General features: G+C 39.7%; 33 protein-coding genes and 2 long non-coding RNA genes across 64 annotated transcripts in view; 16 read left to right on the forward strand and 19 right to left on the reverse strand.

Annotated features, from left to right (window-relative positions):
- Positions 1–1,289: 1,289 nt before the first annotated feature.
- LOC144023458 (myosin heavy chain, fast skeletal muscle) lies at positions 1,290–13,107 on the reverse strand. Its single transcript, XM_077528957.1, has 42 exons — positions 13,020–13,107; positions 12,428–12,587; positions 12,173–12,222; positions 10,831–11,046; positions 10,364–10,507; positions 10,107–10,263; positions 9,997–10,024; positions 9,809–9,920; positions 9,588–9,680; positions 9,449–9,512; positions 9,257–9,355; positions 9,081–9,184; positions 8,871–9,009; positions 8,697–8,815; positions 8,467–8,616; positions 8,220–8,390; positions 7,844–8,150; positions 7,699–7,772; positions 7,522–7,609; positions 7,024–7,141; positions 6,829–6,952; positions 6,626–6,762; positions 6,288–6,543; positions 5,967–6,209; positions 5,721–5,897; positions 5,504–5,649; positions 5,337–5,427; positions 4,881–5,270; positions 4,696–4,822; positions 4,488–4,606; positions 4,214–4,410; positions 3,966–4,149; positions 3,741–3,906; positions 3,540–3,664; positions 3,127–3,435; positions 2,844–3,047; positions 2,652–2,777; positions 2,408–2,578; positions 2,219–2,323; positions 1,778–1,873; positions 1,514–1,645; positions 1,290–1,420 (listed from the first exon to the last, which is right to left on the reverse strand). Exons 4-42 carry the CDS (start codon positions 11,032–11,034, stop codon positions 1,400–1,402), a joined length of 5,817 nt encoding a protein of 1,938 aa, XP_077385083.1. The 5' UTR covers positions 11,035–11,046; positions 12,173–12,222; positions 12,428–12,587; positions 13,020–13,107; the 3' UTR covers positions 1,290–1,399.
- Positions 13,108–17,565: 4,458 nt separating this feature from the next.
- LOC144023459 (myosin heavy chain, fast skeletal muscle-like) lies at positions 17,566–49,690 on the reverse strand. Its single transcript, XM_077528958.1, has 42 exons — positions 49,598–49,690; positions 31,748–31,937; positions 31,586–31,633; positions 31,285–31,495; positions 31,057–31,200; positions 30,827–30,983; positions 30,390–30,417; positions 29,756–29,867; positions 29,551–29,643; positions 29,392–29,455; positions 29,208–29,306; positions 29,006–29,109; positions 28,761–28,899; positions 28,376–28,494; positions 28,150–28,299; positions 27,905–28,075; positions 27,527–27,833; positions 27,224–27,294; positions 26,537–26,624; positions 26,324–26,441; positions 26,039–26,162; positions 25,808–25,944; positions 25,440–25,695; positions 25,124–25,366; positions 24,871–25,047; positions 24,643–24,788; positions 24,480–24,570; positions 24,009–24,398; positions 23,799–23,925; positions 23,593–23,711; positions 23,306–23,502; positions 22,997–23,180; positions 22,750–22,915; positions 22,532–22,656; positions 22,149–22,457; positions 20,846–21,049; positions 20,630–20,755; positions 20,024–20,194; positions 19,411–19,515; positions 19,125–19,220; positions 18,130–18,261; positions 17,566–17,683 (listed from the first exon to the last, which is right to left on the reverse strand). Exons 4-42 carry the CDS (start codon positions 31,486–31,488, stop codon positions 17,663–17,665), a joined length of 5,814 nt encoding a protein of 1,937 aa, XP_077385084.1. The 5' UTR covers positions 31,489–31,495; positions 31,586–31,633; positions 31,748–31,937; positions 49,598–49,690; the 3' UTR covers positions 17,566–17,662.
- LOC144023460 (myosin heavy chain, fast skeletal muscle-like) lies at positions 35,903–47,655 on the forward strand. The gene is made up of 40 exons (XM_077528959.1): positions 35,903–35,996; positions 37,233–37,283; positions 38,078–38,290; positions 38,379–38,522; positions 38,610–38,766; positions 38,988–39,015; positions 39,100–39,211; positions 39,306–39,398; positions 39,492–39,555; positions 39,639–39,737; positions 39,829–39,932; positions 40,042–40,180; positions 40,264–40,532; positions 40,622–40,792; positions 40,864–41,170; positions 41,259–41,326; positions 41,412–41,499; positions 41,586–41,703; positions 41,777–41,900; positions 41,975–42,111; positions 42,203–42,458; positions 42,542–42,784; positions 42,862–43,038; positions 43,111–43,256; positions 43,482–43,572; positions 43,656–44,045; positions 44,129–44,255; positions 44,343–44,461; positions 44,555–44,751; positions 44,831–45,014; positions 45,085–45,250; positions 45,553–45,677; positions 45,765–46,073; positions 46,163–46,366; positions 46,451–46,576; positions 46,650–46,820; positions 46,897–47,001; positions 47,098–47,193; positions 47,278–47,409; positions 47,513–47,655. Exons 3-40 carry the CDS (start codon positions 38,090–38,092, stop codon positions 47,531–47,533), a joined length of 5,808 nt encoding a protein of 1,935 aa, XP_077385085.1. The 5' UTR covers positions 35,903–35,996; positions 37,233–37,283; positions 38,078–38,089; the 3' UTR covers positions 47,534–47,655.
- Positions 49,691–50,006: 316 nt separating the features above from the next.
- p4htmb (prolyl 4-hydroxylase, transmembrane b) lies at positions 50,007–55,576 on the forward strand. The gene is made up of 9 exons (XM_077528961.1): positions 50,007–50,553; positions 50,653–50,734; positions 51,902–52,092; positions 52,189–52,285; positions 52,694–52,856; positions 52,989–53,174; positions 53,322–53,412; positions 53,612–53,735; positions 54,859–55,576. The coding sequence occupies exons 1-9, from the start codon at positions 50,227–50,229 to the stop codon at positions 55,059–55,061; spliced, it is 1,464 nt and encodes a 487-aa protein (XP_077385087.1). The 5' UTR covers positions 50,007–50,226; the 3' UTR covers positions 55,062–55,576.
- Positions 55,554–57,488, reverse strand: slc26a6l1 (solute carrier family 26 member 6, like 1). 3 transcript variants are annotated; one of them, XM_077528964.1, is made up of 7 exons: positions 57,274–57,488; positions 57,074–57,184; positions 56,830–57,005; positions 56,592–56,756; positions 56,240–56,359; positions 55,883–55,965; positions 55,554–55,753 (listed from the first exon to the last, which is right to left on the reverse strand). In XM_077528964.1, exons 1-7 carry the CDS (start codon positions 57,323–57,325, stop codon positions 55,726–55,728), a joined length of 735 nt encoding a protein of 244 aa, XP_077385090.1. In that variant the 5' UTR covers positions 57,326–57,488; the 3' UTR covers positions 55,554–55,725. The 3 variants fall into 3 exon arrangements, with proteins under 3 accessions (XP_077385090.1, XP_077385088.1, XP_077385091.1); XM_077528962.1 differs by having other exon boundaries at positions 56,240–56,392; XM_077528965.1 differs by having other exon boundaries at positions 56,240–56,392; positions 56,830–56,906; positions 57,074–57,332.
- Positions 57,489–58,503: 1,015 nt separating this feature from the next.
- On the forward strand, positions 58,504–62,458 carry kbtbd12 (kelch repeat and BTB (POZ) domain containing 12). Its single transcript, XM_077528960.1, has 6 exons — positions 58,504–58,616; positions 58,817–59,942; positions 60,015–60,285; positions 61,178–61,331; positions 61,411–61,608; positions 61,878–62,458. The coding sequence occupies exons 2-6, from the start codon at positions 58,870–58,872 to the stop codon at positions 62,042–62,044; spliced, it is 1,863 nt and encodes a 620-aa protein (XP_077385086.1). The 5' UTR covers positions 58,504–58,616; positions 58,817–58,869; the 3' UTR covers positions 62,045–62,458.
- Positions 62,459–62,642: 184 nt separating this feature from the next.
- ccdc36 (coiled-coil domain containing 36) lies at positions 62,643–76,255 on the reverse strand. 3 transcript variants are annotated; one of them, XM_077529609.1, is made up of 8 exons: positions 74,021–76,255; positions 65,394–65,463; positions 65,029–65,155; positions 64,311–64,438; positions 64,144–64,192; positions 63,995–64,079; positions 63,690–63,802; positions 62,643–63,601 (listed from the first exon to the last, which is right to left on the reverse strand). In XM_077529609.1, exons 2-8 carry the CDS (start codon positions 65,447–65,449, stop codon positions 62,972–62,974), a joined length of 1,188 nt encoding a protein of 395 aa, XP_077385735.1. In that variant the 5' UTR covers positions 65,450–65,463; positions 74,021–76,255; the 3' UTR covers positions 62,643–62,971. The 3 variants fall into 3 exon arrangements, with proteins under 3 accessions (XP_077385735.1, XP_077385734.1, XP_077385733.1); XM_077529608.1 differs by lacking the exon at positions 74,021–76,255 and adding an exon at positions 65,555–65,636; XM_077529607.1 differs by lacking the exon at positions 74,021–76,255 and adding an exon at positions 65,723–65,847 and having other exon boundaries at positions 62,645–63,601.
- c8h1orf159 (chromosome 8 C1orf159 homolog) lies at positions 66,161–71,875 on the forward strand. The gene is made up of 9 exons (XM_077529504.1): positions 66,161–66,362; positions 66,992–67,072; positions 67,155–67,239; positions 67,747–67,842; positions 67,939–67,995; positions 68,575–68,709; positions 69,800–69,825; positions 69,906–69,930; positions 70,040–71,875. Exons 2-9 carry the CDS (start codon positions 67,001–67,003, stop codon positions 70,120–70,122), a joined length of 579 nt encoding a protein of 192 aa, XP_077385630.1. The 5' UTR covers positions 66,161–66,362; positions 66,992–67,000; the 3' UTR covers positions 70,123–71,875.
- Positions 72,678–77,275, forward strand: perm1b (PPARGC1 and ESRR induced regulator, muscle 1b). 2 transcript variants are annotated; one of them, XM_077529606.1, is made up of 3 exons: positions 72,678–72,825; positions 73,735–76,615; positions 76,917–77,275. In XM_077529606.1, exon 2 carries the CDS (start codon positions 74,068–74,070, stop codon positions 76,471–76,473), a length of 2,406 nt encoding a protein of 801 aa, XP_077385732.1. In that variant the 5' UTR covers positions 72,678–72,825; positions 73,735–74,067; the 3' UTR covers positions 76,474–76,615; positions 76,917–77,275. The 2 variants fall into 2 exon arrangements, with proteins under 2 accessions (XP_077385732.1, XP_077385731.1); XM_077529605.1 differs by having other exon boundaries at positions 74,047–76,615.
- Positions 77,276–78,142: 867 nt separating this feature from the next.
- Positions 78,143–88,739, reverse strand: rereb (arginine-glutamic acid dipeptide (RE) repeats b). 3 transcript variants are annotated; one of them, XM_077528415.1, is made up of 18 exons: positions 88,184–88,718; positions 87,298–87,346; positions 86,457–86,581; positions 86,204–86,303; positions 86,023–86,121; positions 85,791–85,871; positions 85,535–85,688; positions 85,364–85,450; positions 85,091–85,284; positions 84,842–84,988; positions 84,039–84,149; positions 83,455–83,937; positions 82,820–83,208; positions 82,018–82,216; positions 80,693–81,389; positions 79,504–79,644; positions 79,129–79,303; positions 78,143–79,062 (listed from the first exon to the last, which is right to left on the reverse strand). In XM_077528415.1, the coding sequence occupies exons 1-18, from the start codon at positions 88,207–88,209 to the stop codon at positions 79,029–79,031; spliced, it is 3,291 nt and encodes a 1,096-aa protein (XP_077384541.1). In that variant the 5' UTR covers positions 88,210–88,718; the 3' UTR covers positions 78,143–79,028. The 3 variants fall into 3 exon arrangements, with proteins under 3 accessions (XP_077384541.1, XP_077384540.1, XP_077384539.1); XM_077528414.1 differs by having other exon boundaries at positions 82,820–83,937; positions 84,842–84,985; positions 88,184–88,739; XM_077528413.1 differs by having other exon boundaries at positions 82,820–83,937; positions 88,184–88,722.
- A 311-nt stretch (positions 88,740–89,050) lies between these two features.
- Positions 89,051–94,539, reverse strand: eno1b (enolase 1b, (alpha)). The gene is made up of 12 exons (XM_077528416.1): positions 94,253–94,539; positions 94,013–94,106; positions 93,838–93,933; positions 93,553–93,611; positions 93,393–93,462; positions 92,748–92,881; positions 92,227–92,449; positions 91,952–92,149; positions 90,454–90,655; positions 90,267–90,375; positions 90,138–90,196; positions 89,051–89,290 (listed from the first exon to the last, which is right to left on the reverse strand). Exons 2-12 carry the CDS (start codon positions 94,095–94,097, stop codon positions 89,221–89,223), a joined length of 1,305 nt encoding a protein of 434 aa, XP_077384542.1. The 5' UTR covers positions 94,098–94,106; positions 94,253–94,539; the 3' UTR covers positions 89,051–89,220.
- A 431-nt stretch (positions 94,540–94,970) lies between these two features.
- Positions 94,971–96,245, forward strand: ppil1 (peptidylprolyl isomerase (cyclophilin)-like 1). The gene is made up of 4 exons (XM_077528418.1): positions 94,971–95,160; positions 95,362–95,516; positions 95,648–95,716; positions 95,992–96,245. The coding sequence occupies exons 1-4, from the start codon at positions 95,105–95,107 to the stop codon at positions 96,210–96,212; spliced, it is 501 nt and encodes a 166-aa protein (XP_077384544.1). The 5' UTR covers positions 94,971–95,104; the 3' UTR covers positions 96,213–96,245.
- A 4,465-nt stretch (positions 96,246–100,710) lies between these two features.
- Positions 100,711–110,814, reverse strand: slc6a11a (solute carrier family 6 member 11a). Its single transcript, XM_077529456.1, is given in 15 exon segments — positions 100,711–101,729; positions 101,808–101,978; positions 102,056–102,156; positions 102,937–103,039; positions 104,149–104,286; positions 104,380–104,492; positions 104,572–104,696; positions 105,513–105,616; positions 105,706–105,840; positions 107,785–107,917; positions 108,045–108,126; positions 108,204–108,344; positions 108,415–108,549; positions 110,540–110,732; positions 110,734–110,814. Coding segments are annotated over 15 exon segments (1,854 nt in total). The 5' UTR covers positions 110,797–110,814; the 3' UTR covers positions 100,711–101,612.
- Positions 106,690–108,638, forward strand: LOC144023707 (uncharacterized). Its single transcript, XR_013284594.1, has 3 exons — positions 106,690–106,779; positions 107,793–107,919; positions 108,426–108,638. It is a non-coding gene; the product is annotated as an uncharacterized LOC144023707 (long non-coding RNA).
- Positions 110,815–114,121: 3,307 nt separating the features above from the next.
- Positions 114,122–140,106, reverse strand: LOC144024559 (sodium- and chloride-dependent GABA transporter 2-like). Of its 5 annotated transcripts, XM_077530959.1 has the most exons (16): positions 139,862–140,106; positions 138,411–138,519; positions 134,721–134,908; positions 134,397–134,531; positions 128,222–128,362; positions 127,987–128,074; positions 125,486–125,618; positions 125,047–125,181; positions 124,765–124,868; positions 124,141–124,265; positions 123,889–124,001; positions 123,679–123,816; positions 123,425–123,527; positions 120,382–120,482; positions 118,664–118,834; positions 114,122–116,712 (listed from the first exon to the last, which is right to left on the reverse strand). In XM_077530959.1, exons 2-16 carry the CDS (start codon positions 138,428–138,430, stop codon positions 116,563–116,565), a joined length of 1,845 nt encoding a protein of 614 aa, XP_077387085.1. In that variant the 5' UTR covers positions 138,431–138,519; positions 139,862–140,106; the 3' UTR covers positions 114,122–116,562. The 5 variants fall into 5 exon arrangements, 4 of the variants coding, with proteins under 4 accessions (XP_077387085.1, XP_077387086.1, XP_077387084.1 ...); XM_077530960.1 differs by lacking the exons at positions 138,411–138,519; positions 139,862–140,106 and adding an exon at positions 135,265–135,604; XM_077530958.1 differs by lacking the exons at positions 138,411–138,519; positions 139,862–140,106 and having other exon boundaries at positions 134,721–135,201.
- A 7,387-nt stretch (positions 140,107–147,493) lies between these two features.
- On the reverse strand, positions 147,494–156,011 carry frs3 (fibroblast growth factor receptor substrate 3). 2 transcript variants are annotated; one of them, XM_077529522.1, is made up of 7 exons: positions 155,612–156,011; positions 153,270–153,398; positions 153,106–153,194; positions 151,164–151,350; positions 150,799–150,960; positions 149,120–149,241; positions 147,494–149,051 (listed from the first exon to the last, which is right to left on the reverse strand). In XM_077529522.1, the coding sequence occupies exons 3-7, from the start codon at positions 153,169–153,171 to the stop codon at positions 147,777–147,779; spliced, it is 1,812 nt and encodes a 603-aa protein (XP_077385648.1). In that variant the 5' UTR covers positions 153,172–153,194; positions 153,270–153,398; positions 155,612–156,011; the 3' UTR covers positions 147,494–147,776. The 2 variants fall into 2 exon arrangements, with proteins under 2 accessions (XP_077385648.1, XP_077385649.1); XM_077529523.1 differs by lacking the exon at positions 155,612–156,011 and adding an exon at positions 155,176–155,226.
- Positions 156,012–157,536: 1,525 nt separating this feature from the next.
- tspo (translocator protein) lies at positions 157,537–159,816 on the forward strand. The gene is made up of 4 exons (XM_077529691.1): positions 157,537–157,732; positions 158,317–158,490; positions 158,849–158,987; positions 159,063–159,816. Exons 2-4 carry the CDS (start codon positions 158,318–158,320, stop codon positions 159,234–159,236), a joined length of 486 nt encoding a protein of 161 aa, XP_077385817.1. The 5' UTR covers positions 157,537–157,732; position 158,317; the 3' UTR covers positions 159,237–159,816.
- A 150-nt stretch (positions 159,817–159,966) lies between these two features.
- Positions 159,967–161,406, reverse strand: uqcc2 (ubiquinol-cytochrome c reductase complex assembly factor 2). Its single transcript, XM_077529693.1, has 4 exons — positions 161,166–161,406; positions 160,534–160,608; positions 160,217–160,283; positions 159,967–160,139 (listed from the first exon to the last, which is right to left on the reverse strand). Exons 1-4 carry the CDS (start codon positions 161,301–161,303, stop codon positions 160,033–160,035), a joined length of 387 nt encoding a protein of 128 aa, XP_077385819.1. The 5' UTR covers positions 161,304–161,406; the 3' UTR covers positions 159,967–160,032.
- On the forward strand, positions 161,132–162,592 carry tomm6 (translocase of outer mitochondrial membrane 6 homolog (yeast)). The gene is made up of 3 exons (XM_077529694.1): positions 161,132–161,552; positions 162,110–162,227; positions 162,306–162,592. The coding sequence occupies exons 1-2, from the start codon at positions 161,449–161,451 to the stop codon at positions 162,204–162,206; spliced, it is 201 nt and encodes a 66-aa protein (XP_077385820.1). The 5' UTR covers positions 161,132–161,448; the 3' UTR covers positions 162,207–162,227; positions 162,306–162,592.
- Positions 162,496–163,375, forward strand: c8h1orf74 (chromosome 8 C1orf74 homolog). Its single transcript, XM_077529689.1, has one exon. The coding sequence runs from the start codon at positions 162,496–162,498 to the stop codon at positions 163,327–163,329; it is 834 nt and encodes a 277-aa protein (XP_077385815.1). The 3' UTR covers positions 163,330–163,375.
- Positions 163,376–164,328: 953 nt separating this feature from the next.
- sirt4 (sirtuin 4) lies at positions 164,329–167,257 on the reverse strand. The gene is made up of 4 exons (XM_077529688.1): positions 166,669–167,257; positions 165,570–166,048; positions 165,170–165,464; positions 164,329–165,049 (listed from the first exon to the last, which is right to left on the reverse strand). The coding sequence occupies exons 2-4, from the start codon at positions 166,046–166,048 to the stop codon at positions 164,897–164,899; spliced, it is 927 nt and encodes a 308-aa protein (XP_077385814.1). The 5' UTR covers positions 166,669–167,257; the 3' UTR covers positions 164,329–164,896.
- Positions 167,008–177,893, reverse strand: sxph (saxiphilin). Of its 3 annotated transcripts, none has more exons than XM_077529685.1 (17): positions 176,361–177,893; positions 176,057–176,220; positions 175,845–175,944; positions 175,590–175,766; positions 174,956–175,118; positions 174,805–174,869; positions 174,279–174,436; positions 173,858–174,044; positions 173,635–173,783; positions 169,565–169,661; positions 169,382–169,429; positions 169,127–169,312; positions 168,874–169,021; positions 168,467–168,549; positions 167,946–168,130; positions 167,457–167,643; positions 167,008–167,365 (listed from the first exon to the last, which is right to left on the reverse strand). In XM_077529685.1, exons 1-17 carry the CDS (start codon positions 176,410–176,412, stop codon positions 167,319–167,321), a joined length of 2,196 nt encoding a protein of 731 aa, XP_077385811.1. In that variant the 5' UTR covers positions 176,413–177,893; the 3' UTR covers positions 167,008–167,318. The 3 variants fall into 3 exon arrangements, with proteins under 3 accessions (XP_077385811.1, XP_077385812.1, XP_077385813.1); XM_077529686.1 differs by having other exon boundaries at positions 176,057–176,284; XM_077529687.1 differs by having other exon boundaries at positions 167,008–167,362; positions 176,057–177,893.
- On the forward strand, positions 170,159–171,841 carry LOC144023810 (uncharacterized). The gene is made up of 2 exons (XM_077529690.1): positions 170,159–170,560; positions 171,135–171,841. Exons 1-2 carry the CDS (start codon positions 170,246–170,248, stop codon positions 171,594–171,596), a joined length of 777 nt encoding a protein of 258 aa, XP_077385816.1. The 5' UTR covers positions 170,159–170,245; the 3' UTR covers positions 171,597–171,841.
- Positions 177,894–177,897: 4 nt separating the features above from the next.
- sfi1 (SFI1 centrin binding protein) lies at positions 177,898–186,897 on the reverse strand. 4 transcript variants are annotated; one of them, XM_077529673.1, is made up of 30 exons: positions 186,414–186,897; positions 186,233–186,304; positions 186,024–186,134; positions 185,858–185,952; positions 185,653–185,770; positions 185,487–185,571; positions 185,239–185,350; positions 185,034–185,168; positions 184,855–184,928; positions 184,685–184,777; positions 184,340–184,437; positions 184,180–184,246; positions 183,875–184,005; positions 183,236–183,317; positions 183,003–183,119; positions 182,779–182,847; positions 182,352–182,420; positions 182,187–182,258; positions 182,016–182,097; positions 181,501–181,622; positions 181,363–181,437; positions 180,449–180,523; positions 180,213–180,356; positions 179,982–180,142; positions 179,826–179,906; positions 179,480–179,717; positions 179,335–179,404; positions 179,143–179,263; positions 178,951–179,050; positions 177,898–178,875 (listed from the first exon to the last, which is right to left on the reverse strand). In XM_077529673.1, the coding sequence occupies exons 1-30, from the start codon at positions 186,563–186,565 to the stop codon at positions 178,732–178,734; spliced, it is 3,165 nt and encodes a 1,054-aa protein (XP_077385799.1). In that variant the 5' UTR covers positions 186,566–186,897; the 3' UTR covers positions 177,898–178,731. The 4 variants fall into 4 exon arrangements, with proteins under 4 accessions (XP_077385799.1, XP_077385798.1, XP_077385802.1 ...); XM_077529672.1 differs by having other exon boundaries at positions 184,855–184,925; positions 185,007–185,168; positions 186,414–186,896; XM_077529676.1 differs by having other exon boundaries at positions 184,855–184,925; positions 185,007–185,168; positions 186,209–186,304; positions 186,414–186,454.
- A 187-nt stretch (positions 186,898–187,084) lies between these two features.
- eif4enif1 (eukaryotic translation initiation factor 4E nuclear import factor 1) lies at positions 187,085–197,503 on the forward strand. Of its 5 annotated transcripts, none has more exons than XM_077529678.1 (19): positions 187,085–187,413; positions 188,400–188,534; positions 188,623–188,696; positions 189,051–189,178; positions 189,287–189,558; positions 189,736–189,934; positions 190,056–190,210; positions 190,821–190,959; positions 191,081–191,257; positions 191,559–191,830; positions 192,341–192,415; positions 192,565–192,751; positions 193,786–193,874; positions 194,064–194,200; positions 194,911–194,992; positions 195,078–195,201; positions 195,283–195,597; positions 195,691–195,864; positions 196,575–197,502. In XM_077529678.1, exons 2-19 carry the CDS (start codon positions 188,433–188,435, stop codon positions 196,757–196,759), a joined length of 2,886 nt encoding a protein of 961 aa, XP_077385804.1. In that variant the 5' UTR covers positions 187,085–187,413; positions 188,400–188,432; the 3' UTR covers positions 196,760–197,502. The 5 variants fall into 5 exon arrangements, with proteins under 5 accessions (XP_077385804.1, XP_077385803.1, XP_077385807.1 ...); XM_077529677.1 differs by having other exon boundaries at positions 188,397–188,534; positions 196,575–197,501; XM_077529679.1 differs by lacking the exon at positions 187,085–187,413 and adding an exon at positions 187,693–187,846.
- Positions 197,504–198,569: 1,066 nt separating this feature from the next.
- Positions 198,570–210,992, forward strand: patz1 (POZ/BTB and AT hook containing zinc finger 1). Of its 2 annotated transcripts, XM_077529682.1 has the most exons (6): positions 198,570–199,998; positions 201,086–201,149; positions 201,233–201,404; positions 203,646–203,804; positions 205,474–205,680; positions 207,655–210,992. In XM_077529682.1, exons 1-6 carry the CDS (start codon positions 198,815–198,817, stop codon positions 208,116–208,118), a joined length of 2,250 nt encoding a protein of 749 aa, XP_077385808.1. In that variant the 5' UTR covers positions 198,570–198,814; the 3' UTR covers positions 208,119–210,992. The 2 variants fall into 2 exon arrangements, with proteins under 2 accessions (XP_077385808.1, XP_077385809.1); XM_077529683.1 differs by lacking the exons at positions 203,646–203,804; positions 205,474–205,680 and having other exon boundaries at positions 198,579–199,998.
- A 368-nt stretch (positions 210,993–211,360) lies between these two features.
- On the reverse strand, positions 211,361–219,087 carry LOC144023639 (solute carrier family 2, facilitated glucose transporter member 11-like). The gene is made up of 12 exons (XM_077529303.1): positions 219,069–219,087; positions 218,462–218,560; positions 216,757–216,917; positions 216,553–216,677; positions 216,345–216,474; positions 216,059–216,207; positions 215,006–215,193; positions 214,821–214,931; positions 213,652–213,753; positions 213,386–213,461; positions 211,858–211,985; positions 211,361–211,779 (listed from the first exon to the last, which is right to left on the reverse strand). Exons 3-12 carry the CDS (start codon positions 216,885–216,887, stop codon positions 211,606–211,608), a joined length of 1,314 nt encoding a protein of 437 aa, XP_077385429.1. The 5' UTR covers positions 216,888–216,917; positions 218,462–218,560; positions 219,069–219,087; the 3' UTR covers positions 211,361–211,605.
- A 1,147-nt stretch (positions 219,088–220,234) lies between these two features.
- LOC144023638 (solute carrier family 2, facilitated glucose transporter member 11-like) lies at positions 220,235–228,152 on the reverse strand. Of its 4 annotated transcripts, none has more exons than XM_077529301.1 (12): positions 228,068–228,152; positions 227,621–227,714; positions 226,236–226,396; positions 225,394–225,545; positions 225,191–225,320; positions 224,718–224,866; positions 224,460–224,647; positions 222,767–222,877; positions 222,501–222,602; positions 221,610–221,685; positions 221,293–221,420; positions 220,235–221,105 (listed from the first exon to the last, which is right to left on the reverse strand). In XM_077529301.1, the coding sequence occupies exons 2-12, from the start codon at positions 227,693–227,695 to the stop codon at positions 220,893–220,895; spliced, it is 1,485 nt and encodes a 494-aa protein (XP_077385427.1). In that variant the 5' UTR covers positions 227,696–227,714; positions 228,068–228,152; the 3' UTR covers positions 220,235–220,892. The 4 variants fall into 4 exon arrangements, with proteins under 4 accessions (XP_077385427.1, XP_077385428.1, XP_077385426.1 ...); XM_077529302.1 differs by having other exon boundaries at positions 225,394–225,479; positions 227,621–227,719; positions 228,068–228,145; XM_077529300.1 differs by having other exon boundaries at positions 225,394–225,518; positions 227,621–227,719; positions 228,068–228,145.
- Positions 228,153–229,676: 1,524 nt separating this feature from the next.
- Positions 229,677–237,968, forward strand: tgfa (transforming growth factor, alpha). The gene is made up of 7 exons (XM_077530693.1): positions 229,677–229,989; positions 230,866–230,994; positions 232,141–232,335; positions 234,172–234,286; positions 235,339–235,488; positions 235,577–235,692; positions 236,752–237,968. Exons 1-7 carry the CDS (start codon positions 229,950–229,952, stop codon positions 236,757–236,759), a joined length of 753 nt encoding a protein of 250 aa, XP_077386819.1. The 5' UTR covers positions 229,677–229,949; the 3' UTR covers positions 236,760–237,968.
- A 1,947-nt stretch (positions 237,969–239,915) lies between these two features.
- On the reverse strand, positions 239,916–245,899 carry hdhd3 (haloacid dehalogenase-like hydrolase domain containing 3). 5 transcript variants are annotated; one of them, XM_077530688.1, is made up of 6 exons: positions 245,754–245,899; positions 244,314–244,742; positions 242,475–242,596; positions 242,326–242,408; positions 240,496–240,830; positions 239,916–240,403 (listed from the first exon to the last, which is right to left on the reverse strand). In XM_077530688.1, the coding sequence occupies exons 4-6, from the start codon at positions 242,360–242,362 to the stop codon at positions 239,999–240,001; spliced, it is 777 nt and encodes a 258-aa protein (XP_077386814.1). In that variant the 5' UTR covers positions 242,363–242,408; positions 242,475–242,596; positions 244,314–244,742; positions 245,754–245,899; the 3' UTR covers positions 239,916–239,998. The 5 variants fall into 5 exon arrangements, with proteins under 5 accessions (XP_077386814.1, XP_077386812.1, XP_077386815.1 ...); XM_077530686.1 differs by having other exon boundaries at positions 241,940–242,596; XM_077530689.1 differs by having other exon boundaries at positions 241,815–242,596.
- trub2 (TruB pseudouridine (psi) synthase family member 2) lies at positions 240,761–245,514 on the forward strand. Its single transcript, XM_077530692.1, has 8 exons — positions 240,761–242,382; positions 242,477–242,602; positions 242,730–242,804; positions 242,895–242,956; positions 243,033–243,114; positions 243,924–243,996; positions 244,069–244,205; positions 244,282–245,514. Exons 1-8 carry the CDS (start codon positions 242,265–242,267, stop codon positions 244,500–244,502), a joined length of 894 nt encoding a protein of 297 aa, XP_077386818.1. The 5' UTR covers positions 240,761–242,264; the 3' UTR covers positions 244,503–245,514.
- Positions 244,770–253,878, reverse strand: rab44 (RAB44, member RAS oncogene family). The gene is made up of 9 exons (XM_077530685.1): positions 248,168–253,878; positions 247,902–247,951; positions 247,743–247,807; positions 247,463–247,591; positions 247,306–247,387; positions 246,653–246,767; positions 246,223–246,321; positions 246,063–246,139; positions 244,770–245,978 (listed from the first exon to the last, which is right to left on the reverse strand). The coding sequence occupies exons 1-9, from the start codon at positions 253,631–253,633 to the stop codon at positions 245,894–245,896; spliced, it is 6,168 nt and encodes a 2,055-aa protein (XP_077386811.1). The 5' UTR covers positions 253,634–253,878; the 3' UTR covers positions 244,770–245,893.
- Positions 253,879–253,989: 111 nt separating this feature from the next.
- On the reverse strand, positions 253,990–258,387 carry srsf3a (serine and arginine rich splicing factor 3a). Its single transcript, XM_077530694.1, has 7 exons — positions 258,251–258,387; positions 256,989–257,026; positions 256,611–256,821; positions 256,386–256,520; positions 254,707–254,745; positions 254,536–254,622; positions 253,990–254,439 (listed from the first exon to the last, which is right to left on the reverse strand). Exons 2-7 carry the CDS (start codon positions 256,993–256,995, stop codon positions 254,412–254,414), a joined length of 507 nt encoding a protein of 168 aa, XP_077386820.1. The 5' UTR covers positions 256,996–257,026; positions 258,251–258,387; the 3' UTR covers positions 253,990–254,411.
- A 4,149-nt stretch (positions 258,388–262,536) lies between these two features.
- LOC144024085 (uncharacterized) lies at positions 262,537–263,208 on the reverse strand. Its single transcript, XR_013284665.1, has 2 exons — positions 263,025–263,208; positions 262,537–262,952 (listed from the first exon to the last, which is right to left on the reverse strand). It is a non-coding gene; the product is annotated as an uncharacterized LOC144024085 (long non-coding RNA).
- Positions 263,209–267,422: 4,214 nt separating this feature from the next.
- Positions 267,423–271,616, forward strand: part of fkbp5 (FKBP prolyl isomerase 5) — an 11,973-nt gene continuing 7,779 nt past the window's right edge. Inside the window, exon 1 of the mRNA XM_077528823.1 lies at positions 267,423–267,771. The gene's annotated coding sequence lies outside the window, so the exon portion shown is untranslated. The remainder of the gene's footprint in view (positions 267,772–271,616) is intronic.

A 271,616-nucleotide genomic window follows, 5' to 3' on the forward strand; every position in this document is an offset into this window, starting at 1 on the left:
TATTATGTTAAAAAAATGACCATGTATAGTAAGGATTTTTTTCTATCAAAACATGACTATGTATAGTAAGGATTTTTTTTTTAATTAAAAAAAAAAAAGACCATGTATAGTGAGGCTTAAAAAAATGACCATGTATAGTAAGGCTTTTTTAAATAAAAAAAGAAAAAATTACCACGTATAAGTAAGGATTTTATTATGTTGAAAAAAATGACCATGTATAGTAAGGCTTTTTTTCTATCAAAACATGACTATGTATAGTAAGGATTTTTTTTTTAATTAAAAAAAAAAAAAGACCATGTATAGTGAGGCTTAAAAAAATGACCATGTATAGTAAGGCTTTTTTAAATAAAAAAAGAAAAAATTACCACGTATAAGTAAGGATTTTATTATGTTGAAAAAAATGACCATGTATAGTAAGGCGCATTTTTTTTTTTTTTTTTTTAATAATAAAAAAATGACCATGTATAGTAAGGCTTTTTTTCTATCAAAACATGACTATGTATAGTAAGGATTTTTTTTTTAATAAAAAAAAAAAAAGACCACGTATAGAGAGGCTTAAAAAATGACCATGTATATATAGTAAGGTGCTTTTTTTTTTTTTTTTTTAAATAATAAAAAAAATGACCATGTATAATAAGGCTTTTTTTTTTCTATCAAAACATGACTATGTATAGTAAGGATTTTTTTTTAATAAAAAAAAAAAAAAAAAAAAGACCATGTATAGTGAGGCTTAAAAAATGACCATGTATAGTAAGGCTTTTTTAAATAAAAAAAAAAAAAAGACCACGTATAGTAAGGATTTATTATGTTAAAAAATATGACCATGTAGTAGGGCTTTTTTTTTTTTTTTTTTTTTAATAAAAAAAAAAAGACCATGCATAGTTAGGCTCGTTTTCAATAATAATAATAATAATAATAATAATAATAATAATAATAATAATAATAATAATAATAAAAATGACCATGTATAAGTATGGTTTAGTGACTTTAATTGATATGGCAGCTGATTAATTGAAAGAAAATGAAGGAGAGCTTGGGAATGACCTGCAGGAAGGGACTGCATCGCCTGGGAATCAAACCAGGGATCTCCTGCTCCAAGGGCAAGCCGCTACATGTGGTGCAGGTGCTCAACACAGTAAGCTAACCATCACCAGCCAGACAAGGTTTGGTTTTTTTTAGTAATTTTTTTTTAAATGCCCATGTATAGGAAGGCTACACAAAAAAAAAAAAAAAGCAACAACACACACACACTTTTCATACTTGCAGTGTGAAAGAAAACAAAGTCTTCAGACAGGCAAAATAGATTTATTGAATGTACATCTACAGGATATGATGAGAGTGCTCCAATGAAAGATCATATTTTATGATTCTCATTTGAATCACTCGCTGATGTTGCTTTTTATTCTTCGGCATCCTTTGCCTAAAATGCACACACATGAAAGATGTCGCGTCAGTTTATTGTCACATGACAGCTGAGAAGAATTATTTTGTTCGCTCTGAAAGTGATACTCACCTTTCCGATTTCCCGACTTTTGGCCCTCAGCTTGTTGACCTGCGACTCTGCAATGTCCGCGCGCTCCTGAGCCTCCTCCAGCTCGTGTTGAACCTTCCGCAGCCTGGACATGTGAGTGTTGGCCTGTTCCTCCTGTGGGGCAGTTCAAGAGTTGAGTTAACCTCAGATTAGATTTATTCAATCAAGATTTTTCTTTGCTGCATGGCATTTTTGTTTCACAGTGTGTGGCACTATAACTGTAAAATAGGCAAATATGACACTTACAGCCTCTTCTGACTGCCTTTTGTAGGCCTTGACCTTCAGCTGCAGCTTGTCCACCAAATCCTGAAGCCTGGTGACGTTTTTCTTGTCCTCTTCAGTCTGATGGAAACATGAGTCAGTTGTGTTATTTTGCATAACTTTCAGATAATTGATATGAGGGAGAAGACTAATGCTGTATTCGAGGATGGTCGGAAGTCGGATATATCAGAGTTGGTTTTTCACAATTCCGACCTGAAAGTGTTCGGGGCGAAAGACTAACTAAAATGAAAAATTCCAAAACTATAATAACCCTGGTTTGGAATCGGAAAAGTCCGACTTCTGACGATTTTTAAAGGCAGCATTAAGCCCTTTTCACACTGCTTGATCTCCATTTTTACTTCCTGGGTAGGCTTCTACGTCAACACTGTCAAATAAGTGCAGCGTGAAAAGGGCTTGAACACCTACCTGGTAGGAGAGCTCCTTCACTCGTCTCTCATATTTACGGACACCTTTGACCGCGTCGGATCCTCGCCTCTGCTCGGCTTCTACTTCAGCCTCAAGCTCACGCACCTGAAACAAGATGGAGGTTAATGAACTAAATGAATTAATAATTATGGTTTAGTAGTCTGTAAGCAAGTGTGAGGAGATCTTTACCCGAGCCTCCAGTTTCTGGAGCTGCTTCTTGCCACCTTTCATGGCCAGATTCTCAGCCTCGTCCAGACGGTGCTGCAGGTCTTTGACGGTCACCTCCAGGTTCTTCTTCATCCTCTCCAAATGAGAGCTGGTGTCCTGCTCCTTCTTCAGCTCCTCTGCCATCATGGCGGCCTACGGCGCAACAGCCATAGGTCAACAATAGCTTTTACTGATGAAGTGAATGACAGTGTGCATTAAAACTCACATCAGTGATGGCCTTCTTGGCCTTTTCGTCAGCATTTCTGGATTCCTGCACAGCGTCCTCCACTTCACTCTGGATCTGGACGAGGTCAGCCTCCAGCTTCTTCTTAGTGTTGATCAGGCTGGTGTTCTGTTTGAAATGACACAATTGCTTCATTTCAAGTTGTTGCAATCAAGACGTTTTTGTGACGAGTACCTGAGAGTGCAGCAGACCAACGCGCTCACTGGCGTCAACCAACTCGGCTTCAGCCACTTTGCGGCCTCTCTCCGTCTGCTCCAGAGCAGCTCGCAGCTCCTCGATCTCAGCCAGCATCAGGTTGTTCCTGCGCTCCACCATGGCAACCTGCTCCTTCATGTCCTCTTGACCTCTCATGGCTTCATCAAGATGAAGCTGGGCATCCTGCACGATGAAACATCGACGCAAATTAGTACCTCTGTCCTTTCAAGATGGTCTTCCAGATCTCTTCTAGTGTCTGTACCTTAAGTTGACCCTGAATGTTCCTCAGTTGCTTCTGTGCTTCGGCCGCCTGTCGGTTGGCATGGCTAAGCTGAATCTCCATCTCGTTCAGGTCTCCCTCCATCTTCTTCTTGATCCTCAGGGCATCATTCCTGCTCCTGACCTCAGCGTCCAAAGTGCTCTGCATGGACTCGATCACGCGCTGACTGTTCCTCTTGATCTGCTCCATCTCCTCGTCCTTCTCTGCAAGCTTCCTGTCAATCTCACCCTTGACCTGGGTCAGCTCAAGCTGAATGCGGAGGATCTTGGATTCCTCATGCTCAAGAGTAGCCTGAGGACAAGCAGGACAGGATTAACTAAAGCACATAGTCAAAATTCTCCTGGTAAACAAAACTGAGTTGATCAAAGCAATGATTTGAAATGATTAATTGTTACCTCTGCCTCCTCCAGAGCTGTTTGAATTTCACTCTTCTCGCTTTCCACTGTCTTCTTTCCCTTCTCAAGTTCATGGATTGTCTTTCCAGTCTCTCCAATTTGCTCGCTCAGGTCAGAAATCTCCTCTGTAAAAAAGTAAGGTTACATCACTTTTGCTGTTTAAAATGTTGGTCACTGTAAAAATTGGGGTAAGGGGTTTACGTTGTAGGTTCTTGTTCTCCCTCTTCAGGGTCTCCAGATGGTCCAGAGCCTCTTCATATGAATTCTTCATCTTGAACATCTCAGTGCTGAGAGAGCGGGCCTCCTTCTGAGCTCCCTCCAGCTCTGCCTGGCTCTCTTCAAACTTCTGCTTCCACTCAGCAAGAACCTGAACACATCATGACTTTAGGTTAAACCTATAAACTGACGTATGTACACAAAACATACCTTGTCAAAGTTCCTCTGCTTCTTGTCAAGGTTGGCAGCCAACGCGTTGGCTCGCTCCACGTCGATCATCAGATCTTCCACTTCACCCTGCAGCCTCTGTTTGGTCTTTTCCAGAGAGGCGCACTTTGAGTTCACTGCCTCGATGGACTCCTCTGCATCTTGGAGACGCTGGGCAAGCTTTTTCCTGCAAAGACGCTGGTTTAATGATGGGTAAGCGCTTTAAATGTTGCGATCGATTTGATGACTACTTGGCCTCCTCGAGCTCCTCGGTGCGCTGAATTGCATCCGTCTCATATTTGGTTCTCCACTGAGCCACCTCGCTGTTGGCCTTGGACATGGCTCGCTGAAGTTCACCTTTGGCCTCCTGCTCCTCCTCGTACTGCTCTCGAAGAAGGTCACAGTCGTGACGGGAGGACTGAAGCCCGTGGGCCAGAGCGTTCTTGGCCTACCATGTAGAAGATGTCAAAGGCGAATATTCTCTGCAGATCATGAGGTCATTATTCTTTTTGTGAGGCTGATTACCTTCACTTCCTCCTCAAAGTGCCTCTTGAGCTCCTCAATCTGTTGAGTGTAGCCCTGCTTCCCTCTTGTGAGCTGAGACACCAGAGCTTCTTTCTCCTCCAGCTGACGTGCAAATTCGCCTAATCAAAGATGGCATGTTCAAGTCGCCAAATGTCGCAAGTCGTTCAAATGACGCTAAAAGATTGTGTGGTTGTTCGGTAACGCCTACCATTCTCAGTTTGAAGTCTTGCTTTTTGGGCGCTAGTGTCATTTAGTTGACGGACATTCTCATCATTCTTGGACTTAATCTCACTCAGTTGATCTTCCAATGTCCTGCACATCTTCTCAAGATTAGCCTGGTGGAAGAACACTTTTCTAAGCACGGGAACATCGTTTTTGACAATCTTGCCTCACCTTTGATTTGGCAATGGCCTCCATGTTGCAGCTGAGGTCGTCAATCTCCATCTTGTATTCGCTCTTCTCCTTCTCCAGCTTCTGTTTGACCCGCTGCAGGTTGTCGATCTGCTCGCCCAGCTCAGCCACGCTGTCAGCCTGCTTTTTGCGGAGAGCGGCGGCGGTGGCCTCGTGCTGCAGGGTGGACTCTTCCAGGTCGCGACGCAGCTTCTGGAACTCGGCCTCGCGCTTCTTGTTCATCTCGATCTGAGCTGACGTGGCCCCGCCGGCCTCTTCAAGTCGCTCGCTGATCTCCTCAAGTTCCCTGGAGAGATCGGACCTCTGCTTCTCCACCTTGGCGCGAGCGGCACGCTCGGCTTCAATCTCCTCCTCGAGCTCCTCAATACGGGCCTGAAAGACAACAATTTGAGTTTCGATTTTCTCAAGTTATCTAAGTGTATTTACGAATCTTGTCACCTGAAGTTCTTTGATCTTTTTCTGTAATTGGACTCCAAGAGTTTGTTCGTCTTCGATCTTACTCAGTAATTGGTTGACCTCAAAGTCCTTCCTGTAAGTGTTTGTTGGCAGTGTGTTAAAGTTAAGGGCTCATTAGATGAATACAGTCAATACATGAACATACATACTTCTTGATTTTTTCATCAGACTGCTGCTTGTCATTCTCAAGATCCATTATAGATTCCTGAGATAGCTTCAGATCCCCCTCCAACTTCCTTTTAACTCTTTCAAGATCCATACGGAGCTTCTTTTCTTGCTCCAGGGATCCTTCAAGCTGTAAGGAATGGAGGGTTGAACAGTTAATTCCTAACTCGTTCCACATTCGCTTCAACATGGCTGACTCACATCATCCACTTGCTGATCCAGTTTGGATTTGGCCTTTGTCAGAATGTTGACTTTGTCTTCTTCTGCCTGAAGGTCATCCAAGGTCTGCTGATGGGCTTCTTGAAGGGCTTTCTTCTCTTTGGTCAATTTGGCAATGGTCTCGTCTTGAGAAGTCATCTCCTCAGTCAAGTTTTTGACCTTCACAAGTGTTCATACATTTGAGTGAAACAGTGTTCTGTGGTATCAATAAATGGCAAATTGTGCAACCTTATTCTCAGTGGCATGTTTCTCCTTTTCGACTTTGGCGAGGGTAAGCTCCAAGTCATCGATGTCTTTCTTCAACTCGGAGCACTCGTCCTCCAGCTTCCTCTTCTTTGCTGTCAGCTCAGCGTTGATTTCCTCCTCATCCTCCAACCTTTCAGTTGTTTCTTTGACTTTGGCCTCAAGCTGGATTTTGGCTTTGATGAGCCCCTCACACCTTTCCTCCGCATCAGCAAGGGTTTCACCCTCCTGCAGTTGCAATGTAATAAAATGTAAACAATCTACATCGTAATACTCTATAAACACATCTCGACCAATTTCACATACAGACTGAATCTGGAGTTGCAAGTCATTCTTCTCCTGCAGGAGAGAAACCATCTTCTCCTCCAGTTCCTTCTTCTTGGCCAAGGCTTTTACGAGATCTTCCTTGGTTTTCTCAAAGTCCTCTTTCATTTGAGCCATCTCTTTCTCAGTCTCTGCACTCTTCAGCAGAGGCTTAATCTTGAAGTAAAGCTTCATCCATGGCCAGTGTTTGACATTCATGAACGAGCGGACGTTGTACTGGATGGAGTAGATGGCCTCTCTGACAAAAATGTAAGCAACAGTGAGTCATCTTTATTTTCTTTGAAAGGACATTGCAGAAAAAATATTGAGGGAGATGATACCTCCTCGCCATCATCTTGACAAATTCTCGCCTCATCAGGTAACCCCTGCAGAGAGCCTGAGTCATTGTGACCAGCTCAGCCAGTTTCTCATCTCTCATCTCCTCCAGTGTACCCAGTAGACCGGCTTTGAAGAACACCTGAAAGTCATCAAATTGACAAATGATGTTTAACATCATGAAGCAAAAATGAATGATTTACTCTACCTTGGTATGACCAAACTTGTACTGTGTGTGATCCACATCGATGGAGCCCAAAAGTTTCTCTGAGGCCTTCTTGTTATCGATGAACTGACCCTCAGGGATGACGCTGGCGTTTAACACTTTGTATCTGAAAATAAACGTTTCAGTAATTTGGGATGCTTTATTTTGACAGTCACTGGTAGTATTTGACAATTCTACCTCTGCTTGAAGTCACCGTAGAGGATTCTGCTGGGGAAACCTTTCCTGCAGATCCTGATGCCCTCCAGCACGCCGTTACAGCGCAGCTGGTGGATGACCAGGTGGTTCTCCATCAGTCCTAATATTTATTGTTGGGAATCAATATTAAACATTTATCAGAAGTGCAGATCACTTTATTGATCCCCACAAGGGGATTTCCCCCAGTTACAAGCTGTCCAAGAAACATGAAAACAAGATTGACCAACAGATGGGGAGAAGGAACGGGAAGCCTAGCTGGTCACCTTTCAGCACCTCAAGTCTCTTAGATGAAAATAATAATTATAATATTTTTTTTTTTTAATCTACAAGGAAGGCGGAGGAGCAAACACAAGGTTCAAGCTCTGCCGCTTTAAAGGGGGGCACAGTGTGAACCTGGACAAAAACCTTAGCACGTAAAGCCTGATGTATCTGGTTATATGTTACAAAGACTATGAAATAAAGTGAAAACAGTCATCATACCTGGCGTCTTGGATTCATTAGGAATCAGGCAGCGCACAAAGTGAGGATGTGTGCTCCTCAAGTTTGTCATCAGTTTCCCCAGATTCTCCTGAGGAATTGAGAAGACGTCACAATTACACAGGTTGATAAATGGAATGATGTATGAAATATGTACAGTATTCTGTTTCTTCATCTTACCCTGAACAAAGCAGACACCGTTTGGAAGGAGCCACCCTTCTTCTTGCCACCTTTCTTTCCACCTGCACCCTCAGCTGTCGGTGCAATCATAACCTTATTAGTAAGACCATGTTTAGTTGTAAAATAGATGTACAATACGTCCTACCTTCTGCTGAGGCGTGGGATGCATACAGGAAGGACAACAGCTTGGTAGAGGACTTCTGGTAGAGCTGAACAACCGAGTCATTCAGGGGGTCCTTGTTCTTGTCCAGCCAGCCGACAATGTTGTAGTCCACAGTGCCGGCGTAGTGCACCAAGGAGAAGTGAGCTTCAGCCTTGCCTTTGGTCGGCTTTGGCTTCTCAAAGGACTTGTTTTTGCCAAGATGCTGGTCGTAAAGTTTGTTCTTGAAGGTCGTGTCTGAAGCTTTGGGGAACATGCACTCTTCTTCAAGGATGGAGAAGATGCCCATTGGCTGTAATGACAGTGGACTTTTACGAAAATATCACATTGAATTCAAAATAAAGATGGGTTTCTTGTATACCTTCTCAATAAGCTCAATGCAGGCAGCCAAGTCCATGCCAAAGTCAATGAACTCCCATTCGATTCCTTCTTTCTTGTACTCTTCTTGTTCTAGGACGAACATGTGGTGGTTGAAAAACTGTTGCAGTTTCTCATTGGTGAAGTTGATGCAAAGCTGCTCCAAGCTGTTGAACTGTTACGTTAAGAAAACATTAACAACCATTTTAAAATAAACTGAATTTGGACCAAACTCTGGATGTATGCCTTACATCAAAGATTTCAAAACCAGCAATGTCCAAGACACCGATGAAGAAGCTTCTGGGCTGCTTGGTGTCCAGCATCTCGTTGATTCTGACCACCATCCACAAGAACATTTTCTCATAGACTGATTTGCAGAGGGCAGAAACAGAGTTGTTCACCTGTTGACACAAATCAACATTAATTAGACGTTTCCAGAAATCACATTCAACCAACATGTTAACGAAGCACGACTTTGTACCTGAGGCACAGTCTGACCCTTCGTCACAAACTCGTTTCCGACTTTGACCCTTGGGTAGCACAGGGCCTTCAGGAGGTCAGCGGAGTTCAGGCCCATGAGGTAGGAGATTTTATCAGCGACTGAAATGAAATCATATTAGCTCGACGAAAGAATGACAAGTGATTTGCGACTCACCCTCAGTGCCGTCAGGCTCGGCTTGCTCTTCACGCTGCTTCTGCTTGAACTTCATGTTTCCGTGTTGCATCACAGCTCCGGTTAGCTTGTACATGCTGACCTTCTCTTCAGCCGTAAAGCCCAGGATGTCAATGGCTGTCTGTAAAATAAAATAGTGTCGTAGCAAAATTGGCCCTACAACTGAAGTGCATGTGACCGTTGTTGCATTACATCAGTGGCAATGAACTCCTCAACATCATTGATGCTCTTGACAGTAATTTCACCCTGACTGATCATGGGATAGTCGTAAGGATTGGTGGTGATGAGCAGTGCCTCTGCAAAAACAAAATGTGGCGTTAATTCTTGCAATTTGCCACCAAACCTCAAAAGTCCAAATGTCTTCATACCGAGCAATTCGGGTTTGTGGCCTGTCATGAGCTGATAGAAGATGTGATAACTCCTCTCAGCAGACAGCTGGAAGCTCACTCGAGATTTCTCCAGCAGGTCTGTAGACCACACAGACCAAGCTTAGAAATGCCCCCAAAGCAAGTTGTGCAATTATTTAAACCCCAAGGTTAACTTTCGCATTAACGTCTTACATGTTTCAATATCTGCAGAAGCCAGCTTTCCCGTGGTGCCAAAGTGTATTCTAATGAATTTACCCTACATCAAAGAGGAGGTAGTAAGTCTTTTAACACCTTGGACAATCATTGTATGAGAAGACATAAAGACACTTACAAAGCGGGATGAGTTGTCATTCCTCACAGTTTTGGCATTACCATAAGCCTCCAACAGGGGATTTGCAGCGATGATTTGATCCTCCAGTGATCCCTTCAAGAGGAAAATCCGTCAGAGCAAACAAGATTTAGTGCTTCGTAAAATAATATGTAGTACTTGTAAGTAGGTTTTTTTAACAAGAGCAAAATTACACAGTTGAGATTATTTTTATGCATTTCTACCTGAATTTTGCCAGCAGTGTGCTCTTGCTTCTTTCCTCCAGCAACTGCGATTGTCGCAAAGTACTGGATGACACGTTTGGTGTTCACAGTCTTCCCTGCACCGGATTCTCCGCTGAAAGGTAAAAGAATAATGAGCAATCGCTTCCTTTCCTGTTTAAAAAAAAAAAGTATAAAAGAGGCAAACGTACGTGATGAGAACGGACTGATTTTCCCTGTCTGCAAAAAACATTTTTCAAAAAAATCAGTTAGACTTTATATAGTATATATTTATAGAGTTACATGATAAGATGAATGATACCTTGGAGCATGAACTGATAGGCATTATCAGAGATGGAAAAGATGTGAGGAGGAGCCTCAATTCTCTTTTTGCCTCTGTACCCTGAAACAACCTTGGAGTCGTACACTGGGAGCCACTTGTAGGGGTTTACAGTAACACAGAACAACCCAGAATAGGTCTAAAAAAAAAGAAAAAAAGAAGATATAATAAGCTTAAAAAAATGGTTAATATGAAGTCAATAAACACTTTGGATCCATTGTCTCTTGAGCGGAACTCACGTAGATCATCCATGCTGCATAGCGCTCTTTGAGGTTATACAGCACCGCGGGCTCACTGAGGTGGGTCATCATGGCCATGTCCTCAATCTTGTCGAACTTGGGTGGATTCATTGGGAAGATTTCATCCTCCTTTACAGTCAGAGTCTGACAGGATAATACACAAAGTGAAATATTAGTCACATTTTTTTAACTAGCTATTGAATAATCAAGTAGTAGTCTATGCTTCCAATGATTTGTTAAAGGTTTCGGCCATTTTGTGTGTATTTTTTTGTTTTTGTTTTGTATACCTGCCCTGAACTTAACCCCACCAAACACTTACGAAATAGGGAATGGTGAACCGGGCCTTCTCTCAAGACTAAAATACAGAGCTGACTGTCATACAATACACTGTCATTCTGTAAACACAATTTCATCATTGATAATTTCACGAAGCTTTATTGATTTGTTTGCAGTGTGACAATTCTCACCTTCCCGCATTGTGTTTCCACGGTGGCTTTGCCAGCCTCTCTCTTCAACAGCTTTCCCTTGAGGTACATCTCGCTGGCTTCACTCACAAAGTAAGACGTCTTGGCATCGAAGGGAGTGTTTTGGGCTTCGATACGCTCTTTTTCCGGCTTACGGAGGTAAATGGCCGCCGGGCCGAAGCACTCCATTTCTGCATCCCCGCTCATGATGAGGCTTTACTGCAAGGAGGGAAAAATAAGCCAGCTGACATTTTTGTTAGGGTCACATGGGAATCCATTCTGTCCTGATGTTTGTTGTATTTCAATGAAGTCATATAATATAAACAGCTAAAAGTTTAATCAGTTATGATGGATGGATGGATGGATGGATAGATAGATAGATAGATAGATAGATAGATAGATAGATAGATAGATAGATAGATAGATAGATAGATAGATAGATAGATAGATAGATAGATAGATAGATAGATAGATAGATAGATAGATAGATAGATGGATAGATGGATGGAACAAAGGGAATTTGTAAACTTGGACACTGGTCCACAGCGACGAATCCTCCTTTAGGTTAGCTTAATTGCTAGCGAGCAGCTACGAAAGACATGACACGGGGATGGATTTCAAACTTTACCAAAACCGAATCCTGGAGGCTAATAAAAGCTATTTTAAACTAAAAACAAGGACCTTTCTATAGGTTGACGCAGCGGCATTAGCGTGCCGGACGCAGTCTTAATACACTTGACTCCGATATGTTTTCAAAAAAGTGAATATGAGGACAACAAATAGTGAAGATAAAGTGCTAACTGTACTCAATTTACCACTCACCATTATGACCAAATTACATTTTTTTTTGAGTTTTTTGGGGGGGGCTATAATGTGTTTTTCAGTATAAATACAATTAGCTAGCCATTCAAAGGAATTGGGACTCTGTGGTTAAATTGTAAGTGAATATTCAAGCGCGCATTTGAGGTATGAGTCCTGGCTATGATTGATGGATTGATTGATTGATAGCTCGATAGCTAGCTAGCTAGCTAGCTAGCTAGATAGATAGATAGATAGATAGATAGATAGATAGATAGATAGATAGATAGATAGATAGATAGATAGATAGATAGATAGATAGATAGATAGATAGATAGATAGATAGAGTGATGGATAGATAGATAGAGTGATGGATGGATCCAGTGATTGATGGAATACATGATGGATAGATGGATTCAGATTTTGATACATGATGTCCAAAGAATAAATGTTAAACAAAGCCTATCGCTTTAAGACAATGTCAAACATCCACTGACCGTTAAATTAGAATGAAGGATGACGGATGCAAATAACAGAGGCAACTTACTCTCTTCCCTCCCTCAGCGGAACAGTGAATTATGGTGGATGATGAGGATTCTGAAAAGATGGAGCAAACCAAACACAAATAGTTGAAAGGAATTCCTAATAAGTGTAATAATAAATAAAGGAGCTGGCGGTCCTTCCAAATCCTGGCCAAGTTGTGTGGAGGCTTTGTGATGCCTGGCAGTGAGTGGTCATGCCCGGCATTGTTTTCTAAGCTGCTGGCTTGCCTCTCTCTAATAGAAGACCGAGAGACACTCACCTTGACTCGTCGCCTGTCACTCCTTGAGGGCGTCCGGCCAGCCTTCTTATATAGAGTCGGGCCTTTCATGACTTGCTTTTTTTGGTCATGTTCTTTCACACCTTTGGTCTGGTATCGTCTTTCATTGGCGATCGATAGCTGATCACAGATCACTCGCATCCTTAATTATAAAAGACACGGGTGGGAGCAGAGCAAATGCAGTACAATGTCGTTTGTATGGCAGCAATGATAATTATTCATTTAGCTTTATAAAGGGAATTCATTGCTGTCAGCAGCGGATTAAATGGGCTTGTGAGTGTTGAGAGGATGGTCTTGCGCAGACATTCAAATAATTCCATTTGATGAATTAGTTTTAAATAGAAACTATTAGAAGCCTTACAAGCTACAGTAAATAGAAAATACATGAATCATGGAGGTTGTAAATTGGACGTAAGGAAATAAGGTGCCAGATAGAGGAAAAAAGACAAACAAAATGTACAAATAGATGAAAGCAGGGCTTTTAAAAATGCATGTAAATATTTTTCTGGCAGGCATGTCATGTTACTACAGCTCCAACATTGTTTGGGTCTTTACAATAATCTCTCTAATGCACCTTTGGCACTGAGGAGCATCCAACTTTAGCCGCAGAGAAGCTCTCATGTGTCACTGGTATTCTGTTACAGAAGCCTCGCAAGTCTTTCCTGTGACAAAGGAACAAAAAGAAGAACTTGTGAAAAGAATTATACGGCACACTGGGCCTGATCAAATCCCAAAGTTAATGGGATTTGTCGGGAGACAAAAGAGAATGTAGCAACGCTTGTATTAATAGCAGCGTATCCGGTCAAAGGATTACAGGATGGCATTATTAAAAGAGGACATTCTTCCGACACTGCACGCGATAACAAAGCATGTGGCGCGAAGGAGGAAATCGAGGATTTTTCTTGTTTATTTGAGAAATGTCTCAAAATGTAAGTGCGTGTTCGTACCGAATTTTTGAAGGAATCACATCTTATTGATCTCACATTTTTAAAGTATATTTTATTCCTGCATTGCTTTGAGCATGTTTTTTTTCACTCGTTTCCTAATTCTTTCGTTTTATGTCATTGTTTCTTTCTTGACATTAATATGCCATGTTTATTTTGTTTGACCTCTAATGTCATGTTCAGGACTTCTTCTACAACTAGACTAAGTGCAATTTCTAAAGAAATTGTGTGGGAATGCTGAAAGCTGAATGCTAAGATTTTGATCCTATGTGGAATGCTTATGAAGTAAATTGAGAGATAAATTATGAAATTATGACCTCCTAGTTACTCAACTCAACTCAACTTTATTTAGAAAGCGCTTTAAGAACAGGCATTGCTGTATACAAAGTGCTGTACATAAACATAAATATCAGTTTTGCAGTAAATGTTTTTTTTGTTTTTTGTTGTTGTTTTTTTTACAAGTAAATACATTTTACATCAGTAAATAAATAAAAAGCATAAAGAGATAAATAAATACATAAGTAAGTAGACTAAACATTGAAAATGAATGGGGAAAAGTTGATATTACAAGTTAAATTGTGCAAATACTGTAAGTAATGTGGAACCAGACGATATATACCCTGGGAGGCGTCAATTTTTTAAGCTAGTTGTTATACGCCAAAAAAGTGTGGAGAATAAAAATCACAATAACATATGTGGGAATGCTGAAGCATTCCCACATATGTTATTGTGAAATATGCTACAGTGTAACCATGAGAGGAAAGGAATAGCTCATTCATACATTGATGATGAAAAAGTATATTTAAAAAAGAACAACACATTTAGTACAGAATATAACACGTTTTGGTGGCTGTTGATTGAATAGTAAGAAACTGAAATAAAACAAAAAACATTTGTGAGTACTGCAATGACACACCCATAATGTCTTCCATATATTACAGGGGAAATGAACCCCAAAAAATTACAATAATATGCTGTAGATGCCACCACTAGTCTAAACACAGCATTCTGAATAATGTTAAATTTGTGGAATATGAGTTTAAGCGGTAAAAGCCGCTTTTGCCACTTGCTGCCGACTGAAAAGGACATCACAGTTGCTCAGGGCTCAGATAACGGCCAATCACGGCTCAGCTTCAGAAAAGAGGTGAGCCATGATTAGTCGTTACCTGAGTCCTGAGCAACTGTGGTGTCATTTTAAGGCGACAGCAAGTGGCAAAATGGCCGTCCTCTGAGATTAATAAAAATGGCTAGATTTTGATGCTTAATTAAAAATAATGCTATTATTAAACAAATAACAAAGCAATTTTTTAGAATGTTTTTTTTCTCACTGTCGTTCCAGGCTAAAGCTGATATTTTGTTGTAGGGTATTCTAAGTTAATATGAATATAGAAATGAAAATGCAAACTTGAAAAAAAAACTATTACTGAAAAGGTATTTCAAATCATCCAAACATTGATTTGCAAAACGTTTTACATTGAAGTTGGTTTTGCAGGGAATGCATCATTGAACGATGCCGTGGTGGACAGTCTGCAAGTGGGCGGTGCTCTATTTTTGTCTTTATTTGAAGTCCAATTACAACATGTTGTAGTATTTATGGCGATACGCAAGCTGGGTTGACACTACTTCATAAAAAAAACAGACATTTAAAGCAAGCAGATATTGTCCATCATCATCGTCATCAACAAGAGCATGTATTGCGTTGCCTGTTTCACAATCAATAAAATAGCATAATACTTACCCAGTAAAAATTGACCCATTTTTAACCACACCCCAAATTTAGGTAAATAAAACATTCTGCAGCTTTACTAGCACTTCAAAAGTAGTATGATAATGTAATGATGTGGTTAAACAGCAGAAAGAAAAAATGCTGTAGTGATGCTAACATGAGATGATTGATATGACATTTTGCAACCTTTGGCCCTGACATATTGTCACATTTTATTTATTTATTTATTTATTTTCTTGGCATGATTACAAGTCAGCCACAGACCCTGAAAGTCAAAATAGCCGAGCTAATAACTGGTTTGATAATAATTGACTTTACATGCTTCTAGGATTTTTGGGTCATTTTAAATCCAACAGAATTTTAAGTAAAATTTTTATTTTATTTTATCAAGGATTTCAAGTCTTGTGCATGTGAGCCATACAAAATATATGGGATGGAAAAATGATGAAACAAAATGGTAAATTTCTGAGTAAACGACAGTAATAGTAGTCACTTTTAACAGAGGATAAAGAAGATACCCTTTTCATGACGTGCCATACCATTTCCACATACCGTAGATGCTATTGGTTAGCACGTCTGTGGCATTTCCCATTATCTCTAATTTATGAATTTAAGGCAGTTATTTGCTTGGTCAAATGTCACGGGGCGTTTTTTTGTTTTTTTTTTGTAAACAGCAGTTTTTCTTGTTTTAGATGCCCACTTGTCTCACATGAAATGCGCCTTTAAGTGGCCCACCTGAATATTGTACTTTGTCCCAATGATTTTTAGTAACGATACTGCAAGTACATTGTGCATCCCCATTGTCCGACGTGGAATGTGCGGTGAACAGGTGACTAGTTTAGTTTCACATCTGCTTGACTTTCAAGAAAGGCACTTGGGTCGTCTCGAGGGCGCGGGTTTATTTTTAAACTCTTCCTCTAAATGGTCTTGCTGCACACTGCGGACGCTGACAGATGTAGTGAGGACAAGGCCACCCTCGCGGTTGACCTTCTCCCAAGTCGAACGTTTGTTCGTCTATACGCGGCGAGGAGCGGATCGTGTTATACGTTTGGTAGTTTGCATTCTTTCCTTGTTGAAAGATGAGACTCAAGTGACAAGGATGGGCTGAAGGGGGCTTTGGGGCCTGAAGGCTGCGGGCTTCACACCCTACAAAATATTCAACAAAAAATGTGACACTCGATCTGTTTTGCTGCCCGGGGTGCTTATATGGAGGAAATACAAATATAGATGTCTCCTCAGTAATGCTCGCCAGCCTTGAGCTCTCATCAGTGAGCTCAGACATTTGTTCCCGTCTCGGCTCTTTTTGTGGAAACGGCCTTCGTTATCAAGATCTTGTTTCATAAAAGGGCTTAAGCTAAGATGGGCGTCCTGCTTCAGAAGTTATATATGCAACAGTAAACATCTCAACTCTTGATGACCTACATGTCCAAACTTTGATGAGGAGATGTCAGTTTATAGCTGGGTGTGTGAGACCGTGGGGTGATACACGGAATGCACTAAAGAGAATAAAGTAAAGTAGTACTGTGCTGTAAAAAATGAGTGTGATTTGTGTTGAGGTCATTTTTCATTTGTAAGACGTCAGTGACAGGTCAGTGCGGACACCATTTTACCATCTATTCAAGTCACATTGGAAAGCTTAAAAATAACCCATGCGATTTCTTATATTTATTTTTCCTTATAAAAAAAAAAAAAAGTCTGCCTTCTCCTTTGAACGAAACAATATTATCAATTGAACAAGTACATGCTGTTGTCGGCTAATGGTTCTATTTTCATCACAGGACCTTGACATAGCACACGTATGCACGAAGACAAACTGTCAGGTCACTTGACTGCCACTAACATTAACACCACGCGCGCAAGATTTGCAGTTGCCTTAACCTGGACGTCTTTCACGTGATAACAGGCAACACTTGAGGGCCAGGTTATTTTGGAGGCTCGATACTGACACTTTGACACGGTATAAGTCACCTTATAACGCTGGTGCTCGCCTTACCAATTAGATGTATATAGTTAAATGGACAGAGCGCTCTATATGTTATGAGAGAAATATTGTAAAGTTTGAGTTATGTTACTTTCCATGTACCTAAATAAGAAAAATATTCCAAACACTTTGTCGATCTAGAGGCTTACCAGCATATTGCTACTTCATATAATATATTAGCCAGCTAGGAATTTGAATTGATTGTCTTATATGCAGATTAATTAAATATGATAAAAATTAACTAAAATACATACAAAATAATTATAAACAAATAAAGAAAAACAATAATTATATTATAAGCAGATTAATTAAATATGATAAAAATTAAATAAAATACATAAAAAATAAGTATAAACAAATAATAAAAATAATAATGAAAATAAATATTATAATAAAAACCTAAAATTAAATAGAATTAATTAACGTTAATAGTTTTGCCCCATCAAACACAACAAGCAAAACAAGGTCATCCAATTGCTGGCAATTTTATTTAGTTACACACTTGATACATCTGACAAAAAGATCATATTGTATGATTTCTTGCAGTGTCTTATTGGGACTGATGTTCATTCTTCAGCGTCCTTTCCCTTTGAAGCAACACAGAAGAGATGATGAGACACGGGCATTTAAGTTATATGGTGGTGATGATGGGAATTAGGGATGGGTGAGTACTGATACCGGAACCGTATTTCAAGGTAGGCCCTCTTGTGGCCATTTTTGTGATCAGGAACTAGAAATTAAAAATTGTCAAACATTTCATACAATTTATGCTATATTGAGATATATAGGTCTTTCTTTAGCATTATCTGTTTTAGAGTTTTCGGGGGACATTTTGTAGTATCAAATGTACTAGTGGTCACTGTACTTGATATCGTCATCAGCAAAAACTCAACAGTTGAGTACTTGTACGGTACTAATATTGGTCAGAAAAAGTAGTGGTATCAAACATCCCTAATGATGATGATGATGATGATGATGATGGTGATGATGAATTCACTGCAAGCTTCAGCTCAATGAAATGAAAGAAACATACCCTGGCAAAGTCACGGCTCTTGGCCCTCAGCTTGTTGACCTGCGACTCAGCAATGTCGGCTCGTTCCTGAGCCTCCTCCATCTCATGTTGAACCTTCCTGTACCTGGTCAGGTGGGCGTTGGCCTGCTCCTCCTACAGAGCACATAGTTTGGCGGTCAAGACGATATGAGACTCACAAACGCTGTCCGTTACATTTGTATTATCAAGAGAAAGAATATCGATTTTTTTTAAATTATTAATCTTTGATTTTTTTTTCATTTGAACTTTCACTTCTTTTTACTCATTTTATTAAGCATGTAATTTAATTTAATTATTTTTTTAAATTTAAATTACTGTATTTTGTTACTTTTGTTTGGATGTCATTGTACAAATGAAATAAAGATTCAATTTATATCATTCAATAATCAGTTTTCTATTTCTTACAAATGTGCGAAATAAAGATTTCACATGTATATTTATATATTTAAAAATAAATTGTATTAAATAATTGGCTAATTATTTTTGGGGTAAATTAAAAAATAATAAAATAAAAACATTACAAATGAAATTAACATATATTTCATTATATATTTGGTTAATTAAATATAATTTAATTGTTAATAAATAATACAATTTATTTAATAATTTGTATATTAGATCCATCCATCTTCTACACCACTTGGGGTGCTGTTTTCCCAGCTGACTCCATATGAGAGGCGGGTCCACTGTGAACTAGTTGCCAACCAATCAAAGGTCTCATACAGACAACCACCATTCACATTTCACACCTCCTGTAAGGACAATTTGCACTCTTGAATGAAACCAACTACCATGTGTGGTTTTGGGAAAACCCAGCATAAACCCACACAAGCACAGAGAGAACATAGAAAATGGGACAGCCCAGCCTCAGAAATGTGTGCCTGTTCCATCTTTGTAAAAAAAATAAAAAATAACCGTGACCCTTGAGCACAAACGATTCCCCGCCCCCGGTCTAACATTTCAGCTCCAGCACTTACAGAGTCCTCGCATTGCCTCTTGTAGACCTTGACTTTCAGCTGCAGCTTGTCCACCAGATCCTGAAGTCTTGCAATATTCTTCTTGTCCTCTTCAGTCTGAAGGTGGCATATTTAAGAACAATTTAAAGGCTTGCAAGATAAGTTTTGTGGATGAAATAATCAACATCCATGTGGTTATTTATCGTGATTTAATTTGTAGTAATGACATGGAGGTGTTTTATGCCCTCTCGAGGTGTAAATCATCTTCTACATGCAGCCTGTTGTACAGTCCTGAAATATCATTTACCTGATAAGTCAGCTCTTTCACTCGCCGTTCGTACTTGCGGACACCCTTTATAGCTTCAGCGCCTCGTTTCTGCTCAGCATCCACCTCGGCTTCCAGCTCCCTCACCTTCAGCACAAAAAGAACAGAATTGAATGTTTGCGCAAAAATTGATTGTGCATACAAACAAACGTGGAAGCTGATCTACTAACTGGGCGCAAAAAGGGGCGTGTCTGTGGATTATGGGAGGAGTATGTGTCATGTGAGTTATAAAACCTGAGATGAATTACACTAGTTGATTTTCATTTCTTTAAATAGCACGCCTGAAAGTGCAAAGCAGCATGCAAGGCGAGTGAAGAGTCGGCAGGGAGAACTCTGCTTGTGTAATTATTTTTGAAATACCAGCAAAAATTATTGCGACATATCAATAATTCAGCAATGCAATTTTGGACTTCGGAATAATCCAAGGGTTGACTTGGAGCCAGTCACAAGAAGGAGGCATGCCAATTTGCCTATGGCAAAACTCCTGAGCAAAAAAAAAACAAAACAAAAACAAAAAACATGATCTTGCAGACCATGGTAGTGGAACTGTTAGTCATTTCAAATTCAAAATGAAAATCAACACTGAAGAACCTACCCGAGCCTCGAGTTTTTGGAGCTGCTTCTTGCCCCCCTTGAGAGCCAGAGTCTCAGCCTCGTCCAGACGGTGCTGCAGGTCTTTGACGGTCACCTCCAGGTTCTTCTTCATCCTCTCCAAATGAGAGCTGGTGTCCTGCTCCTTCTTCAGCTCCTCTGCCATCATGGCGGCCTACACGTGGAGAAGTCGTAATTATGCAAATGAGTGCCAACATTTGAAATGGGGATGTTTACAGGTACGCAGTATTGGGCTGAGAACATTTACTGTTTAAAGACATTTAGCATGATTTTTTTTTCTGATTAGTTTGAGCACTGTATCTGATGACATTTTTTTATGGTTATATTTGTGATGGCAAAAGTGCCAAATGAGATTAATTTAAACAAAAAACATTTGCTTCAGCCATTTTTTCTTTTTTTTTATACCTTGACAATTATTCATATAGATGACTTGACTTAACTTGACATGACAACATCTCATATACCTTTATTATAAATGGAGCATGGACATTGATTGATCTATTGTCAAACAACAGTAAAAAAAATAAATAAATAAATAAAATAACAAATTAAAAAAGCGCCTTTTGTCATTTCTTGTCTTGATGCTTACATCGGTGATGGCCTTCTTGGCCTTTTCTTCAGCATTCCTCGCTTCCTGGACAGAATCCTCCACTTCACCTTGAACTTGAACAAGGTCCGCTTCCAGCTTCCTTTTCGTGTTGATAAGATTTGTATTCTGGGCGAATGGAAGCAAAGGGTTTTAAAACAAAAAGAAAAAGAAAAAAAGAATCTATTTCATCAATAAACATGATTGTGTGCTGGGCACCTGAGAGTGCAGCAGCGTCACGCGCTCACTGGCATCGGCCAGCTCCTGTTCAGCCACTTTGCGGCTTCTGTCCGTCTGCTCCAGAGCGGCGCGCAGCTCCTCGATCTCGGCCAGCATCAGGTTGTTCCTGCGCTCCACCATGGCAACCTGCTCCTTCATGTCTGCGTGAGCCCTCAGAGCCTCATCGAGGTGCAGCTGAGCATCCTGGATTCAAGATAGTCAAGTTTTTGCTCAGGAATCAATATTTTTAGATACAGTATTGTACTTCAATGTGTGTTTAGTATAGTAAGTGTAACTTACAGGTCTCCTTACAGACTGAACTACTACCTCTTTTTTTTCCCCTGTTGACAGGCCTTTGTTTATGAAGTAAACCTAAATCCATAAAACATCAGAAAGACCTTCTCTGCTGGCCTAAACACGATCAAAAACACTGACCTACTTTTACAAACATGAATTTTAATACTGTACTTGCTCCATGGTACTGTATTAATTTATTCTCTTCATTTCCTAGTATTTGCTTAAAGAATGTGTTTGAATATTGTGTCAATTTAATCTGCCCAGGGCCTTCAGAATGTGTTGTGGTGGCCCAAGTAAATTCAACTATATTAGCAATGGAACTGTTTCTGTAACGAATCCGGTTTCAAATTTCAGCTGTCCCTTGATGGCAACAACATTTTTCTGTCCTTTGATTGGTTGGGCAGAGCAGAACTTGTGATAGCACACTTCCATTAGCAAGACATATCTGAAGTAATCTACATATATAAATCAATTTAACAATTATCTATTATTTATTTCATATATAATTTTCATGTTTTATAATTAGATAAATATCAATTCAGAACTGTTGAAGGTGATGGCACAGTTGTGAGCTGCTATTGCATTTAAAAACAAACAATCAAAAAACCTTTGATGGGTTTTATTAGATATGAGCGAGTATCGATACCAGGTATCGGCATCCGGCTGATACTGGGCGTTATTTTTAAGTATTATCGGCCGCCCTCTTTTGTCCGTTTTATGATCAGGAACTATAAATTAGAAAACTAGAAAATTGCCATTAATTTCACGCAATTGTAAGGAAAAATGTCATATTGGGATATATAGGTATTTCTTTATGTAGCAAAATTACTATAGTATCATTCTTTGTATTGTATCGGTGACTACACAAGAGTTAAGTACTTGCACTGCTATCAATCTGAAAAAAAAGTGGTAGTGTGAATATCTCTAGTTTTTATAATTGTGCTGATATGAAGAAGTGTGTCAAGCAAGCCTGCACTGAAGGTTTACTGTATATTTTCTCTTGTACCTTGAGTTGTCCCTGGACATTCCTCAGTTGCTTCTGGGCCTCGGCCGCCTGTCGGTTGGCATGGCTGAGCTGAATCTCCATCTCGTTCAGGTCTCCCTCCATCTTCTTCTTGATCCTCAGGGCATCGTTCCTGCTCCTGATCTCAGCATCCAAAGTGGTCTGCATGGCGTCGATCACGCGCTGACTGTTCCTCTTGATCTGCTCCATCTCTTCGTCCTTCTCTGCGAGCTTCCTATCAATCTCGCTCTTGACTTGGGTGAGCTCCAGCTGAATACGAATGATCTTCGATTCTTCGTGCTCCAGCGTGGCCTGTGTTGGTTGAAGAAATTGTTTAGCGCAGTCAAGTGAGGATTATGCTCAAGCTTGCGTGTCATTTTGAGTACCTCCGCTTCCTCAAGAGCTGTTTGGACTTCGGCTCTTTCGCTCTCCGCGAGCTTTTTGCCTTTTTCCAGCTCGTGAATTGTCTTTGATGACTCTCCAATCTGCTCAGTTAAATCAGAAATTTCCTCTGTTGGGAAAAGAGACAGGAGCAGTCGTGTTCTACATGATAATAAATAAAATGACTTCATATTCATCATTTAAGAAAAAAAAATCATCTTACGTTGCAGGTTCTTATTCTCCCTCTTCAGGGTCTCCAGGTGGTCCAGAGATTCTTCATAGGAGTTCTTCAGTTTGAACATCTCAGTACTGAGTGTGCGGGCCTCCTTCAGCGCTCCCTCCAGTTCGGCCTGGCTCTCCTCGTATTTCTGCTTCCACTCAGCAAGAATCTAAAAGCACCAAAACCAAAATCAGTCACCTCATGTTTAACATAAAAACTGCCGTATGTTCTACATGAAATAAAAGCCGACCTTATCAAAGTTCCTCTGCTTCTTGTCAAGGGCGGCGGCAACAGCATTCGCTCTCTCCACGTCGATCATCAGATCTTCCACTTCACCCAGCAGCCTCTGCTTGGTCTTTTCCAGAGAGGCGCACTTTGAGTTCACTGCCTCGATGGACTCCTCTGCATCTTGGAGACGCTGGGCAAGCTTTTTCCTGCAAAAGCACAACTGCCGTAAACCTTACAAGCATACTTTTAGGAACTGTGGAGACAATCTCAACAATCAACAATCAATCAAAAATAATTGTTAGTTCTATTAAGTGACGTGGCCATGGCTTACTTTGCCTCCTCGAGCTCCTCAGTGCGCTGAATAGCATCTGTCTCATATTTGGCTCTCCACTGGGCCACCTCACTGTTGGCCTTGGACATGGCTCGCTGCAGTTCAGCTTTGGCTTCCATTTCCTCCTCATACTGCTCTCGGAGCAGATCACAGTCGTGACGGGAGGACTGGACAGCGTGGGCCAGGGCATTCTTGGACTTTTAACAATATAAGCAGGATCATCATGAGCAAGATATACATTTACACTTGATGACATGTTGAAGACTACATCACCACAAGGAATCTACCTTTGTTTCTTCCTCAAGTGCCCTTTTAAGCTCTTCGATCTGATGAATAAAGGCCTGCTTTCCCCTCGTAAGCTGGGAAACAAGAGATTCTTTTTCCTCCAGCTGACGACCAATTTCCCCTGAAAGAAAAAAAAAAGACCAAATTATTAAAAAATAGACCACACAACTGTGTTTCTGTGTGAATGTACTCTTCTATTTTGCCTCACCATTTTCTGTTGTCAGTCTTGCTCTTTGAACATTGATGTCATTAAGCTGACGCACATGCTCTTCATGCTTGCACTTGAATTCACTTAATTGATCTTCCAGTGAACGGCACGTTTTCTCCAGGTTTCCCTACAGAAACAAACCATACAGTAAAATATTAATTAACTGCAGAAATGGTTTAGTCTTAATGCCTCGCTATTTATAAACTCTACTTTGGATTTGGCAACGGCCTCCATGTTGCTGCTGAGGTCGTCAATCTCCATCTTGTATTCGCTCTTCTCCTTCTCCAGCTTCTGTTTGACCCGCTGCAGGTTGTCGATCTGCTCGCCCAGCTCAGCCACGCTGTCAGCCTGCTTCTTGCGGAGAGCGGCGGCGGTGGCCTCGTGCTGCAGGGTGGACTCTTCCAGGTCGCGACGCAGCTTCTGGAACTCGGCCTCGCGCTTCTTGTTCATCTCGATCTGGACCGAGGTAGCCCCGCCGGCCTCTTCAAGTCGCTCGCTGATCTCCTCAAGCTCCCTGGCGAGATCGGACCTCTGCTTCTCGACCTTGGCGCGAGCGGCACGCTCGGCTTCGATCTCCTCCTCAAGCTCCTCAATACGGGCCTGTAATCAAATTCAAGACGTGGTATGACAACATCACTAAATGTAAGGCACCACTGGAGATGTTGTTACATTTCACTTTACCTGCAGTTCTTTTATTTTCTTATGAAGCTGAATCCCGATTGATTGTTCGTCTTCGATTTTGCCAAGAAGTTGGCTCATCTCAAAGTCCCTCCTGAGTAATACATTTGTTATTTAATTCGGCCAAACATGGTTTGAAGTCAGTTCAGCAGTGATCCTCACATACTTCTTGATTTTCTCATCAGACTGCTGCTTGTCATTTTCCAGATCCATGATGGTCTCATGGGCCAGCTTCAGATCTCCTTCCAGCTTCCTCTTGGATCGCTCAAGATCCATACGCAGCTTCTTTTCTTGCTCCAGGGATCCTTCAAGCTAGCGATTCACATAAAGTTCACAAAAAAACTTTGAAACATACACTCTGCGTATGTCAAATGGAAACATTTTCAAGTCTCACATCATCCACTTGCTGCTCCAGCTTGGATTTGGCCTTTGTCAGAGTGTTGACTTTGTCTTCCTCCGCCTGAAGGTCATCAAGTGTTTGCTGATGGGACTCTTGGAGGGCTTTCTTCTCTTTAGTCAATTTGGCAATGGTCTCGTCTTGGGAAGTCATTTCCTCAACTAGGTTTTTAACCTATATCAGCATGTTTATTGTGTTTTAGTGATTTGCAAAGAGGAGATACTGCATTTTAGATGAATTACACACCAACCTTGTTCTCTGTGGCATGCTTCTCCTTCTCAACTTTAGCCAGGGTAAGCTCCAAGTCATCGATGTCTTTCTTCAACTCAGAGCACTCATCCTCCAGTTTCCTCTTCTTGGCGGTGAGCTCAGCGTTCACCTCTTCCTCATCCTCCAGCCTCTCAGAGGCCTCTTTGACTTTGGCCTCGAGCTGGATTTTGGCTTTGATGAGCCCCTCACACCTTTCCTCTGCATCAGCAAGGGTTTCACCCTCCTGCAGTCGCAATAAAATGTAAACAATCCCCATCGTAATACTCTACAAACACATCTTGACTTATTTCACATACAGACTGAATCTGCAGCTGTAAGTCATTCTTCTCCTGCAGGAGAGAAACCATCTTCTCCTCCAGTTCCTTCTTCTTGGCCAAGGCCTTTGCAAGGTCCTCCTTGGTCTTTTCAAAGTCCTCTTTCATTTGAGCCATCTCTTTCTCAGTCTCTGCACTCTTGAGCAGAGGCTTAATCTTGAAGTAAAGCTTCATCCATGGCCAGTGTTTGACATTCATAAATGAGCGGATGTTGTACTGGATGGAGTAAATAGATTCCCTGTCAATGGGGAAAAAAATGAAAGTTTAACTTGTAAACATATTTTCATGTTACAGTGTTTAAATGTGTGGTAGCCAGCATTAATAAAATATTTATAGACTGCATCGCATACCTCCTCTCCATCATCTTCATAAATTCACGTCTCATGACGTAGCCTCTGCACAGAGCCTGAGTCATGGTCACCAGTTCAACCAGTTTCTCATCTCTCATCTCCTCCAGTGTACCCAACAGTCCAGCCTTGAAGAACACCTGTTGAGGGGTGTATAAATTCAGATGTAAACCATCTCAAGCTACAACAAGGCTTCATTTAAACTACAAAGTTCAAAAAGCAATGACAGCTCACCTTGGTATGGCCAAACTTGTACTGTGAGTGATCAATATTGATGGAGCCCAGAAGTTTCTCTGAGGCCTTCTTGTTGTCAATGAAGTGTCCTTCTGGGATGACGCTAGCATTCAATACTTTGTATCTGCAAGAACGCAGTTTGGAGGATTTTCAAAACATAGCCAACATGGACAAAATGTCAAAAAAAAAGTGGCACCCTAATATAGATTAAAAAGAAAAAGTCAATAAATGTTTAAATCACCTCTCATAATAACCAAATTACAAAAAGTGACGTGTTTTTAGTACCTCTGCTTGAAGTCACCGTAGAGGATTCTGCTGGGGAAACCTTTCCTGCAGATCCTGATGCCCTCCAGCACGCCGTTACAGCGCAGCTGGTGGATGACCAGGTGGTTCTCCATCAGACCTTAAACAGTAAACGTGATGTCGATGAAGCCCCAAGGACAAGTTAGTGCTAATGCTAATGTTTTTGGTTGAGTGATGTCAGAAGTTTCGACCAACCTGGTGTTTTTGTCTCATTTGGAATTAAGCAGCGCACAAAATGAGGGTGAGTGCTCCTCAAGTTGGTCATCAACTTTCCCAAGTTTTCCTGAAATTGGGAAAAGCATTCATTTTGTAATATATTAATAATACATACTAGGGGTGTTAAAAAAAAATCGATTCGGCGATATATCGCGATACTACATCGCGCGATTCTCGAATCGATTCAATATTTTTTATTTTTTATTATTATTATTATTATTTTTTTTTAAGAGCTCAGAATTGTTCATTCGGTAGTCTTACCGATTCAACGTCTTATCATCATTATTATTATTTTTTTTTGTGTGTGTGAATCGATTTTTAAATTTCCAGTTTTAATGGAAAAATATTCAACAAAACGTCTGACTTCGGGTTAGGATTCACACCTTGAGCATGGAAGAATTTTATATGAACGGAACATTAAGCCTTAATATTTTATTTTAATGCTGTTCAAACATGAAACAGATTACAACCTCTATAAGACTGAAATCGCAACAACCGACTTATAAATTCGTATCGGGATTAATCGGTATCGAATCGAATCGTGACCTGTGAATCGTGATACGAATCGAATCGTCAGGTACTAGGCAATTCACACCCCTAATACATACAGATGAAATGTTTTAATTATATGCAACAGCATGATATTTTTTTGGTAATTGAACTCACCCTAAAGAGAGCTGACACGGTCTGAAATGAACCTCCCTTCTTTTTGCCACCTTTCTTTGCACCTTTTGCCTCTGTAAACGATTTAAACATTGATATGTTTTTCTTAATGCTGATCACCTTTTTTTTGTTTCATTGTACTTAATTCACTATAACATCAAAACATTCCAATTCAAGCATGCAATTTTTGTATTAACTGTGATGTGTGGTGTGATGTTTTCATGTTTTTCAAAATCCATACAAATCTACCAGTGCATTGTACAAAACCATAAACACAACATGTACAGTTTGATAACATTGATTTACCTTCAGATCCAGCATGTGCGGCATAGAGGTGAGCCAAAAGCTTCATTGAGGACTTTTGGTAGAGCTGAACAACGGAGTCATTCAGGGGGTCCTTGTTCTTGTCCAGCCAGCCAGTGACATTGTAGTCAACAGTGCCAGCATAGTGAACAAGAGCAAAGTGGGCCTCGGCTTTGCCTTTGGCAGGCTTTGGCTTCTGGAAGGGGGCACTTTTGCCAAGATGCTGGTCGTACATCTTGTTCTTAAAGGTTTGATCAGAAGCCTTGGGGAACATGCACTCCTCTTCAAGGATGGAGAAGATGCCCATTGGCTGCAATGACATTTCATCTTTTACTATTGTCCAAACACATTTATTTAGGAAAAGAGTTTTTTCTTGTATACCTTCTCGATAAGCTCAATGCAGGCAGCCAAGTCCATGCCGAAGTCAATGAACTCCCATTCGATTCCTTCTTTCTTGTACTCCTCTTGCTCCAGGACGAACATGTGGTGGTTGAAAAACTGTTGCAGTTTTTCATTGGTAAAGTTGATACAGAGCTGCTCCAAGCTGTTGTACTTTTAAAGGAGAAGACAATGTTTTGTTTTGTTTTCTGTTAGTTGAGTTTTGTGCTTATATGATGTTGACTTACGTCAAAAATTTCAAATCCAGCAATATCCAGCACACCAATGAAAAAGTTTCGGGGTTGCTTGGTATCGAGCATCTCATTGATTCTGACCACCATCCACAAGAACATTTTCTCATAGACAGATTTGCTGAGAGCCATAACAGCGTTGTGAACCTAGAAGTCAAGAAACTTCGTTATAAAAGCCGTTTCGGAATTGTTTTTGAATGCATAGTACACATCTCAAAATTACCTGAGACACAGTTTGACCTTTGACCACCATTTCATTGCCGACCTTGACTCTTGGGTAGCACAAAGCCTTGAGCATATCAGCCGAGTTGAGGCCCATGAGGTAGGCGATTTTATCGGCCACTGACCAAAACAGAGAGCACAAAAGATTATCATGTCGTGTGCCAAGTATCTGGTGATAATATTTGGGTTCATCCCACCGGGCTGCAGACTATGCAAAGACCCATCTACTGAGAAAGATATCTCTTGTAATGCCATCAACATCCATTCATACACAATGTAACTGGAGAACATAACCAGAATAGATAAAAGGCCTTCACATACAGTAGCAGCCAAATGTTTGGACACACTATTAACACAGACAAGAAAACGTGTTGAAATATGTCTACCCTCAGTGCCATCAGGCTCAGCTTGCTCTTCTCGCTGCTTCTGCTTGAACTTCATATTCCCGTGATGCATCACAGCTCCAGTGAGCTTGTAAATGCTTACTTTCTCTTCTGCAGTAAAGCCCAAGATATCGATGGCACTCTACAGCACAAAGAACACAGCACATGTCATATTGTAATGTTATGATGATTCAAGTGCTATCAATGTCAGGATTGTGCCATTTTTATTGATATTAATGTTCACTCACATCAGTGGCAATGAACTCCTCGACATCATTGATGCTCTTGACAGTAATTTCACCCTGACTGATCATGGGATAGTCGTAAGGGTTGGTAGTGATAAGCAGAGCCTCTGAAAAATATTTGTAATTTGGATTTACAAATTACATTTGCATGTTTGGATAGCAAAGCAAAGAATATTCAAAGAGTTAAGGTCTACGTGGCACAGACCTAACAACTCGGGTTTATGGCCTGTTGTGAGTTGGTAGAAAATGTGGTAGCTCCTCTCAGCAGACAGCTGGAAGGTCACACGAGACTTCTCCAGCAGGTCTGCGCAACAAGACGATAATAAAGTCAGTTAAAATAGTTGCGTCCAGTAATCGATCAATTTGGATGGCTCATGGAAGAACCTTACATGTTTCAATATCTGCAGAAGCCAACTTTCCAGTTGTTCCAAAATGGATTCTGATAAATTTACCCTATAGAAGAATGTCAATAGAATTTAGGAAGAGGGCCATTCAATATTTCCAATGTCTATTCTAAAGTGGAATTGCTTTGCCGAGAAATAACTTACAAAGCGGGATGAGTTATCATTCCTCACAGTTTTGGCATTACCATAAGACTCCAGCAGGGGATTTGCTGCGATGATTTGATCCTCCAGCGAGCCCTTAAAATAACCAGATATGAATTGGACTTTTATTATATTGCATATATTTTATGTACCAGGCATGTTGTGTTCTGATATGTTGTGTGTGTATACACTCTATATGTCTTATTACCTGCATTTTACTTGCAGATTGCTCTTGCTTCTTTCCTCCAGCCACTGCGATTGTCGCAAAGTACTGGATGACACGTTTGGTATTCACAGTCTTTCCTGCACCGGATTCTCCGCTGTAATAAAAATGACGTTAAGATATATGAATGTATGCAAGTCAAATATAGACATGATGGACAAAAGTATCAAGACACAATAGATTAATGAATTAGGGGCTTAAAAAAACCCTCCCTCCATGGCTATCGATGCTAACACTAGCATGTCAATGGTATTTTTCATTCCTTAGCATTAAGCTAGCAGGCCTCAACAGTAGGCCTGGTAGTTTGTTTGTCTTAAATACTCAATTCGTATTGTTTCATGTTGAGCTTGACAGTAAATTTCAACTGGAAATGACATTTAGAAGCTTGAAACCTCCTGTTTGACGTCCATAATGTTCACTTTTTCCCAAACTGGTACTTATTGTGACATGTGTTGAATTGAGGGTGACTGCCACCATAAAATGCTCATATCTCAAGTTTGCAAGTCAAAGCAAAAAATTACCAAAATTACGGTTTGATATATCAAAAAACTTGTAAATTGTCTCACTCGTATCTCAAGGCCCTACTGTGTTTTGTAGTAAAGTAGTAAAAGCCACTTACGTAATCAGAATTGACTGGTTCTCTCGATCTGTTGAGACAATGAAGTTAATTCATTTTTCAATAACAGTAATGTTGCATTTGATTTAGTTGTACAGTAAGGTCCTTGTGAGAAATGCTGCTGTTACATTTATGTTTTTGCGGCCAAAACTTCACATGTCCATCATTTGTCAATGTAGTTTTTTCACAATGTTGTTTTTTTTACATTTCTACAAACTTAAAATAATAAGAATAATAAATTGTTGAAAATAGCTACATAACTTCAAAGATACAATATTTAATAAATTTAAATCTATTTAAAAAAATATATATATAAATATCCTGAAAAAAAATAAATAAATCTTTTTTGGGGGGATATGGAAGGGTTCCGCCCAACAGAGACAAATTAGGGAGGTACACTGTATCTATAGTAAATGATCCTAAATTATGCTCAATGATACCTTGGAGCATGAACTGATAGGCGTTGTCAGAGATGGAGAAGATGTGGGGTGGGGCCTCAATCCTCTTTTTGCCTCTGTAACCCGTTACGACGACCGTGTCGTACACTGGGAGCCACTTGTAGGGGTTGACGGTGACGCAGAACAGCCCGGAGTAGGTCTGTTGAAAGACAAGGGATTATTACCAGCATGCATCCTTCAGCAACTGGGGGTGTCAAATAGTTGCGGCTCACATAGATCATCCATGCTGCATAGCGCTCTTTGAGGTTATACAGCACAGCGGGCTCACTGAGGTGGGTCATCATGGCCATGTCCTCAATTTTGTCGAACTTGGGTGGATTCATGGGGAAGATGTCCTCTTCTTTGACAGTGATACTCTGTCACAAAGCAAGGAAAAAAAAAAAAAAGTGAAATAAATATAAGAATGTGAAGATTTTGATATGAGTCAATTATCTGTTTACCTTCCCAGCCTTGATTTCAACCGTGGCTTTGCCCGCCTCCTTTTTCACCAGTTTGCCCTTCACATACATCTCAGTGGGTTCAGCTACAAAGAAGGCTGTTTTGGCATCAAAGGGCGTATTTTGAGCCTCAATTCTCTCTCGTTCTGGCTTGCGGAGGTAAATGGCCGCCGGGCCAAAACACTCCATTTCTGGGTCCCCACTCATGGTGCCTCTGAGGAATAAACAAAAAAGAAAGTATAAATGGATAAATTGATTGATGAATTGATTTTTTTAATGAAATAATAAATCATCACTAACGCACCTTTATTCTGCAGTGATGCAGCTGCAATGTACTATAGATAGTAAAGTACTGTAACAGAACAAATAAGATAAAGTTGCGAGTCTCAAAAGAGTTTTTGGTTGTAGATATCCATGCAAATGTTTGTAGCATCAGTCAAAATATAACTGGGAATAGAAGACTCACCTTGGTTGGCAGCCTATCAGTCCAAACCTTTGGACGAGGCTGAGCGTTGGACTTTTATACTGTTATCTGTGGCCACCAAGGAGGAGCAGCCCTCCTGTTTAGGTCAATGAGCTTGTCTTGGAAGAATGGTATCAGATGGCTTCCCCACCTCATCATCGCACCAGTTGTGAGGATGATGTGAGGGAGCCATCTGAAAGAAAAACAAAACTGCAAATTCCCATCCAGAGAAAAATATGCAGCAGTATGAACAGACTGTGTTCTAATGATTATATATTGACATTTGTGCATGTTTTTGTTGAGGAATGTCAATTATTTTACACAACTATGACTTTTAAAACACTATAGTGGTTAAGTGCAAATGCACAAAGAACATAATGGCATTGCTTGAAATCTTTATGTAATTACAGCAGGGCATTTCCATTGTTCACATTGCTTTGTTCATTGTGACAACCAAATGACAGCGCTATCTCATCTAACAGACATTTGGCAGTGACATTGTTTCAGACATCTCTTGCGCAGAGCAGCCAAGAGCTTGGTCGGGGCTAATTTAAGGTCCCATTATGGTAGACGATGCTGTTGTGCTTTCTCTCCAAAAGAAAGATGACACCAAAAAGGCCGCACAAATATTCCCATGTGCTGCGATTAGGTTGCAATAAAATCTGATATTCTATATGTCTGGGCTTTCTATACGGTCTTATTGGGATTTAACGCAAATAGCGTCCACGATTCACGAATGCCCGAGAGGTTACTCTTCCAATTGTTTATAAATTCATTGAAGGCTTCTCCTAATTACATGCCAGCTGTATTTCAGCACCGCACACCCCACAGGAAAAGTGTCCAGTCTGTGAAGCTTCCTATTCTTGGTACAGGTTATCCACAATGAGTCTCAGTCCTAACATCTTTAGAGGTAGAATTTTAGGAGTGGTAGCAAAAGTAGCAGAATTAAGGATGTTTTCTTTAAGTCCTCATTTTGATCAGCACAATAAGTGCATAGACTTCTGCAGTTCATTGGAGAAGATGCAATACATCCAACAAGGTAAGTTGAAGTTAGTTTTGATCAGGGATTTATTCATGTGTTGATTATTTTTGGCTACATTTTGTAGAGATGCTTAACTATCCCTGCAAAGTTGATTGATGCAAAGCAGCCAATGTTCCTTTGTGGGTAATGAAGAAATTGATGCGAAGTGAAATGGAATTTATAAATCTTTTTGATGGAAGTTAGTCTGTGTGTGTTTTTGTGTGATTTCATTTTGTGGTTACAAAAAATCATGAGATCATAACCTTAGAACAGAAAGTGCTTTAAGGTTTGTCAAGCACCCAACAGATTAAACAAACAAATACAACTGCATTTACCTAATTGCTTTTCCTTTCTAACCTTTTTTTTTTTTTGTCTGAACAGGGATGGAACATTCTCCATTTTTTGGTAAGAACGTCTACTTTATTTGTAATACTAGTCACAAGTGACAATACTCTGTAAAAGTTGTTCAAGACTTTACCCGTTAAACATCACAGGACAGTCGAATGTTGTATCCTACTTCCTATATAATATTACAAAAATAAAAATATACTACTAGTGAAATATACACTCAACACAATTGAATACAATCGTTTTACAGTCATTTCTGTTGAACAGCACATTCATGATTTTCAGCTGACTGAGTAAAAGGAAACACCTCCTCCTCATATAGCGACCTCTGTTCACTTGAATAATAAAGTAATAACAAAAAAAAAGATGCTGCATCACAAGGTGGTTGTAATTATTGTTGCAAGTGCACTATATCTGACCACCATTTGTCACAGTTGACAACTAGACATCTTTACCACAAGATGAACTGTCTGCACAGTTCACAGAGCATCTACAAAGTTCAAGCTGGACTTTACAAGTGCTGCTTGAACTTTGGAACAAAGGGAGGGATTGGAATGAACAATCTGATCAAATCTGGTCTGAATTTAAGTGTCCAGAAAAATGAAAGAAAGCAACAGAATCCCAACCTTTTGTTTTTGACAGACGCTGTATTATCTAGAATAACTTTAACTGGTAGTAGCAATAAACAGCTTGAAGCCCCATTCTGAAAAATACGTTCTCCCACACCGCTGCTTTTTATGAAGTGCTTAGTTCAATGTCAACATACAATACTCATATCTCAAGTTTTTGCTCCCATGTCAAATCAAAAAATACATAAACTGACCAATTGGTTTGTAACAAAAAAACAAAACAAAAAAAACAAAAAAAACTTGCATGTTGGGTCACTCAAGGCATCACTCTATATGAGGAAATAACATGCAGTATATCCATCCATCCATTTTCTTGACCGCTTATTCCTCACAAGGGTCGCGGGGGTGCTGTAGCCTATCTCAGCTGGCTCTGGGCAGTAGGCGGGGTACACCCTGGACTGGTTGCCAGCCAATCGCAGGGCACACAGAGACGAACAACCATCCACACTCACGCGCACACCAAGGGACAATTCGGAGCGCCCAATTAACCTGCCATGCATGTCTTTGGAATGTGGGAGGAGACCGGAGTACCCGGAGAAGACCCACGCGGGCACGGGGAGAACATGCAAACTCCACCCAGGAAGGTCCGAGCCTGGACTCGAACCGGAGACCTCAGAACTGGGAAGCGGACGTGCTAACCACTCGACTACCGTGCCGCCCACATGCAGTATATGTAAAATTAAATTTTAGACTTGAAAGGTTAAATGAGAGTCATCAAAATTAATATGTACACATTTGACAGGAATTATAGTATTACTGGCTCGGCTGCAGCAGCACTTAACAAACTCGTTATAAACAAAATAGAGAAAGGAAATGCATGATCCAACAGCCCTTAAAACATTATAGGGTTTGCAATGTAATAATGTTCTAACAGTAGCAAGTGTGACTGCTTAATACACAGTCGCACTGAGTGTTAAGGTGCTATGTTATGGCGCCACCGCATTTTGATAACACAAGCTGGTAACATTAGAAGTGCGTTTGAACTTCTGCCATTTAACGCCCCTCTGGTGTTTATAAAGATGCCACCGACCCTCAACTAGAAGTCCCACACACACAAACATCGTCGGTGATTGACAGCAAACCAAAGCGTCTTGTTAGTGTGAACATGAATAGCTGTTTTTATTCTCAAGAACCAATTCAATTGAGTGACTTGTTTGAGCAAACCGTCCTATGGGCGAGCTGTGTTATTTTAAACAAGCCAGTTGCACTACGAGGCCAGTTGTCATCTAAATCAAGCAGCAGCCTTCAAAGTATCAAGTAAGACCACACCTCCTCACCACTTAAGCTCCCGTCTTTTCACACACTAATCCTAAGAGAGCCACCAGAAGATGGACATCTAACCCGAGGCCATCTCCAAAGACACACTTGTTTAAACATTAAAGATACTTTACTTATTTAGCCATTTTTGGAAGTCAAACATGAATATTTTGCCTATAATAAATTTTATATTTTCATTATTTTTAATGTACAATTAGTACCTTTAAAAACACATTTTGCAACTTGCTGTCGACTGAAAATGACATCACAAGGGCTCAGGTAACCAATCACAGCTCAGCTTGTGAATGTCACATGACCAAACCTAGTAAACAGGTGAGCTGTGATTGGTTACATGAGCCCTTGTGATGTCATTTTCAGTCGACAGCAAGTTGCAAAAATGTGTTTTTAAAGGTACTAATTGTATGTGAAAAAATAATGAAAGTATCAAAAATAATCAAATTAATGAAAAAATATTAACTTTTGCTATAATGGGCTAAATAAGTGAAGTATCCCTTTAGGATATTCATTAAAAAAATAATAATAATCATAGCCCAAACATGGATTGTCATTGTCATTTTCAAAAGAAAATATTAAAAAGAAAATCTGGGGGGAAAAAACCCCCCCCAAAAAAACAATAAATAAATAAATAAATAAATAAATATTGTATCTATTGTTATTTTTATTGTTTTTTTTTTAAAGGGTAACTGAATGTTTTTGAATTAAAAACTTCAAAGCCAATCAATTCGGACTGGAGTGTTGCTCGCCGCTCACCTTGGTTAGTTATCTTTAACGCAGTTGCTCCTTGACAAATAAAGAAACTGTCAGACAAAGATCAAAAGGCCATAAAAACACAATAAGCCTCTTGGGCATGTGGCTTTGACTTGAGCATCAACACTGCCCTGGTGCTATATTTAAGTTTTGCCCTAATAAGACGCAAGATTTCAGAGTGGGTATCGTGTGGCGCATATTTACTGAAGACGGAAGCTCAGTATATCTTGTGGGTAACCCCTTTAGAATTTCTTCTTCTTTTTCACTGCTGTAAGTTGATCCGCTTTCCAATGGCAGCAGTCCCTCGTGTGTCTCTACAGCGTTTTCAATTGTGCTGGCTGAGAGCCACATTCCTGGCAAAAACCCTCGGCTTACTGAGACCATCTTTGACAGGGTCGCCTATACCTAGGGCACGCTGAAAGAAACAAACTGCACTCGCAAAATGTAACCTATAATACTCATCTTCAAGAAAGTACAACTGGAATGCGCCACTCCGTTAGGTATATTTAGGGATTGTCTCTGTCCGCCTTGCGCGTTCCATAAGAGGAAGAAACGAGAATAGCTACTGGCACTGTCGTGAGAATGAATCCCTTGGCCATCCTCCCTTTCTTCAAAGCTCAATGGCACTGGTTCATTTTTAATAATTTCTGACTTGTATGGACTCCGAAACAGTATATGGGTGATATTTTGTAGCGCCTCCAAAACATGCCAAGGGACCACTGCTGCGCCAGGGAGGATTAAACAGAGCTATCAGTCACACCTTTGGTCTGTCTGCACCTGCTCACTTAGCTTTAAGCAGAATCTACACACAGTCCATATTCATGTAGAGTTGCAGATGCAGCAGTTTTCACCAGCAATATGCTAAAGTTACACCATTTACATGCATTGTGTATTCCAATTCAAAAATGAACATTTTTTTTTTTAACTTAAAATCATTGCCCCCTCACAAATGCAAGCAATTTTTTAAGCAAGACATATCATTAATTATAGCGTATGAAACATAATTACATATTGCAACTACTTGAACCAAAGCGCTGTCATGGATCCAACAAGGAAGATATATAAATATTCCATATGGCAGCAAGATGTAAGAAGTACTTCTCAAGTAGCATGCCAAGCAACATGACCAAATAGAGCAAGGTACATGTGATGGCATGCTAGCCTACCGTATAAAAGGCAGCGTGAGAATCCATCCATGACAGACGTCCATCGAAGGTAGGTTGCTCAAAAAGATAAGCTACAGCTTAAGTCATTATGCTACAAGAGGCTGGTACAACCTCCGGTTAACATTTATGTCCAGAAAATAATTCTGATAAGTGGAGAAGAATAAATATGAGTTTAAGATAAAAGATTTTGAATAAATGATTTGAAAAATTACACTTGACTGAGTATTATGAAGGCAAACTGTATATTGTGAAAAGGCTCTGTGAGCCTCACTATACTTGTATTTTTTTTTTCCCCACAGTCTGCTCTGAAGCCTCTTGGAATTTCTTCATACGTGGTGGTGTCCTCAAAGGTAAATTAGCTATACATTTGGAGGATAAGGTTACAAAATATTCTACTTACTAATCAGTGTTAATTTTGACAACACATTTTTATTTAGTTTTAGTTATATGTAGCCTTTTGACTAAAATTAATTAAACTTTTAGTCATAATTTAGTCAACTGATTGTATTTTAAGTTTTAATCCAATTTTAGTTGACGAAAATAAAGGGCAATTTTATTTGACTAAATTGACAGTTTAGTCCATATTTTCTGACTGTAGTTTAGCACGCAATTAAATTAAATTCAGTAATTGTTTCAATGAAACATGTTGAACTGACAATAATATAACATAGTATGCACCTAAAAAAAAAAAAAAAAAAAAAAAAAGAATTGCTTGAGATTAATCTTACAGCTACGCTGAGTGGTTCTTTTCTCCCAATGGCGTTTCATTCCTCTGATTGGATTGTGTAAATTTTCGTCACTGTTTTGTTTTTATTTCGTTTTAATCATTGACGAAATTGTCAGTCAATTTTAGTTATTGTTAACATCCCAATGAATGGCTTCTATTTTAGTTTTTGTTTAATTTTCGTCTGAAAAAACATTTCCCTGAGGAAAATTTTTCGCTGATGAAATTATCATTGTTACTAATACTATGCTGCGAAATACTAAATGTTTCACGACATAAATTGCTGTTTAGTAGTATGTTTAGCCAGGTCAAAATCCCAGTGTTACTTTAATACTTTAATCCTTGTTAAACATCTGACCTATCTAACTACTTTGTTGGCAGAAATGAATGACTATGTTGTTTTGTTATATTTGCTTGTAGTAAAAGGTCATCATGGGCGAACCAGAAATGGAATGTTTTGGCCCGGCGTCCGTTTACCTCCGGAAGCCAGAACGTGAGCGTATTGAAGCTCAGAACACCCCCTTTGATGCCAAAACAGCCTACTTTGTGACTGAGGCCAGCGAGATGTACCTCAAGGGCAAATTGGTGAAGAAAGAGGGTGGCAAAGCTACGGTGGAGACGCTCAATGGGAAGGTGAGAGTAAAAGAAAAGCAAACACTTTGAAGTAAGATAAGGAATAGAATAGAACTCCATAACTGTGGCACTTGTGTCTCTTTGGCAGAGTCTCACTGTAAAGGAGGATGAAATCTTCCCCATGAATCCACCCAAGTTCGACAAGATTGAGGACATGGCCATGATGACCCACCTCAGCGAGCCTTCTGTGTTGTATAACCTCAAAGAGCGCTATGCAGCATGGATGATCTACGTGAGTTCCGCTCAAAAGAGACAATGGATGCAAAGTGTTTCATGACTTTGGTATTCACCTTTTTGAACATCTCACATGGTTTTCCAGACCTACTCCGGGCTGTTCTGTGTCACTGTGAACCCCTACAAGTGGCTCCCAGTGTACGACGCAGTTGTTGTATCAGGATACAGAGGCAAAAAGAGGATTGAGGCTCCACCCCACATCTTCTCCATCTCTGACAATGCCTATCAGTTCATGCTCCAAGGTACTTTGGAATAAAAGCTTCTTTTGGATGGTTTAGTGATACAATGTTTATTTTAAAAGACGGCTTTAAGCTCCGACCACGACCATGTCTTGGGCAGTTAATGCACATTTAACACAGACAATTTATATCTAACTGCACTTCACAACAGTAAGAGCATAATTACATTGAGTCCCACAGAAGCAACTATACAAACTGTTGTCAACCTTTTTGATATCTTACAGATAAGGAAAACCAGTCCATCCTGATTACGTAAGTGTACACAGTTTATTTTTATGACAACTATTAAACTCGTCATTCTTAATGAAATGCCTTGGAATCCATTTTGTAACCCAGTGGAGAATCCGGTGCAGGGAAGACTGTGAACACCAAACGTGTCATCCAGTACTTTGCGACAATCGCAGTTGCTGGAGGAAAGAAGCAAGAGCAATCTGCAAGTAAAATGCAGGTGAAGAGTGATTCCCTATGAAACTTGACACTTGCAATCCAAAGCAGCCGTAGAATGTTTTGTTGGTGACTGACAACTGTGATTCCTTCTCTAGGGTTCACTGGAAGATCAAATTATTGCAGCTAACCCCTTGCTGGAAGCCTACGGTAATGCCAAGACTGTGAGGAATGACAACTCATCACGATTTGTAAGTGGTTTTACTTTATATGAAACAAATTATTAAATCACAATAGCATTGATCATATCTGACTTAAGAAAATGCGAATTGGTTTCTGCATAGGGTAAATTCATCAGGATTCATTTTGGCACCACCGGCAAGCTGGCTTCAGCTGATATTGAAACATGTAAGTTAATGAAAACTCCCTCTGCAGAATCAAGGTCATGTGCTGGAGGGAATAATGTTCTTTTTCTACATAAATCTATACAGATCTGCTGGAGAAGTCTCGTGTGACTTTCCAACTGTCAGCTGAGAGGAGTTACCATATCTTCTATCAGCTCATGACTGGCCACAAACCCGACCTTATTGGTGTGGATTAGTGGATAATATTGATACTTTACTTCCATTGAGTCTCTTCCTGCATACACCTATATACTAACATACATGCTTTTTATTACAGAGGGACTCCTGATCACCACAAACCCATATGACTTCCCAATGGTCAGTCAAGGTGAAATCACTGTCAAGAGTATAGATGACATTGAAGAATTCGTCGCAACTGATGTAAGTGAATTGTTGCATTGAGTTTGCAATTCACACATCGGCAGTATGTTGTGGGTAATGTAAAACTCTATTGGATCGCGTCAAAATGTTGTACGTGATTTCTTTGCAGACTGCCATTGACATCCTGGGATTCACCGCAGATGAAAAGGCGGCAATGTACAAGCTGACTGGCGCTGTCATGCATCATGGCAACATGAAGTTTAAGCAAAAGCAGAGAGAGGAGCAGGCTGAGCCTGATGGCACAGAGGGTAGGAAATAGAAGCCATTTAACATTCAGTCATGTATAGTTTTCGACAATACATTTCTAACGACTATTGCATTTGACTTTCAGTGGCCGATAAAATCGCCTACCTCATGGGTCTGAACTCTGCTGACTTGCTCAAAGCTCTGTGCTATCCCAGAGTGAAGGTCGGAAATGAATATGTGACTAAGGGCCAGACTGTGCCACAGGTTCACAATTCCGTCTCAGCCCTTAGCAAGTCAGTCTATGAGAAAATGTTCTTGTGGATGGTGGTCAGAATCAACGAGATGCTGGACACCAAGCAGCCCAGAAGCTTCTTCATCGGTGTCTTGGACATTGCTGGTTTTGAGATCTTTGATGTAAGTAGGCATGCAGCTTAATACATCCAGAGTTGAGTCCATATTCAGTTTATTTTAAAATTGTTGTTGATGTTTTCTTAACGTAACAGTACAACAGCTTGGAGCAGCTTTGCATCAACTTCACCAATGAGAAACTGCAACAGTTTTTCAACCACCACATGTTCGTCCTGGAGCAAGAGGAGTACAAGAAAGAAGGAATCGAATGGGAGTTCATTGACTTCGGCATGGACTTGGCTGCCTGCATTGAGCTTATCGAGAAGGTATACAAGAAAAAACTCTTTTCCTAAATAAATGTGTTTGGACAATAGTAAAAGATGAAATGTCATTGCAGCCAATGGGCATCTTCTCCATCCTTGAAGAGGAGTGCATGTTCCCCAAGGCTTCTGATCAAACCTTTAAGAACAAGATGTACGACCAGCATCTTGGCAAAAGTGCCCCCTTCCAGAAGCCAAAGCCTGCCAAAGGCAAAGCTGAGGCCCACTTTGCTCTTGTTCACTATGCTGGCACTGTTGACTACAATGTCACTGGCTGGCTGGACAAGAACAAGGACCCCCTGAACGACACCGTTGTTCAGCTTTACCAGAAGTCCTCTGTGAAGCTTTTGGCTCACCTCTACGCCGCACACGCCGGAACTGAAGGTAAATTCTTGTCACCAAACTGGTAGACTTGGATGGATTTTTGAAAAAAAGCTGCAATACAAACGTACATGTAATGTTCACATCACAGCCGAGTCTGGTGGCAAAAAGGGCAAGAAGAAGGGTGGCTCTTTCCAGACTGTCTCAGCTCTCTTCAGAGTAAGCGTCACTCCTAAAACATTATGTGTATCAGATACTATGGCTTCCACTACTTATGCATCAAACTTATCTTTTCACATTTCAGGAGAATTTGGGCAAACTGATGACCAACTTGAGAAGCACTCACCCTCATTTCGTGCGTTGTTTGATTCCTAATGAATCCAAGACTCCAGGTAGAGTACAGTATCTGCGACATTAGGATTACATTAGGACTGCCGTACAATGACCAAACTTTATTGAATTTAAATCATTTTTCAAGGTTTGATGGAGAACTTCCTGGTCATCCATCAGCTGAGGTGTAATGGTGTGCTGGAGGGTATCAGAATTTGCAGAAAGGGATTCCCCAGCAGAATCCTCTATGGTGACTTCAAGCAGAGGTAGCGATTAATACCAGATGGATCACGTGAACAATCCATTACTAGGAATAACCATCTATTTCCCTCAAATCAGATACAAAGTGTTGAATGCCAGTGTGATCCCTGAGGGACAATTCATCGACAACAAAAAGGCTTCAGAGAAACTCTTGGGCTCCATTGATGTTGACCAGACTCAGTACAAATTTGGACACACAAAGGTAATTTCTTAATCTGCAACGAACGTGAACCTGTTGACACAATACTGCAACACATCCTTGCCACTCTCTCTCAGGTGTTCTTCAAAGCCGGTCTGCTGGGTACCCTTGAGGAGATGCGAGATGAAAAACTTGCCATCCTGGTGACCATGACACAGGCTCTCTGCAGAGGTTACGTCATGAGGAAGGAGTTTGTTAAGATGATGGAGAGGAGGTACAAGATGTTGAGATTATTCACGGCCTCGAACAGTAAATTACATTATATCCATTATAACTGTTGATTTGTGTTTGCTTACTGTTCTCAGAGAGGCCATCTACTCCATCCAGTACAACATCCGTTCATTCACCAATGTCAAACACTGGCCATGGATGAAGCTGTACTTCAAGATTAAGCCTCTGCTGAAGAGTGCCGAAGCTGAAAAGGAGATGGCCACCATGAAAGAGGACTTTGAAAAGACCAAGGAGGACCTTGCAAAGGCCTTGGCCAAGAAGAAGGAACTGGAGGAGAAGATGGTTTCTCTCCTGCAGGAGAAGAATGACCTGCAGCTGCAGATTCAGTCTGTATGTTAAACAGGAAGTTATTTAGGAATGTATTTACTTCGGAATGAATTATTTGTTACAACTGTATATCATTGTGACTCCAGGATGGTGAAACCCTTTCTGATGCAGAGGAAAGGTGTGAGGGGCTCATCAAAGCCAAAATCCAACTTGAGGCCAAAGTCAAAGAGGCCTCTGAGAGGCTGGAGGATGAGGAAGAGGTGAACGCTGAGCTCACCGCCAAGAAGAGGAAACTTGAGGATGAGTGCTCTGAGTTGAAGAAAGACATCGATGACTTGGAGCTTACCCTGGCTAAAGTTGAGAAGGAGAAGCATGCCACCGAGAACAAGGTTTGCAATCTTTTGCACTTTCCAATCCATTCACAACTCTTGTACCCATTTAAACTAACATTAATTAAATTGTGCAGGTCAAAAACTTGACTGAGGAGATGGCCACTCTCGATGAGTCCATTGCCAAGTTGTCCAAAGAGAAGAAAGCCCTCCAAGAGGCCCATCAGCAGACCCTGGATGATCTTCAGGCAGAGGAAGACAAAGTCAACACTCTGACAAAGGCCAAGACCAAGCTGGAGCAGCAAGTGGATGATGTAAGTCATGGAAGATAACCCTAACCCTACTCACCAAACATAATAAATAATGAAATGCCTGACTGAAAACAGCTTGAAGGATCCCTGGAGCAAGAAAAGAAGCTCCGTATGGATCTTGAGCGATCCAAGAGGAAGCTGGAAGGAGATCTGAAGCTGGCCCATGAGACCATCATGGATCTGGAAAATGACAAGCAGCAGTCTGATGAGAAAATCAAGAAGTAAGGGAATGCTTACTCTCAGAGTTAAATGAATTTATAATAAGGAATAAGAAATGCAGGTCTTTGTTGTGTACAAATAATATGTTAATGAACTACAATGTTTGTCATAAGTCAATTGACTCACTTCTCAGTGGCTGTTAAACTCTTAGATTGTGATTATGAAAATGCACTTCAAATCTCCAATTACTTTTACACTTTACCTAATTCAGTTGTATTGTTACACAGGAAGGACTTTGAATCAAGCCAGCTTCTTAGCAAGATTGAGGATGAACAATCCCTCAGTGTTCAGCATCAGAAGAAGATCAAGGAACTTCAGGTTGGTTAAAAAGATGGTAAACTCACCATCGTATTGGCAACCCAGATGTCACCACATTATTATTTTGTGATTGCAAATGACAGGCCCGTATTGAGGAGCTCGAGGAGGAGATTGAGGCCGAGCGTGCCGCTCGCGCCAAGGTGGAGAAGCAGAGGTCCGATCTCTCCAGGGAACTTGAGGAGATCAGCGAGCGACTTGAAGAGGCTGGCGGAGCCACCGCTGTTCAAATCGAGATGAACAAGAAGCGTGAGTCCGAGTTCCAGAAGCTGCGTCGCGACCTGGAAGAGTCCACCCTGCAGCACGAGGCCACCGCCGCCGCTCTCCGCAAGAAGCAGGCTGACAGCGTGGCTGAGCTGGGCGAGCAGATCGACAACCTGCAGCGGGTCAAACAGAAGCTGGAGAAGGAGAAGAGCGAATACAAGATGGAGATTGACGACCTCAGCAGCAACATGGAGAATATCTCCAAATCCAAGGTTGGTTCATGGCAGCCCGATCAACATACAACCAACACATGGACTCCTCAATTTACAACGTTTGCTGTCAAATCTTATTCTAGACTAATCTGGAGAAGATGTGCCGTTCCCTTGAGGACCAACTGAGCGAGCTGAAATCCAAAAATGATGAACATGTGAGACAGCTCAATGACGTTGGTGTCCACAGGGCAAGACTGCAAACAGAACATGGTGAGAGACAACTACAGTATCTACATCTTTGCGAACATTTGCTTCGGGGATGTCAGATATTGATGACAACACAATGTTTTCTCGCAGGTGAAATCAGCCGCCAGCTGGAGGAGAAAGAGGCTCTCATCTCTCAGCTGACAAGGAGCAAGCAGGCTCACATCCAGCAGATTGAAGAGCTCAAGAGGCACGTTGAAGAGGAAGTTAAGGTACGTGATCACTTTGAAGGTTTAGTTGCGTGAAACAGCACTTTCTGAATTTTCTAACATTTGACAACAACAAAAATGTCTCACTTTTAACAGTCCAAGAACGCTCTGGCCCACGCTGTTCAGTCCTCCCGTCACGACTGTGACCTGCTCCGTGAGCAGTATGAGGAGGAACTGGAGGCCAAGGCCGAGCTCCAGAGGGCATTGTCCAAGGCCAACAGTGAGGTGGCTCAGTGGAGAACCAAATATGAGACTGATGCTATTCAGCGTACTGAGGAGCTTGAGGAGGCCAAGTAAGACATGAGAACCACACCATCGGTCACACAAATAATGCTTCATTATTACAGCATTTACATAAAACACTTTCTACAGGAAAAAGCTTGCTCAGCGTCTCCAGGATGCAGAGGAGTCCATTGAGGCAGTGAATGCCAAATGTGCCTCTCTGGAAAAGACCAAACAGAGACTTCACTGTGAAGTGGAGGATTTGATGATTGATGTGGAGAGAGCCAACGCTCTGGCTGCTAACCTCGACAAGAAGCAGAGGAACTTTGACAAGGTCTGTTTAGATGATGCCTAGTGCAGTCTAAACAAATTATTAATCAACGCATATTTTAAAATGTGTTCAGGTTCTTGCTGAGTGGAAGCAGAAGTTTGAAGAGAGCCAGGCAGAGCTGGAGGGAGCTCAGAAGGAGGCCCGCTCTCTCAGCACTGAGATGTTCAAGATGAAGAATTCATATGAAGAGGCTTTGGACCATCTGGAGACCCTGAAGAGGGAGAACAAAAATCTTCAACGTGAGCCAAAAGAAAATCTCCTGAATCATTACACTTTTTTGAGCTTTATAAAGCTGCTAATATTTTGAAGAGTGTGCACACCCAAACTTTACACATAGTCACAGTAATAAGAATACAACAGTGAAAACATTTTGCAGTGTGCTTTGAAGTGTGACAGACTTTGAGTTACTCCTTTTCAACAGCCACAGAGAATACTTGAAATTAATAATTTAACCACTATCACAATGCAGCGCAGACATTTTAACAGGAATCTCAACTTCAATCAAGAAATAAAAGTCCCCATTTATAATGCTTTATTACAGAGGAGATCTCCGACCTAACGGAACAAATTGGCCAGACTGGAAAGACCATTCATGAACTGGAGAAAAGCAAAAAGATTGTGGAAACGGAGAAGTCTGAACTGCAGTCCTCTCTTGAAGAGGCCGAGGTATAATTAAAGAAATTGAAAAGATTTTTTTTTAAAAAATGCAGGAACAACCGCAAAAACTTGCTTTGTTTGACTGTTTTTGTCAAGGCAACTCTTGAGCATGAGGAATCCAAGATCCTCCGCATTCAGCTTGAGCTGACCCAGGTCAAGGGTGAGATTGACAGGAAGCTTGCAGAGAAGGACGAGGAGATGGAGCAGATCAAGAGGAACAGTCAGCGCGTGATCGAGTCCATGCAGACCACTTTGGATGCTGAGGTCAGGAGCAGGAATGATGCCCTGAGACTGAAGAAGAAGATGGAGGGAGACCTGAACGAGATGGAGATTCAGCTTAGCCATGCCAACCGCCAGGCGGCCGAGGCCCAGAAGCAACTGAGGAACGTTCAGGGACAACTCAAGGTACATACTTTTTCCTTTTTATTCAGGGCTAAAGATGGAAATCTTCATGTTCAACCAAGACTGAACCTGCTCCTCTAACATTCATTTAGGATGCTCAACTGCACCTTGACGACGCAATCAGAGGTCAGGAGGAAATGAGAGAGCAGGTTGCCATGGTGGAGCGCAGGAACAACCTGATGCTGGCTGAGATCGAGGAGCTGAGAGCTTCTCTGGAACAGACCGAGAGAAGCCGCAAAGTGGCTGAAGCTGAGCTGGTTGATGCCAGTGAGCGCGTCACACTTCTGCACTCTCAGGTAAACGCGCAATAAATAAGAGCCAGCATTGATGTATAAAATAGCTGGAACCCAAATCTTACGCAATTCAAACTCTTCTTTCAGAACACCAGCCTGATCAACACCAAGAAGAAGCTGGAAGCTGACCTTGTCCAGGTCCAGGGTGAAGTGGAGGATGCCGTGCAGGAATCCAGAAATGCTGACGAAAAGGCCAAGAAGGCCATCACTGATGTGAGTTTTAATGCACACTGTCATTCACTTCATCAGTAAAAGCTATTGTTGACCTACGGCTGTTGCGCCGTAGGCCGCCATGATGGCAGAGGAGCTGAAGAAGGAGCAGGACACCAGCTCTCATTTGGAGAGGATGAAGAAGAACCTGGAGGTGACCGTCAAAGACCTGCAGCACCGCCTGGATGAGGCTGAGAGCCTGGCCATGAAAGGTGGCAAGAAGCAGCTCCAGAAACTGGAGGCTAGGGTAAGTTCAAAACATTTTCTTGTCGTTATTCAGAGATAGTTGTGGTTTGACAAAATTGAACATCTTCCACCGAAAGGTTCGCGAGTTGGAGAGTGAGGTTGATGCCGAGCAAAGGCGTGGTGCTGAGGCTGTCAAGGGTGTACGCAAATATGAGAGAAGAGTTAAGGAGCTGACCTACCAGGTAGGTTGAAACATCATCAATTCATATGCAAATGTCACTAGTCTAACCACTGGTGGCAAAATAGTGGTTTAAAATGAACATTTCCAATTACAATAGACTGAGGAGGACAAGAAGAACGTCCACAGACTCCAGGATCTGGTGGACAAACTCCAGCTGAAGGTCAAGGTCTACAAGAGGCAGTCAGAGGAGGCTGTAAGTATCCCCGATGATGCTCTTATCGTATTCTCTTACGAATCATCCAGCAATGTTATAACCTAAATGTGGCCTCTGGTACAGGAGGAGCAGGCCAACTCTCACCTGACCAGGTACAGGAAGGCTCAGCATGAGATGGAGGAGGCTCAGGAGAGAGCCGACATTGCTGAGTCCCAGGTCAACAAGCTGAGGGCCAAGAGCCGTGAAATGGTTAAGGTAATAACAAATGGTCTTGTCAAAGTAAAACTCTCGAACCTGAGTCCATCTCAAAATCTAACCAGCGTTTTTTTTTTGTTTCTCAACACCATTATCATTACAGAGCAAGGAAGCCGAAGAGTAAGCAGGGAATCAACGTGACGCAGCAAGAGTCATATAATATGCTTACCTTGCTGCCACTTCATCTTATCATTACATGATGAACATGTTGTGACTCTGTCAATAAAAGATGGATATCTTGCAATAGCCTCAGTGTCATGCTCCTTCTTTTTGCTTCCTTATACAAGTTCCAGTAATGAGAGGAATCAAACATTGCAACTTAAGACACCATCAAGTACCCAAATATTTGCCCACTTTATTCTTATTCTCTCACAAATTTAAAAATGTACTCTTGTGGAGTACAAATACAAAGTCACTGTGGTTCCACAATTACGCATTGAAGCAACAAAAGGTTATAAATAAACATTGAACCATAAGGGGTACATTAATGTGCAATGTGAATTGTAAAAAGGTCACTTTCAATGTAATCACGTTACTCTCCCTCCTAGTTTCCCTGACCTTGAACCCAAACAGCTCAACAAAATAGATGCAGGAGTAACTTTCATATGAATCTCGACCTAAGAGAAAAGTTGGACCATTCACCAACACCCACAAACAATAACAGCCAAATAGAAGTGGGCTTGGTATTTAGAAGCAGATGTGGAAGTAACTCGCAATATGTGCAAGTCAGCAAGTCCCAAATTACTGTAGTGAAAATCAAGCAGGTCAACTTGTGTCGTCTTTAATTTTCAAGCAACTCGAATCCAATTTTCAAGCTCAAACCCTTGCTCAGTCATATACTCGTATATTTGCATCTAGCCACGTCCCACTGCATCTATACTAGCATGACATGAAGCTTCCTTCATGTTTGAATAGCTAGTGCTTTGCTTGTTGACGTTAACGCAGCTAACATGTCAGTTTTATAGTGACATATGAAGTTAAATAGTTTAGTTGTGGTTCTCTTTGAGTTGCAAGAAACTAACATAAAAGTTACATTCTCTTTTCCACGATTTTTATGAAAAAGAAAATCCGTAAGTCAAAATTTTAAATCCATTTTTAAGCCTGCCAAGTGGATAGCCATGATTGATTATGTAAGCAATGAGCTGTTTCACTTCAGTGAGCTTACTTGCTTCCTCCATTCAGAATGAGCAAATTAATTGCTCATGCGCATCAGCAATATGAAAAAGACATCATTAGCATTGTGTGATACTTCCTGTTTACATGAAAAGTGAGATTTATTTTTTACGGCAACCTTTTAGATTTGTTTTGACTATGTATTTTTTTTTTTTTAAACGTATTTCGCACAAAAAGTCAACAACGCCTATAGAACTGAACTTCAAAAATTAATACGGCCACAAAGTCAAACAAGATTACAAATCAAACTAAATAGTGTAGTTCAAATAACTTAGCAAACTTAGCACAACCATTTAATAATTTTTCATGCGTTTCAAATGCTGACATAGACTAAAAAAAAATCACACGTTAAATTGTGATAATCAAATAACCAGATATGCTTATCTGAACTGATAGTGAAGCAGATGTATGTAGCATATTAATGGCCAACCATTTAATAAGGGGATATCAATTTACCTAAATATGTTTTGGTAAAACAGTCAGCCAGACCATGCAAATTCAAGCTAGCCCCCCCCCCCCTTTTTTTTCTCTCTGCTAATGAGCTAACATGCCACAAGATGGAGCAAAACCTTAAACCTTATTTTATGTTATGCTTTGGTGCCATCTTGGGGGGGGAAGCAAATGCCCAAAAGCTACTATGAGTAGTGTTTTGGTGCCATCTTGTGGCATCTATAGACAATTACACAATCTGTAGAGTACAGACCTTTTTTTTTTTTTTTTTTTTTTTTTTTTTAATTAATGACTGATATTTGCGAGAAAATTAAAACAAAAGATGATTCCTCAAGCCTCGTGTTTTCGTCCGTACAGCTCATGGCCTGCACATATATGAACTAATCCGTGAATGCAGAATGTAATTTGGAATGAATCTCCTGGTTTACTATTCATGCGCCATTTATACATTTATTTTTATACACTTTATGGGCAAGTGAGCTGAAGTGAGTATAGCTGGGTATAAGGAATGGTCGCCTGCAATATATGCGACAATTTTGACAATATGAGTGTTCGGGGAACCTACCAATGTCTGATTTTGGAAAGTAGTTGGTGTACCCGGAGAGCAGTGACAGATAGAGCAAACTCCACTTAGTATTGCAGGGCACGGATTGGAACCCAGAATCCTCAAAACTTCGAGGCGGGCGTGCATGGTGCGCTGAGCGTTGTCATCTGCTCCATATGATTCTGCCGGAAAAATAAATGAAAGCGTTATCTTTTCAGTTCACAAGAGGTCAGCATTGCATCGCAGGCAGGGTTTTGCTCTCACCTACATGTATAAATATCCCACATGCCACATGGAGAAGACTGCTTTGCTGTTTTTTTTTTTTAAATAAAATTATTTATTTGAGGATACAGTAATTACAAAACTCAATTAATGCTGGATCGGGTGTGACGACTTTTTTTATTTATTTTTTTGGTGGTGGTGAGGTGGCGGGGGTGGGGGGTGTAAACCATCGCAGAGCTGGATGCGCATTATGCTCGCTGCCAAAGGGAATTGGTGCAGTGTAAACAAACCGACTGCGGTACAAACTAGTGACATAATGAGCACTGGATTTTAAAAATAGTAAAGGATTTTTGTTGTAAAAATGTCACAATAATCCGTCAAATGGACCTCGCAGCTGACGGCTCGTTAACCACCACTTGAGCCCCACGATGACCGACAAGGAGGAGGCGGAGGACGCCACCAGAAGCGCGCCCTCGCGGCTCGGCCGTCCGCCCGACGAGCGCCTCCCCGGCCCGAAGACCAGTGTGTGCTCCCGCTCATACTTCGTGGTGGTGATGGTGTTCTTCCACGTCTACATCATCAATGTGATCGCCCTCCTCTTGTACGTGCACTACAGCAGCGGACAAGAGGACGCCAGGCCGGGTCCTCCTCGCGATGCTCCGAGCAGCGACAAGCAGAACCCACAGCCGCCGCGTCAGCCATCGAAGGCACCGCTGCCGCGTGATATTTTTCTCCCACGCATCGAGGGCATCCGAGTGAGTACTCGGCGTTGTGGAGCAATGATGCGTCACGAGTATATTTACCACACCATTATTCTGAACCATAACTAATAATCACCTCCATTTATCTGGCAGGTGGGACATGTTCAGAAGGTGACATTAGTGCCTGGCAAAGTCCACGAAATGAGAACTTTGAGTCTGAAACCTCTGCTCTTTGGTAAGCAATTTCAAGAGCTGTATGAACAAAGTCTGTCTTCAGAAACACAATACTCGCTAACATTTCTATCATGTATTTATTCAATTCAACATCTTATTGCTGTATAGGTTTGCAGGGGTGTAGAACTACCAGTACTACTACATTAATTTTGTTTTGTTTACTTAATTTCCTAAATTTAATGAGCCACATACAACACCCACTTGACATTTGAAAATTCTCATGCCCCCCCAAAAAATAAATAAATATATTTAAAAACAATGACATGAAAGTGTTGCCTTCATAAAAATAAAGCTTCCGACGCACATCTGACCCAATTCAGGCTTAATGCTCCCAGGATGAAGTGCAGATGACATAAGTGCATCGGTGCATAGGAACAGAAGGAGCAATGCATGAGCAAATTGCCAAGTGGGTCAGTTGTCCTGGAGCAAAGACGGTCCAGTGCATCTTTAGTTAGATAATTTTGTACAGCGGAACCTTGAAAATTGAACTACCCGGAAGTGGTAAAATTTGAAATTTAAATTAAATATCCTAATATATTGCTTCAAAAGTCAAACAATGCATGTGTTTTGGGGGGAAAAAAACTGTTCCTGGAGGGGGAAGATGTCATGACTAGGGTCATGCAAAGGTTATGCTTATACTGTCATGACTAGGGCCATGCAAGTGTTATGCTTCATGTTATGACTAGGGTCATGCAAGGGTTATGTTCGGGTCACGACCGTGAGGTCAAGTGTCTGTTTTGAACTGATGTAATCAACATATAGTTCCAACTGGTAAGACGCTATGTGATGTCAGAAACTATGTAATGTCAAGAATCTCTCCTTATCTGGTCAACAGCCAATCAGATAATTCCATGTCAGTCCTGTTACCCACATGTCTAGCCATATCCAATCAGATCGATTCACTGTCTTTATAAGCCTGTCTGAGAAGTGTGTTTTTGTCGGATTATTACTTCTGTTATTTCTGTTACCTCTGTCCCCCTGTGCACCTCCACAGGCCAAGTGCTTCACGTCTCTTGATGTTATGTGAATAAAGAGTTAAAGTCTTATTTGTGTCTGCACTTTGGGATCCAACCCCAGAACATAACAAAAGAAATCAGAGCTTAATAATTCATAGATGCACCCAAGGTTAACTTAAAATGTAGCTTCATTTGTATGTGTTATTGTACAGAGATCCCTGGGTTCTTGTCAGAGGACGAGTGTCGGATTGTGATGCAGCTGGCACAGCTAAAGGGTCTGATGGAAAGTCAGTTGATGGTGCAGGACGGCCAGGAAGAGCTGGCCAAAGAGCTTAACCTCAGCCCAGAGGAGATCTTCAACCTTCTCGATATCAACCGGGACGGACAGCTGCAGCTCCATGAGGTGTATGTCACTGTGTGGATCGTGAATGCGACAAACAACTACAGAGTGTCTTCGTGCAGGCTTGACAAAACTCATCCCGTCTTTTGGCTTTGACAGATACTGACTCATTCCCGAGTGAGGGACGGTATTTGGCTTACGCCAGAGAACTTGCAAGAGATCTACGCCGGGCTCAAGGCAGACAAAGATGGGAATGGTAAGAAGTCACTCAGTAAATTTGATTTGTTTATCATGAGTAATTAAACACAAATGCGGCTGGAAGTGATGTATTATAAAATAAACTTTTAAAAAGGTAGAATAATGTCATATTAGTGGATTACAAACCAGCCACAGTAGTTACTAAAAAAAAAAAAAGTCTATGTCCTTTGGTAAAAAAAAAAATACTATTCATCAAAAGTTAAAGAGAAGTAAAAAAAAATAAAAAAAAATCTTAATATGTTCTATGAAGCCCCACTAGTCTAAATACAGTATTCTGGTTAATGCATTAGTAGGAATTTTTTTTTAGAGAAGGCCAAATTAAGTTCACCTGTAAATATTTGAGTGCATTTTAGACCCCTGTACCAAATACGGGTTTCAAATGAGGTGTCTATTTCATGTGATGAAGGTTTGCTGAATTTAGAAGAGTTCAGGCTGCTGAGTGCTGACGCCTTCCAGCGCTTTCTGCTGCAACGGGGAGTTAAAAGAAGCCAGCTGGTGAGGAACAGTAGGCACACTTGGCTATATCAGGGAAAAGGAGCCCATCAGGTCCTTCAAGATATTAAGACGAGGTGAGGAATGAAATGTTGTATGACCTCCTTTTCTGTTGCGATTCTATTGCAATGGGGATTTTGTCACATCCATTCACACCTAACCTAAGACTTCCAAGTTTATAAATAAATGAAATGTTAATAATCTCCAAGGGTGACTCGCCTCACGCGTCTGCCAACCACACTGGTGGACCTAAGTGAGCCGCTGCAGGTGGTGCGCTATGAGGAGGGCGGGCACTACCATGCCCATCACGACAGCGGGCCCTTCTACCCAGAAACCGCCTGTACCCACACGCGCCTAGCGGCCAACGCCTCCACCCCTTTCGAGACGTCCTGCAGGTAGGCGAGGCCGCTGGACTCGTGTTGTCAAAAGTGTGCTATTTGTATTGCGTTGCAACAACAGGATTGCTGGTTTGTATGTGCTCAAACGTGTGTTTGAACCATCCACGTGTGTGTTATTTTAAAACCCGTGTGTCGCACACTCAGGTACATCACTGTTCTCTTCTACCTGAACTCTGTTGACGGGGGCGGGGAGACCGCATTCCCTGTGGCCGACAACAGGACCTTTGATGAAGTGGTGCGTAATGTTTGTAGGTCTGCAAAGAGTGACTTAATGTAGAGTGTATGTCTTTCATATCAGTGTTAGCTTGCTTGTTTATCAAGTGAATGTACTGTATGTGGCGGGTGATTCAGGAAAAGTGTCACTAAGGCAAAGAATTCTGAATTCTTTCCCTGATGGCCACTCATAGCTAAGCATATATATATTTTTTTTTAAGTCCCTCATTCAGAATGATGTCGATCTCATGGACACCAGGAGGAATTGCGACAAGAGTAACCTAAGGGTGAAACCTACCAAAGGGAAAGCCGTTTTCTGGTACAACTACCTTTCTGACGGAAGAGGTAAAGTACTCCTTACTGCCTTTGCCGCACGTTCTAAGTTCAGCTATAAAACATAAATGTGCTCAACAGTCCGTGCCACAACATTCTGTATTATGACGTTATAGTTTTTGCAAACTGTGGGAAAACACTCCTTTGTGATTGATTTTAAACATAATTGCACTGGCTTATTTGAGTTAAATCAGTAATTCTCCTTTTAAAAATATAATAATTCTCAATTTTTATACGCTCAGAGAAATATTAATTTACAATATGATCATTATTAAGGTTGTAATTTGCAATAGAGCAGTCCTGCACCGATTATCGGTGCCGATATTTGGCCTTTTTATGAATCTGAAGGCCGATAAGGCTAGTATCTCACTGAGCAGTGAATTCTTGCAAACCTAGAGAAATTCAGGGCTTTCGTCAGGATTTGTAAGAAGTTCACAGACAGTTTTTGCTTCTCACAAAACACTTTTGAACATATTCAGACTATTTTTATTGTTTGCGAAGATCTTTTGAAACCTTTTATGAACCCAACGAATACCCCAAATTAGCTCAGTGAGATACAGGAAACTTTTCATTCATGGATTTATTTCAATTTCCACTTTATAAAAAAAATAAAAAATAAAATAAAATAAAATAAAAAAACAACAACAACAACAATAATGCTGACTCTGGTACCTTCCTATACTTTCTAGTTTTAAAAATAAAATAATAAAATGAAAAAATTATGCTGAAATTTTGGAAAACTTTATCTTGAGTAGAAATGTACTTGCTGATTTTAATTTGGAGTAACACATGCTCATGACTTTGGACGCTCCCTGCAATTTTTGTTAAAAGTTTTAAACAAAGCCGTCAATTTTTTGTACGTTTAAAATTAAAAGAATTTTGACGCTATTTTCTCTTTTACTGAAAATGACTATCAGCTTGAAATATCGTTATCAGTCTCCTTGACTGCTAAACTAATAACCAGTATTTTTATCAGCCTTGAAAAAAACTTATCGGTCTATCACGATCCAGCAAATACTGACACATTTCTCATGTTTTGGTTGCATTTTCAGTGAGTTTACGTGAGAAGAGAAAAGGATTATTTTATGTGCCCCCCCAAAAAATCACAAACGTGATATATTTTTCCCCCCTGTAGGATGGGTTGGAGAGCAGGATGAATATGCTCTGCACGGAGGCTGCGTGGTCACCCACGGCACTAAGTGGGTCGCCAATAAATGGATCAATATCGATCCAGATTACCAGCGTCAGGCTCGCTACGAGCAGCTGGTGTCCCATCAGGCAGAGGATGAGGATGACGAAGATCTGATATTGAATTCCAATATCCATCAAGAATTGTAGCTCAGAATCCAGCCCCTCCCCCCCCCCCCCTCTGTCCTGCACACGACACGTTTGTTGACCGCAAGATGCATTCAGGGAATGAGGTCACAGTGGTTTTATGCAACTTCTACGGCACTTTTGTCCAATTTTGCTTGATAATGTTATCCTGTTATTTATTGAATTGACTGTGTATAGGTAGTTAGACTTCCCGTTTTAGGAATGTTGCACTAAAGAGTCATCCAAAGGAGCTGCAAGATCCCTTTGCATGAAATAGCTACCATGTTTTGCTGTTGCTATAAAATTGCACTTGACTGAGATTGCTAATGAAAACATTTTAGTATAACTTATTTCTGCCATGACCAAAAAAATATACACTCAGTGTGACGCATGTTGCCTTGTATTTGTTCCTTGAATCCTTTATTTTTGATTGTAATGCACAAGGTATTGTTCAGATCTTCTATTTTAGTCATTGTTTTTTTTTTTTTTAATAAACTGCTCTAAATATTTCCCATGTGTAATAAAATCTAATAAATGTGTTTCTATGTTTTACTGCAGCACCATTATCACATGCAACCATTCGACGTAACATTGACGCTCCCAGTGTTAATCAACCACTAGAGTGAGTGAGTGAGTCACGTATTGAGTGCCAGGGCTGAATCAGTCACAGTGTATGACAACAATGACATCATTTACATCGACCTAAATGTTGCCTCCTATGGGGAGCAAAAGATGAAGAGAAAAAAAGTGAATCAGTAATAATCATAAGGGAGTCATGACCCAAAAAAAATAAAAAAATAAAAAAATAAAAAAAATTAAATAAAAAGATAAATAAAAATGCTCACCCACTCGGGATTTCTCCAACAACTTGAATGGAGTAGTTTCTATTTAAGTGACCACAGTTTGATATCAGAGTTGCTGCCATAATCTGCACACACAGATAATATTTTGATATTAACACTCTGCAAAAAATGTCAGATTACAGAATTTTTAAGCACTCAATTAAACCCAGTGAATCATATTCTGAATAATGAGTTAATTATTAGTCGAAAGACTTGTTTTTTGCTGCCAAGTGCACAAATGCAGAGGCCCTTATTTCTACCGCTGACTCCGCATGTCTTCACTGCACGATCAGCGCCAGCCTAAAACGCTGATGTGCCAACATGAACACTCCCGGAAAGTTTGTCCTCGTGTCAACTGACTGTGATGAGCTCCACGGGGATGGGAACTGGCAGCCTTGGGCTCAAGAAGGGGTTGAGCTCCTTTGCCGCAATCTGCAACACCAGAGAGACGAGACTCGCGACGAGAGTGGGGAGATGCGTCTGCGGCAGCAAGAGGCAAATGTCCTTTAGGGTCTGATTATTAAAAAGAAAGAGAGCAAGAGAGCAAACATGAAAACAAACATCAGAAATTCTATATAAACTCCTTGTAAAATATACTTAGAATTATCTGAGTGCATCAACCTTTCCTAGGATTTTCAAGTAAATATCACTCTCCAGTCTGCAGTGTATACAGGGGAAGCAAAACTAGAATACTTAAGTACCTCTTACTTACATACACCAGTGACAACAGACCATTAAACCGTGCTGGTGACACCCCAAAGATGGATTTCAGTTGTGCCACCACATCATGGAGTGCAGCAGCTGTTGTGCATGCCCGAACCAGAGGTTCAGACAAGTATGTACCCACAAGGCCGAATTTGACCACACCCAGCAAAACCTGAGTACAAGAACACATTAGATGTACAGTATATATGCATAAAAGGTAAAATTGTCCATTCTGTTATTCCTACCTGAATAAGTCCGCACAGAAGAGTGGTAGCAGCCGCCACCTGCACCCTGTACGAGTTCCGAGCAGCTACGTCCACTTCTGCTGTGACATTGGTCCCATTCAGTTTCAGGAAATCAACATCTGGAGCAAGTCTTTCAGTGACACTTCCCACCATTATGCTAAGAACAGCAAATGTACCTGTACACCCAAAAGGTTCCATTTCGAACAATACCGACCACTATAGCATGTTACGCTTTTCTCCTCACCTATTGAAATATGACGTGACGTTCCAAAAAAGAAGCAAATTAATGTTGGATAGAGAGACGTGTAGAGGCCAAATACAGGAGGAAGCCAGGCCAATAATGCATACGCCATACCTGAGGTCAAATATGTGCTTTTATAGCATTCAAATGAAGAATACAGAATGTCTGTATCTAAAATGCATAAACACGAAGTCATATCCAACCTTGTGGCAGGTGCATTATCCCAACACTAATGCCAAAGATGAGATCTGACATGCCGTCGTCCCAGACTGAATATTTGGGCAGCCAATATAACACAGGAAAAGTGCTCAAAACACCATGCTTGAGTTTGGGGACTGTGCACCTGCAATTGAAATGTTATTTAAGTGTCTGTGCATATTTGATAAACACATTACAATGGATTGAATAGCACATTTAAAAAAAAGAAATTCATAAAATTTTCTTACCTGATGGAATCTTTAAACCGGTTAATTACAGATGGTTGAGTGTCAGCATATGGTTTTCTCTGTGCTAACTCTTCAAGACGCTGCTCATCCAGTACTTCCCTTTCAATTCTGTATTTACTAAATGTGTATCTTGAGTCCATTTGGCCTTAAATGCATGAAGCTGTCTTATTGGCAACACAATACTATTAGGCTACACCAAAACTGTCAGATCCTGATCCTGTGCTTCATCTTTATCTGTACATGCAGATCAGGTTGCCTCATAGTTAACTGGCCAGGATGTTGTGGAAAAAACAGTAATTGGTAGGCTTGTTTTCATGTGATTATGTTTGTAAAGGAGAAAATATTAACTTATGGGAAGTATTAATGGTTGTTTGCAACTTTTTATCCACCTCATTTTCCATTCAGAAGCAAAAGTGAGGCTAATGACCCGTGTAATGTAATCTTCAGGTTTAGATGGTAAACTATTTGTAGAGAGTCAATGTCCAACAATAAGCGCCCATGTTTTAATCTGCAACCAGGTCGGTATTGCAAATGAGAATACTTGGATAAATAAAAGTTAAATCAATAAATAATTATCAAAAGGCAACTTTACTTTATTTGCTTCTAAAAGTTAAAAAAAAGAAAAACATTGTATAAGGTCTGTTTTTGTTCACTTGTGTGCATACAATGTACTGGGCCTTTAATAAAGTGCAACCATGAAATTTGAGTCCGAGCTATGAACTTTTCATTGCAGTGATCATTCCTGAGCAGAGTGCATGTGACTGAGGCAAACAAACTCCCAAATTTGAGCAAATGATTCGAAACAGTATTAAATATATGTTAAATTTTAATTAGAATATACCGGTACATGAATTACGACTTTAAAACGGTAATCTAAGCTGACCAAGCAAAGTATAACCTTCAAAAGACATAGGCCACCAAAACACTGTCTATTTTGGGGTGAGTGGCTCAGAGGCTGAGGGCAGGGGAGGGGGTACATATCTTTGCCTCTTGCAGTGACTCAGACCCTCTTTTGAATGATAGCAATAACACGCTGTCCGATAAAAAGGGACAAGATACTCTTCTGAAATGGCCGGCAGCAAGGGAAGCTGATGAATTTGGTAAGGTTTTATTTCCTGTTACATGCTAACTGATCAGTCCAGGAAGTGGATGTGCATGTTATCTAGTCCAATTAAAAATCTCATGATCTGCCAACTGAAATCTTTGCGAGTATTGTCACTGTAATAACTAATAACAACTGAAGTATTCCCAAAACTGACGCCTGGTTGATTCTGATATTTCCACTCGCTATCTGTTTCAGTGAAAGCCCTACTCACTAGACACCGTCATTTACACTTCAACCTTGAAGCAAAAATGGAATTCACAGCAAAACATGGACTGGTTCTGCTTGAGCAGTTAAGGAAGATGAGAGAGACTGAGCACCTGACGGATGTGGTGCTGATTGCTGAGGGCGTAAGCTTTCCCTGCCACCGCCTCGTCCTGTCTGCCTTCAGCCCCTATTTCCGTGTTATGTTTACATGCGGCCTCCGTGAGTGCAGCAATAGAGAAATTTTCCTGCGAGACACCCCCGCAGACAGCTTAGCTCTCCTCCTGAACTACATGTACAGCTCGGACCTTCCCCTCACCAACACCAACGTGCAAGGAATCTCGATTGCAGCTTTTCTCCTGCAGATGGACGATGTCTTCACCCAATGCCGGCAGCACATGACCGAGAACATGGATGCCTCCAACTGCCTCGGTGTGTTTTACTTTGCCCGAGATCTTGGCGCGGAGGAGCTCGCCGATAGCGCTCAGCGCTTTCTGAGGCAGCATTTTGTCCAGGTGTGCCAGAATGAAGAAGTTTTAGACCTCGAGGCCCATCAACTAGCGAAGTTGATCACTTCGGACGATCTCAATATTTCAAGAGAAGAAACCATTCTAGACGTGGTTCTGCGCTGGGTCAACCACAGCTTTGTGGCGGAAGGAGAAGTACGTAGCCAGCACCTCCCTGAGCTCCTCAGGAAAGTTCGCCTGCCTTTGATCAACCCAGACTATTTAAAAGAGACAATGAAGAGGAACGCAGCCTTGCTGGCTGACACCGAATGTCTGGAGATAATGAGACAAGCTTTGGAGGTTGTAGAAATGCATCCCTCTGCTGTACCACGCAAGCTAAAGCTGCGGTACGGGATGGAAACCACAGATCTGCTGCTCTGTGTTGGGAATGACGGAAGTGGGATTAGGTCGAGATATGGCAACTACAGCGAACGCAGCTTTTGCTACGCCCCCGCGACAGGCCGAACTTACTATATCACTTCCCCTCGATATGGAGATGCTCTAGGGTATGTATGCGCAGGGGTTGTGACTGAAGACAATAACATCATAGTATCAGGAGAGGCCGGTGCACGCAGGATGTCCCGACAAAAGGGAATGGATGTAGAGCTCTACAGGTGAGAAGGATAATCTTGTAATATGATGACTGAGCAACGATGCCTGGCACTTATTATCATTCGGTTTGCCAGGTACAAAGTCGAAGCCCAAGGCAGTTGGGAACGCCTGACATCAGCAGAGTACCGAGATTCTTATGGGCTCGGCTCCTTGGGTGATACCTTGTACCTGATTGGTGGGCTGATGAAGCTGAAGAACCAGCTTCTCATCACTAACTGTGTGGAGCGTTGGTCTCTCCAGGGAGGACGTTGGCGCAGTGCGGCACCTCTACCGATGCCACTGGCTTATCACAGCGTGGTCAGGCTGAAGGATCGACTGTATGTCATTGGTGGTAAGACTCCCCAGGTAAAAAAAATAAAAAAATAAAAAAATAAAAAAATAAAAAAATAAAAAAATAAAAAAATAAAAAAATAAAAAAATAAAAAATAAATGTTTTTTTTAAGATGCGAGCGCATCGAATCAAACCAAATCTAATCGTTCCACTTTGAAATATATTGAGATACAGATCTAATCGTATTTTAGTGGGGAAATATATATTAGAAGGAAATGGCACAGTTCATTCATTCTAAGTAAATTTTGCAAGGAGAGATTTAAACTAAATTTTACTAGTTTATTTAAAAAATTAAAAAATTAACACAAGGGTTGAGGAATGAACTCACAACCTTCAGCTTGGGAGACTGCTGCTCTACCACCTGAGATATGTCACCTGTTGGCTTATATCCAAAAGGAGATGACAAGTTCATTCAAATGTTTGTAAAATGACAACAACAACAAAAGCTGTAGAGTAGATTTTACTCTGTATTTAGTTTCACTCAACACGGAATAAAATGTACAATTTAAAAACAGTTTGGTCAAAAATAACCCAATTATGGGTAAAAAGGGAGCGATCCTCTACTTGGGTCAATTTGACCCAACTTTGAATCAAGAAATGGGTCTTTCAGTGTAAAACAACTCATAAATATTGGTCAGATAATTTACTTGGGTAAAAAAATAAATAAATGGTCATTTTGTATAAAACAACCCAGAAATTAATTGGGTCAAATTGACACATAAAGTGGATCGGTCCATTTATTTATTTTTTTAATCCATTATTGGGTTACTTTTGACCAACTCTTTTTAGAGTGTACATCACAATAGTATTTTTAAACAAATATGAGATTTTGTATTAGGTCTCAGAATTTCCTAAACGTGCCTGTTCTGCTTTGTCATTCCATCTCTGCCCTCCTCTTGGACCAAGGACTCATACCGAATGGATGATGAGCCAGACCGTCTCAGCAACCGCCTTCTTGAGTATGACCCAAACATCAATAAGTGGACAGAGCTGGGTCCAATGAAGTATTCAAAATACAGATGTAGTGCTGTCGTGCTCAACGGGGAAATTTTTGTAATGGGTAAGAATTATGAGAGGAAAGAGAAGTGGCACAAACAAAGTAACGCTTGATTCCGAAATGTGTGATGTTGCTTCTGTAGGAGGCATTGGCTGTGAAGGTGTGGACCGAGGGCAGTCTCGGCGCTGTCTTGATGCTGTGGAGATCTACAACTCAGATGGGGATTATTGGAGGGATGGACCTTCTCTACCATGCGCTCAACTGTCACTGCGCACGAATGCCTCGAATGCTGGTGTGGTGGGAGGAAAGATTTACGTGTGCGGGTACTACAAAGGAGCAGGTGAGATTCTTGGTGTGTCAGAATGGTTGATGTCACAAAAGATATTTCAAACCTTAACTATTAACCGTCACTCTGGGCCAGACGATCAACCAATTTGCATACAAAGACAACAAGTCAAAGGAGATATCTTCGAAGAGGAAAACTTGTAATTCGGGTTTGAAATATTTCTTTTGTACACCAGTCCTGGAAATTTTCTTAAACACGACATATACCAAAAGGGTTCACAATGTCTTAACGTGACAGATATTTTTCTGTTTTGAAACTCTCAGATCGTCATGATGATATAACAAAAGACATCTTGGAACTAGACGTCTGGGAGAACCGATGGACGGTTGTTGCTCGGCGCGCTTTGATGCACGACAACTATGACGTTTGCGTAGTGGCAAGTCTGAATCCAAGGGGACTAATATCTCCACCTGCAGACCTATTGCAGTAAAAACAAGTAGATGAAAGGCAGCGTGGATTTTGTGAATGAATTGAATCAGTAACGACTTATGCTACGTCTTCAAAATTGTACTTAGTTGGAAATTATACACTAATGCACGAGATTTATGCATACTTTCTGTAGCATGGCGGATATGCTGCATTGAAAATGTTGTCAAAGCTATTTAGGTGAAAATCTTCAAGAAAAATCTTTATGAGGAAAAACAAATGTTTCATATGATTGAAATGAATGTTATGCTTTTGTTCCCTTTTAACCCTTCTTCCACTTTCCACTGCTTAACCTGATAGGGGATCTTATTCCTGGAGAGTTTACGCGATTCCTAATCTTTTTGTCAAACATTTATCAAAGTAGTATAGAAAGAAATATTTGCACAAATACAGTATTTTTGTAATAAACATGCACCTTATCTACATCACCAATCGAACGTATGTGCCATTATTGTTTCTTGCATACTCAAGAAGGTCAACAAAGTCTAATAAAACAGATCTGCAATGAATCCTCATATAGAAGTGTTATTGGTCAATGGAAGCTGTTGATAGTTAGCACAAACAATAATACTAGTATAAGTTATAAGTTACTATTATCAATTTATCGCTATAACTTTTAGAACACACATGGATCTATGAGTGATGTTTAATTTTCAAATGACAAGACAACAGCACAAATACAGAATAAGTTGAACTTAAATGTGATCAAGGAAACTAAACGTGTTACCTGTTTCTTAACAATGGAAAATTAATTTAAATCATGACATTTTTGGAAACGTGTCATGTATGCATGCAGGTATAACTTCTCCTAACAACACTTTTATCCAGCCAAATAAATGAATGAAATAACCATAGCCAAACAGTTCAGTTTTAACAAAATAACAGATAATAAACATCACTGACCTATTTTCGACAAAACTGTATTTCACACTTAATCCATTTCAAACAGCTGCCATAAGGCATCAGGAGGACTGGACTCAATGAGCACTATCTCGGAATTGGGATCGGTATTTTGGGCTCTTTCGGGGCCGTTACTCTCTTGGGACCAAAAACTGAGAGGTGTGATGAAACCTCCTGCGGCATTACTGGCTCTGCTCTTTGCGTTCAGCTGCAGCAAGATCTCTGGACCGCGACTGCTTGGTTTGCTCGGTCCAGGACGGTCTCCAAGAGACCTCGAAACATTTGGCTGTTTGCTGCTGTCGACGCGAGGTTGGCTGTTTTCATTCGCGACAGTGTGCTTAGATCTCTGGCGGACTAGCGGCCGCCTACTGGGTTTCTTCTTTCTCATTCTGACAGGACAGTCCAGAGCCGAAACTGGACTGTTGGGTGAATCATGTGCCGTTTGGACCCCTTTGTCCTGTCCTGGTGACGTCTGCATGGCTTTGTCAGTTACTTTAACAGGACAGAGCTTACCTGAATGCTCTGACACTAAGGCATTGAGCAGCTGCAAGGCCTCCTCAAGCATGCTTTGTTGCTTCAAACTGGCTTTGTTTTGCTCCTGTCTCAGACTCTCCACATCACTGTGCATATTTGCGGCAAGTTCCATGTTACTGTCTCCATTCTGACAGAAATCAAACCAAGAACAATATCAGCTTTTGCAATAAATTCATTTACCGTACCATTGCAATGTAAACAAACATAGGAGTCACCTTTTGCACCCGTTGCTCCAATTCTGTCATCATCTCTTTCTGGGAGTTCACTGTGTTCAACAACATGTTAAACTGCTGCGTGTGCTCGCTCTGGATACTGCTTACATTTTGCACTGAATGGATGACAAGTACAGATGAGAGAGAGGACTAAAACAATTTGATATGAAAAGTAAAGTCAAACAACACGTGAACAAGTACAGTGGATGTTGTGTGACCAGTGAGCAAACAGCCCCATCTGCTGGTCAAAAAAAATAGTTTGTACGCAAATGATTTTAACGTTCACAAGAAAATCTAAGGCAACATACATGTTGAAGACAGATTGCTTAACTTTTGGAGGATGGCTTCACATAGAGATGTTTTTTCTTCTGTGTTTGAAACAATTTGCTGGATCTGAAACATAGTGTTCATTATTTCACACGAACTATGAGCCAACTATTGGAAATCCTTTACTTACTGTGGTTAGCGTTTCGCGAATTTGGAGGCATTCTTTTGCAAACATATCACTGAGGGGAAAAAAACATGGCAAAGAATGATGATTTGAATCACACCACAAAGATGAACTAAAGGTAAGCGATGTGTTTCTAAAGATTCAGCTCAAACAAACAAAGAGGGGACACTTACCTCTCACTTTTTTCTTTTGCTTTCTTCTTTGCCTCCTCAAATGCATCAAGAAATGCATTATTGTCCTTTGGGTCACCAAACAAGAGTGGTTTGGACTGATAACGGGTTGAAATCTTTGGGTCACTACACTAAAAGGAAAATTACAGCTACAATTAATTTCAAGTCGTCTGAAAGTTATTTTTCCTCACGTTAATAATTTATAGTGACAAAATGTTAGTGAAAAGAAAATTGTAAAAATGGCCCAATATGCACATTTTCACATTTTGTCTCACTGCAGAAGCACCAACTTACATTCACAGCCTAAATAATGCTATTATTTGTCTTCCAGTACCTGTATGTGGATGTTAGATTTATTTTATTTTATTATTGTTATTATTATTATTTTTTGGGTGGGCCAATCAGGTGTCATTAAATCAAATCTGCCCAGTCAGTGGTGCTGGCTGATGCAATTTAACACCGTATTAGAAATCAGACTGTTTCTTTAAACAATGCCCGACATATTTCAAATTAAACTCACACAAACTGTCAGCATTTTTCCATCGTCTAACTGATTGATCAGATCAAGTCAAGATGGAGAAGCAAAATACATCTGTAGAAATCTGCACACATTAATGTACACAAAATCATCTACTTCTTTAGCTGTAGTTCTATACTATGACCAATTCAGACACCATTCATGCTGTCTCATTCTGAATTTTTAGTTACTGAAGCGTCTTACCTCTTGTGAACTTTGCTGGGAGTTCCTGGCTGACAAATTCATATCCTGAGAAAGGCTTTGAGAATTTTCCCTCCAAAACTGGGACCCAAAGAAAAACTGAGTATCTGTGAAGTTGGTGGCTGCATTTCTGTTGATTATATTGAACAAAAAACTAGTAATAACAACAAAGAAAGTTTGTTGTACTATACTGTTTATGGCACCTGAGGTGACAACCACCTCAAGTGACTGAGTAAAATAAATATAGAAAATACACAACATGAAATGAAATGAAGTGGTGTGTGTGTATATATATATATATATATATATATATATATATATATATATATATATATATATAAAAACAAGTAGGGAAGCTTTCTTATCACCTGTATCCTGTTGACTGTGTGTTCAGCATTTCTTTTAAGTTTGCCGTGTGATTCATTGCTTCGGCTGCTCCTAAAAACAAAAAGTAGATTTTTTTTTTTTTTACTTTTTTATATATATTTTTTATTTTTTATTTTTTTAAGGTTGGTCATTCAGTGCTTACTCTGTGCTTAGCGAAACATGGAGTTAGCATTAGCCTAGCAAACATTAATCAGTCCAGAGACTGTTTACAAACTTTACAAGTAACGCTATCTAGTATCGCACCCACTCGTCGTGTTATTTTTTCCCCCCTTGGTTACGTACTCGACAGTAAAATGTAAAATAGACTTACAGTTGACATATTTGTCAGGAATGGACAACAAAGACATTCAAATCTGCCGCCCATAAACGTCAGAGGGAAGCGAAGGTGAGGTGCATTCAAGTGGCCTCGGAAAAAAAACTAAAAACCATATTACCATTCTTCCTCACGAACGTGTATCTGATTTATCAAATCCGTTCGAGTCGTTTGTGGATTTTCCATAAAAAAATAATAATAATGAAATACATGTTAGGTTTATCTTAGAGTCTAAAAACTTTTTAGGTTTCAATGGTTGTAGTTTGTCTGTTATTATTTTCCAAACTATTGAGCCAATTGACACCATTAATGGCAAGGCACCATTTTACATAGGATTTTTTTTTTTTTTTTTTTTTTTTTTTTTTTTTTAATATCACACTACGGTACTGTAGTGCTCGTATTGTGAAGGTAACCCACGGATGTTAATCAGTACATTAGCTTTTATTGTGAAAGCTGTCGAAGGATGTTGACAAGCTGATTGAAAGCGAGCAGCAAGGTGCTGTTTTTAATTACATACGGAGGTGTGCCGATGACAAATCTGACAAGCTAAATCTTCCCGAGTTCCCGACAGATGACGTCTGGCATCTGCTGAATCAAGCCAGGATTTCGGTCCTGGCCAGAGCCTGCAGTTTCGCTGGTAAGTGAACTCAACCCCCCTCGAATTTAGCAAGACGCATCTGATCTGTTTGCGCTGTATTATGATACAATACACATCGATGCCTGACCACTAACACAGCGGATGTCTTTAAATTTCGTTGACACACGGTGACGGTGGTGGCGTCGATTGATAAACTAACATGCCAATTTAAACGGGGAAATAATCGACTGAGTTATATGTGCCCCTAGCCTAGTGTTTCCCAACCTTTATGGAGCTAAGGCACATATTTAAAAATCTCACGGCACACAACAACACGTACATGTTGTGTAAAGTACTACAATAACGATGTTCTTGTCTAAATGTACTCAGATTGACTTGCACGATGTTTGGCTAAATGAACACAAAGCCGTACTGGTCGCAGGAAGCCATATGGCTCTGTTGTATGAATGGCAACAGGTGGACAGGTTATTTGCACTTACTGCCATCTAGTGGACGAGCGTTTTGGATATATTTTCAAAAGCATGAAGATTTAAACTGTAGTGTATATATAACACAAGAAATATTTGGCCGTTTCTTCACTGATTTGGTCATTTGGTTCTCCTTACAATGGTAACTTAAACAGTTGAATGTGACACCTTTTATTTGATTCTTCTTTCTTTCATTTAAAGGGCTCAAACATGGCTCTGTCATTCCTTTTGGTATTAGCAGCGACAGTGATTCTTATCAGACCAGAGACACCAGTAACCAAGGTAGAATATTTAACCAGTCCTGTGTGCTTCATTCAGCTTTGTGGCCAAGTTTCTCACAAGTGACCATGTTGTCTGTTCACAGGCGCTGCATCATAACTCACTTGAGTGCTGCAATGAGAAACAGAAGACAAACAGCTCCTGTTCAAATGACACTCGCTGCGAACCAGGTACCATGTCTGAGGCGTTCAACAATTGTGTTGGCATGTGTTTATGGTTTTATCGTTTTTCTGGCCTTCCAAACATTTAAAATACAGATTAAAAGGGGAATTTATTTAAAACAGTTGTATTAGATTCACGTTATCTATTATGTATCAGTAACTTTTTTTTGCTGTTTACTTTTAAACCATTAAAGTTAAAAATAACTCAAGGTGCATGATAAGATAAGAAACTATAAAACGTCAAGCCAATGATTGTAACATTTATTTGTTAAAGCTCGGCACGTTATCAGTTATCACATCATGTAAGATGTCCTGACTGTTCCACCAATTTTATAGACCACAAAGTAGGTCATTCAGTGTTACTATGGAGATAACAGCTAACATGAGTCTCCCTGTTAGAAGCCAGTTAATCAACTCAATGACATTCAACATGTATTTAAATGTCAAAAGAATCCACGTTTTTGTCTTTACGGGCCTTTTATGGGAAAATGTCATCATATGAAATGATCTCTTTAGGATGCTTCTTCCGTTTCCTTGAGAGCAGCAACACTGTTTGCATATTGTGTGAGCCTCCTTCCGTAGACTCGCAGAACATAACAACCTGCACCTACAGTAAGCCATTTTGAGCATTCATGAAGTTTGTTTGTTAAAAATATATATGATAGAATAGTTTTGTTTAATTTACTGTACTTGTGTCTTTGCTGTTAGACTACACTGTGGACAGGAGAAATCATACAACAGTCACAACTGTAATGCCTAAAATTGGTAAGTTATAGATGCATTTACTGGACTGCCATTTTTTTCTGCTTAAATGTGCCGCAATGTCCTTTTAAATGTTCAAATAAAGAACAGAATGACTGTCATAAATTATGTAAAGGTATACCCCAAATATTAATATTACTTCTACTTATTCTCAACCACTTCGTACCTATAGCAGTTTTTTGTTAAGATTCTTAACTGTAATTCTAATCTTCAAGTTTTTGTTTATCACACAATCACCTTTAGATGGCATCATTTCCACTCAGTAAAATATAGATGCATCTGTTTTGTTTTCACACAAAGAGCCAAGATAGCAGAAACGTTTTGTGTTAAGGTCATAACAGTACAGTATCAAAACTGAAAACTGCCCACAAATTACAACTAACAAAATATTTGCGTCCATTCCAGATGCGGACATATGAGCTAAAAAGGCTACCTAATATAATTAATATTTTCTTTACTGCCTATTCAGAATGTGCAAAACTGTGGCTACGAAGACAAGTAAATATTTTTTCAGGCAACCGGCTGATGTTGCGAATTGGCTCCAGCCCGTTAATTGTGTTTTTGTTTCCTGTCTGTGAGCAGGAGGCGCAGGCGTGGCCGCCTCGCTTCTGCTCGGTACACTGTTGATCAGCTTGTTCTTGATCCTCTCCGTTGCCTCCTTCTTCTACCTCAAACGCTCCCATCGACTCCCAAATATCTTCTACCGCCGCAACAAGGGTAAGCACGATCGCACTCCGCACGCTTTCACGTCCCAATTTCACAGTGTTCCGGATCACTCGTAGCAACAGTGAAAATTTGTAAAACAACATTTGGGAAAAAATGTTTTTAAAGTTAAAGTCAACCTTAAACATTTCTTTTTATGAAATCCTTATTAATATTACATTTGTGAAATATGAGTTATGAAGCAAAATCCATCCATGTTTATCCATCTCGGGGGCGGCCATTTTGCCACTTGTGGGCTGTCGACCGAAGATGACATCAATGTTGCTCAGGCAACAGCCAATCACAGCTCACCTGTTTTCTGAAACTGCGCTGTGATTGGTTGCTACCTGAGAACCTGAGCAACATTGACGTCATCTTCAGTCGACAGCAAGTGGCAAAATGGCCGCCCCCTGAGATGGATAAAAACGGCTGGATTTTGCTGCTTAACTCATATTTCACAAACGCAATATTAACCAGAATACCATATTTAGACTAGTGTGGCTGCATAGAACATTATTGTCAAAAAATAAAAATAAAAAAAATGGCGCCATCTGCTGTTGACTGAAATTGACGTCAAATTGTTCTCAAATCACTCCATGTTGCCAAAATGGATAAAAGTGAATGGATTAATCAGCTTAATTCTTATTACACAAACACAATATTAATCAGAACTCCATGTTTAGACGAGTGTGGGCACATATACAGCATATTCTTGCTAAGGAAACGGTTGTTTATTTCTCCTGTAAACATCTTATTTAAACATACTGTAAGCGTATTTGAACACACAAATATACAAATATATAAAAGACACAAATATAGTATGTACAGATAGTACTGTACATGTTTAAACATCTGTGTGCCTTTAAGAGGCGGGGTCTAGTGGGGTGGCATGTGACATCAGCAAATCCGCATGTGTGGCCGACAAGTTTCGTTCAATAAACGGCTTTGTAGGACTTATGCTGTGAGAAAACATTTACTCACCGTTTGTAACCTAAAAAAATTAAAAAATAATGGCGGAGCCTCTGTATATTGTTAGGTATTAATGCGACATAAAAGCAAAAGACACATATCAATCAAGCTAATGTATTTTTCTGTCCTCTTCCAGCCTTTATATTCCAACCAAGTGAGACGGTAAGCGTGCTTTGTTTATGTAAACCGAATTGGGAATTTTGAGTCAAATGTGTCACCATAGCAACATTTTATTCTTCTAGGCTGTCATGATTCCTTCCTCAACAGGTAAGCTATCCGTTTACTCAACCACATTGCCAAACAGGTTATACTGTACAATCAAGCCTTGTAACAACTGGTTGCAAATACTTTCTAATTGTTCTTTTCTGGTTTGAAGCGCGAAAGCAGCGATACGTCAGACGGGAGCGTCCCTCCGCGAGTAGCAACATCGCACCCACCGCGAGGGTCCACAATGTGTAGGCGGGGCGTGCCAAGGAACTATGTGAGAGTTTCTCATCGAAAGATGTCACGGTTTGACTTCTTGGAAGCCAAATTTGAGCTAATTTCATTCCATGTTGCCTCGTGACGAAATTGTGTCCATTGTCACACTCCTTCCGTGAAATGAGGCGCATACAAAATTTATATTTTAAATCTAAGTCGTGCTACTTTTTGTCACACTTGAACTTGACATTTTTATCAGTTAAACAAGCTCATTTCAAGTAATTGCTGCACTGACACACGTTTATGCTAATTTTTTTTTTCTTGCCAGTATTTGTATGTCTTAAAAATATACTGCATTAGCCTCTTTATCGTTCCAAAACAAGCTATTACAATCATCATCGGTATATGTTAGATTGTGACAATTACGTTACATTAATCACATTCACAAATGAAGCGTCCCCTCGACTCAACTAAGCGACAGATTGGATTTGTGTTTATTCATCAGTTTGAGGGCTAATGTGACCAAGTTGGCTGATGATGATAAAGCATCATTAGCATAACAGCGCAGTCTGGGTTTTTTGTTTTTTTGTTTTTTTAGTTGCAAATATGTGTGCGTACTCTATAGTTTGCATTTCTCTACTGTACTGTACTTACTATCTATGACCGTACAAGTGTCATTTTTCTATTTATTTCTATTATTTGTATCCAATCAGCTAAAGTGAATGTATTTCCCTTGTACAAGCCACACATCACAGTTTGGTGTGTAAAGTAAGTACAGTGTAGCACAAAATAATTATAACCACGGTTAAATTTTGAACTTTTAGCTGTAAAATTAAACAGGAAAGTGGCAAAAGACTGTGCGATAATGTGAAGGGAAAGTTTAAGATTTTTTTTTTTCATTTTACCAAATAGTTCCGTGTTCCAAATAAGTCACTTCAATGTTCTAAATACAGAATTAACTCAAATGCTTATACTACCAGGGTCCTTAAAAATCTAAAGTTGAGGAATATAATTTTTAAAATATTAATGCTCTTATCCGTTTTGCCGCTTTGTTGTGTTATTGTGCTATTCAAAAGAGAAACATTAAATAAAAACAAAACAAAAACAGCAAATTAAGCCATGTTATGAATAATTCGGGTCTTAAGTTGACATACGTAAAAAAAAAAGCTTTTTTTTCCCAAGTAAGAAATTATATTAATACAAAATTGAACACCCCCAACTTAGAATAAAGAAAATGTTAAATGTAAAATAAGATCTTGGTGCACTTTATAAGCAAATGTCAGGACAGTTTTGTTTTTTTTACTGAAATGCTTCAGGAGAAGATGTTGCTCACTTTTTAGTCAAATTTTATTGTCGAACAGCTGGCGATACTCTTCAATATTGAACTATGTATATACTTGTGTGCCAAAAGTTACCGACCAAACCGAATGTGATGATGACTGTGCCATAAAGAGCTTTAAATGTTGAATTCCGAGTTGCTCCATAATCCAGTGGCCTTTTACTGTATGCACCACTTTCAAAATGAGGCTGCTCTCTAAGCTTTGTTTGCGACAGTTTATAGTTTGACTACACTTCAGATTTGAATGAGCACGTGTGGCTCAAGCAGAAGTAAATCGCATTCTGAACAAGTGATGTTTTTTTTGTTTTTGTTTTTTCCCCATGTTGTCTCGTGTGTTTGATATTTGTCAGCGCAATACATGCACATGTTTTATACAAATGATATATTGTTTTGTAACCGTGTACTTGTGATGCGATGAATGTTTGCAGGGAATAAAGCACCTTCCAGTAAGCATTGTTTTGTCTAACTGCTTGTTTATGCTTTGGTTCTGAGATTAGTAAGAGTAATTTCATTTTCGCATACTTGCGTTCTCTGCTGATTCAAATGAGCAGTTGCAGCAACAGTGAATGCCCTTAATCGCGTCGCCTTGTCATTACAGATTACAATTTGTGTATTATTATTATTATTATTATCCTGTGACAAAGAACTTTTGCAAGCATTTATACAAAAAATGTACATTGAAATACTTTCTTGGTTGAGTTACTCCTCTATTTTACTCTTTCCTTAAACATTTAGCAAATTTACCAAGGAGCATCATTATGGACGACCAAAACTGCCAAAATTCAAAATAAATAAATGACTAACTAAATAAATAAATTACTAAAAGTGAAAATAAGAATGAATATAAAAAAAATATAATTATATCCCAAAAAATAAATATGAATGGAAATAAATCTGTTTTTATTTTCAATTTTGGTCATTTAGTTATTTATTTAGCCATTTATTTATTTAGAATTTGACCTTGCCGTTCCAATACTTATTGAGGGGACTGTATATTTCTAAAATTTAATTTACAGGTGATCAACTTTTGTGTCCTGTTTATCAAAAAAAATACTTATCTTGGCTCCATTACATGATCTAAATGCAAATAGCTGCAAGTAAAGTTCTTACAAATTACATTTTAGAGGTCAACTATTAATTGCTGTCTTTGGTCTGGCTAATGTAAACAGTGAAGCATAATATTGGCACTCAATGTCATATGATTGAAGGTGCTGAAATGTTACACCACTGGTGGTAGAGGGCAGGACATGTTCACCAGCAGCAGCAGCTCCATGTGACTGAACGTAGTCTATTTATAAAGAGCGGTACAGGGCGCCAAGCTGACATATGTGAGGTCGCCAGATAACGGGACGTTTTCCTGCAGGACACTTCAGACCGCAACGTTTGTCCTTGTCTTCTTGCAGGTATGCGGCTTCATAAAGTGTTGGTGAATTCAATAATCGGGCAAATAGAAATGACTAACAGAGGGATGGTAAAGAGCTATTGTCAAATAAGTCACTAGTTGAGTATGTAGGCATGCTGTAAGCTACTGACAAATAGTGTCCCCTCGTTTAAAGCGGGTGTTACGTTCCAAAAACTACCCGCGATAATGAAAATTGATTTAAAAAAAATCCTGTTAATTATATATTTTTTCATTTATTATGTTTTGTTTTGCTATGATTTTTACTTTATTATAAATGCTTTATCATTCATCATATATGTTCTTTTTTTCATTTGTTTCCATTAATTAAAACTTATATTTATTTATTATACAGCACACTATATATATTTTTTTCATTTATTATGATTTTTCATTTTAGTATGATTTTTTTTAGTTTATTATGAATGCTTATGAATGATTCATCATTTGTTTTGTTTTTTATTTACAGTCTTCCCCCCATTAAAATGTTTTTTTTTTTTTTTTTTTTTTTTTTTATTTACTTATTATACATCACAGTATATATTTACTATGTCCGGAATGCAATGTCGTGGAGCGACGGGTCAGACACCGTTGGAAAGGTCTTGTCGAAACGAATCTGCAGATGCCCGTAATTCGCCGGTCGAGGTTTGGAGAAATATGGCCACGCAAAAACAAAAAAAATAAACCAAAAAGCACGCTGTAAGAAGTCCACGAAACAGCGAGGCCACGAAAAATGACACTGTACCGCTAAATGAAGTTTACATCTACACAACTGACTGTAGTCACGTGACTTTATTTTGTAATCTGATATTGTGCAGTCATTTGACCTCACTTCAACAAGCATGTTGGACTTAATATTTATGTTATTGCTGTCTATGCAGTGCTATAATGTATTTTGTGGTGAACCTCACAGGAAGATGTTCACCGGATAAACATTCACGTTATATCACGTCGGGGGTCACCAATTGTGGAGATGAAGGCAAGTCATGTTTCTTTACTCTCCACACAAAAAGAATTGTTTTCATAGCAAGAGACAAACTGCTATCATAAGAATCACTAAATCCTTAATTCAATATAGCTGCCAAATAACTGCGATACACGTGCTCTATATTTAGCACAAACATGTTGCCGCCCAGACAGTTCAACGCTATGAAGGATACAAGAGGACAAATAGGCAACATAAACACTTGCAGACTGACCTTTGTGTTGCCATTTCTACTCCCAGGAGACCATGTGAGGTGTCGGCATGGATGACTTGGATCACAGCTTGCGTATTGCAGAGGAGGATTGGTCCAACTTCTACCGGGAGAGCGAAAAGTGCTGTCTGCCGCAACCTCTGCTCGCCTGCCCTGATGGACTCCGTTGGCCGGACCCCTCTGTTTCAGCCAGTCGATCGCTGCAGGTCTTAGATGAAGATATTAAAGTTTGCGTTGAAGTGGAGCTCATTCAGGGTGTCGTAGAAACACGAGAAGAAACAACTGCGGATGATAAGGCCAAAATATGTGATGATACAGTAATCCCTCTTATGACAGACACAGAGACTAAGAAAACCATCAGACAATCAACCGAGCGTGAAACCAACGAGAGACGTCAGGCTGAGGATGGCGACCAAGTTGCTCTGAGAGAAGAGAAAGAGCGCTGGTTTGTAACTCTGTCGCTGAATGACAAGCCAGTGCGTCGCCGAGCCTGTGCAACTCCAAGGAAAGAAAAAACTCAACCGCGACAAAATGCTTGCAGGCCCAAGCGGGAGCCTCAACACGATGAAAGTGAGGTGAAAGAAAATAGCAAAAAACAGGTCGGGCGTAAACGTTCTTGTGATGACGTGCAAAACATTTCTAAGGGAACCAAGCAAGATAATGATGATAAAGTCCAAAACCATAGACAAAGACCCATGCACGGTGAAGATAGAAATCAAAACCGTGAAGAAGGAGCAATGCATGATGACATGGTGCAAAACGATAGCGAAGGAAACCCGTACGAAGGTGATATAATGAAAAACCAGAGAGAAGGAACCCGGCATGGTGATAATCCAGTACGTAGCAATAGAGTGGGAATCCTTCAAAACCTTAGTGAAGAAACCGTGCACCAGGATGTAATGCCAAACAATGGAGAAGGAACCTTACCTGATGGAAACCTGGAAATTGATAACATATTGGAAGACAAAAACGAAGGCACCCTACATGAAATCTTCCATTTGGAGAGGGTGGACTTGGATCAGTTTGAGGACAGTGTTGAGTTCTTCACCCATCACAGTTCTGATTCTGAAATCTATCTCTCAGCTGCTGAAACAGTAGATCAGGATCTCTTTGAAAATGATTCAATTGAAAACCATCCATCGTCCTCCTCCTCTTCATTATCATCCAACTGTGATCCAATTCACAGTTCTGGTGTTGAGATGTTGCCGACCAGAGAATCAGATCCCAACTGTGACGGTTCTGGCAACAAAGCGTTAGTTCCATTGACTGGTCAAAAAGGTCAACATCCAACGGATCTGACCAGAATCCAAACAGAACCTCGCCTTCCAGCACGTGTTGGTGACAGTCCTCGGTCCGTTCCTGATGTCATCGTCACCCCCGCGGCCGACTGCCCTGAAGCGTACGCCGAGGTTGAAGGCGGCGCGCCGTGCGTCTACGCCATCTCGGCCTTCTGGGACGAGATGGAAAAATTAACCATCAATGACATTTTACAGCTGAGGATGGCGCGAAGCCCGGACACGTCCGACGTCCCGTCACGAAGCAGCTCCTTGGTGGACCCCGAGGAGCATCATTTGACGGATGGAGGCCTCACCGATGTTTCCGATACCGCCGACTCGGACTATTTCACACAGCCGGATGACTCCAAGGGCGACAGATCCAGCTGGGATTTCTCTGTGTGTGACTTTGAAGATGACTATTGGCAACTTGTGGGCATTAGCAGGAACCCCAGTCCGGATCTGAGCTGCAAAACTCAGCAGGAGGAGGAAGCTGGAACCAGAAACCAGACTCCAGTACCAGAGGACTTTGCAAGACAAAACCCAATTTTAAGAGGGATGACGAAAAACAAAAGTGTGCAGAATGTTCGAGCGCTCAACATGGAGGATTTATCTTTGCAGTCACACTTGCACGATGATGAATCCAAGGGAGACACTTGGAGATCAAAAATATCAACACCTGTCCAAGGAGATGCTCTGGAATCCTTCATCCCACAGGGACCGCCAAACGTCATTTGCATCTATGATTTCAAAGGCGTCTCAGTGGCTCCAGGATGTGACGACATGTTTCAGACATGGGACGATAAAATATTACCAACCCGGAACCTCAAGTGGAAACCTATTCCGATCTTCTCCTGCTCACATCCTACCACCAGAGAACTCACCGTGCCCAAATGGAATCACCCGTTTTTAAGTGTAGACTTCTTGGAAGAGGATTCCATTTCCCCCATCCGAATTGTCTCGCACGCTCTCCGGGTGGCTGAATCTCAAAGTGGGAGGAGTTTAATGCTGTTCGGAAAAATCCAAGACAAAGGCGGCATCAGGTCCGACGGGTGGGAGCTCCCAGCCCAAAGTGAGGAGGGAGTGGGAGGAGCCTCGCCTCCAGCACCTGAGCAGCATGGGATGGTGGGAACATTACAGAAAACAGGTGATTATAACAGACGGGGAAATGAATGTAGCTAAATAATATAATAAATGTTCCCTCTAGTGCGAAAGGGCATCTTGTCTGCGCTGCAGCAGTCTGACATGTGTTTGGTGTGCATCGCATTTGCCTCCTGGGTGATGACATCATCAGATCCAAAGTCTGCTGATGCCTGGAAAGCAGGTAGGAAACGTTCATTGTTCATATTTGGTTTACGCTCAGACAGTTCATTAGGTACACCTGTATTGGAAATTTCATTACATTTAGCCCATGGGTGCGCATCTACAGTTCATCTACTTTATGATTTCATTTAAAAAATAATTAAATATCACACTTTAACATCTTTGTGAGACATTCAAATTGGTTTGATGATCTGAGAACAAGTGTGATAAATATGCAAAAAAAAAAAAGAAAGTTGGAAATCAGTAATCATATCTCAGATATTTACATGACAATCTCATCACTTGTGCAACATCTTTTCTAGCTCTGCTTGCAAACGTGAGCGCGCTATCAGCGATCCAGTACCTGCGACACAGAAAGTGAAGATGAAGAATCCTCAACACGATTCCGACACTTGGGTCCATTCAGAAATTCTATTTATTCGACACAATGTACAAATCATAACAGTGTGACGGCATTTCAAAGTTGAGAGAAGCTTGAAACTAGATGGGAAATGTCTTTAACTTTTAGTTAATTAAAATAATTATATCAAGTTGACTATTTCCATAGTATGAAACATGATTGGCTGATAAAATGTGTTTTGTGTGTATTGTGTCATGTGATAAAGATTAGCCTGCACTTTGCACAATTCTATCAATTAGCCAAGTAAGCTGTTAATATCCGGACCACTATTGAGATGATGGACCGAAGGGTGGAAGTGTGAAAGATTGGTTAAGTACTCATATATTTTTGAAAAAATAAAAGGAAATTTAATGAGTGTCTTGCCATCACTTACCTTGAGATGAAAGGTACATATGCTGTACTTAAAGAGAAAGTAACCCCCCCCGAAAAATTCTTGACAATATATTCCATGCAGCCCCACTAGTCTAACTATAGTATTTTGGTTAATATCAGTTTATATCCGTATCACAAGGCGGCCATTTTGCCACATTGTCGAATGAAAATGACAGCAATGTTGCTCAGGTCTCAACAGCCAATCACAGCTCAGCTTAAAAAAAAAAAAAAAACAGGTGAGCTGTGATTGGTTGTTGCCTGAGCAACAATGTCATTGATTGAAAAATTGAACAATGAACATGACATAAAGTGGCAATATGGCCACTCCCTGAGATGGAGAATAACGGCTGGATTTTGCTGCATAACTCATACGGCACACATTTAATATTAATCAGAATGTCATGTTTAGAATAGTGAGGTCACATGTAACTTATTATTTTCAAAAATGACTTCCTCTTTAACACATTCACACTCACCTATTTGCAATTATTGAGTTCTGGCCAAAGAAATTAACTGGTTGTTTTGTCTTGAAGGCAAGGTACTATATTTAAGTGGAAGTGCTTCATTTTGATAAAATTAGTTATTTGACACAATGTTGTGGTATCTTGGTATCTATGTAAAAGTGAGGTGAGGAGCTTAAATTAGGCAAAATGTATTGCTTTACTGCCATTTTCGTACACAAGATCTGTGAGTTGAGTAGCTTCATTTAGACAAAATGTGTTGTTTTGTCGCACATACACAAACCACTTCAGAACATAAGTGTCACTGCAGAATATTTATTGAAATAAATATTCAATTATCACACTTTATTGGATACACATAAATATGAAATTTCAATTTTGTCAATATTTAGTTTGCCTCCAATTCTCTTATTTGTATCAAATAGATGTAAATGCATTAATCCACAAAAAACTTGTGGGCACAGATCCCATTCCAATTAATAATTATATCAATTATAGTATTATATAGTGTTACAGCTTAAGATTTCCGGCTTAAACAAGGGTTACACCTACAACTAATGTTACTCATTCATATAGAATATTGTGAACATTTAATATTTACAGGCTCAAAAAGGAGTGAATAAAGCTTAGGTCATACTGTGAAAAGATATCTTGATATATAAAACTTTAGGATTTAGACAAATATTTAGCATAATTAGAGTAAAACCAACCTCTACTATTTGTTTAAAGTCTAAACAAGACGTTGCCACTTGCTACTCTAATTTGAGTCATGCTCGGTCGTTAACACTCATTCAAACACTGGTTTTGATGCAATTCTGTACAAGGAATCATTTATACACAATAGTATATTTTAAGGTCACACCAAAGTCTGTTTCCAAATCTTCTACGGGCTGTGTTTTAGCAAAGTTGTGTTGCATATGAGACTGTTAAACAGTAAGTTGGTGAAAGTCCGCCACTTTCGAAATCCCACGTGCACGTGTGAGATCGTTTGTAAAAGGAGTAAAAAGTCTTGTGAAAACTTTAGCCAGACTTTAAGCAGGCCTGTGAAGTGCTGAATAAGGAATGAGCAGTTTGATACACGAATATGTTGTAAAATATATGAAAACAAAGACACAAATCTCTTACAGTATTCTAGTGGGTGTTAAGTACAGGCTTTTAGACGAATGCGCCACACGTGGATCTCACGATGGCTTGTCACCTTCTTTCTTCAAACGGCTGTGCAAAAAAAAAAAACAATGACTGAAAATCAACAAGATATTTCCTGGGATTTAAAGTCCTCACCTGTAATAATCTTCCTGGCTGGGCAGTGGGCCTCCATGCAGGTGATGTCCGTGCAGCCACTGCTGCTCCATGGCCATCCTCTGCAGCTCTGCTGACTGAACGTGCATGGCCTGGAGCTGGTGCGCGGCCGACATATGAGGAATCGGACCCTGGAGCTCTCTGGGATATGCAGCCCCTACGGAGAGAGCACATACATTGTGAGCCACAATGAGGAGTCTAAGGGCAAAGATGGCAATGAAAAATGATGAATTAATCATTCTGATGACTGTGTGCACTCAATTGTTAATTAAATCCACCTTTGAAACAATGGAGGCAAAATGAAATGCGCTAACAATACAACAGGAGGCTAACAGGTTTAGGACCCAAAAGACATACCAAACAAAGGGTGGCGCAGCATCTCGTGGTCATGTGGAAGATCAGCCAGCAAAGGGTTGGGGATCGGGCCCCCGGGGAAGGGGAAGCGGGCCAGACGTGGTCCGTTTGCCAGTGGGTCCACCAGAGGATGAGGGCTTGAGCCTGTAGGAATGAACATAAAAATGCTTGATGCATCGAGTTTTTGGAGCTTTTCATGTTTGTCAACAAAAGGCACACGGGAATTGACCACCGATGACCTGAACTAAAATCTGTGTCAAAAACTGCCAAAAACATTTTACAAAAGGTTTAGGCTCCCCGACCCACCCATTTCCTTCAATAAAGTACAAATGAATGAGGTGGATTAGATCGAAGCTTCTACCAGCCGGAAGTACATTTGAGGTCATTTAACAATCCAATAAAACCAAGAGTAATGGAAGAAAACTATTTTATTCATAGTATTTAAATAAACCTATCCTAGCTGAGATGTTGGAATCTCAACAGCAAATTTCAATGGATTCGTACAGGAGAATGTCATCTACAGGACGTAATTTAAAACAAACGGAAAAAAAATACATAGGTTTCAATTACTATGAATAAAATATTTTCTTCCATCACCCTTGGTTTTATTGGATTGTTAAAAAGTTCCCATTTTCTTTTGTGTCACCCTGTACAAAATAAACACCAATCACTGGTTCATAAACAGTAAATGGGGAAAAATGCTTTTGTAATTAGTGCTGTCAAAATTAAAGTGTTAACTAATTAATTAATCAATCACAAAAAATATCACATTAATCTTGTATGTACAAAGCATTTCACAAATGTTTGTGTATGACATTCAGAATAGTTGTTTATGTCATCATATTAGGGTATTTTTTTCTCCATTTTAAACTATTAAAAGTAAGTAATTAACTGATTAGAAAAAGAGGAGGATGAGAGCGTGCAGTGGATCAAAAAAAATATTGATGACGTCCTCATAACGTAAAATTTGGTGGACAAAAAATGTTGATAAAAACCTTTTTTAATGAAGTGATTAATCAAAACTCTACGATGTGATTAATCTGATTAAAAAAATGTAATCGTTTGACAGCTCTATTTGTAATACACTTTACTGAAAAATTAAAACAAATCCGATTAGTCGATTGAACAACCAATAAATTAATCGATTCTAAAAAATATGCGATAGTGACAGCAACTGGGTGAAAGCACTCACCTTGCCCGAGGGGGTCCTGTTGGTGCAGGTGGAGGTGCGAGTGGATGTGCGAGTGTTGGTGATGATGCGGCGTCACGTTGAGCATCTGCAGCCTGGCAGCGGGATCCGGCGCCACCGAGGCCATCCTCTCCGCATGCAGCCGCTCGGCGGTGAGGCGCTCGGCGTAGCTCAGCTCCGGGCGCAGCTGGGTCCCGGCCAGCACCATCCGCTCCCGCTCCAGATGGTTGAGCCCCGGGTGAAAGGGCGCAAAGTGGTGAGGGGGCCCGGGGATGTGCGGCAGAGCCAGGACGCCGTGCCTGACGTAGTGCTCCATGGGGTTGGCTGACGGGTGCAAGGTTTCCAGGTCGGGGGGCTTGACCTCGAAGCCCGGCTTCATCCGCTCGCGGAGCTCCCGCTCTCGGAGGTTCCTCAGCTCGCGCTCTCTCAGGCCGGGCTCGGCGCTGTACAGGCCGGGCATGTGGTAGGCCAGCATGGGGTCGCCGGGACTGAGTGACACGTAGAACGGGTGGTTGCGGTTGGTGGGGGACATGACGTGGGGCCGGGCGTACTCGCTCAGGGTGCGCAGGGCCGGCGTGTCGGGGCCGATGTACGGGGGCACGGCGGCGACGGTGGTGGGCGGCGGCTCGTACACAGGCCGCCCGTGAGCGGCCGCCTGGGCCTCGCTCATGCGACTGTCGTGGGAGGAGCTGGATGCTCGCTGTCAACAAACATTAGATAGATAAATATTTCAAGTTTTGTGTGTTAGACATAGGTGGTAAAATGCTTTGCTGACATTGTGCTTTGCTAACTTTTGAGGCCGATGCCGATATTTGCCAGAATAAAATTCTGAAAACTGGTTAATCAGCCTATTAATAAAAAAATATAAAGCAATTAAATTCACGATTTTTTGGTCCCTTAAGTCATTTGCTCCCAAAAACGTATAAATATGTTGTATTGTAAATGTTTTAAGTGTCCCAAAGACATATTTATATGTCTTTTTTTTTTTTTCATGCTAGAGCATACAGGCTTTGATGCAGCCTCTGAACTGAAGAGAATGCCTGAAGCAATGGTAGTTATTACAAAAACGGCCAGCAGATGGCAGCGGAGTATAAGAGATCAACGAGGCCATGTTGTAAAAAGCTCTTCCCCCCACTATTTAATAGGGAGTAAAACGTATCAATTTCTATTTTCAAATGTATGTAAAGAAAAATAAATACCTCAACTATATATAACTAAAAAAAAACTACTTTAGCATAGAATGGAAGTATTTGTACTGAGTTACTTTTCACACCTCGTGACAGAAGATAACAAAAGCAACTTAAGAATTAATGCACCATTTCACTTACAGCGTTTCTGTCTAACTCCCTTTCTCGCTCGCGATCCTTCTCCCGTTCACGCTCTTGCCGAGCGCTGAGTTCTGCCTCTCTCCGAGACTTCTCGAGGGCCTCCTCCCTTTTCTTGGCCAGCTTGGAGGAGGAGAGCGGCGTGAAGAACAGGTCTGTCCGAGCGCAGGAGTTGTAGCCGCGATCCAGGTGCTTGATGAACCTGAAATTTACATCAGAAGCGCATTTATTAGTAGGGATGTAACGATGACGTCAATATTGTGAGATTGCGATATTAAAACTGCCACAATATATCATCGGCGTCATGTCAGGATATTAAAAGCAGCACAACTGTTAAATAAGTCAGGTTGATTTCTATTTGTGCAGTTCTAGCACCCTCTGGTGGTTCATGGTTTAGTGCAGTTTAATTTTCACAAGGCATGTTTTGGCCCTTTTGTTTAAAATCCACGCTAATGGTCAGATGAAGGGGCACCTAACGTGCTTGTGAATCGAGTCAATATGTGGAGGAACTCAATGTGTGCTTGCATTAGCAAGTAAGTTCCTCAATATTAAAGGTTATTAGAGATATGCATTGCTGTAATATACAAAAGCACAGTGTGTGGACTTTTTTTAGTTTGAGCTCGTTTTTTTTTTACAATATTGTGACCTTTTTTGTATCGCCAACCTCCCGACAATATCATGATAATATCGTATTGTGACGTTTGGATAGTGTTACATTCCTATTAATTAGCATTGGCGGTTCTTCTTTTGGTCCAACATACATTTTTGCCACATTTTACGGGCTGTGAACAAACTATAGACACACCGTGCAGACTGGCTGGCGTGGCTCGCCATGTTGATGACGGTGGGCTCCGGCGAAGGGCTGCGAGGTGGTGACGGTGGGCTCTCCGCCTCTTCCATCTCATCCAGCGGCTCCTCTTTGATCTGAATCGGAGGTGCTCCCACCGTGGCGCTCGGCGACGGTCTCAGCCCAAGAGGAGGGAAGGACGGCTGCAGGCTGGGGACGGGCCCGGCGGGGGCCGACGCGGCAGAGGGGGGAGGCTGCGAGGACGCGGCAGATGGATGAGGGGAACTTGTACTCTTTCCAGGGTGAGCGTGCGCCTGAGAAATCACTGGAAGCTGGCCGGAAAGCGTCTGCGCGGCCAAAGGCTGGGGCATGAGCTGAAGAGGTGGAGGGAGCGCGCCCGGTGGATGCTGATTGGGCAGAGAGTTGAGAGGTTTTAGAGCAGGTGGAGGAGGAAGGTTGGCGGGCATCTGCGGGAAGGGCGGAGCAGGCTGGTGTGGTATCGATTTGTGGGAAGGTTGAATTGGGGTGGTGGGAGGCGGCTTGATTTGGGGGGCGGAAAGAGGAGGCTGGGGCAGCTGTGACTCCCTAAAGAAGGGTGGGGGTCTCTGGGTGGGTGGCATCTGGGAGGACATCGAGCTGAGGGCAGGTGGCACCTGAAATGCAGACGAGAGAGGAGGCTCCTGCCCCACTGTGGGCGGAGGCGGCGGTGCGCCACAGAGAGAATGCGGGACGGGCGGCGGGCGGCCGCTCGGCCCCAAATTGGCAGCGGGCTCCGCAGCAGCTGGCCGAGGCGGCTCCGGAGATGGAGGGGCGGGGCTAGGAGGCGAGCCAGCAGCGGGAGTGCTTTGCGGTGAAACGACAGCTGGGCCCTGAGAGGGAGGGACCGGCAGGACCGCCGCGTCAGGCTGGACGGCCGGCGGGGCCGCGGGCTCCGGGGGGACGGCGCTCGGTTGGGCGGAAGAGTCCGAGTCGCTCTCGTTGCCCTGCTGAGGGCTGGGAATGCTGGGGGAGGAGCTGCGGTTGTCCTGATCGATGTCTTTGGTGTCGCTGCTGCCGTCGTCCTGAGCGCTGCGGCTCTCTGAGGAGCTCTCCTCTTCAACCTCGGCCTCCACCTCGGAACGGGAATCTTGCGGCTCCTAGGGGTGGCGAAAAAAAATGATGTTTGACATTGACACATAGCCAGCAGCGACAACAACAAGGGTTCGGGGTTTCTACTTAATTGCTGCTCGTTTCTCACCTGAGTCTTTGACCTTTTGGGTTTGACTTTTTCAGGCTCGTTAGGCTCCTGCGGAGGACTCTCCCTGACCCGTTTCATTGTCTTTGGTGTGGCTGCCTCTTCTTTCACCTTCTGTAGAGCAAATTCAATATTCCATCAGTTGTTAAGGCTGTTCAAATCAGAATCAGATTATTTTCTGAACGTTACTAAGATATGCCTGTAATGCAGCTAAACAAAAGCCACCTGCTGTTGAATAATGAACAGAGTTTTGTTCTCATCTTCCATGAGCGAGTTTGACTGATGAGACAAAAAAAAAAAAACCTTATTTGGTGATGATGAAACTCGGCACTGTACACTTGGGAAACATGCTAACCTTGCTACCTATGTTAGCATCTTACAGTCGTCGTGAGACTTGTGATTCAAAACTACCATTTCTTTATCAGAAAGGCATTAGTAAAATAACTATCATAAAAAAAAATTAAAAAAAAGAGGACAAGGTGAAGGTCTAATAATTTTGGATGTTTCATTATAGTTAGTTTTTATTTTAATTCAGTTAGATTGAATTAGTTTTTGTACTGGGTTTGTTAGTTTTAGACTGCTCCCCAGGAAATACTGTACCAAACATTATATGATTTTAAGAAAGGCTGGAACACATATATGTCACTCCCATTCATTTCAATTTGGAAAACTAATTTGAGATATAAGTGTTTTGAGTTACAAGCGTGGTCAATGAACACATTAAAATCACATCTCAAAGCCACCGTTTATACATTTCAGTGACATGCTTAACTTGGATTGTTTCAGTGCAAGAATGTGCGGTTTACCTTGTTATTCTTCTTCGTGGACTCATTCTTACTCTCTACGGTAGACGCTCTAGTCCCAGTCTGGGAATTCTGGTTCGTGGACTGTTGATCCTCACTAGTAGGAGAGCCAGTGAGTCTCCTGTGGCCGCTTCTTAAAGATGACAACTGCTGTATGTGCAAGAAAAAAAAAATCTCTCAGATTACATTGGAAATGAGCGACTATCACCTGCATGTAAATGTTTATCAATGTTGACAGAGTGTCTTGCTCACAGGCGCTCTGCTTCGCCGTGTCCTCATGCCGTGTTTACTGTTCCCCTCCTCTTCCCCTTTCACAGGTTTAAACATGAATGACGTGCCTGATGACTTCTGTGCCGCCGGCAGACAGCCGTGCTTGTTTTCATACGTGCGGCAGGTTGTACAGAGCAAAGGGTTGTATCTTCCTCCCTGGTGCCAATCCTTCGAACCTGTTTGAGGAAAACGCAGCCTTAAAAGCTACAAATGTAAACAAACACTGCGCTCTGCCTGAACATGAGTCATACGCACGTGTGGTGCCGCAGTGGCTGCAGCTCTTCACCTCCTGTTCACTATCTTCACTGTCAAGTTCGTCCTCACTGGCTGAACTTGCATCCACTGCAGAAGAAAAGTTACGCATGAGGCAAACTCCAACTTTTGCATGAATGGAGAAAGAGAAGTGTCGCACACACACATACTCACCAGAATAATTTCGAGACGGGGCGCTGACGGGAGCTGCAGCCGAGCGAGTCTTTGCCTTTCGAGATGACGGCTGCCTGCGTTGTTGTCGATAAGCTCGCGTTCCTGCAGCCTCGGGAGTTTTTTTCCAGTGGTAATAGAACGTGATCAGCTCTCCCTGGTGAGTCAAATGCCAGTTTTTTTTTGTTTTTTTTTAGTATAGTTGCTAAATTATCAGCCAAACTAAACTTGCATTAGACTTTGTAGAGTTTTCACTTACAGTCTTTTTGCTTGGCAAAAAGTCTTTTCGAATGCGGAAAAAATTCTTTCCATACTGTCTGAGGCCTTTTATGAAGCGTTTCTGAAACATGACAAAAGTCAAGCAGTATATGAATGAAATTATGAATAGAATTTGTTTTTTTAATATTCTCTGCTACTTATCCATTGCTGCTTTAAAAATGTTTTTGCAGTAGGTCTCTGTAAATAATTGGTAGTAATGAGCTGCAACCCACCACATCATCCTCAGACCAGCACTTCTCAATAAGCCTTGGCAGAGGTTTCTTCACTAGACGCTGGAGAGCTTTTGCAGCATCGTAATGACTTGCATGCAACTGGGAGGGTCATGCAGTGCAAAGGTGAGTCATCTTTATGTAGTACATGATGATAATGATGGACACAAGTTGAGTTCTCTACCATGTTCAGAGCGTTGAGTGTTGTGTCATCACGAGAAGCAGCTAAACATCCGTCCTCTGTGGATCCTCCATCACACATACCCGCAAACGCCGCCATGCTCCTTGGAAAACAAATAGAATACAGATGCTGGAGTCATTTTTAACCCAAATGCTAATAGATTTCATTTACTAGTAAGAACTCCAGCATGGGCTTCGGGACTGCTCAGGTTCACTAAAGTAAGCTAATTGTAATCAATAGTGTCAGTGGCACTGACCTGGCAGCTCTCAAGTACATGAGAAGGTCACAGTCATTGACGCCTGGTGTCCACATAAGCTCCTCATTCTCCGTCTGAGAATGGGAAGCTGGTACAGGCCGAGGCTGCAGCTCAGGAAGCTTTGCCTACAACGCGTCAGCAACAAAAGAGAGAATTTAGTAGATATCTGCTTCCAGACTTCATTATGAATTGTCAAGTACAAAATACAAATAGTCAAAAAGGGTAAGGTTTGTAGAAAAATATTAATTACATGTACTAGAGTCTAGATTTGCACAGTATGTGTCAATAACGGTATTTACTTTAACTAAAACACTGTACTTCATTGTCTATGTGTAAACTAATAATAATAATAATAATAATAATAATAAGTTGTGCTCCGAATGTGTACATTTAACAGTCCTCACATGCTTAATGTGCATGAGGAACCAGTCGGGAAGTGTGGAACGGCAACATTTTTTTTGAATTTTTTGGCATCAAACACATGTGCTGGACGACGCCTCCATTCCGACGACATTGCTACAGCCACCTGTCAAATGGGTCAATAGGTGGCCAAATCGGGCACACCAGAAGGAGCAGTAGAATAAATTGAATTGAAACATTAAATCAGAATGCATAAAGTGTTTAATTATTTTATATTCTAATTAATTGTATTGTTATTCTATGTTTTCATAAAAGACAATATTATGGAGTGCTTGTTTCCTACACATTACATAATTTTTTTATGTTTTTTTTTTTTTTTAAACAGAATAATAGCATTTACATTCATTTAAATGGGAAAAGATGTACTGTATTTCGAAACACCACTGTATAGGGACTTATTTCTAATACAGTAATAATTTACCTGATGACTTGGTCCCACTCGTATCTCTCCTTGAGTGCTGTTCAAGCTCCTAGACATGTAAAATTAATATTTAAAAAAGTTAATGTCAATCAGTACATTTGCATCGACAAATCAACTATCATCACAGCGTCACATCAGTTCAGAAGAACAAGGAGAAACCACAGGAATTAAGCGTGTTATCGCTGCTCTCAGCTGATTATCTCCGCTTCATCTGTTCAGTGATCTCGTTAAAAGACGGCGCCCCGCCCACACGCAGCTGTCAGCCAATGGGAGCCGCGCCCCGCTGACGTTTGCTGACATTAGGCCAGGCGAAACCCGACGCCAGCGGCCGCGAAGGCCTGTCAATCAATCACGCGAGCACACGGGCTGTTAATTCTCGCACTACAACTGTAGTCACCATTACAGGTCAGAACAGTAGCTTGCTGTGTGCTTCCAAACGCTTCGGCCCTCACCTCAAGCCCAGCGGGCGTTCGATAGTGCTCATCGATGTTAGCGTGCATTTAACATGTCATATGTAAATGTGTGTACGAAGCGACTCGCGTATGTAAATACACACCAACCGCAAATGGCGTTTTTAACAGCCGAGTCGCCAAACGTCTCCGCAAACAACACACTACGCCACCCAACGCGACTGACGTGAGCTAACTGCTCTATGTCGCCATTTGTATCGCTTTGTAGCATCAAAAAACGGCTGGCTAGCTGCTAGGCACCGTGACATTAGCGCTGTGGCTGTTATTTTGGCTAGCTCGTTAGCCACAACTTCGTGACTGCTGACACGCCGACCGCTCCGCGCAAAGTGGACGTTAGCGACCGCAAAACACGAAGCGAATCCAGTCCACAACAAGGCAAAAAAAATGCAAAAGGAGGAAAAACGCAAGTTATTTACCTCCGCGGGTTGAATAGGTCGTCCATGTCGACGGGTGTTTGGCTGTGGCTTGTTGACACTACGCAGCTCAGCGGGGCGACAGCCGCGCGCACACACACACATGCACTCACACATACACACTAACTATGCCAATCCCCTATTCCATGGCTATTCAAAATGGAGGCGCTGTAGCGAGGGAGCTTTTTTTTCTTCTCTCAAAGTGCAATGACCTCAGCAGCCACACAGCGCAGCCTTCAAACTTGTCTAGTGTACACAAACTGAGCGTGTGCATGCCAGGTCGCTCGCTTATGAGTGGATTTCATATCAATGGAAAGCGAAAATGTGATGCAGGCGGCAGGCCATTGCTTTCCAGTGACGCCTCTGCAAATGCAGTCGTTATTTATAGGACATCCATCTACAGAATCTTATTTTGTACACTATGACAGCTTAATGGTTACGAACATTTTTTATTTTTAGCATTACTTCCATTAAAAGTTAGCATTATCATTCATTATGTTAAATGCAGAAATCATTTAAAGAAAGCAACAACAACAAAAAAAAGTTCTGTGCATATGTGCACTACAACCTTTGACTCTACATAGCACAATACTACTGTAATGTCGACAAATTGAATGTCTACTGCAGGTCAACATGTAGCCCTCACGGACTGTTCTAAAAATAGCTCACCAGTGACGGGACATTGTGATTATCTAGGGATGTTATATTTGGAATGAAAACTTACCCGCTATAATTTAGTTACCAGACCAGCCATAAGAATGCATCAATTTATTGTTGAAATATTTCATTAATGTAACTTAGCCGACGTGTGCCACATGAAAATTAAGTGAGCACAATAAACAGAATAAAAAAACACACACACAAGATATCTTGTGATTTAATTTTTTATTGATTACATCTCCAAGAGCGGCAGTTATTGTAACTAGTTTATAATAACTGCAAATAAAGCTTAATCTTAATTTGCTTCATTAAGAAAAAAAAGCGATTCATTTTTGGTTAACCATGGTTTTCGGATGTTTTTTTTTTTTTTGGGCATAGATTTATTCTGCCAATGGCTGTCTGAAGTTTTTCCCTGCAAAACAAGCTTCGTCTCCCAGTTCCTCTTCAATTCTGCGACACAACATTTGAAGTTAGTTTCACACACATATTATTTGTGTCCTTGAGCAAAACTCAGGCATGCAAAACACCATTCAGCTGAGATATCGCTCTCATATCGGCATGCATGCCATTTCGTTCTTTGTTGTGTAACGCATGAATGGATGAGGCATTATATAACATGCCTTCCTCTCTCCGAGTGGTGCTCAGCAAAGATATACAGCAGAGAAAACATTGGATTTCCCCTTAAGGGATTAGATACAATACATGCAAAACATTTATTAAATCAAATTAATATGCAGTTAAACCCTAAATTATTCACAAATCTTTTCTATTTGTTCGTATGGGTATTTTTCATCTGCAAATGACACAAAAAAAAGTGTCTTAACTTGTTTTAGCTTTTATTAAGCTAAATTAAAAACGGCAAAAAGTTGTATGTCCAACATAATTCATACTCTCTTCTCAATTACTGTATGCCCAAATGTTCTAAATATGTGATTCTGTATGGTGCGAGTACCACTTGTGGTATGTGGGCTCTCTCTAGTGGTACACGAAAGAATCACTGACTTAAATACATAAAACATTAAGATTTAAAACATGAAATACAATCAAACATGTTAGAATTATTTTCATAGCTATGCCTTTTTTCGATTAAGGTACTTAATGTCTGTTCTAAAAATATCTTACAGCGATGGGACATTGTGATTTACTAGGAGTGTTGTACAAGTGATCATTTGAAAATATAAACACCTGTAGAGATTTATAGAAATAAAGTGAGTATTAATATTTAGCTCTTTCATATTGTTAATATCTTGCAGATTTTTTTTTTTTTATTTTTAGGATATATATGTCTGAGACTCACCTGAGAATCTGATTATATTTGGCCAAACGCTCCGAGCGACAAGGTGCCCCCGTCTTGATCTGAAAGTGAATACAAAAGGTGTGTCGTGTTGACTTTATCTTGGCTTTTCTTTGTTCCTGTTGCGTCTACCTGTCCAGTGCACAGGCCGACCACCAAATCAGCAATGAAGGTGTCCTCGGTCTCTCCAGAGCGATGGCTCACCATCACTCCCCAGCCGCTCTCCTGGGCCATCTTGCACCTTGAAAGACCAGGAAGAGATCGTTTCCTCGCCTAAGATGAGAGAATTAGATTGGGACATAAACCGACGTCAACTTACGCTTGCATCGATTCCGTCACGGTTCCAATCTGGTTGACTTTAAGCAGCAGACAGTTGCAGGCCTTCTCCTCCACGGCCTTGCAGATGCGAGTCGGGTTGGTCACGGTGAGATCGTCTCCGACGACCTGGAGGTCGGTGCTGGCGGTGAAGTCGGTCCACGCGGCCCAGTCGTCTTGGTCAAACGGGTCCTCGATGGACACCACTGGGAAGTGCAAAACGTTTTTTGTTTTTTAATTATTATTATTTATTTGAAGGAATCGAATTTGTGGTATTGCGTATTAAGTTTACCTGTTAATTTAATACCATTTTGCAAGGATATTAATAGCAGTTTAATTGAGTCTTGTGGTTTTAAACCAGAGGTGGACAAACATTTGTGTTCAAGAGCCACAATTGAAAATAAAAAAATCCCCAAAAATGTTTTTGATAGGGAAAAATAATTAAAGTTGAATATGACAATAATATGTTATACTGTATGTGGCCTCACTAGTCTAAACATGACATTCTGATTAATCTTACATTTGTTTGAGTTATGAAGCAAAATCCAGCCATTTTTATCCATCTCTGGGGGCGGCCATTTTGCCACTTGCTGTCAACTGAAGATGACATCAGTGTTGCTCAGGCAATGACCAATCACAGCTCACCTGTTTTCTGAAGCTGAGCTGTGATTGGTTGTTACCTGAGCCCTGATCAACATTGATGTCATCTCCAGTCGCAGCAAGTGGCAAATTGGCCGCCCTCTGAAATGGAAAAAAAACCGGCTGGATTTTGCTTCTTAACTCCTTATTCCACTAACACAATATTAGAGTGATACTTTACTTATTTAGCCATTTTTAGCAGTCAAACATGAATATTTTGCCTATAATGTGATATTTTCATTCTTTTTCATGTACAATTAGTACCTTTAAAAACACATTTTTGCAACTTGCTGTCGACTGAAAATGACATCACAAGGGCTCAGATAACCAATCACAGCTCAGCTTGTGAATGTCACATGACCAAACCTAGAAAACAGGTGAGCTGTGATTGGTTAACTGAGCCCTTGTGATGTCATTTTCAGGTGACAGCAAGTTGCAAAAATGTGTTTTTAAAGGTACTAATTGTACGTGAAAAATAATGAAAGTATCAAATTAATTACAGACAAAATATTAACTTTTTATTGCTATAATGGGCTAAATAAGTGAAGTATCCCTTTAACTAGAATGCCGTATTTAGACCAGTGAAACTGCAAAGACCACTTTATTTATTTTTTACTTCCCCTTTGACGATATTATTGAGTCATTTCAACAAATTGCTTCTACAATCACTAATATGATTCGATTTTGCTGAGTCATCATCAGCCTAGCGATTATCCTTGATGAGCAACAGCACCACTGCTTTCTAACATAGAAATCAACTCTTTTAAGACAAATACCCACCTCATATTCATTGCTACTCCAAAAAAAAAACTCATGTGCTGTTGAGTAGCGTGTAAACAAACAGAATGTTAAGAGGAGGTGACCTGGATAATCCTTCACAAAGCTCTTGTAGAGGTCAGCCAGCTCTTCAGGAGTGATGTAGCGAGACGGATCGTCGGGAGACTTGAAGTCCAGGTCGTATTTTCCCTCCCGGTAGAATTCCGAGGCTGCCACATCCATGCCAATCACAACCTCCTCTGTGTATCCTGCTTTGGCGATGGCCTCCTTTATCAACTCCAGTGCTGCGGTGTCAAAACATTGCATTCAAATATCAAGCGAAAGGACAGGATATGATGTAACATTAGTTCAGCAGAGTTACCTTCCTGGTTCTCCAGGATGTTTGGAGCAAAGCCACCTTCGTCACCCACATTGGTGGCATCCTGGCCATATTTCTTCTTGATGACGTTTTTGAGGTTGTGGTAGACCTCGGCTCCGATGCGCATGGCGTCCCTGAAGGTGCTAGCGCCAACCGGCAGGATCATGAACTCCTGCATGGCAAGCTTGTTGCCTGCATGGGAGCCGCCATTGATCACATTGAAGGCCTGATGGCAGTGAGGAACAAGAGCTATGTAGAGCAATAAATATATAGATAAATAAAAATACACCATATTTACTCATTTAGTGGTCATCCGGTGTGCCGCAGAAAGTAATTTCACTCTTTTTGGTCCCAGACTTATTCTGTATTTATTCATCTATCTATACCAGCAAGATGAAGAACATCACTGCACTGTTGGCTTCTTCAAATGGAAGACACACACTTGGGGCACAGCGTCTATCACTGCATCGTGAGCCACTTTTTAGTAAATACTGTGTAAGCAAATGTTCAGCATAAAGTCTCACCGGCACAGGCAAGATGACCTTGGGGTTTCCTGCAAGGTCAGCGATGTGACGATATAGAGGGACTCCTTTCTCCGCTGCACCTGCCTTGCAAACAGCCAGCGACACACCCAAAATGGCGTTGGCACCGAATTTAGCTGTTGGACATAAAGAACAAACAATAAGTGCGAGGGGGAAAAAAAATCGTTAATTGTGACAGTAAATGAGAAAATATTACACACATGTAAATTGAAATATCTATCTATCTATCTATCTATCTATGCTAGCTAGCTTTGTATCTTTTTTTAAAGCTAGCTAGCTACGTATCTATCTATGCTAGCTAGCTTCGTATCTATCTAAGCTAGCTAGCTACGTATCTATCTAAGCTAGCTAGCTACGTATCTATCTAAGCTAGCTAGCTACGTATCTATCTAAGCTAGCCAGCTACGTATCTAAGCTAGCTAGCTACGTATCTATCTATCTATCTATACATATATGTAGCTAGCTAGCTATCTAGCTTGCTACATGTATGTATCTACCTATGTATCTACGTATCTACCGTATCCATCCCAACTTCATGGGTGTTTAAGACCATATTAAACGAAGACTAAAATGCCATTTTTAAAAATAAAAGTTGAGGAACAAACGACAGTAGCGATTGCCGCCTACATTTGTTCTCTGTGCCATCCATATCGATCATCAGCTGGTCGATTTTGTCTTGCTCGACCACAGATACATCCTTAAAAGGAGTGAATAAAGTACACGTCAATATGGTGACAATGAAAAGTTTTAACAACCAAATTCAATGCATGAAGGACGAATTTCTTACTTGGTCAACAAGCGCAGGCGCAATTGATGAGTTTATGTGGTCGACTGCCTGTGAGACACCTGTGTTAAGAAAGTGCATATCAAATCTGATCAAATAATATAGACAAATAATAATGCTCATTGTCATATGACTGCATTATAGGCTACTGTGCTGTTATTTTGACCTCTGCTGAAAGACAACACGTGCATGAAGGTCAGTTTCCTCTGTGATACTTGTTTCAGAAAACCTCTTGGCGTCATTTACATTTTTTTATTTTTGTCTGTAATAGTACTAGAAAGCACAAACCTTTGCCAAGGTAGCGTGACTTGTCGTTATCTCGCAGCTCCAATGCTTCATAGATTCCAGTGGATGCACCGCTTGGTACAGCTGCCCTGAACAAGCCTAAGAAATTAATGCCACAGACAAGAATTATGAAGACGTACACTTCAACAAAAGTCACACATAGTTTTACTCCCCTTACCTTTAGCAGTGTAGAGGTCAACCTCTACTGTGGGGTTCCCACGGGAGTCAAAGATCTCTCGGGCATGAATTTTGAGAATGGACATGATGGAGCACTTTGACATAGTGGAGAAAGATGAATAAGATATATCTAGACATCTCTTGACAAGACATACACACTACGTAATGCACCAAGCAGAAGCACAATAACGTAGCTCCATACAATTCTATTTATTTCCTTGGAAAATTATGTCAGACTCACCTCTTATTTACTCTTTCCTACGTGAAGCTTCCACGCAAAAATACCTTGACCTGGCTTCAAGCTTAGCACGCTGCTCCACTCCTAATTGGATTACTGTACATGTCTCATCTGATTAGTCACATGACAGTTCAAGTGCACAAGTGCAGTGGACCTGTCTGAGCAAAGGTGGACCGTATAGTCCTATAGTTTAAAAAAAACAGTGTTTTTGTGGAGTAAATGTTAAGTATTAAGTTAAAACAAGAGTTTCTGTTTCAAGTAGTATTCTCAAGATGTGTTTGTATCTGTGTGCGTGCGTATGTGTGCGCGTGTGTGCTCGTTTCGGTTTTATTTACTACACGAAGTTGTAAATGTGCACTGCTGCCACGTGGAGGTCAAATTGGGTACAACACGTTAAATGATGTGCTACTGCGTTGTTTTTCTTTTCTAAAATGTTTGGTCTACAATAAGAAATATTTAATGATTTCAAAAGTGTACCCAATGAAATCACATTCTTACCATTTTCATTTTCATCATCAATACCTCGTTTCTTTGTTACATTGCAGTCCGGCGCCAGTGTTAACTATACCAAACCAAATAAATGTTAAATTACTTACCATCTGAGTGTCGATTAAAAACTCTATATTTTTATTTAAAGGCAAAGTTTTTATACTGCTCCAAATAATATTCCACAGTTGATTTTGCTCTAAATCATATTGTCCAATAGGCGACGGTAACTCACACTTGTCGACATGCGGCGGAAATGACGCAAAACACGGAAGCGGAAACACTTACAAACCATTTGAATGAACGTGCGACGTTGTTCAATTTGAGTTTGGTTGAAATTGTGTTATTTTTAATAAATTGGACAATATAATGTCAGGGATACCTCCGGACACATGGGAACCTCCCACCGTTTCACTGGAAACAACGTATGCTTTTACTCAAACGTTTTACGCTAACATGTTAGCTTTCACTATTCTGTGCCGATGTGTTCTGTATAAATACTGCATTCTATCCACACGCTTTACGTTTTAAGTACTTTATTTGTAGCGATATATTTTTTCACCCCTTAGAAGCCTCGCATAAACGTTAATGTAACTCATATATGCTGAAATTACATTGCACTGCAGGATGGGGACAATAGTGTTGGAACTCTACTGGAGACATGCACCCAGGACCTGCAAAAACTTTGCTGAGCTGGCTAGAAGAGGATACTACAATAACACAAAGTTTCACAGGATAATACAGAACTTCATGGTGCAGGGTGGTGACCCGACTGGCACAGGTTGGTTCATCTCTGCCTTGCAATATATATCTGGCATCTGGCAATTTTGGCAAATGCTCAGGTTGTGAAACATTGACTATTTAAGTTTCTTCATAAGTTTACTCATAATTGTATTGATATAAATTTTACAGGTCGCGGTGGTGCCTCAATATATGGGAAACAGTTTGAAGATGAGCTCCACCCAGAGCTTAAATTCACTGGTAAATAGTGCTTCCATAAGAAATTAAGGATAAAGAAATAATTCGAAATTATGTCACTGTGCCTAATTTTCAAAAGGTGTAATGTGTTGATGGCTCTAAATGTGGTTAAGTGGTTTTGATTGTAATTATACTTCATTTTTGTCACCTCAATTCAAATTCAAGAATTGATTTGGAATGTAGGGGTGGGGTCATTCTCAATTCAAATGTGAATTTTGCCCAGCCCTGCAGTGTTTACCGCGTCGCTATTATTTATGTATGTCGTTTTTTTTTGTTAGGTGCTGGTATAATAGCTATGGCCAATGCAGGACCAGATTCGAATGGAAGTCAGTTTTTCCTCACGCTCAGACCCACTCAGTGGTTGGATGGAAAGCACAGCATTTTTGGAAGAGTGCACCAGGGGATAGGAGTGCTGAACCGGATTGGGATGGTGGAAACCAAAGGGCAAGATCGACCTGTTGATGATGTGAAGATAATCTCAGCTTCTGTGTCCGACTAATTTCTTTTTTTAATAAATATATTTTTTAGAGAATTCAGTATTTATTTATTTATTTTATAATGTTAACGTATGAAAATGTCTTTGAACGTCTGCTAAGTTTCACCAAGTTTAATTTACAGACAAAAATATATTTGTTTTTTTTTCTTGACACAAATTTCTATTTCTTTTACTAGATATATCTGGCATTTGGGATCTTAATTTTTACCACTACATAATAGTGAGGCGGGGTTATCAATTGTAAGTACAGTAGATTGCTAATACATAACTACAAAACGGGGGAAAAAAATCTTACCAAGATGTCATCATCAAGTCCAACTCACATTTACGGGATGTGAACCAGTCCAGTAAATAAGCAAAAATTGAGAATCAATTTACCAACAGAAAAGCACTTCCGGGAGGAATATTCTTGTTTCCATAATGTACCTGTTGAGTACAGTACAGCTGGTGCTTGGTCGCTTGCTTCCGTCTCAAAAATGTAATTGAATTACGATAATGTAAACAAACTACTCCATAATGGATTTTACTATACAGACTTAGTCACAGTATAGCATGAACAATACATCATCTATACAACAATTTAAATAATTGTTTATTTTTTACCAAAATGATTATAGATATATATTAAAAAAAAAAAAAAAAAGAACCAGCAACAGGCTAAAAACTTGAGGCAAACTTGGAAGACATTTGAAATTCATCAGAAATAACAGACAAAATATTTGCCCATAAATGCATCTCGAGTGGCATAACTTCCTTTTCACTTAAATCAAAGAGTTATTGAAACCAGACAACTTGCATATTGTGCAATTGATATTGTGTTACACATACAAACAGCCTTAGTTGTCATGGGTGAGCAGCTTTTTAAAAGACAATTAGTCCGAGGTCAAAGCTGCCATCATTTTCACCCCTGTTGCCTCTAAAATGTACCTTAAAAACTAAATTTTCCAGTGTGAAAAGCCATTTATTTGATAAAGTTGAGATCCATGTACTAGTTTGCCTATTTATTCACTTAGTAAGACTGGAACTATATACTAGTACACTGAACTCATAGGATAGTCAGGCAATTTGTGCACGAGTTGACATTTGTATGCTAATTGCTACTAGTTCAGTCACTACTACAACCTTCCACTAGTGTATGAAATGTCTGTGCACTAAAGCTGGAAATTAAGAATATCAAATAGTATTTACTCAGTATCTTTGATATACTAGTAACCTCTTTGCCCCCACAAGCATGCAGTTACAGACCACAACTGCACACAAGTGTCCACTAGTTGACAATTTGCATGCTACTAGTAGTGATATTATAAGAAAGTCATTACACTAGTGTGCTGAATCGCTAGTGAAGAGTGTGTGTTAGTACATGGTCCTAAACAGCTTTCTATTAGTTTGCAGCAACTTCCTCTCGGATTCAAGGTTGAATTTACATGACATGCACAAGTGAAGCGCTGTCTGTACTAAAGTAAACGCTGAGCCTTCACTCTGACTCCCCCCTGCAGTGTGGATTCTTTTTCATAGCAACAGCTTCCAAGAGCCACGGCTGCATTTAGAGTCTTTTGTCACCCCCATAGTGGCAGACCACCACAAATGTGGCATCACAACAGTCCATTTCCCTGATGAAGAATAGGTAGAGCTTTCAATATAAAAACAAAAAGAGAATGCTTGTTTGATAGGAAACTTCTTTTATAGCAAAGTAGAAAACGTGCATGGCCTTGGACTTATTAGTCTGCTCGTTTTGTAACGTGCTTATGCATGCTGTTTGGCTCACATTCTGCAAAAGTGCAAGCAGCAATGGGGAAGGTGCCAAAAGGGAAATGAAGTGGAAATGTCCAAACCGGTGCTGTGACACCCAGCAGTGCGCACGTGGTCAGATGAGAGACGGACTAACTAGATGGTGCACGGAACTAAGCCAAGTGTTGCTATACCCTCTATGGTCCATTAAACAGGGGGCAAGTAGGGAAGAGACTCTGTTTAGGACAATTTCATCTCCAAAATGGTGAGGCTGTACTGAAAAAGCACACAGAGGACATTTAGACAGTATGCAAAACGACACGTTCATACCTGACATTCAGGCCTGCATATGATTCAAATTGAAACAGGGTTGGTGAAATTTAGGGTGGAAAAAATAAAGATGACTTGACTTGACATAACCGTATTTCCGTCGACAAAAGGCCAATCTCCTCCCCAATCCAGATGTCTGGCGTAGTACCAACATTGACCTTTGGAAGGCAGCATGGTGCCATAGAGCATACAGACTGCCTAAAAAATAGTAAAAGTAATGTAATGTAGAAGAAGCTACACTGTTAGTTGACATTTGTTGATAAATGTTTAAAAAAACAAAACAAAACAAAAACATGCCCATGGCCGAGAAGATGAAATATTTGTCAAAGAACAGACTGAGATTGTGGCTTTCACGAAACAACAGTGATCTCACTCCGGCCTGATACCCAGTCAGTACATCAGTGTTCTTCTTAACACTTTGTTTTAGGCAAGCTATAACACTTAGCAACGTTACAAAACACATCTCATATCTCCATATTCACTATTCACATTTTAGTTCAGTTATCTGAAGTAACACGGATGTATAAAATTGGATATTGGTCAAATGCTGCTGCGGTATCACACCCACCATGCTAATCCTAGCTGCTATCTAATTAGGCAAAGTCAATACTGTTTTAGCTAGTAAGTCAAGTTGCTAACTATTCAGAAAGTAAGTGAAACGGTCCCAGTTTCTTGTCTTCACACACGGTGAGAGATGTTTGAATTGTTTCGGAATCGTAGTTGTTTATGACCGCCACTTTGTCATCATCATGTTGCGTTTCTGCCGTTAAAAGCAAAGTACTCTATTCACTGTCAACTTTGTTAGCACTCAGCACATCTAAGGAACCTCGAACATTTATAGCACATCTGATGTTAACTGATTAGAGTACTTTACTACTTATATACAGGACGAATGTCTGCTCCTCCCTTTGCATCTTGACCTCCAACATGGCGGAAAAATACCTGTCACACACTTAACATTCCCTCCTTTAATATGTCTCCAGCAACAGTGTGCGCTTCATATTGCTTCCGAATTGGTTTTCATTCGGTTTCACGTCACAATCAGAGGTCCTGGCCCATCCAAACTCATTGACAGCACATGAGGATTAATTGTGATTGTAAATATTGAACAGGTTTAACATTTCCGGGAAGAGGCGAAAGAAAAACACACCCCACATCACAGGATAACCTTTTAGAAACATGTAACAATAAGGGTGTTGCTCAATTTTGATCGAAAGGTTAGGTCATATTATCGGTATGTGTGTATCCCACTTTTTATGACACAAGGGTGTGTCAGTGTCTTTGGCAAAGGTCATGTGCAGCTGTACAGTGTAACACAGAGATGAAAAGATAAAAAAAAATATTGTGCCCCAAAAAGGGTTGCTGCTGCTGGAATGGCTGACGACAACCGTAACATTAACACTTGCAACAGTGTTAAAATAAAAATAAGTTGCTATATTAATAATGTTTATATCAGATAAAAACGCTAAAACAAAAATATTCTCTTTAATAAAGAATGGTTATAGAGAATTCTCACAAGTCTTATTTTTTTGTAACTGTCACACAGTAGTAAAAAGAATCTAAAGACTAATGCAACACAGAGTTAATCCTTTGGTGTTGTCTGAACTTGATAGGAGACCTATCAAGGTGCAATACATTGAACTGTCGTGTTCAACTTTTTTTGTGTGTGACTTCAGAAGCCCTTTATGGTCCCTTTCCAAATTGTGCAACCTTAGTGGCTTTCTAATAGAAATAAATTAATCAATATCCACTTGATGTCTATCCTCAGGTGCTTGTAACGGTATACTACTATTCTGATTATGCTCACTAGTAGAACAAATGTGTCTGCTAGTAACATTGTTTCCACTACTGTATGTACATTTCTGCATATTAGTATGACAACTATGGCATAGTATTATTAAGATAACTACATATTACTAGTGAGGCAAAACTAAGCTGTTGACAACTGCATGCTACTAGTACTACTAGTGAATTTCTGTTCAATTTAACACTTTACAAATTTAACACTTGTGACTGTTTAAAATGTTATTTTATCGTATAGGCAGCGTGTAATATAGTTACATTGGCATTGTTTCTAGTTGTGTATTGAAGTGGAAGTCAACTTTAAACATTTCTTGACAATATGTGAGCTCACTAGTCTAAACATGACATTCTGATTAATGTTACATTTGTGGAATACGAGTTATGAGGCAAAAACCAGCCGTTTTTATCCATTTTAGGGGCGGCCATTTTGCCACTTGCTGTCGATTGAAGATTACATCAATGTTGCTCAGAGCTCAGGCAACAACCAATCAGAGCTTACCTGTTTTCTGAAGCTGCGCTGTGATTGGTTGTTGCTTCATCCCTGAGGAACATTGATGTCATCTTCAGTCGACAGCAGGTGGCAAAATGGCCGCCCCTAAGATGGATAAAAATGGCTGGATTTTGCTGCATAACTCATGTTCCACTAACGCAATATTAACCAGAATACCATATTTAGACTAGAGGGGCTGCATAGAGCATATTATTGTCCCAAAAAAAGTTTTTGGGTTGACTTCCCCTTTAAATCATTGTGACGTTTTCCCTCACCCTTAGTAACAAAGGTGGTGCAGTCAGTCCGATATATAATATTTTGTAATGGTATTCCCTTCCCATACAATGTGGAAATATAGTTGTAACCACAAACGGACCCACAAGCCAGAATACTGGCCCTAGCAGCCTAGCCCACCAGGAATTCTCCTGCTGCTCCAGTTTAGCCACTCAGGGCCTGGTTTTGCCTCACTAGGAGCATGTCCTACTAGTATGCCAAAGTTGTCCAACTAGTGTGCAAACATACAGTAGTGGGCAAAAACATGACTAGTAAGATACAAACCACTCGCTTACCTTTATTAAGGAATGAGGAGGATGTGGTAGAAACTTGACAAAATATTTATGTAATGTTACCTGTCACGCAATTATAAAAAGAAGTTAAGTACTAATATAACAGAGTAAATTCTTTGGTGTTGTCTTAACTGAGGTCTAGTCAAGTACAGTAAATGCTGTTCTTTCAGAAGCCTACAGTATATTTCCCCTAATTCTGGTCCCTTTAGGTTTGGCTTTGAAATTAGGAGGTTCCACCAGACAATAGTTAAAGTGAACCGCAGTTATTTGCGGGGATAGCGAAGAAGCCCTGCCACAAATAGCAAAAACCTGTGATTAATTGGTGCCCACGAGAAAGGTTTTCAATTGCCTTTTGAAGTTGGATCTTCCGTATATACTGCATAATAGATACGAATTGCTAATGCAATTTTAGTAAACAACCTGATCCAGCATACTGTATGCACAGTATATACGTACTGTCGAGAATGGCATTCAACGAATGCTACTTTATCGAATATTACTGTTTTTGCCATCATCGTGAACGTTCAGTGCAATGCGAAGAGTCGCCATTTCCTTCGCCATCATTGGGAGGTCGTCTGAACATTGGGTGCTCGTCTTCAGTCGCTAAGGGGCACACAGGACGTGACATTTTGTTAAGGACAAACAAACGTAAGGCAATAGCGGCCTCACTGAAGCACCGACCTGCCAGAGGGTCCCCTTTCCTTTGGCCACTTTACAGATCATGGTGAAGGGAATCAGAAAGAGTGATGACAAAGCAAGGAACCAGCCGATCCAATAGGCCCACCAGGGATACACGTAGGTGTTGTTGAACCTGAGCGGGGTGTATTTCAGCAGCAAGAACACGAGTGTTCCCTGTTAAAAGGAAACTGATCAGTGAAATGCGCTCAGATCAACGTATGCAAATGCGATGTTTGTTTTGCAGCGCTTACGCTGCATATAACAGGTGTGGCATAGAGCCAGCAGTACTTAATCAGCGACAGAGGTTTGTATCCGATCATATCCTCAATGTTGTCGCTGAAGCGATCGGCACCTAAAATGACAAAAACACTGCTGATGTGCGGCCCCATCTGATACTACGACATACTGTGTGATCTAAGATCCTGTACTCTATTTTAAATATAACAGCAGTACATAGTTGACATAGCATAATAGATCCTTTGGTTATTTTTATCTGACAGCATATTCATCATCTGCATAATAAGAGGAATAAAGGGATGGTAGTCTCCACCTCAGAGAAACCGGTAATAAAATACTTAAATAATATAATAATAATTTAATCATAGATAAACTGATGGTTCAGAATTATGTCAATAGTGTGGAACACGATGAATTGTGGCCTAAAATTAACAATGGAATAAATCTATTCCCCCCCAACACCTCAAAATTCTACACAAAACACACCATAATGAAAATGTAAAAAAATCTTAGAAATTTTTGCAAATAAATTAAATTAAAATAAATCGAATTAAAAATTAAAAACTAAGAAATCACAAAGAACCTGATGGTCACAGCGGTCCCCAAATGTACATTTTAATCATCTCATCGTATTATTACATATACAAAACAAATTGATAGATTGCTAGTTTTGAAATCAGAAGTTAAGTATAATAATTTGTTCAATTATTGTTCAACTTACTGTAAAAAGGGTAATTCCTCCAAAATATTAACTTACTATTTATTGTACATGACATTTTGAAATTTCAGTACAGATTTTAGTAAGGTTCATGGAAGTTGACACACGTGATTTTCTTAATACGTATAAAGCCAACAGCATGCAGTAATGAGTGGCATTAGCCTAATGGTGTCTTACCATAAATCCATCCGATAACCACTGACTGGCAGACTGCCATCAAAAGAAGCGTGGGACCACTGCAGACGTAGTGATCAAAAATCTGCAGAATGTATGAGCCGGCCTACAATAGAAAAAAACAGCTTATTATGAACCCATTCAAACAGGTTGAAAATGATATTTCAGTCAATTTATTTCTCCCTTTTAATAATAAACTGCTATGTGAAAAACGCGTATGTCCTTTTTTTGTTCGTTTTTTTTTTTTTATTTTTTTTTACATTTGTATGTTTTTGGGACTGAATGCAGCCTATGTGGAAAAACACTTATGTCCATTTTTGTCTTTTTTTTGTTTTGTTTTTATATATATTTTTTATGTTTTTGGGATGAAACTGAAAGCAGACTATGTGAAAAACACAAATGTCCATTTCTGTCTTTTTTTTTTTTTTGCATTTGAATGTTTTGGGATGGAACTGAAAAACACTTATGTCCAGTTTTTTTTTTTTTTTTTTTTTTTTTTTAATTTTTTTTTTTTTTTTTTTTTTTTTTTAATTTTAATTTTTTTTTTTTTTTTTTTTACATTTTTATGTTTTGGGATGAAACTGAATGCAGACTATGTGAAAAACACTTATCTCCAGTTTTGTCTTTTTGTTGTGTTTTATTTTTAATTTTTTACAATTTTATGTTTAAATGCAGAGTAGACTATGTGAAAAAACACGTGTCATCCTAAAAACACAAATGAATAAATATATACATAAATGAATAATACACTAATAATTAATTAATTAATTCAATGGACATAAGTGTTTTTTCACATAGCAGCGACGAAATGCTGCTGTGTGGCAGTTTGACATTGGAAAGCCCTTTTAGAACAAGGGACAACGCATGAAGTATTGTGCATTTGCGGAATGACCAGCACTGCTAAATGTGTGGGTAAGCCCACCAAAATGTGCCAAAAATCATCATGTGGGTATTCACTCTTGTGCCAGCCCGGTCTCATTTTGCTGTGGGATGGCATCCCATTCCTAAATCGGGAGCTGCCTTGTTGCGCAAACCTTAATCGGGTGGGACAAACATGGCATGTTGGGCCACATACAGACTCAGCAAAGTTGCATTACTCATGTACACAAGGGCCAATCTGGAAAATACCTGGCTAATCTATGAAAATAACATTTAGTTAATCCTCAATAACATTACAGTTAAGTAGACTACTTACATGAGATACTAAATTCTTACCTGGGACACCAAGAAGTTGCCAAAAAGATAGCAAAAAACAGAGATTAGCAACAAAATAAGCTCTCTGCGGTATCCTTTTTGGATCTGGGCAGGGTAGATATCCGTTATAGAGGTCATGATGCTTTCAAGTCCAGCAAACTGAGACGTGATAAAAGGACAAGCGGTCAGCTAACTTGCGAACGATCGCGTCTAAATATACTGTGTGGGAATTTCACAGAGGCTTCAACTGACCTGACCATCGATTCCCAACAGGACGATCATGGTGAAGAAGCACACAGACCACACTTGAGGCCATGGCAGGAGGCTCACTGCTTGTGGGTACACGATGAAAACAAGACCTGGACCTGCAGAGTCAAACCATTAAGAGGTTCGAACAGAGGCTGCCACTCTTGTACTTGTCATGTAAGCCTGGTGAGGTCATACCTGACTCAGCTACCAAGGTGATGTCCACACCCTGTTTTTGGGACATGTAGCCCAGAACTGAGAAAATGGCAAAGCCACTAACAAAGCTGGTCCCACTGTTCAGCAAGCAAAGAAAGAAGGAGTCTCTGGAAATCAGAAAGAGTCGCATTGTATGAATCAGGTTTTTAGTCATATTTTATTAATATTGTGCTGGACAAAACAACATCTAAGGTTATTGAAAATAACTAGAAAATAACTAGAACCAGGTAGGGACCTTTGCAAAAGGAAACAAATGACGAGTTCAAATGCAAATAGCGTTGTGTTAACAAGACAGAGTATGGATGCTATCTGAAAAGATGCTAACTGTAGTAAAATGCATGGTGCACTTGGTTTTTAAAACAAAACGTTTAAGATGATATTTTCAAGGGGAAGTCACACTTAAACATTTTCTTAACAATATGTTCTATGCAGCCCCACTCGTCTAAGTACGGTATTCTGATTAAAATTACATTAGTGGAATATGAGTTATGCAGCAAAATCCAGTCGTTTTTATCCATCTCAGTTGGCGGCCATTTTGCCACTTGCTGTCGACTGAAGATAGATGACATCACAGTTGCTCAGGCAGGCAACAACCAATCACAGCTCACCTGTTTTCTGAAGCTGAGCTGTGATTGGTCGTTACCTAAGACCTGAGTAAGTGCGATGTCACTTTCACTCGACAAGTGACAAAATGGCCGCCTTCTGATATTTGCTGCTTAACTCAATATTAACCAGAATTCCACATTTAGACGAGTGAGGCTGCATAGAATATGTATTGTCATTCTTTGGGCGGTTGACGTCACCTTTAAGAAGCATTGTCTGGTTTTGCAAGTATAAACAGTCTTCTCATAAAGGTGGCTTTATTTTTGTCAAAATGGCGCTCGTCAGCGTTCGTAAAATGGTGTCATGTAAAAATTGCTCACCTGTAGCAATTGTTGTTGTACTTGTTGTAGCTCCCAAGTGTGGTAAGACATCCCAAACATATGGCGTAGGAATAGAAAATCTGTGTTCCAGCATCCATCCACACCTTTCCCGCGTACAGCAGCATTTATTTAAAAAAAAAAAAAAAAAATGAGTGCGTGCCTATCAGTGAGTATAAACAAATGTATTTTATACCTGTGGATCAGCGAGGCGTGCGGGATTGGGGTACAGGTAGTACTTGATGCCATGCAGGGCACCAGGAAGACTCATTCCTCTGACAAACAACACTACTAACATGACGAAGGGGAAGGTTGCTGTGAAGTAGGTAGCCTAAATAAACGAATGAAAGGTTTACAAAACAATTGCTTTCAACAGCAAGGCGTTTTACATACAGTATCAAGGACTAACAGGGGGTGACAGTGCCTATTTTCAGTTCCATGTCTGCCTGTGTTTGCCATGTTTGTATCCGCTGATGTTGATACAGCCCAGCCCAGACAGTGAATGAGCAGCTCCAGTGTCTGCCATTCCTGTTTTGACAAGCATCAGGACGAACAAACTGTTCTCAAAGCACACAGATACTTTATCTAAAGCAGACTCCATCCAACAATCCCTTTGGCACACAAAATATAGCTTTCTGGAAGTGAAGCGTTGCCTATTAGATGTAGTTGAGCTCGTCTGGTTCTGAACTGCAGTTCAAGTTACGTGGGAGCCGAGCCCCCCATGGAGCACAACTTTCCCCAAGTCACATAACTACAGTAGGTTGGTATGAGAGGGAGTACAAAAAAGGTTTATACAACCCCTAGCAAAACGTATGGAATCACCAGTCTTGGACGAGCACTCACTCAGACGTTTTATTCTGTAGATCAAACTCAGATAAAAAGTATGAAACAGTTGTAAGGTCATTCCAAAGTGCAACATCTTGGCTTTCAGAAACACTAAAAGAAATTAAGAAAAAACATTGTGCTGATCAGTAAATGGTACTTTTATAGAGCAAGTGCAGGGAAATAAATATGGAATCACTCCATTCTGAGGGGAAAAAAATGGAATCACTCCATTTTGAGCAGAAAATAAGGACACGCCCAGTCAATTTCCTTTCCTTAATTGGGCACCTGCCTCAAATTACATCTGCTCGTTAGTCAGCAGTTAAAAACAGTGCAGTTATCACACCTTGGAGGGCTACTGGACCAAGTCGATTGGCAAGAATCATGGCTCCAACAAGGGAGATGTCTCTTGAGACCAAAGACAAGATTATCAACCTTCTTGAAGAAGGTAACTCTACACGTATGGTTGCCAAAGATGTGGGCTGTACACAGTCAGTTGTATTGAAGATCTGGTCCAAGTACAAACAGCATGGGCAGGTTGTTAAAGTCAAGCGTACTGGTAGACCGAGGAAGACATCTAGGCGTCAAGACAAACAACTAAAGGCCATATGTCTTGAAAACAGAAAATGCACAACAAGACAAATGAAGAAGAAATGGGAGGAATTTTCACAAGGCATGTTTTGGCCCTTCTATGTTTAAAATCCATGCTAATGGTCAGATGAAGGGGAAAATAATATGCTTGTCAATATGTGGAGGAACTCAATGTGTGCCTCAATATTAAGTGTTATTAGGTTGTAGGTGTTTATATGCATTGCTGTAATGTACAAAAGCAGAATATTGTGATTTTTTTTAGTATTAACTTGTTTTTTTGTTTTTTGTTTTTTACAATATTGTGACCTTTTTTGTATCGCCAACCTCCCCATAATATTGTGATAATTATTGTATTGCTACTTTCATATCGTGATAATATCATATCGGGATGTTGGGATATTGTTACATCCCTAATGAAAAGTCTTTTTTTTTTTTTTTCCTCCACCAAAACCCTTCTTAACATAAATTAAACAACAGTTGTAAATTTAAATATTTCCCAGGAACAATTTCCCCTGACTTGTGTTTTGAAATTCAAGTCAATATTACTTGCAATATTCTTTTATATGGGAATTTGTGTATATCATTGCTGTCCTGTCAAAAACAGTTGTCCATTTATTAATTGTTTTTATATTTTTACATTTATGGGATAAAACTGAATGCAGACATCCCCAAAACATAATTAAAAAAATAAATATTATTATTATTATTATTATTATTATAAAAGCCCTCTGAGTTCAGAACTACTTGTAAGTCCACTATTTTACAGATATTTGTATTCAATTTTGGAGGTTGTGCTGTAAAACTCCAGGGATTGAATGTTCATTTTCCATCATCAATATTCGTAGTGTTCTGTCTTTCTTACCTTCCCAGTGGATCGCACCCCCTTCCAGACACAAAAGTAGCAGATGACCCAAGCAAGAAGAAGGCACAAAGAAAGATCCCACTGGATTTTCCCCAAGACCTCAATGCCAGGAGATATGTTCAGTACGCGTAGTCTGTAAGCACCAATGAAGTCATATTTGGTCTGACATTCACATTATATTAAATATATAATATATAATATATATATATATATATAAATATATAAATTTAATATTAAAAAATATATATCTACAAGCTTACCGCCAAAACTCTACAACAGAGGATGATATGTTCATGTTGGAAGTCCAATTGGCACTATAGTTGCTCAATACGACGCAAGAGTCTGAAATGTTATTATATTGAAACATATTGCTGCACTCCAACACAATGAAGCAACGCAGATGACGGCAATTTCCGTACCTGTGTTCCATGCGTTATCACATGTTGCCCATGGCATCTCTCTGGAGAAAGAAGAGAACAGGTAGAGGAACGCCCAAGCTAAAATGACCATGTAGCTGATGCATCCATAGAAAAGGATGAGTTGACTGGCGTATCCAATGCCTGAAAATAACAACTTGTGTTAAAAAGGATTTTTATTGTATTCTTCTTTGGAGATTAAAACGTTTTTTGCCTTCAAACAAGGGGCAAATCTTTCTCCAGCACATGATTCCCCCTTGACTGGTGTACTGGCCCAGAGCTGTCTCCAGAACAAATAGAGGGATGCCACAGGTTCCAAGGAACAAGATATATGGGATGAAGAATGCTCCTGCAAGACAAGGTACAAAGGATCAGCAGATGGAGACGTTTTGTGCAACTTTTGTTGTTCCTGAAAACTCCTGAAAACCACTCATCTACCCTGCCGCTATAATAAGTATGTTAATCATCCATCTTTTAAACATTATATTGCACTTTAAAGATGTAAAGACACGTTTTGTTGCCCGTGTCAGAAGTCCGGATGGGAAGAAGTGTGGAAATCCAGGTGCGTAAAAAAAAAAAAAAAAAAAGGAAGTATGTGTGATGAGAAATGTGTTTCTCCTTTGATCACATAAACTGCATATTTAATACCAAGTGTATACTTATTCAACATATGCAGTAATACAGTATTAGAATGTTTGTTTTATTTTGAGGTTTAAATAAGACGGAATGCTGTGTATAAGGTAACATGTCTGGAATTTCCCCAAGAGGGAAGGCGTGGGCTCAACTTCTCTCGTAAAAGTGTGTAAAACTTATAAAGCTTGTAAATTACATTCAGTTTGAGAGAGAATAAAAAGAGAGCGGCCGAAATGAGTTTCCTCCGCAGGGTGTCCGGGCTCTCCCTTAGAGATAGGTTGAGAAGCTCGGTCATCCGGGAGGGACTCAGAGTCGAGCCGCTGCTCCTCTGTGTTGAGAGGAGCCAGCTGAGGTGGCTCGGGAATCTGGTTCGGATGCCTCCTGGACACCTCCCTGGGGAGGTGGTCCGGGCATGTCCCAGCGGCAGGAGGCCCCGGGAACGACCCAGGACACGCTGGAGAGACTATGTCTCTCAGCTGGCCTGGGAATGCCTGGTGATCCCGCCGGCGGAGCTGGTTGAGGTGGCTGGGGAGAGGGAGGTCTGGGTTTCCCTCCTAAAGCTGATGCCTCCGTGACCTGACCTCGGGAAAATTGTTTTTTTTTTTTTTCTTTTTTAAATATTTTTTTATTTACACTTTTAATGTCAAGAAAGTGATACTCTCTTAAGTCAAGAACTTGACCACATGGAGAATAATGGCCATTTTTGGGAACGATTTTCCATCCCGTCGCAGACTAGCGAATGCACATAGAACACATACAGTAAATGTAAAGGAAATGTTTCTCTTGAATGGTTATGATTCCCCTCTTAATATGTCATAAATTGGCCACATCAACATGAAGCAATTTAACTCAGAATTTACTTTGTTTAGGAAAATTCATGCAATTTTATTTTATTTTTTTGCCTATTGCAAACTGGCTTGTTCAACATTATTTCAACATGTCTCCTCTGCTAATTGTGTGATTGGTAGACAGTGAGGCAATTGTAGCCTATATTATTAATTTAGGGAAGCTATATACAAAAAGTGTTAAATATGACTGTTGTAACACCTTTTACAATCACACAGGTGTCCATTTATTTGTAAATATTTACTAGACATGTACGTGCCTATTTTAACATAAAGAGCATGGTATCAGTCAAAGAAAAGATAGTCACAGCACGATGTTCCTATAAGCTGAATGGGCTGTTCAGACAAAAAAAAAAAAAAAAAAAAAAATTAAAAGCAGCTGTTACCTGTTGATGTACAAGGTTTTGTGTGCGTGAAAACGCAATTACTTCTCACGTTACAGGCTACCAAATCTAAGGCTTTTGGATGAGATTAAAAACTGGGGGTGTTCAGCCAAGAATGTGACTTTTTGCACGTGCAGCACGTTATTTTCTTTGTCTTTTACAAGCTGTCAAAGCCATTTGCATCAAATGTGAAGTAGAGGGGACATGAGGCAGATTATGCAGAAAGTCCTGCAGGGACTTGGCAGAGGCTGGAATTTACTTTTACGCACACATTGCTCGGCTGACAAAAAGTGTGATAAACTTTCCTCAATGAGAAACGCTCGCGCACATCACAATATACAGTATTAAAAAAAAAAAAAAAAGGTAAAGTCAAAACAAATGACAGACAAGGTTTAAAATGAGTTTACATACAGTGCAAATAGGTTCACTAGACTAGACGTTATACTTTTCAGAATTAAAAACAAACAATACATCTTACCTCCGCCGTTCTTGTAGCATAAGTATGGAAACCTCCAAACATTCCCAAGTCCAATAATTGCACCAGCCACTGACAGGATGAACTCGCTTTTGGTGGCCCATTTGCCTCGCTCCTTGAGTCTTTGTGGAGACGTCTTTGAAGAAGAGACATAGCACAGTTTTCCCAGCGAGTCTGCCATGCCGCGTGCCGGGGGAGAGATCGCTGATGCAATTGACTCTTGGTGGTTCGAGGTTGGACTGGATGGGGAACTGGCTCATTATGGAACTATGTAATAGATATATGGCGGTTTGGCCACAAGGGGGACCTCTAGAAAGGTGATTTAAAAAAATAATAAATAAACCATGACTGGATATATAGAGACAAGCATGTGTTTTTGAACGAACGAAGGAACAAAAAACCTATATACAAATATATATATATATATACAAATATATATATATATATATATATATATATATATACAAATATATATATATATATATATATATATATATATATATATATATATATATATATGCATACATACATTACATGTATTTTTTACTCAAAAATGAATACTAATGAGGGGAAGTGGGTCCTTCGATTTTACTTACTGTCAATTAATTTTAGGACAGAACTGTGTCTTCCACGGGTACTCCAGTCTACTCCCACATTCCAAAGACATGTATGGCAGGTTAAGCCCTTTAAAATAAAATCATTGAAAATATTTATTTTTTATAAAAATGCCTTGGAAATTTTATCAATTAGCATTGCACGTGCCTTCTCTTCAAACCAAGAGCCCCATCTAGAGTAAATCACAAGTGGTTCATGAAGATTCATTTTCCCATCACTAATCTGTACCTATCCCAAGCCAAATCTGTGCCATGGATGTTATTTTACGCACACATGCGATGGTTCTACTAGATTCCAATGGGGCAATTTTGGCCAACCATTCATTCTACTTCCGATATACAAATTTATAATTTCTATACTATATGTGTCCAACTTTTGAATTAACTCCGAAAACACAAACGTTTCTTTCAATCTTATCTGTTGCAAGCAATTGTGAACATTGTAATAAAAACGTAGACGGTAACAGTGGTACATAAATCCATGACGCAAATATGCATGCTATGTACCCCGCCTACCACCCCAAGGCAGGTGGGATTGGCTTCCACATGCCTGCGACCTCTGTGAGGCTAAGCGGTTCGGATAATGGTTGGATGTTTACCCACCGTTAGTTAGCGCACTTTGAGCAGAAAAAAATCTAAATTTGTAGGTCTGAACCAGTGTCCTAGCAGGGTGGCGCAAATTAATCTGGTGGTGATTGTGGTTCACTCATGTCAATTTGATACTGGGAAGCAAGTTGACATGGTTATTTATTAGTTACATGTGTCGGTGGCAGCAACTTGGAGAGGCGGCCGAAAGCGAGCCGGGCCCTCCATATTAAAGGGAATTGATCTGGCATTTTTTTTTGTTTTTTAACCACAAGCTTCACTTTTTCATCCAGCGGTACATATGAAATCATAAATATGATTACATACTGTAAAATACAATATACACAGGTGGTGTTTCAGGTAACCATACTGAATTGATATGAGTGCGATCAGGCAGTCAAACAGGGGTCAAATGGTTGCCAACATAAAACCTTTATTAACTAATATTTCAACATTATTAACTGTCAGGCAAATGTACAAAGTGAATAACTGAACAAATGAAAAAAAAAGAAATCTACTCACCTTTTGATGACGTACGTGATGGATGCATTTGGGAGAGTGCTGACTGTGAGTGAATTTTTTTAAAATATGTTCATTCATACAGCTGTAAAAAGAGGTTAACCACTGTACTCGTATAGCAAAACTGAAAAGCAATCATTTGTGTACTCACCATTAGCTCTGATGAGGCATGACAGGATGCATGGCGCAGTGATGAACATTCAGAGATTGCGGAGAGGTGCGACTCTTCGCATTAAGACTGCGTGTTTATTTTTTTCTTTTATTATTGATGCTTGCACTTTGCTACATTGCCATAAGTTCCGTTTCGTGTTCTATGTTTACCATCGCACACGTCTGAGATGGCGTCACAAAATACGTGACACAGAAAAGCAAAACATTATTTCCATAGCAAAACCTCAGAGATTTTGCACAACTTCCAGGCACATTTTGTGTGTGCGTGTGTGTGTATGTGTGCGTGGGGGGGGTAATGTGTTCTGTACTTAAAATATGCAAATGCTAACAATAAATGCAGATAATTTATCACTGCATTTAAGGACAAAACTATGCTATCTTACATTTTTTTTTGACAGAATTTCACACTTAAAGAAGATAAACATCACCGATGTGTTATGTGTCTGGAGATGATTTATCACCTTCTACTTGTCTTGACTTGATTAGTTTAAAATACCTCATTTGATTTTATGTACAGTACTACATACCCTTATTCTGATGAAGTTAGGACATTGTCCAAAATGTTACTAAAAATAGAATACAATGTTTGTGAATCCTTTTCAACATATATTAAATTGAATAAACTACAAAGATTAAATATATAATGGGTCAAACTAATAAACCTTTTGTTGTTAACAATACAAGTGTATTCATAGTCATATTTTGAGCTTCATAAGTCGCACGTATTAATGGGAAACAGGTGTGGACTGCTGGCAGGCCAGTGCAGTAGTCTTTGATTACGAAGCTACACTCTTGTAACATGCAAAATGTGGTTTGGCATTGCCTTGCAGAAATAGGCAGGGTGTGGAAAAAATTTGCTCCTTGGATATGTTGCTACAAAATCTGTTCGAACCAACAAATAAATCAACATGAATGATGTGCAAGTTACCCATGCCAACTGGACTACCACACCCCATACCATCATAGATGCTGAATTGAAATGTTTTGGTTTTGTTTTTTTTGGCTTCTATGATTTCCCAAACCAATTTGAAATGTGGACTCGTCAGACCGCAGCACACTTTTCCAATTCACATCATTCCATTTAAGATGAAAGCTTGGACCAAGAAAAGCCGGCGGCGTTTCTGGGTGTCGATACAGTATATGGCTTTCGATTTGCATGGTGGTACCGCCTGAGGAATCGAAAGGAGCATTCAAAGCCGAGGTGTCTCTTACATGCGTCTTGACATGACATGGCATGAACCATAATCTTGCCTTTGATTGCATTTGTTTTTACAGCATTTACAGTAAGACATTTCTATGGACAAAAGATCAAATGATTGGCCTGAGGGTTTGGACTGCAGACAAGTCAGTGCAATACCCCACAACCTCTAAATCAACAACTTTTCTATTGTGTGCACAACATTATTTTAATGGTTTTAGTATTCTCAAACTTAGCAGGTGAAAGCAAATGATACATAAAATGCATTGTATGTGTGTGTAAATGAGTATGTAATTGGACAGAAACTGTTTCTAACACAATGGTCCTAAGTTACCATACATCTTAGAGTGGACAGACAAAGACAAAATGTAAATGTTAAAATAACCAAATAAAAAGCATGTTTTAAGAAGAATTCAGTAACATAGGATAAATGTATTGCTGAGGATTGTAAGAGAAATTAACACTATGTTCATTCAGTAAACAAGGCAAAGAGATGAGGAGATTTAAAGGGTTGGATTCATGATCTTAATCAAAAGTTGTACATTTGAGTGATTCGAAAGCAACAAGCTATATTAACATTTTTGTTTCAACAATGGACCATGTGCACGGCAACACATTGAGCATTTCCAGGGGAAAGATTAGAGTTTCCGGTCTCTGCATCTTTCAAGCTACTGGGACGCCATCTAGAAGGGAAAATAACCTCATACTTTAAAAAGTGTGACCACATGGGCTTTTTTTTTTAAATATATTCAGCGTCAGCATTAATGCGGTCACAGACCGCAAGTTACCCATGCCAAAGGCACTAACACACCCCCAATACCATCGAAGATGCTGTATTTCAAACTTTGCACTTCTCCTCTTTGGCTTCGAGGACATGACGTTCCATTATTTCTACTGAAATGTGGACTCGTCAGACCGCAGCACACTTTTCCGCTACACGTCAAGTCCATCTCAGATGAGCTACGTAGAGTTTGAACTTGCATTTGTAGTTGTTAACTGAGAAATTGTGCTGGTGCTAAGGTGGAAATTTGGTGGAAAATGTTATCAAAAGGGATAGTCCTCCAGTCAGCCGCTATGTTCAGGAAATAAAGTTCTTTGAACACGTTTGCCATTGAGTCCGTATTACAAAAGAGATGGAACGTTTATACATTTGGTGAAACAATTTCACCATAGTAAAGACACGTCACGGGGATTCAAGAAACTCTAAAGCCTTGCGAACATTGATTCTGGCCTGCTTGTCATTATTCTGATTTTATTATTGGTTGTCTTTTGTGTTTTTTTTTACCTCAATTTTGCTGCACCTGCACTTTACAGTTACGATAAAGCCTTTCTATCCTGTTCACTCTTTCTGTACAGCAGTGATAATTTCGTCTAAAAAAATTTTCGTCATAATTTTCGTCACGAAAATTAACGATAACTTAAATTGACTGACAATTTCGTCAATGACTAAAACAAAAATGAAAACAAAACAGTGCCGAAAATTCACAGAATCCAATCAGAAGGAATGAGACGTGGGTTGGAGAAAAAGAACTTCTAAAACTGTTCAGTGTTCACTGTACTTTATTTAATGTTCAAACATGTTTACATTCATTGTGCAGCTATAAAATTAATCTTAAGCAATTATGCACTTTTTTATTTAGGTGAAAACTAAGTTATATTATTGTCAGTTCAACATGTTTCAGTGAAACAATTAATAAAGACACCGTTCTATTAAATGTGTCTTACGTGGTAAACTACAGTTACAAATAGCTGTGTTATAACTTTCTGTATAAAAGTTGAAATGTATACTGAAGGAAAATATCGACTAAACTTTTTTTCTCGTCAAGTAAAATTGCTCTTTATTTTCGTCGCTAAATTTGGATTTAAACTAAAATACAATCAGATGACTAAATTATGACTAAACTTGAATTAACTTTAGTCAAAAGACTATAGCTAAAACTAAATTAAAATTTCTTGTCAAAATTAACACTGCTGTACAGCACTTTGTTACAGTTGTGGTTGTTTTGTGGCCTATAAACAAAGTTGAGTTGGTAATTGAGCGTCTCAAAGATGAAGCTGCGCAAGTCTATGTACACACGGGCCGGCATGTGAAACTGCAAAGGCTCATTTAATCAGATATGGATGATTTGATCACTTTAACGAGAGTGAAGCAGTTAGAAATACAATAAGAAAGTTTCTGTAATACATCATTTACGGTAAATTGGCGTTATTCCAACAGACGTCGCTAGAAGTTAGCAAGGCAAACATTATCCCAAATGTGGAATTAGTGCGTGCATAGATTCCATTAAGACAATTTTTTTTTTTTGGTACCAAAAGTCTGACTTTATACCTGAAAATGTGTAAATTAAAGGATTAAAATCCCAACCAACTGATATGGTCGATGCAAACTGTGCAAATAGTTGCACCCTAACAAAACAAATTGGCAGTGATGTTGTGCTGAATTTACAAAACAATCATTCGGGAGTTTAGTCCGTCCTCACAAGAATTTTGTTATTTGTCAAGTGAAATTGAAGTAGCAGAAACTCATTGGGTGTGTTACTTGAAGTATTTAGTTTTTATGCCACAAAGTGCCATAAAACAGGCAAAATGTAGTGCTTTTTTTTTTTTTCTGGAAAATCAAGTGCTTACACAGGCACATTTTTTTGCGGGACATACAGTAGTCCTGTAAAAATAGAATCTAGTGCCTTCAGGACAATTTCTTTCTAATTTCTTATGAGAACATTACTGCAGCACCCCTATGGTGACACCTAGTGAAGGAAAATGTTCCCGTCTGTTTGTTGGCATAATGACAAATGAAAATGATTTAAGTGAACCTTAACTATTTAAACGCAATAACCACTAAATAATAAATGCAGGCATGTTAAGAGATGTCTCGTCTAGTGGCACAAGAACTTAAAACCCACGCAGCTTGCAAAGCTTTCTTGAAAATGTTCATGGTCTCATACTTGCACCTCCATTTCAACTCCACCGCTTCCCTTGTACTCGTTGGCTGCAGGAGCCAGAGATTTGCTGGGGTTCAGTGGGCATTGCTCAGGTTGCTTTGCCAAGTTGTGGGGCTTGTTTTCTGGGCGGCAAAGCTGTTTGAGATTCTGCGAAGACACAGCGTAGAGAAATAGTCACATAAGTGTACAGTTTTGCACAATCTCTTTTGTTGTGTAATATTCAGTGATAGGTCTTTTTTTTTTCCCCTGAACACCATGTTGTCAAGTCTGCTGATTGATTTCTTTACTGTAATCAGACTCATCCTTTTCGAGATGAGCCTAACCATGGTGATGTCATTCACAAACTTGATGTTAGAGTAATGTGTTGAAGTGCATTCATAGAGCGAAAACTAGAGGACTCAGTGCGCAACCTTGTGGAGTGCCGGTGCTGAGTGCAAGGGTTGAGGAGAGGTGGGGTGAGGAAAGGCCCGGCTGCAGAAGTTTTTGTCGACTGAAGAAGACATCAATGTTGCTCAGGTCTCAGGTAATAACCAATCACAGTGCAGCTTCAGAAAACAGTTGAACTCTGATTGGTTGTTGCCTGAGCCGTGAGCAACATTGATGTCATCTTTAGTTGACAGCAAGTAGCAAAATGGCTGCCTCCTGAGATGGATAAAAACAGCAGGATTTTGCTTCATAAGTCATATTCCAAAAATGTAATATTAATCAGAATGTCATGTTTAGACTAGTGAGGTCACATATAACATATTATGGTCAAGAAATGTTTACGGTTGAGTTCCAGTTTATAGAGCCTCTTTGTATTTTGTTCAATAAATGATTGCTTAACTAAGAGGATCTGACTAATGCAGATAACAATGGTGAGTTGAATTGGGTTTCCAGACAGTATACATTATTGATGGAAGACAGAAAGTTTTGTCTAGCAACTTTCCTGTAGGGATCTAGCGTTCACCTGCAACTTCTCACGTTCAAGTGTCATTAGCTAAGTGTCCTCCAGTGACTTTTCCAGGCATGGTGCCAAGTGTCTGCCAGGCTCCGGACTTTAAATCTACATTTACATTACGTACCTACTACCTAGCGGCCTTGGCTGCATAATTTTGACGAAGCGTAGTGTGGTGTTGGATTGGGAAACTCAAACCCCAAATCTCAGAACTGTGATGCAGTAATGCCAACCACTTGCCATGCAAACTGCACTTGCCAAATACAAAACTTTACTCACTAAGCATCTATTTTGTGTTTACTGCCGGTGTTACATTGCTGTCTTAACCTGCATTAATATGTTGGTCAGCATTCAAAAGCACTTTAGCGCATTCATATGCAATTCTAGATTTTATTCTCTACACCTTTCCCTTTTCAGATTTAAAACTATCGCAAAAATACAGAAATGATACATATATGGCCAACAGCATAGGACAAAATTTTGTCAGCACGGCACATTTTAGAACCTAGGAAGAACTACGCTGTCAGCTTTGTCACTTACATGATGATTAAATTCACACAAGATCATAATGCAGGCTATATTGGATTGGAGAGGAGCTAATGATGAAATAGAACAGACTGAACTTTTTAAAAACTCATACGATGCTACAAATTAGTGTAATTTAGGGACGTCGAAAAGAATGAAGTGCATGAGGTTGAAATAACTCCATGGAATTTAGGGTGGGCTATTTTTCTAGTAACCCATTTGAGTTTTCGTGCTTTGTTTTGCTCCTGGCGTAGTGCAGCAGTGAGACCAGAGGAGTGCAGGTTCTTTGGTTTAGTCGTCCAGCTGGACCACAAAAGGCCTGGTGGAGCTTTAATCATTCCTGTGTCACCAGTGGAGGCAGTGCCAAACCAGGGGAGTGTGGGGTCATTTTTGGCCAGCCTGCATGTTGCCATGGCAACCACCGCGCGCGCTGCTCATCCCAGGCTTACACTGGCAGTGGCAGGGTTGCAGACGGTTGGTGGTTGTATTGTATGACTAAGGAAGCATACTGGTTCCAACTAGTGTGTCAATTATCCAATTTCCCTTAATCAGACCCCCCCCCAAAAAATATCATTTATTTACTACTACAAACCATTTTGAGCTCAAATTTAAGTTGGAATGCACCAAAACACATACCTGCCATACTGTGCCTTTCATCTGAGTCACTTTAAAGAGGATCCACAGAGGCACCAGCAGAACGCAGAACAGCCCCAGGCACCAGCCCAAAGCGTAGGCCCAGGTTGGGTAGACGTAGGTTTTGTTGAATTTCAGAGGCTTGTACCTCACCAAGGAGAAGACGAAGGTACCCTAGCAAGTAGCAAAACACAGACAAACAAAAAACAAAAAAACAAAAAAAAAAAAGTAACACATTTGGCGTGCTTTCACTATCACTACAGTCGTGATTAGATGGTCCTCAGTAGTGGCACAGGGCTGAAAATGTTTCTGTAAATGTCATCAAAAATCATTATATTACTCATTGTTATTTGACTGTCAAACCTTGACCTATTGTGAGGAGATATGGGTAACACCTACAAAACAAATAGCGCTACTCTGTCTGCATTTACACTAAAAAACAAAACAAACAAACAAAACCAAAAAAAACAAAAAACAGTGAATTCGTTAACAGTGAATTTATCTATTTATCAAATTTCCTATTCCCAAATTCTAGGGCGTAGTTCAACTAAAATCAGCACAATTAATACACAAAGCACACAATATGTACTTTGCCGCAGTACCCAGAAGCTGTTCGAAATCGAAGAGTTGTTATGGCCTGAGTGTCTTAAGTGTCTTAAAAAACAAACAAGAACAAACAAAACAAAAAGTTTGGAAAAAGTCTGAAAAAATCAGTATTATTCTTTATCACAGCTACACTGATAAACTGGTAACTCATTTCTCTATGGCTTTAACTTATCAGTATGGGTAGTTTTCACCCCTTGTTGTATCAAACTCTTGACCCAATGTGCTGGGTATAAATAATAATAAATATTAAATAACAGTGACTCTGTTCCTTTTGTACTCAATGCATCAAAATAAGGCCGTATATCGGCCCGATACGGGTACCTGTTATCGGCACACACCCATCATAAATTAATAAGTCATACTAGCAACGTAGCAGCCGTGGCTAACAGCATCTTATTTACAGTGCACCACTAATGCATGTCGATCAGGGCCAAGCGGTGGGGGGGGATTAGTGGAGTGAACCTGAATTAAAATCTTGCTAGCAGTTTTAAAACATCAACCACTCTCCTTTTTAACTACTGTGCTTTAGAGATAGACTTGTCTAGGAACAGAACGGTCATAAACCGAGGACTCCCCTGTACGTATACTGTACATATATTTTTTTTAGAAATACAATTTCTGGGATTAAAGATTTTCAATCCAACATCACACACGCTCATGCTGGGCATCACATTCTTTGTTGGTCAGCATTTACCATGTGTCTGTATTTTCAACAATTACCACAATGTACCACAAATAGTGTAACATGAGAGTCACATGTTTCTTACCCACTTACAGTAGACAGTATGAATATGTTTCTCAGTGTTCTCTTTGTTCCCTTCATCCTAACCCACCTGGCACTGACACAGCACCTTTCTCAAATTCCTCACGTCACAAAGTTTAAATCCTTAATTTCTTCTCATGCACCTCTTCCTTGTTCCTCTTCTCATGTCATTTCAAGCATGTCATTTCAAGCTTGAGAGAAGAACAACAACAACAAGATGAAGCTTTGTGAGAAAACTCCACACATATGACATGAATTGGATTTGTGAGCGTGACGCGAAGACATTTTCCATACATGAAGTCATTGTCGTTGTCACACGAATGAGTCTCATCTGCCACATGATTTCACTCACCATACAAACAGCAGGGGTAATGTAAAGCCAGCAAATCTTCATTAGTGGCCATGGGCGATACCCTATCATCTCTTCGATGTTGTCATAGAGACGATCTGCACCTGTTTAACAAAAACAAAATGAAAATTGGTCAAATTTAAAAGACTTTACGTAAAAGTACGCATATTTCAGACTTTTTAAAATGCAATTTCATGTCCCATTAAAATGTGTCTATAAAGCAAATGGTTACACCTCCTTGGGAGAAATGAGAAATCTACTTGTTTGCATTTTTATTATTGCAGTTTACATAATATAATCACAACCCAGGAAAGTAAAAGCTGCTAACTAAAATATATTTCAGCTCCAAGCCTTAAAGCCCTGCAAGTTTTTCACAAATTCCTGTTCACAAAAGGGTAGAACAAAGTATGAATGCATGTCGTCAACTAAAGGGCGCAAAGTCCTCCTTGAATCTAATGGCCCCTCAAGCTAGGATAAGCTTAACCAGGAGTGACGAGAAGAACAAAAGAGGACAAAATATTTGGCAGATGAAGTGCGTAGGACCCGCGGGACTGTGATACGTGGATAGACATCCATGTGTGCACTGTAACGAGGCTTAATGTCCTCTTCTAGTCACGAGTGAACAACCATTACTGTTTTTTTTTGTTTTTGTTTTTTTGTTTTTTAAGTACCGTATTACAGTTAATTAAATAGAATATTACAAACCCTTATTCCAATGAAGTTGGGACATTATGTAAACCGTAAACAAAAATCTAAGTACAAGGATTTGCAAAAGTTTTTCCACCTACCGGTACATTGAAATCTATCCACTAAAAAGAAAAGATATGAACGTTCAAAGTAATGAATGCAAAAATTATGAACACAGAGACCCCGGAGTGTTGAGCAGCTGAAGTTGTACATCAGACAAAAATGGGGAATAATTGTGCCTAAAGTTTCAACACTTGATAACAATTAAGTTCCCAAACACTAATGAGTATTGCTAAAGGGACGGTGATGTAACACAATGGTAAACATGCTCCTTTCCCAGCTTTTTTTGGAAAATTATGAAGGCATCAAATTCAAAATTAGTGAATATTTTCAAATAAATAAATAAATTAATAAACCATCCATCCATCCATCCATCCATCTTCTTAATTCCTCACAAGGGTCCTCATTTTGAACAAAATTGAAAATTATTTTTTTTTGTAATTTATTCAATATAATATAGGCTGAAAATGATTCGCAAATCAGCGCATTTTGTTTTTATTCATTGAAATTGGGGTTTGTACATAAAAAAAAAAAAAAAAAAAAGATTGACTCTCAAAGTTACTCATAAGAATTTGATCTTTTGTACATCAACAAATGTATTTTAACTGTATTATACATTTTATGACATGTTTTAAACTACGTACCGGTAAATCAAATCTCCAGATCATAAATCTATTTGGTAAGATGCATTATTCAATGTTTTCCAGAAGAGGGCAGCAGGCCCATTCAAAGTACAGTACTAAATCAAGGCCCCTCCTTTTCAATGCATTTTTTCCCCAGGGTCACAGGTGCATACAAAACTGGCAGATGGATGAAGGTTTTAAATCTAAATACAAATATTGATACTAATTCAAATATGAGTCACTACAGCGCCACACAATCATCTCTCGATGGTAAGGATTTTGAAGCTCCCCTCTATTTGTTTTTGTTCGACAGACTGTTTTTTTTTTTTTTGTTTTTTTTTTGGCGTCAGCGCCCGCCTACCTGTTGCACTGATTGGCTGGTCGTCGGTGTGCTTGACAGTACTCTAGAGCCTGTATTTTTCCCATCCAAACCGATTGGCCGTGGGACTCCCCCCACCCCCCACATCCACCCCCCCTGGGGACGTACAGTCTGTGCCAAAAATAACAGCTCTCACTAATGCTGCCTGTGTCTCGACTGAGACATACCAAACAAATGTGCCTGGTTCCCCTAAGCCAGGGGTTGTCAAACTTTTTACACCAAATACAGCCAAAAAATAAATAAAAAATTGGCCACCAACAATGACCAACATTAATATACAGTAGCAAAATGGACCCATCAAAAATGATGCAGTGCTTGTACTGCTGATTGCTAAAAGGTATATTTAGTACTACTGTAAGCCAATGTAACATAATGCACAGTTTGAGCATTAACACTGCGGAAAATAAACGCTACATAAATAGTGACTAACTTAAAATGTGCACATAAAGTTAAAAATTGTACCTAAATCAACGTTTGAAAACTATTATATAAGATTAAATGTCAATGTATCCAACCTAAAAGTTAAATGCAATTGAACTGTACTGAACAAATGTGCTGGATTAAAAAGGTTTTAAGTTATGGCAAGATGATTGAACATTCAAAAGCTAAAGCTCACTGTCCAGAAATAACACTGTAGGTGTCAACAAAGTTTTTCTGACTAGTAATTTTAATTGTAATTTAATTGTAGTAATGTTTCTTAAATATGATTATATATTTTCATTTATATATGTAATGTCATTGTGACTTGTCCAAACAACAGTTTAGAGAGATTTCTAATTTAGTCCAAACTGAATTACAAGTATCGCCATATCATTTCCCCGAGGACAAATGCCACTCACATGTAAGGTGTTTCTCTTTACAGATATCTACAAGTAACCTTGTTCGCCAAAAAAAGGCTGCAGAGATGCACCTCAGTTGTATTGCAGTTGTGGAAACAAATAATGCAGTTACATGTATCCGAAACATTGTTTTTGACTTTTCAAAACTAAATTAAAGCTTTCTGCTACACATATCCACTGTTGCTGTTTTGAAGTTAATAGGGCTTGTTAATCTACCGAAACGTTTTAAAGTTTGAACATTTCAATCAGCAATTCTTTCACACAACACTAGAGGGAGCTGGCATACCACTAGTGGTACCACAGTTTGCGGACCACTGCCCTAAACTAATTAGAATTTGAAAATCAAAACTGTGAAACTTTTGGGGGAAAATGTTTGCATCTTGTGAATATCTACTCCCATCCTGTATTAACATAACAGACATGAAAAATTATGATGACTAACAGCCACAAGGACTTACCATATATCCATCCAATTGCTATGGACTGACACACTGAGAGGAGGAGAAGGTTGTTGCCGCTACAGACGTAATGGTCGAAAAGCTGAAGGAAATACAAGCCTCCCTGGAAGAAGATAAGTGTCAACAAATCATGACACAACATACTGTACATTTGCAGTCATTAAAACAAATCAGTGGACCACAGTGCCATCGCTTGATAACCTAAATACGCTGAGAACAAAAACAACGCGATAAGAAAAGAGCTGCGCTCTCACCTCAGTGACGAGGAGAAGACCAAGGAAGAAGCAAACCGAGCAGAGACAAAGCAGCAGCAGCTCTCGCCGATAAGCCCTCCGGAAAACAGTCGGGAACATATCTGTCACGGAGGTCATCAGGCACTCCAAGCTCACAAACTACCAGAGGAAAGACATGCTAACACAAAGCAGAAACCCACCAGAACTTCCACAAGAACATCTTCAACTGACCTGCGTATCAGCGCCCAACAGGATAACCATGATAAAGAAGCATATGGCCCACAACTGAGGTAAAGGCATCATTGCTACTGCCCTTGGATATGCTATAAAAGCCAGGCCAGGTCCTGTATTTAGACACATAACAGTCATTATTCAAACAAGATATGCAGGCGCGCCTAAAGCAAGGTCTCAGTCAACAAAGAACAGTTTAAAGAAGTTTGGATGAATGAGAAAAATAAATAAATCATGAGTTAGACTTATTACCAGAAGCAGCCACTTCGGATATAGGCAATCCTTGTTCGTAGGACATGAACCCCAAAACTGAAAAGATGGCAAAGCCTGCCACAAAGCTTGAGCCACCATTCACCAAACATAGAACAAATGTGTCCCTAGAGAAAAACAAACAAAAGAATGATTAGGTTCAGTCTTAAAGACTTACTTGACAAAAGCACACTATCCATCCATCCATCTATCTATATATCCATCTATCTATCTATCTATCTATCTATCTATCCATCCATCTATCCATCCATCTATCCATCCATCTATCCATCCATCTATCCATCCATCCATCCATCATTCCATCCATCCATCCATGTGTGGGAACAAAAATAATGTCAGGTTCCTGTTTATAGTGATGATTCCTCTTCCTACATTTCATAGATCAACCCAAAAGTTTCTCAATGGGGGCTTGTGAAGGGAATAGAAGCAGTTTAAACAGCAACCAGAGCTGGACTTGGAAGAACATTGACCTTGAAAGGTCACATCCGCTCTTTTTATAAACAACACAGAACATAGACCTTCACATGCTATGAATAAAATTATTGTTGGAGCAGAAAAGAAAGAAAATGGTGGCCCAGCCATGACAGGAAGCAAATGGTAACTTACTTATAACAGTTATTATTAAACTCGTTGTAACTGCCAAGGGCTGTCAAACTTCCCTGACAAATCCCAAAAGAGAACAGGACTTGTGCACCTGCATCCATCCAAACCTGAGTGCATATGTCAAACAATGAAACATTAACTTTCCATTGATTAAACAATCAAAATATAATATGTGAATATAAGATAATATACGGGATTTATCCTATGCAGCTGATCAGGAATCCCGTCATGGTATTTGGTTGATTTAGGTATTTATTTATTTTGTCCTGGCGCTTTATTACTTACTTGAGGGTCCACCAACCTTGTCGGGTCAGGATAGAGGTAGAAAACTATGCCGTCCATGGCACCGGGTAAAGTGAGTCCACGAGCCAACAGAACAACCAACATTACATAAGGGAAAGTGGCTGTAAAGTAAACTACCTGTCGACAAAAGACACGTGAGGGTTAATATTCGTAAAATACATAAATTAGAATCACTAGATTTAATAAAAAAAGGATCAGGGCTAAACTGTGCTCAAGTCAAAACCCTTGCACAGTAATAATCCATTTGTTTATACACGGCATAACTAGGCCACAGTTGATTGCATCCCAATGTTAGAGGATTACCACCGCTTTGCCTTTACTGCTTTTTCCCTTTATGCCAGCTTTCTGATCTGAATGTAATCACGTGGCTTCTTCTGAAACTCATATGCGTGCAAGTGTATGCAAAAATAAAGAGTGTTACCTTTCCAGTGGATCTCACTCCTTTCCAAACACAGAAGTAGCACAGAATCCAAGCCAACAAGAGACACAAGGCCAGTTCCCACCTCAGGCTGCCAATCTCTTCTATCCCCGTGGATATACCCAGAACTCGTCTCCTTGAAACATCACAAACATGTGACATGTGTCATGTACTGCACTAGAAGTCAAGAGTTTCTATAATTTCAACTCAGACGAGCCCTACAAAAAAAAAAAAAAAAAAAAAAAAAAAAAGCTTGGAAAATAACTACTTTGTTTAGGACTACAAGACATCCAGCCGTGTCAACAAAAGTTGACAACACTTTAGGGCTGGAAAAAAAAGAAGTCGAAGAAAATCCAGCACATTGAGCTTCCCTAAAACACAGGAAAATAAGTTATTTATGTCCTACAAAGCACTTGGGCTGTAGTTATTCAAAAATATAACCTGTCACTCGGTTTTAGGTGTTCGTCACTTATCCAGGAGAGGGCTGTTATGCAGTAAACGTGCCCAGAAGAAGAGAGAACAGGAAGTTATTGACCTCATTTAGCTAACAGCTAGCTCTTTGCTAGCTTACTCATGGAATAATGTTGAAACAGCATCTGTAAGTAATTTTTAAGACACTATTACAAGTGTAATGTAGATACTGATGTATGTGTGACCTAAATGGTTGTTAGTGTTTGTTTACCTGAAGTGGTAATTGCTAGCGCGCTAACGCTAATCGCAATTGTTTACTGTTTAGCATAGGCTCATTTTGTTTATGCTTAATAATGCAACATGTAGAAGCTAAAAAATATGATATATATATATATATATATATATATATATATGGGGTGGGTGTAAAAACATTTATTTTTGTGTGTGACAGACAAGTCATGTGCACATTATTGAGAAATCCTGAGCATGACTCGTCATGGGGAACAGGCCATGCTTAAGTTCATGTTGTCTTAAGATAAAACGATATGTAGACAACTAAACTTAGATGCTTTGAGGAAACAGATTGTATTGACTAAGTTTAATATAGTAACGCAAAACAAATATTAAGAGAGTGTTTGATTGACTGCAACAAAAAAAAATAAATCAAGACTTTTATTGTTAAAAAAAATGAATATGAGTAAAATGGTAAACGGGCCTTCACTTGTATAGCACTATTCTATCTTCAAGGTACACAAAGCACGTTAACAGGCTCTTCTTATTCACCAACAATTGACACATCATCAGGAACAACTGGGGTGCGGTTCAGTATCTTTCTCAAAGACACTTCAACATCACATGACGCATCATGGTTCATTTGGTTGAGTCGCCCAACCGAAATGTGGGTTTGATTCTCAGCCCTTGTGACCATGTCGAAGTGTCCTTAAGCAAAATACTAAACTCCCACTTGTTCCTGATGCTGTATCATCAGTCCAAAATAAAAATAAGTTGCTGGAATTATATTACCAGTTTATATTACCAGTATGTCTACTTAAAACGCTCTCAGTTAGTGCTATAAAAAAAATCATCTTTGAGTGAGGTTATTTGTACCGGGTAATATATTTTGCTTTAAAAGTTGAAGCTATTCACTTATTCCTTTTTGACTTTGACTTTGGGTGTTGCAATGTCAAACACAACAAACGTTGCAACACTTTTCCTTTCCTGACCCTGAATTGCTATTTGCACAAGTGTGTGGTATTTTGGTGTCCAGTACCGAGTGCACAGGTGGGAGGCGAGGTTACATTCAGGAGGGAGATTCTTTCGAAATGAAGCAGCCAAAGCAAGTTCCCAAGCTCGACAATAAGCTTCTCCTTGTGTTCATGGTTCTGCATTACGGACACTGATCTCTCGATCAGCCCCTGGCACACTCCGCTTGGCCTTGGTCAATGTTAGATTGCTTCTCAGCAAAAGGATCTGCCAGCATTAGAGTCATGAGAGGATGCTCCCTTTTCAGTCAAAAACAATGTAACACTTGTATTTCAAGTAGTCTTTCACTAAGATGCTACAAATACAATAATCAACAGTGTAATAAATATATTCGTATCGGTTGCATGAAAAATGACAAATGAAACTTTTTGTTGAAATGAACTACCCTGACCTACCATAAATCTCTGCATGGATTATCATAACGTTGCTAATCTGACACTGAGTATTGTAGTATGTGGCGTTCCGCAAGGGTCAATTCTTGGTCCCCTTTCATCTGGTCTTTACACGATCAATGGGGTTTTACTTTTTGCTTGACACATACTTTTTAAGTATTTTTCATAATGGGATGGTATAATCCTTTTCTGAAAGATATTGACTATTGTTTTAGATGCCAGTGTTTCCTTATGCAGTATAATGTTCAATCTTCTAAAATTAGAGAAATAAAAACAAGCACTTTTGGAAACGTAGTTTTAGCAGTTACCAAGATTTCTCTATATAATCCCGCCCCCAAAAACTGCTGCGTTCAGGTTAATAAAATTAAGTTTCTAATGTGGTAACAAATTACAAGAAAAGACATCTGCTAATGATGACCATTTAAAAAATCTACTTACTCCCAGAATTCCGTTGCAGGCGTTGTCGCATTTGCAGCTGCTGTCCAATTGGATGACGTATTTTTTTTGTCGAACTCAACACAATGTTCTAAGGAAACAATCAGATAATTGTTTCACACCAAAAGCACGTATTCTGAACTTAGTTGGTCAACGTATTAGAGACAGACAATATTATCATATAGTTTCAGCGCTATGTTCTTCACATAGCCTGCATGTGACGACAGGTAAGCGCTACCTGTGTTCCAGTAGTTCCTGCAGCTGGCCCACGGAACCTCCGCACTGAATGATGAGAAGAGATAGAAGAAAGCCCAAGCCTGGATGACGATGTACGATACGGCAGCGTAGGCAATCACTACCTGGGTTGCATAACCGATCCCTGAGGAGACAAGGTGAGTCAATGTATGGCTGACACAAGCAGGTCAATTTCAACTTTAAATGCCATGCTACTTTCTCTCTTCGTTGCGCCATCTGGTATACATTTTGCTCATGTTAACTCATTCACTCAGCTATTTTCACTGAAGCAACTGGATTGTGAATGATTTTGCAAGGCCACAGAATATTCTGTTATATTACTATAAAAACATGGAATCTACCAGAAGAAAGACTAGAGTCTCTTCTTTCATCAGTAAAAAAAAATTAAATTATATATATATATATATATATATATATATATTAGGGGTGTGAATTGCCTAGTACCTGACGATTCGATTCGTATCACGATTCACAGGTCACGATTCGATTCGATACCGGTTAATCCCGATACGAATTTATAAGTCGATTGTTGCGATTTTTTTTCATTCAAATTTAGAAAATACTAATCAGTAAGCTTGTAGAGTGTAAGATTTATATGAAAATGTATTATTTATTTATCTGAAATTTCAGTCTTATAGAGGTTGTAATCTGTTTCATGTTTGAACAGCATTAAAATAAAATATTAAGGCTTAATGTTCCGTTCATATAACATTCTTCCATGCTCAAGGTGTGAATCCTAACCCGAAGTCAGACGTTTTGTTGAATATTTTTCCATTAAAAATGGAAGTTTAAAAAGCGATTCACACACACACACACACAAAAAAAAAAAAAAGAGGCAATGATGATAAGACGTTGAATCGGTAAGACTACCGAATGAACAATTCTGCGCTCTTAAAAAAAAAAAAAAAAAAAAAAAAAAAAAACTTTTTTTTTTTTTATTGAATCGATTCGAGAATCGCGCGATGTAGATTTTTTTACATATAAAAATATATATATATATATATGTTTCCGTTTTGCAGCTTCTTATACTCTGCTGCCACCTGCTGGCCTTTTTTTGTAATAACTATCATTGCTTTAAGCGACCTCTTCAAGTCAAAAGCTGCATCAAAGCCTTTTTTGGCAGTGAAAGACAAAGTATTAAGAAACGTATTTATCCCTTTTTGGGTTTGAATGAGTTAAGTGAATGCCACAAGGTTAAAGTTCAGGATCTTCCTGGCACATGAGAAGGTGCTTTACTACGTCACCGAGGTTTCACTTGGTCGTCAGTTGCATAGAAGACTTACCCGGTAGTTTTCTATGTTCATTCATGTAGTGGATGTCAACAAACCCCATAGAAATACCAAAAGGATGTACATCTCAAATCCAATATGCACTTCCTAATATATCCTTCCTGTATGGCTTTATGCATTACAGTATGGTCAAATAGTTGGGAAGGCCTGATTTAAAGCTGTGTGGCAGGTTTCTTTTTCTCAGCGTGCGCATGGACACTGTGCTGTTTGGACACCTTCCATCAGATGCTGTAAATAACCTCCCAGAATCACATGTCACAAGCTGAAAGCAGCTTCCAACAAGTGCACTATTTATGAGGGTGAACATCTTCTATTTCCATAATCTTGTCAGGTATTAATAGGCCATTAAAACTTTCATGTGTTCAGTTGGAAGGAATGAACTTGGGCAACATGCCACAGATGGAAAAGTCAAAGGAGTGTTGACAGACTTGCACATTGTCAGCTTGTTAAGAATAGAAAAAAAATAAAATACTCACGCGCCACCGCCGCCAAGACCAACAGCCTATGCTTTGCCCACTATTGTTTGATAAGCCACTTCCCATGTGAATGTCAAACAATGGGAAAGTGGTTGAACTTGGTTGAACAGACCTCCGACCCTCCCAAAAAATCTGCCGATTTTTGCCCGTTTTCTCCTCTGTTGTGAAATTAAACAAATACAGTGCTAGTACAAGATCAAATATTGTAAAACATTCAAATGTTCTGCCCTTAAGTCATATCTTTGTCGTATGTGTTAAGGATATAAAAAAAATAAGTGATTTTATTCATTAGGGATGTTCCAATCACATTTTTTTTTGCACCCGAGTCTGAGTCCAAGTCACTTAATTTTGAGTAGAATGAAAAGAAAAAGACCACATCCAAATTCTCAATTATATATAATAAAGGAGAAAAAAGAAAAAGACGATCTTTTTCAGACAATGTCGATCATCTTTGATTACTCTGTTTTTGTTTGATGGTGTGCCAAAATATTTTTCTAATCTATCATATGTGCCTTGGCTCAATCAAGGCTGGGAAACAAACAAGACCACTGCCCATCAACTAAAATTCAATATTGAAAAAAATTAATCTTCGACCCATGTTATCCTCCTCCGCCAATTTTGGTGACATTTGCCTTTGTAGTTTTTGCATCATCCCATTAAAACATAAAGGTACACAAACAACCAGCAGTCAGCGCCGGTAATGATTCCTTAGAGAAAAAGGTAGAAGCAACTGAACATGTTTCTAATGCGCAGCCATTTCCTCTCAGTGGACTGAACGTTCCACTTGGCCCCATTGCACCCAGCAGAGGCAGCGTTCTGGAGGTGTGCATCAAGAGAATGAGAGATTTTCTTCTTAAGGTTCAAGAAAAAAAAGTTGCCTGCAGTTTTAATGGCAGTTACTTCGCTTGTAACCTTTCCTTGGTGACCTCAGTCTCCTGGCCAACAGCCACATGCTGAGAAGTAAATGAAGGAGACTCCCGTTCTCCTCCATTGTCGTTTGTTAGCATGTCTTGTTCTGACTTATGCGTTCATTCCGGTGAGGTTTTCAATTTCCAGAAAAAAAAACCCAACCATGCTTAATTAAAGGCCAGTAGTGCTAGTTGAGCCTGTGCAGTGGATTTTACTGCAGTTTACAGAGTCGCTTTGTTTGTGTCTGAGATTGGAACTGATTGAGGGCATTTCCATTCATTTCAATGGGGACGGATGCTTTGAGACATTAAACATATTATATCCCAATGCAACACAGTATAATGATTTAAGTTTATATTTTATCCAACCTCTTTTTTAACATATAGAGTGGAAACTTTGTTAATCCAATCCATCCAATGTGCCCCGCAAAACTTTTTTGACTGTTTTCAATCAGCATCACCCCGTGCATTCATTTCAAACATTCAGCCAACGTTATGGACTTGTATGAATTGGTCCATGGTGGAAAAATTGTTGGGGACTACTGATCTATTGGAAATAATACTATGAGTTTCCATATCATGACAATTTACCTCAAATAAATATAAAATAAAAATCTTAAAATATTAGTGATATGTTTTATAGCAAAATTTCCTCGGTGTAGGATTTTGGGAGGAATGAATCACTTGTCATTCAAGACTCCCCTTCGCTGGCGTGTACATTCCCTGCAAGCATGTCAGGGTATAGAACCGTTGCCACTGCAGACTTGCTGTAACCGAAATACGCCCGCACTTCTTCAGTGTCTTTGGAGGTGAGAAATTAGTCAGCATCTGTTCTGTCTTCCGCCATTTTTCCAGCACCGTATGCTTTGAATGTCTGATGTCTTCTTTTTCTTCTGAGTCATGTCCTGTTTTCTTCTCTCTTCTTCTATTCATCTTCTTCTCTCTCCATTTCTTTGTTGTTGCGACGCGTAGCGCATGGGACGCAAAATGCAGTAGTAACAATAATTACAATTTGAAAAGCGTTTGAAATCGCATCAATGTCAATCCATAAATCGTTTCAGCCATTTGAATATTATGAAATAGTTTTCCCAACATGAAGTCTACTGTCATGATATAGTGTCTTTTTCATATTATGATTTTTATGATAATGTTTTTCTCATAACTTTATGATCCAAATGTTCCATCACACTCATCATAACTGGAATGTAGGTCAGCTACAAAAAAAAAAAAAAAAAAAAAAAAAAAAAAAAAAATGGTGGAGCAATGGACAAAGTTCAATTTTCTTATCAATTTCAGATGACAATGCAAGAAGGGATTCGATATATGGAGGACCAAAATTGCAAAAATTAAAAATAAATAAATGACTAAATTATTGAATAAAAGTGAAAATAAAAAAGTAAAAAATCTAATTCAAAATTAAATACAAAAAATAAATATAAATGGGGATATATATATATATATATATATATATATATATATATATATATATATATATATATATATATATATATATATATATATATATATATATACACACATACACATACGTACTTAAATATATTTTCACATTTAGAGACTCTTATTGCCAAAAAAGTCATTTTTTTTATGAAATTATGAATTATTTGGCATAAAGTACTTCCTAAACCTTGTATGAACTCCGATTTCCTGTGTGCGGCCGCCTCTTTGTATAACTATTTGCATTTTGTATTGACCATTTGCATGCAGTCATCTATTTGTGAAGGACTTCAGCCTCAAGTGGCACATAGTACTAGTAAAGTGCCATTGTTTGTAACTAGCATGATGGTTCGCGGTAACATTCACGTGACCGTCAAATTTCTCATGGCCGATAGAATGCGTCGCACAAATTTAAGCAATAACTAAGCCTCCGCTGTTGAAGCCGAGGTCAACGTATACATGCATGGAACTTGACACCCAAGAGGCTGGAGTGAATTAGAGTATGAAAATGGGCAGTGTGAACGGCACCTGGTGTGGTCAGTCACACGGGTTTCTCAGGTTTGATGTTCATCTGCGAGAACGCACAGGTGTTTGGCTGTGCGAGGTCATTGGCTCACACAATAGAGCTCTTTGAGTTTGGAGCCGTTTTGGAAAGGGTTCTCAGGTCACAAAATACTTGTAATCCATGACTGGGAGGGTTTTTACTTGTTTCGCTTTTGTTTTAGGTCCATTCCATCTGCTGTCCATGTTTGTACAAGTTCAAGGTTTTGAGTTAATTAGAATCGATTATTCTACAGATTAATTGATAATTTATTTATATTAAAGTGCATCCGAAACAAATTTTTTGATTGTTTAATTAACCAATATTATATTTTATTCGGTAATGTTTAGGGATTTTTTTTTTTTTTTTTTAAAGCAACTAAACAGCATTTAATATTGCAAATTTTTTGAAAGTGATTCATTTACTGGTTCAGTCATTGGTTCCAAACTTAAAGCAGATGTTTGCAAATGTCTTATTTTGATTAAACACAAAATATTATAAATCTGTGGACTACAGAAATCAGAACAATTACTGTTGAAAGGCTAAAATTAATGGTTTCGGTCAAATTGGAAATTATTACTCAATTATTGAAGTAATTGTTGATTAATTATCAATCAGTTCTTGATTCACTGATTTGTTTTGACACCACTTCTTGTTTTGGAATTGTTTTAATAGGTTCACATGCAGCTTTACATTCCAGAGGCTGAAATGTGAGGATTTGGACAATTTTACATTAAACAATGGCTCTAACTAAATGAGTACTTGATTATTAAAACTAGGGATAGGCGAGTACTGATACCAGGTATCGGTATCGGGCCGGTACCTGCCTTTTTTCAAGTATTCGAGTACTCGTGACGCAGACGAGTACAAGCGACCGATGGCAGAGGGGGAAAGACGTTAAGTGAGTCCTCCTTGCCTGTAACTGGCGCTAGCTTGCAGCAGTTTTTCACCAAAACTTCACCGGTTTGGAAATACTTCAAAATTGTGAATCTTAAACTAAAAAAGCATTTTTGTGTTTTATTTTGAGCGTTAAGACGATTGAAGAGTGACTGTGCTGTTTTTTTTGTCAAAATTAAAGGAAATATATTTGTTTAAAAATATCTTTTAGTGATTTTTTTTTGTCAAAATGTACTACTGGTATCGGCAGTTGGTATCGGTATCGGTGAGTACTGAGGGTCTGAGTATCGGTATCGGTCTGAAAATAAGTGGTATCGAACATCCCTAATTAAAATAGTTGTGAATTAATTATAATTTTGACAACGGCGGATAAGATTTATGGATATGAATGATCTTCAAAATGTGCCGAATTTTTTTGACAAAACTTTTTTCCAACCACTTGTGAAAGTTCCAGCTAAAAGAGTCCCATTCAATAAATAAAAGAGTTGCAAATAATTTGGGGAATTGTAGAAATGACACGGACGCTATTGGACAATGTTGGTAAATTATGCACGTTTATGTTTAAAAATTTAGTACGTCTTACAATACTAACCTTCAAACAAAGGGCAGAAGTGCCTCCAGCATGTAATGCATCCCTGAGACGTATACTGGCCCATGGCTGTCTCCAGGAGGAACATCGGGATACCACAGGCCAGAAGAAACAGAACATATGGAACCAAAAACGCCCCTGGGGGGAGGAAAACACCAATCTCAACATATTTCCTCACATCTTCATAGTTTGTTCATTTCCCTTGACCTTGCCGCCCTATCCGCACTACCAAACCTTATCATTCACATCGATTCTTATGACTAACTGCGTTTGTTGAATGTAAAGCAGGAAACAGGAAATGAGAACGTGCGGCTAGAATGAGCTCACCTCCCCCATTTTTGTAGCACAAATAGGGAAACCTCCAGAGATTTCCCAAGCCCACCAGGGTCCCCGCCACAGCCAGCAGGAACTCCAACTTGTTTGCCCACTTGCCGCGGTCCAGCAGCTGAGTCTTCTTGGCCACACCGTTGCCTTGACCGGCGGCCGCCTCACGGCCGCTTCCTTTCAGGGATTCCCTTGGCATATTCAAAATGAGATGAATTACAAACGGGGCGCAATCTGATCTCAAACATCCGTCTCGCTCCTTAGGATGAGGATGGACAAATATTTGGAACACGGATGTATGCATTCAAGACAAAATGACTCGGCTGACGACTATTTGGCACCGCTCGGGGCTCTTTGTTAATTTATTGGTTGAACTTGAGCTTGCCGGATTACCAAGCAATGGAAAGTTACCACCGGGCAACAAGTGCTTCTCCGAAAGCCGTGGCAACCGTTATGGCAAAAAAAAAAAAAAAAAAGCGAGTCCTAGAATTAAAAAGTGGAGCATGTAGCAGTGTGGAATTCAAGGAAAAAGGGACCGAGCACTTACCCCTCCATCACAAAGCCCCCTCCCCCCGAGAGTTGCTTACAGCAACAACAAAGTGATCAGTATTCCTCTCGGATGGATGCACCGCAGGCTCTCTATACAAACAAAAAGTCATGAGCGGAGCCAGAGTGAGAATCAAAGCTGCTTGTGGCTCCTCTCTCCGTGCCGCCTCGTTGCCAGACGCTGCGCTCCACACCATGCGGCCGCGCTTGAAAAAGTGTCGGGCTCTGACAAAGGTTCAAGGTATACACCACTTCCCTGCTGTATTTTTCCACTGAGACGGGAGCAGCTCGAGTCACCGAGATTAGCACAGTTGCTAACAACTAAACCAAATCAGCTGAGCCGTCTCTGTTATTATGTCAGTGGCTGTAAACAGGCTGCATTTATCTGCCAACTGGGAATTTGCCGTGTTGAACCGTAAATTGTGAGAAAAGAAAATAAACAGCGAGAGCCCGGCCACTATGCAAACATCCTGCATGGCAAATAGCAGATCTTTATCATCATTTGATGTACGGCATGGATCTTTTTAGTCCGTGGAATTTATTTAGATGATATGGTATCTCACTATGAATATTTCTTTTCTCATTAATCATAAACTCTGTTATCTTAAAGCTCCCAGCCTCGATGTTCTTTTTATAACCTACTACTCACACTTCCTCTTCTCAGCTTTTATGGTCATGAACTTTTCCCCTCTACCGCAGCGCTTTGTCATTTGGCTTCTCTTGTTCTGAATTGCTGCTAAACACTTGTATTAAGTAATAACTGCGTAATGTATATGTTGTTACTCAGAACTTCAGAAGTACCTCAAATTTGCCTCATTTGGAAAGTTGTACATGCAACTTAACATTATTACACAACGAACATATGTTTTTAGTTCTTTTTAGAAAAAGATTAATGTATAACACAACATAAGTACATCAACGATAAAGCAGTTTTAGATTTATTTTTTTTGAGATGTAAAACTACCAGAATAAAAAGACTTCATGATTGATTTGTTAGTTTAACTCAAAGGGGAAGTCCACCCAAATATTTTCTCAACAAGAATATGTTCTATGCAGCCCCACCAGTCTAAACACAGTATTCTGATTAATATTGTGTTTGTGGAACGTGAACTAAGCAGCAAAATCCAACCTGTTTTTATCCATTTTTGCCAACTGCTGTCGACTAATGTAGTGACCAAGCACGGCTCAGCTTGTGAACGTCACATGACCAAAAACAGGTGAGCCGTCATTGGTCGTTATCTGACCCCTGAGGAACTGTGATGTCATCTTCAGTTGTCAGCTTAGGTTGTTGGATTCTATTAGTTCACCACTAGATGGCAAAAAATTCTGCACACTGTCCCTTTAACTCTTTTGCCGCTAAAAAACCCCCCAAACATTTAATGACGTATACTAAAATCCCAATGAATGTCGCCATAAAAGTTAATTGACGTTTGCTGTGTTTTTTTTGTTTGTTTTTTCTCTTTCTCAATGGGCAGTGCAACGTGTCGAGCCGCGCCACCTGGTCAATGGGGTTGTGAAATCAAAAACATCCACTAACTATGGCCAGCAGATGGCAGCATTATCTCTTTTCAATGGTTTCAAGGTACAGCATATGGAATTACAATGAAACATTACGAATTTGATGAAATAGAACGTTTTCAAGGATGACGTGAATGATCAAAGCCACAAAACAAAAAATATTCGTGTCAAAGTCACTGTTATGCAGAAAATGTATCTTTTCACAAAAAGCTTGTTTTCTCCTTAACTTTTCAATTTTCGCTGAATGCCACTCAAATTTTACAATGGTAATTACTAAAGAACGGAATAAGGTAGAATTTGTAGAAACATACTTTTTTTTCTAATGAAAGAATGGAACGCAATATTTCATGTGGTACCCACCATATGTATGTAGTAATAGCACACAATATTCTGTTGTTTTTTGGATAATATGTGGCAGTAAAAGAGTTTTAAAAAAATGAATTGGTTTTGTTTCTAACAAAATTAGTTTCATTCAATATATGAATTAAATAGCATGCACAACTCATGTTGGCAACCATTACCATTGTAAACTTTTATAGATGTACTGTAGTTGTAAAATAGGATTGGTTAAATCCTTTTGGAGTCGAATGTCTTTGTCGGGATAATGTAAACCGAGCACTTAGCTCCTCTCTTTGTATTTGAGTGATTATGCTCAAGACGTCTGTTTGCCCGCCCGCAGAGAAATATGGGGCGGAAGTGCGTTCAACCGTTTTCCTTGTTACCAGAACTGTGCAACAGCTGAGCTTTGAGCCTGGCTAAATTAAGAGAAGGCTATTAATCGACTATTTTGGTCCCAATGAGAGCACGTGCGCGTGTAAGGAACAGTTGACTTGACATTCCGGATGGCGATTCGAACACTGAACCACCTGGTGCACAATATACACGTTCAGATCAAATTCCCCGTAGACGTCGACACAGGACGAGAGCCTCCTGTCAAACACAGACTGTTTATCACACAGGGCTGCGACAAATCTGCTGTTTGGAATACAAACACCACTTATTCGCTGGAAATTTCTGATTCTGATATTTACTGAAAACTGGGATTACAAAGAGAACAATTAAATGATCTTCCACTAGATATCAGAAGGTACATTATTACTACTTTTTGTGACGTTTGGCTCAATAAAGGGTGAGAAACACTAATATAAGTAACCCTGAAATGAATTTGATTAAATTTCGAAAACCAGTACAGCGAGGTCTGCAGAATCAGGTCAAATATAGTGGAGCCCAGAGTTTGAAGCAAACATGGTGAAGCAGCATTTCACTGTGATGCTGCACGCCAATGAAGTAAGATGCCAAGAGAAGTGAAGTCATCCCCAAGTGTGAGTGTTTTTAAATCTAGATGAAAAAATCTACGTTTTATCCTTATGTCCACGTTCCTCCATGTTGTTGCTGTCTGTTTTTTTTCCCCCTTATGAATCCACAAGATCTCATTCATGCGGTCATGAAGATCACCTTGTCCATATTGCACTGTTTATCCATCCAGGTTGGGGGGGGGGGGGGGAGTAATGAGCCTATGTGGACAAAGTAAGGGGTAGAAAGTAAAGAAAGATATGTTTTCAAATATGGGGAATAAACGTTCTAAAAAAAACATATTCAGAAATTAAGTATTTGTACTCTATTACTTACCACCAATGTCCATCTGACATTAGATCCAAGTAAAGCGTTCATGTGTGTGTGACAAGACACCAAAGGCCAATTGTCTGCTGAGCTGACACACACACCTGTACTTCCGGCTCTAAAGGTGACACAAGCGCACACACATTGACTCACTTGGATGATGCGACATGTTGTCACAGCTGCGGTTACATGATATGACAAGGTCATTTTGTACAGTCAAATTTGCTACTCCAAACAGAGGAGTCACCACTTCTGACTGACCATCAGGTAATATTACTTTTTTTTTTTTTTTTGCTTCCATTCAATGGTCATTGTGCTGTTCTGACTGGTATGCACACCTCGGCCACCTGGGGGCAATATAATACAGACCAAGATGGTCTCAGCACCTAATTAAGCTGAGTAATATCATTCGTTCTTTGCCGAAAAGGAAGAATATATGCCTGGTTGTGATTATGTATTATCAGTTATTCAAACAGATGCTATTCGTTAAACTGTCCATGGCATTTCCCAGTATGTGTTAGCATTCAGCTAGTGGAATTTAAGGCAAAGTTATGTGGTTGTTTTAAATAAACACTAGTGAGTAATCCTCTTGTTTAATGTTTAGTTTCACAGAATACTTCAACACAGGAGTGGCATTTAACATTCCTGAAGCTGCTTTTTTTTTTTTTTTTTTAAACTAGCTGCCGAACCGCTGCTTGTTGTAGAGTTGAGTTCACTTCCACCGTACAGTGCTCCTATCTCACCATTGTTTCAAGGCTTCAGTGTACATGTGATGATGCCGAATGGTAACCATAATGATTAATGAAAAAACGTGAAACAAGAAGGCAGATGCAAAGTAAATCATCTTGATAGTCCTTGAATTCAGTTCCATAACTCAGCCGTGGCCTACGCATCTCAATCTTGCCTTTTAAAGGGGAATTGGCAAAGTTGAAATACTGCAATGTCAAGCAAGGGTTTACTGTAGCCTTACTGCACTAGTTCCTCCCGCATTGAGTTACTGATCAAAGCCACGCTCATTAATAATCTCAAACATAATAAAAATAGCATGCACTTCTAAAAGTGCATAGTCAAGATAAAGTCAAATCATCACCTTCTTAAAATAACGGCCCAAGACATAGTTAAACAGATCTTTCATTCTACCCCTGAAATGAAATGTTCAAGTATTAAGTTCAGTTTTTATGTGCGTGTGTTTTCTTGGGGAAAAAGAGAAAAAAGGTAAAACTAAAAAGACTTGGGGCATTATTCTAGGAGTGTGATGATATTCAGCTTCAACACAATAGCAGAGCTAACAATGCTAAACTAGCATTAGCACTGTAAACAAGCCAATGTTAGCCATGCTACGTTGGTAGCATGAGTGACTAATTTGGAATGGAGTGTTACGATAACACTAAATGTTAACGCCTGAAGTTTTATTTGTTTGTTGTCAAATTAATTGAATATCAAAGTGGAGATACACTTACCAGTTGAGTAGAAATGTTGCTAATTGCGCGTTGTTTCATCCTCCCTGCTGCCTGAGCGGAGTCCAATTTTAATTTAGGCAACTCATGTTTGTTCACCATTGTTTCGTCTCAGAATTCCAATTCCAAGTCAAGGTACCACTGTGCATTCAATATTTAAATACCAAGGGATGATTATAAAGTAAGTTCAACATTTTTTTTTGTATACATAGAAAGTGTGTACAGTATATGCAGCCTGCTACTCAGTGCTGCTTATTGTTTCTACCGCGCGGACCTGTTGCTGTTGTAAAGTTAGCGTGAGTCCGCGCAGTTGTGCGCCGGAAGTGGTGTAAATGGGTTCAAAATAAGAGCATTAAAGGAAGTGCCGTTTTAACTTTCTTAACAGTGTTGTAACCATTTTAACTATTGATGTTCTCATCCTCCAAATAAAAACAAAGAAAAACAAATATTGTAAGCACAATGGTGTACAAATTTTGCGATCAAATGCAATATGGATATTGTTGGAGAGAGTGGTAATTATTTTTTATTGATACAATAATAAGGGTCAAATTGCTATCTTCATTTGAACTTTGTGAACCAAAATCTACAAGATAATAGCCTTTGTTCTAGTGACCCTTGCTTGACTCATTCTGGTCTTCATACTACAATGGAAATGATAGAAAAAACGAAGGCATTGTTTAATGCTAGACTCCTGTTTGAGTACACCCATTCCAGGGACCATAAAACAAGCCACATGTATAAGCAAAGATATTTCAGGCATATAAATCCCTAGAACTCATGTGGACCATGCTCTCTCTACATGAGTAAATTAAAGTAGTTTATAGTGCCAGGCAAACACGAAGTGCATGTTTGAGAGAATGTTTTTGATGTTTTCAGCCACTTGGAAATCATACACATTAGTTGTTACTGGTTATTTCTTTTTAAGGCGTCTTCGTTTCACAGAGCTACCATTATTTCCCTGCTCTGGACACAAAAATTCACACAGAGCAACTTTTTCTTAGCCGCTAGAGTCGACTAAAAGATGGATGATCATCCACACGCGCACGTTGAAACCCGTTTGGTCGTCTGTCCTCGATGTTTCCTCTGAAAACAATAAATAGACCAAAGCAAGCGAAGCATTTCATGTCCAACTGTGATGTGGTGTGATTGTACAAACATTAACTTCCAAGACAAAATCTCTGAAACCGGTTTGGTTGAATTTCAGATTTAAAATAAGCTTGTAGAACCAGAACAATTGCAGAAAAAAAAGGTATGGCAAGAAAAGTTGACACGGTTTTAATGCACAATAAGATATTTTCATGGCATTATTCTTAATATTGGAGTTACATTGACTTGTACATCTTGGACAAATCCACACTCTATAAATGATCATAGTCCCCATGTCAGGCTCACTATGTTCTGAGGAGGTGATCAATCAAGAAGGAGTGCAGACAAGTAAAAGTCATCTGCGTGCGGAATGATTCAAGAGGGCAAAAAAAATCCCCCCAATGTCCATTTTGACAGTCCAACAAATGAAGCAAAGGGGCTTCTAATGGCTATATCAGACCGTCACCCATGGATGCACGCAGACACATTCAACAAACATGTGAAGAAACATTTGTCTTTTTTTTTTTTTTTTTGAGTTTACAAAGTGAGACAAAACTGAAAGAACCTTTTCCCTAGTGCATCGCGATGATTTCATCTGTCTGTGTTGCATTCGCTTCACAAGCCCCTCTCCCAGATGCCACATTTTACATGCTCAAGCATATTTGGCACTCTTTCAACATGGAAAGTAACACAGCCTTCATGTACACCCACTCACACACACTAACGTGTCAACCGGATGAACAGCGCTGACCCGTACAGTACGTCGCCCCCTAGTGGCGATGATACTTTTGTATAAAAAAAAACAACATAAGAACACACAGATTATCATTATATACTGTTATCTGATATTTACTTTGTAGCGTGACAATGAGGTTTTTGTGTTTAGCGAGTATGGCACGAAATGGTCAAAATGATGAAATTGGGTGACAAAGCGTGTTGCTATGCCTTTTTTGTATGCTTCTCTTGCAAGCTGACTTCACATTTCTACCATTTTCATGTAGGAAACATACTTGAAAACAAAGAATAAATAATAAAAGGACATTCTTAAGTTTAGCTGATGAGGAATCGGGTTGTCACAATTACTAATCTTAAAACTCGACTCATTAAATGCTACAGTATGCTAATTTTCTTCAGTCTGTAATGTAAGGCAGTGGGAAATGCTCCGATTCCAATTATTAATGACACAATGTACCTTTAACCAATTAGTAATGTCAGTGACGTATAATGATAGCGAAAACAATTAAATGCTCTTCCACTAGGTGGCAGAAGCTACACAATTAACCTGCATATCCACTTTTTGTGACATTTTTGTGATGTAAAATAGTTGCTTTGGCTAAGTAAAGGTTGCATAAATGAAAGGGAAAGGTTGTGATTCAAGAAAATGTTATCAAATTTAGACCAGTGGTGTCCGAACATTTTCTTTGAGGGCCACTTTGAATTTTTAACTTTAATTTATCAAGCAGAAGCAGTCAATAAAGCAATTGCATATTGTTTATACGTTACTCTTTTTTGAAAAACTGCTACATGAACAGATAAGGGGAATAGTTTAGGATTTTTACAAGATGGGGTGGTCAGAGATCCTGTAATCCACTCCATAAAAAATCAGGCCCTGCACTAAACAGTTGAATCCTAGAATCAGAACCAAAACAGGAGCAATCTGCAGTTACTTGAGAATGATTCGTGTGATATTTTCACAATATATTGGACCTTGACACAGAGCTAAAAGGTGGAAGAAACCATTTTGCGCGTAGTTAAAAAAACAAAACAAAACAAAAAAAACACCAGTGTTATGAAATGTTACGAGATTAGTTGATTTTTATCTTTTTATATTTAGAAAAGCTCTACAGTAGATAAAACAATTTATTAGTAGCAAATGTCATTTTTAGTATATCCCACAGGCCCCTGAAGAGCAGACAGTAAGCAACAATTGGCCCCCGGGCCATAGTTTGGACACCTCTAATTTAGACTCTCGCAATTGGCTTCGCTAAAGTGTTGTTAGTGAGCAAATCTTGGTGTCAAATATTTTCTTCTCCAAACACACAGATGATGAGAAATCAAGTAGAAGAGGACTTATGGCACGTCACGAGTTGGGAGAAGCGACTTCGAGGAGTCTACGCTAGTTTGTTAGCAAGCTTTCGTCCAATAAACCAAGCATATCTTTTGTGTTTATCTTTTCTTGTTTACAATTGGACAAACACAAGACAACCAGACTGGGATCAGTAGAGCTTTTACAGCGCAGACTGTGCACGTTCAGTCTCCAAGCCACTCAATGAATCTGCTTTCAAAATCAACAATGCAGGCATGAGGGTGGAATAATAAACGACTAAATCCTCATATGTCAAAACTGTTACCTTCACTTTTTTTGATAATAGGCTAACCGCAAACAGTGTATATGTTGCCCCCAGCGTCCATATGAAAGGCACAGTGAGAAAACTCTTGAAATGGATTTCTAGATAATACAAGTTCATGTTTAAACGGTAAACACGGAGCAAGCCCTTTTGGTTTAACAACCCGCTTGATAAAATTTAGTTTGAGGAACTTCGCGATGAGAGTTGTTATCTTGCCCTTCGGATAACACAGGCAGAAGCCATTGTGACCGCAGGGCCCCCGGGTGTCGGATGCCTGAGGCATAAACACCCAAGACCGAGACTATGACTGTGAAGTGACACGCTTTGACGGCGTCAGCTGTCGTCGAGAGAGCCACTTGCGTGCGCTTCAAATATTAATTCACATAGTTGCTGGGATTATGGGAGATGTAGCTGAGTGGGTGGTGGCGAGGTTGCGACGTTGTGTACACATTGACGTCATGGATAACATTTTGAGAACACAACCACTCAAGGCCAATGATGAATTCAGGCAATGGTGACGTTGGGCAGGGTTTCCACAAACATTTTTAGCTCAAATTACTTGCAAGAATACATAATGTCGGCATAAACAGTACAGTGGTGCCTCGAGATAGAAGCAAAAATCAACTCGACTCACCTGACAACACGGAAGCTAGCAAACGTGACGAAGTCTTAAAACAAAAACAAAACAAAAAAAAAAGCTGATTATTACCACTCTAAACGAATGGTAGCGCAACACTGAAAAATGGAACAATTATTCGTCCTCTATAACGAATGACAAAACAGTCAAATTTTTTTAAATATCGCAGCGACCGACTGCGGAGTTTGACTGGCCATGTATAGCCATGTCTGTATTAAGCTGCCCCCTGGTGGCCAAGGCGTGCTCACCAGAAGGATGACCACAATGTCTACTGAATGTAAGAGGAAACAAACGTGTCAAAAACTATGTAACTTTTTATATTCTGTTCTATTCTATAATTATGCCATTACTGTGTTTTTGTAAAGTACAATACTGTACAATGTTTTTTTTTCTTTTGAAAGAACACATTCCATTTTTTTTTTCTTTTTTTTTGCTGCTGCTAGAACTGTGTGGTTTAATATACTGGTACAGTATGTTATTTTCATTCATTTCAATGGGAAAAGATGATTTGAGATACAAGTGGTTATGTACGAATTAAACTCTTATCTCAAGGCACGGCTGCACTGGACATTAAATAATGACTAAAACTCATTTTAGAAACACTAACCTCGTTTATGGCACTGGAAATGACAATTGAAGCACAACACAACATCATACAATCATGAAAAAATATTATATAAAGGCTGAAATGTGAACATAAAAAGATGGAGCTGAAAATAGACACAACAGGCAAGTCGGTAGATGACATGGAGCTCACTACCAGTTAACACTTCACAGTTCACACATTGGTCTAACTTTAACTCAACAAGAACTCACTTATTGCAAATGTAAACATCTTTCCAGTGGATCATGTTGATCAGTTCAGACAAAAACACTAATTGTAACTTCTAGTTTTGGATTTTTAAGGCTTCTGTGTTGGGAATGTACAGCATGTATAATTAATGTTCTCATGAGAATTTAGTAGAAGGTCCAAAACAAACATCCGTTGTAATTTTTTTGTAATTTAACCTTTTAGGTTCTGCAACTCAAGCTTCATCATTAAGGCAAAGTCAATTTTTTTTAATTCAACGAAACAGTTTGAGTCCTTTTTTTTTTTTCTTCCAACTATACAACCACCATTTCAAGTGCCTCTGATTAATCCCAAGCAAAGCTCAGATGTTTCTCACATTTTGCTTCTACAGAGAGCTTCCACAACACAAGAGGTATCTGATTGGTCAAAGGGTATAAGTACAAAAATAAATACAAGGCATTAGAGTTACAATGAAACACTGTGAAGACAGTCATCAGCATCAAGTGGAGAAATTATGGCACAAAAAAAAAAAAAAGGGCATCCTTCCAAAATTGATAAGAAAACTGGTCATGAGGGCGACAGACAGCAACACTGAAGGAGCTCCAGACAAATGCTGGCTGTCAAGTACACGTGACAACAATTTCACGTCTTCTTCATACAGTACGTCTGGGCTACGGGATCAGGTGGCAAAACACAAGCCACATGCTACAAAAACATTCTCAAAAAATGGCTACATTTGGCAAAAACACCCTTGAAATCTGAACTTTTTGGCTTTTAGATGTGAAGAAAGGCTTCTAAGAATACTTGAATTATATTTAAGGTTAATCGGAGGCACTTTAAAAGCTGGCAGTTGTGTGCTGACTCCCATTTAACATGAGCTGTGCCGGTTATTTTCTCATGAATGGCTCTAAAATTATTTATCTTGGTCTCATTTTTTTATGTCGAATGCATAGCAGTTGAGGAGTACGTAGATTTCTCATATTCACACTTGACTTTTGAGGTTCCACTGTGAACAACAAAGAAGCAACAAGTGCCCTTTTTTTTTAAGGTAACATTTGTGTTTGTAGAAGGTAAAAAATAAATAAAAGTTTCGTTTGTCAGTAAAATCATCTTAAATCAAAAATTAAGTTTTAGTTTTAAAAGGAGGGGCAAATAGTTTCTCTAGGTGTTACATTTCCACTGTTAAGACAAAAGAACAATGCTACTCTGTGTACCTAACACCAATACAGCCAAAAGATGGCAAAAACACACACAGCAGGTTGTCATAGAAACGAGGATAGTCCTTTACATGGGCCACCGTATCGGTAATCTGTATGTACAAGTAGCAGCAAACAATTCCATGCATCACTCCAATATGGCGGTTGATGGATGGATGAGGTGAAATGTGCATTTTTTTTTCATTTTCTGATAGATTCATTTCTCTTTCAAGTTTGCTTCCCCTTTTCGTATCATTTCTACAGCCCTACTTGTTTTCTACGATTGGCACCTTTGATCTCATTACATCTTTTTACATTTTTTGGCACTTAAAATAAAGTCTCTCTTTCGTTAAATATAAACTCACACACTGACCAGTAATAAATAAAACTTTGGTCTCCAGATTAACTGGAATACAGAAAAAAAATGCTGGTTATCACAAAACAATAATAATACACTTGATTAAACAAGAGAAGGAATAAATAACGAAATAAATAAATATCTCACTAAACTTGTGTATAACAGTGATTAGCAGTATAAAATGATAGATTTGATTACCTTTTACGCAGACCATTCGTACCTGATGATGGGCAGAGTGAAGAATCAGCACATTTTAGGTGAGGCTAATAAGATCAATGCCACTCTGGGAGGCTACAGAGGATGTCGTCCTGCAAACATTTAAAAGAACTGCAAATGCTGGCTATGAAATACAGTTTTTTTTTTCCCCATAAATGCGAAATCTGTGCCTCAGGTGGCGTGGATGTCAAAATAAACAGCGTCCCCACAACGCACATTGTCATACGCTGTGGATGAAGGTGCGATGGAGGGTGATATGCTGCTCGGGAGAGGGACGAGGTTCACCGGATTCACTTGTGCTACTTGTCCCTTCAGATTAGTTGAATTCTCAAACAACATCTCAATCTCAGTTAGTTCCTTTTTTTTGTGATTGTGAAAACTCTCCCTAAAATCCGAAGAATACAATTCCGTAGGATTGTGTGCAAACTGCTGTACTGGCATATATGAATAAATAACAACCAGCCACAAGGGTCGGACGACGGCCAGGAAGGGCTTCAAAATAAATGGTAGGCTACACCTTAGTATGTCTGGACTCTCAGGGGGGAAGTGAGTAGCTGTCACGTGGATGTGCTAGCTGGGGAAGTACATGAACGCAACAATAGAAGGGAAACGGTTTGGGGATTGTAATTAAGCTACACAATGGGAAATGGCTGCTTCCACTGCACAGATGTCTCCGTTCTCATTGCTCAGCATGTTGTCAATATGCTCACTCGTTAGAAACCAAGCAAACAGTATTTTGCGCCCAAAAGTGGAACTCCGGAGAGAACGTCACAACACAGCTAATAAATAACAGCAGAAAATGGCAAAATTGTCCCGAAGAGGTTCCATATCGTACACACAGATACAGTAGGGTTCTAATCGATGGAGGACCAAAACTGCCAAAATTACGGTAAAAATAAATGGCTAAATAAATAAATATGAAAACAAAAACGGATATAAAAACAAATAATTCATAAATTAAATACAAAAAATGAAATATATATATATATATATATATATATATATATATATATTTATTTATTTTATTTTATTTTTCTAATTTCCATTTCTATTTATTTTTTGTATTTAAATCTTTAATTTTATTTTTTATATCCATTTTCACTTTTATTCGTTTATTTTTGTAGTCATGTATTTATTGACTTTTAATTTTGTCAGTTTTGGTCCTTCATACTAATCTGGTACCTGTACCGTCTTAGCTCCGCAGTGGAAATGGACGGATGACAAGTGAAGGGTTTCCGGTGTGCTAAAATGAGGATGAGCCTTTCATGTCTGCTCGTCGTGGATGCTTTACAGAGGCAGGTCTGTGCTGTTGTGGCGAGTCTTTCTGGAAGTGCCGTCATCCCTGGGCAGAGCTTTTTGCAGGTTGGACATGGCCGCCGTTTTCTTCAGGTCGATGACGGCGTAGCATTCGCTGCGACGGGGCGCCGGCGGGCCGCAACTTTGGGGCGGCAGGCGCTGGTGCGGCTGCCCGCCCCCGCCCATAGCTTCGTCCTCAAGGTCCACCTGGATGTAGTTGAGCTGCCGCAACGGAGGGGCGTGCCCGTGGTCGCACACTCCGACCCCTGACCTGGAGCGCCTGCGGAAGTCAAAGTTAAATATGCGCCCCCCTCTGTCGGGCTGGCACGGTCGGGGATGCGGGGGGCAGCTGTGTTGCATCCGGGGCGGCGGCACCTGCTCGGTGTTGACGTAGTTCTGCAGGGCGTCGCGGTGGAGGCCCCGCCCGTCCGGGTGGTACCCGTTGGCGGCCTCGGGGCCTTCCGAGAACTCGTCCTCGTCGAAGTCTTCCTCCTCCTCTTCGTACTCGTCGTCGTCATCATCGTCGTCGTCGTCGTCTTCCTGCTCGTCGTCGCGCTGCAGGGCGCTGTACTCCCACACGGGGGGGAGCGAGGGTAGGTTCTCGTAGTTGAGTAGGGCCGTGCGGCGGTGGCCCCCGCCGGCGGGCCTCTCGCAGCCGTAGCCCTGCGGCGGGAGCGAGGACGGGCCGTTCGGGTGCAAGAGGGCGTGGGGGTGACTGTCGCCGCCGCCGCCGCCGGTGGTGGTGCTGCTGCTGCTGCTGGAGCCCACCGACTGGGACACGCTGCTGGGACTCAGCCGCTGCTTGCGACCGCTCCTCAGCCCGTTGATGTTCTCGTAGGTGAGCTCGCCGCCCCGGCAGCTGTCCGGGTGCCCGTGGCACGGGTGGTGATGGAAATGGTGGTAGGGGAGGGAGTTGCACACGTGCACAGCGGGCTCGTCCCCGTCCGTCTCCGAGCCTGGGGCGCCCTCTGCTGGCTGAAGGCCGTGAGCCAGCCGCTCCCTCTCGCGCTCCCTTTGCAGGAGATGGCGCTGGGCGGGAGTGGGGCCCAGCATGAACTTGACCTCCTGCGACGAGGGCTGGAGGAACACCTGGGGATCTTGGCGCTCCTCCAGGGGGCAGCACCGCAGGTTCGACGGCGCGTTCCCTTGGCCGCCGACTCGTGTCGTCTCGGCGAAAGTGCTGGGACGCACCTCGGGTAAGGAGTGCACACAGTGGCGCATGGCGAGATCCCCCTCCATGGTGACAGTGTTCACGTAAGTGTGGGTCTGGTGAGAAACAAAGCAGAGGTGAAGTCAACACAGGTAAGAGAGGTGACTGTTACTGTACGTCGAACCTGGTCTTCCAAAGCCATCAGATTGTGTCCATGATCATCAGTAAGGGGAGGCTGGGAGGAATCCCCTCTGATTGGATAACCAGGGTATCCGTTGGGAAAAGCCGGCACGGGGAAGGCTGGAGCTGCAAACGCATTTATGGGACACTTTTTTTTTTTAAATAGTTATAAATTAGATGTTACATGTGATGTTACAAAGTATGAATAGCTTTGACAATGATTTACTCTAGCCCATGTGTCATATGTGGCTCTTTAATCCCTTTAATGTGTTATTTATTTTTAATATTCTTAAAATGAATAAATGGGTTCAATAAAATAATAATAATAATATTATTATTATTATTATTATTATTAATAATAATAAGAATAAGAATAATAATAAAATATTCAAAAAATGTCCACATTTAAGTTGTCAGAAAAAAAGGGATTAATACGTTTTTTAAAAATGACCAAAAAATGTCCAAAAAGTGATCATAAAATGTCCAAAAAGGAAGAGGAAAAGGAGAAAGCTTGGATAAAATGTCCATGAAATTGCCAAAAATGTCAGAGAATTGGGAAAAAAAAAAAAAAAAAAGCAGAAATGAAAACATTTAAAAAGTAGCTGTATAAAATGTAAAAAAAAACAAAAAAACAAAAGAAGGAATCCTGAAAATTGCCATAAAATGTCCACACAATTGCCAAAAACATCTGAAATTTATAACAAAACTGGCAGAATTGTTTTCTTTTTGTTCTTTAAAAACCATAACATGTCTAAAAAAAGGACGAGAGGCAGAAAATTACCATATGTTCATAAAACTGCCAAGTGTCAGAAATTTGACAGAAAGGCAGAAAATCTAAAAAAAAAATGTTTAAAATTATAATAAAAATGTATCAGATTTATATATCACTTTTCTAGACACCCAAGTATGAAAAACAAAGCATGAACATTTTAAATAAATAATAATAAATTATATGTCCGTAAAACTGCCAAAAGAAATTGAACTGAAGACAAAATGTAAGAAAATAAATCTCAAAAGTATTGGATGCTGCATATTCTTCTGTTTTGGTGCAGCTCTAATTAACTCGTCGGCCCTCAGTACATTAGACTAACACTAACACACTTTTTCCTTCACCACAATGTTCAAATGTTTTGCGGATCCAGACAGATTTTTTTTGTTATTTATTTGGCCTAAAATGACTCTTGAAAGGAAAGGTTGCTGACCCCTCCTGCTCTAGCCAATTTAGGCTGGGATTGCATTATCACGTTTCCATCACTAGACCCGGGAATGCTGTTGCACATTTCTACCTTTCAGGGGTTAACGATAACAGATTTTTTTGTGACCAATTGTTGGTCTCTTAGCCAGTGAACTGCATCAAAATATACAAGTGAGGGTGACGTGGGTCTCGTTTCATTTTCTGGAATTTTTTCGAGCAATCATGGCAGATGCAGACGGTCACGGAAGTTCTGAAATAACTGATGGTAGTTTTATAGACGACGCACTCAAAGACTTTGCTCAAGTGAAAGCAGTCGTCGTCAGTGATATATGGTTAAGACATATGTTTGTAGACAGTCCTGTGTGAAATGCCACAGGTGTAAGATCTCAAAATTATTTTGGAATTATGCTTCTATCTGCTACAGGGGCTGAGATTAGACCTGTCAAAATTACTCATGTAAAGACAAGGCGTGTGCGTGTGTGACTGACTGTTGGGCGTCTGTGGTGCGCGAGACATCTCCATCTCTGGCGTGTGGCCGCTGCGGGACATCATCATGGACTCCTCCACCACGTTGATGCTGTTGCATTGCATCAGCTCCTGGAGCAAGTTGAAGATCTCCTCAGCCCGAGAGCACTTGAAGGCAAATATTCCTAATAAGGGAAACACGACAGCACAATTACACAGGACGACTTAGTCCCCCCGTCACTGAGGAAAACCATCAAACAAAACGACCAATCACGGTTCAGTTTCAGAAAAGAAGTTAGCCATGATTGGTCGTTACCTGAGCAAAGTCATTTTCAGTCACCCTGATGTGAACCGATGGTTGCAAAAAATGAAAACGATCGCCACTCACCCTGCCCGGTCTGACAACGCCGCCCGCTCTCGAAGGAAAACAGGTTGGAGTCGTAGCCGTAGCGGCGCAGGCAGAGGTACGGCCACCTGATGGCGTCCCGCTTGCGCGTGTGAAGAATGAGCTCGGTCTGGGTGAGCTCCATGACACCGGAGCCCAGCTCATTGCCTTCATCGTCCACATTGATGACCTGGGAATCGCATTATATGAGATATGTAATATTGTGAACTCACAATTGATTATCGTGAACTCCTGCTTTGATTGGGGAATAAGGAGCGAGCACTGTCGCGAAAAGCAAGAATTTGTGAGAATGGGGATCGTAAGAGTATTGATTGATAATATAGCCTTTTCTTTAAAACTGCAAGAAATTAGGTGGCCCGCGGGCCTTTTGTAAATAAAGTTTAGCAAGTATGGGACATTATGATTTCCTCGGAATGCTAGCAAACTTACTTTAAATGTGAGCATTGGCAGAGAATTATAGAAAAAGTTGGATTCTGGCAAAAGGGTCCTCATGTACCAAAAAAAAAAAATCTAAATTGAGATTTTTATATATTCAAATTCTACACTTAATTATCTTTAAAATGATATGCAACATATGAATATATCTCAAAGTTACGGCAATTTTAATGTTGGCATGTTAAAATCCCTAATTTTGAGAAAAAGGGGTTTAAGGTTTTGGTCATTGCATCTTTCACATGTCCATAGCAACCACTGCCTTAGGAAAAAGATTATTAACCTCAAATTTTCAGGAACCATTAAAATATCATTGGAAAGTACATTCCAATAGCAGGCAAGGCCATCATCGTCCGAGATTTGAACCCTTTTAAATGTTTTGAAAGTTTGACCTCTCAGGAGATGAAGTCAGCCTCTTATTGATGCTCCTTGTGTATTTTCTTGCTTAAATGAGGTCATATTACCACAGTGGGAAATTTGATTTAATAATGTTATGTCAGTTAAACGATTATTTGCCATTTGGTGTGGCCTGTGACATGTTTATGGATATGTTTGGTCACATAAAGAAAATCAAAATGTCACTCCAAATATGCATCTTCTGTTTACGTTCATGCCAAATAGTCACATTATGGCGTGTATTTCAACTTTCATTGGTTGCTATGTCAATCATTTGTGAAGTGACGTTCGAGGTGTTCCTGTTACACGAGGAACTCAGGGTTGTCCGAGGCAGGTTTCCGAGACACGTTGCTAGCTAAAGTTGGCTAACAAACGTGTTGGCTAACGATGCATTTGTCCTAAGATTGCAGATTTTCATACACTTCTACTACAATTTGAACTTTTGTGCTGTTGGGAAATGAAAATGAAGACCTCAAGGAGGCTATTTTTGGAGAAATCGAGGAACTGAGGGTTATGCGAGGCAGGTTTCCGAGACACGTTGCTAGCTAAAGTTGGCTAACAAACGTGTTAGCTAACGATGCATTTGTCCTAAGATTGCAGATTTTCATACACTTCTACTACAATTTGAACTTTTGTGCTGTTGGGAAATGAAAATGAAGACCTCAAGGAGGCTATTTTTGGAGAAATCGAGGAACTGAGGGTTATGCGAGGCAGGTTTCCGAGACACGTTGCAAGCTAAAGTCGGCTAACAACCGTTGGCTAACGATGCACTTGTCCTAATACTGTAATTGCATATTTTCATACACTTCTACTACAATTTTAACTTTTGTGCTGTTGGGAAATGAAATTGGAGACCTCAAGCTGGCTATTTTTGGAGAAATCTCAAAATGGACATTATCGACCTCCTGCTCTATTTTGCACAATTACGAGACTTGCTACTTTCCGACATGTGGACCATTTTTCCAGAATGGGTCGCATATTTGTTTCCTAATTATTGTGAAAAATCACAATAAGTGAGTAAGATTTTGTTTACTCAAAGGTGATTAATAATGATGACTGATACGAATCATCTGTAAATATATAAACAATTTATAACCTTAAACTTGGTAAGATGGTTGTCTCGGATGGGGTCCCTGTACAGGCAGCTCCAACAGCTCCCCATGGCTTCAGCGGGCCAGCTGAAACCTGACACATGTTGACCCACGCATCGTTAGCGACATAACCGTCTGCGTACAACAAGTTTCTCAAGCTTTTGCTTACTCAGTCCAGGCCATCGGTGTGAAGGGACGCGTGCTTCAGTCCCAGGATCTTCTGCTGGGCCTTGGCGTTGTCACAAGCCACTTGCTTTGTTGGACGGACATCTTCATGACAAGCCTCATGTTCTGGTCCCTGAAAGCGCAAAGAAGAAAGCGTTCACTGAGAAAAAAATTGTACTCATTTTTTGAGAACAAAGAAGAAACACATGATTCAACATCGAAGAGGACACACAACAGGAAGTGGTCTTGAGAGTATTTTTAAAGGGGGGAAAAAAAATCCCAAATGCAAAATTGAGTTACAGATGAGTTCTCAAATTCTGTTAATGACAGGTGTCATTATCGCCGTAATCTGCATGTTTGTTTTTTGTTTTATTTACACACACTTCCTTGTTCCCCAGTGGGGTCGCTTCTTGATTGGCTACATTTGCTCACGTCACAATTCACAGTCATGATCTTCAGATTTACCCACAAATATGAAGACTTTTTTTGTTGTTGTTGCACAAAAAAGAATTCAACACGTTTGAGATTAAGGATTGTCTGCCAGACTCGTTTCTGACCCAGTTATCAGTTCTCAGACAGCTTTTATAAACAATGACTCGATCAGATTGGCTGTGGCTAAACATGTGGGTAACAGGACTGACATGGAATTATCTGATTGGCTGTTGACCAAATAAAGGGATTAAAGATTCTTGACATCACATAGCTCCTGACGTCACATAGCTTACGACCAGTTGAAACTAGATGCCGGTTTACATCAGTTCAAAACAGACACTTGACCTCACGGTCATGACCCAAACATAACTCTTGAATGAGCCAGTCATGACACGGACAATCATCTTACCCCTGTGTATTTTTTGTCAGCAGATAATGTTAAACATTTCATATCTAAAACTATTACACATAAAAAATGTTCTCATCTGTTTGATGAAAAACAACTTGACACACAATTACAGTATATCAAAAAGTGGCTACTATGGCTCCATGTTTTGAGTAAGTCATAGGAATGTTATAGCTGTTGGATTAATGTTACGTTAAACTATAACTTTTTTTTTAACCTTTTACCGTGAATCCACCTCCTGTCTGTCCTACGTATTTGTGCATGTTGCACTTAGCTGCAGATTTGAAAGGGGGTGTGTCACATGGAAGATTAGCAGGGAAACAATTTTATGAAATCATATAACTTTCATCTCGTTTTAATGAACTAAAATGTCCATAGATTTTAGTCCTGTTTTTATTAAGCGCATTACATTTTCATCTCGTCTACATTAGTCGATGAAAATACATTGTGATTTAGTCTCAGTTATTTTTTATTTTTTATTAATGAGGGTTTTAGTCTAGTTTTAGTGCGGTGAAAAATGTGTGTTGACGAAAATATTTTTGTTTCGTTATTAATAATTAACTAGACAACAGGATAATTGTGTACCTACCCAAACTTGTATGAAAAGGAGAAAACAGGAAAAATACTAAACATGGGATTAGCGGCGTGCTCCAACATGTATTCCACAGCTACAATAAATATCACAATGGTATTCCCATCCAGTGCTGTCAGCTGGACACTGTTGTGTACATTCAACTCTGATGGAATTATGAAAGCCCAAATCAGAGTCATTCTGTCAGTAAATGATCCTATATGACTTACTTGAAACGGGAGGGGACAAATTTGCCATTTGTTCTTTCTTTTTGTATCATTAGTCCTTCCACTTAAGAAGGGCTGACTCAGTTATTGACTCAGCAGCTCACGTAAATGACTACAAACGTGTTGAGACATCAAGTTTAGCGGGAAGTAGGCGTTCAAACCTCATAATCTTCACCATGCAATTATAAAAAAAAAAAAAAAGCAAACTTCATGTGCATAACAATAGGTTGTGTGTGTATCACTATGTGAGCAGTCGAGCGACACAATGCTGCACCTCTGTGACAACATCAAGCCAAGCCCGGTCACATCTGTCCTGGTGGTCACGCTGCAGACTCCCCCCCACCTCCTCCACGTCGTATGTGCTCCTCGGCCCGGCCAGCAAAACACATGCACCCCGTCGCAGTGTGAGCGCTCCGGGCCTCTACATCTGACTGTGGCTGGAACACATACGCACGCACGCATTTCAATCTCTGCGCGCTAGCCTACGTTAACAGACTTGTCACCCAGCCAGAGCCTCAATGGGGATTTTCCCTGCATCCATCTAGACATCCATCCATGCATCCATGGGAGCACTAGCTCGCTCAATTAGCCCCCACCGAGCTCCCACAGCACGCCGCCCGTGACGCTAAAACGGCGCAATGAGCGGCTGTGTTGAGGCTACGATAGCACCTAGCAGCGCCCAAGTGGAGAAACGGCGCTCCGCTACTCACATGTCTGCCACCGTCGATTTGCTCTTTGCGACGCGGTGAGGCAGGTGTCGGCGGAGTCCGCTCGGTCGGGATTGTGGAGCTCGGCCCGCGGAGACGTAGAGCCGAGATGCGGTGAAAGCCGTAATAATGTTGTTATTTTTCCTCCCCCCGCGGCCCCCCTCTTTCTCGCTCTCTAGCTCATTCCCACCCTCTTTATGACGCCCCCCCACTACTGCAGCACGGGCCTCTAGCTGGGCTGTGTGATATTTGCCGAGCGGCTGGGGGGGGGGTCAAAGTTGACAAGCAGACAACGAGGTTGAGGAAACCGTCAAGAAGGTGAAAGAGGCTGGAGGACCGCGGAGGTGCGGAAAGGTGTGCCCGGCTGGCGTGGCGGGAGGAGGGGCCACGCAGACAGCCGCCATCCGCTGTTCGCGCTGGAAATAGTCCTTGTCATATTGGCTACGTTTTAAACCATGGTTCTCAAACTTTTTACACCATGTATCGCCTAAGTGGTTTTCATTCAAGATTTTACGAGAAAAACTTAACATTATGTGAAAAAAGTAAAATAAAAAATAAAATAATACGAGAAAAAAATGTAGTGAAAAAAAGTTGTGATACTTCTCAAATCTTACAATAAACAAAAATATGTGAGTCTCAAGTCAAAATATCAGAAGAAATAGAAAAAACAGTAATTAAAAAAGTTATATTACATTAAAAAGACAAAATATAAGGAAAATATGTAATTATAGGAATAAAATTATTACAAGAAAAATAATTGGACCAGAATAAATTTGTAATTTTACAGGAAATAAAAAAACAAACAATTCTTAGACTTTTTGTATTATTATTATTATTATTATTATTATTATTATTATTATTATTATTATTATTATTATTATTATTATTATTATTATTACTTTTAAATCCACATAATGTCAAATTTGGGTGAAAATAAAGTTGCAGTTTGAGAAAATAATAAAAATAAATAATTTTACAGGAAGTCTGAATCAGGTGAGTATTTTTAACATTATGGCAGACATTTTCGAATAGATAAATTAGTTGTCTGAAAACCTTTTATACCAAGTTCCACATAAAAAAAAGTGCCATAATAAAAACAAGTAAACAAAAAATATATATAATAAAAATTACATTCACAATATATTGAAACCAATTAAATTGGACTGTATTTAGGCAGTAGGCAGTGAATATAACATACCACTAGAGGGAGCCTGCGTACTTTGAGAATCACTGGTTTCACCATTCAGTGCAAAAAAATGACTTTTAAAAAGGAGTCCCATTTCAAGATTATGTGGTTCAGTGTTTCTCAATTTTTCTTATTAAGCCAATAAAGGTTGCTTGACTTTCAAATTGAATTTGTTCTGTGTCCACGCCCCTAAGGTTTTTTTTAATTAAATAGTAGGCTACTCAATACTGTAAGTACACAGAGTAATCACATATTTTGGTAGAATGTAAGTAATTAAAAATCGTGACAAATTAATTCAATGATGAGCATTGCGCTGCTGCTTCTGGGGTGCGCGTCTTGGCCAATAGGGGGCAGTATAGTGCATAGACATACAACACAAAAAAATGATAATGAAACAGATAAATCAGATGTTCCTTTTGTTGCATGATTTTAATGTATTCGCGGTAATATGGTCTAATTGACTTCTTACATGTATTAGCCGAAAATAAAGGTTTTTTTGTCAGTATGATAATCATGTACCCAATCAACGGAAATTCTCGATGTGTGGTTTCAAAAACTCAAACTCAGAAGTAAAGTAATATACAGTATTTTTTGGAAATATGATGAAAAGACTAATATACTGCATATAGCAGCTGCCAACTAGAACCAGGGTGAACAGTCTTGACCGTTTTACTCATCTTTGCTATCTGAGGCGTGAATGACAAAATGACCAAACCGGAAGCAGAGTGCCAATATTTCTTGGCGTGAGTGTTCAATCTTTGTGAACACGCTAGCTAGGGAGTGACTGGGAGACAGTTGAGATAAGGCTGCCCTGCCCATTTAAGACATTTATATCACAAGACTAACAGCCTGACGCGAACAAACCTGTGGTGCGTGTAATTCATTAAGCAACTGGACGTAACGATTTGCAAAAGACCAACAACACAAGGGCGAGAGAGGTAAGAGAAGCCTGCCTTCAAACTTTGCCTGTTACCAAATGAACCTTGACTCACAAGGACGGAAGAATGCATTGGGGGGGGGACAAACAAAAAGAAAGTGTGTGTGTGTGCAGTTTATGTAAGGCAATTAGTTTGCATAATGCACAATTGTGCTGCAGCAGCGCTTTTAACATGAGTTATTTAGCATTGTTTTCGTGAAATGCAACAGGCTGTATTGCACAGGTGCCATTCCTGTCTGGCATATCAGCATAATAGTTTAAATTATTTTTCACGGATGCACCTCAGTAACGATGTTTCCTCTAACCTGATTACAGTTGTTTTTTTTCCCCCCCTTTTATTATTTTTTTTAATTTCACGGGATTGTTTCAGGTAACGTCACCGCCGTAGCGTAGGATTCAAAATCCATCGTAAACGGAGGATCACCTGCATGTGTAATCTAGGGTAGTTTTCTTGTGTTGTCCAGCAGAGAGCAGCATTCATCTCAAGACTCATTTTCCACTTAAATATATGAGATATAGATACGGTACTGAATTTAAAAAAAATATATGCTTTCCTATTATGTATTTTGATTTTATTTTTTTAAGAATGTGGCTGCCCATGGTTGGTTTGACTGCCCTGCCACACCTTGGAGGGCTCTATGGCGGTTACGTCACCCGAAAAGAGGTGAAGACCTGGTACCTCACCCTGCAGAAACCATCGTGGAGACCCCCGAATGCAGCGTTCCCCGTGGTGTGGACCTGTCTGTATACAGGAATGGGGTGAGGGTCGCTTGCAAGCATCTCTGTATAGGCCTTCCAGTGAGGAGTTTGTATGTTCATCAACATTCCAGTTTTTTCCTAAGTGGAGGTCACAAATGTTCCCCTGCAATGTTCTTTTCACCAAAATAATATTTTCACACTGTAAACAGTAGACTTATCTTACTATTCGTGGTAGATAGGCAAGGTCACTGTAAACTGTCCTGCCAATTTTTGTTGTGTTCCAAAAATGCCACAAGATGGCAGCAAAGTACAACTTTTGTCTAATTGAAGCTCCTCAAATTAACGTCCACATAGCTCCTGGGTACCAAAATGACGCCAAAGTAACAGTTTCATATATATGTTTTTTTCCGCCCCGCAGGTACGGCTCCTATCTGGTGTGGAAAGAACTTGGAGGTTTCACTGAGGACGCGGTGGTGCCACTTGGACTCTACGGGATGCAGCTGGCACTCAACTGGGCCTGGACGCCCATCTTCTTTGGCGCACATAAACTCAAACTGGTAATCTCAACATGCCCATATGATTATAATTATTATGTTGTGGTGTCTAACCTCATACAACTAAACTGATATTAGGCCTTCATGGAGATTGTGCTTCTAACTGGGACCGTTGGGGCCACCATGTGGTCCTGGTATCCCATCAGCCGACCAGCCACGTGGCTCATGGCACCCTACTTGGCCTGGTTGTGTCTGGCCACCTCGCTCAGCTACCGCATATGGAGAGACAACCCCGAGAAAAAAGAAGAGTAGAAGGCGGGAGATGTTTATGTGAGCCTCGAGCAAACAGCATCAGCATTTCATAAGTCAATGTGAATATATCCGTCCAGGGGCCTTTAAAAATCATTGTTTTCCATTAAGTACTTTTTTTTGTTTTTGTTTTTACTAAGCTTTTGGTTTCTGAGCCCTAATTGATAGGATTGATTAGATCACTTGACTGGTTTGTTGACAAATGACCGTTTGCACATGCTCAGAAAGACACTTGTGATTTTTTTTTTTTTTTTTTTTTTAAACCAACCAGCAGGCTTTTTACAGTTTTCTGCAGCACAATATTTAGCTTCATTTTCCAATTTCCATTTTCTTGTATGACAATGCTTAGTTAATCACATTCATTGGAATTTGGAGCCTCTCATAAATTCTTCCAAATACTGAGCAGATATCAAAGACTGTGCTGAAATGCAATATGGGTCAAGTTAATTTTTCGTGTGTGTTTAAAAAAAAAAAAAGTAATACATATTTGCTTTTGTATGAACAGTGCCATCTCTGCATCAACGAAGAATAAATTTATTCATGATTGTCGTGCAAATAAACAGTTGTGAAAAATGTCTTACAATTATACCTACCAATGCTGTTTGCATCAAAACTTTTGGAATTACGGTATGCCCCCCAAAATTCAAATGTGTGCTATTTATTTGAGTTATTTTGTAAAACAGTACATTATGAAATCAATGGATTAACAATTATGATTGACTTCAAATGTAAATAAGAATAGTAAATATAACGATAATCTTTATTTCCATATGAATTAACAAAATAAATGCATAAAATGTTATTTTTCAGGAGCTTTCTCTGGAATGTCCTCTGGTGACTTGGAGGAAAATCTCTCTGTTAACGTTTTCCACAAACTCTTCTTTTCATCATCTGACTGCTGCCCAGCTGAAAAAATGAAAAAAAAATATATATATTGATGTGAGACTCAAGTGAGAAGGTAATGACGACTATTGTGTCCTTACCTGACAATATTAATTTACACTCTTCTGCTGTGACTCCAGTGAAGCTCGTATCTCTCATGCGAGGAAACTAAGAGCAAACAAACAAAATTTTTAGGATTTTTGACAATTTCATTGACATCTCATTCTTAAAAAGGTTTAATGATCATAATTTACAGAGGAGCCTCTGAAGCTGTACATCCCTGAAAACAGTTGAAAATTGTACCAACATTTGTTTACCGATTAAGCAGCATAAATGTTGCAGCGCAGTTGTAAGTATTCCACGATAGTAATAGCAAACAAGCTGAGAAAAGTCCATTTTTGACACCACATTTACTTACTCGTTGTTTGTACGTGTTTGCATTAATTCTTGCCAGACTTTCGTAAGTCTGATCACACTTCTCTGTGTCTGCGATCTAGAAACAGACAAACAAAACACATGAAGCCACAATATACAGTATCTGCAAGAAATCAAAATGTCCTTTCAATTCTCAACAGGGAACTATGTTTATTTATTTCTGACAGTAAAATATAAATTTACAAGAGCTTAAACTAAATTATCTTGTAAATTTGACCATTACTTCAGCTTTATTTTAACCTTTACACTTATGGTAAGGAGGAATACAAAACTTTACAAAAGATCTGTTTATCTCTAATAACAAAATACTTGTTCAGGGTGGGAGAAACACTGTAGTACTGCTACTCTGAAGATTACGTCGCTATTATTTTAACCAGTAACAGTCATTAAAAAAATTAACGTCATAATTTATATAGGGGAGGCAAAATTTAAACAATCATTACAGCAATGATGCTACATGCGTTATAGGCTATATAGAAACAGAATTAATAACAGTCATCGTAAATACATTAAAACAATTAATTGAAGATAAGGGCAAGCAAGGTCGACCGGCCGCTCAATGTTTCCAAGATAGCTTTAGCTTCGTGCTATGTAGCAGCGCCGAGGTTTACCTACCTGTGTGTTTTCGCCCTCGCGGAACGCAGCTGCCACTCGCTGCCGGAGAAACGTTCCCAAATCTCGACTTTTCTTGTTCTCGTCGCGGGGCCATTCCTCGCACAGCTTGAGGAAGCGACGATAACGTGTGGCGGACATCGTCACGCGGACGCGCGATTAAATAACAACGTGAAAGGACCTATTAGAGCCTCGTCGCTCGCCGTAGTGAGCTGCTAACAGTGTTACTTCCGGTGTGTCCAGCCTCGTTGCAAAGCTAGTTTAACCGGGTGCAGCTATTAGCATCATGAGCGGAGTAGGCGGCAAAAAGAGCTCGTCTGGGTCGTCGAGCATGACAGATTGGATAAGTTCGGCATGTAAATTTGCAACAGACAGAAATGATTTCAGGAGGTGAGTTACAATAGCGTGAGGCTGTTTTAAAACCATGTGTCTGTTAGCATTTTCTTACTAGCATTAGCATCTCGTCACCAGAGGTTTGTCCTTGCCGGGAGGGTGCCCCAGTGGTACGGTTTTGTTTTTGTTTTTTATGTCATCTAAAAACCATTATGGTAACCACCAATGGAAATGAATATAATCGATTTTTTTTATCTGGATTTTGACCTTGTACAGAGATGCCTTCTACTAGAAGAGCATTTAATTTATCTGCCTGTCACTAAGTCGCTGGCATAGATGAGCAATGATTGTTGTTAATTATGTTGTTAAATTGTCGTTTAATATGACTTACCTGTTGCCTTTCAGTTATTCATTCATTATTGCTATTGACGCTCTGTGCTTTGTACATTTACGGATGTCCTAAACATATGTTTTCTTTTCTTTAATCAAGAAGTACTAGTGACTCCGACTAGACTTATACAAAATCAATATTTTAATTGGTAACAATCGAATTACAAAGCCTCTGTAAATAACGTTGAGTGATTTAGTGCCATGGTTTAAATTTTTGCTTTCAGGAATCTTCTGGTCAACTTGGGGTTGTTTGCAGCCGGTGTTTGGGTTGCCAGAAATCTGTCAGATTTTGACTTTATGGCCCCTCAGCCTGTCACGTAACCCTGTCACATCCTGGACATGGTGAGATTCATTACACTCAATTTGACATTTGCTAAATTAAGTTATTGATATTAATATTCCGTAATCACATGTTTTTAGGTGTCTTGGACTACAAAAGAAGAAACAAAGGATGTAAAGAAAAATGTTTTGTTATCCTAGTTTGAAACGTATCTTTAATAGTTCATTTTTTTATTTTTGCTGATTTATTATTATTTTTTTTTTAAATCCCGTACAGGCTTGAGAACATTGAGTCTGCTATTGTTTAGATTGTAAAGTACCTCCACTGTGTATGAAGCGTACCATATTTAAATTGCATCCGATTTGTCAAGCTATGCACGCTCGGGAGCTCTTTGTTGCTGCATCTCTTAAATGTTTGTCCACTGGAAGGAAGTCTCTCTCCATCCCTCAGAGTCTGGATGTGGCTGCCCAGCTCTCAGCTGTTGATTTGGCTTTGAAACCCACTCTTCTGTATGACGCCAACAGCGCCAGCGCAGAGCAGGTGCATCGGTATTTGCGCTGGTGTCAGTCGTCCCACCTTGTGTCGGACTCCCTTGTCACCTTGGACTTGAACGGTAACAGCCTCATTCTTAACCCTGGTGCGACACGGTCCAATCTAGAGAAGATGCTTCACAATAGCGGGCCGGCGGTTATCGATGTCCGCCACTCACTGGAGAAGCCCGCCATCATGGAGCCAGTCAGGGCAGGACTAAAGAGCATCGCACAAGATCTCCTTTTTCTTCTAAGCGGCTTGGATGCAGCAAAGGATGTTGACAAAGGCATTTATGTGGCAGAGGGTTCAGATGAATGGAACCTGAGCGCCGTCTTCGGACTGTTACTGGGTTACCCCGCCATCTACTGGTTTGACCAGACCGAGAGCTTTGAAAACTGCCTCGCTATGACCCCCTTGACGGTGACCACGGCATCTGCAACATGGCCAGCAGGTGACATCGACCATAAATGTTGCCTGTACTCATTCAGTATCCCGGCCGTCCTACAGAATGAGACGCTGCCCAGCCTGGAGGAGTGGAAGCTTGGCCTTCAAGAGAGATTCCAGCAGCAAAATATCCTCAAAGAGCTCACCGTTTGTCAGTCTGCAGTCACTCTGCCGTCAGTCTGTCTGTGACTCTAAGTGATCTTGTGTTCTCGACCCCATTAAACTTTAAACAAGCTTTTTCTTCCCGTTTATTAACACAGCATGACTTGATTTGCAAATTGGACATAATCATTACAAAACAGTTGAGTGAACTTTAGATGAGGACAAGCTAGATGAAGATGACTTATACCTTGGCCAGAGTTGAGTTATAAGTACATTTTTATGTGTCAAATAATTATTTTTGCAGGAAATAAGTACAATACAACTTTTGAAGACAAATTTGCTTTTTTCCCCCCCCACAATTCAAATTTGATCTACTGAATCGTGATCTTTAAAAAAAAAAAAAAAAAAAACATAACCCAGTACTTATAATGGCAATGTTAAAATACAGTAGCATTGTTACTGGTATAGTAGTCCTAAGCATTCATAAAAAAAAAAAAAAGGTTTTATAGGGGATAGGGAGTGGTGTGGCCCACAAAATCTGAAAATGTCCATATAATTTGACACCCACTGAAATGCATTTGAGGATTAATATATATTTTTAAACCCTCCGAATTCTTATTTAAAAAAATGTTGATAAACATTTAATGTGTGTTTTCCATACAAAATGGGGTGGGGGTGAAACAAAAAAAAAAAAAAAAGCAAATCAGTGGGTGCCAAACCTTGAGTATGCAGAGGTACACGTCCTCCCAAAAAAGTAAGTTTTATCTTGTAAGTCACTGTAACATGTTTGAACATTAATACTGCTTAAAAAGACGAAAATATAAAAACTGAACCAATTAAAATGTATTATACACAAATTCAAATTGTACCTAAATAAATGCCTGGAAACACGCTCTTAAAGATTAGATGTGAATGTTTGTCTTAAATGTATCATGCCCAAGTAAGCTAAACTAAATGTATTCAACTTAAAAGTTAATAGAATAAATATAACTGTTATTATTTTTCAAAACACTTGGGGGAGCCCGCGTATCACCAATGTGATTAAATGGCGATGAAACGACTTAAAATCTAAAACAAAAATTAAAACAGACTCAAAACTTGGCCTTTTAATTTAAGTGCAGTTTGTGGGTACAACATACTCCATCCTTGTGGAGAAATTCTATAGCCTACTGCCATTTGAGGTTAGAGGAGGCATATGTTATCGATTAGCAGAAATGTTAACAGTCACTGTCCACATTAGGTACATATGCATAATGAGATCCAACACAAACACTGCATCAATAATTCTGCCCTTAAATTTTACACTGAAAAAATGCGGAGCGATATTTACCTGAAAAGGCCTTGTAAAAGTCTATGCACTCAGAAATTCTAAGTAAATTTTATAAGGAATTTAACTAGAATTTCTGAAGTGAAAAAACTTTACTACGTAGATTTTTTTTACAAGTAAATATCAATCCACATTTTGTCAGTGTATCATGCTCAGTCAGTTTTGATTGACATTTTCAGGGAGGTATACACTTTTTTTTTCTTTTTTTTTAATAGCCCTTGTATTGAATCTCATTAGATTATCTTTGACATTGCATCCTTGCAATCCAGGTCGTGAAGCTGAGGTAGTTTTTCTATTTGACGGCTATGTCCATGTTTTACATTACCATCAGAGAGGTTGAATGATTGACAACACGTCACCGCAGCGGCCTCTTACTTTCAGCTGGGCCAGATGGTCTGCCCTCGTAGGCCCAATGTTCACAATGGCGACCGGTATTTTCCTATCGCTGGCTGCCAGTAAAAATCTGTATCCCGAGTAGACCTGTGGAAAAACACAGATAAGCACATTTCATGAAAGAAAACACAGTGGTCATAGAAATAATTTGAATAATCTCCAAGCAGCTTGATTAAGTAATTTTTTCTGTCCTTGAGAGACCCTCACCTGCAGCGATGTCCCGATAACCAGCACGGCGTCCGACTCGGCTAATTTGTTGTGCACAAACTCTACTGTGTCTTTGTTCACCGTGTCGCCGAAGAAGGTAACCTCAGGCTTTAGTATCCCCCCACAGACCTCACAGGAGGGAACCCTGAAATGGAGAGCCAGCTCATCTTCCAGGAAGACGTCCCCATCCGGAGCCGTGGCCCCGGCCTGAACGCTCCAGTCTGGGTTGAGCGCTACGAAACGCTTCTGGAGCGCATCTCTCGCTGAGAGACTGCCACAGCCTAAACACACTACCCTGAAGGTAGAAAATGTTAACATTAAGGTCAAGTTACATTAGTTTTATTGTCTTGTGAATGTAAATAATTCAGAAACAAAAATGAGCATTGTGATACTTTGTCACCTGTGTACACATCCGTGGAGCTCAGTGAGTCTTTTCTGTCCTGCCTTTGAATGGAGAGCATCCACATTCTGGGTCACCAGCCAGTGCAGTTTGCCCCGCCCCTCCCAATGCTGCAGAGCCCTGTGAGCCGCGTTGGGCTGATGCGAGGAGAACTGCGGCCACCCCAGAAAATTCCTCGCCCAGTAACGCTGACGGGACTTGGAGCTGCGGACGAACTCGACGTGCTGCATGGGACGTCTGTCGGTGCGGGCGTACAGGCCCACGCCTTCTGAGCGGTAATCTGGGATGCCCGACTCGGTGGAGAGACCGGCGCCGCTGATGGCGAACAGCCGTGTGGCCTGGGAGACAAAGTCCTGGAGCTGCTGCAGGGGCTGCGTGTCTATGGAGTCGCAGTCAGGGACGAACATCCCAGCGGGGGCTGAGGATGCCCTCCTGGAGGATGTCGTGTTAAGTCTTGTAACACTGCATGGCAATCGCATCTGCATCAGATTAAGCATTTAAGAAATCGTCACTTCATTGATTGGCCTAAAATTTGGATGTACTTGCTATAGATAATGCACAATTGTGCCGCAATATATCTATGCCAGACAGGTATAGGTAACAGTGTATGGTGACCTTTCACTACTGAGTCCCAGACTTCACGTGTGAGTAAATTGAGATAAGTACATCATCAATTCTGTGCTTTTAGTGACATTTTTGTCTGGTGTGGATGGAGATGTCTCTCAAGTAAAATATGTGCCTTGGCATAGTAAATTGTATTTTGCACTGCCATTGCTACAGTAAATAATACAACCAAACATTTTTTGTGTATAATAATGTAATTCGTTTCAGGTGTCTTTGGTGAAACGTTCAGCACATTGAATACATATGAAGTTACACAATGTTCAGAATGTTATGTAACTTATGCATTTTCCTTACATAATTAATAACCAATAAATTACATCCTCTTTTTGTTGCTTGAACTAAGAAATGATACTGTATAATTGACGTATAGTACACACACCTGTAATGTAATGTGGGTAAAAGAGACACGTACAAGCTAGCTAGGTACAGCAAATCGAACAAATGTTAAAGACGTAAACAGAACAAAGTACATTACCTTATATATAGCAGTGTGAAATGTTTAAAACTGCTCAAAAGGAGAGTGTTTGTGAAATGTCAGCCACACCGGGCAACAAAAATAAACCCAGAACCACTCTCGCGTGACATTGAAAACAACCGGAAGTCAATTGAAGTGCAAAATAGTCGCGCAGTGTCTTTAGGGATATGTAGTCACAGTCGAATGTACGCAAATTGTCCAAATCTGATAACAAAAAATTTTAAAACCTGACCAACTAAATTAAAGGTTATACGTCGAAGTGTAACCAGAAAATGTGGAAGTTAAAGATCATTTAAAAGATTAATATTAATAAAATGGCGATTAAATAATACGCATAGATTTACGCATGTGCCCATTATAGAATTTATTTTTTTCAGCTAGTTAGCATGTGCCGCATACGTTTTTATTTTTAATGGGTAGTCATCGTGGTAATATGCTAAATATACTGTATAAAAAATAAAATCAATCAATTTCTATAGCAATTGTCCTCATATCCCAGCTGACTTTTGGGGAGACAGGGTACATCCTGGGCTAGTCACCCTGGACGGGTTGATAGTCATCACAGGGGTACATGTACACTACGATTCACACCTATGGGCAATTAGAGTCCTCAATGAACCAATATATATTGTATTAATTGTCAGTGTCCATTAGACTGTACTGCACAAATTGTGACTGCAGAACTGCAAAATGTCTGCTGAAAAGAAAAGAAATACATGTGTTAGTATTAGCATTCAGTCGAGTTTGTAGCATGCCTTATATTTTATATTGTTATACTGTATTTATACCAGATTGGGTGCAGTTGAAAGCAGCTTCCACGCGCTTGTAAAACTCCTCTCCCAGGATGGAGCGACAATCCTTGTGACTTGTGTGGACAAAACACCGTGTTGCATCTTTGAACAGCAGATCACTTTCTCCATATTGGTGAGACTCAAACAGCTTAAACTGAGAGCTTGGATTGGCCGCCAATGTTTCCTGGAAGTTTGAAACACATTAACGCTCAATATTGTCATCTTGTTAAAATAATGGCCTCACTCATATTTTGACCTTTTTTTTCTTAAACATCTCATGATCCTGGCTACCTCTACTAAAATCATCTCCATCCTTAGTTAAACAGATCATTTAATACCGTCCATAAAATATTTTTTTAAATACTAATCATTTTGTTTTTGGGAATAAATAAATAAATAAATAAATAAACAGTCCTGCCTCATTTACCCAGACAGCATATTTAGAAAACAATTTTAAAAAATAAAAATCGGTGCCTGTATGCTCACTTGAGACTTCATGAGGAAGTTGTAAACCCGCATTGTGAGGACCGGCCGAGTCATGACTGTGTTAGGTGGGATGACTCCAAGGTTACAGTTCTCCCACTCAGACAAAGAAGCCCGACGGCCGTCTGCACACAGCAACTCGAAGTCTGATGAAGTCCATCCTTCTGACCAACCAGACGAAGTCAGACCTGAAGTAGAAAATGCCGGAAGAAACGATCAGAGCTAATGTCGGAAGTAATTAAGTACATGGTGATTTAAAAGCAAATCCCTATTTCAAAATACTTGTAAAATTATTTATTGTAATTTTTGGATGGAGGATTCATATGTGCAGTGTAATCAGTTCATGTTGTTAAGGCTGGTTGCAAATTCTGGTACCCATATTAAAGTTAAAATATTGATTTGTTGTAGAAATTCGTACAATGAAGAGCCAAAAAAATGAGAAATATAACAATAAATAAATAATTGTAAAATAGGGAGTTACATTTCAATCAACCCGTACTTCATGATGTGATTAAGTATGTTACTGAGAATATTGTCTTGAAGGTTGTGCTGCTCGAGGAAGGCTACATCGCCATAGCTTTTGCCACTGGGATCTCCAACCAGACACCTGTGAAGTGGAAACAGTCCGTTAGTTCACTAAAGTTTAACCCCTTATCATACGAGCAATTTTGCCGAAAATGCTTTTAAAAAAAGTTGCATTCAAAGTAAGTTTGAAGCTGTTCCTGAACCATTTAGAGTATCGGCATAGTTTATAATTTTTTTTAAGAATGTTTGCCCGCCAGACACCATCCGAATTTTAAGGGTTAACAAACATTTCTCGTTAATTAACTTCTATAAATTCATAGAAAATTTCCATACATTACTAGCATGAATGAATATGCATGCAGAATGACTAACATAAATACTAATGAGAATGAAAGACTTAGCATACCTTAATGCTCCCATGTTGCCATAGTAACGCTCATTGTGGTTGTCAGTGCAGCGTTTGGTTGCAGCCTCCCCCGTGCCTCCCAGACACACTTTACATAAATTCCCCTGCGAGCCGGGAAGACATCCTTTCCAAAACACGTCACTGTACACTGCCCAAGTGGAAAAGAACAGAGTTAAAAGTCGAATAGTCACAAGATGGAAGGACATTACTGTGACGGCGGGTGCGCAAATCAGCTAAAGGCATCATACATCACCTTGGTTTGGATCACAAGTTGCGCTGCTGCTGTTGTACTCCCGGCTGATTGTGTGCATGTGTGGTAGCAGCCACCCTGCGGGGCTGTACATGTGGCCGTGACAGGAGCGGCGACCTCCAAGGTTGCCCATTGCGACGCTCCTGCTGGATCGTTTTGATACTGCCACACACACGACTGAGGGCAACACTGAGTAGAGACATATGTACGTTTTTTGTATGAAAGATGCCCAGTCTAAAGTTAGTCAGACTGTCTTACCCAGTGTGCTTCGTTCAGTAGATAATTCAGTCGTCACACATTCTCCATCTAAAGAAAACAGATGACCAAAAACATTCAGTGTGCAATTATCAGAAGCAACACATTTATATGACAATTTGTAAATGAAATGTTCATTTATATCGCTGAAAGATAGTTAGCGAGGCACATGGGATACCAACATACCGTTAGCATAATATTCAGTTACTACTGGGACAAGGCCACATTTTCCTGCCATGAATACATGGGTTGCGTCTAGAGAGACAGCGTCAACCTCATCCCTCTGTATAAAAAAGTACAAAACATTCAGTGGAATTTAAATAACAGGTGAACAGATCATAATAAGCATTTTTCTGTTGCCGGTAAGTCACGACCCACTTTCATAGAAGCAATTTGTTCAAGGATTTATATCATACTAAACATTCACAGAGGATGAGCTTGACAACTGCATGTACAAAAAAAACAAAACGAATATAGTAACATGAATCATTACAGTCACACAAAATTTCCCTCAGAGTATCTTCAGAACATGACTGTACAGTACACCATTTACTGTTGTGTTAATACAGTACTTAACTGCAATATTTTTTTTCAGGGTACAACATTGAAGAACTGTCACTTTCAGATCCTTGTAGAGTTTATTATTATTATTATTATTATTATTATTGCAAACAGACAACACAACTTTCTCAAATATCAACACGTGTCACCATTTTTTTTTCATGTGTCACCTTCCCCAGGTGCAGCGCGTCACGATGCGTCGGTCACGTGACGCTATGAGGCGGGCGGTTGTTGTTACCCGCGGATATGACGTAACCCTAACGTTCCTGTTACCGAGAGGCCTCGGCTGTTCTTACGAAAGAAAACATGGATCCGGGTGAAAAGAAACTGTGCGAAGAGGTGCGCAAATGTATGAATCTATATGACGCCAGCTCTCCCAATTACAAAGATATACAAATGGCAGCCAAATCCTGGCGTTCCATTTCCGTGGCGGTAGGCTTGGAGATGATTGAATGCCAGCGAAGGTGGAAGGTGCTGAGAGACAGATTCGTCCGCATGAAGCGAAAAGGAGGAAAGAGTGGGAAGGCCGCCAATGGAACAGCAGATTTTTATAATTTGATGTCGTGGCTGTCTCCCCATATCCGGCATCGGGAGTCGGAGTTGAAACTCACCTTTGTAAAGGTCAGCAATTTGGATACCGTAGCCTACTTTGCGGCTCGAAAGATCAGCACGTTAACACGAATTTGCTGTATGCCGATAAATTTTTGTTTTGTTTTGTGTCAATTAACTTATTGTTGACTCGTACTTTGGAGACTACGCAAGCATGGAACTGCCAATGTGGAGTGTATTCTATCAATACATTTTAAAGTTAAATAAGTAAACATTGTTTATTAGTAGTTTTTGCGGTCAGTGCTGGATTTTCTTTCGGCAGTTTACCCATATGCCACCGGAAATGCGCATGCGCAAATCTACCCTGTGGTGTAATTGGTAAAACGCAGGGGGGTTTTTTCCCCGCATTTAGCTAACATTTTAGCAATACGTTCTAACGAGTTTGACAGTTAAAATTGATTACGCCTTATTGGCAGTTCCTCGCTTTCGTCTGAGACAAACTGTTTTGAAGTTTGAAATGAGTAAACAAATGAACTGAATATCTCACAATAGTGAAATTTGTGACTGGAGCTAGACTCAATTTTTTATTTAGTTGTTTTTGTCACCTCCTGTCTCGTAAACCCTTTAATAAATCTTGTTTCCACAGATATCCAAACACAACTCTGACCTGCCTGTGGTCTTGTCAGAAGTAAATACCCTCCTATCTGAACGTGCGGATGCACCACAGCCACCGACAAGCTCCCCTGATATGTTAGCTCCACCAAGCAGCTTACAGTCAAGCAACCCTCAGCCCAACGGTCCTCACCTAAGCAACGCTCAACCCAGCATCACTGGCCAGCAGTCGCATCCCGACTCTGTCCAACCAGCACCACACATGACATTCAAAAGGAAGCGAAGTAAAGTCAAGTCAAGTCAACTGGATGATGACAACCTGTTGAGGGAGATTGAGGCTAGAAGGAAAGCATCAGAGGAGCGGATGTTGACCTTGATGGACGAATGTAACCGTTTTGGTGCACACGTGGGAGACCTTTTAAGAAGAGTGCCTGAGAGCCAGAGGGCAATTGCCATGAGGGATGTGACTAGTATTCTTTATAATTTTATTGTTTAGTTCTTTTTTGTATTTCATTTCAATTTTTATTGCCTTTTTGGGGTAATCAATGATTGCTAACCAATGACAATTTGTGGAGCAACTTTGTAATATTGAGGAGCAATTTTTGCCCGGTTAATTCCAGTGACCTTGTAATGGGATAAAGCAATGAAAATATGACAATATAAAGAAGCCTGTTAAGTGTGCATTATTTTCTGCACGCGTGTATATCACTTTAATAAAACTACACTTTTGCAAAGAGTAAACGATTTACATTTTGAAAGACAGTGGTTATTGCACATTTTAAGTGTCTTCAGGCCAGTTGCCCATGTTGAATAATGTCCTATTGCCATGGCACCATGCCAACGTCCGAAGAAAAGAAGTTTGCTAGGTCCATCCTGACAGCCATGGCTTCTCTTATGGAGCATACTTGGGGCAACTCATGAGGCTCGTCATGTTGGCCATTATTCACAGCTACCACTCTCCGCCACTCTTCTTCTCTGGAGTCTGCTCCTGTCTCAAAGTCGACAAATGATGATGGGATGTAGCGGCTGGGCTCAGCATTGGTCTCATTTGTGTACATCAAGAAGTTGTGCAACACCACACATGCCTTGACAATAGCCACAGCTTTGGCCGGTGGGCAATCCAGTGCTCTTCCAAGTACACGCCATCTTGCCACCAGAATTCCGAAACTGTTTTCAATTGATTGCTTGGCTCTGGAGAGACAATAATTGAACACCTGCTTTTCTACAGGCAGACATGTCCCTGCAAGCACAGAAGAGAGGATAGTTTCACGTTAATTGATATATGGTCGAGTTAACACTAATACAGAAGCATGAAATACTATGTTTTTGATTAATAGTAAATGACAAGCGACAGTGGAGTAAGTAAACTAGTCAAGTGTAGGTATGTAACTAGTGATAAGACAAATAGTGCAAGAGCATGGGTATAAGACCATGTATCTAAACACTTACCAGGATAGGGATTCATCAAGTTCTTGTGCAGTGGGAACGCATCATCGCTGACAATGACATGGGGCACCTTGACTTCAGTCCCTGGGAGATTGGCCGGTGGGGGGAAGTTGGCTTCATCTCGCAGGAGCATGGACCCAAACTTGCTCTCACTAAACATCACTCCATCACTCTCCCAACCGTGGGTTGCGACATCTACCGTTGTGAATCGGTATCGCGCATCACAAGTGGCCATTAAAACAACAGTATGACTTTCCTTGTCGCGCGTTTCCGCTGACCGTGGCTTGGGGCGAATGGTTACACGTTTCCATCCCACACTACCAACACAATTAGGGAACTTCCACATCTTCCAGAAATCCACCGCGGCTGCTTCCCATTGAGCTTCAGTCGGCGGAGGGAGGAATTCAGGCTGCAATGTTTTCCACAATGCAGTACAAACTTCCTTCACAATGGCCGAGACGGAGCTTGGAGAAATGTGATCGCGTGAAGCAATTACCTGCTGGCTTCCACCGCTAGCCAAAAACCTCAGCGTTACAGCAAGCCTCATCTGCAAGGTTATGGGGGCTACGTGTGTGCTTTGGTGTCTAATGTGAGGGCGAAGTCGACACACTAAATTATCGAACTTTGCTTCGCTCATCCTGAAATACGTGAACTGCATTTCTTCATCCATGTCGCGAAGAGGTCGGATTAAGTTTGAGAAATCGCCATCACTTATTAAACGGTTTGCATTTAGTGGACGCACATAACACTTACGCCGTCGCTTTTTTGATCGATTCCGCAATAAAATTAAACGTATCATCTGGTCATCTAGGTCCATTTGTTCTAGCAGGCATTGTTCCACGGTGTCCATTGTTGTCGCGTTGTTTCTTGCTCCGCAAACCAAAAACAATTTTCGATCACAAAGTGTAGTGGAGACGGGGGCTCCACTGTGTGATGTGGTGTGATGTCCTAGCTGCAGCGACACCTCCCGACTTGGAGTGTAACTGCAGCACATTTTCAAAACGAAGTGTGGATTGCGATTTTTGTGGCACTATCCTGACGCCTGCTGAGACTTTTCTAGCGCACCTTTTATGCTTACATTAACTTACCTTAATTTTCTCTACGCAGTCCCTCATGGAGGCCGCTCTAACACACACCAGCGGGTCTGAATCTATACTCAGCGCCCATTGCTCACATTTTCTCTGCTCTGCGTGGCTGATACAACACCACCGCACAACACTGTCCTCCAGTGAGCTTCCTGCACACAAACACACACAGTATTAGTCAAATCACACAGATAGTCAACAAACGAACCACAACAAGCACAATCACCTTCATGTCCAAGACCTTTGAGCAGTGCAATATAACCCAGTCCCAACACCTGACCGACATCCACGCCATCTGGCAGAGCAGCAAGTTTGGAAGTGGCATCTTTGAAAAGCAGGTCCCTTTCCCCAAAAGAGAGTGAATTGAAGAGTTGGAAGCGATGCCTCTCTCGTCCTTGGCGGCCAAACAGCATCTAGGTAAGGAAATGCAAAATAGTGTACACAACAAAACTTTTTTCACATTAACAATGAGAGTCTTGTGTAGTGTTAATAGTATGTAGCCTCCTGCTATAGACCACAAGGCTCTGAGTACTTCCTCCCAAATCCCCAAAACATGCATTTCATGTTAATTACAAGTACATGGACAGCACACTGTAATTAAAAACATAACATTAGTGCATTTTTTTTTTAGACTACATGAACGTTACCTGCAGCGTAAGGAGAAATTTGCGAGCCACCTTGCGAAAGCTCACTCGTGTGACCACAGCCGCTCCTGGACCACGGCCCAGATGACATGTGTTATAGTGGCTGAGAGGAGCTTGGGTGCCATCTGTGCACAATAATCTAAACTTGTCCCTTTCACTGTCTGAAAGAACAAACACATTATGAGGAAGCTTTATTTTAGAAAGTAATACTCAAGTAAGGCAAGGCAAGGCAAGTTTATTTGTATAGCACGTTTCATACACAAGGCAACTCAATGTGCTTTACACAAGGAAAGACAACACATAAGCATCAAAAAACAGTAGTTAACATTCAGAGGAAAAAATAAATAAAAAATAAAAATAGGTTACAAAATTTACTAAAAAAATAAATAAAATAAAAAATACAATAACAATCTTAAAACATTATTCAACAAACTTTAAAACATTTAACATAAGGAAGTTTAAAATAATATTAATATATTAATATATATAATTAATATTATAAAAAAAAAAAAAAGTAAGTAAGACTTACTTGCAATAGTTTCAAGTGCTAAATGGTCCACAAATGCAACATCTCCAGCACCGCTCTTGAGACATCTGCGCCACAGAAAAAAAAAAAAAGTTATACACATCTGTCTCGATACATCCATAAAGTCAAAAGGTTTAGCTTAAGTGATTATTACCTGAGGGCACCATGGCTGTTGTAGAAGGGCTCGCTGTGAGACGTCTCACAGTGGTAGTTCTTTTGGCGTACGTAAGACTTCTGCCCTTGGCACAGAGCACACAGATGTGGCGCCATGGCCGCAGATCCGGGAACACAGCTGGCATTGAAAAAGGTGCTCACATCTGCCCGTGTGGGGAAAAAATAAGTCAGTTAACAATTCATCATCCCCTAGTTACAAGCATAGACTTGTCCAAATTGACTTAAGATATAGGTAGAACTCAGGAGTTAATTAAGGGGCAGTCAAGTATAAAAAAATCTTTACAATACCTGTCTACCATCTCAGGGGGCAGCCATTTTGACACTTGCTGTATAATAGAGATAATAATATCACATAATAATATCACAATTACTCAGGGCTCACTCAGGTAACGGTCAATCACGGCTCAGCTTGTGCATGTCACATGGCCAAACTCAGAAAACAAGTGAGCTGTGATTGGTCGTGACCTGAGTAACTGTGATTTCATTTTCAGTCAATCGCAAGAGGCAAAATGGCCGCCCCCTGAGATGAATAAAAATGGCTGGATTTTTCTGCCGTGTTTACACTTGCAGTGTCCCATAGAACATATGACTATGAAGAAAATGCCGTTAATCACCCTGTGTTAGAGGCCTCTCCTTTGACCAGCTCAGGTAGTTGCGGGACAGCAGGAACCCGAGAGGAAGATTCCACCCTGCCGTCCATCGAAGCCCACTGTGACAGCTCCTGAGCCCCCGCAGGGACCTTATGTCCAAGCTGCTGTTTCTCACCAAGGCCACAGACAAAACACAACCTCCTGCAGGACACAAGACACTTAAGACTGGATCAAATGGTTGCACGATGAGAGAATGTTACAAAATCTAGCATAAATTACCATCGCTGTAGATCTCCTTGGCGACAGCTGTGAGGCCGAATTGCTTCATCGCTGAGTAAACATCTCCTGCATCTAGTGTCACTATGTCTGCGCGATTAGCCTGAAAGCACAAATTGTTTGGTTTGAATGTCAAACAGAATGTGGTAGAACTTTAAATTATTAGATATAAATGTACAATGTTTCCAAGTTCTGGTGGTGCTGGGTTGGCTCACTGTGATTCTGTTGATGCAGTCAGTCAAACTGGATGCACGGATGCAAGAAAGTCTAGCAAAAGTGTTTACAGAGGCTGGAGGTAGCACAGCGACCAAGGCTTTAGCCAGCTCTGCACACTTCCTCTGTTCAGGATCAGACACTGTGCACCAGCGTATCTTCTTAGCTAATATGCAAGGAAGACTTTGAGTCATGAGGTATAAAAGGACATTGTAGCAAAACTATCCATCCTACAATGAATAAACAATGTGGATGGTAGCAACAACAGTTGGTTAAAAATATATATATATATATATTGACACTTACTTGAGGCGCAGAAGACAAAAATAAAAGTGAACAAGACATAAATCCCCCTCATGGTGTCCTATGGTAGGCTGCTGTGCACAAGACTGTTCAAAGCATAGGGTGGAACACAAACAGAAACACAACTGTGCAACATCAGCCCCAGGGTAAATCCTGAAAGGGCTTTTTTCAAACAAATGGAAACATTTAGCAACGGTGGGAAACAAGACAACACCCATTTAGAAGCTTTGAGGGAACTGCACGAGAATGCTTGAAATTAATGTGCCTCATTCTCCGAACGTTGTTATGAACCAAAATGTTAGTCCTGCTTGTGAAGAAGAATGTTGCGTTTAACAATTTAGCAGTGTGAGTTCTAATAAACACTCCAAATTGAGTGGGACATGGTTGCGCAAGACCGAGATGGAAGCCTGTGAGGAGCATTCCGCTTATGTGCTCTCACAATCCATCAACAATGATGACTATAGATTGGCATTCAAAGCAGTGCATGATGTCATTTTGTCTAACAAGAGTGTGTTTCTATTTAACTCATTCACTGCCTTTGACAAGTATACTTGTCAATTGTATTTTTTAGAGCGGTGCTAAATGGGGGCGAATCTGAGCATGCTCCACTGTAAATATCAAACTTGGAAACAACTTTACTGATGCCCAACCACCGGTAGATGACATCATTGCCCCATTTTATAGGAAATAAACACAGTTTCAGAGTCCATGGGAGAAATGGCTGTATTTTGGCAAACCTACATTTTTCTGCTGTCAATTATAAAAGAACGGGACGGGACAAAAAGTAGGGAGTCTATTCTGTTATTTGGTAGATTCGGTTTATATATAATTATTGAATGTAATATCACGTGAGTATTGGAAATGTAAAAATTTTCTATAATGACTGGCAGTGAATGAGTTAAAGGGTTATTGATCTACTGATAGTAATTCTGTTGATACGTCATTGATTAAATACTTGGGAATCTACTTGGGAATTAATTGATTTTTAAGAAAAAAAAAATAACGATTGCAACAAAGATAAAACACTTTGCAACATAACTGTAAGTACTGTAAATGTGCTTTTATTCAGTGTTAGACAAAAACATGACATTTAGAAAATCCATATAAATTGAAATGCAAAAGAAACCCATCTCAAATATTTAGTAGACAGTTTTCTTTCATTTTTAACTCATTCACTGCCAGTCATTATAGAAAATTTTTACATTTCCAATACTCACGTGATATTACATTCAATAATTATATATAAACCGAATCTACCAAATAACAGAATAGACTCCCTACTTTTTGTCCCGTCCCGTTCTTTTATAATTGACAGCAGAAAAATGTAGGTTTGCCAAAATACAGCCATTTCTCCCATGGACTCTGAAACTGTGTTTATTTCCTATAAAATGGGGCAATGATGTCATCTACCGGTGGTTGGGCATCAGTAAAGTTGTTTCCAAGTTTGATATTTACAGTGGAGCATGCTCAGATTCGCCCCCATTTAGCACCGCTCTAAAAAATACAATTGACAAGTATACTTGTCAAAGGCAGTGAATGTAATAGGGATTTTCAATACCACTTTTTTCAGACCAATTATTATATGAGTATGGCAACTTTTGAGTAAATACTGATATATCACGAGTACTATTTACATTAACAAAACAATAACAGATAATTTTAATATAGCATTTCGCTTAAAATTGCATGACTCATTCACTGCCTTTGACAAGTATACTTGTCAATTGTATTTTTTAGAGCGGTGCTAAATGGGGGCGAATCTGAGCATGCTCCACTGTAAATATCAAACTTGGAAACAACTTTACTGATGCCCAACCACCGGTAGATGACATCATTGCCCCATTTTATAGGAAATAAACACAGTTTCAGAGTCCATGGGAGAAATGGCTGTATTTTGGCAAACCTACATTTTTCTGCTGTCAATTATAAAAGAACGGGACGGGACAAAAAGTAGGGAGTCTATTCTGTTATTTGGTAGATTCGGTTTATATATAATTATTGAATGTAATATCACGTGAGTATTGGAAATGTAAAAATTTTCTATAATGACTGGCAGTGAATGAGTTAGCAATTTTCTATTATTCTCCTTATGTAGCTACTGATTGTAAAACAGCCTCCCTATCAACTCTGCAGAGTACCTACTAATACCTTGAAATAAGAATAGGAATGTAAAAGATATGCAGTATGTTGAACTACGTATATATTCCATTGCACTCATTCTACAACATCTATGTAAAACGATTTAAAAAAAAAACACACTGAGATTCCTGACCTGAGTGACCCAAAGAAATCTGATGCACACAGTACACTGTTAGAGTACTGGAATAATATTAATTTACTCAACTGCAGAAAGACAGCCTGAGAAGTGTTACGTTTACATCTGCACTTGCCGATAAAGAGAAGAAAATCCAGAGCAGTCGAGGACAGCTTGTAAATGTTGGAGCCGTTCCGCATGAAACCGCATTGTCAGCCTTCGTGCTCCCAACTCACACGATAGTTTGTCGATGCGCTCCTCCAGCTGTCAACACGCAAATTATCACTTGAGAGGAATGTTTGATCATTTTGTCTTATATAACCAACAAATCACGCTTACCTCCTTCACTTGTTGACCAACTGCATCGTTCTCCACTTCCTCATCTTTTCCACTAGTCTGCAGCCAACTCTGCAACACGTCTTTCACTTTCTGCCAGAGTCTGAGCAGCCAAAAAGACTTCAGTAAACTTTAACAACCAAGTGCAAGAAAACAGAAAAACAAGAAGAATGCTGTTTCTGTACAAGGGCTCACCTGAGCTGCTTTCTATCCTGCTGGAAGCTCCTCATGTCCTGCTGGATGTTCAACAGCTCCCTCATCAGCGATGAAGTTGTATCATTTGCCGACTCTCCACTTGGTTCTCTCGAGTTTATGTCTTGAAGAGGCACCATAATCATTTGTTATGATTTATATAAGCCGGAGAGTGGAAAGTTAATGTAGATGTACCTGAATGTGTTGATGAAAAATGTTCTGAACTCGGTCCCGCTGTTGGACTGAAGATGTTGCCACATCCAAACTTGGACATAAACAACAAATAGGTGGATGACTTGGTGGTAAATTAATGTATCAAAATCTCAGTGATGATTATTACCTGATTTTCTGTGCTCATAAAAGCAGTGGGAGGCAGGAGCAGCTCACAGGATGTCTGAGGCGGGTCTAAGATGGAGACTGGCGATTTCTGAGGTGACACATGACGCACGTCTCCTCTTTGACGAGCGATGTTGAAAGTAATGGAAGGATGATGGAGAGAGGAGGATGACAGTGCAAGATGCGTCTGTGAAGAAATGTGTTGCCAGAGTTGAGGCTTTGATCCTGTAGATGTTTGAAAGCTGAAAAAAAAAAAGTTTGTTTTTCTTTTTAGTGCCATGATGCTAAATAATTACATCAAACTTTCTTAAAATACATGATGAAACAAATCAAAATCAAGTATGTCCTACCCATCATGCAGTAATACTTTCATTGAGGGCTCAAAGAGTTCCTTGCAGCGACGAGGCTGGCGCCGCATTAAGGGACGGATTCTTGGGGCAAAACGACAACATGATGTAATAAATCTAACCATTCTCAAACGCTGTTTGCTGCTGCTATGCACTCACAGCTCGTTGTCATCTGCGTCACATTCCCCTGAGTCAGATGGAGACTCAGCTTTCAAATCAGGATGACAGAAGGTCACCGTCTTTTTTAGTGGTTTGCATAGAGCCTTCTGCTTCCACCTCATGGCACAGCGTTTCACCACCCTCTGAATACGGAGATTTTGCTACAGAAAAGAAGCAGGCTGCTTGAAATGGCGACATTTAGTTGAAGAAAGGAAACAAACATGAACTCACTGGTTCTTCAGCTCTCTGCATTCCAGGCTCAGGCAGACTCTCGATGTTGCTTTGTGACTCATCTCTGTCCAACTGAGCAGCTTCCAACACCTCCGTCTTCTTTTTGCGATGCTCTGTGACTCGCAGCCTCCATTCATACAGCACCTGCAGCATGTTTAAAAACGCACACATTAGGACAAATCAAGCTGTCGATGCTGAGTTTTAAAGCAAGAAATGAAGAAGCAGGCAGGTGATACCTTAGCTTGAAGAGTGAGGGCCCAATGCCAGAGTGCTTGCTCTGTCTGCTCCGACACCTTGACTTTCAACAGGAACTGTGGCATGAAGAAAAACTAAATGTATGGATTTTTTATACACATCTGACACAAGCTTAGGTATACACGCACACTCTAATTTATGCACGAAAGAATGTTGCCTCACCAACAGCAATAAAATAATGTCCTTGGCACTAGTGATAATGATTGAGATTTGGTAGACAGTTCGAGAGGTACTGACTGAATTAACAATATGCTTCTGATTGCAATCTTGGTTTAGAGAATCTATACAACTGCATTGCAAATAAGATGGTGGGCAAACATGTTGCTCAAGGGCCACATTTGACTTTCATAGATGAAGTTAAAAATATAAAGTAAAATCGGTGCGTAGACCTCTATATAAGGGCAAAAATGGCAATACGTTTCTAAATAAATTCTAAATGTTAAATTTCGCAAATGGCTCCAAAATATCTATTTTATTTTATTTTTAATTAATTAATTAATTTATTTATTTATATATTTATTTATGTATTTATATTATTAATAAAATAATTAATTGTAACTTTAGTTTTAATTCAGTTGACAATACTTACTGAACCAATTATTTTATGAGTGTATTCAACTTTTTTTTCAATTTTTTTTCAAACTTTTTTCAATTTTATTGTTTACAATATCCATCCATCCATCCATTTTATTCAACGCTTGCTCCTCACAAGGGTCGCGGGAGTGCTGGAGCCTATCCCAGCTGGCTTTGGGCAGCAGGCAGGGTACACCCTGAACTGGTTGCCAGCCAATCACAGTTTTTTTTTTTTTACAATAAATCAATTCATTTGTTTAATGGGATAAATGCATGCATGTAAAATTCATCAGCGAGTGTGATTAGTGTTTAAAAAGCAAACCTCTCTCCTCCAAAGTGTAAAGTAGGTCTGGTACATCTTCAGTCTTAGCAACAAGATTGCTTGTCGTTCCATCACCTGCATCATCATCAAATTGTCATGCGGCGATTTGACATATTGTATAATAGCTGGGAACTGTACCTTGTATTTGAGGCATGTCCGGTGATGCTCATTCCACGCTCTCAGCGCTTTCCTTAGCAGTTTGGAGTCATAATGCTTCCGGGCTTTTTCTGTGCCTATTCGTTCTCTCTGCAACAGCTCCACTAGCGATAGAGCAAAAGTATAAGAGGAGCCGTGAATGCACCTTCTTATTACAACACTTTTTATACATTGTACACTAAGAGTTGTATTTAAGTTGGAGTAATCATCAGGCTTGAATCAATGTTGTGATTGTGCCTGTGAAATGTCCTTGTTGTTGTGTTTGTTCAATCTGATGTTTGGCATCAACCCAAAGTGTTGTGCTGCCGTTTTTAACAAATACTTAACAGTATTACAGCATATGGCAGGTTTCTAGTGCGTGAGAGAAATAGATATGCTGCCGGTCACCTCTGGAAATTTTTGACTACTTTAATCCTTTTACTTGGGAACCTAATTGTCATATTTGTATTTTTATTATTTTTCTGCATGTGCTTTATTCGTAGCTTGATTTAAAGAACCTTGAGCACTGTTGAATGCTTTTCCCTTCTGATGGAGGTCAGGCGTCACACACTTTGCTTCTTCTCTCCATGCTTGGGAAACCTGATTTAGGTCAGAATAAGCCAACTAAGATTCTTAGTAAGCTACAAAGTTGCCCTTGAAGCACATCAAGACATCTAGATTGTGTTCACCTGTGCAGCTTCCAACATTTCCACCTTCTTCCTGCGCTGTTCTCTGACCCATAGCCTCCACCCATACAGCACCTGCAGCAGGTTCCCAAAAACCACATTAAGACATCTCCTCCTGCATCCACATTCCAGTTTAGTGCAAAAAGGGATGAAGCAGGTAGGTGATACCTTGGCTTGAAGAGTAAGGGCCCAATGCCAGAGTGCTCGTTCTGTTGGTGAATGGGTTTTGAGGCTGTCCTGGAGATGTTGGTACAGATTAAAAAAACAAAATAGTTTTGGTTATACATAACAGACACAACATTAGGCACACCAGTGCACTTAAAGTAGATCCAATACAAAATCTGTTTTGAGAATCTACCCTTTGCAAAGATAATAATGCTCAATAGACAGGTACCAATTTAACATTAATTTTGTCGTAGTTGTGTAAAAACACTGATATGAAAATAATACTATTAAATTAATAGCACTTCGACTGTGTGGATATAAAAAAACAGAATTTGCATACAGCTGTTACATTTGATCACATTGTGCATATTGCCTTGACACTGAAACTTGATTTATTGTTATGTTAACGTAATGTGTGTACTGCTCGTACCTTCCAGACCACAAAGCCCTGCTTGACAATTTTTTCATGGCATCGCTGAAATTTCTGTCGTTGAACAAACTGAAACAAAGAATAAAGATTGTTACTTGTCACCATTTCACCACAAGTACTGTATATCACTCAGATTGATATGAGCTGCTAAAATCAGAAACACTTTTTTTCCCACACATAGAAATGCAACTAGAGATGGTAGCAAGTGTGTAAAGGGTAGGCACCTTTTTCCACCTATCCAAAGCCCATCTCATACAATGAAGATCGTCCTTCTGCTTTGCCCGTTGCTTCCATTGAGCCCAGGCTCTCTGCACGTGGCTTTGCTCTTCATGAAGAATAGCCTGTGGAGAAAATACCGCTCGACATCAGGGGCAATATTTCACACACCGTATTCATACTATAAGGGTGGGAGAAGTGATTTGAGTGATTCATAAAATGAAGAAAAGTGACACCATACTATTCGCAGCAACAGCATCTCATCCTTCTGTTTGTTTGACCTTTCCCGCCAGGTGGACAACACCCAAGTGCAAAGTCGCTGCCTGAAGACAAACAGGGTGGCAAATCATTTTTTGCGCTCTGGACAGGATTAACTCATTCACTCCCAGCCATTTTCACTGAAGCAACCCCCTTTGCTCCTGGCTGTTTTCCTGGATTTTGACTGATTTTGCAAGGCCTCCAGAATATTGTGTTCTACTGCTATAAAAAAATGGAACCTACCAAAAGAAAGATTAGAGTCTCTTCTTTCATCAGGAAAAAAAAAAAGGTATATTTATTTCCGTTTCATCATTATTCACAAATCTGCTTAGAACTGTTGGGAAATCAAGCTTGTTTTACATGGCGCTGGTTGATCTCTTATACTCTGCTGTCACCTGCTGGCCGTTTTGTAATAACTACCATTGCTTCAACCATTCTCTGCAGTTAGACAGGCTGCATCAAAGCCTCCTGTATGCTTTAGCATAAAAAAAACAACTTATAAATACATCTTTGGGACACTTAAAGCATTTAAAATAGAATGTATTTACACTTTTTGGGGAGCAAATTAGTTAATAGTGCAAGAACATAACATGGCTAGTGAAGAGAGGGGAAATGTACTCACTCATTATAGACATCTGCCTTGTGTCTACTGTCTTTCTTCACTTTTCTCCGCAGAATATATTTACACCAAGAGTTGAAGTAATGAGCCAAACAGTGCTCGGCAAACCAAACATCAGCTCGCCACTCCAGCTCCTGCACAATAGCACACGGACATCCGATGAACTGTGTGTCGACAGTACCCAGGAGAAAGACTAGCATCTCTCCAATATCAAGCTCCCCGGGACCTTGAACAGGATATGCGCTATCGAAAATATATGGATTTGACTAAGACTATTCTGCAATATGTCAATGTTCTATGTTAAACACCTGCATGCGTCTTTGCTGTGCAAGTTTCCGCTTCCAATGGTCAAAAAAGTGACTCAACAGGTATGTCCTGCAAAAAGAAACAAAAAAAAAAAAGAGCAGCCACAAGTAAATTCAGGATGTTTACAGAATATACACATGAAAAACGTGAAATTGAAAGGACCTGTAGTTTGTCAGGGCCAAGTCTGTCAGGGCTTGGAGAGGCTCATCTTCAACCTCATCCAGTCGGTCTTTCCACAGACGCCAATGCTTATTTATGACCTATGTAGTAAAAAAAAAAAAAAAAAAAAAAAAAAAAAAAAAAAAAACACAACATGGTGCCATGGCACACTGAAACCATATCTGTATTTGTGAACAAATGGGGAAAAAAATATAATAGCAAATTGCCACTAAATTTAAGCAATTTTGATGAAAAATGTTTTATTGTACCTAGTCTGTCGGATATTACAGAAGAAAGCCTACCAAATTGAGTATCTTATGAGTGCAGTACAAAGTGACAATAACTTACAGTCTGGTTATGATGCTGGACTGCTGTAATTTTGTTTTGCTGTTTAGCTTTGTTCTGTGACACGTTTAGAGAAAGCGCCTTAAGTACAGCACACTGCAAGAAGAACACACAGTCATGGGTATGGTACATGTCACTACTCGAGTACATTGTTTTGACTCTCTTGATCTGACCTGCAAGCGATGGTGGTGGTGTTGCCTTGCTATCTGGCCTCTGTCTGCTTTTTCTTTGCGCCGTCTCACATCTGCTGAAGAGTTCAAGAACCCAAACGTACTTGTAGGTTTAAGATGGCATGAAAGCAAATATTAGTTTTAAAAGAGGATACACGCCCTCCAGTGTAGCAGGACTCTACCCTGAGATACCCGACTCGCCAGCTGCCCAGTGGCCTGCAAACGCTCCTCTTTGCTCTGTTTGCGATGCCACTCGCTCCTCCACACGCTCCAGCCCATCTTCATCAGGTGAACTCGGGCGACATGCTGAGCGACAGCTGAATGAGGGAGTGAAAGATGAGTGCCAAATTTTTTAACGAAAATTGCACGAGATGCCTTCATGATCACCTTTTAATGCTTCCTTGCGCTGACGACAGGCGACAAAATTTTGCCACACGTGAAATGATTTCTTTTTCACTCTACTGTTGAAATGAAGAGAAGCTTTGGATTCTTTCTCTATCTGTGAACAAGCAGAAGATACTTTTACATTTTCAGAAGATAGAGCTTGTTACCACACACAGAAGTGAGTTTTGTAATTTTCCCAAAGCATGTCATGCAAAGAAATGGTGGATCTTCACCATGCTCTGTATACTCACTGCCATATGCTTCAAGGCTTGGTCCTCCATAGCGCGAATGTTTCGATGCTGCTGAAGCCTCGACTGCCACAAACGCCAAGCTGAGCTGGATGAGTTAAAGGATACAATGTGTTATTAAAAGTGAAACCCCACGGAATAGTGCATCTGTAGATCAACTTTGACATACTGCAGACTTGTGTGTTTGTGTTGCTCTTGTGCTAATTGAAGTGCTTTGCATTTCAGTCGCCGTGTTTGGATGAAAAGCTTCCACTTGTCCCACATCTGACGCATCCGCCGCCTGTCGGCTGGTAAACAGCAACAGAGTACTGTAGTTAGTTACATTTGGGCATTTTCAATATTGATCCTCTGAATTTGAAAAATCAAATAGATACCGTATGTTTGAGCTGTTTGGATTTTGCTCTTCTTTTCCACTTGCAGTGTCATAAATGTTTGCCATCTTCGAAATGTCATGAAAAGCAGGTGATACCTTGAAGAAAGACATATCGTTGCAAGACCAGTTTGTTTCATAGATTTAAAGTAAATGTCTCAGGAACCTACCTGTAATGACATTCAGCGCGCACAGAAAGACTCCACTCCCTCCCAGATTCCCACCACTCCTCTTTCCATCCCTCAAAAGTTTTTCTCAGCAGCACACTGTCATAGTGACACCTGTATATTAAAACCAATAGATTGCACAGATTATATGATTACAAAGTGGCCACAATTTGTTGCTACTGACAGACATTTTAGATTAATATAATTGGTACTTGGCTTTATGAGGAAGGATTCGACCAAAGGTCTTCTGCCGCCATATTTTCAAGAACTTTCTTGCCAAGTGTCTGCAGAGATGAAAGTCGTTAAAAAGGCACTATAAAGTGACGAAGACCAGAGAGAAAATAAGAAAGATAAATAAAATTTAATATAAATAAATACAAAGAAAATGTGCACCTTATTCTCAGCTCCTGAATTCTTCCACATTTGTCCCAACTGTATCCAACTCTTTTCGGAATATAACTGTTTTCAACTGCACACCCTTTGGTATCAACACAAAATCTGACGCTCTGTAATTTGCGTCTTTGTATTCTCACTTGTTTTTCCATTATTGTGAGGAAACCGCTCCTCACGAATGTAAGTTCACGGTACGGCGTTTGAAAGAATAAAGGCAACACAGATTCTGGTAGTTATTTAAACTGAGAATTCTATGTCAATTGTAAGAGAAGAAAGTTCGCTCATTTTGTATGGTTTGGTTAACTACCGCGCGTTTGTTTTTCCGTGTCACGTGAAAACGAACTCGGGCTCGGGGTTGGTTTAATTTATTTATTGTTAGCCGCGATGTTTAGATTTCGACTGTCTTTCGAAACGCCGAGCGGGGACACCTGTGAGCCATGTTCACAAATCGAGCACACCCCAAAGCTATGACTGGCTGTCCAAATATTATGCCTTGTCACAAATCAAAGGTTTGCATAAATTGTGACAAGAGCATCACAAAATAATTAAATTTTTACACCTATCCCATGTATATTTATTATAAGTAAATTACTGCATTAATATTACATTTTCTCAATGATATATAGTAAACGTACCAGAATATTTCAAATTCTACAAAGGCACGAGAGGCAGTGTGTCAGCTTTCCGAGGACCTTCTTAAAGCGGCGATCAGAGAAAAATTGCTGCTACGATTTAGGAAAGAAAGAACGTGTAGACTAGTATTTCAGATTACTGTTTGAGAATATTCCAACCGTGTAGTTATTTCAAGTGACCCTAGTACAGTCCGTTTTCTTAAATCACTGCAACAAGTCGACCGGTGACAAATTTGGTGGGTGGGTGGGCTTTATCCCATTCCCCCAGCTAGTTAGCTGGCTAGCCTAGCTGAAGTGGCTAGATTAGCTAGCTAGCTGACATACGTGAACTACAGGTCAACCACATTCACATTTAGACGTCATATCGGGTAAGTACTTTCTATGTGAATGTGGTACATTTTTAGACATCTGTGAATTGTGTACTCCTGCCTTTTTTATTACGTCAAGTTCCAGACAAGAGTGTGGGACTCTTAATAAAAAATATTGCAACACACTCAAGAGTGTGATATTGATTCCAAGTTTTATTAACTTTGTTTTCTACAAATTCAGGTTATGGTGCAGCGTCTATCAGTTTGCGAAATTGCAATTGTTGCTACAAGATGATCAGTCTCCAGGCTGTAATCAATTAACTCGTTAATTGGATGATATCGTCAGGTGATTTCAGCGTCTCCAACTAATGGGCCGACTTTTTTTCTTTTACGGTCGTCTTGGTCTTTTCGTACCACTTCCACGTTTATATAAATATTTTTTTATTGTATGTGTTCCTGATGTACTACTGACCACCAGTTTCACGGCTTTAAGGCAAGTTTATTCGTAGAGAGTCCTACACAACGTGAATCCATAGTGCTTTAACAAGACTGAGAACAAGCCCTTAAAAAAGTAAGATAAAGTCTCAACATTAAAGCAGGATAAATTAGAACTTGGAACAAAAATTAAAATGACGAGATGCTTGGATTTTAATCAAATTAAATGTCTAATTTATGACGGAGCAGCAGTGGACAAGAGTTTTTAGGCCAAATTTATTTGTGTTGACAGTTCAAAGTGTTGAACCAGAATGCCTTATTTTACAAATGCTCAATAAGTATGCACCTGACATCCGTTTCATGGGGAACTGTAGGTGTTTACTAGGTTTTGGTCCAAGACCATTCAGCGCCTAGCTCATTGTGTCACCACAAGACCACCACTTAAAAAGGCTGAACAATGGCGTTTTTTTTTGTTTTTTAAATTCTTCTGCATTGAAGTGTTTTCTGCATTTAAATGCCTCTAATCAAAGCATGTTTTCATATTTTATCAGGGGGATTTGATACAATAGCCACTTAATTCCTAAATAAACAAACTCCTCCTCCCCCAGCAGGGTCATCGCTTGGCTCAAAGCTGTGTTTCTGCCATGGACAGTGACACTTGTGTTGAAGAGAAAAATGGAGGCGATGCTGCTGTGGACCAAGTTAAAAAAGAACCAGCAGTAGAAACTCCACATAGATACACCAAGGTGATGGATGAGGGAGGGGGAGGGACATTCACTTTTGTTTGATGCCTTTAAGTGTGTATCAATATGTAATCTGTGTGTCAATATTTAGGAGGAGCTTCTTGATATAAAAGAGCTACCAATCTCCAATGAAAGGCCAGACTGTCTTTCAGAGAAATATAACAGGTACAAATGCATTTCAGGATGGCAGGTAGTATGTATTGGACCAAAAAGCATTTAGTTTTTGGAATTGAAGGCAAATAAAATATTTGCAGCATTTTTGGCCCTTCTCAGGCGAATGCGTGTTTTCTCCAGGTAGTCTGATTTTGTCACCCACTCCAAAAACAATGTAAAGTTAATGGTGGACTCTAATTGCCTACAGGTGTTAATAGTTGTATTGTCTACATGTTCAATTTGGTTTGTTGCCTCATTCACTGATTCTCAGCCAAGGGGCCTACCATGCATGCAAGATTGTCGGATGTCATGTCACGTTGGTCTGTCAAAGACATTTTTTTTTTTAAATCAAATTCTTTAATTCAGTGACGGCGTCTGGGACCCTGAGAAGTGGCATGCCTCACAGTATCCCATTTCAGGCCGTAATTCTCCAATGGAAGGCTTTAAGAAGGAGCATTTGGAGGATAGAGTTCCAGTGAAACGAAGAATCCCAGGTACTTGACAAGGGGCATCAATATATTGCCAACTTGTTGCGTGCCAATTTGTCTTCTGTGCTGTCAACATAATAAACATTTGTGTGCTCTATTTTTTTTTCCATTCAGATCCTCGTGAGAGGTTAAAGGAGGACGACTTGGATGTCATACTGAGCCCGCAGCGTCGCAGTTTTGGAGGTGGATGCCAAGGCAATGCTGCACCTGCACTCCACTCCTCCCGACCAATCAGCCCACTTGAAAATAAGGAGAACGAGACTCTCCGTTTAGGAGGAACGCGAAGAATTGGGAGTGGTCGTATCATTTCTGCCCGAGCCTTTGAAAGAGAAGCCCGCCTAGAGAAAGAACGGGATGTCAGAGACTTCAAAGATAAAAGATTCAGGGTTGGTTCTCATTGGCTTCATTCTAAATCAAGCTATAGTATTGAATGCATTGATGGTGTGTAGACAGTAGAAATATCAACTTACCCTTTTTCACAAGCCTTTCTGCATCAAATAGATATAATTTCATTGAGGTATTTAATACAGAAACTTGATTGTCCCATATTTTCTCTCATGCAGAGAGATTTTGGAGATAAACGTGTGTTCAGTGAACGAAGAAGGAATGACTCTTACGCAGAAGAGGAGCCAGAGTGGTTCTCGGGAGGTCCAACAAGCCAGTCCGAGACAATCGAGCTCATTGGATTTGATGATAAAATATTGGAAGATGATAGACGCAAGTCCAGGCGCTCAAGGAAGAGGACGGAGTCTGTCAAAGAAGGCAAGTGAACATTTTTATTAAGTCTTTTTGTTTTTTTGTCCCCCCCTTCAAAACTAACTTGCTAATATGGACTGTCATGATAGTATTACTTAGGATTTGGTGCATTTATGCGACTCTCTAGAATGTAATGGACAGCCAGAAGAGCAAAATGTGAGTCTGCGGCCATCAGCTGATCAAGAGGTTCCTCACCCTGATGTGCTGCCAGAGCAGTCCGCTGGTGACTTTGACTTCAACGAATTTTTCAATCTGGAGAAGACCATGCCAGGACTGGCGTCTGTAAGTACTGGGATGCACGGAGGTGTTTGTTGGGCAAGAGGTGTGGATATCACAAATAGGGTGTCACTATTTAGTCATAATACTTTTGGTTTTATTCAAATGAAAGCTTAGCAGGATGCTTTCTTGTCACCTCTAAACTACACTTTCTGATTTTTCTCTCTGGGCTCCAAATATCTATCCATGATAAATAGTATGTGATACTAAACATTCCTAGTAGATAACCTTGACTATGACTTGATCTGAGGTGGTGGTTGCTTAATCACTGAATGTTGCCGTCTTGTTTTGCTTTCAAGACTATTGCATGAGGTGTAAAAATAGTCTTAATTCCAAATTTATGCCCATCATGATTGATAAATCTCATTCACAAATTGACAAAATAGATCTACTAGTGTCCAGCCTAAGTGGGGAAGTTTTGGAGGGGTTATGACCTTATATTGAGTTGGTCTTGATGTATTGGACAATTCTCAGTCCTCCTAGAACATTTTGTGCTAAATGAATCAAATGACGATGGAAAGCAGCCTAAATGTAAGTGCCACTTTAGCACTCATATTCTTTACCTCTGCTTATGTTTGAAGTTTTCCACTGTCTCAATCTCGGTTTGTCTTTTTAGATGATAGAGGATGTTTTAGGGGAAGGTCCTGTATCAGCAAGCCGCTTCAGTCAGTGGTTTTCCAGCAACTTGAGCCCTTCAGGCAGCCACTCCAGCAGTCTGAGGTCCACTCCGCATGAGGAACTGGAAAAACTAGCAGGTCAATTCTTTTTTTTTTCTTTTTTTTTTTTTCTTTTCTTTTTTTCCACCCTTCCCTCCCTCAATAATTTCAGAAAAGTCAAGTTTATACTAAATCTTGCTACTCGTTTTCCCTTCTGAAGGGCTTGAAGCTCTTGGCACGTCCTCTGGACAAGGTCCTACTTCGTTCTTCACACCCATTCAATCATCAGAATCCAAGGAAAAGGTGGACATACTGGAGCTTTTGCACAAGGCCAAAGTCGACCTGAAGCCTCTTCTCTCCACCCTTTCTCAAAACAAGGCGCGCCTACGAGAAAACAGTGAGTGTCACTTCATAGTTTCAACATACAGTACATTGACGTACTAGTCTAGTGCAAATTTTTTAACTTAATAGAATTGCGGCAAACATTTCATTTTTATTGTAGTTGAATTTGTTTGTAATGCATAGGGTTTTTTGTTTTTTTTTGTGATTTTTTTTAAGGGTAAGCCAGAGGCTTAATTTAATTTACTAGCTACTCATTATTCAGTGACGTAAATGTAAGAATTCTAAAATTATTTATTGGTCTTGAGATTTATTGTACGTTTGACAAGCTAAATTGACTGGCATTATTCCAACAATAGCTCACTTTGGAGCGGTTCTATCCCTGGAGGAGGTGGAGGGCGGAATGAAAGGCATGAAACTGGCCTCAGAACCTCAAGTGCAAAAGGTGGCGCCCCCGCGGAGAGGAAACGGGACGCCCTTCATGGCTGAGCACTTAGAGGAGGCACTAACGGGTGGTCCCAGTGCTCGTCCACGCTCACGTGACACAGATATGTCAGCCTTTAATAAACTGGTCAGCAGCATGAAGGCAAGTGGAACTCTGCCAACTCATCCTAAAACCAACTCGAGCAATGTAAGTATTTCACATGGAAATGTATAGATTGGACTAACAAGTAGCAACCTAATGAATGGATGGATCACTGTTAGAGATGGCAAAAAGGTTAGGATACAATTTGATAAGTGATGGGCATAAATTTGCTTCTCGGCCTGAATTTTCATGGTGTAAACTCTTTAGCACCACTCCTTTTCTGCAAGTGAAGCTTGTGCTGATGTTTAGGACTATGTATAAATTTTTGATGCTTGAGATTGGCTTGCCTCAAAATTAAAACCAGATCAAATTCATTTTGTAAACATGTGAAAACACGTGTGGTCTACAGTTAGAGGAATTTACCAAATAACTTGATGCCTTTGAGACATTTGGCAAGACCCTTTTGTTAATGTTAATATTTTTCTGACATATTCCAAAAACCTCGACCTCAAGCTTCACATTGCTCGCATGCTTGTTGGGATTGCCTTGTATGAGGAAACAAGGGTTCGTTCAATTGCACAGTTACAAATTCAATCTCCTTTTGTATAATTGCAGCAGTCTTCAGACCAACCTGTGGTGGCATTGACTGAAGCGCCGATGCCGCCTCAGCAACCGAGAAACATATTCCAGGTATTTGAGATGGCATTTGGTGTGTCTTTTTTTCTGTAAAATGAACTGCTAATATTTGCATGCTGGTAAAAAAAATTTCCCGTCCACAATTTTAAGATGAACACCTGTGAGTTTTGTTGAAATATTTCCCGTGTGTTTTGCAACATTAGGAGCTCTTGGGAGGACCTGCTCGTAGTCGCTCCCCAGTGCTGCTTGGCAACCTTTTGGGCAACTCTGAGGTCTCAGCTGCTCCAGGCTCTTTACATGGCCTGCTGCACAAAGGTCCCTCACCGCCTCTCTTCCCTCAGAGGTCACCCTCACCAGACTACTTCAACAGTCGCTTGCAACATCCAGCAGGTAGTAATCACAGAAGTTAATACCTTGTTTGGTAAAGAATTGTAACACCATAGAATCAATTTTTTTTTTTTTTTTTTTTTTTTACAGCATGCTCTGAGAGCACTTTTAACTTACTGTATTTTTCGGACTCATCAAGAAGATAAAAATGAGTGTCACGTTTTTGATTTTTACAAAAACCAAGACCGCCAACAGTAAAGCTCGGACTCGCACCACCTGTTTCCTAATTGTGGGTGTGTTTGGAAATGAGCGTCGAACATGCAATGCTCTGACAGTTAGGAAACTCAGTGTTGTTTAAATGTGCCATGTCTTTATTTAGAGCAGCCTAAAAAATGAGTGCCGGTGCCTAGTGCATCAGGCGGTACCGATGAAACGTTTATAGTTTATAACACATGATGCCTTCTGAAATTTATGGTAGGGGAGCCTGCTCTGCCTCGCACGCTGTGTGGTGTTCAGGCGTCATTGAATTTCAGAATGCACCCCATGTTGATGGCATCAAACAAGTTCCAGGTCAACGAAACTTGCGCTTCTAACTACAGAGATTTTTTGCTATTTTAATGACTTATTTGAACTAGAATCCCACGTCACATTCAGGCCAAACCCAGAATCCTGGGTGGCTATTGAGCCTTTTTAACACCGAACCTTAATCTTTGTTGTGGCGCACGGAAGCCACATGCTAGACTGCCAAATGGCAGTAATGCATGACCACTTTAATTTTTTTCTTCCATTTCCTCTTCAACTTTCTTTCGGTGGTTGGCAAATACTTTTGGTGCATTCTTGCCACCTTGTCCACTGGCAGTAATGCACAAAACTATCTGCCAAAAGCAGGCTTCTCTATCCTGGTCCTCAAGGGGCCGGAGTCCTGCAGGTTTTAGATGTTTCCGTCCTCCAAACACACCTGATTCATAAAATCAACTTAGAAGCATAGGCATGCCAACATGCCAGTCTGAGTACATGAATAACTTTACTGTGCCAGTTATTTTTTTTTTGGGAGATGCTGTCTGAACAAAACTGTCATCCTCCTATGTCATCTCAAGGCTTTCCTGTTGGTGCTCAGCCCATGATGACTGAACATTATGCTGACTTGCACAGGTCGATCAGCCCTGCATCTGTAGCCCAACATCAGGTAGCATTACTTTTTTTCCTTGGTGGAATGTAATTCTTTGCTAGTGTAAATTGCACCGTGGACCATTTTGTTAATGGATTGAGTTGAATGTTTTTCTTTTGAGGGGTGAAAGGAATCAATCACAGTAGATTAGTGATCCATTCAAATTGTTTTACTTTTTTTTTTTTTTCTTCTTCTTCTCCTCTCCAGATGAGGACGCTCGCAAGGCCAGTGAATCATGCAGATCTTGAAGCACTCGCATATCAACAGGATCTTGCATTGCATGCCCATCACCTGTTCCCATCTGGCTACAACAGGCTGCCACAGGACAAATCTTTTCGGAATCGGTGAGTGATTGATTTATCATTTAGCTTAAAAACAAACAGTACAGCGATACCTCAACTTCCGAGTGGCCCGACTCCAGCTGCAGTGAACTTTACAGCAAGCGGCAGTTTGGAAGATGGTAAACAATTCTCTGAGGCCGAGTGCTCGCTTCAAGCTGTTTGTCTCTTCAATTGAAGTACTTTTTAAATATACAAAACAAAGAATTACACTCACTGTATTTAACAAAAGTACATGCTAGCCTAGCACAATTCAAATTCCTATAGACGAGCTAACGAAACAAGCATAACTGTTGTAAATATAAACCATTTAACATTTGAACTCAAGCGGTAGTAAAACTTGCAGACAATACTTGAAGGCGTATATGCTTTGTCTAAAAATGACTAGCATTGGAGTTTTCAGTTTATCAAATGTTGGAGTATTATACTGCCCCTGGTGGCTAAATGTACAATATATTGTGACACAGCCAGACGATCATTGGACCAGCTTATGAACGGGCCTGTTTTAGTCAGTATTAATATGCTAATTTAAGCAACTTTGACGATAGAGGATGTCCCTACATTGAGCCGTGGAGCATTAAGTGTTCCCACACAGTCAAGGCAAAACTGTATATGAAAGTGCTGTACGATATGTTCATAACTAAATTGCTGTGTATGTTATTAAACCAAGTAAAAGGTTAGTTTTACTTGCCTTAGATGTTTTGTGCTTGTTTCAGTCCACAGCGTGTTAACTGCTCCCCTGGTCCAGGCCCCCAGCCTGCTGGAAGAAACTCACCAGGCAGTGCTGTCACCAGTATGGTACGAATTAAGATTTTAGCCTCGCTGCCCCAAAATGTTATTCCATAGAAGCAAAACAGTATTTTGCTTTTCCCCTTTGCAACAGTTGTCTCCATCATTTACACCTACGTCAGTTATCCGGAAAATGTATGCAACAAAAGAGAAAAGCAAAGACGATCCATCCAGTCGATCAGAGACCAAAGAGGAGGCAGCAGCACGCTCTCAAGATGGTACAGCGCCTTCATTTACCATGAAAGTTGCACGTCTGAATTTGAGATGACTAAATGTGGGCATGCCTCTTTTGGTCGCAGAGAACAACTCCCCCAGTTCACACCTGGAAGCAAATGAAGGGAACGCTACCCATTCTGATGGTGTAAAGTCATTCTCGCAGACCTTGCCGAACAAAGACCAGGAGCGACTCAGACCGCTTTCTACCGGCCATCATGCGCCTACCACGGGACCACCAGGACCACCCTCGACTTTCCCGCGTTCAATCTACCCGGTACCGCTGCTATCTCACGTCCCAATGGTGCGCCCGCCTCCTCAGCTCCACCCCAATGTGGTTCAACGAATGTTGGCACAGGGAATCCAACCCCAGCAGCTTGCCCCAGCGCTAGTCCAAGCAGGTAAAGGTTTGCCCAGAACATTCTTTTATTGCTTAATTAATGCCCCACCTCCTCATAATTTGATCAAGTCTGAGTTTTGTCGGTTATTCTCAGGTATATATCCACCACATGTTGACCTGGCGCAACTGCAAGGCTTACCTCCTACAATACTGGGCCAAACCCTGTACCCGCTCAGTGCAACAGGAGGGCATCCGCTTCTACCTCCCAGAGCAAACAGTCAGATGCAGCTGGCAATGATCCAGCAGCAACTTCAGCAGCAGAGGCAAAGTGAGTCACATTTTAAAATTAGGATCAGTTGTGGCCATCTCAATATATGGCCCTAGGCCAATTTATAGCCATTGTATTATTGTATGTTTGTTTGTTTTTGACTAGGGGTGTCAAAATTAGTGTGCTAATTTAACTAAAATTTTGTTTAAGGTGCGATTGACTACCCCTTACTTGGAAAAACTATACTGGGGGAATTCCATTCACAACGCAGCACATGCGTCAATGTTAAAATTTAGCAGTAATAATTTTGATGATGAATTTGTGGAAACTGGGGTCAAGTTATATTTTACAATTTTAAAAAGTGCAGAATTTCACAAGTTACTACATGTTAAAGATGACATAGCTCTTAATATGAAAAGAAAATGCACTGAGCTGTCACTGTCTTACAAATGCAATTATGCCATCTAGTGGCAGAAAAATTACCAACACAAATCAATATGGCTCGTTTTTTACAGTACAGTGCATCTTTTTAATTGTAACTATTTTATGAATTATGGAATTACTGTATCAATGAGTAAAAGATATAGCCATATTTCTATAAGTTTAACATATTGTTAAGAGTGTGAAAACTTGGGGGGGGGGGGGGATTATACATTTTAGAACAGATATAAAATTAACTATTAAAGTCATGCAATTAATTACGATTAAAAAAATAAATAAAAATGTAATCACCTCATAACCCTAATTTTGACTTTGTTCAATTCTTGCAGTACATCAGAGCATCCCAGGTCCACATTCTCAGAGCCAAGGACCCCATCGGACGAACGGCCCCCAGCGACACACAAGTCCCCCTCCAGGCTTGGCCAAGTGGTTTGGTTCTGATGTGCTGGATCAGCAACTCCCCTCCATGCCGGCCAAGGTCATAAGTGTAGATGAGTTGGAGTTCCGGCCCTAAGGAACTTTACGTTGAGGCGCACTGTGAAATATAGTTTCCCTTTTTCTCTCCCTGATCGATACATTTAAATGCAAACTTTAATTTGAAGCCACAGCACACACCTGGACAGTCTGTTTTTTTTTTGTTTTTTTTTGTTGTTTTTTTTTTACTCTTAACTTGAAGTCGAAGTGCTTGCAGAAAATGTAAGTCAGGCAATGGAGAAGTGTTACTGCAGCTAAATTGTTTTTGTTTTGTTTTTCCCTCCATTTTTTTGTTTTCCCTCTCTTTGTATTGGACTAGTACATTTGGGAGTAAGTTAATGTATATTCACGATTGTACAGATAATGGGAACTTAACTCGGTCCCCCTGTATATAGCATCGGTTTCTTTTTCTAGGTATAGGGGAGGTGAAACTGAAGTTTAAATGCTGTTGGACTGTCACTAAGAGCTTGTAGCACTCGTAGACTTCCGTTTTCCTCATGAACTGCACTGACAGCTACTGCAAGCAATGGGATGGGGAGGTGTATTGTCTACTCTTCCTTTGTTGGTGGCTCAGTTCGATAGATGTGGCGAGCAGGATCGTTTCAAGACTACTCCAAGGGACTGCTGGTTGTGCCTTCTGTGTTTTTGTTTTCCTTTGGAACTGTATTCTCTCCCATCCAAACTGCCACAAGAGGAAGCAGTCTTACAATTATGGAGGTGTCTGGAGTCTTTTTTTTTTTTTTTTTTTTTTTTTTTTGTGCTATTAAGTTATAAAGCACAGACAGAATTAATAAATAAAAATTGTGACAAACAGTTTGGTATATTAAGTGTTTTTGTACGGTTTACTTTTCCTCCCACCATTGTTGGTTACATTTCTAGTGTGACACTAAACATTGTTCTGCATGACTTCAATCATTTAAATTGTTAAAATCATGCCACCAATTATAGTGTTGATGCAGAAACTCAAGTATTTCACGCTTGGGATACAAAAATAAGATTTACTGAGGTGAGCCAGAAGTGATGACCTGTTTCTTTTTGGCAAGGTGAAATTACTGTACTTATTAGGTTAGTGCTTTCTTCAATGCATTTTTCCCTCTAAAAATGTTTCATAAAATATGCTAATTTCCAGCAGAATGGTTGTGGTTACAAGTTTGACTGAGCAAATATGTGATGCTGTACTGCAGGGTTCACCGATTCCGGTCCTCGAGGTCTGGAGTCATGCAGATTTTTAGAAGTTTCCGCCTATCAACACACTTGAGACTAAATATAAGGAATCATGCTGATGAACTGATTGAGTCAGGTGTGCTAGTTGGGCAGAAACATCTAAAACCTGCAGGGCTGTGTACCTCGAGGACCGGAATTAGTGAACCCTGCTGTAGTGGGATTAATTTGAGAAGAACAATTGTTATCAACAAAAAAACGACTGGTGTAAGTTTAAAAAAACAAAAAATCATGCAATTATTAATCTATCCAATGTACACCGTCCCAACCAATACTGATTCAGTCATTACTTAAATTGGATGTTGGCGAAATTGTTTATTGCTTTGGTTCCGCTGACATTTAAACTTGACAGGTCACTGTTGAATTGTGACGTCACTGAAGCCGAGCGACTCAGATGGCACTTAGGGCGGCATGTCGATTGTCGAGCGGAAAAGCTTTGAGGTCGACGCTTTATGGGGGAGGGGTCTGTCACACAAACAGGAAGAGAAGACCTGTGCATTAACAACTGTCGTTCGTCATTAAAAAAAAAAAAAAAAAAAAAAAAAAAAAGACTCCTGGAGCGCTTCACACCCCCCTTAGTGAGCAGCTTTAGTGACGTAAAACACTAACGCACGCGTGATAAAGCCTTTATAAACAAAGGAACGAACGACCCCACCCCCTCCCGTTCAGAAACTCGGGTCAAAGTGCACAGGAAGCTGGGGGGCTGCCATCTTTAGCCTGCTGCTAATGCTAGCGTCTAAACGTTAGATGCTACAACGACAGGGAGGATCGGTCGGTTCGGGGGGATTTTGTAGCTAGCTGTCCTCCGGGGCTCCATTGCAAAATTGCGAACTCCGTCCATTCTCCTCCGACCCCGCCGCTGGATGCATTCGGCATGGAGAAGGTACCGGAGCCGTCTTGGACTTCTTCGTACACCTACCAGGTGAGCAAGCACAGCGCGGAGATGCTACACAACCTCGACGTCCAGAGGAAAGATGGAGGCAGATTCTGCGACGTGATCCTGCGCGTCGGCGAGGAGAGCTTCCCCGCTCACAAAGCGGTACTGGCGGCGTGCAGCGAGTACTTCGAGACGGTGTTCGGCCGCCAGCCGGAGGACGGCGACGCCAGGGAGCTTGAGATGCACACCATCAGCCCCAAAGTTTTCAAAGACATCTTGGACTTCGCGTACACGTCGAGGATTGTGGTGCGGCTCGAGTGCTTCCCGGAGTTGATGACAGCTGCCAAGTTTCTTCTGATGCGCTCGATCATCGAGATCTGCCAGGAGGTCATCAAACAATCCAATGTGCAAATCCTCGTCCCGTCCTCGCGAGGAGGAAACGCCAGCCTTTTCCAGGCCGCCGGGTCGGCTGAGTTTGGCTTCCCGATGGCCCAGCAGCAGGATTTGGTGAACGGGACGACGCTGGTCGGCTTTGCTAACAATGGACATCAGGTGGATGGGAGCGAAGCCGCAGCAGCCGCCGCCGCGCTACTGGAGGACGCCGCGGAGGGATCGATGCCCATTTTGCATCCCGTCGACGGATTACCTGTGTCGCCCGAAACAACTACGTTGCATCACGACGCCGCTTCCAAGCGAGGCAGGGGCCGCCCCAAGAAGATTGGCGGCTCAGAGGAGCCCGTCCACTTCAATCACAACGCGCAGAAAAACATCGTGCTCTTTCCGTGCGGCGCCTGTGGAAAAGCCTTTACGGAAGCCTCCCGTCTGAAGAACCACGAAGCCCAACACGGAGCCAACGTCGGCGGCCGCTCGACGCCCGGTGGCATGGCTCTGATGGGCCAGGAGAACGACGCGCAGTTCCACGGGGGGCTGATGCTGGACAACGGACGCAAGCGAGAGAGGACCCGGCGCCACGTCGGCTGTGACATCTGCGGCAAGGTTTTCCGCGACGTCTACCACCTGAATCGACACAAGTTGTCCCACTCCGGGGAGAAGCCGTACGCGTGTCCAGTGTGTGGCCTGCGCTTCAAACGCAAAGACAGGATGTCCTATCACGTGCGCTCACACGATGGCTCCGTGGGCAAACCGTACGTGTGCCAAAGTTGTGGCAAAGGCTTTTCCAGGTGAGTTAACCTTCCACCAGTTTTGTGAGTATGTTGCCAGGACGATAAATATCTTTGGCCGTAGACGTACTGTCAGCTCATTTTGACAGCAGCGTGTGTTTTATTGCTCTACATGTAAACAAACATTATGATTCTTCTCTTTACAACAACCAACGATAATGATCCCAACTTGTATGGCAGGCCTGCATTTGGTACTTGGACTCTCAGTGGGGATTTTCCACACTTAAATCAAGACCACCACATTACGTCACAATAGACCCTTTCAGTGTGACGTCACGTTTAAGTGCGCCCCTTGCGGTGGATGGCAGGGCGTCAATGCGAGTGAATGAGAAAACAATCGTTGTGACCTAGAAAATAGGTCAAACAGTTGATAAATCAGCGATGGATGCTCTATGTCGCGATCTTGGTGCTGATATCGTGTTCATTTGTCCTCAGTTAAATTTAGTCGGTATCTCTTGATACCATTCTGCAAATAAATTGAAACAACCATCTGGAAACGTCTCATCTGTTGATACACAATAATAGGGGTGTGAATTGCCTCGTACCTGACGATTCGATCCGTATCACGATTCATAGGTCATGATTCGATTCGATACCGGTTAATCCCGATACGAATTTATAAGTCGATTGTTGCGATTTTTTATTTTTTTTATTTAGAAAATCCTAATCAGTAATTTTGTACAGTGTAAGATTTGTATGAAAATGTATCATTTATTTATCTGAAACTTCAATCTTATAAAGGTTGTAATCTGTTTTATGTAACAGCATTAAAATAAAATATTAAGGCTTAATGTTCCATTAATATAACATTCTTCCATGCTTAAGGTGTGAAAGTTAGACGTTTTCGTGAATATTTTCCCATCAAAAAGGGGTATTTAAAAATCGATTCGGCCGCCTATTGAATCGATTCGAGAATTGTGCGATGTAATATCGCGATATATTGCCGAATCGATTTTTTTTAACACCCCTACAAAATAAGCACACCAAGATGTTCGGTTGACCCATCTGGCCTAACACATTTTGCTTTGAAAAACTGATCAGAGGAAAAAATTCACAAAACACACAAAAAAACGTTTCTATTTTCCAGACCAGACCATCTGAACGGACATATCAAACAAGTCCATACAACAGAGAGACCCCACAAGTGCCAGGTGATTATAAAGAATACCTCAACGAGAATTGAAGGAGTCATGTGAAAAGTGTAAGTTGACCCCTTTCATTTGGTATGTTGCAGATTTGTAATGCCTCTTTTGCTACAAGAGATCGCCTCAGGTCACACCTCGCATGTCATGAGGACAAAATTCCCTGCAAAGTTTGCGGCAAGTTCCTCCGAGCGGCCTACATGACGGACCACCTCAAGAAACATAGCGAAGGAACACACAACTACTGCGGCATTTGCAACAAAGGTAAGTCATGCATGCTGACAAATGCTCAGTCATAACTGAGCAACGCTTGTTAGGAAAACCAGCCCTGACAAAAACGTGAACCCTCACTATTCATGGCGGTTTGCGACCAATCACTGAAATCGAATTTTTCTTGACTCCATGTTCTATGCAACCCCACTAGTCTTAAAAAAAAAGTTCTAATTAGTATTGCGTTTGTGGAATATGATTTAAGCAGCATAAGCCACCCATTTTTATCCATCTCTAGGGGCGGCCATTTTGCAACTTTCTGTCGACTGAAAATGACGTCACAGTTGCTCAGGTAACAACCAATCACAGCTCACCTCTTTTCTGAAGCTGAGCCATGAATTGTCGTTGCTTGAGCCCTGAGCAACTGTGATGTGATTTTCAGTCAACAGCAAGTGGCAAAATGGCCGTCCCCAGAGATGGATAAAAATGGGGTGGATTTTGCTTCTATATGCACTATAGAATTACATGCGTGTATATGAATACAAGATGTGCTTTTAGATATCCCTTTAGTAACATCAGCAGTCCTAATGCTAAAGTCAGTGTAAAATCCCATTGACATGCTAACACAAAATTAGTATCGACTTCCAGTTAATCACTGTCAGCACAACAGGGTGGGATAGGTGAGCGCAAACTTTATTCGCTGTAAGGTACTACAGCTTTAGTATTTTACTACCCTCAATTATCATACATATATCATAAGTGTAAAATTAATTTAATCACTAAATGTAACAAACACCACAAAACACATTGTTCACCGTATGTTTACGCTGGAGTCTTACTGCTTTGAATGTGTTTTTATGTTACTTCTGGTTTAAATTGTTCTTTTCTTGTATTTGTTTCATGCCACTTTTTGGTGTTCCTTCTTTTGGAATAAGTTGAATAAAAAAAATGAGTGTACAATGATGCCTTTCGATGCTCACTAAACTGAGGTATGCCAAGGTAATATGCGATATGCGCATGTTTCATATAACTCTTAAGGCATATTTCTCTCAGGGGTTTTTGTAGACTACGTCCAAGTTGTATGACAAGGATGTTTGACTTACCAGCTTTCACTTGAATCATTCATTTCATTCCTACCCTGCTTGTCCTTTATGATTTCAGAATGGTTTTTACATCTTTTTTTTATTTTTTATTTTTTGTAATTCAGTAGTCAATCATGGCTACTATTTTCAAACTACCAGCTCGATTTAATAACCAGGGATTCTACAACATTAATACAACTTCACCAGACTGACGTATGCCTTCCAGTAGTAAACAATGCCAGCGTGGAGTACTTTAAGCCAGGTAAATCACTTTTTGCCAACTGCCAGTTATGCTCTGCTCAAGACCTTGAGTAGTAACACAGGCGGCCGTCCAATGAGTCTTTTTGCGGATAAGTTGATTAATGTGCATTGCTCTAAAAACAGAAAAACATGGTGCTAACAGGTAAACTGACAACTATGTTCTATAATTAGCCTATTGTTCTATAAATAGCCTATCTATCCATCTATCCATCTATCCATCTATCCATCTATCCATCTATCCATCTATCTATCTATCTATCTAGCTAGCTAGCTAGCTAACTATCTCGCTACCTAAACAAACATGGTATGTCTCTAACGTACCAAATATTTATTTTATTTTATTTTTTTAATATAATATAGATTGGATTCATTGGGAAAAAATGCTGTATGGGTTTATAAGTATTTCATAAAAGAACGTTTGATAGCTGTAATTTTTATCCTGTGATACCGCAATGCTTTAGCCCATAGTTGTACCATCAGAATTTAATATCGGTCCGTGCCTATTAATGACCAATTGTTACTCTATAAAGTGATATATTTGAGCAAAACCTATGTCATGTTTAAGAAAAGGTTGTTTTATTTATTTTTTTAAACAATATTTGGTTAAAATAAAACACATTTTCATCACGTTTGAAAGACATATAATGTCTTTCGGAACCTGTTTAGACATGTACAGTGTAATGTTTAAGTACTAGTACTCGCACTTGGGTTAAATTCAGTGGTATTGGTGAGTCCCTGCTCTATACTAATTGATGAACTAATGGTATAGTATGAATGAATAGTATGAATACCTTATTCTACTACTTTCCTCTGGATGGTTCTATCCAGTGACTACTGTTTTTGTGTGGTCAAACCAATCCAGCTTCTCTTGGACTCGGCATCACCAGGCGTCTCTGGTCGAGGGCCTCCGGTTTGCAAACGACTGCCTTGTTTGTGTTCTTCCCGGTCGCAGGTTTCTCCACTGCCTCCTACCTTAAGGTGCATACAAAGACACACCATGGCTCGTCACTGCCACCTTCTGCCGCGTTGCACACCTTCCCTGAGCCGAGCGGGGAACTCCAGATGCACAACGGCGCCCCTTACCACATGGGACGCCAGTGCTCAGTGGAAGGCAAGCAGTCGCCGGGCCCATCCCCAAACATTCATGACTGGCTTTCTTATATCAAATGTGCTGCTGCATCTTTTGTGGTTTGCTCCAAACACAAGCGCACGTCAGCGTATGCTGCTCCGAGCTTGTCACTCACTGTGTGTGTGTTGATTGACTTATCAGCGCTACATCATTTTGAATTGTCACACATCGAAATGAGCAGCGTTTCTTGCAAATAATCAGTTCTTGTTGTCACAACCAGCAGTTAATGGCAGTTGTTCTCACCTTGTTATGGACATGGTGACTTATTAATAATCATATGGAGAGTTTGGCTGTTTGTGTGTGACTGGCATGGCCATGGCTGCTTATGGTTGTTGCTTGGTTGGCACATTATCAGCTTGTCCACAAGGCACAGTGTTGCATGTTTTGTGATACTTCAGTTTGACCAAGTTTTATTGGACAAAACCTCGAAAAACTAGACTACAGACTACAGAGTATGACGTGAGCCATTTGACAATCAAGACAAATGAGAGAAACAACAAAGCAATCCTGAAAGTGTTATTGATTAATTTAAAGTTCCTTTAATGCCACTATTTTTTATTTTTTATTTTTTTTAATACGCGATTAAAGACCTCCCCCTTATTTGGAGAACCTGTACTGGGGGAATTCCATTCGCAATGCAGCAGACACTTCCACATCAATAATTAGAAGTAATACATTTAATAATGATGCATAAATTTGTGGAAGCTATATTTTACAATTTTAAAACTGTGCAAAATTTCAAAAGTTACTTCATGTTAAAGATTAGATAGCTCTTATGAGAACAAAAATGTGCTGAGCTGTCAACATCTTACAAATGCAATTATGCCATCTAGTGGTAGAAAAATAACCTCAATACAAATCAATCCTCGTTTTATTACAGTACAGTACATCTTTTTAATTGTAACTTAATTTATTAACTATTATGGGATTACTGTATCAATGACTAAAAGATGCAGGCAAATTTATACTAGTTTAACATTCTATTCCACTTTTATGTTAAGAAGAGTATGAAAACTTAGATTTTTTTGTATGTAGTGCATTTTATTGTACATTTAGAACAGATATAAAGTTTGTGATTAATCTTGAGTTAACGATTGAAGTCATGCAATTAAAAATTTTAATCGCCTGACACCCCTACTTAATTCAGAATGAAATATGCGACGATCTTCATCATAAAGTCGCACAATAAGTACAAACTTAAAATAACATTGCTAGTGGGCTTACGCTTGTCTTTTTTTGACTGTGCTGTTCAGGCTTTTTAATCATTTGGGATGATAACTTGAACTTGAGTAAAAAAGAATCACTTGCCCCCCCCCCCCCCCCCCACCGGCCACTCTTTGAAAATACATGATGATGTATGGGTTGTTTGCTGCACGTTCTCTAGCATGCTGCTGGCACGTGCATGTTCATTATGGGATGCCGATATTGTCACTGTTACATCCCAAGTGTGGCAAGTCTATTGTAGATATGGTTCATGGTTGATTGATGATCATGGGAACACTTTGGAGGTGTTTTTGTGAAGGGAAACCTTAAAACTCCCCGTCGAGCATGTTCTTTTCTTTCCAGCACTTCAGAAGATAATTCTGTCTCTGTGGTGTCTGCTGGCCTGTTTATGTCTGTTCTTCCTCTTCTGGATGGCTGGTTTTTGTAGACGCCAGTCGGCAGCTAGTACTCTCCTCGCCCGAAGCAGGGGCTCGCTTTCACGGGCTTTCCGGACATCACGTTGTGCCCCAGACGGGCCCGCCAGCCTTGGGTCCGCAGTCCGAGCCGCTTGTAGGGAAGCCAGGCGGGACTCCGTATTTCTGGGAGTGTCGCTCTGGTGGGGTGCCCGCTTTCCACGTCCACGGGCCTGCTGCAGGTCAGTACAGTATGGCAGGTGGTGGGGAGGGCGGGTGCATGAGTCGGGACGGCCGAATACTGGTTGGTATGTAGTTTTAGTTAGAGTGTTGAACTATATTTATAATTCCTTGTGTCCGTGTGGCTAAATAGTGAAGCATGGAAAGTCTCTGTCATCAAAATTGCTAATGGCCTCTCAAAAACGTTTCGTCATGAGAACACTAGAGGTTGGTGTGTGGGCTCAATAGCCAACTGTGCAAGTGAGAGTTGGCGACCACCAATTTGTTGCATTGCTCAGTTGCCGTGGCCTTATTCTTTGAAACATGGCTTATCAAAAGAATGCCTTTTGATGGCTCATTTTATGGCATTCTTCTGAAACTAAATTTATGATTAACATAAGGGCCGACCGGTGGATTTATTTTGAGAATGACGATTTTCTGCAGAATCGTCTGGTTAGTTAAAAAAGAAAAATACAATGCATTCAATAACATATCCCCACCAAATGTAATTCATTGGTTGTGAATTATAACATTGATTTTCGCTCTTCTTGGTCCATATTCCTCGCAACTAATGGAGGTCAACTCTAAATATATTGGTCAAAAAATAACTTTGCTTTTCGGTTCCCAGAATGCACCTTCTCCAATGTGTGTTTGTGTTTCCAGGGGTTGAACGTGTGTCATATTTGACACAAATATGTTTGGTTCAGGTTGCGCTTTTTTTAATTTTATTATTGTTACATTTTTTTTTCTCAACAAAGGGTGACTTTAGGTCTAAGGATGTAACGATAACAGCAATGTCGTGATATTAAAACTGCCATAATATATTGTCGTAGTCATGTCACGGTTTTAAAAGCAGCACATCTGTTAAAAAAAAATGTCAGGTTGATTTCCATTTGTGCAGTTCTAGTACCCTCTGGTGGCCAGGCTAGTTTTATACTGCATTTTAATTTTCACAAGGCATGTTTTGGCCCGTCTCTGTTTAAAATACATGCTAATGGTCAGATGAAGGTAACCAAGTCAATATGTGGAGGAACTCAATGTGTGCTTTCATTCGCAAGTGCCTCAATATTAAGTGTTATTAGAGATGGTAGTTTGTTTATATGCATTGCTGTAATGTTATGTGCAAAAGCACAATAGTGTTGTTGTTGTTGTTTTTTTTTGTTTGTTTGTTTTTTACAATATTGTCACCTTTTTTTGTCACTCCAACCTCTCCACAATATTCAGATAATAATATCGTTACATTCCTATTTAGGTCATGAGTACAATAGTGACATCCATGTCAATTCTTTGCACAATTTACATTGCTATTCTAAGCATTGCTTGTACAAAAAATAAATAAAATTAAAAAAGTTTTGCGTTGTTTTGAATGGCAGGTCCTTAGAATGACCTCACCAAATTTCATTATATAGTCAATTAGTCAGAATTTAGGGGAAAAGGTTATGGTATACATAATGAGACCAATGTCACTTGTGTACAACTGATGTAAATGGTTGGAGTACATACAGGTAAAAACAATCGGCCAGCCGGTTAATCATTTGGACCCTATTAAACATTTAAAATATTAATTTATGAGGTGTTGTGTTTACATACTGTACATGTTTTGACAAAAGGGACTTCCCCCACCCCTGAGGAGGCACTCATTTATTTTCACATTTCCTGTAAAGTTGATGTTGATACCGTGGGGAAAAAAATGCTCGAAAAAACATTTCAAAGCTTGCGTGGATCAGGTGAGGGAAAGAAAAATGTACATTTTCTTGTGAATATCATTGTCATTAGATTTTTCTATGAGCCAAGATCTGAAATTTTATTTTATGTCTCCCAGCCTGAATAAAATGTTTACTGTACACAACTGAACCAAAGACACTTGGTGAAATTTTTTATTTATTTATTTTTTTGCCCCCATCGAGTCTGTTTTATAAGCAATTTGTTCTAATGCACTCCTCACTTTCCCCTGTGTTCCCCCTCTTTCTTCTCACCTCGTTTCCTCTCTACCTTAGACGGGCAAGAAAACGGCGAGAAGTGTCCTCACCTGGAGTCGGAAGAATCGGATCCTTCATTTGGGGAACTTTCCAACTGTGACCAAATGAAATCCCCACACAAATCAAACAGGCCGGAGCTGGAGATTCCCTCGCTGGCCTGCAACGGAACCTCTGCGGGGGCGCTGGGCTCTCCGGAGGGACCCAAAGCCAAGACGGACCCTGAGAAGAAATTCAACTGCGGCATCTGCGGTCAGGCCTTCCGCACTAAGTCCTACCTCAGGAAACACCAGCACAGAGTACACAAAACTCCAAGGGCCCAGGCGGGGTCCGGATCTGGCTTGAGCGAGCTGGCCCCCTTCTCGCCTCAGCAGAGCATGTCGCTGCTGGAATCGTTCGGCTTCCAGATAGTCCAGTCGGCCTTTGCCTCCTCGCTGGTGGACGCGGACGCGGGTCAGAGCGGGATGGACTTTGGAGGGAAGTGAAGCGCGCTCTCTGCCTCGTATTTTTTCCCCCCATTCAAAACCACCCAAGTTGCGGCGTGTTTGACAATAATTATGCCTCAAGACTACTTCTCTTGCTTAATGTGTATATTTTTGCCAGACTGCCATATGATTCCTACTTTTTCTACTTTTTCAGAGTATGGAAAGTGCATATACGGTGTTTATAACGAGAAGACATGAAGGTGATCTCTCCTTTGTATCACTGAGAAACTTTCTTTTGTTTCGATTGTTCATTGAGCTTTCGCAGCTGCACGTGTTTCCGAACGTGATGAATCAACGGATGCAGCCGCCCCGCCCACTGAAACCTTCTGAAACCGTCTTGGCCTTCAGAGCAGAGGGCAACCGCGTATTTATGTTGCTCTGTTTTCCCGACGGGGTTGTTTAATCAATCGCAGATTCAAGAATTGGAATCTGTTCAATGCAACTAACACATTATTGATTGCGTTTGCTTTAATCGCAAAGCACCGACAGAAGACGAAAGTTAAAAGGCACTTTTTAGTTTGAGTTTGATATTTACATTTAATGTTTTTTTCTTACAAATCATAAATTAGGTTGTAGAAAAATAACTTAAAAAAAAAAAAAAAGGAAGTCAACCCCAGAATTTTCTTTCCAATAATGTTTTATGTGCCTCTACTAGTCTAAACACAGCATTGTGATTAATATTGTGTTTGTGGAATATGAGTTAAGCAGTAAAATCCACCCATTTTTATCCATCTTAGGGCGGCCATTTTGCCACTTGCTGACTGAAAATCATGATTGCAGGTAACAACCAATCAGAGCTCACCTCTTTTCTAAAGCCGAGTCATGATTGGTCATTGCCTAATGCTGCATTTGATGATAGTCGGAAGTTTCCGAGTTCAAACCCGGACGTGTGTACGGGAACGCCCCCTTGAACTCGGAAATTCCACTTGCGAAGTCGCGAAGAAAGAAAAAGGACCCGGACTTCACCGACGGACTACAATGTGACGTCACTCTGAATGGCAAAACACAATTTATTCGAGTATAAAACTAGATGGCTTTCTTCATTCATGAATATTCGACATAACTCCACGTAACGTACATGACAGTATGCCGCTATCTCCCTGCATGAAATTATACGGTGAACTACCGAACTGTATGAAATGCTTATGAAATAAGATAAAAACAATAAATGAAGCAAAATTATGAGAAGGTAAGTTTGCTGAGATCAAAATGAGTTTTGAGGACCAAAATATAAAACAATTTACCGCTATCCGCCATTTTGATTGTTTACTTTCACCTCGAACGCTTTCAGGTCGGAACTGGGAAAAAACAACTCGGATATATCCGACTTCCGACCATCCTCGAATGCAGCATGAGCCCTGAGCAACAGTGATGTCATTTTCGTTCAACAAGTGGCAAAATGGCCGCTCCCTGAGATGGATGAAAACAGGTGGATTTTTGCTACTTAATTCATATTCCACAAACACAAGATTAATCAGGATACAGTGTTTTGATTATTTGGGCTTTATAGAACATATTATTGTCAAGAACATTTCTGTCAACTTCCTTTTTTTTTATAGCTGAAACGACAGGATGCATTTGTCTCTTTAAGATGGTGGATAGTCAGTCATCTGCGTGCACAAAAGTGACCAAGTTAAAAAAGCAAAACACGAGCCCGTTGGCAATTATGTTCCCCAAATGGTCCCAAAAATCTTTTGTGTTCCATCCTTGTGTGTTCACTGAACGGGGACCAAGGTCAGGTAGATTATCGTTATATATTTTATTAAATGTAGATTCTATTTTATTAACTTATTTATGCCCTCGCTCTTGGGTGCAATTTTGTTTCTTTGTGTGTCTAAATTGTTTTCATTTGTCAATTTTGAACGTAAGTTTGTCAGTTACGTTACAGGAGTGCGTGTTCATGGTGTGTGATCAAGCAGCATCCGGACCAAGTGAGTCGTCGTCTTTATCTTTGCGTTTGTAACAGTCCTTTGAATCTAAAATGAGAGGTTTCTACTGTATTTTCTGAATCTTGTTGAAACGTGGGAATGTTTGAACATATTTTGTGTTTCTGTTGCTGCATTGATTGTTTTTGTTTCACCATGTGCAGTCCTTGTGTGTGCATATATTCCATCTCTTATATTTTGTTTTAGAGTGACTGTTTCTATGTTATTTATGATTATATAGTGTAACAAGTGTATATACCATCCATATGCACATTCTATAAATATATATAAATATTGAACCAACCAATGAGGTTTGTCACTGGTGGACCTGTACATAAGCAGATCTTGTTGTGCTCGAAGCTTTTTAAGTTATATTCCGTTACATCTTTGGCTGAGTGTCAATCAACTAACGTGCGGGCTCAACGTCAGCCGCATGGCGCTTTTACTTTTGTTATTTTTGTTGTGATCCACTATGCCATGAAGGCTTGTGTTGTTTTTTGAGGACAAAGTGAATTTGCTTCACTCACATTGGTACTTAATTGTAAACGTTGGTTTTCCTTTTAGCCCTATAAAATGTTTGGCTTTCTTCTTTCGGTCTGTTGCAAAGTGCCTTCCACGTACTGATTGTGCACAGCAGTGGATTTAAAAGTTGTCTTTCGGAGAATTGTACCGTGACTTTTTATTTTTTACAACTCACACAGAAACTGTACAGTATCTCAACTTGGTATTCCTATATCGTCAAAAACAAAACACGCATACAAAAAAAAAAAAAAAAAAAAAAAAAGCTTTTAAAACGTGCGCTACATGTTTTGTTCTGTCTTTGGACTTATTTCAGTATAAGCAGCATACTTTTCTACAGTATAAATCTTTGTTTTTGTACTCTGTTATTGAGTCTCTCTTGGTGCCAGAGAGACGACGATCCAATAAATTGCAATGGAAAAGCCCTTGACATCTGCTCTGTTATTGATTTCTCCTTCCCACAAAGGACTATTAAAACACTGAACTGATTGATTAGGGGACATTTTGTTTGTCCACTTGTTATAGAAGCTTGAAGCTTCACACATTTGGTGCAACTAATCTCAGTAGCCGCAGACATTAAATAAACCATTACAGATGGCAGAAACAACCATGAATATGTTTCAAACTAGCAACATATATTTGGTACTTTTATAGAGTTTTGTTTTGTTTAATGTACAAAATAACATACAAAAAAAGTGTTTCGGTACAATACCTATTCGTATCTTGAGATACAATTTGAATTTGTTCCATGACCATAGCTCAAAGCACTTGACAATAACACAAATCAGCTTTCCCCATTGAAATGAATGGAAATGCTATTAAGCTGTTCCTGCCTTATTCCTCCAAAAATGACACGTGATTTTGTTTTAAAGGAAAAAAGCATAAAATAAAAATAGCCTGTATATACTATTAACACAATGACATTGAATGTGAAGAATTACATATGTAAACAACTACAATAGATAGATAACTTTTCATATTAATATAATACATGATAGCAACACTACACATTCTACATGCCAGCTGTCAATACGTATTCCGCATTAAAACTTGGTGGCAACTTCAGCGTCCCTGTTCTTGTAATTAAGTTTCTTGAAGTCCTCCATAATCTCCACCATGGTCTTTCCTTTGGTCTCTGGCACCCAAAAGATCACGAAGGCGCCACTGAAGACGCAGTAGACCGCGAAAATCAGGAAGCAGTACTGGCCCAGTCCATTCTGCGCAGACAGTCGGACACACGCACATCAATGTAAGGTTGGATCAACATGGAGACTGAGGTGTGTGGCACATCTCACCACTACGTAGCCGAAACACATGGTCACGAGGAACATGCTGAGCCAGTTGATGCTCCCGCTGATGGCGAACGCGGAGGGACGCCATGCTTGGAGGAAGAGGTCGGCAGGAAGCGCCGCAGACACTCCAGCTGAAAAGAAACAAACATACTTACTAACAGTAAGTTTCGAAACTCACTAGTGTACATATATATTTTTATTACCAAGAGTTTCATTAGACCCTGTCCCTAGTACATGTAAACAATCGTCGGGTTTGCAGGTTTTTTGTTTTTTGTTTTTTTTGTGTTTTTAAACGTGTGGTTCGATTGTCTGAGTGACTTAGCAAAACATGGCTGGCATGCACTTAGCACACTATCCATTTCACCTTCAAATGAGCACAACTGTGTCATTAATCCTCGTAAAAAGTTACTTAACTCATTTGCTCCCGAAAACGTATAAATACGTTCTATTTTAAATGTTTTAAGTGTCCCAAAAACGTATTTACACTGGTTTTATTTAAATGTGTTTTTGTTTCTTTTCTTCTTTTTTTTCTTTTTTTTTAATGCTAGCGCATATAGAAGGCTTTGATACAGCCTCTGAACTGCGAAAAACGGGCGAAGCAATGGTAGCAATTACAAAAACAGCCAGCAGGTGGCATCAGAGTATGAGAGTAAGAGATCAACCAGGGCCAAGTTGAAGACAAGATGTTTTGCCCCCAGTTCTAAACAGATCTGTGAATAATGATGATACAAAAGGACATGACTTCTGTCATGAAGAGGTGGCTTAAAGCAATGGTAGTTATCACAAAAAACAGCCAGCAGGAGGCAGCAGAATATAAGAGATCAGCAATGGCCATGTAGCAACAAGCTCTTTTTGACAGTGTTTTCACCAGGAATGTGAATATTGATGAAACAATTAGCTATATTCTAATTCTAATTACTGCCAAATTGAAGAAGAGACTCTAATCTTTCTTTTGAGAATTTCCATATTTTTATAGCAATAGAACATAATATTTTGTAGACCTTGCAAAATCAGTCAAAAGCCAGTAAAACAGCCGTGAGCGAAGGGGCTTGCTTCTGTGAAAAATACTGTGAATGAAATAGTTAATTAGCCATTCCCTCATTGATCATTTTAACTAAGTCTAAATTTCCACCACCTCTTTATTTTTTTCATTAGTTTTTATTATTATTATTATTATTATTTTTATGGGGGTGGTGCTGTAGAAATGTCAACTATGGCCGGAGTTCTGTCTCTCTAACAAGCATTATACATACATAACATCTTTGCTGTCAGAAGAGAAGGCACCTTAAATCATCATTCAAGCTAATTAATAAGTTTTTAGCACTCTAAATGACATAAAAAAGTGTGTTTCCATATTGTCATCTGTATGACCATGTACGTCTGATGCCATGGTGAAATGTCTATACAATTCAATAACTTACATAACTTATCTAACTTCCATAGATTCAGTTGATAAAATTATAACTTTCTAAACATCCTCTTATTTTATTTTTATTTAATGTATTTATTTTTTATTTTTACCAGAACTCACAAGGTCCAAGTCCATAAATGCAGATGACACAAAAAATCAGACCAATGTTCACATATGTGATCCATGAATTCAGATCCTGCAAAAGATGGGGTAGAATATATTAATAATTAATATTTTTACAAGGCACGACTGCATTTTTGTTGTTAAAAAATAAATGGAAGCATTTGTTATGACATGAGTTGTAACTTGATACAGTATGAGTATAAGTTTGAAGTAAATACCCAGGGTTATTTTCGTATATAGTGTATTCATGTCAAAGTGGATACCTTGATGCACAGCATGACAGTAAGTAGAGACATGGTAAGAGCCATCAGTAAATAACCATAGCCCATCATCTTCTTTCGGCCAGCACGGTCAATTAAGAAGGCCTGAAATACAAACAGAAGAGAGACATTTCAAAGGTTCTATACAATAAACAGTGTCCTGTAAACCTTCCATAAACCATGACTTCAACAGGGCTATTGCTTTGACATAAAAATAAAATACTAAAAGGTAGGAGTACAGCAATTATATGTTAAACTTTAATATCCGTTTACTTTGGCTCAAACACGAGTTTTTAAATTACTTTTTCAAACTCAGCATACTCATAGTACAAAATATTTCAGACTACAAAGCTATTTTTTGTTTTTATCTTCTATTCTTTCTTTTTTTTTTACATCCTGTTGACACAAATTTCTCCTCTGAATTTCTCTTATTTCCTTTTATATGGATTTGTTTGTTTTATTTATTTAAGTGGAAGAATGCATATTCATGAACACCAGTACATTTTAATTTTACTTTCAGATTTTTTTTTTTATATGCAGATTGTAACAAAAACAAACAATTTTTTTTTTTTTTTTTATACATACAGTACGTATACTAATTTTAGTCTCTTTCTACATAAATTTGTGAGCTAGCACCAATTTTGTTTTATTCATTCCATGTATCTTTATTAGTTTGATAGGCATTTTCAGATTTTTTTTGTAATTTTTCATTTTTCTTTGATTTTGATTTTATTTAAATGTTACATATTTTTTATGCCATTTTGAGCGATAATGTATTTGATTTCAGTTTCTCCCTTTTTTCCCTTTAATTTTGCATTTTCTTTGCCTGATATTTTTCTATTTTTGTTCTTTTTTTCAGTAATCTGGATTTTACTTATTTGTGACATTATGGAAGTTTTATTTTTGTTTTTGCCTCTATAACATTTTTGGCAAAAGGTTTCTCATGCACAAACCTTTGATTAGTCAATGTTTTTGCACCTATACAGAAGCGAAGTGAAATGACTTCACTTATCATTGGTTGCATACCATTTATCCTACTCAATCTTGTTTTGAATATTTTTATTTTGGTCCGTTTTTGAGTGAGCTTTTCCAAATGTACACCAGTTTGGAGATGGGTTGAGAACATTGTCGAGAAAAATTCTTATATACTCTCTGGCCAAATTTAGACTTACACACAGAATAACAGCAATAAGCTCAGTTGCTCCAATCCCAATAATCAAGTACTGCCTCAGCTCTTCCGGAACACCTGACTCGCGGAAGATGTCAAAGGCGTAGAAATAGAGCTGATAGAGAGGATGGCTGATGAAAAGCAGGATTCAATGCAAATTAATGTAGACGCTTCCTCAGGTGTAGGTACCGCATTGATGCCACAGAACTGGATGCCAGAACAGGGGAAAGCCAAAGTCAGCAGTTGCCATCTGACACAACGAGAAGTCAAGACTTCCTTCACCGTCTTGGCCTTCTCCCCTTGAGCGCTCTGTCGTTCCTTTTTCATGTCTTCAAGTTCCATTTTCAATTCGTCCTCCTGCCACAACCACTGCAATGCTTTCACATGACACACATCCAAGTTGTAACTCAAATAGTCAGAAAAGGTGTTACATTTATAATAGGCTTCATATTGGGACACTTACAATTTATATTTTTAGATTGTCTAAGTCAAGGGTGCGCAACATACAGTACATAAGAATGTTTTCCATATCGGATCAGTGTTAAGTTGCAATAACAATAATCATTCGCCACTAGATGTCAGCCATCACTTAATATCACTTTCACTTGTTCATCTCCATTAGAAAAGAACAATTTAATGGAGATTTTTCCAAAATAAAGAAGGATATATCCTTCAATGGAAGTAACTTAGAGAGCCTGAAAAGTACAAAAGTACACAAACATCAGCATTTTTTTTTTTCTTCACAAGAACCGTTGGCAGTTTGTTTAAATGTATTAAGTTGCCCTGCACTGTATTCCATTCAGTTATGGTAGTCACATAGCACTTGTTTGCAGAAGTGACAAATCCAGGTCCAGAAAGTAAAAACCCTGCCAGAGTTTGGCTTTAGCACCAGGTGCTAGCTATCTAGGGCTAGCTTATAGGGAGCTAGCTAGCTAGCTAGCATCAGGGGCTAAAGCCAAACTGTGGCATTGTACCTTTACAGCTTGTTTGTACATTTACATGTAAAAAAAATAAATAAATAAAAAATAAGGTGTAGATATGGCCCCTTAGCCAGTTTGGACCATTTATGTACCTTTTCTAATCATAAACAATACTTATTTGTACATAGACCTTCAATTACAAACCCTACAGTGTACATCATAAAAAGTGGAGAACAAAACTGGATCCCTGTAGTACTACCGGTATTTTTTTTCTGCATGTGTACACCCCCAATCCATTTTTGATTGTGACGTGTGCATTCACCTTTCCGGCTGCCTTCACTGTCTCCTTTGTCGATGTAAAGGTACCGAGGCGACTCGGGGAAGAAGAACAGCGTCACGAACTGTAGAATGGCGGGAACGCCGCTGATGGCCAGAAGGAAGGGCCACATTTCATCGGTGCCCATCAGCTCCCTGGACGGAGTGCAGTAAAATCACTATTAGCTTGATAATGGAAAAGTAGAGCAACTTATTCAGTATTAATCGTCAATCAATCATTCATTTACAAAAGCACATCCGCGTAATTTTTAGTGTTTGAAAATACTTCGTACTTGATGCCGATAATTTGACCCGTCATTTTCCCCAAAGCAATAAAGATGACGGCAGTGAGGGTCAAGAAGCCTCTGAGTGTCTTTGGAGAACTTTCAGCCAAGTACATGAGCTGCACGCATAAGCCAAGACCTGCCAGAAGGACCAGATGAAAGATGAGTCAGGAAACTATGAAAAACATCCTTTGGGATGATTGTCATCAGCACATACCAACATTATAGCCAAAGAGAAAGCGGGCGAGCAAAATCATCTCAAAAGACTTGGCCAAGCGACTGAAAACCATGATCAAAGCCGCCAGCACGGCCACGACGTTGTTGAACAGCATCGTTTTTTTCCTGCAAGAGAATTTCATGCGAATGTTTTGTTTTTATGGTGAAAGTTTGTCACCATTCAATCGATTTGCCGTATTCCCACCGGCCAAATGTGACGGGGAGAGAGCCGCTGTGGATGGCGCCCACCCACGCCCCCAAACTCATCACGGCAATAATGAAGGACCAGACGAGCTGGTTGGTGGAGTCGTCGACGGGAGTTTGGTAGCGCCACATCCACGTGTAGTTGAGGAACGTCTGAATGTGCTGCACAAACAACACACAGGGCTGATGAGCTCCTCATTTTCAGGTACTATTTTCTATCTGTGGCCTATCCATATCTACGGTAATTACATTCTGTAAGTCGCCCGTACACCCAATGATATACAAGTACAGGTAAATATTGTGTTCTGTTTCCAATACAGTATGATCTCCCTATCCAATTAGTATACAGTATTCTCTCTTCTGTCAATGACATAGTGTATGTTCTCCCTATCCAATGACATAAGATCACTCTCCCTACCTACTGAATTACGTATGCGCTCCCTATCCAATTATAGTATGCTTTCTTCATCCATTGACATACTGTTAGTATGCTCTCCCTATCCAATGGCATTAGTATGCACTCCCGATCCAATTGTCTAGTATGTTCCCGCCATCCAATTACATAAGGATGCTCTCGCTATTCAATGACACAAGTATACTTTCCTTGTCCGTTTGTTTAGTATATTCTCCCTGTTTTATGACATCCTGAAAGTGTGCTCGCCCTACCTAATGAATTAAGTATGCTCTCCCTATCCAATTAAATAGTATCTTTTCTCTATCCAGTGGCATACAGTGAGTATTATATCCCTATCCAATGATATAAGTATGTACTCCCAATCCAATTGTAAACTATGTGCCCCCCATACAAATGCATAAGTATGCTCTCCCCATACAATGACATAAGTATAGTCTTGTTGTGAAGTTGTTTATTTAGTATGTTCTCCCTATCTTATGATATACTGTAAGTGTGCTCTCGCTACCTAATAAATTAACTATTCTCTCTCTATCCAATTAACTCATTCACTCCCAGCTATTTTCACTGAAGCAAGTTTATTTTGACTGATTCGCAAGGCCCACAGAATATTGTGTTCTATTGCTATAAAAACATGGAACCTACCAAAGGAAAGATTATAGTCTATTCTTTCATCAGTTAAAAAAGCTATACTCGTATCTGTTTCCGTTTTGCAGCAATTAGCATTAGATTAGCTAAGTTTAATCATTATTCACAAACCTGTTGAAAACACTGGCAAAAACAGCTTGTTGCAACATGGCCCTGGCTGATCTCTTATACTCTGCTGCCACCTGCTAGCCTTTTGTGTAATAACTACCTTTGCTTTAGTGACCTCTTCAGGTCAGAAGCTGCATCAAAGCCTTCTGTGTGCTCTAGCATTAAAAAAAAAACAACAACAACAACAACGCACAAATACGGTTTTGGTAGGGAAGGACAAAGTATTAAAAAACGTATTTACACGTTTTTTGGTTTGAATGAGTTAAATGGTATGATTTCACAATGCAATGACATACAATAAGTATTCTCTCCATATCCAATGACACAAGTAAGCTCTCCCTATCCAGTGCCAAAAGTATACCCTGCGTTTCTAAGCACAAACCCACTTCTTATCTAATGACTTACGCATGTACTCCCTAACGAATGACATATGCACATGCTGACATGTTAGTGGGGGAAAAAGGTACTAATGTTTATTTTCCTGGATGATGGTATCATTGTAACTATACAGTACATTAACGACCAATACACATCTTACCGCAGCTGGAGAAGCAATAACGGACACTTGAATTCCATACTGGAACGAGCCTCCAATTCCGAGCACCACGGCCAGTAGATAAAGTCTCCGGTATTGCAGCTGATGTGCGAAAGGACAACCACCAGTGTTTTGTGTTTACACTAGTTACATATTGAATGTAATGACACATCACTTGATCTTGTATTCATCCCCGTCAGGGTTCACTGAAGTGGGCCCAAACAAACGCTTAATGATTACAATTAAACTTGAACTTGTTCCATGTTCTACACTGTGAAACATGATTGCACGGGTAGAATAATATTCTGATGTGCACTCACCATAGTACGTTTGAGCCATCCGCACAGTGTAATGAGAGCCAACAGAAGAGCTGAATAATTTGTTTTTGTTTACTTATTTAGCTACATACATGAAAGGAGCAAGCTTGTATCATATTTATTATGAGCAATGCATCATTTGTAAAAGCAGAATTTTGCCTAATATTGGGCAGGTCGAAGTTTTGATATTTGGGGGTGTAAATTGTAAATTGAAATTGTTCATTCAGTACAGTATGAGTAAATGCTGTTACTATGACTGAAAATGATTCAAATATTTTTCCTGTTCATCCTACCTTGTTTGATGTCCCTTCCATGATTTTTTTCTGGTGATGCTGAGCACAGCTTGGGCAGCAGCGCAGAATATATAAAGGACGAAGTTACACATCAATAGGCTTGAGTTGTCCATTAATGTTGTTAGCGCAGGATTGTCGTGTTTTGACGAGAAGTGCAACCAACCACTCCAGATAAAACCTGGTCCGTCTGGTACCAGCAATGCACCAAGTTCAGCCAACATTATAGTTGAACATTAGGTTAATCCGGAGAGTATGCGTCGACACATCACAAAATGCACTTCTTCGGTTGTTCAAACTTGAACTTGATCGACAATATTTGAGAGCCCTCGTATGAGAATCGAACACGAGGACAAATCTGGAAAAGTAGGACGCAAACGGATAAAACGAGAAGCAAAAAAATTGGAGGTCAAACCATCGACATGGGTGATGAGGCTTCAGTTTAGTGGTTGGGCAAACTTTTGACGTTCAGAGGTTGCATTTGATTTGGAAAATGAACAAATAGGCCTTTTTTGTATATAAGTAAAAAAAAAAAAAAAAAAGTTAATATGTGCAAAGTGTTGTTTTACTAATACCTTTAATTTTAAAACTGTCAAGGTATTTTGCTATCTAACTTATTTTTTTTTAATACAAATAGGCAAGGCAAGGCAAGTTACAAATAGGTAAAAAAAAAATACAAATTAATAGGACAGCACGAGGGTTAATTAACCAAGTTTGTGAAACTTGAAGAGGTGAGTTTGGGGGTTCAAAACCAGCTCCACTCTTTCTGTGTGAACTTTTTCTCGCAATATTAATGGACAGTGTGTAGGATTTTTCAAATGTTCATTCATTTAATAATTAAAAAAAAAAAAACTTTTAATTTCCATACTGCATTATCTTCTATCACATAAATAGGTGTAGTAATTATTTTGATAATTATATTACATAGGTTGGGCCGCGCTTTCTGCCACAGATACCTGAATTTCACACAATTTTTGAATTACTGTTCACAACTCAGAACAAACAGCAAACATTAACACAAATGCTACGTGACGTCACAGGGCTAAAGCTGAAAAAGAAACAACTGACATATGTCAGTCAAGGTTTTATAGAATAGACTTGATACCAGAGGCTTTTCCTTCAGTGGCATAAAAATACAAGTACAACATAATATATTTTATTGGCTTTTGTTGAGATGTTTAAAACACAAAATCAAACACATGACATAAATAAATATATTTAAAATGTGTGCAAACAGAAGCTCATGATCTTCAGTCATCATTAAAATGGTTGGTGTGCTGACATTCATTGATGCAGTCGTCATCATGTGGCCTGGGAAATCATCCAATTGCTTTAAATGTTATTTATGTACAACAAATATAAATGTATCTTTGTTCATCTATCTACAGAGACGTAATAGCAACAGGCAGAACAATTAAATGTTATTCCACTAGATGGCACTGTTGCCTGTCATAGAACGGAATACGTTTTGTGTTCGACTAAACAGGCCAGGATTTCCCACTGATGTAAATTCGTGAGTAAAATGAGACAAGATCATCATTATTTCATGATACAGATACTTTTTGTGACATTTTTGGGGTGATGTGCCGTGAAAACGTTCTCATGTCAAATTGTACCTTGGATCTACAAACGTTGAGATACAGTTAGGACAAGGCCTGTTCCTCCACATAATATCATAGACGTCTCAGTTGTACGTTTACATACACACACAAACATATATTCCTGCTGTAGAGTTAGCTGAACAGATTAGTTGTGGTGTTTGAATCACGTATCAAAGTGCACATAAGTATAAATACAAAAAAGTTCGACATTATTAAGACTGAAGTTCTACAAGGAAGTGGATGCGCACACTTCGCCCAGCTGATACTGAATCTGACCGCCGTACGCTCCCTCCTTGTTTTTGAAGTTGAGCTTGTGGAATTCGGCTGTGATGGCCGATAACGACTTGCCCTTGGTCTCCGGCAAGACCAGACCCACGTACAGTGCAGAGAGCAGACAGACGGTCCCGAAAGGCACGAAACAATACTGGCGCATCGCACTCTGCAAAAGAAAACACATAAAAGGGAAGTTGTGAGTGAGCGTGTCTCAGCATACAATTCACATTTTTTACGACTTAAATTCTATTAATTAAAGGAGCTGAAGTTTGTGTCAATACCCTCACATATGCTTCTGAATTATGTGCCATTATTAGGGCTCTGCTACTGTATTATACAATGAATGTACCCACCACGAGGAAAGGAAAAATCATTCCCACGATGAAGAGGTTGAGCCACATCATCGAGCCGGCGATCACGTAGGCCGCCGGACGAGCGGTTTGATTGAAGATCTCCGTGGGCAGGACTCCAGTCACACCAGCTATAAATTACAATTACATATTTGCCATACAGTATATTACATTTTAAACATAACATGAATCACAAACAGTCATGACACTCCCTCTTCCTCATTCCTGCACCTCACAAACTCTAATTGTCTGGGGTTGAAATATTGAATTTATTGCAGTACATCAATTATGAACACCATATTTATGTTATTTCCACTGACCTGGCCCCATGCCGAAGCTGAGGATGTACGTGAAGATGCAGGCCAAGCTCACGTAAGGCATCCAGGATATTAAGTGCTGTTGCGATATCACAGTGTAGAAAAATTTATTACAAATTAATACAATGCAAACACTGGCTTGGACTGCTCTACACGCCTGCACATAAGTTTACACACCCCTATTCAAATGTTAGGTTTTCCTATTAATATATATTCAATAGGGTAAGTAGAAATAACAAAAATCATGTTGTTGCATGAGTGTGCAGATGTGACTGTAGTCAGAATAGACCAATGACCATAAAACTATTTCATCAAACAAATTCCACATGCACTGGTCGAATTCAAGTGTTTTTTTTTTGTTTTGTTTGTTTTTTTTAAACTTTGGAATCAAGATCAAATTGTTTGGCCATATTTCCAAAATGTATATTTTGGCCAAACAGAATACCATAGCTACAGTATCATGCTTTGGAGCCTTAACCAACCAGTCAGTATTAGCACAACCACTTGAAACTTATGCTAGAGTGCAAAAAAAAAAAGGTTAGGAAAAGCCTACTAGAACAACTAAAGTTTATTAAGGGTATACACCTGCACATTAAACTAATGATAATTATAACACACTTATCATGAGTTTAAATGTGATTGGTTAGTTCTGAACAACATATAAGAGGGTGTGTACACTTATGCAAACATGATCTCAATTGTTCTTTTGTACTTTTTTTCAGTTCAGTTGTACAAGTTATGGGTCTCATTAATGGTGGGAAAACACTTTAAATATTAGTCTATTTTTTGAAATACAAAACACCCTGGCATTTGAACAGGGGTGTGTAGACTTTTTCTTTATATCCACTATACACACACCTGACCTTGCAAGCCATTTAACTGAAAGGTGAGTACCTCAAAACAAAGCGCAAAGGTGAAGACAACAGCCCAGACGGTCATGAGGATGAAGCCTCCCATCAGCATGAACCTCCGACCTTTGCGCTCGATCAGCAGGTTCTGAAATCATGACATGTCAGGAGTGCAATTCCTCCTTCTCCCGTAGCTAAGATACACAACGCTTCTCAGTGTGATGCCGCGCAGTTCCACACCGCTGCTAACCACAAGCACGATTCCGTGCGGTCAAACTTGAGACAAACCCTTCTGTTATGTAAGCGACTTACACACATGATGCAGGCGGTGAACTCGCACGTGCCCGTTCCGATTGTGACGTACTGGATTTGGTCGTTCGATATTCCCGCCTCTTTGAAAACGTACGATGCGTAGAAGTAGATCTGGAAGGCAGACAAGAACATGTGTTTTAGAAGAGAATATCTTAAGTACAAAAGTGTCCTTAATTACAAACGGTACATATATACAAACATTCACACAAATGACTAGTGTGAGTCGAAAATGTTAACAAATTCAAATTTCATGCCTTTCAAAGATTATTACATAATTCACTTAATACTCCCATCTTTAAACCCATCAAGAATGCAGTTAAACTGAGGGCAACTTGTGGCCAAGGAATTTAAACTCACTGGCCCTAACTTTAGCTACACCTGTACAATCTGAGAAAAATAAAATAAAATAAAATAGATAACCTCATGAAGTTGCAGTCAGGAGCAGGTTTTTATTATACTTTTTATTTTGTTTAGAGTTTTATTTTTTAAATTTAGTTAGTTTTCAGGGTGGTTTTGTTAGTTTTAATTCGTTTTAGTTATTTAAAATATGCTTAATTGTGGCAATGCTTTCCCACATATGTTATTGTGATTTTGATTCTCCACACTTTTTTTGCCGTGTAACAACTCCCACACAAACTTCCAAATTACACTATTCAAATTTCAACTTATTTAAAAAATTCACACCTGCCGGGGTATATATAATCTGATTCCACATTACTTACAGTATTTGCACAATTTAACGTTTAATATCAACTTTTCCCCATTCATTTTCAATGAGACAGACATTGAACTTTTTCGAAGTATCACTTTCCACGCCCCCTTCCATACATATAACTTATCATCATTACCAGGTCTCTGATACTGCTCTGTGGCATAGTTGGTGAAGTGCATTGTCCAATAACCTGGAGATAATAATTTCACAATTTATCTCTCAATTTACTTAACAAGCATTCCACATGCATTTAAATCTTAGCATTCACCTATTAGCATTCAGCTTTCAGCATTCCCACACAATATCTCCAGAAATTGCACTTAGTCTAGTTTTAGTTTAGTTTTAGTAAGTTTCAGTATTAGTTTTCGGGTTGTTTGTTTGTTGTTTGTTTGTTTTGGTTTGTTTCTGTTTTATGATAAAATGAAAAAAGTAACCCATATCTTATCTAGCGTTGCATTTATTCTGAGTTAAATGAAAAAGCAGGCAAGGCGAGCCATTGGAGCCAAAAGTCAAGCATGCAAAATTGTCACCCAGGAGTGACATCATCTGAAGTTGCTGCTATCGACATCACTTCTGTGCGACAAAAACGAAGGACATCTTCACTATAATTATAGTTAGTTTTAGTTAGTTTTGTAAACATAAAATGTAGCTTCAGTTAGTTTTTGTTTTTTAAACAGCATCTTAGTTTTTATTTTATTTCATTAACAAAATTGTTTTTGGATTTTTAGTTTTAGTTTGTTCGTTAGTTTTCGTTAACTAAAATAATTTTGGTCTCACCTTTGTTAGACAGTGCCAAGCTGCCATTCACATCTTTACACATATTCACCTGCATTCATTTTTAATTTGGAAACGCAAAACCCGCCAGTGGATCTTCTCAAATTTCCAATCAACTTGCCACGTAGATTGTAAAGATACTGCGGCCACAACATCTGATCCAGCGTGCCGGTGTCAGTGACACCATACGTTCGTAAAAGGTCATACTGAGTCGTTGCCGCACAGCTGCATGGCGCTGCTGATGACCATGACGGAGATGAGCTGCCAGCGCACGGCGCGATCGCGGAAAAGCTCCCAAGGCCCGCTGGGCCTCATGCCTTTGGTTTCGGCTTGTTCCTGCAGGATCTCGGCTAGTTCGCTACTCTGGACCTCGCAGCCACGCAGCCGCCGAAGAGCTGAGAAGGAGCAAGAGCACCCAATTGCACGTTTTTTTTTTGTTTTTGTTTTTTTTCATAACATACGCACCATTGATGCAGGCCTCCTTGTCCCCCCTGTCGATGAGTAGATATCTGGGGCTTTCCGGGAACCAGGGCAGGCTAAGGAGCTGGATCAAGCCAGGAATGGCGTTACTGGCAAGAAGATACTGCCAGCACCACTCACTGCCCAAAATCTCTCTACAAGAGAAAGAACCATATTAGTAACTTTACATGAGTATTATGTGGTGATTTTTTTTGTTTGTTTTTTGTTTTTGTATTCTAACTATAAACATCCCACTTGAGTCAGCCATGTTAACCACTAGTGACCACTGCGATATCCCTATTATTTGGTAGGAATTATTATTATTACTATTATTATTATTATTATTATTTATTATTGTTGTTGTTGTTTTTATTTCTTTATTTTTTATTATTATTATACCCCCCAAAAAAAAGGTCAAACCCTCATCCTGCTCGCATGCAGCTCTAGTTACTATCGCGACTATTATGCATAATCTTCACCTGAGTCCCACCACTTGTCCTAACACGACTCCAAAGGATGTAAAAACAGCGCAGGACAGTGACACCGCCCCCCTCAGATCCTTTGGTGCGCTTTCACCAAAATACATTGGTTGCACGTTCATGCTGATTCCTACAAGACAGTCAGAAGCCGCTGGAGTATCATTGTTCTCTTACTGTAAGTGACTAGACACTAACTAACATACCTGCATTGATTCCAACAAGGACGCGTGACAGGATAATCATCTCAACAGACCTGGCAGCTCTACTGATCAAAGCCAAGATGGCACCGCTTAGGAGGAAAATGTTGTTGAGCAGAAGGCATTTTTTCCTTGAGAAAGGAAAAGAAATACAGAAACTACAACCAAATGACTTACAGTATATAATAATGAGGACATCGATGATATGAAAAACATTTGTATTTATTTGATTCCCTGAGCCACTGAGAATTGATCAGGAATCAAGATCGACAAGCAGAATTGATAATCGAGTCAGAATTGCTCACCCAAAATTCTCAATTAATATACATTGTTCCAAAAAAAAAAAAAAAAAAAAAAAAAAGAACCGGCGGGTACTAGTTAGCCCCAATGACAGCAATTTTTTACAACAGTCTGTTCTAAAAATAGCATACCAGTGATGGGACATTGTGACTTACTAAGCTGAGAGGAATTAAAATAGAAGAAGAATGTTTAACATGTAATTATTTATTGAAACTTCTACACCAAATGTTCTAGATTTTGTTAAAAAAAAAAGAAAAAAAAAGAAAAAGAACATAAAAATAATAAAATAAAATAAATTAACGATTGTGTTCAATCATGGGGGAAATTTTAGAGCTATATATATATTTTTTTTAATTTAAAAAAAAACAATGGGGAAATTTTTTAGCTATAATATTATTAATACCAAAATATTTGTGCTTATGGTATCGGTTATCGAAATGAAACTCACTACAACTTTACAACTTTGGAATTTCAATTATTATTATTTTTTCTCGAGTGGTTAGCACCACTGCATCACAATTTCTCAGTTTTTGTTCCGCGCTCGTTACCTCCCGAAGCGAATGGACATGGGCCCCGCGATGATGGCCCCCACAAGGCCGCCTAACGAGAAGATGGAGACGATGACGGTCCACACCAGAGTCACCTGGTAGTTCTCCAGCTGGATGGCCCAGCGCTCCACGAAGGTCTCGTTGATGAAGGTCTGTATGAACTGCAAGGTAGACGACGCCAGCCCTCATTTTCGACTCCAAAGACAACATGAGGTGATTAAAGCTGACACTCATTAACCGTTTGCTCTGCTTTACATCCACAAAACGCAGACATTTATTAAGCGGGTCTTCAATTTAACTGTGACAGCATAAACAAAGAAGTAAAACTCATTCAGATTTGTGTGTGCTGCAGCTGTTGCACAATCAATAAATAATTGCTGACCCAAGTGTACGGTGTTAAATGGCCACTATTCTTAATTGAATTTAAAATCAGAAGTTATGGAAAATAGTGTCACACAACATAAATTGTATTGCAAATTTTTTATTAAGAAGCAAATTGGCTTAAAAAATTGTAATAGTTATAAAAACTTTAAGGGATGTGGAATTTGAATTTAGGAATTTTGATTATATCACCTGTTCTTATCCATTTCAGGGGGCGGCCATTTTGCCACTTGCTGTTGACTGAAAATGACATCACAGTCGTTCAGGACTCAGGTAACGACCAATCACAGCTCAGCTTGCAAAAGTCATATGACCAAACCCCCAAAACAGGAGAGCCGTGATTGGTCATTACCTGAGCAACTCTTCAGTCAACAGCAAATGGCAAAATGGCAGCCCCCTGAGATGGATAATAACATTTGGATTTGCCACTTAACTCATATTCCACAAACATAATATAATAATAAAAAAAAAAAACTGTGTTTAGATTATTAGGGATGCATAGAGCATGTTAATTGTAAAGAACATGTTTGATTTTTGACTGGAAAATAAAGATAGATAATAATAATAATAAAGAAGATAATTTTCAACATTCGCATACTTAATTTGCTTTAGTGGGCCATTAAAAAAAAAAAAAAAAAAAAAACTTGGTTGACACATGTAACTAATGATTGACTCTGGAGGCAAAAAACAACAACAAAAAATCTGAATGACCCATTTGAGTGACACAGTCACAGAGGTATTCATTGAACAGTGTGTTTGTTGTGGTTGTACTTTTATAGTATTTTACATGCATTTCATCATAGTAGGTAACCAAAATTAGCTCTCGTGATGATGCAATGCATTGAATAAGCGATCATGAAAATGGATGGATGATGCAATGCAAACCACAACACTAAGCATAGTTATGCATACACAATCCTGTAAATAACGTACAGCTATGGCAATGGTGTACCTAATGTTATGGCCAAGTGTTTAAAATATTTTTTTAAATGAGAATAACTCACAGTGGTGGGTGCATTCATTATGGCCAGGTTGTATCCATACTGCAGAGTTCCTCCAATGGCTGCAGACGTAACCATGAGCACCAGTGTCAAGGAGCTGCTCTGTCATGCACACAGTCACAATCAGACGCACTTTTGTATATATTTTGTGTGGATGTTGATGCACACACTTGCACAATAGGCCCAAGTTAATCTCATTAATGAAATAGAATGATGAATACTTTTGAAATAGCTTGTCAAAAGTTTCTTGTGGACTGTAAATTCTCTAAACTAATGGAACTATATTGTACTGTTTTCATATGATGACGTAACTTTCGAACTTTTAACTAGTAGCTTTTATTTAACGCACTTAAAAAGTCTCCACATCGAGACAAATATGTAGGCTAATTAATGCAGCAGCAACAAACGTACATTCTTAAATTGAAGACTGTTACTTTTTAGTTTATCTACCTTTTGTTGTCCACCGTGCGACATCTTGCTCAAGTCAAAGTGCTCGCAGGTTAGTCGGTTCGGTTCCGGCAGGTCCAACTCCGAGCATCAGGTACCTACCGATGCTTTTTCTTCTTTCGGCGGTGACGTCATCATCAGGGCGGTTAACTAGTGAGGTGATCTGTCCGTTGCAGAAGTACCAGCTCCAATCATTTACTTTGAGAGCTTGGACACAAGCGTGCCTCAATAATCGAGAAGATCGTTTTTATAGTTCAACTCAAAGAACGTAACGTAATACCGATAAAAATAGAAAAATAGGGATTTCACTGCCAAAAATCACATTTTTATATGATTCATTTTATTTTTTGAGATGGAAAACTTAGGCTACCATTTAATTTAAATAATTAACCGTTATACCAAAATTATAGAAAAAAATATAATCATTAAATATTTTTGTTTACAGTGAGTCATAATTTAATATCACTTTCTAAATTGACAAACAGAAATTTTCCTCTGATATTCAATTTATTGACCGACATCACCTATCGTGATGAGCATGCTTAGAATTGCATCAAAAATAAATATATTAAAGTAATAGTATAGAATAGTAGTATAATATTATTTTACGTGTGTTTGTGACTTTTGACTTCAGCTGTCCTTTCCAGAGCTTTAAAACTGAATAAGGTTCTTGCTGTGATAGAGGACAATAATCCAATAAATTTGAACAATTTGGGAGGTGTTGACAATATAATGGCTCAGTGAAATTCAATCTCAGTGATATTTGTCGTCTCTAACCCAGGTGGAGCCGAAAACGACAAAGAGGAAGACAATGCTATGGAAACGTAAGCAAGGAGGACACACAAACACACATCTCATAAAATTTTATTGTTTTGATTTTATGTAAAAGTGCCCCCCCCCCCCCCCCCCCCCAAAAAAAAAATGGTCCCACCAGTATTTGTTCTCACCATTTTCTTTGGTTCCATGAGTGATTTCAACTCCAAAGAGCATTCTTTCAACATTCAGGGAAACAATAAAATAGTCAATTATAAGCAGGCTAACGTAACAAATTAATTTATAAGTGAAATGTACATTTGCATTTTACACACAATCCTTTTCGATTCTCTTTACTGCGGATTACGTTTGTGGAGGCTGTGGTAAATCTGCAATGCCAAATCAGATCCAGCAGATGTCACTGTTTTTCTTTCTTTTCCCTTTACATATTGTTTCCTGACTGGGTGGTGATTAAATTCCAAACCCATGTTCATATCAACGTCAAATCTCAAATTCTTAAAATGTTATTCCGGAGCTATTTCCTTAGTGTGTCACTTCCACCATTTTGCGGGCTCCCTGTATTACATTAGGCTATTTACATACGTATTTTTCGTTTTAATTTGTTAATATTTACATGCTAGCTAACTGGAAACAAATATCATTTTCAATGCTATTTATTTATATAATTTATTACAGCGCTGTATTGTGTAGTATATTGTCAATTAAAAATAAATTATATATTAAATTATAATAATGTCGAACAACAATACGGAAGAGGGCGTGGCTTGAATGCAAAACGGCAAAAAGGTGACAAACAAGAAGTGACCAATGAGTTGCCACCCTCTTAATGTCCTCGCCTCTGATTGGCCCGTCTTTGAGGGTCTTCCACTGGTTTCCTCAATTGAACGTGCTTATGTTTCAAGGTCCTACACTAGAAAAGTTGATGCTTATTTTTCCTTGAAAAACTTCCTCGCGTGATATATTTACTGTCGTGTGTGTCATTGTGTTCGCGCATGTCAACAGCGAGTTTAAATGTTGATTTGCGGAAGCCTAAGTGAGCCTTCTAAGCACACATTTCGCTCAAACTGGCCGACAAATTGCCTTTAGTTGAGACCACAAGTGGTCAGTCACCATGACTCGGATATTATGGGATGCGATTTTCCTCATAAGCGGTAAGTGTGCAATTTTTCTATTTGGCTTATTTACTTAGTTATTATTTTATTTTATTTTTTTCTTTGAATAAAACTTGTTTAAAACATTAAATATTAATATGCTTCAATTTTACGCTCTACAATTACTTTAAAGAAATCTACTGTATTTAAGAACATTAGTTTTTTTTTTTTATGTATACTGTAATTGATTATTTGAACACCCACAGGAGAAACTGGCCTGAACATTAGCGTTCACCTGCACTATGAAATCCAATATCTCACCACTTCTGCTTTTACTAACACAGTGATCATTTGAAGATTATTAATTTAACAATATTTATTATTTGGTTGCCAAGCAGCATGGTGTTCATAGGTGCTAGATAAACAAATAGAAATACCTTTCACTAACTGAAAAATAGTACCTGCTGACTATTAAAACTGAGCTTGATTATCTGTGAAAGCAATTTTCAATGCAATTCTTTTATTAGAGCTCATTAAATTCGTATTAAAAATCCCTTTTCTAAATTTTCCTCTGGGGTAAGATTGTTGTTTCAATGTGACGGTTTAGCGGAGATGGCGTGTGAGGTCCTGGTGTATTTTTAGTGCTTCAGTCTCATCCTTTTAGTGGATGCTTGACCCTATTTGTTGTATTGATGGGCTGCAGCTATACCCTCTAAATAATGCATCATATTACCCATGTTAGTGTATGTTAATTTGTTGTGGGTGGAGATACACACATGTAATTTCGTAATATAGAGTTTTTAATATTCCTTTAGGTACTTTTAGTCTGTCTGTGGTACTCAGTGGTGAGTTTTTCGTGAACTTTCCTGCAAGGATCTTTTGTGCATCTTTAACTTTTTCATATTAGGACTGTGGCTGTGTGTTCTTTGTCCAAAGGTTCACTATTTACAATAGGAGCAGGGCAAAGCACCTCGACAACTCTCGAAAGCAACTTTGCCGTCATAGCTAAGGCTCCTGTCAACAACACCTCGCGAAGCCGTCGCGTAGCCGCCTCGACGACTGCAAGTAAGTCTGCTTACAAGGTGGAGAGCTCATTATCAATTTCTCTTTGGGCCAGCTGTTGTCATTGGTTATTAAGAAATTAAAATGAGACCAAGATAAATTCTTTCAAAAACTTTTTACATAATCAACGTGACCTAAAACTTGTACAATTCAAACTTCAACCTAGATATTTATTTATTTTAAATCTTCCAAATGCATATGGGAATTGGTTAAGAACAAAAAAAGGGGGAAAAGGTTCTGATCCAGTAAAACCAAAGTGGAACCTTTTGATAATACTGTAATGCCAAACAGCACCATTTATCAAAAAATAAAATAAAATAGAGCGCAAGACTCATTTGGGCTTTATGAATGTGAAGCGAATTGTGAACCAAATAAATAACAGTCAGTATTTGCACAAGTACAAATTTCTGCACGAAAGAAATAAATTGTCAGGAAAAGCCTACCAGAACATCTGAACTTTATTTGGTGCTAGTTAGAGTCACGTTAAATGGTGGCAGGTGTGTGCTATCACCCATTTAACATGCGTGAATGTGATTGGTTAATTCTGAACCCACAGTTATGACAGGGTGTGCACACTTATGCAACCGCATTATTTCAGTTTATTTTGTTTACCTTCTCGAGAAGGGTGTTTGTATTTCTCAATTTTTACAGGGAATAGTTCACAATTTACATTAATGGTGGGAAACGCATTGAAATGACTTATGTTGGTCTCATATTTTTAAATCACAAAAATGTGGCATTTGAACAGGGGTGCGTATACTTTTTATATCAACTGTAGTTTCACCTCTCAATGCATGAAGGAGTTTCACATTAGTAATATTAGGTGTTGTACAAAAAAGCAAAGCCTGGATAATAAAAAAAAAAAAAAAAAAAAGTAAAAATCAAAGACCTGTTCTTCAATGTTAGCAGTTAGCGATAGCGATTTTAGTTTCAACCATTGTACAAGATGGTGGAAAGAAAAAGTCAGAATGGCAACCCAATTCTGACATTCTAACGAAATCGTGTTAAATGAATAAAAATGAAAAATGAAAAAAAATCATTAAGTCTAGTTGCTCTTAATTTGTGGATTGCTGTTAAAATTTACAAGTAATATACACTTTACACTACACTTCATGGTTGTTTTTCCAACCTGTTTTTCCCTCTGTACAGGTTCAAATTTTCCATTTGGAACAAAACCGAGTCGGTCAGACACGACTGATTTCATCCCTGCTAAGCCAGCGTTAGCTTCATACGCCTCAGCTAGGAGCTCTGGCGTGACTGCTAGCGTCATCGCAACAGCATCTACTACAGCAGCGACGACCACCACAACCACCACAACCACCTCCAACATCCCTCCAGTGAAAAGTATGTTTCAAAACAGTCTTCAAAACAGATCGTGCAGTTCAGTTCCTCTCTTAAGCATATGGTGGATATAAAAAGTCTACACACCCCTGTTCAAATTCCAGATAAATGAGACCGAGATGAATATTTCAAAACTTTTTTTTTAATCAGTCTTGTTTGGTACAAAAGGAGCTTACATAATTATAATGTTTCAAAGAAATGTCTTTGTCTTAATATTTTTGACATGTTCTTGTTTTGTAACAAAAAAAAAAAGATTGTCCTAATCGTGATTGCAATTATAACCAAATTAAATGTGATTAATATTTTCTTCATAATCGAGCAGCCCTACAGATACCGGCCTTATTTCAAGGTATCGGGTACTGATGAAGCCACCCATACATAAGGCAAAAACAAACAACCAACCAACAAACAAAAAAAGTCTTCCATGCCAGCAGTTGGCGCTACAGTGCGGCCATTTGACACATCAGCGAATCATCATGGGTCAGAAAGACAGAAAGGTCTTTGTTCACAAAAATTTTATACATCATAAATACTAGTGGTATGCATGCATGTAAAGTGATATTGAACATTCCTAATTTAATGCCTTGGATTTTTTTTCCTTTTTTGGGTTGTTAGGAAACAAAAAAAAAAGGAAACAAAACAAAACAAAAAAAATACAATTCTTTCTCCTGACTGATACCTTGCTAAATCAGAAGCTGAGTCCCACTTAATGAGGTCAAATGTGATTGGTTAATTCTGAGCACAGCTACATCCCATAAGAGGGTGTGCAAACTTGTGCAACTACTCGTGAGCAGGGTTAATTTTTTATTGATGTATTTTTTTTTTTTTTTTTTTTACATATTATATGTCACATTAATGGTGGGAAAAGCTTTAAAATTATATATATTGGTCTTATTTTTAATACCATAAAATGTTGGCAATTAACAGGGGTGTGTAGACTTTTTTTTTTTTTTTTTTTTTTTTTTTTCCTGCCCACTGTAAGCAGACAATGTGTCACACACTGATAAGCTAATTGATCCTCTTAGCCTCATCGGCAATTATGGGGCATTAATATGAGCTGCTTTTTCAACACAAAAGCCGCCGCAAGATGATCCGGGTAGCACCTCGCTTGGCCCCAGAGGCCGGATGGATCCTGTCCCAGTATGCCTCTTGCTCTGTGAAAACGCGGTGCGAAGAGGAGAGGGGTGGGGAAGGCCGACGGCTCGCGGACAACAGAGGGCTTTGACGGAGCCCGACAGCAGAAGACAATGCATGTAGGCTGCGTTCCAAACTCCATTTAGCGTCGGAATGGAATGGAAGCGTGTGAGCAAAACTCAACCTAACCTTAATGCAGCATCTGTTTGGCTGTTGAACACTGGCTGACTTCAGTGTGAGTCAGCCATGTTGGAATTTGTCTGACTGTACGGCTAACTTGTAAAAAAAAAAAAAAAAAAAAAGTCAACCGTTCGCCCTTGCTGGGGCGTTCACGAAATTGGCTCTTTGTCCCATTGTTTGGGTGAAAAAGAAGCTCTCATACAGTTTTTTTTGTTGTTGTCATCTGTGACTTATCTTCACACTAATCGTTCCTCCCAGGTAGTGCGGTGGATCTAAGCAAAACCACACACAAGTATGGACAAAAGGCTTCGGTCCCTGAGTGGGTAGCGTGGGTGTCAGCTTTAGGATTGAGAACAGGGAGTACAATGCTTCAGGCCGCAGCCTCCTCAGGCTTATTGGGCTATTTTTACAGTCATGATAGTCACCCAGGTCACTGGCTGTTGCCTGTCAAGGCACAATTAGAGACACTGATTTCATTGGTATCGCTTTGTGCGCGTGTGTGTTTGTCGTTTAATCACCTGGCAGAGTTCGTGGCGGCGGCCGTTCGCTCTCATTTCGATGACTGTCCGGACTCTCATCGTCACTTCTGTTTCCATGGAACATGTCGCTTCCTGATACTGGAGGAAACACCTGCATGCATGTAAGCAGATTCAAATACAATCTTAAAAATTCCAGTTTCTTTTTTTTTGTTTTGTTATTGTTTTATTTATTTTATTTTATTTTTTATTTTTTTTGTTGACAAAAACAACAAAAGACTAAAAAAAAATAGACAACAACAAAAGAAACTGATTTTTTTTAACATAAATAAATAAATACAAACCAAAAAAATTGCACTTTCATTTTTTTTGACAAAAAAACAACAAAAACACAACAAAAAACTTAAAAAACAACAACAAAAGAAACAAAAATAATAATAATAATAATAATAATAATAATAATAATAATAATAAGTAAAAGCAACAAAAAATTGGCACTTTCAGTACTCAATATACAGCTAATATAAAATACAGCGCCTGGCAACAAAAGTGAAATTGTCCAAACTGAACACAGTCAGCCATTTTCCCTCTCCATTGTCACGTGATTCGTTAGTGCAAGGTCTCAGGTGTGAATAGAGAACAGGTGTGTTTAATTTTGTTCTCCAGCTCTCACACGCTCTTATACCGCTCACTGAACATTCAACCCTAAAAAAAAATTGGGCCATATTCCAACATGATAATGCCTCCAAACGCACCTCCAAGATGGCTGCTGCTTTGTGAAAGAAGCTGAGAGTAAAGGAAATGGGCTAGCCTAGCATGTTTCATGACCTAAACCCTATTGAACATCTCTGGGACATCCTTAAATGGATGTTGGAGGAGCGTAAGGTATTGACACTTTGATATTTTCACTTAGGGGTGTACTCACTTTTGTTGCCAGCTTTACTCTGAATTATTTTGAGGGCACAATCAATTTCCACTCCACTTTACGTTTGTATTATTCTTCAGTGTTGTCCCATTAAAATATAATTAAATATCTGAAGAAATATGAGGCGTTTACTTACTTTTGTAGTGTATTGAAGTGCACTACGAAAGGTTTTAGTAATTATGAGCAGAAAACCTTTTTTGAGTTGAATAAATTAGAAATTCTGAGATACTGTATTTATTCAAGTAAGCGAAAAGGAAGTCATTCCAATCTTTCCTTCTTTCCTTGTCGCAGATGCCATCCCGGCTTTGTTGGGATGAGGTGCGAGCACGCGGACCTGCTGGCTGTCGTGGCCACCAACCACCGTCCGCAGACCGTCGCCACCGTGCTGGTTTTGTGCGTCATCGGCTGCGTCCTCATCATTGTGGTTTGCACGCTGTTAAAGTAAGTCAAGTGTGAGCTGTGTTGTCTAACACAAACAAATAATGAACAGCACTGACTGTGCTCATTTTATCTTGCTTCTTGCTTGCAGTTGCTGGTGGAGGCAGGAATGCCGCAAAAGCAGACGCGCTCATGATCTGCACTTCATCCCGGAAAAGTCTGTTTACGCACAGAAGCACCGAGCGCCATGCTACCCTCCGGAGAGCGGTATCTCATTTCTCTTGGTTAACACTAATAATGAGCACTAATAATGACATTAACAGCATGACTAACAACTTAATTGCCATTAATTTAGCTAGAAAAGGGTATAAACCAGAGTATCTGGTTGAAATGTTTTATTTTAACACCAAACATACAGCACTTACTTACCTCAAAAATGGTTTGTTCCGCACAGTCTCTCAATTGTCCCTTCCAGCTGACGTCACTGCTTAGCTCCCGCTGCGCCTCCCGGAGGGCAAGCCTCCCATAACAAATGAATTTAGAGAGCTTGATTTTCGCTGAGCGTTTTTGTTAAAAGGTGGGAAGTACGTCAAGTGTCACAAAAAACAAAACAAAAAAAAACGTTCCGAGTAGGACACTACATTACTGCTCTCAATGAAACCAGTTGTTTGGTGATGCTAGCTACAGAAAAATCAAGTTTGTTGGAGGGAAAAGTGGAAGTAGAAGCTTAAGGTATGTTGTTTTTGGTTGAAACAGTATGTCGATCACTACTTTCGTGGTGTAAATTGTTTGTGTCCGTTTGGGTCGTCCTGTTGTATATCGAAGTCTTCGCGCTATGTTAGCTTGCTAGCTGCTAACAAAGAGACCGCGCGTTTACAACACATTCCTCAGCAGAAATCAAGCCCGAGTTTAAGTGTTAATTGTGATAATCGTGTTTAAATCGTTAACTTTTTGTTCAAAATTACTTGAATATTTATGCAAAAAAGTATGAATAATTCTTTCACTCAAGATAATATGGCACATTCATCACGTCTGCCTCGAATTTACAATCAGAGGTTAATGTTATGACCAACCAAATATGAAAAGGAGAAAAAAACTACCTGATATAAAATGATCTGAGGCTGAGCATATCCTCATACTTTTTCTGGTTGCAAAGCAGTTGTGTCGTAGTTTGGCGCTAGCCACCGTGCTCGTCTTTCACTCTAAAATTCCGCCTGGTTTAGAATCAGTGCCGGCACTATTTTTCTGTGGCTCAACTTAAAAAAAAAAAAAAAAAAAAAAAAAGATTTGATATAGTATTCATGAAACTGGATGTTTGTCTTGCAGTGGTGTGAGAAGACAACAACATGGATCCTCATCCTGGTGCTTTCGTCAACTATCAGGTCTTAATATTGCCCCCAAAGAGCTACAGGCGAAGAAGCTGTGACTGAAGCAGGACTTAAATGAAATAAGGTAGGATGTTCCCTTACATGGCTTTCCATTGACTTTCTGCAATATGGAAATTCCCTCGATCCTTGCGTGAAAATAAACGCACAACTGCTTGGAGTTGTGAGGACGAAGTGGCTGCCAAACTCTGATTACCGTTTTTTCACGAGAAGTCTTCTACGTGGACATGAATCATCCTATGTGGATTTGGAAATATGGGACCATCCATATTCATTGACTTAAACCTCCCGATTCCTATTTATGTCTTTTATTAACTTCATGCACTTTTCAGAACTTCAAGCACAGATGATGCTTTAAACTACATTTTTAGTGTCTTTCATTTTTAAAAGAGGAAACACATTTCACTTGACCGAATGGGGAATTGACGGACAGAATGGATGAAGACCAATTTCTTCGATTTGGATTAATCTGAGGGTAAAATGGTGTCATTTTATTTGTGGTTCCTGAGCTGAACTCGAATGTGTCCTTTCATCCCATTGAAAAATTTTAGAGAAAAAAAAATCCAAAACACACCATTTACACACACATTTGGGTGCGTGTCATGATATGGTACCTTTTAATTCGGTGGCACTTTTCTGCAATATTGTGGACACTTCCTAAAATGTGCACTTTATTGTTTTGGTGCACTTATTTAATTGAATTCTCAACTTGAGTGGTGTGTTTTGGACTTTTTCTCCAATTTGAATTCTTTGAAAGAGAGAGAGAGAAAAAAGTAACCACCAAAATTGGCTACAGGATTACAAAATTATGAATGTTAAACTGATACTGATGATGGAAAAAAAATAATAAATGTGGCAGCTTGTATCGTGATGAATGTTTTGGTATACAAATGCCAAACAAGAGTAAGGGGACGATACATTTCTTTCTGTTTACAGCATCTGATGTTTGCAGTGTGTTTTTGTTATGTCTCCAAATATGTGCGGCATTGACGTGTGAAAGCATGTGTATATACATGCACAAGCAACGTTGTAGATTTATCTGCATTTCCAATATAGAAGAGGGTCCAACTGATGCTTAACATTTGATTTGTCACATCCGTGGTGTCTCGATCGGTTTGTTACCTGCATTTGTTTTCAAGAATTAAATTTGCAAATGTCTGACTGGCTTTTCACTTTAAGAAAATACATGTAGTAACTTGTTTGTGAGCCATTTCTTAGGGCTGTTTTTTTTATTTTGTTTTGTTCTGAGGAGTTGTGCCATTGTTTGACCTCCTTTAGACTGCCATCTAGTTCAGAATTGTCCATTTCTGGATTTTCAACTACTGCCTGTTTTAGCGTTATTAGTTCACGATAACGTGCATGTTCTCTCATAACCGTGTCCCTTCTTTCTACGCTCATGCGCTTTCCCCCTATTTTTACAATCCAATTATTACACAATTGGATTTCTGCGGAGCCTTTTAGAGCCGTCTGGCTGAGCTTCCAAAGCAGCTTTGAATTAAGCAGCTCTTCCCCAGTGAGCGACAATACATTTACATACAAATGTCAAGAGGTGAAATTACAGGTGGAAAAAAAAAGAATGAAGAGCAAACTGCGTTGGTCATCACTTTTCAACGCTCCGCATCGACTGTTGTTGGGAGTGAACCCTAACACGTCTCCCTTGACCTCCTTAAATGTGATCTTGGACATGTGTCAATCCCGATTTCCACATAAGAGGCTCTTTTCCCTGCGATTCCTCTTTGGGTCCTGTTTGATCCTCCCAGTCCGACACTCGCGCTATCTGCCTTGGTCCAGATGGCTTCAAATAAGAGTATTTTCAAAGCTATTAGGGTTAAGGAGCTGCCTCGCTCTCACTGCTAAAGCGTAAAAGCATGTTAGCTACCAGTGTGCATGCTCGCGTCAATTAAAAAAAAAAAAAAAAAAAAAAAAGGCAATCTAAGTACAATATTTACATTGTCAAGTTTGGCTTTTGAATATTTTTGAGAAACAAGGAAAAAACAGAAAATTCAACAAACAAGGACAGTCCATTTGCATTGAATCAGATTTAGCGGCCAAATAACTTGTCTGAGAAACATAGTTACACAATGATGACAAATACAACGTTTGGACAAGTTTAACCACCTTACACTTTGTAAACACGTGTTGCAGTCAGTGTTCGGGAAAATGAAGCTTCATGAAGCGCTTTCTCATTTTTATTTATTTATTTATTTTTACTCCTCTAGATGGTGCTCTTAGTTTAAAGATAAAGGCAGTGCCATCCATAGAGTTAAAAAAAAAAAAAAAAAAAGAAATCAGAAGTCCTTCATGAATCTTCATTTGTCCAATCACGAGTTGCAGTACTAGAAAAGTGTTGTAATTGTAAGAAAGGTGATGAATGAGAAACGCCATTGAAGTCACAGGGCGGCCATATTGCTCCTCCCACCTCACGAGCAGACTACTGTATAAATTATACGGTGTATATATACAGATGAGACATATTCAGCTTGTAGACAGTTAGTATAAGGCCGGAGGCGGGGTGGGGGGGTTTGTGCCAGGGCCGTCACTATTTTTAACAAGTAAAACAATAAAATTAATAAATACAAATTAACAAATGGATGGTATGTGCTGTTTTAAAGACCCCCTTTTTCTTTTATCGCTCATTTCCTTTGACCCCTTTGATATTAGATTTTGGCAGAGGCATTTTTTGTTGAATTAGTTATAATTCTTTAATAAAAAATAAAGATGCAAGTTTCCTCCCGTTAACATCATTAAGCATATAATGTATACATTATATAAACAAGTGCTCATTTGTATTTAATAAATTTAGAACACCATAAATCATGCTGTTTCTACTACATTGTATATCTGTAAATAAATTTTTATGTCAAAAATACTTTATCTGTCTTCTTGTAGTTTTAGGAGTCACAAAAGATGTCAGTCACTTGTTTGTTAAGAAACACGTTTTTTTGTGAAAACAGCCTACGTTGAATTGCTGACTACTACTAAAAAAACAAAATGTTGCAAACAAGCATTTTTTTTTTTTTCTAAAGAAGCATCTACTCTTTGATAGTGTGTAGTTATATAGTCACAGAACACAATATTCTGTGGGTCGTGAAAGATCAGTCAACATGCTGTAAAGTTGAGATTTATTTTCCCAGGGACTGCATGACCATTACATTCTGTTAACTTACTTACAAGGTAGTAAAAAATAATCAGGAGCATTCATCCATGTGCTGCTTAAGTCGCGCCGGCAACTCATGCAGCGATGAGAGCCGATGCTCTTTGGGAACATCCCGTCCCTCAGAATTATTTGTCCGGTCTAAAAGATAACCGTGGATTCCGACCGAGCGGGACGGCACGTAATCATTGGCGTAATCGTCCCCGACGTGAGCGACTCTGGTAGGGGGTACGCCGCATTTGCGTAGGGCCCGCTCAAAGATGGCCGCGTGGGGCTTCTCGACACCTGCCGCCTCTGATGTCAACAGGAAGTCGAAGTGCGAAAGCAGCCCGCAACTGCGTAAGATGGCTTCTAGGCGGTTGTCAAAGTTAGAAACCACTCCCAGTTGCAGTCCGAGTGAGGCGCAGCTCTTAAGAGTGGACTTTGAGTCTGGAAATACCTCAAATATAAAAGACATTATTCAACATACACTATTTGTTAGGAATTATCTTTATATCATGATGTCAACATTCAATCAAAAATCACATTTACCTCCCAGTTGTCGGCTTTGCTGAAATTCCGATAAAGGTTGAGGGCCATTGTACTGAGCAGGGCCGGGTCACGCACTCTGCACTGAGAAAAGGTGGCCTTCACCACCGCCGTCCACCACGACTGTCCATCCAGTCCCTGACCGATGCCGTAGTTTGGGAATCGGCTGCGATGATGTCGGTAGGCCTGGTGGAAAGCGGCGTTCACCTCGGCGGGCGTGAGGCTCAGACCCATTCGTTTGGCCTCGTCGCAGTACTGCTCGCCCACCGAGGAACGCACCCTCAGCAGGGTGTCTTTCACGTCCCATAGCACCCATCGCAGAGGCGCGCGCATCGCACCTGTCAGGGTATGACACGAGGCATTAAATTCCAGAAATTGTGTAATCGCTGAGATTCCTGCAACACTTCTCCTGACAGTCCTACATAGCTAAAAGCTGACATTTTCTGCTATGACGTCTTAAAAAGTCAATATGAAAATGAAGGATGAGGGAGTACATTGTTTGTTGGGGAATTTGTTAGTCTAGACAGTGACTAATGTGCAGAGAATGGTGGTGTGACGACTGAATCACGGAACTGGGCAAAGTGGGCAACTATTCCAGGGCCCGAAATTCTGAATGTGTCTGTTATCTAGCGGCAATTCAATTAAACCTGAGCGTGGGATCATTGCTGAGCCATTCTAAACCTCGCATCCTGAAGTGACACCATCATCTGTAATATAGGAAGGAATTTGTAATGTAATTAAAATTAAATCAAAATATAAGAAACCTCGCCTTATTTTATTAATTGTGTCAACAATTCTTAGTACATTTTGTAGGCGTCTCTGAATCACGCTGCCCCCTGCTGGCCAAAGAGCGGCATCACATTTTACATGACAAATTATTTGATGCCCACTGGCACAGCATGGAAAGGTACGGTACAATACAGAAATGCGCTGACGTCACCAATTAGCAGCAAGATAAATTTTAAACTCTCGACCCACGAATCCTGACTAGAATTGAATGACGGATTTACCAGTTTTCACCACTCGCACATTCGTCATGTCCTGTGTACCAGTGATCTGTGGCTGGTGGCGGACCACAAATAAATGTATAATTTACATGCTAGAAATATTCCAAAACCTTTCTTGTGAAATCTGTGGTAACGCGGGTTAACATTTACATTTTTTCCAAGGACCGGATGTTATTTGGTAGGTTGACGAATCTGCCAATACAGTTATAAAGATTGTAATTCCCCGCCGTCTCGTAATTCTAAACCGGAACTACAATGTTATGTTTTTCACCCTGATTAACAAAATACGCCACTAGAATTTCAGTGTGAACGTACCGCTTAAAAATGTACTGTACCAAATAACAGACAGTGACAACCCAACGTATTCTCGGTTGGTGGTGATATTCTTTATCGTTAGCGGTCGACTGTGGCAAATCCAGACAAGGTCACAGAAGTCTTACCGCGTTTACACTGTATCTTACGTGGGCACGGTGACCTCTTTTTAAGTAGCTGGCAACGTTGTGTAATAACGCAGTTTACGTCCGTGAAATGTGACTTTTTTTTCTTTTTAAAAGTGGACCAAAGCCAGATATCGCGAGAATACATTCGGTGTGTCTGTGAACAGTGTAGTATCCGGTACTGCAGGGGGCGCTGTGTCAACAAACAGTGGCTATGCTCACGCATTATGCACATGCGCAGTCGTTCACGTTGCTCCTGCGCGCTCACGTTTTCAAAGCTAGTTGAGTCTTCAAAAACAAGAGATGGTTCATTAATCTACGTTAAAGAATGGCAACTCGTGCTATTCAAGCTTTCCGAAGTTTAGAGGGTTTATTCTGCGTCTACAAACCTGCTGGCGTCTTTTGGAAATCCGTGAGGGACGACATCGAGACCAAGCTCCTGAAAGGTCAGACTTCCTCATGTCTCACTTACCTATACACACACAGTGCGTATACTAAAAAAACAAAACATCTGTTTGTATCCATGTAAATATATTACAGGTTTAGATGCTCTCCCACCGCCGCCTCTTCCCGTGCAGACCCGGTTTTTGGCACCACCAGGCGGTGACACCTTGACTCCGAGGCTGTCAGCAGTCAACGTCCCGGTACTGTCCAAACACCCTTTGGGTATGTGGATACTGTCTTTAAATTCAGTAATGTTATCTTTGCATTGCAGTAGTATGTAGTACATGCGCGTTATTATCACACAAGCTTGAGTGCGCTCAAAGAGACTAAAAGACATTTGTTATTTCAGTAACTGGTCCTGAATTCCAGCATATTCGAGTTGGCGTTGGACATCGTTTGGATACATTTTCCTCTGGCGTACTGGGTATGACCTTAATTCTATTAAAATAAAATAAAAAAAAACAATAGTAATACAAAAACACTGTTTTGATTTTAACATTGATTTTCTCAAAAGTCATTGCTGTTGGGAATGGAAACAAGGTTCTGAGTGACCTCTACAACACCAAAGTCACACGGGTAATTTCATGTGGTTCTAACTTCAACCTTCATTTGCACATAATCCCCATACATTGAATGGACGCTGCTCTTTCAGGACTATACGTTGGAGGGTGAGTTTGGGACCGCTACAGATGATTTCTCCCACACAGGACGAGTTGTGGAAAGAACCACTTATGGTATGGTTTATGAAAAATAAGTGCTTCACAATATGCACTCAGCAATGCTTTTGGTTTTTGTCATATATAATATACTCATCTGTATGCTGTGGTTTAGGTAAGAAGCATATTTTTGTTCTTTGTCTGCCGAGTTCACCAAGCAGAAAACTTGCCTTTCCCAACATGACCATCATGAACATTAAAATATAATAGTGAAGTAGGTCTTAAAAAAAAAAAAAAAAACTATTAAAAAATATGTATGTAGTATTATTGCATGCTTTTTGAACATTAGTATTGCACTTAAATATTGGAAAATAAACTGTACTTAAGTAGTGATTAAATTAAGATGTATTGCACAGAAAATATGTTTAATTACACTGTTATACACTGTATTTAATGTAATAAAAGTTAGGTCCAACTGAACTGTATCTGGAAGTGATTCTTTTGCTTACCACTAGAGGGAGCGCCTATACCAAGAATGGTGCCTCGATGGCACTTAAAACTGGCTGCATAGTTGCCTAAAATTCTTCAAATAGTTGAATTGGATGTGTTCCAGGTCTAAATAATTACGAGAATTTTCAGGTTTGAAAATGAAACTTACAACTAATTGCTTATCAATACGTGAGATTAGAAATAAATTGTCTGTGAATTAATTTTATAATGTCTACATTTGTAAATAATGCATTTACCAAAAAATGTAAGGTGGTTAAAATGGATCTGTAAAGATTTCACAAAATATCTGAATGTGACCTTTGGAAAAGACATTGAACACAGTTACTAAAGCCATCTTGACTTGATCAGTCACCATGAAACATTTGTTTACTCAACAGATCACATCACGCAAGATAAGCTGGAAAGAGTTTTGGCAATGCTGCAGGGAGCAAATCAAAAGGCCTTGTTAACGTATGTACATTTTTGCTGTTTCCATTTACACATCAAAACCAATTAACATATGTGATTGTTTATCTTTCAAAGGTATACCAACGTGAACATGCAATCACAAGAAGCCTACGAGATGGCCGTGCAAGGTTTACTCGGTCCCGAGGGGAAGTCGCCGCCCATATTGACGGGTCTGCGATGCATTCGCTTCCAGCCTCCCAACTTCACTCTGGGTAACCGTCAATTTAAAACACCCATCAATGTAACATTTTAATGTTACCCCATTGGTCTTATTTGCTATGTTCTCAGAGGTGCAGTGTCTGAACGAAACGCAGAAATACCTGCGCAAAGTGGTGCACGAGATCGGACTCGAGCTGCGCAGCACGGCCGTCTGCAAGGGCGTTCGGCGCACGAGAGACGGCACCTTCACGCTGCAGGACGCCCTCATCCGCCACCAGTGGACGCCCGCTGAGGTCATGCGCGCCGTCAAACAGTACCATGCTGCTATGAGAAAAAGACTGTCCCATTGATCAGGGGCTGGGATTACAAATGGAAGCAAACGACACGCGCACATCAACAGAGAAGAAGTACAGAAACCTCCAGATCACAATTTTCAGTTATAGGAGGCAGTGTCAACATTTGTCTGTGACAAAAAGCTTCCTTGTGATGAGGCAATCACATTGTTGACATGCTTTCCATACCTGCAAGGGACATTTTGTCCAAAGTGAGAACAATGCTGAATTGTCAGTCAAAAAGAACGCCCACAGAGACTGAAAATGAATGAGGAGAACAAAAAGTTATTTGTCGTCTGGAGCTTTATTACGCAGTTTGGCAACACGTGAATGCCAAAAATATTTTTTTTTTAAATCATTAAATTATTCAACATTGTAATACATTTACAACCTAATAAACATGTTTCATCATCACTTAACACTTGTCAAGCTAAGCAGTTTGTCCGAATTATCTGGCATAGTTTTACTCAGAAAATGATGTGTTTCTCACAGTATTTCTCCTCTTCGAATTTTGACACATTTTTTTTCCCTAAGAATTAAAAAAAAAAAAGATACATAATTGCTCCACTATACTTTTTATTTATTCTGTTATGAGATCCACAAAATGTCGACTGGCATTAGGGATACATCCCGATCATCTACAATTTACCATGCATTTCTAGTGATGTACCTTTGTAGGGGCAGATATTTTGATTAAAGTTCTTATATTGGAATCTCAAGATTGTTTACATTTTCCTAATAATATTGCATGGAACTGCCAATGCAGAGTGAACGTTTTTGAGTAATATGTTTGAACGTACCAGTACAGGGAGTCCTTGAGTTACGTCGGAGTTACGTTCCTACACTCACGATGTAACCTGAATTTCAACTTGAGTCTAATTTCCCCATTAAAGTCAATATTAACATCAAAGTAATTTGCATTTAAAAAAAAAATCTAAAATACATTAAAATCAATTTTAAAAAAACATGCGGCTTACCCTTACTGCTAGGAGGTGGATGGAAAAGAAGGGTGGGAGGCTGATTGGGGGGGGAGCCAAAGATACTCCCACAAGTGCACAAGCGCTAGTACTAGCTAAGGGCTCGAAACGTCTTCGAGTGCACCTTAACTTGAGAACTCCCTGTATTTGCAAGTACATATGATTGCATTTACAGTAGGTTTGAACGTAATTATGGGCTAAATGCTATAACGTAGCTTCAACGAAAAACTAAACAAAAACCTTTATTTATTTATTTTAGCAAATACGTTTGAACACAGTCAAAAATGTTTACCTCATGTTGTCAGCTCCATGCCTCCATAGTGACCAGATAAGTGCCTTAACTATTTTCATGTGTTCCCCCATCCTCCAAAGTTAAATAAATCATTCCCCAGATGCACAATGACGACAAACAGTACGGCACCACTTCCCTAATCAGCAACAGCCTGCTTTCTTCTTTGGAGGTTCTTTATGTAACACCAGGGTTTCATCTCTTCTGTCATCTTTATGACTCAACAATCTGGCGGCAACAACAAGACACAGTGACGCACACTTTTGGATATTAAGACAAACTGTACTTAATACCTCCAAGAAAGATAATTACCTGGCAACGGCTTCCAAAGACTGAATCACGTTGTCGCCGGAGACGGCGCTGCACTCCATGAAGTCTATGTTGAACTTCTATTAAAAGAGAAGTGAACATTGAAGAAATGTTTTCTCTTTCCTGGAAGCAGGAGCAGCGATAACCCAGATACAAACAGTACCTTTGCAACATCTTGACCATCTTCAGTTGTAACATGACGATCAGCGTGATCGCTTTTATTTCCAAGAAGTAAAACGGGAACGTTTTCCATGGCCCCTTCCTGAAAACAAAAGAGTTGGCTTTGTGTTAAATCAGAATTCTGATTGTCAGAACCTATCTTCTGTACAACGCCAGTTTCAGACTTCGCTGAATATTTCTGAATCAATTTGTTTTGCCTATTTTGTTATTAGACTGTTGCATTTAAGCTGCTCCATGCACAGGGTCTATTTCAGTTGTTATCATGTCCTCCATGGGCAAATTGAATATCACAAAATATGATGTAACAACTTTTTTTTTTCTTTTTTTTTTTAAATGACTATATTTTAGACTTAGAAATTACATGTCCATGTTAAGCTACATAAAATAATCTTGATTTAAAATGCCCAACTCACCTGTATGCATTTTGCCCAGTAGTCGACTGCGGTGAAGCTTTGGGAGGAAGTGATGTCGTACATCAGGAGAAATGCATGCGCTCTATGGAACACCTGAGCGGTGATACTGCGGAACCTTTGAAGGCCGTAAGAATGGGAAAACATTCAAGCAACACATTCAAATAGATGCTCTCATCACTTGTCTCAAACTTATTTGGTCGACAAAAAGACAACGCAAACCCGTCAAACTGGTCTGTGACGACAGTAAAGCCTCAAGCCAAATTCCCATAAAAATCACAAAGTATACTTCCCGGGACAATCTGATCATGCAATGCGTACGATTACACAAGATAACCACAAATGAGCCAATCTCATCACAAAAGTTACACAACTACACATTTTTGTATGGATAGTGATTGAAACATTGAACTGGGTATTTAAAAAAAAAAAAAGAAAAAAAAAAGAAAAAGCTTTTATTTAAAAAAAAAGAAGTTTTATGTAGAGTATCTGCCTTGTTTGAACATTATATAACGCTTAATCTTTCGTGCGAACTTGCTGGCAGGAATAAATGTTTTGGCCCTATTAACTCATTCACTGCCATTGACGTTCATACACGTCAAAGTTCCATTTGAACTGTGCTGGTTGTGAATGAATTAAAGAAGTCAACGTCTGACCTTTCTTGACCTGCCGTATCCCAGAGCTGGAGGGCCACACTTTTGCCATCCACGACCACCGTCCACAAGCATGTATCGAGGCCTTGAAAACAAGTTTTTATTTTACATTTAAAAATAAATAAATAAATAATCGTAAGGTTAATAATATGAATTTTACCAGCAGAGGCAGGCAAATCGGGGAAAAATTTCCCATTTTGTGCTCGTTTCATGAACGAAGTCTTGCCCACGTTGCTGTCTCCAATCATGACCACGTTATAGCGCTTTGCTTTCAAGTCGGACAATTTACCTGCCAACAAAAATGCCTGTTGATTAAACTACATGCCCAAATATTTGGTAAGTTCTGGACCTCAAACTACAATTGATTAATCTTGTATTGATTCTCATGACATTATGCAGTACAGTGATTGTAGTACAAGTACAGTATTGCATCTTTATACCAAAAGAAACGTTCCAAGTATCTTGACGGGCTTGAGATGCCATGACTTCCTCTGCTGTCTCGTTTCTATGAGAATCCGTGGTAAAATAAAATTTTGTCAATGTAGTTGCATAATACAAAATAGTTAAAACAACATATACAATTTATATCTGAGACTTACCTCACAGACTTTGAAATATTGGATGATGGTTTGGTATCACCAGTGTTGCTCTGACAATTGCATAGGATGAGATTTTCATTTACAGCATTTATTTGGCAAATACAAAAAAAATGTAATAAACAGAAATTAGCCTATTCACTTTGAAAATACAGTAAAATGATTGCAACACTCACAAAAATCTGTAGTTATCAGACACACATTCTTGTTTCTATTACAATTACAATTTTCACAGCAAACTGAAAAATTTCAATTTTGTTTGATCTTACCTGTGATTCTTCTCGCTCTTGTTCATGTGTTGTTTTTTCTGAAGTTCTCTCAGGTAGTTTTTGCGTCACGTTGTCGTCTTCACTTTGATTAGCATTAGTTTCGACTTTGGACTTCCGGTGAGATCCCAGTTTCCGCTTCCTCCCTCCTAGCTCGAATTCTGACAGCATATCACGTTCTTCCGAGGTTTTTTCCATGATGTCAAGTCGGATGGGATGATGCTCTGAAGTTAGATTTTCGTCGCCTGTCTCATGTGCCAGAGTTGTGCTTGGAGGGTCGCCAGTGTTTTCTTGGTTGGTTGGTTCAGAGCCCGAGCGCTCAGGCTTATCATGGCTTTGGTGGGCAGGCTCTCTCATAACATCTTGCACAAGGGTTGTGAACGGTACCTCGTTACTCGATTCCAACCTCAGCTCTAAGTCCCCCTTTGACTTGGTCCCGAGATTTCGGCGCGAAGAGCCCATTTTTCGTTTTTTAGTTGTCAAGTTCAAACTAGGACTCTTCAAATTTTTATCAGGAGCTTGGTCACTCTCAGTCTTTATCGCTTGTATATTTGATTGTTCATCCATGTGCTCATTATTAGCAAGTTCAGATGCATCTTGGCCAGCAATTACATTTACATCATGTTCTGTGACCTCACCAGCTATACCACTTGTGCTTGTAGGCAGCTGCTGTTTTTTCTTACTGTCAGGCACAGAGACTGCAACATAATCCGGTTCAAATGTTTCTATGCAAGCCACTGTGTCTCTGTCATTTTCCCTCACCTCAGCAACCTGTGAAGTAAACAGATTAGCATCTTTTGCATCATGGGAGGCCACCTGTTCTAAAAAGATGGACTTGACATCATCGGTGGCTGCTATCATGTTACTTTTTCTGGTACTGTTGTGAAGCTTCAGGTCAGCTTCCACCGTGTTGAATTTCTGCTCTTCTTCAGACGATGATTTGATACTTTGAGTTTGTGATGTTTCAATCTGTGGTACATTTTCCAGGGCTCTTGTATCGTGTTCTCTGTCCGTTTCTGCTTCTTGTTTCCCTTTCATATGAGATTTGCGAGTCGAGCCCATCTTTCTTTTCTTAGGAGGAGTCAAAGACACATTCAACAGATCTATCGAATCTGAATGATCCCTTATTTCTTCCACAGCTTTTTCCAGGGCACTTTTCTCGGTTTCTACAACATTTTCCAGTGCCTCTCCCTTTAAAGATACAGCGTCCATGTTCTTTACCTGAAAGTCTTCTTCTGACTCTTGCACATCCAATGATGCAGAGTAAACATTTGTGAGTCGATGGGAGATAAACAATGTGTCCGGGTCTTCCACTTGAAAACTGGCAACATCATCTTTCTTGTAGTTAGGAGAAATCAAGTCTTCCTCTTGAATGACTTGGCTTTTCACAACTTCAACTTCTGTTTTCTCAGTGGCTTTGAATATTGGTTTCATGAGTTCTTGTGATGCTTGTTGCCCTGTCTCTGCAGCCATTGAAAGAATTTTATTCCAAGTATGCTGTGTTGCTTCCGCCACTGATTCGTCATGAGATTCACTGTCTAAAGAAGCTTCAACTTGAGTGATTCCAGCAGGAGAGCAGACCTTTACTGTGGAGTCATCAATATCCTTTAGTTCGTTAACTTCTACGGGGTATACTTTTTGTTTGAGGATGTTCTCTAACTGTTGAGGACTGTAGCCTCCAGAAATGGCAAAATGGTCATGTTGTTCCACCATTTCCTCTTTTGGTAATGAAACCGCGGCTTTTGTTGGCCCACACTGAATGTTGACATCTTCATTAGTTGTATTTTTTGGCGTGTTTTCAATCTCAGCAGTTTCTTGTCCTGGGAGATCCTCCTCAATTCTGCTGTTTCTGGCTGGATTGTCTGTAGATTCATTGTATGTCTCAGCAGCTAAATCCTTTGCAAGAGTGCCCTTGTGCCGTCGACTAGACCCCAGTTTTCTCCTGCTCCGAGCTGGGCTCACAATTTCACAGTCTTCATTTTGGTCCATTTCTGATGATTTAAGATCCTTGATTAAAATAAAGTCTGAAAACTGAGCATCTCTGACTTGCGAAAAGCTAAATTGCTCATGTTGTTCTTTTATGGATGTTTCTGCTCTTGCTGAGGAAATTGTGGCTTTTGCTAAATTGCACTCAATATCTGCGTTTTTAATAATGCTGCTTTTAGATGTGCTAATCTCCAGTGGTGCATTAGACACTTCTGCACCTACAAGTGGTTGACTCACCAGATAATCAGCATGTATATTTTCATTCTGTGGTGAAGTCTCATTTTCCTTACCTGCTTTTGCTTTGGAAACAATGAGCAGTTCTTCCTCCTTTGACAGCTCCCTAGAACTTGATTGTTCAGTTAACAGCTGGGTTTCAGTAATGTTTGAATGTGTATTTGAAGTAACCTCAGAGAATCTTGCATGTGCATTTCCTCTGACTAGACCAGTCATGTCATTACCTTGAAAAGTGTCAAAATGGTCAATTACGTTTAACTCGGACTTTCCCATCTCAGCTGGTCCAATTTTAAATGTCACTTCTTTCGTTGCTCCAGGATGACTATCATCATCTCTTGTCTTTTCGACAGCATCTTCAAAGTCATGGTATATTTCAGCAGCAAATACATTTACCTGTCTTCTTTTATTACGCCGACTAGACCCCAGTTTTCTCCTGTTCATAGCGTGGCTGAAGGAGTCTTGTAGTTCATCTTTGTTTGGAGTGTTGTCCTCGCTTTGGGAGTCAAAGACAAAATTTTCCTCTGGCTGCACACTTTGTGAGGACAATTCACTCTCTGTCATTCCACTTAAGATTCCTTGAGCGCTCTGATCCACATCAGACGTGCCTTGAGCTTCATTGTCATGGTCCTGACTTTGTGTGGGGTCTGTTTTTCTGGTGTTGATCCATGTAACCGTGTTGTCAAAGGCATGATTCTTCTCTCTCTGTTCCAAATCCTCCATGCTGTCCTTCACAATGTGGTGTTCTTCAAGGTTATCTTGTGGATTTAAACCAAAATCAAGGGAACTTTTGAAACTTAAATCAGGCATACGTGTTTCTAAAATTTCAAGGTTTTCAATATTTTTATCAACATCACCTGTAGGTCCATGTACCAAAATTACTGAGTCTTCTATTTTGTCCGATTCTAAAGAGTTGGCTTCATAAATTAAATCCTTGTCTGGATCTTGAGCTGCTCTCACTTGATAAAAGCTGAAGTGGTCATGTTGCTCATCTGCAGACGCTTCTGCTTTTGGTGAGGAAATTGTGGCAATTGCTACACTGTACTCGATTTCTGCATCTGTATTAAAGCGGCTTTCAGATGTACTTATCTGCGGTGTGGCAGTAGAAACTTGTGCATCTACAAGTGGTTGACTCAAGGAAAAATCAGCATGTAGATTTTTATTCCATGGCTCCACACCAGATATCCCTTGAGCTTCATTGTCATGTTCCTGACTTTGTGTGGGGTTTGCTTTTTCTGTGTTGGTTTTCTCCTTAGTGTCAGAAGCATGATTATTTTCATGTCTCTGTTCCAAAACCTCAATGTTATCCTCTTGCATATGGGGTTCTTCAGGGTTGTCCTGTGGATTTAAACCTGAATCAAAAATGCTTTTCATACCTAAGTCAGACATGTGCATTTCCAAAATTTCATTGACAAGGTTTTCAATATCTTTAGCAACATTTCTTGCGCATACATCTGTCAAGATTTCTGAGTCTTTTGTTTGGTCGGTTTCTACTGACTTAGCCTCCTCAACTAAATTCTTGTCTGGGCGTTGAGCTCCTCGGACTTGAGAAAAAAAGTGCTCATGTTCATCTGTGGACGTTTCTGCTTTTGATGAGGAAATAGTGGCTATTGCTACACTGTACTCAATTTCTGTGTCTTCATTAAGGGTGCTTTTGGGCATGCTTATCTCAGGTGTATCGCCAAGATTTTCGTTCTGTGATAAGGTTTCATTTTCCTCCCCTGCTTTTGCTTCGGCCTTTTCAACCTCTTCAGGCATCTCCTCGTAATTTGATAGCTGAGTTAGCAGTTGGGGTACAGTTGAGTTTGAATGAGCATTTTCTCTGACAAGATCATGCATGCCTTCACCAGGAAATGCGTCTAAATTGTTAATTTCTTTCAGCTCTATCTTTTTCATATCAGCTGCTTCTCCTGTAGAGGTTAGTTCTTTCATTGTGGTGGCATCATCACCACCATCATCACTCGTCTTTCCAGCATCATCTTTAGACTCACTGTATGTCTCAGCAGCATGGCTACTGTTGCTTTGTTGCGTCTGTTCCGGTTTGACTTTCACTTGGTCATTGACATCTTCTTCCTGACAAGGTGTGGTTGTTAGTTCTGTGATGATCCATGCCTCGTTGGTATCTGGTGCCTGACTATCCTTCAAAAGCTGCTCTTCCCGTTTGTCCTGTGGATTTAACGATGAATCAGTAGTGCTTTTTACATTCTGCTCAACTTGATCTAGTTCCACTATTTCATCTGTTAGATTTTCAAGACGTCGATCAATAGGTTCTTTATCATCATGTGTTGCGATTTCATGGTAATCAATTTGGTCTGACTCGGATGACTTGATCTCTTCATTTTCATTTTGGTCTGGAATCTGAGCACTTTTGACTTGTAAAATGTTAAAAAGCTCATGTTCCTCATTTGAAGGCAGTTCCGCCACTGTTGGTATATAGTCCACTTGCTCAACACTGTTTTTCATTTCAACATTTTCAGAGTAGCTGCTTTTTTCACGGGGCCTCTCTGGATTGCCCGGAAAATCCATTTCATTCGATTTTACATTTAAATGGTCAAAATGTAAAGCTTCAGCTAGCTGTGGTGGGTCTTCATTCATATCCTCCTTTTCAGCATCAATAAAAGTATGTTGTACTGACATTGCTGTGAACTCTGACTGGTCATTAAGTTGTTGCTTAACTGACCAATGTGTGCTTGTGTTTTCTACTTGTTTGTATATGTTTTGTTTACGGTCACTCTGTCCATCTTGTTCCAAATGAAAATTTCCACTAATGGGTTGATGTCTCTCCAAGTCAGAATCGAGATAACTGGGGTTCAAAGCCTCCAAAGTATGACCAGATGTGTAGGCTGAATACAAATGTGTCCCATACATTGAGTCATAATCAATTTCACTAAACTCTTGTCTAACTGCTTGTCCTGCAGGTATCATTTGTGCTTGTACTTCTTCTGTATGCACATTTTGCTCAACTTCCTTTGTAGGTTTGTGGTATGATTCAATAGGAGGCTGCTCAGAATTGTGTATTTTACTTTGCCTCTTTGAGCCGAGTTTTCTCCTGCTTGACTTCTGCTCGGATGAATGGATGCCATCGATCTCCAAAGGGACATGGCTATCATTTGACAAGGCAGTCAAAGATTCAACCTCTTTGGGTTGTGCTTGAGATGTCTGATCTGCTACACTCAAATCCTCTGGCATTTCAACTTGTGTTGGCCCCCTCCGACGAGAGCCAAGTCTCCTTTTGCCACTAGGACCAGGCATTGTCTGTCCCCCTACGTTTTAATCCAAGTACATTATAAACACGTTAATACGCCAGCAACTTAAGATAATTTTTATGCACTTATTTGAAATTTCTGATTCTTTTCCAAGATAAAAGTTTTCTAAAAATATTTCATGCCTAGTACAAATTCACAGTAAATATACTTACCCCGTGTTCCTGTGTCATCAGCTTTTGAAATATAACAGCAGTCACGACGGGAGGGGAAGTCAAGTCATACACGGGAGGTGTGTCTTTTACAGCAAGTGGAAGCTTCCTGTGTGTGGCTTATACTTGTAGAAATCTTGTTTGGTTTTAGGGGGTATTTTAATATAAAGATATCAACTCAAAGACAACAAAATCAGGCTTAGGAAAAACATTTATTGACGAAACCATTCACCATCAGCAAAGTTGTCAGCGCTCAAAGAGCAAAAGGGAAATGTCTTATTTTGCAAATGTAACAATGTAAAATAGTCGCAGATGCTGCTTTAGGCAATAGCCCCAGTCGAGCGTTTTCCATTGCACATATGAGCAAAATATAAACAATTGGATAACAGGACAAAAATTAAACCAGAAAAAAAAAATCAAAACCTGCAAGATACCAAAACAATTATGCTGACTGAACCAAAATAGATGAAAAACATCCTTTCTTGTTAGAGGACCATAATCAGGGTTACTTGGACAACCCGAACACCACCTTTGAGTTGTCAAGTAACATCTAAAAAGAAAGCATGACTATAAAAAAATGGAGTTCCCACACACATAAGCCATTCTGTGACGTCCTCATTTCCTGTCGTTAGAACGAGAGCGGCTGCAGGGGAAAGGACACAAACAATGGGACGATAAAGCACCCAGCAGTATTTTAGTGAGGGTAGAACACGTCAACACCACCACCACCACCACATACCTCTTCGACCGCGAAATTGATCTTGAGCGCTTACGGGTCTTCTCTCGGGAAGTAGACCGATATCTGCGTTTGTCTCGTGAAAGAGACCTGAAGGGGAAAATAATGCTTAATTCACAAATGCATTTGAGGGGAGCTGGGGTTGGGGGGGGGGGGTTCTTTATATGCATGTACCTGCTACGACTGCGGCTCAGGCTTCTCCTCCGAGGGGATCTAGAATGTAGTTGAAATTGGGGACAAATGTTTTAAGCAGGGTTGAAGTGTTTGGATACAATGGAAAACTTGCAGGATCATCTGGATGGAGTTCCCAAATAATGGGTCTACATTCATTTTTAGTAAAAAAAAAAAAAAAACTAATCAAAGTTCCGTATATTTTTTTTTTTTTATATACAAGAACCGAATGAGCCAGTACAAAGATTGTCATTGGTATGATCAATGCTCAACCCTGGAGGTCACTTGGTGGGGAAAACAAGATTCATAGTGCCAAGGTGCTTAAAAGGTTTACGCATATCTATAAATATACTATGCAATATTTTCTGAGTGTCACTAAGTTTGTATTGCGTTTGTGTGTGAGATATTATAGCACAAAAAAGGGAGAAAAAAAAAAGTGTGCCCGTTTTAGGATATTTGCTGGCACTGCAGCAAACCAAATGGGTATTGATTAAATTGAGTTATAACACGTTTGAACTATACATGAGACAGCTGCACTATACGTGATATCGTATTGACAGAGAAGGAAAAAGAACCAAAACTGCAAGGTCACCCAAAATGGCCAGTTGTTGAGCCGTGAAACCTATCATGCACACAGGCAATTGTTTTCCGTCAATTAAAAATGCACAGTAGACCAGAAAGTCTTTCTAACGTTTTGTCGCTCTACTGGGATAATTTTAAATATTTAAAATGACAACTGCCAAGTGTAACATGTGAGTTTTGAAATAGAAAAAAGTCAGAACAACTATAAAGAGCATGATAAAAGCAACTTACTATTTTGGGGGGGGTTTGGACAAGAAAGAAATGGCGCATGGTAGCCCTGGCGAGGGAGGTGAAATTGCAGAGAGGATCTGCCACATGCTGCAAATGTTGCCGATAAGAAGTTGCTTGTTTGCTGGCTGCAGGGGACAGCTGTAGAGTTTCCCTGTCTTTAGGGGGGGGGAGGGATGTAAGCCAATGGCCGTTCCCGTCGATACTGCAGCGAATAGTACGAGTAAACACGCCGATTGGTTGATAACGTGAGGTGGGCCGCTGTTGATTGGTTTAAGGTTGGAGCAGAGGAGGATGCCGTGAACTGCATGCTCAGGAACCAAAAGGTTGGTGGAACCTGACGACTGGCGCTGCGCCTGGGTCATGTGACAAAACCAGCCAAGCAGATCGCTGGTCAGCAGTCACATGATGCTGAAAGAGGACTAGTTGACTGACTCAGATGGTGAGAAGCGTGGTGGTGACTCTGCAACGGGGTTCAGTTTATTAATAGATGGAAAACTGAACTCAGCAAAAACAAAATTTATACCGACAGAAATTTATTCTAAAATATATGAATACGTGTATGATTGATGAGGTTTTAATTAAAGTAGCTCTAAAAGAGTAGCGTATTTCTACAAAATGAGAATTTCTCAGGTTGGGAGCAGACAAAAGCTGCTGTTGACAGTTGGTCCAATTTGGCACTGCCAAACATACTGTACAGAAATGCGTGAGGCAAACAGATGATTGTGAATAATCATAAAGCTTTTGTTGTCAATAACTTATCAATAAGTATAATTTTCAAATCAGTTTGCTTCTCACAGTTTGGGGAAATCAGCCATGTATACCTACTGCAAATGACACGCTAAAAGCTTGGCGTGGATTTAGAAAGATACCTGCGTCTAGCTGGAGAGCTACGGCGCCGGCCCTCATCCCTCGGGTATCGACTCCAGGATGGAGGAGGACCACGGCTTCTAGAACGTTTTTCCCCAGTTGATAATTCAACACGAACTTGACATCCACACATTGATCTTACAACAACAGAAAAAAAGCCCATTACGGTTAGTATGATTGCAACTGGTGATGGCATACAATGAATAATGACAAAAAACAGACATTACCTTCCATCCAGTTCTCTCACAGCATCAGAGGCGTCTCTCGGGTCTTCAAACTCGACAAAGGCAAACCCCGGTGGGTTCCTGGCAACCCAAACACTTCTTAAAGGACCAAAGTAACCAAAAGCCGATTCCAGCTCTGCCTTATTGCCGTTATTTCCAAGATTCCCAACGTAAACTTTGCAGTCCAGGGGACAGTCTCTGTTGAAAGAAGGGTCTGACAGAAAGAGAGAAAAATTCACTCACAATTGTGTGTTCAGTACACACAACATGCTATTATAACAATTCATGTTTGTGAATATTATAAAAAAAAATTATTGCTAATTATGTATAATCCAGTAAGGATGGTGGTACATCATATGGCCAAGTAGTAACTACTCATACCTCCCATTTCAGCAGGACCGAGTCTACTGATGAAATACCTGAAACAAAAGAAAGATGAGACAGTCACATGACATACCTGTCAACTTAATACATTGCCCAAATACCCAAGTATCTATAAGAGAGCCAAAGAATCAGCACTTGTCACATGTAGTAGTCATAAGAGTTTCATCTAAGATGCTCATTGTCGTAAGAAAGAATCAGACAACATTTTTAACAGTAAATGTTGTATTTCTTCTTCTATATATTAAATATTAATGATGTACCAGATCTGTATCAATACTGATACTATATGTATGTACTTGCATTTTAGGGGGGGGGGGGGGGGGGGGGGAATGCTCGGATTACACGACACTATTACCCCTTTACCTTCCAAACATGCATACACACACCTTTCATGCAAGTGAAACATATCCGATTAATCTTTTTTTTTTTTTAACCAATATTGGATCCAACGCACATGATCACACATTAACACTGCCATTATTAGAAAAAGGTGAATGGATTTTTATTTTTTATTTTTAATGTGTCACTGGGTCAGTCATGCTCACAAAGTACTACACAGCATTTGGTTGAAAAATATTGCCTGTTTTATTCACTTTGCATTTGGTACTGGCAACAACAGCTACCTAATATATTGAACTAAATGCAGTTGTCATAAGAGTTCTTCTTCGCTCTTTGTATTATATTTTTAAAGTCCAAGTATGAAGTCGAATTTTGATACATTAAATTCATGCATTAGTAATAGTACCATGGCGCATTAAATGACTTCGAACAAGAACATCTGTCAATACTTTCAGACTGATTATGTCATTTGAACCAAATAGTTTTTTAAGGCACGGTCTTTGGACGCCACACTTGGAATAACGAATGGAACGCGGCAATGCTGTCTGCTAACCGCCGAGCTGACGCACGCTAGCAACATGTAGCACGCCCGTTTCTAAATGCATCTTCAAATTAAACGTCTGCGTCAACGGCCCTTTGTCAACACTTGGAGGCGAGCTTACAAAACCTTCAACACTATTAATCAACTCAACAAAGAAAGTTAGGCAGTAAAAAATAGAGCCTGTTTTACTCCCCATCCCCCCTCTAATGAAACAGGCGAGCACGGACGCTAATGTTAGCGAGCAACATTTTAGCATCGCAACGGTTGAGCCAACACTCTTCCGAGCACCGTTGCGTATCGACTGGCATAATTCGACACCACCGTCGAGACCAAACGACGTAGTTGTTTTACTTAAAACGTAATTTTGACTTAAACTCACCAGTAATTAGGGTGTTGCGCGACTGAAATGGTTCCCGTCGAGTTCAGTCCCACCACACACACAACTTGCTCAACTTGTTGTTAGCCTCCCGCCGGCAGGATGCGAGTTGCCTGAAAGGATGACGTACGTTCTTACTCGGCCAGTGAGAGCCCGCTTGGTAAACAGCGCCCTCTACCGCAGTGGAGAATACGATGTCATTTACGTTTCTTGCATGTTCCCTTTCGAACGTTATTGTGTGTAGAAAGACAGACTCACTAGCATTAGATTAAGATTAACAAAGATTGCTGAAAGTGTATATAAACAAATCTCCCTTTAATTTAATATCACATAAAGGCGCATCTCAATAAATGAGAATAACGAGGATTTTTTTTAAATTGTTTAATTCAAAAAGTGAAATTAATTAATTATACACAATTGGGGAAATATTTAATATTTTTTTGATGTAATTTTGATGAGGGCAGCATGGTGAAGGGCATGATGTTCGAGCTACTGTGTTGGCTGTTAGCCTAATGAAATTTTTTATTTGTTTACAATTACAATTTGAAATATTTATGCAAATATTTGGGCTGTCAAAGTTAAAGCATTAACTTTGTAGATTAATTTAAATTATTTAAAGCGTTGGAAAAAAATAAACTCAGTTAACAGTTTTATTTACCTGCTGTGGCAGCCTGTAAACTCTGCTTACATGTGTAGCCAAACGCAAACATGAACAACAACAGACTATTGATAGTTTTACCTTTAAAAGTTGCTTGTACTTGATGGTGAAAATCAAAAGCAATTTGTGCACTTTGCAAAATCAAATTCAAATATAGTACCATATAGAGCAAAACACCCTGCTCAAGTTACCTCCACGGGGCCTCACAAATCTGGAGTGTGATGTCAAGGGCAAAACTAAATCTGTAATCAAAACGTTTTGAGAATTGTTTCTATGAGAAGAATATAAGAAAAATGCCTTTAAAGATGAGTCAGTTTTGACCCTTTTGTGCAGCAGTTGTAATTTACAGGAGAACAATTGTTTTCAAGGATCAAAGACAACAGTCTTTAAATGTAAAATATACTTTCTATTTGATGATTTGACATCAATTCCAGGGTTTTACTTAAGTTAATATACAATATGACGTAGAGGTAGAAAAATACAATAACTTAATTAATTACAGGATAAATCAGCTCCAACCTTCTGGTGCATGTGGAATTCGCATGTTATCCCAGTGCATCCATGGGTTCCTCTCACATTACAAAAACATGGAAGACTGGATAGATGGATTACAGTTTACAGCTAAATTGGACCATGTTGAGAAATGTGTGTTCAATGTAGTAATTAAGTTGGAATTTAAAAAAAAATTCTTCTTGTGTTTAATGATTCTGTACAACATGAGGTCACTTGACTGAAATCAATGAACATTTCTAAAATGGTCAAATTTATTGTTATGCCTCCATACGTACATTTTTTATTTATTTTTTAATCTTGAGTGCGCAATCCTGCCAAGAAACATGAACACAAGTCAGGCTGTACACCCTTAAATGCACAAAACATTTGCTGTGGTTTGTTTATTACTCAGCAGGGAATATGACTAAATCAACGAAATAGTTATTGCTCAACAGGAGATGACTCGCCAAACATGCTTCTTGTACGATATGCTGCATGTACATGCCCAGTGCATAGTTTAGTTTTAAGCTATTGTGTTTTTTTAGGACACAAGTTGTGCAAGAAGACAAGAAGTCTCCACCTCAAAGATTTTTTTTTGTTTTTTTTGTTTTTTACATGACACACTTAAGTAATTTATTGTAGTCTGTTGCTCTTTTTTGGAATCATAATAATACTTACATACTGTATCTTGTTTGTGGTGATTGCTGAGTGGCGCCACACCCGCAAATGTTTAGATAAGGTTCCAACTGTCACTGTGAACAACCTTGTTATGCTGAAATTACGCACTCACACGTCTCAACCAAGCTCTCATTAGTGAGGCGTGATGGATGAAATTGCTTCTTGACGGATTTTCTTGCCTGTGTCGCCAGATTTGAATATAACGCTGCACATTTAGTTTCTGGAAATAACATACTACCTGATGGAGGGAAGTTAATGTTGGCTGTTTTGTAGAAATTGCATTGTTCGCTATCGACAAGGCTGTTTCATACACTGCCATGGTTATGTTTGTGCTCCTTCATGTTTAGCTGGATGACATGGTTCTTATTGAAGTAAAATGATCACTAACAAAGAAAATTAATATTTAATTCCAATAAAATTAACTTATTGCACTGTCTAGATACACCAGCCTCAAGTGCTCTGAAGAACACACCCTTTATAAAACGTTTGACCTTTCAATATGATGTCAGTTTTCCCCTTCAGAATTGTCGACACAAAGGACAAATGAAAATACATTAAGTTATTACATATTTAAATATTAATTCTGCTTAAACTTTAAAAAAAATATTACCCATGAGACATAAAGAGATGACTGTGAACAAAATAGATGCATATTAACAGAAAAAAATAAATAAAAAAAATAAAAATCCTCTTCTTTAGTATCACAATTGATTTCATTGGCAAAATATGAATACTAAAGAACCAATAACTACAATGAAATTTCCATCTCTACTTAGTGGTACTTGATATGGATAGCTAATAATGTAATTCATTAATCCCTGAGAGTATTTAAGGTGTTACCGCATCAATATCCTCACATAACAAACAAGAACGAGAAAAATAATAATTTCAGGGATTAAATAAACAAAGAATTGAGGATTAAATGATTTACTGGGTACAGCAGATGAAAATATTTGCATGTGTACATCATGTACATTATGTTTTGTTCAGTTTGGCCTGGGTAGAAGTCGGTGCACATCCGATGCAAGAAACAGAAAGCCTGCATTCACACAAAAACGTCATGTTTACTTCGATAAACTGTGCTTTACCAAGAAACTGGTTGAGTACTTTATACAAAATAATACGCTAGCACTCTCTGAGCAGATAGAACACCAGAGTTGTTCTTCATGTTTACTTTTTTTTTTTTTTTTAAACCTTCTATCCATCTATTCATTTTCAACAATGCATGCTTGCTTTAGCCCATCAACAGTATGTTTATTAGCATTATGCTAAATTGACATATCTAAAGTAAAGCTAGCTGGTTGGTTCAAAAACAATTACCGGTACAATTCTTTTTGTTTTATGTTTTTTTTTTTTTTTTGTGACAGTAAATGTCAACTGTTTGTTAGCATTAAACTAATGGACGTATCTAAAATAAAGCTAGCGTTGATTCAAATGCAAGTAAGGTAGAATTGTTTTTGTTTTGTTTTTCGTGACAGTAAACTTCAACTGCTTGTTAGCATCAAGCATTAGCTTGATGCTAACAAACAGTTGACCTAACAAAAGTAACGCTAGCTGGTTGATTCAAATATACAAGTACAATTTTATTTTTTTTTTGTTTCATGTTATTGGTGACGGTATGTCAACTGGTGGGCATTAAGAGCTTGAAGTTGACTACTAAACTGCTGCTTGTTGTGAAGTGAGTTGAGCACACGATCGCTCAAATCAAAAATCTTTGCTCTCGAGTCAAATCAATAAATCGCCAAATACATATTTTGCTTACTGTAATTGTGATTCTGCAAAAACGAACAATGTCTTTACAAGTTAAAAATCATGATATTACTTTTATGTCGTGTTATTATGCATCAATCAGGTTCAACCTTGTGCTGATCAAGGAATGAAAACAATGTGGAGGCAGTAGGCAACAAATTCATGCAAGTTTTTTTTCTTTTAAATAGAGATTTCCTGTCTCTGCTTGCCCACAGGGTAAAAGTTCAGGGATCAACAGAAGCACACAGGATATTACGCCATGTACGTAACGCGGATGGGCTTCAACACAAAGAGCATTATGTCGCTTGGCTTATTTTTGTCTCAGCGCTTGTTGGGGGGATACGCGTTGTTCTCACTTGATTCGATCTCCGGCACCTTGTACTTTCTATCACTAAATGGATGAGTTGAACACTATTTACATATTCTGTTTAGTGCCCACAGCCATGCATGGCTGCTGTGAATGACTTGTCCTTCTTCATGCATCCACTCAGGGTAGTGTTTTTCAGTCAGATTAGTACAGCACATTCTGTTCTGTTTCACTTCCTGATGACTGTGCAGGCTGTATCCCTGAATGAACTCACCCGCGTGCTTCTGGTTACACCGAGACACAAGACAGACGGATTCCCGCAACTGTCAGGTTTTTTTTGTTGTTGTTGCTTGTTTTTACTTTTACGGCTTAAAAAGATACTAAGAAAAAGGGATCCTAGTGGTGTATGAGACAGCAAATTTACTTAATCATGAACACAGGGTTTGACATGAATGGATTAAAAAAAATAGTGTGTCAAGTAAAACACACCCATAACCACAAGACACAATAATTACATTTAAAAAAAGATAAGAATTTAAAGACACAGCGCACATCAGTCATCACAAAGTATTATTGCACCACCATTATTAAGTTATTCCTCTTACATGCACGAATATATTGTAATACATATTTGACACTAAAAAAGTGTCTGATGATTTGTCCATAACAAATCCAGGATGTCGAGGATGGAACAAGCAGTGTGGTCTTCACACAGTACGTCAGTATAAACATTTATCCAGGCTTTTCATTTCACGTCAGGTCAGATGAGGTCATCATGACTTCCACGTAAGCATAGCGGGCTGGAGAACGTGCACATCAGCCTGTGGAAAAAACAAGCCGGTCAGTACCAGACCATCTAAATCTTTCTCATCAATAGGTGGGAGGCGTCGCACCATGAATGCCCGTTTGTGTTCTTTGATCGCAGTTGTTTTCTTTGCTCCTTTGAATAAAATGTTCCAACAGCATGCGAGAGACGGTTTCTCTCCTGGTGCCTCACTATATTACTCATCCGGGTGACAACCTCCCCGTGGACTTTTAGAATCACATTCACTCGTGTTATGTCACATTTATTATAACTAGGATCACCATGTTCTCGTCACTTGATGCCTGGCTGGGTGCCAACAATGCGGCTAGATAGTGTGGTACACATCTATATCATGATGGGATCTTTTTTTTTTTTTTTTGCTGCTAAATTGTGCTGCAATTTCTATGCTTGAACATCTATATTAATATAAAAATATTGACAAACAGGGTTTGTGAAAAAGAGTTGCTTTATATCTTGACAAAATCACAAAATCCCATCAGGACAGGTTTATGGCAAAATTAAAAACAAATAAACATCAGATTAATATATATATATATATATATATATATATATATATATATATATATATATATATATATATATATATATATATATATATATATATATATAATTATTATTATTATTATCATTTTTACTTAAACTGTAAGACTCAGACTGTTATAGTCGACAGATGAGAAATCGCTGAAAGGAAATTCCCTCCAAAATGATTCACAGGACAAGATGACACAAATCATTTTTGTGGCCGCAATTTGAAATGACACAACGAAGTGCTGAAACTGTAAAAAGGTGTGCTGAGACGTTCATGAAAATAGTTCAGCATTCTCATAGATTTTAATGGTGACAATTATTCTTATCTCTAAACTGACAAATTTGAAGATATTGGATATTTTGTAGAGAGATGGACGAATAGCCAACCAATTCTTGGTATCAGTATTGATCCCGGGTTTATGTCAAGCCAGGTATCGGTACTTGCAACAGTATCGGACATCCTCTTGCGGCAATTTGGCAATTAGTAAGTAGAAATGAGAAATTAGAATAGAAAATTGTTTTCACGTTCATACAATTTTAAAGCAAATTGCTTAAAAATACCTCTCATTTTTTTGTTTTAGGAAATTTTAGTTATCCAAAGTACTAGTGGTATCGGACTTCGTATCAGTATTGGCGACTACTCAAAAGTTGAGTAGGCCTATCAAATATTCCTAATTTTGTATAATGATTTTTATTTTATTTTTTTGGGTTATCCAGGCACAAATTCTAATCAACAAAATATTTAGAACATTAGGTATAAATTTTTTTTTAAATATTTTTTTTGTCAAAATGTACAGAAATAATAACACAATGTCCTTTTCCATTTCCACTCAAAAGACATTGATTAACAAAGTTTTTTTTTTTTTTTTTTTTAAATATTGACTCTCTTAATGTTTCCTTATTATGACTGACAACTTGTGCAAGGCATGCTTGAGTAGTCGCTCGCAAAAACAACAATGGAGGACAGCATGTTGTGGTTGTGCTTATTATGCAACTGCGTGACGCATTACTTAATGAAGTCAAATTCCATTCAAAGGTTGTACTGTACACAAAAGTACACGCAGTTGGGGTGAAAAGTGTTGAACGCAGTACAACAGTTTGCTTGTTTACAGTCATGTGAATGAGCATTATTTTGACAGTTTTTTTTTTTAATTTTTTTAGTTTTTTTTTTAACATGTATAAATGTCTCCCGTCCTGAAGTAAATGAACCGAAGCACGTTACACTACTGTCTTGAGTGACACACTAATAATGGGTAAAACATGTTCCGACGCTTCAAAATAAGGCAGAACATTGTTTTATAAAACTTTGTCTTTTAGTATTTGTCTAACTTTACAACTGAGAGAAAAATATTTTTGCCATTTTTTGGGGGTGTGGTGCAATGAATGTTTGAATGCCTTTGTTGTCGCCGATGTTGTAATTTGTTAATGTGTAAAAAATAAAATCTGCAAAAAACTCATTTCATTTTTTGCTATTTTAAAAGCGCTAGCCAAAGTCAACAGGCCGATTAATTGGTTGGGCCCAAATGTGAAGCCGCAGATCACCAGGATTTCTCACAGTAATTACTAGGGATGTAACAATATCCAAATATCACGATATAATATTATCACGATATGAAGCTCACCATACGATAATTATCACGATATTGTCGGGAGGTTGGCGATATTTAAAAAAGGTCACAATACTGTAAAAAAAAAAAATAGCCCATATTAAAAAAAAAAAGCACAATATTGTGCTTTTTGTACATAACAGCAAAACATATAAACAACCTTTAATCTTAATATTGAGGCACTTAATCGCAAATGCAAGCCCACATTGAGTTCCTCCACATATTGACTCGCTTCAAAGCATTTTACAATCCCCTTCGTCTGACAATTAGTGTATTTTAAACATAAAAGGGCCAAAACATACTTAATAAAAATGAAACTGCACAAAAAAACTAGCCACCAGAGGGTGCTATAACTGCACAAATGGAAATCAACGTGACTTTTTTTTAACAGATGTGTAGCTTTTAAATATCGTGAAAATGACGACATTGACGATATTGTGGCAGTTTTAATATCACGATATTGCCGGTATCGTTACATCCCTAGTAATTACCAACCGTTACTTAACAAATAGATAAACATCAATATGTGCCATTTTATTTCAGTGTTTACATTCCCAAATGATCACTACAACGATCTGGGAAATCTCAACACTCGCGAGCTTTTATTAGAACAAAGCCCGCAGTTCTTTTGTGTGTGTGTCAAACAAACAAAATCAATCTTTGCTTTTTACGGTCATTAGTCACGGACTGACACTCGTTATGCCAATAGTTTCAAAGGCAGCATTAAGTCTGTCTGTGGTCTCGGCAGATGGCAGATGGCCACCCCACACTGCGTCTTGGTCTCTGGTGACGTTTTTCTTCCATATTCTGGCTGTAGTATGACCATGCTAAATGTCTACTTCTGGGAAAGTTTTTCCTTTCTCTTGTTATGTAATTTATAATGTGGACTGTAGTCTAGAACAGGAGATCTTAAGACCTCTTTTGTCTCAGGAACCCCTTACAAGGAATAGACACTCACCTGCACGCTCAACTAACAACGTGGTAAATGGTTAACTGGAGCTGGAAACAGAGCTCGTTATAGGCCACTGCCTTCAAATGCACAAGCCAATATGCAAATATGTGTGTATGTGTTGGAGGTAATTACTGTCAAGTAAGTAGATTTATGAGATTGGCCACAGAATCAATTCAGTTGTCAAGGTACCGCTTGACATCACGATCACACTTTTAATTGGCGTAAAGCTACAAGGTGAGAGAAGGTATGTTTGTTTTGTATTGCAACTCAAGGCCTGGGAGGCAGATCCCGCCCACCACATGATTTTTTTTGTGGTTCGCTGAAGTAATTCAAGTATTTATTATTCCTATTTCCTGCTAAACTGATTTGTTCCGTTCATTTTCTAAAATTGGCAGCAATTGCAATCTTTCTTTTTTTTTTTTAAACCAAATCCATGTTGTTCCAATACCGATACTGGTATCGGCAGAGGTGCCGATACTGCATTAAAACAGTGGTATCGGTGACTACTCACAAGTAACATGCCGATACCATTAATTCCAACGCTAATATAGGACTTTGGATGTATCATCTCGTGTCTTGCTGGTGCACGACATTCATTCTGATATGTGACATGTTCACTGCATGCCGATCTAAGATATCCTATTGGCCCTTGAATGCTCTGAACCAATGGCAGGACAGCTTTTTCATGTTGAGGGAAAAAAAACCTTAAGTATCGGTATCGGCCGATACTGCTACGCTGAGTATCAGTATCGGTATCGGCAGCCAAAAAACAGTATCGGAACAACACTAATATATATATATTGCGAATTTTGAATGATTTGCAGGACAAAGAGCAGGCTACCTAGCTAATAATACCTTCTTTTTTTTTTTATTGATTTTTTACTTTATTCTGTGAAACATACAAAATGAGTTCTTGCACTTATGTTAGTTTCTTGCTCAGTTTTGTGCCGTCAAAAAAAGTCCTTTGCACTGAGAGAAAAAAAATGTAAAAAGTAAAGAATGTGGTACCACACTTCAGAACCATTGGTATAGTATGTTTGGGGACCATCCGCATATTTTTTGTTTGTTTGTTTGTTTGAATTGAATAAGCCACAATTAATTGCAAATGTCGCAGCTCCCCAAATCCCAGCTCGTGGACCGCAGGGGTTCAACGACAAGGTGTCAGTCTCGACTCGGTTGTGCTCGCACGGCGCTGTTGACTTATCCCAGCTGTCAGCTGACCGCGGGTGGGAGGGAGGAGGACAGCCCGCTACGGAACAGCCTGTTCCCGGCAGACCAACCCCGGCACAGAACGGGTTACAGGTCAGTGTGTCTATTTGGAACACAGTGTTCTCATCAGCAGCGGCGGCGGCGGCGGTACAGCCACAGTACAGCCGGAACATTGTGTTACTTTGTGGCTCCTTTCCAAGACCTGCCCTTCATTTCATACTCAACGCCCTCCCTCCACTACTTTCTCTCTCTCTGCGCCCTCCCTCCTCTCTGCGTATTTCCCGCCTCTGTACGTCCACCCGGCTCATTTTGACGTGTGCACGCTGCGCTCCATGTGGCCGGTGAGCTTGTTGGCGTTCGTTCAAACCTCAACAACACAAGACGCCACTCGGGTGCAAGACGCTCGCAGCGTTTCGGAACATCTCGTACCCAGGACATGACGTCATTATCTAGAACCGGCGCTCTTTAGTTCACTTTTACCTGGTGGATATTTATTTGAAAAAGCAGCAGAAGAAAATGTGAGTCATTATTTATTTTGTGACTTAAGTGGAGTGTTTGTTAAGGTCATTGAGTGATAGAGATCATTTTTTTTGCGCATCCTCAAGATTTAGTCCATGATGAGGATGAAAATTGGGGTCATGTGATGTGTCTGATGCTGGTGATGTGTTGAAGGAGAAGTTGCGTGGAGGATGGAACATGTGTGGGGGCATTTGGGGTTGCAGGTGTAACCACTGTGCTGTCGAAAAGGGGGGTTGAAACTACATTCAAGTGTATCATCTTTTTTTCCCCCCATTATTTGCCAATATTATGAAATAGGCCATGATAATATTGTTGAACTGACAAATAGAGAATGTGTTTACATGGAGATGACGTGATGCGAATGTAAGATTTCCACATGAATGTTGCAGGAAAGTCTGACTCATTTGATGTGCTTCAAAGAAAAGCACAAAAAAAACCCCAAAAGATGAGGAAGACATCAGAGACTTCTCTAATATGCAAATCGTGTACTAATGTCTGGTTGCACATTTGGAAATTATCATCGTTCATGTTTAAAATGTCCTTTAAATGTTGACTTTTTGCTACTACAAAAAAAAAAATCATTGGATCACATGTTACTTTTTTCGGGAATGGTAAAGAAAATAGACAAAAAGAACCTCTGAGATGTCAACAAAATCCTTTATGTTTTTCCCCCCCATCATATTATAATCAGAATAATTCATCCACAAAATAAAGGTGTGTCGATAGATTTATGTCCCCGTGAATTCTACATTTGTGTGACTCAGATGTTTTCGCATTCCTGCGTGGGGTTAGTGAGTTCAGGTCTTCACACCACTTGATTTGATCCGTTGTTGGACGTTCTTGTCACAAAGGTCGGTTGATTACAATAATTGCGATTCATATGTTGAAGGAGATGCGACGACTCAAATGAAATTGGTTTCATAAGAGGGGTCTGATATGACTGCACACCGTCAAGCTTACACCGGCGGGGAACTGAATAGAAGGAACATTGTGTTCACTTCAGACACACACACAACACACGTTCGCACGCGGACAGTACATTTGAGGACACTGCATTGGTTGTATTACAAGATGTACCTGCCATTTTCTATAACAAATCACAGACAAGATGTCATCACAATGACAAATCCATTTTCTGTAATCTAAGAAAGTGGTACACATTGTGCAGACGTTTTCAAATGCCTAAATTGGGTTATGAAGTTGAAACTGTCAAGCTAAATTGGGGCATGACTGAATTTAATTCAGGTGTTTCATCACCTTGCATGTTACAAAACTCCTGCCAGTAAACGGGAGCACACGCAGTCTCCATTTTGTGTTTCCTTTTTTTTTTGGTTGAGCTCATTTTCTCAAAGCACACAATGTTCTTTTTACAAGTCTGTCCTGACAATTAAAAGTCGCCGCGAACTTATTTGACTACCTCGACTCGTATAACCCTCGAACGTGCCGAGAGCGATTCGGTTGCTTTGCTTTTTAAAGCCAGTCCAGTGCGAAGTTAACTTTCCAGTTGGAAAGATATCTGAAATTGAATACTGTCTGAAAACTGTCACCATCTTAACGGGTGATAAAATAAAACTCGGACTGTGCAAGGAAGTGGAGAGAGAGCGGCATGCTGACCAGTCAGCTTCTTGCGTCATCCAACATTCTTAATTGTAAAAAATAAGGTGTTTATGAAATGTAAATACTCACTTGATGACAAATCTGCTAAGCGCGGATCATCTCTCACGTTGTGGTGGGGGTCCGAGCAGCCAGAACTCACTCACGTCATACCGAGTTCAATTTTCATCTCATCACTTTTGCGCAATTTGAAGAACATTTTGATTAAGTTCCCAATGCGACAACTCGATTTGGAGATTTCACTGCATACTACTTTGATTTTCTGTAAATCTTTTTGGTTCATTCACTTCCACCAACGTCGCTTTTGGGGTCTGAATAAAAATCATCTTCCTGATTATCTCCTCCTCTGAATCTTGAACGCGACACTTCAAATCCACATCTTTTTAGCCGTCACCATGGCAACCTCTAAATTCATTTGTCTTGTTTTTCTAATGATGTTCCATCTCATTTTATAGTTTCCCAGCCTTTATACATTTTCACATTAGAAAATCTCATGGCACCGCACCAAACACAAATGTCACAATATGTATGTTTTTTTTGTTTTGTTTTTGTTTTTTTAGGACTTTACAACGATTACTAAGTGAATACCTGTTAAGTGTTTTTATATGCAAATGAGGGGCTTAGGGTGTGGAATTCATGTCTGTGCGTGTGTTTACTTCTGAAACGTTGGCCTAGAATTTGCACAGCTTTATGAATCTGGCCAAAAGAATGTGCATGCACATTTCTTTGAAAGCTCATTTTTAACTTTTGTATTTGTTCACACATAGTTGAATGCATTTCGGCTCGACTATACTAGAATTGTACCCCAGTGTGCTTATCACAACCCTTTATCGGTACTGACACGTATTTTTGCTGACAGTTTTGCCTTGTTTGCAAACAAACTTGATTGTTGACACTGCCAGGAACTCTGAGAAGTTTCACCTCACAGAGGAAAAGTTGTTTAATGTAATAGCACTTTTGGCGGAAACTTTAATGCTCAGTTGCCTTTCAACGTGGTTGTAAATACAGGACGGAGAAAGGTGAGTATTCCATTTTACACCAGCTACAGTAATGGTTGCAAACTGAAATATAAAAAAAGGCATTTGGCAAAAAAGCAAAGCATCCTATTGTTTACTTCTACTACTCATATAATAATTACAATAACTTTATATAGCACCTTTCTAACAAAACATGCTCACACAGTACTTTGACAGATAAAATAGTATACAGTAAGTTATTGAACATCATGATCTCATATTCATATATCTCTATAAATATAGATAAATAAGTGGTTAACTAACCAATTAATCATGAAAAAATTATCATGTATCAATGCAGATTAATCACACTATTAATACTGAGCGCAGATGATTCTTTAGTTGACAGCGGATTGTTACATTAAAGGTAGCACAGGTTGTGTTTGAGCGATAAACATAACTACATGCATTAAAGTAAAGCATTTAATAATATACATATTTGTGTATGACATTCAGAATATTTGTTCATATCAAAATATCAGGGTCATTTTCCCCCCAATTTTAAATTATCCATGTAATAAACTGATTAGAAAAAGAGGAGGATAAGCATGTGCAGTGGATCAAAAAATGATGAAGACGACCTCATAAGATTCAATATTGAAAGAATGAACACATAACAGGTGCTCTTCAAATTTGGCGGGCAAAAACTGTTGATTTAAAAAAGCCTTTTTAATTAAGAGCTTAACTCATTCACTGCCTTTGACAAGTATACTTGTCAATTGTATTTTTTAGAGCGGTGCTAAATGGGGGCGAATCTGAGCATGCTCCACTGTAAATATCAAACTTGGAAACAACTTTACTGATGCCCAACCACCGGTAGATGACATCATTGCCCCATTTTATAGGAAATAAACACAGTTTCAGAGTCCATGGGAGAAATGGCTGTATTTTGGCAAACCTACATTTTTCTGCTGTCAATTATAAAAGAACGGGACGGGACAAAAAGTAGGGAGTCTATTCTGTTATTTGGTAGATTCGGTTTATATATAATTATTGAATGTAATATCACGTGAGTATTGGAAATGTAAAAATTTTCTATAATGACTGGCAGTGAATGATTAATGGTGATTAATCAAAATTCCAAGATGTGATTAATCTGATTAAAGATGTACTTTACTTATTTAGCCATTTTGGGCAGTCAAACATTAAGAGTTTGTGTGTAATAAATTAGATATTTTCATTATTTTTCATGTACAATTAGTACCTTTTAAAGA

This window comes from Festucalex cinctus, chromosome 8, assembly GCF_051991245.1.
Source record: "Festucalex cinctus isolate MCC-2025b chromosome 8, RoL_Fcin_1.0, whole genome shotgun sequence".
Taxonomy (NCBI): domain Eukaryota; kingdom Metazoa; phylum Chordata; class Actinopteri; order Syngnathiformes; family Syngnathidae; genus Festucalex; species Festucalex cinctus.

What these genes read in the sequence shown, in the direction of transcription:
- LOC144023458 (XM_077528957.1), bottom strand. Translation starts at nt 11,034, where the DNA reads ATGAGCGGGGATGCAGAAATGGAGTGCTTCGGCCCGGCGGCCATTTAC. An exon ending in AAGACTTCAAACTGAGAATG is followed by an intron (nt 4,607 to 4,695) that starts GTAGGCGTTACC and finishes ATCTTTGATTAG; the next exon opens with GCGAATTTGCACGTCAGCTG. An exon ending in AAAGTCGGGAAATCGGAAAG is followed by an intron (nt 1,421 to 1,513) that starts GTGAGTATCACT and finishes TGTGCATTTTAG; the next exon opens with GCAAAGGATGCCGAAGAATA.
- LOC144023459 (XM_077528958.1), bottom strand. Translation starts at nt 31,488, where the DNA reads ATGAGTGGGGACCCAGAAATGGAGTGTTTTGGCCCGGCGGCCATTTAC. An exon ending in CCATAAACCCGAGTTGTTAG is followed by an intron (nt 29,110 to 29,207) that starts GTCTGTGCCACG and finishes AATATTTTTCAG; the next exon opens with AGGCTCTGCTTATCACTACC. An exon ending in ACAAGTTTGGCCATACCAAG is followed by an intron (nt 25,945 to 26,038) that starts GTGAGCTGTCAT and finishes ACCCCTCAACAG; the next exon opens with GTGTTCTTCAAGGCTGGACT.
- LOC144023460 (XM_077528959.1), top strand. Translation starts at nt 38,090, where the DNA reads ATGGGCGAACCAGAAATGGAATGTTTTGGCCCGGCGTCCGTTTACCTC. An exon ending in GTTAAGATGATGGAGAGGAG is followed by an intron (nt 42,112 to 42,202) that starts GTACAAGATGTT and finishes TACTGTTCTCAG; the next exon opens with AGAGGCCATCTACTCCATCC. An exon ending in GGAGAACAAAAATCTTCAAC is followed by an intron (nt 45,251 to 45,552) that starts GTGAGCCAAAAG and finishes GCTTTATTACAG; the next exon opens with AGGAGATCTCCGACCTAACG.
- p4htmb (XM_077528961.1), top strand. Translation starts at nt 50,227, where the DNA reads ATGACCGACAAGGAGGAGGCGGAGGACGCCACCAGAAGCGCGCCCTCG. An exon ending in CCTTTCGAGACGTCCTGCAG is followed by an intron (nt 53,175 to 53,321) that starts GTAGGCGAGGCC and finishes TCGCACACTCAG; the next exon opens with GTACATCACTGTTCTCTTCT. An exon ending in CTACCTTTCTGACGGAAGAG is followed by an intron (nt 53,736 to 54,858) that starts GTAAAGTACTCC and finishes TCCCCCCTGTAG; the next exon opens with GATGGGTTGGAGAGCAGGAT.
- slc26a6l1 (XM_077528962.1), bottom strand. Translation starts at nt 57,325, where the DNA reads ATGTCAGATCTCATCTTTGGCATTAGTGTTGGGATAATGCACCTGCCA. An exon ending in GATAATGCACCTGCCACAAG is followed by an intron (nt 57,185 to 57,273) that starts GTTGGATATGAC and finishes ATTTGACCTCAG; the next exon opens with GTATGGCGTATGCATTATTG. An exon ending in TCCCCGTGGAGCTCATCACA is followed by an intron (nt 55,966 to 56,239) that starts GTCAGTTGACAC and finishes CTGTGTGTGCAG; the next exon opens with ATTATGGCAGCAACTCTGAT.
- kbtbd12 (XM_077528960.1), top strand. Translation starts at nt 58,870, where the DNA reads ATGGAATTCACAGCAAAACATGGACTGGTTCTGCTTGAGCAGTTAAGG. An exon ending in ATGGATGTAGAGCTCTACAG is followed by an intron (nt 59,943 to 60,014) that starts GTGAGAAGGATA and finishes TCGGTTTGCCAG; the next exon opens with GTACAAAGTCGAAGCCCAAG. An exon ending in CGGGTACTACAAAGGAGCAG is followed by an intron (nt 61,609 to 61,877) that starts GTGAGATTCTTG and finishes TGAAACTCTCAG; the next exon opens with ATCGTCATGATGATATAACA.
- ccdc36 (XM_077529609.1), bottom strand. Translation starts at nt 65,449, where the DNA reads ATGAATCACACGGCAAACTTAAAAGAAATGCTGAACACACAGTCAACA. An exon ending in CCCAGCAAAGTTCACAAGAG is followed by an intron (nt 64,439 to 65,028) that starts GTAAGACGCTTC and finishes TTTTCCTTTTAG; the next exon opens with TGTAGTGACCCAAAGATTTC. An exon ending in TGGAGCAACGGGTGCAAAAG is followed by an intron (nt 63,602 to 63,689) that starts GTGACTCCTATG and finishes GATTTCTGTCAG; the next exon opens with AATGGAGACAGTAACATGGA.
- c8h1orf159 (XM_077529504.1), top strand. Translation starts at nt 67,001, where the DNA reads ATGGCTCTGTCATTCCTTTTGGTATTAGCAGCGACAGTGATTCTTATC. An exon ending in TGACACTCGCTGCGAACCAG is followed by an intron (nt 67,240 to 67,746) that starts GTACCATGTCTG and finishes TGATCTCTTTAG; the next exon opens with GATGCTTCTTCCGTTTCCTT. An exon ending in CATGATTCCTTCCTCAACAG is followed by an intron (nt 69,931 to 70,039) that starts GTAAGCTATCCG and finishes TCTGGTTTGAAG; the next exon opens with CGCGAAAGCAGCGATACGTC.
- perm1b (XM_077529606.1), top strand. Translation starts at nt 74,068, where the DNA reads ATGGATGACTTGGATCACAGCTTGCGTATTGCAGAGGAGGATTGGTCC.
- rereb (XM_077528413.1), bottom strand. Translation starts at nt 88,209, where the DNA reads ATGGACGACCTATTCAACCCGCGGAG. An exon ending in TTTTGCCAAGCAAAAAGACT is followed by an intron (nt 85,689 to 85,790) that starts GTAAGTGAAAAC and finishes TTGACTCACCAG; the next exon opens with GGAGAGCTGATCACGTTCTA. An exon ending in CCCGTCTCGAAATTATTCTG is followed by an intron (nt 85,451 to 85,534) that starts GTGAGTATGTGT and finishes TTTCTTCTGCAG; the next exon opens with TGGATGCAAGTTCAGCCAGT.
- eno1b (XM_077528416.1), bottom strand. Translation starts at nt 94,097, where the DNA reads ATGTCCATTCTCAAAATTCATGCCCGAGAGATCTTTGACTCCCGTGGG. An exon ending in TCGGCCTGTGCACTGGACAG is followed by an intron (nt 90,197 to 90,266) that starts GTAGACGCAACA and finishes ATTCACTTTCAG; the next exon opens with ATCAAGACGGGGGCACCTTG. An exon ending in AAATATAATCAGATTCTCAG is followed by an intron (nt 89,291 to 90,137) that starts GTGAGTCTCAGA and finishes GTTGTGTCGCAG; the next exon opens with AATTGAAGAGGAACTGGGAG.
- ppil1 (XM_077528418.1), top strand. Translation starts at nt 95,105, where the DNA reads ATGTCAGGGATACCTCCGGACACATGGGAACCTCCCACCGTTTCACTG. An exon ending in ACCGTTTCACTGGAAACAAC is followed by an intron (nt 95,161 to 95,361) that starts GTATGCTTTTAC and finishes ATTGCACTGCAG; the next exon opens with GATGGGGACAATAGTGTTGG. An exon ending in CCCAGAGCTTAAATTCACTG is followed by an intron (nt 95,717 to 95,991) that starts GTAAATAGTGCT and finishes TTTTTTTGTTAG; the next exon opens with GTGCTGGTATAATAGCTATG.
- LOC144024559 (XM_077530958.1), bottom strand. Translation starts at nt 135,021, where the DNA reads ATGCATACATCCGTGTTCCAAATATTTGTCCATCCTCATCCTAAGGAG. An exon ending in CAGGAACTACTGGAACACAG is followed by an intron (nt 128,075 to 128,221) that starts GTAGCGCTTACC and finishes TTGTTTCCTTAG; the next exon opens with AACATTGTGTTGAGTTCGAC. An exon ending in TTACCCCTGCTGTTTGTATG is followed by an intron (nt 118,835 to 120,381) that starts GTGAGTGAAATC and finishes GCTACTTGCTAG; the next exon opens with GGTACCTTCGTCTTCTCCTT.
- frs3 (XM_077529522.1), bottom strand. Translation starts at nt 153,171, where the DNA reads ATGGGGAGCTGTTGGAGCTGCCTGTACAGGGACCCCATCCGAGACAAC. An exon ending in GCGTTGTCAGACCGGGCAGG is followed by an intron (nt 150,961 to 151,163) that starts GTGAGTGGCGAT and finishes TTCCCTTATTAG; the next exon opens with GAATATTTGCCTTCAAGTGC. An exon ending in TGATGGCTTTGGAAGACCAG is followed by an intron (nt 149,052 to 149,119) that starts GTTCGACGTACA and finishes GTTTCTCACCAG; the next exon opens with ACCCACACTTACGTGAACAC.
- tspo (XM_077529691.1), top strand. Translation starts at nt 158,318, where the DNA reads ATGTGGCTGCCCATGGTTGGTTTGACTGCCCTGCCACACCTTGGAGGG. An exon ending in TGTCTGTATACAGGAATGGG is followed by an intron (nt 158,491 to 158,848) that starts GTGAGGGTCGCT and finishes TCCGCCCCGCAG; the next exon opens with GTACGGCTCCTATCTGGTGT. An exon ending in GCGCACATAAACTCAAACTG is followed by an intron (nt 158,988 to 159,062) that starts GTAATCTCAACA and finishes AACTGATATTAG; the next exon opens with GCCTTCATGGAGATTGTGCT.
- uqcc2 (XM_077529693.1), bottom strand. Translation starts at nt 161,303, where the DNA reads ATGTCCGCCACACGTTATCGTCGCTTCCTCAAGCTGTGCGAGGAATGG. An exon ending in GCGAGGGCGAAAACACACAG is followed by an intron (nt 160,609 to 161,165) that starts GTAGGTAAACCT and finishes GTCTGTTTCTAG; the next exon opens with ATCGCAGACACAGAGAAGTG. An exon ending in GTGTAAATTAATATTGTCAG is followed by an intron (nt 160,140 to 160,216) that starts GTAAGGACACAA and finishes TCATTTTTTCAG; the next exon opens with CTGGGCAGCAGTCAGATGAT.
- tomm6 (XM_077529694.1), top strand. Translation starts at nt 161,449, where the DNA reads ATGAGCGGAGTAGGCGGCAAAAAGAGCTCGTCTGGGTCGTCGAGCATG. An exon ending in GACAGAAATGATTTCAGGAG is followed by an intron (nt 161,553 to 162,109) that starts GTGAGTTACAAT and finishes TTTTGCTTTCAG; the next exon opens with GAATCTTCTGGTCAACTTGG.
- c8h1orf74 (XM_077529689.1), top strand. Translation starts at nt 162,496, where the DNA reads ATGAAGCGTACCATATTTAAATTGCATCCGATTTGTCAAGCTATGCAC.
- sirt4 (XM_077529688.1), bottom strand. Translation starts at nt 166,048, where the DNA reads ATGCGATTGCCATGCAGTGTTACAAGACTTAACACGACATCCTCCAGG. An exon ending in CTCCACGGATGTGTACACAG is followed by an intron (nt 165,465 to 165,569) that starts GTGACAAAGTAT and finishes TTCTACCTTCAG; the next exon opens with GGTAGTGTGTTTAGGCTGTG. An exon ending in TTATCGGGACATCGCTGCAG is followed by an intron (nt 165,050 to 165,169) that starts GTGAGGGTCTCT and finishes GTTTTTCCACAG; the next exon opens with GTCTACTCGGGATACAGATT.
- LOC144023810 (XM_077529690.1), top strand. Translation starts at nt 170,246, where the DNA reads ATGGATCCGGGTGAAAAGAAACTGTGCGAAGAGGTGCGCAAATGTATG. An exon ending in TGAAACTCACCTTTGTAAAG is followed by an intron (nt 170,561 to 171,134) that starts GTCAGCAATTTG and finishes TTGTTTCCACAG; the next exon opens with ATATCCAAACACAACTCTGA.
- sxph (XM_077529685.1), bottom strand. Translation starts at nt 176,412, where the DNA reads ATGAGGGGGATTTATGTCTTGTTCACTTTTATTTTTGTCTTCTGCGCC. An exon ending in GGAGAGGCCTCTAACACAGG is followed by an intron (nt 175,119 to 175,589) that starts GTGATTAACGGC and finishes CCACACGGGCAG; the next exon opens with ATGTGAGCACCTTTTTCAAT. An exon ending in TTTCAACTGCACCCAATCTG is followed by an intron (nt 167,366 to 167,456) that starts GTATAAATACAG and finishes TTTTCTTTTCAG; the next exon opens with CAGACATTTTGCAGTTCTGC.
- sfi1 (XM_077529672.1), bottom strand. Translation starts at nt 186,565, where the DNA reads ATGGAAAAACAAGTGAGAATACAAAGACGCAAATTACAGAGCGTCAGA. An exon ending in AAGCCTTGAAGCATATGGCA is followed by an intron (nt 185,351 to 185,486) that starts GTGAGTATACAG and finishes GCTTGTTCACAG; the next exon opens with ATAGAGAAAGAATCCAAAGC. An exon ending in GACGCAGATGACAACGAGCT is followed by an intron (nt 179,907 to 179,981) that starts GTGAGTGCATAG and finishes TTTTGCCCCAAG; the next exon opens with AATCCGTCCCTTAATGCGGC.
- eif4enif1 (XM_077529678.1), top strand. Translation starts at nt 188,433, where the DNA reads ATGGACAGTGACACTTGTGTTGAAGAGAAAAATGGAGGCGATGCTGCT. An exon ending in CTCCACATAGATACACCAAG is followed by an intron (nt 188,535 to 188,622) that starts GTGATGGATGAG and finishes GTCAATATTTAG; the next exon opens with GAGGAGCTTCTTGATATAAA. An exon ending in AGCAGCACGCTCTCAAGATG is followed by an intron (nt 195,202 to 195,282) that starts GTACAGCGCCTT and finishes TTTTGGTCGCAG; the next exon opens with AGAACAACTCCCCCAGTTCA.
- patz1 (XM_077529682.1), top strand. Translation starts at nt 198,815, where the DNA reads ATGGAGAAGGTACCGGAGCCGTCTTGGACTTCTTCGTACACCTACCAG. An exon ending in CTGCGGCATTTGCAACAAAG is followed by an intron (nt 201,405 to 203,645) that starts GTAAGTCATGCA and finishes TCCCGGTCGCAG; the next exon opens with GTTTCTCCACTGCCTCCTAC. An exon ending in CGTCCACGGGCCTGCTGCAG is followed by an intron (nt 205,681 to 207,654) that starts GTCAGTACAGTA and finishes TCTCTACCTTAG; the next exon opens with ACGGGCAAGAAAACGGCGAG.
- LOC144023639 (XM_077529303.1), bottom strand. Translation starts at nt 216,887, where the DNA reads ATGTGGCGCTACCAAACTCCCGTCGACGACTCCACCAACCAGCTCGTC. An exon ending in CAGTGAAGGCAGCCGGAAAG is followed by an intron (nt 215,194 to 216,058) that starts GTGAATGCACAC and finishes GTCATGTGAAAG; the next exon opens with CATTGCAGTGGTTGTGGCAG. An exon ending in TGTGTTTCGGCTACGTAGTG is followed by an intron (nt 211,780 to 211,857) that starts GTGAGATGTGCC and finishes CTGTCTGCGCAG; the next exon opens with AATGGACTGGGCCAGTACTG.
- LOC144023638 (XM_077529299.1), bottom strand. Translation starts at nt 228,091, where the DNA reads ATGTCGCACGGTGGACAACAAAAG. An exon ending in CGCACGGTGGACAACAAAAG is followed by an intron (nt 227,720 to 228,067) that starts GTAGATAAACTA and finishes TGTGCATGACAG; the next exon opens with AGCAGCTCCTTGACACTGGT. An exon ending in TCACCGCCTGCATCATGTGT is followed by an intron (nt 222,603 to 222,766) that starts GTAAGTCGCTTA and finishes TCATGATTTCAG; the next exon opens with AACCTGCTGATCGAGCGCAA.
- tgfa (XM_077530693.1), top strand. Translation starts at nt 229,950, where the DNA reads ATGACTCGGATATTATGGGATGCGATTTTCCTCATAAGCG. An exon ending in AGCCGCCTCGACGACTGCAA is followed by an intron (nt 230,995 to 232,140) that starts GTAAGTCTGCTT and finishes CCCTCTGTACAG; the next exon opens with GTTCAAATTTTCCATTTGGA. An exon ending in GAGGAAACACCTGCATGCAT is followed by an intron (nt 234,287 to 235,338) that starts GTAAGCAGATTC and finishes TCCTTGTCGCAG; the next exon opens with ATGCCATCCCGGCTTTGTTG.
- hdhd3 (XM_077530686.1), bottom strand. Translation starts at nt 242,171, where the DNA reads ATGTGCATAATGCGTGAGCATAGCCACTGTTTGTTGACACAGCGCCCC. An exon ending in TAAGATACAGTGTAAACGCG is followed by an intron (nt 240,831 to 241,939) that starts GTAAGACTTCTG and finishes ATACCCTGACAG; the next exon opens with GTGCGATGCGCGCGCCTCTG. An exon ending in GCAAAGCCGACAACTGGGAG is followed by an intron (nt 240,404 to 240,495) that starts GTAAATGTGATT and finishes TTTATATTTGAG; the next exon opens with GTATTTCCAGACTCAAAGTC.
- trub2 (XM_077530692.1), top strand. Translation starts at nt 242,265, where the DNA reads ATGGCAACTCGTGCTATTCAAGCTTTCCGAAGTTTAGAGGGTTTATTC. An exon ending in ATTTTCCTCTGGCGTACTGG is followed by an intron (nt 242,805 to 242,894) that starts GTATGACCTTAA and finishes TTTTCTCAAAAG; the next exon opens with TCATTGCTGTTGGGAATGGA. An exon ending in AATCAAAAGGCCTTGTTAAC is followed by an intron (nt 243,997 to 244,068) that starts GTATGTACATTT and finishes TATCTTTCAAAG; the next exon opens with GTATACCAACGTGAACATGC.
- rab44 (XM_077530685.1), bottom strand. Translation starts at nt 253,633, where the DNA reads ATGCCTGGTCCTAGTGGCAAAAGGAGACTTGGCTCTCGTCGGAGGGGG. An exon ending in TACTTGGAACGTTTCTTTTG is followed by an intron (nt 247,592 to 247,742) that starts GTATAAAGATGC and finishes TTTTGTTGGCAG; the next exon opens with GTAAATTGTCCGACTTGAAA. An exon ending in TCTTTGGAAGCCGTTGCCAG is followed by an intron (nt 245,979 to 246,062) that starts GTAATTATCTTT and finishes TGTTGCCGCCAG; the next exon opens with ATTGTTGAGTCATAAAGATG.
- srsf3a (XM_077530694.1), bottom strand. An exon ending in CTGAGCCGCAGTCGTAGCAG is followed by an intron (nt 254,623 to 254,706) that starts GTACATGCATAT and finishes TTTCCCCTTCAG; the next exon opens with GTCTCTTTCACGAGACAAAC. An exon ending in TCAATTTCGCGGTCGAAGAG is followed by an intron (nt 254,440 to 254,535) that starts GTATGTGGTGGT and finishes TTTCCCCTGCAG; the next exon opens with CCGCTCTCGTTCTAACGACA.